General features: G+C 34.1%; 1 pseudogene; it reads left to right on the top strand.

Annotated features, from left to right (window-relative positions):
- The first annotated feature begins 81,757 nt into the window (after nt 1-81,757).
- Nucleotides 81,758-244,842, top strand: LOC149564561 (DNA replication licensing factor MCM7-like; annotated as a pseudogene).
- Nucleotides 244,843-249,921: the final 5,079 nt, after the last annotated feature.

The following is a 249,921-nucleotide window of genomic DNA, read 5'->3' as shown; positions in this document are numbered from 1 at the left end:
TTATAGGAAGATGTTCTCTGGAGAAATAAAACTCGTTTATGTGGTAATTTCAGGAGCTCCTCCAAAAATACATCATAAAAATCCTTAAGAATAGAGTAATTATCAAGTATTGGCTTCACATTCTCAAGTTCACTAATATGATTAACATATATTATTCACCTTCTCATGTGTCTCTTGTTGTTCTCCCAGTGGTGGGTGGGACTGCACTCCTGGTGTCTACTTCTTATAGTGCTTTGACGAAGAGTTATGGTAGCATCCCTTGTGATGTTGGTCCTATTGATAGTTTTGATGCCTATGAGTTAGGGGATGTTCTCTCTATTGAAATTCATTCTCAAGATGTTGGTGTTTATGCATTAGCTTTATTGGTTTTCTAGGATGTGGCTGCTAAGGTGGAAGAGGGTTGGATTATTAGGAAGGGAAGAAATTTCAAATGTGTGTAGCCTCTTTTGACATGACTCTATTCTCCAACAAGGGCAGTGCTAAAGGTAAATCTTGATGGTCCATGTGTGTGGGTGATTAGGTAGGAGTTTTTCCCTGGTCCTTCTGATGGTTCTTTGGTTGTTTGTTGGCCTTTTGTACATCCTGCTGTGTCAAGTTGTAGGATGATATTGTCCCATTCTATTTTGGTGGGATTTCATGCATATATTTTGTATTTATTTTGGTATAGTAATAGGAGGTGCAAGGGTCATAAGGGGTGACGTGGGTATACTGCAATGCATGGGTTGTGCATATGTAATATTTACAAAAGATACAATAGTGGTAGATGGGTAGAATGTGACCCAAGGGACATTCTAAACATGGTTGTCATTATAATCAAATAAATCAAATTGAACACAATCATTTGGAGAAGTATGTTAAGTTGAGCAAACCTGAGAAGAATTTCTCATGAAGACAACATCTTCAACTACAAATCACTTTATGAGAAATCGAATGCCATAAACAAAACAAAACATTACTCTTCACCACACCCAACAAATACGCATCCCTTGGATTTAAAATCCAAGTTTGTTCTCTGCTCTTTAGAAATGTGAACATAAGCATCACAACCAAATACACATAAGTGAGGAAAGGTGATTCCACCATTGTTCTTGAACAACAAAATAAAGACGAGATGAAGGAGTACAATTAATTAAATAAACTACAATATTACATGCCTCTACCCAAAATTGCTTCTCAAACCAACATTGGAGAACATATACCAAACTCTTTCCAAAATAGTATGATTCAACCTCTCAGCTACACCATTTTCTTGAGGTACAAAGGAAACTATTTTAATCCTTTGAATTCCATTATCTCCAAAAAAAAGTCTCAAATTCCAAAGAGCAAAACCCACCACCATTATCTATTAGTAGACATTATATTTTCTTCCCAATTTGATTTTCATCCACAACCTTGAAAATTTTAAATTTGGGAACACTTGTGATTTCTTATTCAACATATAAATCTAGAGTTTACGAGTGCAATAATTAAGAAAATAACAAAACAATTTGCAACACCAATAGAAATTGCCCCTATAGGACCAATAACATCGGAATGCACAAGCTCTAATGAATAATATTTTCTTCTTATGACCCATCCTCATAAAGCTAACTTAATTTTGATTTCCATAAAGGAAATCCTCACATAACTCCAAATCGATTAATTTAAGACTCGAAAGCTTGTTTTGATGAAGTGTAACTTCAAGATGCTTTTTGCTCATGTGAGAGAGCCTCTTATGCCAAACTTGAGCATTACTACATGTAACAACTATGACAACTCTAACTTGACCATTGTACTCTAAAACATATAAAGTCGCTAATTTCTTTCCCTTTGCCAAAACCATTTGATCTTTGCTTACTTTCCAAGAATCCAAAAGAAAACTTAACATTGCAACATTGAGAATAAAGTTGACTCACAAAAATAAGATTGTGTTTAAAAGTGGGGACATGTCTAACACCCTTCAAAACCCATTTACCACCTTTTTTCAATGATAATAAAACATGTTAGACCAAGTGTTGAGTTTAAAATTGCAGATGAAGGATTAAAGGACATAATAACAAACGCATACAAAATACTTGGATAGAAATACAAGAATTTATAGCGGCTCGTCCAAACTGAACTACATCCACTCTTCTATTGCCTAATATTGTGCTCGATGAAAATTAGCAATATGAAGGGACAGTTCGAAATGTCAATGAACTTGTTATATTTCAATGTGGCATATTTGACGGGGCTAGCTATGCAGCGGACTATTTTCCTCCTGTGTACCACATGCCCCCACGCTCCCATGCCATGGGCATGCCCTACCCCATCGTCCTTTCGGTTTGGGAACTGCAATTTTAAATTGCATAATATCTTCCTCCTAATCTGCAATCCACCCCATGTCATCAATATAAAATTGGAACACTTATAATTGATTGTTAGTCCTCGACTCGAGACTATTTTCAAAGAGTTTACGACATCCTCCAAAATTTGAAATCGTGCCATTACAAATATCTAACTCTTAAACTAGTGGTTTTGTATTGTTATTGGTGATTGGTCAACTTAATTTTTGTGGACATTTATTAAGTTTTTTAAACCAAAGACTTGAGATATAAGCTAAGAAAGCATGGATCATTTAGTTAGTTGACATTAGTGTCAATTTAATTGGTAAATAAGATAAAATTTTAACCTTTTGTGCAAAAAGAGGGGTAAAAATTTATTAAGATAGAAAGGAATATAACAAGGAGAGCTCAACAAGGAGCTCGATCCTGAGCAACAAGATCATCAAATTCTTGCACCATCTGAAAGGACAATTGCCTCCTATCTCTAATATTCCAACCCGGATCATGACTAGAAGCCCATTTGGCTAAACAATCAGCAGTTCTATTCCATTCACGAGGAATATACGTGAACCTAATGAACTGAAAAGAGGAAGAGAAGAAAAGAATCTGCTTAACCTTTTGTGAATAATAATATATTTGGGGACTTTCCTTAAATAAATATGAAGAAAAACATATGCTAATGAAATTATCCACCCATAATATACCATAATATTTCATGATCTTAAGTAAATATAAATTTGTTTAACCATATAAGGTTATTATTACATAGTTCCAAAACAATACAAATTCTACATGCAACAAGAAACATTGGTTTAGTTATTTCTTTGATTTATGGAAAACTAGATGGAAAAGAAACTAGGAAAATTAGTTTGGCCATATAGTGTTATTAGCTTCATAATATTGCCAACAAAATCACATTTTGTTGTAACCAAAATGCGTCATAATAGTCCCATAAATCAACATAAGTTTAAGTTCTTCATGAAACATGAGGTCATGGATATATCATCTACTTATTAATTTTAATCATTTTATTATATAGGCTACTAAAACTATAAAATATATAAATTTTGTTGACACTTTTCTAATTTAACTAGTCCAATTTTATTATATAGACTAATTAAAATAGAAAATATATTGATATTTTGATTTACTGGTCTTAAATTAGTATTTAAATTAAATATATCTATTTTTTATTATATTTATGTATTAGATATAGTGTTCATTGTTGAGTACAAACTAGCATACATATCTTTAATGAATATATATAAATTGTCTCACCATGTCAAGGCTCCTATTTCGTTTTCCCACTTTCTTGCTATTTTAGTTAAAATAATTTCTCTTTTGACTATGATTAATTATTTTAATAAGATAATTTTAAAAATACGCATACATGCACAACATATATATATATATATATATATATATATATATATATATATATATATAGAGAGAGAGAGAGAGAGAGAGAGAGAGAGAGATTATATTTAATACACACACTAGTAATTTATAATTAGAATTTTGAATTAAATGAATTTGTATCCATACAATTTTTAAGTGTCCAAAAAGTGAAAAGTTAAATAATTAGACCTTAAATATAATTTCTTAACATATGAACAAAATTATCAAAATAAAATTTACTAAAAAAATCTATTGTATGTAGATTTTACTATTACTTTGACTCATATAGAAATTATTGAATATGTCTCCAACAATATTAGCATTACATTAAAAGACATGGTTGTTTAATTCTATTGCATAAACACATTGAATTTCCATGATTCAACATTGTTATTACACACTAGAGATAAGGATTTGTGAAAATATTGTTTTGAATATATCATTATGTTTTGAAATGATGAAGCACAAACCAAGTCATCTCTACCTTCCTCTAGCCTCAAAAAAAATATAGTTCAATAATCTATTGAGGAAAAATGTCTTATTTGAAATTGAACTACCATCTTCAAAGAATTATATATTAATACTATGTAGAACTACCCTTTACATTAATTTAAGGAAATAATATTTTATCGTCAACCAAATCATTGAATCTTGATATAGCGTATGGCATTTAAAATATCAATTAAAAAATGCAATAATCATGTACCAATAATGTGACCCAGAAGAATTTTTTTTGTTAATCAAAAGTGATAGAGCACTTATACTTTATTAATAGATATACCTAGTTCTAAAGGCTCCTCATGGAAAGAACTAGAAATAAAACTTCGATTCATAGCCTGAGTACAATAAGTTGTCATTATCCAAAACTAATAAACTTTCTCCAGCAACAAACAATCGAAACAAGGATCATCTAAAAAGTATCAATTACGTGACCCAAAAGAAATTACTTGATTATCTCATTAAACATTTAAATCTTAATAATAAAAGTAGATAATTCTCCACACATCTAATGCTTGTTCATATATATATATATATATATATATATATATATATATATATATATATATATATATATATATATATATATAGTCATTTATAAGCTACTACTTGTGAGAGCCAATTTATAAAAAGAGTTAAAAAAAAGTCAAGAGATAACTCATTACAATAAAATGTGTATATTGGGTATTCCAAAAACTATTGATCAAGACCCTCCATTAGGGTATCACCTGCACCTACAAACATAAGGAGCTTGTTAGAAAATTAATTTACAAAAGAAAGACTCAACATTGATATAATTTCATTCTTTTTGTTCTTACTAGCTCTACTTTGCATTACATTTCATACTCTTAATGTTATTTGATTAATATCAAAATTATAATCATTGGCTATTTTGGTGATCAAATAGGGCTTCCGTAAAATATGCATTTATCAAATCAACTTATATTTTACCGATATGCAATTCAAATACTAAAAAATGATTGAAGTTCAATTTGTAATTTCTTACCATCTATATTTGGCATTGCGTCATCTATTGGTGTATGCTTGAAATTGGTAGAATAAGGAAACATGTTTTCTTCTTCTTTATCATTTAAGTCTACAATAACAGATGGAAATTGAGATGTCAAGATAGATGAACCAAATACAAATTATTATTTTTTTAAAAATAATTCCTTATCGTATCAAATTTGCATTTCATCCATTGTTGTTGATGTTTGGTTGAGATCCAAACAAAAGGTTAATACATGTGCATTTCTTGTTTGATTATTTGAAATTGCAATAACATACATAGTTAATTGTGATCAACATAGGTAACATAACACATTTATCTTTGATCAAGTTAGATAACATGTTCTAGTATAAAAAGATATTATGCAATTAATATATAAATATTTAAAGGTTTAATTACATGAAATGATGTTTTGAAATGTTTATGTAGGGGTAACCTTGAGCACCGATGCTTGATCTCCACAAATTGTATCTAGTTTGTTTGAATAATTAGATAAAGTTTATAAGATCTATACAAGTGCATATTTTTCTGTAAAAAATGATAATGAAATTCAATAGTTAAAAGATACCATCTACGAGTTGTATTTCATCTAATATTGTTTGGTTTAGATCAATAGAAAAAGGTAATTGACATCGTGGAGCTCCCCTATGATCATCGAAACCTACAATAACACATGATTAATATATGAAATAATAACAATCTATACTTGTACTTCTACAAAGTACACTATTTTTGAATAAATGTACTCACTTTTTTGTTGCAAGATAGTAAGTTTTTCTTTTTCTATTGTTGTCCTTGAGCAATTAATGCCCTTCTTTTTCTTGTTCTTTCTACATCTTATAGACAAGAATTGAAAAGTTTTGTGTTCAACCCTTTGACTTATGTTTTGTGAAATGGCTTTACTTCGTTGATGAGTAGAACAATGTTTGTGCATTTTTCTTGGACTAAACCATGGTAATATTTGTCTCATAAGAATGTTCTCTGACCTAGGGATTGGTAGAAATTTAGAAGAGGAATTTGGATATGCATCGACAATTTTCTAAATCTCTTAACATATTCACTCAATTTTTTATTTTTTTAAAAATTTGCTCTAGTTGATAAATTTTGGAGCAATGAATTGAAATATTCAATGGAATTTTGAAAGTTTTCATTTGCAACATCAGACATGTCATCTAGATTAGAAACAAATATGACTAGGTCAAAAAAAATTAAAAGAATAAATATTTCATTTTAAAATGATAATATTAAATTTTAGCTATCCTTTGGCCTTCGTTAATGGTAAGTCCAAGAACATCTTGATCTTCAAATTGAGCACAAGTATCTATATTTGAAATAAGAAATAATGAGTTTTGAGAACCAAAAAATTATTTAATGTTTTAATTGTAACGAGAATGTATACATTACTAGTAGTGATGTTTTCAAGATTATGACTCCCTATCACCATGGTCACCAACAACCAATAGAGAAACACTTTCTATAACTCAATAAAATTTAGTTAATCACTTTTAAGAAAAACATATATAATCATTAAAAGTTTTAAGTTTTCAAATAAAATTACCAGTAGTTTGATCTTTTTCAATTATTTTGTTTCTCTTTATAAGATCTAAAATCTTCAATGTACATGTTTGCATGTGTTACCTTTTTCTTCCCATGGACAATCACACACATGCAAATTAGGTCCAATTTTTCTGACAATGTACCATTTTGATAGAATCGTTTGACTTCTTATCTTATACACATTATGGAGGTTATGATATGGTACCAATCTTCATCTAGTATTATTTTTGACCTCTCTAGTGTAGTTATGTAATATTGTTTCTTTTTGAAGTTTGTTGGAAATCTAGAAAACTGCAAAAATCTTTTATTTTTATTGAATGGCTCTACCTTGTGAAGAAGTACATGTATAAGGCAATCAATTCTCCTTGTGCATTTCTTAGAACGGTCACTTAAATATCGGCTCTTGATGTAGCAATGATATGATTCTATTGAAGCATTAGTCTCCTGATTTAAATGAGGAAAATTTCAAAAATTCTTGGCCCACATTTCTATACAAATAAAATACAATGATGTCACAAAAAATATCGAAAACTATGTATATTCATAGAAACTGTAGTGTATTAGCATATGCTCTTACTAATACGACTCTCATGCTGACACTAAGTTTTTTGAAAGTATTCAATAAAGCTCTTCTCCTGTTTGAATTCCTCAATAAATTTTTTTATCAGTTGACTAGTAATATCTTCCTCATCACTCATTGCATACATGATTTGACCCAATCTATTGAAGATACTTGTTCCAACATCCTTATTTCTTACAAGCCTAAATTATAAAGAATACTATCAAGTTATGTTGTTCAAATAAGTAATATTGATGCATTCCAATTAAAATATAACTTACATGCACCCATTCTTGAACCATGCTCTATGCATGGGCCAAATACAAAGAAGTATTCAACAATCAAAAGATAATCTACAATTTACATTAAAAAATGTCATTAGTAGTATTCAAAGAAAACTATTTTATAGTACATAAACACAATTAAAATTGTACATTTTAAAAACTAAATTATAAGCAATACAAACCTGATTGCCTCTATTTCAACATTAGCATCATCTGTAATGACTGCATTGACATGCCAATCTTCTTTAGACTTTTTCCCTCTTTTATAAACTTCAATTAACCATTCATGTATATCCTCAACTTTATTTCTTGAAGATATTGTCCATGCAATAGGAATAATAGCCTCTTGCTCATCAAATACAAGCAAGGTATATAAATCATACTACACATGAATAAACTATACCAATAAATAAAAAATAACTTATAAAGAAGCATATAGATAAGAAGTATCAATGATAAATTTATGAGACATAGATATGGGTAGTACTATTTACTTACAACATATTTATTTTAGAGAATGTGAAATACATGGCAATGATTGAGTTATATGAATGTTTTACCATCATACATCGCATCCATGGTGTTTGGATGCCTACAATAAATGCAATAGATTTCATGTTGTTTGACCTCATATAGTAGAAAAATTTATCTTTGTTAGTTGATGTTTTAACCCCAATTTTAAAACTTGATAACTTGGCCCCTTGATATATTTTTCATAGTTTGCCTCTTAGTCTCCCCTAATCCATGTTGAAAAATGCCTTATGGAGTCTTATTTCAAGAAGGCAATGTTCAAATTGATTGTTATAACAATAAATCTAGTAACACATATGTCAAAACTTGAGATTGAGAAAATAGGTTCAGATGGTACAAAGCAGTTTTGATCCTCTTGTACCTATTGAATAGGTTTCAGTGATTCAATGGTTTAGAGTTTGAGTTTGTAGAGCCCAAATTTCAACTTCATTTTCAGATGTACATCATTCTCAGACTTGGAATGTGAATTTAGATGCAAATCCACTGGTCGGCTTTCAACAAGTTCAATAAGTTCAGTGGTTCCATGATGCAGTTTCATGTTGTAAGTTCCTTGGTACAGGTCCAATATTCAAAATACAAATTTCAAAAATATTATGATTCAAACTCCAGATTCAAAATTGAAGTTCAAGTTCAAAGTTTCATGTGATTCAAGAGGTTCAGCAATTCAAAGATTCAATTTTAACAACTATAACAAATTTTCTAAAACTAAAATCTGGGTCTCAGTATGGGGGTCATAACTTTCAAACCCACCATTGGATCATGCTTAGCTTTAGATATGTGTGAGAAAACATAATTTTCTAAATATAAACAAGACCAATTTTTAAAATGTGTCCTAATTTGTGAAATACATATAACTGTTCACAACACTATTGAATTAGCACTAACAGTCACAGAATGCAAATCACAGAATAACAATCATATTTCGAGGGTTATATATCTCAATCCAATCATCAGATTAGACTACATTTCAGATATGTCTTGGAAAATCTAATTCTCTAAATCCCCTCCAAATATTTTTATCAGATTCATTATGGATCAAAAGTTATGGGTTTCTGAGTGTGACACTGTTAAAATCAGCACTAATAGTCACAATATGCAAATCACAGAATATCTATCATACTTTGGGGGTCATACCTTTTATTATAACTATTGGATTTGTTTGAATTTTGGATATGTTTTGACTGACTTAATTATTTGAATCCTTTCGAAACAGTTTTGTCAAATCTATTGTGGATCAAAAGTTATGATCATTTCCATGAACTATCAAAACTGTCATGACAATTATGGAAAGATGACAACATTTCATCACCAATAAATACCACATGTTAAAATCTTCTTATAAACATTATAAAATGATATCCATAAAGTATTAATTATAATTTTTATAAAGACTTTATGTTATAGAAGGAAATGGATAAAGGAAAGTGACTGTGAACAATGATCAAAGGAAAGGAGATTTAATTTATGATAATTTCCATGAATTAGTTACCTAAACTGAATTGAAACTAACAAGGGAAAAGATAAATATTCCAGTTGAAGATAGAATTGGGATTTTGACTTTCAAATCCTTTCTTTTCAGAAACTTTGTGCTAGAGAAGAGAGAGCCATTTTTCTGGTTTTTCTGATTTTTTGTGTTTTAGAGTTCCACTGTTTGGGCAAATTGTGTGATGCGTGAGAGGAGGAATTTTGATTGTATGAAGGGGGAAATTTTTTATTGTAATCAGAGATGTCTACTTTTATTTTAGTTTTCTTTTCTAGTTTTTTAAAAATAATTTGATCAGTAGTAGTATTGTTTTTGAGTTGAATGAGGATTTCACCATTTTGAAGATTGTGTGCTTTAGATTGTTCTCACTCTTTGTTTATGTGTGAATCGGGACTGAATAATGGAATCAAATTCTACTATTGTATTCATTTATTGCAGGGGTTGTTCTTGTTTGTCTAATCTTTCTCTTTCTTTCAGAGTGCATGTATGTGTGTGAAGATTGTATGCTTCCATTGTTGTATGTTGAATTCTACTATTGTATTCATTTATTACAGGGGTTGTTCTTGTTTTTCTAATCTTTTTCTTTCTTTCAGAGTGCATATATATGTGTGAAGATTGTATGCTTCCATTGTTGTATGTTGAATTCTACTATTGTATTAATTTATTGCAGGGGTTGTTCTTGTTTGTCTAATCTTTCTCTTTCTTTCAGAGTGCATATATATGTGTGAAGATTGTATGCTTCCATTTTTGTATGTTGAATCTTTCCTTTCTATTTTAGTTGTAATAATTTGCCCCCTATCCAAGAATAGTGCAAATAGCCATTGCTTTTAGGTTAAAATATTTCTTTAATCTTATTCATTGTAAATCTAATTGAGGAGCTGTACCTTATAAAATTTAGAGGGCGCTTGCATAATTCAATGGAAAAGTGACCCAATTGTTGGTATCTTTTTGTGTCTTCATTTTTGGGAAAATAAGAGTTATTTTGATGGTTTATTGTGTGAAGAAAAATCTGTTTACTAGTAGATTTTTGGTGACTCCATTGGGGACCCGAAAACAAAGATCAATTTTTATATTTGTTTCTTCAATTTTATATTTATCTTTGTGTACAAGAGATTGGTGACTTTGTATAAAGACCATGCTAAATGTGAAAGTCATGAGAAGACCAAGGAAAGAGACTTCTCTCATGGAACTTTATTCGATGGAGGATATAGTGTTGCATGAATTCATGGACAGTTATAAAGAAAGAATTTCCTGAGTTGTTTAGAACAATATAAAATTGGAAGAAGGCTCCACATCTTGGCTATTGTGGAGAAGCCTTTTGTGTTAGATTCCACAAGTTGAAAGAGCTAGAAGAAAATAATAAAGTGTTGCAAGCATCCTAGAAAAGGGTATCATAGCTAAATGAAGAGCTAAAATGTGATGGAGAAGAAGCTTTGATTATCTCAGTTTCATCCATTTATTTTAATCACCTTGTCATGAATGAACAAGAAGTCCAATCAGATTCACTTCAACCTCCTATTGATCCAATTTTAAAAGATGAAAATGTCTTTGCCAACACAAGAGAAGTTGTAAGAAAGAAGGATGAAGCATCGTCCCCAATTTCTTTTTCTCCTCAGGTAGAAATTTTTACATTTGAAGGTTGTGATGATCACCTCTCTTGTGAAGATTCTATCAAATTGCTTTCTTACCATGCCCATCCAAAATATGAATCTTTTAATATCATAGAAGATGGTGAAAATAATGATTTTTTTGTGTGTATATGATGGAGAAGGTCCTATTTTAGAATCTTTTTATTTTGAGGTTAATGTAGTAGTAAATCTTATTGATAATGCTGATTTTGAAATTGGTGTTGAAAAGTGTTTTGAAAAAGGTTTAGTCATGAATCAAGAATATTCAAATTTCATTGCAGCTAAGAAGAATGATGTTAGAGGTGACAATGATGAGAAATTTCAGTCTTTGGTGATGTTAGAAAGTTTTCATGATATTTCTTGCTTGGAAGAGAAAATCATAAATCAATTTTTGGTCTCCCTTAACCAAGAAAATTTCAGCATGGTACATTCTTTCCCTAATGCGGCTTTAAATATCAAGAATTCTTTTAGATATGGTGATGTATTCGAAGAGGATAGTCAAGCGAATATCCTAAAAGAGGAGCCACATTTTTTTTTAGTCAAATATTAGAAATGACACTGAAAGTTTTATGCCTCTCGTTATTGACTCATATTTTTCAAAAGGATATAATGATTTGAATATGGGGCTTTACCACTTTAACAATAAGATGACTGCCAAAAAATTTCAACTTCAATGTGATGTGGTTGTGCCCTATTCAAGAGACAGGTAAATGGAAGGAAAAGAAGAGTATTCAACACAAATGATAATGGTTATCTCAAATGTGGGAGGTAAAATTTGTATACCATACTCATTTCACTTTGTTGCTGATTTTGATATCATTAAAAATGTTTTCTTTGAGCTAGTTAATCGGTATGATTCCCCAGATAAGACACTTTCATGTGATTCATTTTGTTCTGATGACTTTTCTCTTACGGAGAAAACTTCCCATGTATCTATGGAAATATTATGCTCACAACAAGATATATACTATTGTTGTCATGAAATGTATAAATGGGGAAGTGACCAAGTTTATAGCCCGGCAAGTGAAGGAAACTTGAGCATTTGGGTCAACAAGTTGGATATATCTTGGTGTATGTCTAGAGGTCCACTAGATTAATGTTTTGTCATATTTGATCCAAGCATAGGGGTTATGTGCATTAGCATATTTGATTCTAACTATGTTGTTGTTCTTCAAAAACAATTCGAAGATGATGTGGTATTCCTTTTTCCGATGTTGGAGCATGGATCCTTTCAATGTCAAATAACTAATGATGCTGAAAATTCTATGTTGGAAAACTTGGGGAATTATAAAATTTATGATGAATCGTGGCTCTTTGAGAAAGTTGTATACTCCTCCAAATTTTTGCACAAGATCAATTTTACTTGTAGTAACAAAGAGTCTATCCAAACAAAGTGGTGTTGGGTTCTTTCATGTGGATGCAACCTAATGTTTAGAAAAGACTCCTACTTTAGTTAGCTAGTGAATGGCTTTTTGTAAGTCATTATTTTATTTGCATTTTTTTGGTGAGGTCTTCTCATTAGTACATATTTGTATATAAGTCTTCCTTTCTTTGTTTTGTTGCCGCTTGGTTGCTAGTTTTGGTGTTCGGTTGGTAGGTTTTGCTTTCCATTTGTTCTGGTTGTTGTCCTCTTTCCTTGCTAGTAGCCCCTTCTTTCTTTTATATGCTCTGACTTTGTTGCCCAATAGATAAGGCACAGGTCTTTTGACCAGAGATGTTGGATTCTTCATACACTTTTCAACACATGCTCCCCAGTCAGAGCCCATGTTAGTTGGTGTTTTAACCTCAATTTAAAAACTTGATAACTTGGCCCCCTTGATAAATTTTTCATATTTTGCCTCTTAGTCTCCCCTAATCTGTGTTGAAAAATGCTTTATGGAGTCTTGTTTCAAGAAGGTAATATACAAATTGATTGTTATAGCAACAAATCTAGTAACACATATGCCAAAACTTGAGATTGAGAAAATAGGTTCAGATGGTACAAAACAGTTTTGATCCTCTTGTACTTGTTGAACAGGTATCAGTGATTCAATGGTTTAGAGTTTGAGTTTGTAGAGCCCAAATTCCAACTTCATTTTTAGATGTACACCATTTTTCAAACTGGGAATGTGAATTCAAACACAAATTTATTGGTCAACTTTCAACAGGTTCAATAAGTTTAGAGGTTCCATGATGCAGTTTCATGTTGTAAGTTCCTTGGTTTGGGTCCAATATTCAAAATATAGATTTCAAGAATATTATGATTCAAATTGCAGGTTCAAAATCTAAGTTCAAGTTTAAAGGTTCATGTGATTCAAGAGGTTCAACAATTCAAAGATTCAGTTTTATCAACTATAACAGATTTTTGTAAAAACTGAAAATTGGGTCTCAGTATGGGGGTCGTAACTTTCAAACCCACCATTGGATCGTGCTCAGCTTTAGATATGTGTGAGAATTTTTTTTTTCTAAATTCAAACAAGACCAATTTTTAAAATGTGTCCCATTTTGTGAAATACATATGACTATTCACAACATTGTTCAATCAACACTAACAGTCATAGAATGCAAATCATAGAATAACAATCATATTTGAGGGGTTATATTTCTCAATCCAACTATTGGATCAGGCTGCATTTTAGATATGTCTTGGAAAACCAAATTATCTAAATCCCCTCCAAATATTTTTATCAGATTCTTTATGGATCAAAAGTTATGGGTTTCTGAGTGCAACATTGTCAAAATCAACACTAATAGTCACAATATGCAAATCACAGAATATCTATCATACTTTGGGGGTCATAACTTTTCTTATAACTGTTGGATTTGTCTAAATTTTAGATATGTTTTAACTGACCTAATTATTTGAATATTCTCCAAACAGTTTTGTGAAATATATTACGGATCAAAAGTTATGATCATTTCCATGAACTATCAAAACTGTCATGATAATTATGAAAAGATGACAGCATTTCATCATCGATAAATACCACATGTCAAACTCTTCTTATAAACATTATAAAATGATATCCATAAATTCTTAATTATAATGTTTATAAAGACTTTATGTTATAGAAGGAAATGGATAAAGGAAAGTGACTGTGAACAATGATAAAAGGAAAGGAGATTTAATTTATGATAATTTCCAAGAATCAGTTGTTCGAACTAAATTGAAACTGATAAGGGAAAAGATAAATATGCTAGTTGAAGATAGCATTGGGGTTTCGACTTTTAGATCCTTTCTTTCCTAATACTTTGTGCTAGAGAAGAGAGAGCCATTTTTCTAGTTTTTCTGATTTGTTGTGTTCCAGAGTTCCACTATTTGGGCAGACTATGCTGCATGAGAAGAGGAATTTTGATTGTATGAAGGGGGCAATTTTTTATTGTAATTAGAGATGTCTGCTTTTATTTTAGTTTTCTTTTCTAGTTTTCTAAAAATAATTTGATCAGTAGTAGTATTCAAAAGTAGTATTGTTTTTCAGTTGAATGAGGATTTCATCATTTTGAAGACTATGTGCTTTAGATTGTTCTCACTATTGGTTTATGTGTGAATCGGGACTGAATAATTGAATCGAATTCTACTATTGTATTCATTTATTGCAAGGGTTGTTCTTGTTTGTCTAATCTTTCTCTTTCTTTCAGAGTGCATATATGTGTGTGAAGATTGTATGGTTCCATTTTTGTATGTTAAATATTTCCTTTCTATTTCAGTTGTAATAATTTGCCCCCTATTCAAGAATAGTGCTTGTAGCCTTTTCTTTTAGGTTAAAAGCTTTCTTAAATCTTATTCATTGTAAATCTAATCGAGGAGCTATACCTTGTAAAATTTAGAGGGCGCTCATATAATTCAGTGGCAAAGTGACCCAACTGTTGGTATCTTTTTGTGTATTCATTTTTGGGCAAATAAAAGTTATTTTGATGGTTTATTGTGTGAAGACGATATTTACCAACAATCTTTCTCCTCTTCATGCCACAAACTTTACTTTTCGCGTCATCTATATTTTTTTAATATCGAAGAGATCACACTCTTTTCCATGCATTCAATACATCTTTTCTCAACAAGCATGTATCCCTTTTATTCATTAACTTACTTAGACCATGATCTAAGTAGTGTTTTTCACATATTGTATCAATTTCCACACCTATTAGTAATAAAGATTTGATGTATGATTTGCATTTAGTTGATAATCTTGGTGTGAAATTGTTCCTTGGATCACTAGAAGGGTCATCCTTTCCATGACAAAACTCACCATTACTATTAGAATGGATAAAATATTTATATGTAATTATAGCTACATTTGGTCTACCATACATAACCCTAATTAGAAAATGGACTTGACATTCCCTTTTTTGGATAAAATTTTGCTTCCTATCCTTTTGCACAAGCTTTCCTCTATTTTCTAGAGGGCCAAAGCCACACCAATAACTATGTATACATGTAAAAATTAAAATATTGATTGACAAGATAAATACAATTATTAAATATGAAATTCATAATTCTATATTAAATATAAAAAAACCTTGAGTATATCTTGGTAGTGTGCCTAGCAGGGTTTTTTTGAGTTGGATTCTCTATGCTTCTTGCGTACAAAGTTTATCTCTATACTATCCAATAACCCCTCCTCTATGACAAAGTGAGGGAGCCTTACAAAAGGAAATGCAACACATAAGTCAATTTCACCACCATCTTCAATAGGAGTCCATTCACGATTATCACTTGAAAAATAACCTCCTTGGATTTGTATGTCTTGCACCTAGTTCGATGAGTGATTCCCATTTATATTTTTTTCCCATTCTGAGTAACATTAAAATAGTTAGTGACCCTTGATCTATTCAAATATGTAAGATTAATTATAAGAAATTTCCTAGACAGTCCACAAAATGATTGTCTTTACTTTAATATATAAAAATTAAAAAGAATTGTCCTTTATTAACTAGTTTTATGTTATTTCTGATTTCTAGTTAGTTTAATCCAACAATTTTCCCAGTTAATGAAAAACTAATATTATAAAACATACAAAAATCAGAAAACAAAATTGCACTATACCAACCTGGTCTGCCCTGCTTCATTTAATGGCACCTCGTATGAATAACCTTTTCCAGAACCAATGTAGGATCTTAATATGTGTTGAATTTCCAAAAAGTGTTTTCAAAATGGCATATAATCTGGATAAAGAAACCGTCCATTTTTAGAGTTTGTTGTTGCATATATTTGTAACACAACACACGGAACTGCCCTTCCATTAGTCCAGTGTTTGAAGTAGTTTGAGAAGCTATTATATTTTACCACTTTTGAATATTGCAATTTCAGATCACAATATGAAAATAATGTGAATATTCAGACAAAGGGTCCTTTGAACAATAAAAAAGAACAACAAAAGCAATTTTTTAAAAAGAACTTTATGTTAGCCTGGCAACATATAGATAAATATTATTGATATTCGCCTGCGTATATCAGCTACAAATGGTTTTTGTATCAAAACTCTTTACCTGTGTTGTCTATCAGTACGCTTCAAAAATAGAGTAAATATGTAAATTAGATCCTTATGTAAATTTGGAAGGATTGGAAACTTGCATTGCTAGCTAAATATACTGTGTATATAATTTGATCAAGCCCTGATTTCCCTCAATTTATTCTAAAATAGAACACATAAATAGAATGTAAGCTTTGGAAGTCATGAAAGGACAAAGAATGTAAAAGATGATAGATGCATGGCTTAAATAATGAGCTGAGAAGAGAATGAATTTGTTTAGATTTTAGGTGTTGTGTTCTACAGGAAGGAAAAAACTAGAATTTAAAATAGAATATATGCACAGGCTGTCTTAATCTCAAGGAGGAAACAAAAACTGAAACCTATTAGTTCCATAATATACCACTATTTGTTCCAATCCTAAAAATATTTTTTTGTTTATGTCTGGTTTCAATTGAAGGAATTTTTTGTTGGCACATTAAACAAATTCAATAGTACTTTGACATTTTTCTTTACAAACTACAAATCTCTACAATATATGTACATCGATGACAACCAGGTGAGTGGTGAGATTCCTCTTGGACTATGGGGTACTGTGAAGCTGCGAGAATTATTTATAGAGAATAATAAGTTTGAAGGCAATATTTCACTTGAATTTATATAAGATAAATGGCTATTTTCAGTTGGATCAATATTTATGCCTTGTTGAGAGTATAGCTTTATTCTTACATTAGAATAAGGGTTTCAAAGAGCAGATTGTATGACACATTAAAAAAAAAAAAAAAAACCTTATACTTTTATGCTCATATATTGTGTTTTGAATATGGACGTTGTGCATATATCACTTGAGAGCTCGAAGAATTAAAAAAAAAATGGGTCTCATTATTCATATTCGAAATAAAGTTCTTAACAACAAAGAAAGAGATGTTTTGTATGTGTCATCTTCACAAGAAGGTGTGTCTTTGAAATCTAGCAGTTACAAAGATAGATTGAAAAATATCTATTGTTTTTTGATATTGACATGGAGGAATGATTGTTTGTAGATATGAAGTTAAGGTTTCTTCATTTCTTTTCAGTATTGAAACTCAAAAGAAGCTTTAGAATGACTGTAAGTCTCTTTCTCTTGATATAAAAAGAAAATCTGGAGACAGTTGCTTTTGATGGAAAAGAGTTCAAAATTGCCAAACAAATTTTTAGGATGGTTTCATGTATTTGAGTTCTTGTGGTATGAACTTCAATGGTTGGTAAAAGGTTTCAATTTGAAAAGATTAAAATGTATCTTTCATAGTTCTCTAAACATAGTCATTCTTTTGAAGATCTATTGTTAGTTTCTTGTGGGTCGTGATAGCAAGCTTTAATTTACATTTTATAGTGTAAAATGCATTCATCAACAATAAGAAGTGGTGGTTACTTCTTTTGAAATAGTTTTTTTGTGGAGTCGGTTGTGTACTTCTACAGTTTATGAAGATCATATATTTTTTTAAATCTTGTTTTAAGAGTTTGATTGTAATAAACCATTATCATTTTTATAACTGACTACTTGACAAATGATTGTAAACTATTTTAGTACATTCATATATAAGAGAATGTGTCTATGTGAGAGTGTGTGAAGAAAATTGAAACATTCGGGCATATTTCCTTGTGTATAAAATACTTGGCTGGCGTCATGTCCAAAATTAATTTATAGGGCAAAAACATAACTACAATTTTTTTTTTAATGGAAAAATAATGAAGTTGTATAAGGAACTACACATGTCAATAAGATTGTCATATATCTAGAGTTTGAAATACCCAATTGTTAGGGTTATAAAGATACGACATGCTTCCAACCACTAACTAAATGATTCCTGAATGGATTGGTTGAATGTTCAATCCTAGTGGCATCATGAAATAGAAAGGACAATTCGATGATACAACACCCATAGGTTGGATGACCTTTAGGAAATAGTTGATTTAGTTTATAATTCTAGTTGATGACATTGTAAGATGATGTGAAACTCTAGTACCGAAGAATCTAATCCATACTCATATCAAATCCTGCCTCTATATAATTTCCTTTTATACTATGTGTTGTGTCTATGCATTCAAGTTATAAATTATATATAATACCCTTTTTACAAGGTGCTTAGGTGGTTAATTCAAACATATTTCCCCCCTAGTTCTACCTATCAACTTTATGTATGTATAGTTTCCTGCCTTCCGATACGAGTATGTCGGGGTTTGAGTAGTATGTTAGTAAGATGGGTGCTAATAATGACATATGGCACAATTGTAGGATATATCTAAACCTTAAATTTTGGATGATTGTAACGTGACATGTGACGATAAACCAGTAACTTCTCCTTTCCTTGATTTACTAACACTAGTCGTTATCTTGTTAAATTTACCAACTTACTAAATATTATAACTCCTATATTGATTAACATTATTATTAACAATCCACTTACTAACACATCTATATCATACTAATTACAATTGATTTCCTAAACCAAAATACTAGCTGGTCTCCTATTTAAAAAATGCTAATCCTTATTGTTACCAATATCTTAATTTCACTAACTTAATAACCAATTTTCACCTAATCATTACTACTAATGTTGATTTCATAATACAACTATGAAATACTCTTCCATGATGTCATGCTTGGATTCATTGCTAATTACTAACATTTCTATATCGCTAAATTCTAGTTATTATATTTTCTTCTTACTACTCATTTTCACATTTAAATTTCCATGATATTATGTACTATAAAACCACTTATTACTATTTAATGTAGTTTCCCTAAATCCCAATTTACTAACAATTCAACCTTTTACAAATAACTAATGAATTTCTAAATGCTAAATACTAAACTATTTACTAATTACTTCTACCCTTCCTAAATCCTTATTTACTGACTTTTCCCAAACCTAAAATATTATCTACACTCTAAATATTAACTACCATACTAATGCTTCTTAATCACCCTATGTCACTACTACTAACTTCCATTTCATTAATACTATCCACTAATAATTTACTAACTAACTTTTAATGGATATATTATTGTGCATATCTAACTATCACATAATACTTATATTAATATATTTAATAATTATCACTATAGAAATATAACTTACCCTCATCTACTAACACAATGAAGAATTAAATCTAACTAACTAATCTAATATCCTGCTAACTTACATCAAACACTATCTATCTAACATCATACACTATCTATCTAACTAATTTAATAATCAACCCTTCTCCCATTTCCTACGTACCCACTTCCCTTTCCTATTTTCCCCTTTCTAACCACACCGTCCACTTCCTCCATCTCTCCATGTGCTTGGGAGAAACGGTTGCAGTGTATCGGAGGTGGGCATGGACTGCAAGGGTGTGTTAGAGTGGGGACCACGTCCATTTCTTAGGTCTTGGTCATTGCTTTTTAGAGTCAAAAGTAAATTTGTTTAGGCAACATATATTATTTTATTTGTTCCATAGGAAATTTTATTAAATACATAGTGTCACATGAAGATTTAGGATGAAGAACATAGGTAAGGCCTGAGCCCATTCATACATAATCGTAGGCCCAAGCAGATAGATATATAGGGTGTTTAGATGTCAACATTTGGAGGCCTAGAATTGTATGGGCTATGGCCCCCCCCTAAATAGATTATTGTAGGTCCCCTTGCACCAACACGATTATTGGGTGGGCCCCTACAATGGCCCTATAAAATTGTAGTGGACCCTCTACCCTACCCTATTTTGAGTGGGCCTATAAATTTCAGGGGGCCCTATAAAATTTTGGGGGGACCCCCCTACCCTACCCTAAAATTGATAGGGATAGGATAGACCCACTAAAACATAGGGTGGGGGAATCTAGAACCTAGTCTAGCCAATTATGGTTATTGGGGGGCCCACCATAGATTCTTTCAAGTGACGGCTACAAGGTGAGGGAGAGAAAGGAAACTATACCCGACCAGGGATGGACATAAACTCAGTTACTATAGAAAGGAGGGTTCACTCACTTCCATTGATTTCTAGATGAACCCCCCACTACATGCTAATCTCTATTCATTTTATTATATACTTAATACGTATACACCACTTAAGTTTGAATAGAAATAGTTATTGCAATGAATCTCTTTCAAATAAGAAATCTATGAAAACATATCTGGTGCAGGAGCACCTAGGCAAACATCTAGGCACACTTTGGATGCAAGAAAAACCAAAGGATGTATGGTATCCTTGAAGGTTGATTGGAATGTATTGAAGCCTATAATTGCAATATGTAATGAACAATTTAATGTAAGCATGAAAAGTCCTAAAGATCTTGATAAAGGATTTAGGCATAAAATGATGTAAGGGTGGTCAATAGTGCCAATAAGGGATCTAGATTGGTTAGAGGGATCAAATAGATCCTAGGGGGTATTAGAATAAGTCCTAAGTGGTAGAAAGAAATAAAGTATGAGTTAAAACATTTTAATAAGGTTTTAAATTGAAATTTAAAGTCCTAATGACCATATTTTGAATTAGGAGGGAAAACTAGTATTTGAAAGTTTTAAACCTTGTTAATGATTCCAAACGAATGAAATATGGTTTGAGAAGTTGTATTTCATCCTATATAGCCTGGTAAAGGCATATGATCAATAGATACAAGGCATTGTACGGATTCCATCAGCACTATATGGATTTGGTAGTTGGAATGCAATGAAAACTCCATTTTTGAGCATTTCGTATTGGATCTTTTTCTTGGATTGGTTTCTCATTGTTTTGAATCCATTGGAATGATATCTAGCCTTTTTATGGTGCATTAAGGCAAGTAGAAGATCATTTAGCTAAAAGTGTTGTTTGCAAGCAACTTTTGCAACAATTTGTGCAAGTTTTGGGCATTTAGAGGGTATATGTTCATTCCATGGATGTAGGAATTTGATTCCCATGGAATGAACCTGTATTCTAATGTAAGTAAGCATTCTAAAAATGATTGGGTAGGATTTTTCATTAATGGAGGCTTCTAATAGGTTTTTTGGTGGTTGTAGATGCATGAAATGCATGCCTGGAGTGTAGCAACCAGAGACCTATCCATTGGAGGGAAGTATTTTATGGTAGATAACTAGAGATCTATCTATGTGTTCTTTTCTAGAAACATGGAATGGCTTGGAAATGGTTGTGAGTAATTCTATTCCTGTATCTAATACCCTAAAATTTGATGATGTAATCGGTGTTATTTTGAGTTAGGAAACTCCTAGGAAATCATCAAGTGGATCTATATCAGGAAGTTCTTTGAATGCAAACAAGTAGAGGCAGAAAGATTGAGAGAGTAAATAATTCTAAAAATCATGGGAAATCAAGAGGAAAGTCAAAAGGGAAGAGATTTCAATCTAGAGGACCAAGAGATTGTTGGTATTATGGTAAAATAAGGCATAAGAAGAAAGATTGTTAGACTTGAAAGAACAATGAAGGAGATAAAATAGAAGGGAACAAGGAGGAAAATGTGGTAATTAACAAATCCAAAGAGGATTCTTTGCTTCTATCTTTAGAAAGTGTTGATGATTCATGAGTTTAGATTCAAGTGCTTCATTTCATGCTACACCTCATAGAGGTTATTTTATTGATTATGTCCAAGGGGAATTTGGGCTTGTTTATTTGGGGGATAATGAACCCTATCAGATTGTTGGAAAAGGAAAAGTCAAGATTAAGTTGTAGAATGAGAATCATTGGCTACTACATGAGGTAAGACATGTTCCAAGGTTGAGTAGAAATTTAATTTCAGCAGAGCAACTCAATGATGAGGGTTGTGTAGTTACTTTTAATTATAAAAATTGAAAGGTTTTAAAAGGTTCCTTTGTAGTAGAAAAAAGTGTGAAAGTAAGCACCATATATCGTTGTATAGGTTATATTGTTGTTTTTACTTTGATTGTTTTAGAGAAAAATGAATCTTTAGGAATAGTTGCTGCAGTTGAGCAGGGAGAACAAATAGCTGTTGTAGATTCTAATACAGTGTTATGGCACAACAAACTTGGGCACATGAGTGAGAAAGGTGTGAAAGTACTTCATTCAAAGAAAGTTTTACCAGCTTAAAATGTGTTAATATGAATTTTTGTGAAAGTTGTGTGCATGGAAAATAGAAGAAAATGAGTTTTGTGAAGACTAGGAAGGAAAAGAGAAGTGAGAGATTAGAGCTTGTGCATACAGATGTATGGGGATTGACTCAAGTATCTTCCCTTGGTGGCTCTCATTATTATGTTACATTTATGTATAATGCAACTAGAAAAGTATGGGTTTATTTCCTTAGACATAAATATGACATAGTTCAAAATTTTTAAAAATGGAAATGCTTGGTCGAAAATGAGACTAGAAAGAAATTAGAATGTCTCTGATTTGATAATGGTGGTGAGTATTGCAGTCATGAATTTGAAGATTATTGCTCTGCTAATGGTATTCATAGAAAAAAAATTATTCCAAAGACTCCATAGGAAAATGGAGTGGTTAAACGCATGAACATGACTATAATGGAGTGTGCAAGAAGCATGAGGTTGCATGCAAGGTTTCCCTTAAACATGTGGGTGGAGACTATTAATACTATTGTATATTTTATTAATAGAGGTCCCTCGACTCCTTTGGGTTGTGGTGTTCCAGAGGAAGCATAGACTGGTAAGAAGGCGAGTTATTCTTTTCTCAAAACCTTAAGTTGTGAAGCATTTGATCATATAGATTCTAAAAAAGAACCAAGTTGGAATCTAAGTCAAAGAAATGTGTATTTGTTGGATATGGCATTAATGAATTTGGTCATAGGCTTTGGGATTTTGAAAATCATAAAATTATCAAGAAGTAGAGATGTCATATTCAATGAGAAAGTGTTGTACAAAGATCTATTGCAACAACATGAGAAGATGAATGTTAGATGGTCAACAAGGCTGAGTAGACCTCCAGAAAGATTTTTGCCTTCCTTGTATTCTATTTTACTTATTGATGCTAGTGAACCTGAATGTTATGATGAAGTTGTGCAGAAGGATACAAAGATTTAGTGGGAGTCTACAATGAAAGAAGAAATGGACTCTTTGCTGAAAAATAAGACATGGGATTTATGCAAGTTGCTTGCGGGTAAAAAGGCTTTGTAGAATAAATGGGTTTACAGGTTAAAAGAAGAGGGTGGAAGTAAGAAATGATTTAAAGCCAGGTTAGTTGTAAAAGGATTTGCACATAAAAAAAGAATTGATTTTGATGAGATATTCTGTCCTGTTATTAAAATGACTTCTATTCGCATTGTTTTAAGTATTGTGGCTATTGAAGATTTTTATTTAGAGAAACTTGATGTTAAAAAAACCTTCCTTCATGGTGATTTGGATGAAGAGATATATATGGCACAACCATACAGATTTTAGGTCAAAGGTAAGGAGAATTTAGTGTGCAGATTGAAGAAAAGTTTATATGGCTTGAAACAAGAACCTTGGCAATGGTATCTAAAAATTTGATAGGTTTATGCATGAACATGGATATAGCAGGTGTCATTCAGATCATTGTTTTTATTTTAAGAGGTTGGATGTATATGCACCCTAAAATGGTCACCTAGACTATGGACCCGCATTATTCAATTTATTAAATTTCATGAATCAATGGTTTGCAATGTTTTATTAAATCAATTCAAATCAATTTCTTTGATCAAATTGTAATTAATTCAATTATTTCAACATTTTCTAAGGTTTGATCATTTTATCCTAAGTCTTATTTAATTAAAAGAAAACCTCTCTTTTAATTAAATAATTAATCCACATTTAATTAATTTAGAGAAAAACACCTCTTTAATTTAATTAAATATTTCCTATTTAATTAAAAGGACTTGTTCCCTTTTAATTAAATAAAATCCCCTTTTACTTAAAAGAAAATCCCTCTTTTAATTAAATAAATAAAATCCCACTTGAAAAAAAAGGAAATAAATTTAATAAAAATTAAATAAATTTTTTTTTTTCTCTATACTTAAATGCACATATTTCTAAGTGAGATTCTATTTAATTTTTCTCCTCTTTTCTCATTGGTGGAATTTTATCTCACATGGATTGTTCTTTCTCCACCCTTGATTAAATCTTATTGCCTCTTAATCTTAATCATCCATTCTTCTTTACAAGTGAGAGCCCTCTCCTTATTTTTGACATCCACGATTATGCTAATATTATGCTGTAGGTTTGAAGAGCGATTTTTGGAAGAGTTTGAGCATTAAATCTTTTCATGGAGGACTTCTATCTTCTTCTCTTCTTCTCTTATGCATCCATGGCTTCCATCATCATGATCCATCCTTACATGTTCATATTAGCATATATTTGTTTTCATATATTAATATTGCATTCTTATTTCCTTTCATAGATTAGATTTTCTTTCTTGTATTGCTTTGCATTGTCATCATTTAGATTAGTTTTCATCTTCAATTGCATTCATATTTTGATTCTTGAATCTCTCATTTTATGGTGTACTTGCATGGGCACAGACTAGGTCAAATTGAGGGCCTCCATCACAAAACCTTCCACTCCATGGATAGAGAGCTATGAGCCATCATTCGAGACCTCATTCTTGATCAATCTTGGATATAATGATTCATAGAAGTGTGCTCACATTTTAGGCATACAAGATGATGACAGGTACATTATTTTATGTATATATGTTGATGATATGCTTCTAGTTGGATTAACATGGATCATATTAAGGTGTCAAAATGCCAGTTAGCACATGCATTTTCTATGAAGGATTTAGGGGTAGCAAAACAAATCCTTGGGATGAAGATTTACAGAGATAGGAAGAACAGGAAATTGACCTTATCTCAGGATGATTCTATTGAGAAGGTGTTGCAACATTTCTCTATGAAGAATGCTAGAGCTATCAACACCCCTTTACCTGGTCATTTGAAGTTGACTAAGGAGATGTGTCCCAAGACACAAGAAGAGGAGAACAAGATGTCTAAGGTACCCTATGCTTCAGTTGTAGGAAGCTTAATGTATGGTATGGTATATACTAGGCCAACTATTGCAGTGGGAGTTGTTAGCAGGTATATGAGTCATCCAAGACCTGAGCATTGGTATGCAGTTAAATGGATTTTTGGATATTTGAGAGGAACATCTAGTAAGCGTTTACACTTTGGGGGCTCTACTACTACTTTATAGGGATATATTGACTCAGATTTGGTGGAGGATACTGATACTAGGTGAAGGACTATAGGTTATGTATTTACTGTTGGTGGGGTAGTAGTGAGTTGGGTTTCTCGATTATAGTAGGTTAATGCTCTATCCACTAAAGAGGTAGAGTATGTTGCTGCTACTAAGGCAACCAAGGAGATGATATAACATTAGTTCTTCATGGAAGAATTGGGACACCCACAGAGGGATAATTATTTATTCATAGATAGCCTAAGTGTCATTCATCTTATAAGAATTCAACTCTGCATTCAAAGACCAAACACATACAATTGTGGTACCATTTCATTCAATTAGTTTTGGATGATGGACAGTTAAAGCTAGAGAAGATACATACAAATGACAATCGAGCAGATATGTTTACAAAGGTAGTGACAAGGGAGAAGTTGAACTGCTCTTCAGCTTCGATTGGTCTTCTAGACTGAACAGATTAAAAGAATAGTAGAGTCTAGGGTGGTTTAATATTCTAGTGGGAGCTACAGGATTAGTAGTGCTATGATCAGTCTCCAAGTGGGAACTTATTATTGTGGAGTATGATCAGTCTCCAAGTGGGAGATTGTTGTGATGTGAAGCCTAATCGAACTCAGAGGTTTATTCGACATAGTTTTCCTCAAGATTATTTCTACAAGGATTTCTACAGGGATTTGGGGGTCATGGGGTAGCACCACAGGTGCACTCTATATCACAGTATAGGGTGGGGTTGAGGGGCAATGCCCCTATGGGGGTTTTCAGGGGTAGCATCCTCAAAGCCAAAAATGACCTTATAATGTAAAAGGTGTCGGCTACTATTGTTATATTATTCTAGCTCTAATTTTGTAAGTGACAAAAAACTTGTATAAAAAGGCTTAAGGTTAGGGATTTTCATAAGGTGTGATGTGAAAATTGGTTTTTGTGGTGGTATTGAGCTGTAAGAGATTATGGATTGTAATCAAGTTGTAATCACTAGATCATATTGATATTGGACTTGTTGTTGGTGGATGTAGCCCAAGGATTGGGTGAACCACGTTAAAGCTTGGTGTCTTGTGTTGTCTTATGTGCAATCTACTATTTTTTGATGTTGGTTATATTTGTAAGTTAATCCTAACATATTCCTTTACATGAGAACTCTTTCTTCTCTTTCATTTACAACTATGATATTGAAACAATCTTTCTACTTCAATGAAAACTATATGCATAACATTAAATCTTACAATGCAACTACCTATGTCCATATTCCAACTTCTTCATTCTTCTCACAATTCCATATTAAAAATATTATACATTTAAATGTAGATCCCCCTCTACCACACATTACATAAAACCACAATGGTGTATTGTCATACCAACACAATACACAATGGCACGAAGGAACATTTCTCCTTTCAAATACATTAATATGGACATATATTTTTCTTTCTCTATGTAAGGGGAAAACCCTAATTTTTTCATGGATCCAAATAGCACAAAACTTGCAAAAATAATAAAATCAAGAACCATGGTGACTCACCTCCCATCCTAGGATTCTATGAAGCCACCCATTTCACAATGCATGCAACACAATATCACAATACATTTACAATCCCTCCAAAGTTTAACACAATGATTCACCATTGGAATCATGAAACAATGGGTGAAGATGAGCTCTTCAAAGAGGAGATTACCATGTCAATACAAAACATATACATTGAATTTCACCATGCCTCTACAAGGCTTACAACATACATGCCTTCTTCACAATTTCCACTTATCACCACCAAATCATAATATCAAGACATTGTCTTCAATGAAACCCATACTCCATGAACTCTCCCTTCTCTCCAAGAGAAGAGGCTCTCAACTAAATTATTGAGCCCAACTAACCCCTTCACCCAAGGATTTTCTTACCTCCCAAGGGTGAGTAAGCCTTCACACCTAATAATATTCAATACACAAAACAAAGAAAATTTCCAAGAGAAATCATCACAACAATAACACATAACAATCCACTCAACACCACACACATTACATGTTTCTACCACTATATGAACAATAAAACAACACCATTAAGCAAGTTCAATGAAGGCCATGTTATGGGTACCAACCTTGATCCAAGCTAAAGGCAAAGGATAGTTGATGAAGAGCTCCCTTCTACTTAGTCTTTCTCCTTCCAAAACCCTAGTTGTCTCCAAACTTAGATGGTGGGTGAACACCCCACTAGTTTTTCCAAGTCCACTAAAATGGCTCTTCCACTATCTCATTTTGGCAAAAACATCAAGCCACTATCCCTTACAAACTTGTACCTACCAAAATTGCTATTTTGACCAATTGGAAAGGTGGGGGTAAACTCACAAGATAACTCCAATTTCGAATTGGTTGGAGAATGCATTGTTTAAGGGGTACCCTAAGTTAGGTAGGCACTAAAATGATTAAGTTTAGGCCCCTAACATGATATGATATCATATGGGTGACTTATTTTCACAAAAATGATACTTTGGGACCACATTTTGACCCTCTAAAATCCTTGTCAAATTTGAATTCAAAATCTAGATGATGGTGATCCATCCTACTATTCTCGCAAGTAGGTTTACTTATTATTTTAAATGGAAATTAGTCAAGGTTAAGTGACCTCATGACCAAAACCCTAGGAGACATGTCATCCGCATGAACAATTAACATTAAAACACATTTGACATCGCAATGACATGTCCCTAATTTACTCATGAATTTAAATTTACTACACATGCAAATTCACATTTACAACATGAACACATACAATGAGGCTTTGAATCTTCCAAAGATTCACCTTGGCTATACTGTGTCCACATAAGTTTGGACTTGGTTTCCCCAATTAATTTCCATGGTTCAATTTCCTGCACAGTAAACTTGAGCATAGTAGTCCAATGAATAATCATATAAAAATACATGTATAGGTGCATGACAAATTTAATATTACCTAATTCATATCAACATATTCAATTATCATAACTAACTTTCCTTTTCTAATCAATTCCCATATTAAGCATTCAAAATATTAAAATATCACAAATTTGCATATCAACATTATTATTTAAATAACATGATCAGTTTAACATTATGAATATCATCATAATCTATTTTCCATTCAGAGTAATGAAATATTCAATCCATAACTATTAAATCATCAAAGAATATAAAATGGGTTCCAACACATAACATGGGTGAAAATCACCAAAATGTGAACATCATCACTAGTATCTTTTTAATTTGATTAAATATAGTGAAATTACTAATAGTATCTCATTATCATTATGAGATAACACATCATAAGGTATATTTTCTTAAAATCAATTATGTCAGGTAATCAATATGCTTGCATAATCATGTCAGCATAGATTTAAATCAATAATTGGATAACACTATTACATTCTATTAATCAATATAATCTATCCTAATGAAACACTAACATATCAATTAGGTCCTAATGCACAACATAAGTGTGGATTATCAAAATGTAGATATTAAAATACATAACCATATAGTCTCAAAACTCTATCAAAACATTGAGTCAAAAGTATTAGAATGTAAATATATCATATATGCTATGACGGTTGGGTGAGGCCTCACAGTTGGAACCTTGAGAGAAGAATTATAAAATTGTTTATGTGCATAGGTGTGTGTGTGAAAAACATATAGTTATGTATGTAAATTTTTTGAACACAAATACATTGTATAAAGAAGAAGGATTGAAGCCCAAGCAGTTGAAGTTGCTATCGTAAAGATGAGTTGTTGCTCAATAAAGATTATAGGTTCCATTGGAGTGGTTTTTTCCCTAAGAGAAAATTGAAAGGTTTTGAGGGTTTCCCACTCAACCCAAAATCTAGTGTCTCATTTTTGTAAGTTGTTCATATTGATCTGATATCTTGTACACTTGTTTCTTGATCAATTTATATATTTAGTTCTTTCAATGGTTCAATATACATGTGATGAATAAATTTGTAATAACTTGTGGAAAATACCTATTCTGATTCACCCACCCCCTCTCAAAATAGCCACTACTTCTAAAAAATGGTATTAGAGCATAGGGTCCCTTCCTAGGTCTGCCTATAGGGATTATCTAGGGATAGTCTGGGAGTAAAAATGGTACAAACTGAGGGTGCTTCTCTTGCTAGAGCTTCATTATTTGATGACACTAATTATGTTTTTTGGAAGGTAATGATGGAAGCCTTCATACACTCTTTAGATGTTTGTATGTGGGAAATTGTTATCACTAAATATACTATACCAAAAACCTTACCCACATATCCTAATGATAAAATCAAGTATGAACTTTATCAAAGAGAAAATTTTGATATCCTTTGTGGTCTTACTAAAGGCATGTTTGTATAGATCATGTATTGTCAATCTGCTAATGACATTTGGACAAAATTGAAAACTATTTATCAAGGTGATGAAAAGGTTAAGGAATCAAAAGTGATAACTTTAAAAACTTAGTTTGATAATTTGAAGATAAATGAGGATGAAAGAATAGCCACTTATTTCTGAAGAATTGATGAGGTAGTCTTGTGGTCTCACAACACACACCCCAATTCTCCCATAAATGGGGACCCCCTAGTAATTTGTTGTCTCCCATACCCCTAGTTTGGGGCCTAGATCATTTTTGGACTACCCCAGGAATCTAGTTAAGCCTTAGTCTCTAATTGGGGAAGTCTGGAGTGTTTGATCACAAGGAAAATAGAGTTTTTAGTGTCAAAGTGCTAAAAGTGTGCACATGCTCACCTTCTCAAGGTGCATAGGTGCACTTAGTATGCAAGTGTGCACTCATATCCTTTCGGATATGTGCACATGCACACTTGCACATATGCACACCTCTGGAAGGTGTGCACCTATGAGGGTGTGCACTTGCGAAGGTGTGCACCTAGGCTTGGGGTCTATATAAACCCCATACCCCCTTCCATCTCCTCATTCTTCCTTGCACTCAACAAGCTTATGCACCTTCGCACCCCTTGATGTATGTTATCTCTGCTTACAACCTGCAATCATAACACTTAAAGACTAAGGTCAACTTGACACAAGAAGTTTCACACATGCGCACCTCCTTAAGGTGGGCATCTGCACACTTTTTCTAAGACTTGAAACTCTAAACATGTGCACCTTTCTTGCTAATATAGTACACTTAAGGTATATTAGGGTGCACACATGCGCACCCTTATCCACAAAAGAAAAAACAAGGAATAAGTGTCCCCCCCCCCGCCCCCCCCCCACAGATAATATGGCATCATCATCCTCTTCAATGGCAGAGAAGATAGCTCCAAAGCTTGTTGTTTTCAAATACCAAGGTGCACTGAGGAAATCTTAGTTTTAGGATGGGTATTCATAGATTAGAGATGTTGAGCTCAGTCATATAGATTGGAATGCATTCCTCACCATCTTCAATAAACCTAAAGAACAATTTGCAATGGTATCAGCGTGATAGGGAGAGAGGATGAACTAATCACTAGTTCATGCTTCTAGTCTGCCATTGAGACCTAAGGTGACTTCCAAGTCCACAAAATGGATCTATAGGATCCCTCTTATGTATAGATCCCCCAATACCAAACCCCACTCTTCTATCTTGAACAAAATCCTCTTCAAACCACTTGCTAGGTTTTCATGCTAGATGAAGAACACAAAAGGTTCCTAAATTATTCTAGGTCTTTCTTGGCTATCCTTGATACACATCTTGTAGGGTCATGGAGATGATGAAATACTTCTTAAAACATTTCTTCCATTTCCCAAGGCAAATCAAAGCATTCACATTTCTTATCGATTCCACACTTTTCCACCAAAATAAGGCTACTACAAAAGAGCCCCAATTAGCCCTCTTGCTTTGAGAAATTAGGGATTTCCTCAAGTTTATTCCACTAAGAAACACAAAATTTATTTAGATAATCCCATTCATTTCATTAACACTCTCAGATTTTCTAAGTTTTGGGTCTCCAAAAGGTCATACAACACCTCTACACAAACTGAGGGTTTTTAAGGGTTTCTTGGCCTTTCCTAGGTCTGTATGTTGTATGGGCTAGTTTGATGTTTTAAAAGATTGTTATCAAACTCTCCTTCTTCCCAAGAAGTTTTTACTCAATTCCATTCCTTCTCCATGATATTTTCGCTAATGATCTTCACAACCTTGCTATTTATAAGCTCTATGATATCAATATTCCCTAGCAGACATGCTCTGGCTCACCTAGGGCAAGAGCTTAAAAATGCCTCCATGGATTTTGAGGGTCCTTCCTCCTTCAAGATAGAAGAAAATAGAGTACACTCACTATATTGAATAGGTCATACTATTTCTACAGTGGGATAGTGAGTTACATGCTTCTCAATTCCAACTGCTTAGTTCAGGACAACGAACTGGCAAAAATGAAAGAATTTACAAACTTGAAAGAAAACACAAACACACACCTACTTTATTGAATCAAAACTATTCTAAAAAAACCAAATACAATGCTAAGGCGATACAACAATTAATTTAGCACTCAAAAACTTTCATTTCTCACTATTTTATCTTTTTACATTCAAAAACCACACTCCAGTATATAGTCTATACACTAAAACCCACATACTAGAAACTTTAGGATTTTATAGGCCTATATATTTCTTCTTAGGTCTTTTCCTCTCACAATTAGGGTTTTCATTTGTCTCCACCATGTTTGGAAGGGGTTTTTCAAAGTTGATCAAGAATTTTTGCAAAGTTGCAACTTTTTTCCTTGCAACTTTTTGCAACTTTTTGTTTATATCTTTTTGACATCTTTTTCTTGCCAAATTGGCTAGCTCTTAGCTTTTCAATGCTAGAGACCCCTTCCTAGGCTAGAGACTTGTCGTAGGACTACATGACAAGGAATACCTTAATTCTAAGGCCACTTATGACTTCCTATCCCCTAACCAATGTTGTCAATGAACACAACTAGGTCCTCAAACCTTTATTCTAATTACAAGGCTCTCTTAGAGCATAGCACAACAAAATTGTTATTGGTGAGGGCCCTATGTCTCAAGGTACCCTTGCACCACAACACTTATTAGATTAAGTTAAGTCAATGCAACATCACATCCTACATTCATTCAATCTTTGAAACTTATAATGGCTCTTGCAGATAACTACATGACTAAAGAAGAGGTTGTCAAGAGTTTCACAAAGGAGATAGTCTTGGACCTCCGACCCAGGAATATCAAAAAGGTGTTCCACCTTCCCAAAGCTGATCAATATGTGCATATTTCATATGAAGTATTTGAGAGATGTTGTCAAGAAAATGAGAAAAAGTTAGAGAGATAATTCAATCATCTTTCTTCATTGATAGAACACTAGTGGGCCGCAGAATCAACAAAGTAGACATGACCAAATGTTATATGAAAGATGATGTTGGATATGCCATTGTGCTATTGAGTAGGGTCATGGGATTACCGGTAGTAGAACACCTTCAAACCTTGATGGTATTGACAACTTACATATGCATATGATAGAGTGAGAAAACATCACAAAAAGACATGGGTTTATCCAATCATGATCGGTGCTTTTGAGGTCAAGAAAAAACAAGATATTACAACTTTTGATTTGAAGTGGGACCAAACCACTAGAAGAGTACAACTCCCATCACCCCTACTTAGAAAACATAGGGATGGTCCAGTATCTAATAGGCAAGTAGTTTATACATGAAGATGTGTTAGAAGATCATTGGATGAACATAGTAGATGACTATGATATCCACATAAGGGATCATTATAGGATGACTCTATATAGTTTATTTAATGAAGGACTAGATCAAGAAACCTTTCAAACTTGATCAAGTTCCTTAGGCAATTCCTCTTCAAGCCACAACATGTCCTATGATAGGTAAAGGGTAAAAGCTTATAATACCATTCTTCCCAACTCAATCTCCCATGAGGGTGTGAAACAATGCATCAACATGAGTGGGAGGTTTAGTATTTTGAAGTAGATAGGGCTGTCAAAAGGAGGAGAGCTCCTACAAAGGAAAAGAAGTAAAAACCTTAGGATCAAGTACCTCAATAAGAATGGGTACAACCTGCATCCAGGCAAAGAATAGGTGTAGGATGAAAAGGAAGACAAAGGGCACCTAGACGAGAAGAGGGTGTGACAAGAAGCTACACAAGAGGAAGAAGCCTCTCCCTCGACTCCAAAAAGGGAAAGAATTAAATCACAAGTGGTGAACAAGGAGGAGAAAGTTAAAAAATCAAAATACTCTATCTCCTTAGGTCCCTAGAATAATATTTGAAGTAGAAGTGGAAGAAGAGGGGGAGAAAATTGAATATGTCTTGAATCAAAGGACTCACTCTGCTAGGGCAGTAGAAGAAGAAAGGAGAAGAAGCTCAACCTTGATGCCTCCATCTACTCAAAAGGAGCATTTTCACATTTCAACATTAGAGGATGAGTAACAACAATGGATAATGGATGTGGAGGGTCAAGAAATTGATGTCTTCAACCTATCTAATTTTGATTTCATAACCATAGGTACTGAGATGGTGGGAGAGAAGATAAGAGATACTCCTACGAGTGAACCCTTAGGAGAGGACTAGAATAAAATGTCACTTTTTCCTAAAGGATCTTTCGACATAACACCACCACCATCTCAAGACTTAATATTCTTGGAAAAAGACTCAATGAGACCACTTTCTTAGGCTATAGAAATAGAAGAACAAGAAAAGGAGGAATTTGAGCCCCAACAACTGCAAGTTGATGATGTATCAAAGGAAGGGAAAATACCTAAAGAGCCTCAAAAAAATCCTCACAATATAGAGGCTAGGAACTTATCCCAAAAAAATAGAGAGACTCCAACTAGTGATCTTTCTCAATGGGAGAAGACTCTAGAGAGGATAGATAAGGGAAAAGGGTCTAGAGTGGAAACCACCTCTTTAGTCAAGTACATGTCTCCAATGGGCACTAAATTGACATGGCTAAAGAGGGAGGTTATGTTTTGAGAAAAGAAATAGTTGGATCTAATTGCTAAGGACAGAATGAGAGAGCTGGTCAAATCCATCAAGAATCTTGGGCCACCTACGGAGGATGCACGGACACTGGCCTTCATAATGAAGAACTGAGATCAAGACTTGCTTGCACACATAACTATTCCTATTCCTACTCAACATCTTGACACCAAAAAAAAAAATCCTAAGGAATATTAAATAAAGGAGGTCATTTTGGGTAGACCTATGGTAGATATTGTTAAAGTGATGATCACTACAAGGATGAAAGAGGTGTTCTACATACAGACCGAGATGAGTTCAAGTTGATTGTGCTACAGAAACAAAATGAGCTTTTAAAGGGCTATTTGTATCGATTTGTGGGCCCTCTAGATCTGGATAATCCAAAGATCACTCTTGCTTTAGCATTAGAGAGGAAAGAAAAGGGGATTGTACAATTAGACCCATTTTTGGTGGGCATGTCAGCATTGGTGTAACAATTTTGAGGAGAAAGGTATACAAATAATATAGGGAACTTGAACCTACTACACCATATTTAGTCAAGTGTAGATAATTTGGTATCCATAGTAAACCAAGATTTTGGATTGATGGATGAGGTACATACCTAGGCTAAAGACCTACATGAACTCCAATCAATAAAAGGGAAAAGGTATCGTACGCTCGTGGAAGTATTCACCACCGAAAAGCTTGATAATTTGGATGACTGGATAGAAAAGATATCTACTGGAAATAAAGTTATGGAGGGTCTACATGCAGTTATTTAGGAAATAAGAGACCAAACTCAAGAGAAAATTTTGGAAGTAGAAAGGTATTACAATGTTGTTTTTCTTAAGATTTTTGAAGATGAGTCAAAGACTAAACTCTAATATAGTGCAATCAGTCGTCCAGCAATTCTGAGGAACTTTCAAAGATGCTTTCGTTAGATGAAGATATCAGGAAAGCATTCAAGACTAGAGAGGTATAGTTGGAGCTGGACACTAAACTTGAGGATTTTGTGGCAACCCGAATAGAAGTCAACACTTATCGACAATTAGTAAAGGATAAATATGGAGCTTTGGGTTTTCCAAAAGCTGCCCAAGTGATGGAGATAATAGAGAAATTCAAGAGAAAACATCCATACATCATTTTGGTATAAAGGGGAAGAAAACCTAGATGTTGGGAATTTAGTTTTAACACTTGGAAAAAAAATTCATTTTGGAACTTGTCATCAAGGTGTGCAGGTTTGCTTTTCATAGAGGTGCGCTAACAATTTTTAAGAAGAAATAATGTGCCGATAGTTAACTACTAGTTTCTATTTTAAGTGTATTCCATGCACAAAAAATGCATTTTGACGGTAATTCAACTCCCAAAAATTCTCAGAGAAGGCCAAGCTTTCATTTTTAGAGCTTCTAGTGACTCTAAGATCCTCTTGTAGCTTCCTTCTTCTAATTTACTTCTTCTTTCATTTTCTAAAGTCATGTAAAGGCTCATGCACCCATTAATTGATATAAACAAGGGTATAGACCTACATAGCATAGAGCTCAATTTGTATATAATTAGATTTTTTAAATTAGTTTTTAGCATGAGTTGTATTTTAAGAACTCTCTCTCCTAGCACAAAGGGAGGATATGATATCTTATAAATACATAGATGTAATATGTACTCCAAGCCATTATTTTGATGCAATAATATATGCTATTGGTGCTCTCATTCTGAGTGTAGTTATTCTTGCCGAAGTGTGTTATTTTTGTGAATGTGTGTTCATGAATAATAATGGAGCTAATAGTTTTATTGTTTAGTTATGATTGTTTGACCTTTTAGTTCTAGTGTTTGTCTTGTGTTATCAAATTCTACTGACGTATTGAGTTGGAGAAAAGATCACCTATTGGTCCCACATAGCTTCTTGTCTGAGATGAGCCCATTTTCTGTGGCCTTGTGATTTGATGAGAAGTGAAACTTCTTTTGATTATTATTGAGTTCTCATCGATTATTGCATCAGCGGAATTGAGGAAGCATTGCTCCCATTTCATTGGTTCCCTACCTGATCTTTTCAATTATTTAACTCGCAAATGTGTTGTTACTATGGTTTATGTCTATTAGAAATTTCCCTTTCATGTTATTTTCTTTAATCTCTCATTACCTTATCTTTGTTATTTTCTTTGCTAATACTTGGTTAAAATAGAAATTCATATAGTTGCATTGATAAATTTCTTTCATCATAAAAAAAACAATACTAATTTTTTTAATCTTTTGTGGTTACTTTTCAAACAGCTGATCAAACATCTTATCTAAAATGATTCAAATCAGCAAAAGCGTTCTTGTGAACATACACATTTATCTTCAATTGAGCAGATTCTAGTAGATCACAAGATCACCCAAAACCTTGGAGTTGATCTTAGATTATTTTTTCAAGAGAGGAGTTTGAAAGGATGCATCACACAAAATGATAACTCAATGGGTAGTAATTGCTAGAAGGGGATTAGGAGAGATAATTGAAGAATGTGACATTGTCTCAAAGGTAGTTAGAACTATACTGCCCAAATTTGAAACAAACATTTCTACCTTAGAAGAGAAGAAGAACTTCTATAAAATGATATTACACCACTCACAAGGAACTTTAACTACATATGAAGTGAGAATCAACAATCAAGTTGGTTCCACGTCAAAAGAGCCAACTTTAAGGCTCTGAAACAAGATGAGAGTGATTTAGATTTAATAGATACTCTAGAAGCATTGTTGGTTAAAAAAATTAAAAATAAATATCAAGGAAAGCCAAAATGTTTTAGTTGTGATCAATTAGGATACTTTTCTACAAAGTGTCCCTATGCTAATCAAGATGATGATGATCAGAAAACTGAATTTAAAAAAAAAAGAAATCTTGGGATCAAAATAAAAGTTTCAAGAACTTTAAAAAGAAGAGTCTCATGTCAAAAGAGGACTCAAATGAAGAATCAAATGACTCGAGAGAGGAAGGAGATGCATTATTCATGGCTGAAATAATAAATGTTTCAAAATTAGAATCTAGTCAGTCTGAATCTCCATTGATTCAGATGAAGAAATTCATCTTGAAGACAAGCATCTTCACTCTTTACAAGAATTAAAGAAATTGATCTCCAATCGTGAAAAAGAAAAAGAAAATTTAAAAGGTCAACTAGAAAGTGCAAATAATTTTATTGCTAATAAAAACATTACTTGAAGAAAAAGAAAAGAAATTGATTTTTGTTGCAAAGTCAAATTAAACAATCAAATGCAAAGTATAAAATAGTTGAAAAGAGAGAGCCTTTAAAACAAATCTCAAGTTATTTCTTCAAAGGTTATTGTATCAATTGTAACCTATTTGGTCAGAAGGCATATACGTGCAAAGTGAATAAACTTGAATATGTTTTAAAGAAAATAATCATATTTTTAAAATGTTATCACTATGGTCATTTTGCAAATCAATGTTAACTAAATTTTAAGCCTAAACAAATATTGAAAATTTATTGTCATGAATATTGAAAATTCCCTAATTGTTGAAACAACCCCATTTGCCCATAAATCTGTAGCTTGGGTTTTGGATAGCAGTTGTTCACATCATATGACTGACTGTAAAAGAAAATTTAAAACCCTAGAAGATTTTAATGGAGGGTTTGTTAGATTTGGAGATAATTCAAGTGCTTATATCACAAGTCATGGCTCAATAACTCTAAATAAAGATGCTCCTATACATGATGTATATTATGTAGAAGGTTTAAAACATAATATATTGAGTCTCAGTCAGATTTGTGATAGTGGACATTCCATTTCTTTTGATGCTAAGGGATATTCAATAAAAAATAAAAAGGACAAAGTGATTGCTAGTTGTTTGAAAATAGGAGGAAATATTTATAATTTGATTGATTCTATGATTCAAGAGTCATCATTGATTAATACTTGTGTTGTGAGTCAAGTGGAAGAAAATTGGTTATGATACAAAAGATTGGGACACTTAAATTTTGATAATCTTGATAGGATCAGGAAGAACAAAAAGGTTATATGTCTACCTCTAGTCAACAAACCAGTAAATTTTTGTGAATATTGTGTGAAAGGTAAACAAACAAGAACCTCTTAAAACCAAAGAATACTTATCCAATAGACCACTAGAACTTGTGCATCCTAATCAATGTGAGCCAACTAAAACTTCTCCTTGAATTGGTGAAAAATATTTCATTTTATTTGTAGATGATTTCTCAAGAATGGTTTGGGTAACTTTCTTGAAACATAAATTTGAAACCTTTGAACACTTCAAAATATTTTGGAAAATGGTAGAAAGGGAAATGGATTTAAAGTTAAAATGTTTAAGGTAAAATAAAGGTGGAGAATTCATCTCTCAAGAATTCATTGAGTACTGTGAAAACCATGGTATCAAAAGGCAACATTCAACTGCCCGTACACCACAACAAAATAGTGTTGTGGAAAGGAAAAATAGAACTATAAAAAAATGGCTAGAACAATGTGAAATGAAGCCAAACTACTAGATAAATCCTAGAAAGAAGTTGTTCATATATTGTTATATATTTTTAATAGAGCTCAAATTAGAGTAAGGGCTACTTATACTCCTTACGAATTGTGGAATGGTAAGACACCAAATGTCAAGAAATTTAAATTTTTTGGTTGTAAATATTTTATTAGAAAATAAAATGATTATTTTGAAGTTTTAACTCAATATTTAATGAAGGTATCTTCTTAGGATACTCTATACATAGCAAAGATTTTAAATGCTACAATAAAAGGCTAGTGAAAACAATTAAAGCTATAAATGTGATATTTGATGAAAACTCCATGTTGAATAATAGAAATGAAAAGGATATTGAAGAAAACTCTTTTCAAAGAATAGAACATAATTTTGAGGGTCAAGAATTTGACAATGTTGATGTAGAAATTTTTGATCAAAATGAACAAAAAACTTGTTCAACTCCTCAAGAAACCAAAACTACCCTAAAAACTCCTCCTAGAATTATTGCAAAAATGCATCCTGAGTCTCAAATTATAGGAGACAACAAAGCTAGAATTTTAACTAGAAGAAAAGCCAAAAAAGTTGAGCATGCTCATATAGCAGAAAACATTTTCTTGATGTCATATTTGAATCTAAAATTGTGGTTGAAGCACTCATAGATCCTTGCCGGCTAAATTCTCTACATGATAAAATTAATCAGATTGAGAAAAATAAAACATGAGAACTTGTTCCTAGACTTGATGACAAAAATGTAAGAGGTGGAAAATGGGTATTTCATAATATACTTAATGAAGAAGGAAAAGTTGTAAGAAACATAGAGATATTTGTGTGTAAAGGCTATGCTTAACAGGAAGGTATTTATTTTGGTGAAACTTTTGTACTAGTTACAAGAATGGAATCTATTAGAATCTTTCTTGGATATGCTATCTATAAAAAGTTCATTTTTTATCAAATGGATATTAAAAAAATTATTAAATGGTTATCTAAAAGAGGAAGTTTATATGGAGCAACCATAATGTTATGAATTTTTTGAAAAATCAAAATTTGTATATCATCATAAAAAGGAATTATATGGCCTGAAACAAGCACCTAGAGCTTGGTATTCTAGGCTAGATAAACATCTCATTGCTAATGGATTTATTTATAGTAGTGTAGATAATACTCTATATATAAAATTTGTGAAAGATGATATACTAGCAATTGAGAAATACGTGGATGAGATTATTTTCGGATCCAATAATTATGACATGTCAAAAGAGTTCTCTAATAACATGAAATCTGAATTTAAAATGTCACTTTTGGATGAATTTTCCTACTTTCTTTGTTTGCAATTATCACAACTTGAATATCGTTTATTCTTGTCTCAAACAATAAATGCTAAGAAAAAATTGAGGAAATTCAACATGGTTGAGTGTAAACCTGTCAGCACACCTATGGAAACTAGTTGCAAATTGGTTAAAGAAGATGATTCTACTATAATTAACCAAACATCATATAGATCCATGATTGGTAGTTTGTTATATCTCACACCTTCTAGACCTGATCTAATGCAAGTAGTATGTATGGTATCTTGGTTTTAATCTGCTCCAAAATAGTCTCATCTTAATGCAGTTAACTAAAAATTCAAATATATCCAAGGTACTCTTGACTTTGGTTGATGGTATCCAAAAAATAATGATTTCACTCTTCTTGAGTATACATATGCAATTGGGGTAGATTTGAGGATAAAAAGAGCACTAGTGGTGTTTCCTTCTTTCTTGGTGACCTGTTGGTTGCATGGCACAACAAAAATTAGGAACATGTAACATTATCCACTTGTGAGTTTGAATTTGTTGATGATACAACATGTTGTACATAGTTGATATGTATGGATTATTGGTTATCTAATTTAGGCATTCAAGTCCCAAAGCCAATCACTATTCTATGTTTTAATATGAATGCTATAGAGATAAGTAAGAAACCAGTTATGCACTCTATGACTAAGCATGTTGCTATAAAATTTCATTTTCTCTAGGATAAGGTACTTGATAATGAATTTCAATTGGTATATGTTGTAGGCATTGTTATGTTATCATTGATGTCAAAACCTTATTGTTGAGATAGTTTTCTATCTAATTTGAGTATCATGTCTATATGATTGATGAAGAGGATTTGAGAAGTTAGTCATAACAAAAGCACATAAAGGAAAGGTTGAGTTATGAAGAAGAAGCTACAAATGGGCGATTGATTAGTTATACTTTGACAAGATAAAGTGATTGTTTAATCATACTAGAAGAAAAGAAGAAAGTTGTACTGAAGCCTTGAAGAAGTCATCAAAGATAAACCAAATGCATAGGCTTGACAAGCAATAGAGTGGAAGATTAAGGAACTTACAATACATGTCGAGTGATGCTCGTGTCAACTACACTATAGTATTTTCCAAGAAGAAATGGTGTTGATCGAGTGTTAATATTGACCGAGTGAAAATATATGTGTCAGACACAAAAATTAATAGATATTAAGTAATCTAGTGATGACTGAGCATCAGAATACAATGTTGGCCAAGGTACAACATTTTAATAGTTTATAATAAATCATGATTTCTAGATGACAAATTTGATTTATTGGGATATGTAAAGTGTTTTAAAGATAAGGATGGATGCCATGGAGTATTTAAATCAATGGAAACCATGTTTGTGCATTTCTATGCAAGTATTCAAGGAGAAGTTCAGAGAAGTTTCTATAATAGAAAAGAGGAGACAAAATGTCAAAAGGATTTGATGAATATGTTTTAATCCTAAGATTTATGATGGTGTGATTAAAAATATTAGAATTAACTATTTAAGGAGTTAAAAAGGCTAACCTTTAGTTGGTTGAAGGTTGGAGCAGTTGTTGATGTTATTGAATGGAAAACTTAAGTAGAAGGTTGAGAAGAGTTGACAAGAGGTGAAGAGTGGTTTCTTGAAGAGTTGCCAAGTGAATCAGAGACTGAGATGACAATGAAAGAAAATTAGTAGATCAACATTTGAGTTGAACTAAGATCTATATCTGCAAAGTGAGTCATATTTATCAGATCAAAACCTATTGTTACTTTATAACCATTGTATCAACTTATTGAAATCGTTTAATCAAGGTTGACCTAACAGCCATATGTAAATACTTTAATCAAGGTGGTATTTGGATGGAATGTTTTAAAGTCCTCTAACAAGGCTACTACTAACAGGGTGATTAAATACTTTAAGAAGGTAATATTTAACAATGTGTTTTGTAACCTTTAATAGGGTTGAATCCTAACAGAGCTCACTTAAGAAGAGTGAAGAGATTGGTGACATGTTACTAATGGCTTTTCCCAAATTGGGTTTCTATGTTAAATCCTAGTGTCAAACTTGTGTGGATGTCATTTGTGATGATTTACAATTAATGATTACATTCTGCAAGTCTGTTATATTTAGGAAAGTGGGATGCTAATTGGTGTTACTAAAAGTTTACTATAGATGTTGAGCTAGAAAATGTTAAGATATGAAGTTGTTTAAGTTTTTGTTTGTTCAATTGGTACATCTAGATGTTGGATAACTAATTCACCCACCCCCCACCCGCCACCTCTCATTTACTCTAAATACTCTAACAATTGGTATGAGAGTATTGGTGGTTGTAGAGAAACATTTGAAGGTACTTGAAGCTGAAGATCATGACGTACAAGAAGGAGGTGCCAAGGTTGAACAAAGAGAACTTCCTTGCATGGAAAATTTTGATGAGGTTACATCTAGAAGGATTTGGTGATGGTGTCATACATTTTGTGGATAACACATGTTGAGATAACAACAATCCCTTTGACAACCCACCAACTAAAGGAAAAGAAAGAACACGACCAAGCTATGTTTGAGATTGCATCATCCCTAAGCTATGTTGAGTTTGATGATATAAAATATTGCAATCCTACCAAAGAAATATGAGATGCATTGACGAACATCTATGGAGGAGACAAGAATGTCTTGGGAGAAGAATTAGAAAGCTTAGAAGGTAAGTTTAATGAAATAAGAATGGTAGAAGGTAAGAATGTAGTCCAGGATTATGCAAGAATCAAAGATGTTGTTAATTCTATAAGAGCAGAAAATAGAAAGATTGATGATGAGACTATGATCAGTAAAGTATTCAAAACTCTACTTCCTATTTATGCTATTAGAGTTTTTGAAATACAAAAATTGAGATGTACTCTAGGTAATTACCTAACTCTAGAAGGTATGATTGGTAGATTTGCTACTTTTGAGATGTCAAAATTTGATAATTTCACTCCTACTACTTTTGAATCTACTTTTAAATCACAATTGGTTCTTAGCAAGAAAGGAAAAGGAAAATATGTGAAAAGTGATATTGATACTTCTGATGATGAACTTGATGAGCTTGAAGCACTAATGGCTAGAAGACTTCAAAGAGGCAAAGACAAATACAAAGGTAAATTTCCTATAACATGTTTTTCATGCAAAAAAGTTGGTCATATTTTCACAAGATGTCTTTATATAGAAGACAAAGATGAAATAAATGAAATCAAGTACAAAGGAAGAAGAGATGATTGAGACAATTGGAGAAGCATAGACTACAAAAAAAAGGTAAGAAATCTTGTTAAATTGCTAAAGAAGAAATGGATAATGAATCTGAAAGTTATGATGAAGAAGTTGTCTATGTTGCTATGAAAGAAGATTCTGATGAAGATGAGAAAATTGCATTAATCTCTTATGTGGACAAAAGTGATAAATGGATAATAGATAGTGGTTGTTTAAATCACATGACTGGTGATAGAAGTAAACCTGAGAACATTGGACCATACACGGGTAGCTGTGTTAAGTATGGTAATGATGTACCATGTCTTGTGAAAGGTAAAGGATCAATACAACTGCTTGATAAGATCAAGTGTGACAATGTTTATTGGGTTGGATGACTTAACTATAATTTGTTGTGTGCTTCAAAGTTGAACAAATCAGGTTGTAGAGTTGAATTCCATCACAGAAAGGCCAAGATATTTGATGTTGATGGTGAACTGATTGGAAGTGGTGATCAAACAAGAGGTAACTTGTTCTATCTATATTTATTTGAAGAGATATGTTTGTTTGCACAATATAAAGATATTTGGTTATGACATAAGAGGTTATGTCATGTAAATTTTGACAATTTGGTTAGCATTAGTAACATGAAAAGAGTAAGAGGTTTGCCAAAACTGAAGAAGCCTAACAAAACTATGTGTAAACAATGTCAATTGGAAAAAATGACAAAGCCTAGTTTCAAGAGCAAGACATATTTGTCTAAGGATATTTTGGAATTGGTCGTACTGACCTTTGTGTACCTATTGGTGTTCAAAGCTATTGTGGAAACAAATATTTCATTCTATTTGTTGATGACTACTCTAGAATGATGATTGTGATGTTTCTTAAAGAAAAATATGATGGTTTCAATTACTAAAGTGGTATTTGACCTGAGTTGAAAAGTATATAGGAAAGAGTCTAAAATTATTGAGATCAGATGGAGATGGATAATTTATTTCCAATGAATTTAACATATTTTACAATGATAGAGGAATCAAAATACAAATGTCAACATATAGGACCCCTCCTCAAAATGGAATTGTTGAAAGGAGAAATAGAAAAATCATGGATTGTGCTAGAACACTAATGATGGAGAAGAATGTGTCACATAAATATTGGATAGAAATTGTAAGTACAATTGTTTATACTTTGAACAGAGTGCAAGTCAAGAAAGGTACAAATGTTACACCTTTTGAATTATGGTATGGATATGAACCTAATGTAAAGTATTTTAAGGTTTTTTGAAGAAAATTTTATATAATTTAGGATAATAGAAATAGAAAAATTGATGCTAAAAGTGATGAATACATATTCCTAGGGTATTCCACTAAGAGCAAAGCTTATAAGTGTTTGAACTCTAATAGTAACAAAGTTTCAGAAAGTACAAATGTGAAAGTTGACGAATATGCAGAAAAGAATGAAATTAAATGCAAGAAAAAACTTGAAGACTATAGGAAATTCATACATGTGAATGAAGGTTCTCCCTACACCCCACCCAAACAAGAGAACAAAGCTACAAATATATAATGAACTAGGAAAGTTGAGTTACAACATCCATTTTTCTAGCAATAGATTACAGGTGTTGAGTCATAGACAGAAGGACCAAACAAGAAGACATCAGGAAGACAATGTCGAGCAAGAAGAACATGAACCAAAACCTAAACTAGAGAAAGAAAATGAACTTGAAATTATTTTTTCAAGATGAGCCTATAGAAAAAAAGAGAAGTAAAGAACATGTACTAGCAAAATATGTGAGAAGACATCATGCACCTAAGAAAATCATTCAAGATAAAGAATCTGGTATTATAACAAGAAAAAGACTCATAAGTGAGACATGTTTACTTTGTGAGTTTAAGCCCAAATTAGTGAAATGTGCTTTGGAGAATGAGGATTAGATACAAGAAATGAATGAAGAAATTGATTAGATAGAGAAAAACAAAACATGGACAGTGATACCTAGACCTAATGAGAAAGATGTTATTGGAACAAAGTGGGTATTCGGGAACAAGTTGAACGAAAATGATGAAGTCACAAGGAATAAGGCTAGACTAGTATGTAAAGGATATGCACAAGAAGGTATTAACTATGGGGATAAATTTTCCCCTTTTGCAAGGCTAGTAGTTAGAACACTACTTGCATGTTCTTCTTACAAAGGATTTAAGGTATATTAGATGGATGTCAAATCTGTATTTCTAAATGGGATACTTGAAGAAGTGTACATAGAGAATCCTGGAGGATTTTTTGAGCCTCGCAAGAAGAATATGGTATGTAAGTTGCATAAAGATTTATATGGTTTGAAACAAGCCCCTAGAGCATGGTATGAAAGACTACTCAATTATTTGGTGAAGATTGGTTCTACAAGAACAAATGATAACATTAATCTACACTTGAAAAGTGGTAATAACAATGAGGTAATATTATCTGAAATATTTGTCGATGACATCATATTTAAAGGCAAGGAAGTATTATGAAAATCATTTGATAATATTAAAGAAGGAATTTGAAATGTTTATGTTTGGCGAGATCAAATTCTTTGTTGGTTTACAAGTATATCAAATGAAGCAAGCTATCTTCATTACTCAATCCACATACATAAAGGAGATAATGAAAACATTTGGAATAGAAGGTTTTAAATCAATTAGTACACCTATGTCCACTCAAAATATGTTGTCAAAGAATGATGATTCTACTGATGTGAACCAGAAATTGTACATACCAATGATTGGAAAACTACAATATGTTGTTCACATCAAACTTGATATTGCATTAACACTTGGGATAGTTGTAAGACTTTTTGCAAGTCCTAAATAAAATCACATGATGGTAGTGAAAAGAATATTGACATATCTAAAAGAAACAGAATACTATGGATTAAATTACAAGAAGAATGAGAAGTCTAAAGGTGTTCGTTGATTTAGATTGGGTAGGAAATGTTGATGACAAAAAGAGAACAAGTGAAGGTGCATTATTTCTACAAAAGAAACCAATTTCATGAACAAGCAAGAGGTAGAATTGCATATCTCAATCAAGAGTTGAAGCTAAATATGTGGTAGTAGCAATAAATTGTTCAAATATCATATAGATCAAGAAATTGTTGAAAGGTATGAAGGAAGTGATCACTAATCCAATTGTTATTTATTTTGATAACACTAGTGCTATTAACATATCAAAGAATCATGTAATGCACACAAAGACTAAGCATATGTCTATCAACTATTATTACTTGAGAGAGCTAGTTCAAGACAAATAAGTGATATTGAAATATGTAAACACTAAGGAGAAAATAGTTGATATATTCACTAAATCTTTACCTAACGATGCCCATAAATATCTAAGAGGTAAATTAGTGGTGATTCCCCTAGACAAGGTTACTTAAGCTAAATTGGTGCTATGAATCAAATGAGTTGATTAGAATATTTACAAGTTGATGCAAATAGTCCTACTTTAGGAGTTGCTTAAGGTAGTAGTAAAGAAGAAGGACATAGTGTTGTATCAGTCATATATAGATGTCAAAAGATGAATTCAACACTGACATGAAGATATATACATGAAAAGATGCATTAGATAGATATAGTGTCTTTGGAATTATTATCAAAGAGGGAGAAGATGAAAGATAGTTACCCATGTAGTAAGAGGGAGATATCATAAGCAAGAAGGAGATCATGTAATAAAAAAAGAGGAAGGAATGAGAATCACAATTGCATGAATGAGAATTATAATGAAACTAAGGATACTAATGAAGATTTGATACTATACATACAGGGAGTATTCTTGATGCAGTACAAGTTTTGGAGTGCATGGTAACTAGATGTGTTTCCATCAATGCCAAAGAGAGAGATTGTTGGAAACTACAATTGGGGCAATTATTATATTGTTGTTGATGTCAAAATTTATTGGTGAGAAATTCTTCTATCAGATTGACTGTCATATCTATATGATTAATGAAGAGGACTTGAGAACTTCTTCGTAACAAAAACACCTAGAGGAAAGGTTGAATTATGAAGAAAAAAATACAAATGGACACTTGATTGGTTAGACTTTGACAAGATAAAGTGATTGTTTAATCATACTAGAAGAAAAGAAGAAAGTTGTACTGAATCCTTGAAGAAGTGATCAGAGATAGACCAAATCTACAAGATTGACTAAGAAATAGAGTAGAAGATTAAGGAACTTCCAATACATGTTGAGTGATGCTAGTGTCGACCACACCATAGTATATGACAAGAAAAAATAGTGTTGATCGAGTGACAATATATGTGTTGGAAAAGAAAATTAATAGAGATTGAGTAATCCAGTGATGACTGAACTTCAAAACACAGTGTTGGGCCAAGGTACACCATTAGTTTACAAGAAATCATAATTTCCAACGGACAAAGTTGATTTCTTGGGATATGTAAATCATGTTGAAGAGAAGAATGAATGACGTGGAGTATTTAAATAAATGAAAATCATGTTTGTACATTTCTATGCAAGGATTCAAGGAGAAGTTTGGAGAAGTTTCTAGAATAGACAAGAGGAGACAAAATGTCGGAAGGATTCAATGAATCTGACCTAACCCTAAGATCTACGATGGTGTTTAAGTGGAAAAATATCATAATTACCTATTTAAGGAGGTACAAGGGTTGACCTTTAGTTGGTTGAAGGTTGGAGTAGTTGTTGATGCTATTGATTGGCAAACTTAAGTAGAAGGTTGAGAAGAGTTGAGAGGAGGTGAAGAGTGATTGCTTGAAGGGTTGCGAAGTGAATCAAAGACTGAGATGACAATAAAATCCATCAGTAGATCAACATTTGAGCTAAATTGAGATCTGTATTTGCAAAGTGAGTTGTATTTTCCAGATCAAAACCTATTGTTACTTTCTAACAATTGTATCAATATTGAAATCTTTTAATCAAGGTTGACCTAACTATCATATGTAAATGCTTTAATCAAGGTGGCATTATAATGGAATGTTATAAAGTCCTCTAACAAGGTCACTCCTAACAAGATGATTAAATTTTTTAAGAAGGTCATATTTAATAGTGTGTTTTGTAACCTTTAACAATGTTAGCTCCTAATAGAGCTCACTTCAGAAGAGTGAAGAGATTGGTGACATGTTATGGTGGATTTTTCCTAATTAGGTTTCCATGTTAAATCCTAGTGTCAAACTTGTGTGGATTTCATTTGTAATGATTTACAGTTAATGATTACATTCTGCAAGTCTATTGTATTTAGGAAAATGGACTACTAGTTGATGTTACTAAAAGTTTACTATAGAGGATTAGCTAACAAATGTTAAGATATGAAGTTGTTTAAGTGTATGTTTTTTCAATTGGTACATCTAGACCTTTGATAATTGATTCACCCCCTCTCCCTCTCATTTATTCTAAATATTCTAAGAGCAACAATCCACTCAAAATAAGGGAGTCTGTGTGTAGGTTTCCACTCCTACACTCAGTTGATTTGTTGCTTTAAAAGTAATTTTCTTTTAAGTCCTTGATGAGAATGGGGGAGATTACATGGTGTTTTTTAATTCACATTGATTGTGATTTTAACATTTACACATATGACAATTTGTTTAGGATGGTTTCAGTTGGGCATAGATTTTGGTATTGATGCTTCACAAGTTTGGCACATATTTTGGTATTTATGATTCACATGTTTTTGGCATTTTCATTTGTTTTTCTTTATATATCTTATTTAGTACATTCAAATACAAATGCATGTTTATGACTGTGATATACTCAAATGAGCATAAATACCTAATATTTGTCATGGTTATTTATTTATATGGTCATCTTAAGCATTAATTTATATTTAGTTATATGATATATGAAGAAATGCAAATGATTTTGCCTCAAGGAAAAATGGGGGATTTTGCTGGCTAATATCATCCTTGATGCAAATTAGCAATATGAAGCAATAATGTGAAAAGTCAATAAACCTATTTTATTTCAATGTGGCATATCTGACAATGGAAGTGATTTGTGATTATTTATTACATTAAATCTCTTACCTCACATCAACCATGAGTTTCAACTTGAGTTTAGAAAGGTGTTTTGTAACTTGGCTAATATGAAACCACCAAGCATACATGTATGGTGAATTTGATAGAATTATGCACATTAATTAAAAATTACATTGAAGTGGATTTCAAACAAAGGGTTTTCAATTTGTTTATTTCTCAAGAAAACCTACATTAGTGCAGTCCACCACCATGTGGTCTTGAACTTCATGAATTCTTGTAATTTTGGCAAAACTTCTTATGGGTTTTTAATATGTTTACAAAGTAAATGTGTTCGTACTTTTGATTTCCTTATTGCAATTTTTTTGGGTCATTCATATAAGGTAAATGGTTATTTTTTAGTTGGATCAGCATTGGTGTCTTGTTGATAGTATAGTTTTATTCTTGCATCAGAATAAAGGTTTTTAAAAGCATATTATATGACACATTTGTTTTTTATTTTAAAAAAATCCATATACCTTTATGCCCATTTATTGTGTTTTGAATATGGATGTTGTGCAAGTATTACCTAAGAGCTCGAAGAATAAAAAGAAAATAGGTCTCATTTTTCATCTTTGAAATAAAGTTCTTGACAACAAAGAAAGAGGTGTTTTGCATATATCATCTTCATAATCAAGTATGTCTTTGAAGTCTTTCAGTTACAAATATAGATTGAACAAGATCTATTATTTGTTTGATATTGACATGGAGGAATGATTTGTTTATAGAAATGAAGTTAGGATGATTTCTTCATTTCTTTTTAGTATTAAAAATTGAAAGAAGGTTTAGGGCTCTAAGTCTCTTTCTCTTGATATAAAAAGAAAATTTGGAGAGTTGCTTTTGGTGGAAAACAGTTCAAAATTTCCAAAAAGTCTTTGAAAAGGGTTTCACATATTTGAGTTCTTGTGGCATGAACTTAAATGGTTGGTAAAAGGTTTCAGTTTGAAAAGATTAAAATGTATCTTTCATAGTTACCTATGTTGTAATTACAATAGGAAAGGTAAACTTCTTAGAGGGGGTGAATCAATAGTTTAAACTTTGACCATAAAACATTCACTACACATCCATCTCATACATTCAATAAGTAAACTGAAATACCATGTAAAGCATGAACATATAAATCATAAAAACAAATAAGAATTCACACACACACACACACACACACACACACACACATAGATACATATATGACACCAGATATGATTACCTAGAAACCCTCCAATGAGAAGTTAAAACTAGGGTGGGGATGTCACCTAAAAATCTTCATTATTGCAGTAATAAAGTGTATCCAATGAAGGTTACAATGTTTGATCATGAGACATGATCTACCCCATGAAAGGTCTACCCTATTAAAGGCTTACAAAGATTGTTAGGTCTTACCTTGTTAAAGGATTTCAACACCCTATTAGAAGTGTGCCTTGTTAAAGGACTTTAACTCACAATTAAGTAAGCACCCTGTTAAAGGATTTCAATACAACCTATTAGGACTACTATGTTAAGAGATTTAACTGATTCACCTACTAGAATGACTCAGCATTGATCTTTTGGTTAGCACTTGGTTGATTGATGAAAGATCACCTCTAAACTAATATATTCTTGATCCTTTTTTATTAGATGTCTTTCTATTGTATACTCTTCCCTTCCTTTTTTCTCCTTTAACTAATTCTATAGTGCAATTTCACTTCATAATTCCTTAGTCACCATGAATGCTCTATTTGTGCATGCAAGCTTCTCTCTTCTCTTCTTCCACACATATATGAAGTTTAGTATTTGTCTTCCTTAAGAAAACTTAGGTGACTTAGGGTTAGGTATGAATCGATAGCTATGATTGATCCATTTTTCTGCTTAAACCTTCCCTTTACTTGATTAAAATGGTTTACATAGTAGTTTGTGCCATTACAAACAACTATGTCAAAACTATCTTGCTTAGCATCTGAAGTGTCTGATGCTTGGCATATACTAATTTCTATACTACGACTTAGCATCTAAATAACTCAGTATGCACTACTTACTTGGCTCATGTATCCCTCAGCATACATTGTCTATTTGGTACTTGAGTGACTCAACACATGAGTGGCTCGACACTCATTGTGGACTCAACATGCTCTATCTTATACATGTGCTCAACATGTACTACTTATTTGGAATGAACTAAGTAAATGACTTAAGTGTATAGACACTCAATTGTCAAAACCAATATGAGATCAATAATCTCTCCCTTTGACATGAGTGTCAAAAACACTTGATCATGCATTGATATCCTTATTCTTATGAGCATAACATATCTCTTATTCAACTACTATACAAAATTTCAAAATATCAAAATTTTGCAACAACTTATACCTCAAAATTTGATAACTCCCCCTAAGTTTATAGGTCTATTCTATATTCAAAGTTTTGTACTCCTACTGTGTAGATATGCTTCAATTGATACTCTTTCACTTCATGTTGTTTTGTGTTGTTCTTTTCTTGCTCCTCCATGCTTTTACTCTATTTTTAGCTTAACTTTCTTTCTCTCTATTTTTACTATCTCTTTGCTATCTCCCCCTTTTCTTTTCTATTCTCCCCCTTTTTCTTAAGCTTAATTTTCTACCCCTTTGTTCTTTACTGCTTTATTTCTCCCCTTCTTTGACACTTATGTCAATGGGCTATACACTGATATTGTGTTTTTCCAAGAAAGATTTATGGAACTCTAGTATAATCTTAAGAACTGCATCCTAATTTTCACATGCAATATCCAAAGACTTAATTTGGATAGCCAGTTCAACAACAAGGTGGACTAGGCCATCTAATGTAGAAATATTGGGATCTTTCTTCATAAGAGTTTATGCATAGCCTAATTCCTTGTGAAAAATATCCATGTGAGTAGTCAATGTTGTTTGGATGCTAATTAGCTTTGCCCTTATGTTGGCTTCATTGACAGATAATGCTTCTAATTGACTCTGGGTTTGCAACAAAGTTCTGAAGTGCTTCTCACTTTGAGCTGGAGTCATAGGCAATTTTACACTTGATGCATTACTATGACTTTCCAAACTCAAAATGTGACTCCTTGTTTCTTGTGTGAAGAGTGTGGGGTTGCATAATTTTGGGTACAGTGAGAAAATGTTCTCAAGTACCTTCTTCACACTTTCTACCTTTGTTGCTAATGCAACTTGTGTGAGTGCTATGTCACCTGATATTTTCTCATTCACTTTACTTTGAAATTTCTTTTTAGACCATTCCAATAATTTAGCATTTGTATCAAGGTCTGCATCATTTACCTATTCCACTATATTTTTTAGTTGTTTAATCATTAGCTTGGTTTCATCTCGAGTGGGCATATTGAATGTATCTAGAAAGATTTCTTTGATATCCAACAAAGCTTGCTTCTACCTATGCTCCCTCCTAAGTAGTTCTTGGTGCTTCTTTCTAGCTAGGGCTTCTTGGAGTATGCCCATCTACCCTATTGTCATTGTGTCATAATCATACTTTGGTAACACAACCTCTTCATCAAGGCTTATATCTCCATATTTAATTACCTCTTCTGCCTTTGATGTATTTGGACTCAGCACTGAGATTTGCAATGGTATTGCATCTATGCTCGGCTTTTAAAGAGTGTGACGAGAAGGATGTGAGATTTTGGTAATATTTTCAGTGATTAAATGGTTGCTTGCTCCTTTATCTTTGGTGTCAACTCAGTCTCTTTAGGCATGTCCTTATTTTCCACAATGCCTTGACTTGCACCTTGTACTTGTGCTAGAGGTACAAATAGACTTATCTGACCTGCTTGACTTTGTTCTTCAATAGTAACTTGGGTTTCCACTACATCCTTTCCAATTGTATCAACCTTTGCTGGTGTAGCTTCTGGGACTATATCTAAAGGTTGTACATTAGTGACTTAAGGGGTGATAGTAGGTGGTTCTTGTGTTTTCACCTCTTCCCTTGTAGTGTTAGTCACTATTTTTTGTATTTCATCTACACTCACTAATACAAGATTATCACATAATTTTTCCTATAGTGTAGATTGATCAAGTATCTTTTTCAGATCTTCCTCTTTTGGGGTTGATGTTCTGAGCAATTAGATCAGAATATTGTTTCAGTATTTTCACTTGTTATATGTTGAGAGTTCATATTAAGCAATTATGTATCTTGTACACTTCGTCTTGCTGCTCTACCTCAGTTGTTTCCTTGTCATCTATATTCCTTTATGTACCTCCCTCAGCTATTTCTTCATTTTTATCATCTTCTTCATCATCCTTACCTCAATGGGTTCATGTTCTCCTTCTTTTACTGTAGTGAGCCCATATGTAACCTTCCACATCTATGTGGACTTCTTCACAACATCTTCAATATTATTTTGCAATATGTTGAAGGCTCTATATTTTGGAACAAATTTAACTGCATATTTCTTCATAGCATTAGCAATTTGTGCCTTACAGAGTTTAGGCATAACTTGTGCAAGTTATGTCTCCCTTATTTTCCTTTCTAAATTCAAGCAATAATGTCATTTCATCTCAACTCTTTCATATAAGCTTTTAGGCATAGAGTTAGCAATCTCTAGTGGGGCTTTCTTAAAATTTTCCATCATGGCATATATGGCTTCCTCCACTTGATTCTTTTCAAATTTACCAAGATTATTAAAATCAATATGAGAAAATCCTGATAGATTTGCACTATTCTTAACATTTTCACATAGGTTTTCTAGATCTAAGGATGGGTTGTGACTCACCACTTTGAATTGGCTATTGTCATCTAAATTTGTTCTTTCCTCATCCAATTTAGTTTGTGCAATGTATTTCCTCCTTGGCCTTTTCTGCACTCCTCCTCCTTGCTCTATCGGTTTGATCTTTTCTTTTTCCTTTTGTGTAATGACATGTGCACTAGCCCTTGTAGTGGGTGTTGTAGGTTTGGGTTGGCTTGGTTTTGCAGTCTTCTTGATTCTTGTCACTAGTTGAGCCTTAACCTTTCTCTTATTTTGATCAGTAGGAGTAGGTGCTTCCTTGACTTCCTCTCCCTCGACACCTTCTGCAATTTTTGTCTCTTCCTCTTTTTGATCTTCTCCAATTCCTTGTTTTAGTGCAAGTGGTGCTTGGGTATGGATGTCTTCTTCCTCTTCATCCTCTTCTTCTTCATCCTCTTCCTACTTGGCACTTTCACCAATTTTAGCTTTTAATTTCTTCACCAACTTCTCCTTTTTCTTTATAATGGAGGTAGCCTTTAGTTCCATGATAATTTTAAATTTAGCCATATCATAATTACCAAATTCTTTGGCATTTTTATCTATATCTTCAATAAGTAATTATGTAGTTATTATTGTAGAGGTCTCATCTAAATTGATTTCATATCCTAATGGCCTTAGTCATCTTACCCTGGGATTTGTTGCTTGAACAAATGTAGAATCAACATCAACTAGGAAACAAACATCATCATAATGTTTTTCCACTAATGATACTAGAATTCTCAATCTTTTCTTCATAGATTTCTTAAAATCCTCAAAGTAACTTGTCGATATAGATTCAAAATTTTCACGTAATTGTTCAATGAACTTACCAATTTGAACTATCATTAACCTATTTGTTTTCCATGCCACAGTGCCAAATGTGGGAAATGTATTTTGAACATAAAAGAAGATTATATCATAATAGAACCAAATTCTCACTGAGCACTCTTTGTTTTCCTTATTGCTCCTAGATTTTCAATCAACTACTGTAGTTGTAGCTCGGCAAGATCATATGTTTGATCTTTCTTGACAATCTTATAACTAGCATCTACTACAATGTAGGGCACACTGTTTAATCTGCTTGATTGGTAAAACTTGTGTGAAATTACCCTTACTGCAAAATCTATCAATGGATCTCTGATGGTGTCAATTTTCATTCCTCTTTTATTCCATGTGGCTCTTGTATTCTTTTCAATAACCTCTTTTGAATCACTCCTTAAAGTCTTAGGTCGATCTAGGGTTGGATACCCTATTACCCGATGGATTATTCTTTTGGTTATTTTGATAGGCTCATTATCTAACCAAAGTGAACTATCATGAATTCTACTTAATACAATCCTAATCCATTCAATTTTGAAAATATTCGAGAAATATAGGGCAGGAGTTAACCCTTTCTTCTCTACAATTTTGAATTCTTCCCTTAACACCCCATTTTCACAAAGTTTATCATATTCTTGTCTAATCTCTATGTCTTCAATACTCCCAATCTTACTATTATAACATTTTCTAACATCTTGGACTATTAAAACTTTTGGTGATATCATGGATAACACACTAGAGGGATCTTGTTTATATGCAATATCAAGTATGGCATTGAAAATTGGTTGTTTGACCTCATTGTTAACCAGTTGAACATTCAAAACCTCCTTACCCTCTACACCCTTTGAACTAGATGCCATTTTGTGAAACTAGGGTTTTTTAAAATAGAAATAGTATAGCTCATCACATGATAAATACCTTGCAAGATCTAACAAAATGGTGTCAAATTATAGTTCAAATCTTTTACAAACACTTCTGATGAGTTTAATAATTGTTTTTAGCTCTCCTTGCTCTTTCTCAATTTCAAAATGATGTAAAATGAGCTAAAAATTGATCAAATAACCTTTTGAAAAACCTACAATTAATGTTGAGTGCTTACATATTTTTAAGCTCAACATTAACCAATTTTAGGCTCACTCGACATCTATTAGCATTTTCAATCATTTGGAAATCATTAAGAGCTCGACATCAACTAGCCAATCTATTAGCTTTGCATCCTTTACCATTTCACTTGGCAATCACAGGAAACTTTTTATGCTCGGTAGTAACATAAAAAGCTTAAAGATTTTTCTTTGATTCCTAATAACATCTTGCATCTTTATTCATGCTTATGTAGACCTTTTACTACTAAATTATTTTGGAGCTAATGTATGATATAACTTATGAATATCCATCCCACATACCTCTTGATTGCTAAGTTTGATGAGGTGTGATCACTTGACCCATTGGGTGAAGTGATCCTTTCTCTGCTTGATGTGTTGCAATCCTCCTTTTCCTTCCATATCTTGTTCATTTCATTTTTGACATTTTCAACATTTGCCTTGCCTTTGCCTTTATCAAACTCACAACTTGGTGCCTTTGACTTTGTTGGAAACTATCAACTAATGTGACCAGTCTTTAAACAACTAAAACATGTGATTTGATTCAACCACCTTTTGTATTCACTTCTGAAATGTGTCCTAATACAATTCTCAGGAACATGTCCATACTCTTGACAATAATGACAGCTATATCTTGTATTATAATCCTAGTTGTAAGAGTTGTCATTGTACTTTACCTTTGTTTGCTTGTCTGATGACCATATGGGTTTGGATCTGCACTCAAAATCTCTATGTACATACTTTTGACAGTTATAGCAATATCCTTCAAATCTTTGTGTGTGCATGGTCATAGTTCTACATTCATATGCATGATTACATTGCTTGTTGCACTTATGGTAGTGAACCATGCTCTTATGCTTGACATTTTGATTTACAGTCTTGCTCTTGCACACATTAGCAGTATGTCCTTTCTTACCACAATTATGACAAGTAGGTTTGGAATTCTTACCTTTGTTGCTTCTTTTTTCAGCACTTTTGGATGACTCTCCTTCTTTAGTGCTTGTGTATCCCAGTCTAGGTGTATCATTTTTAGATCTAGGGGATCTCAATAATTGCTCAAAGTATTTGATGGCTTCACTTGGTTTATTGAAACTTTCAACAAATTCCTTTTCCCTTTTTAGTTCATTATGAAATTTCTCATTCTACAACTTCAATGTTGTTATCTCAATGTCCTTGACATTCAATTCATAGTTGGCATTCATCATTTGACTCAGAGTATCCAATTGCATGTTGGAAATCTTGGTTAGCTTTGATTATTTCTCTTCTAGTCTGTTGTGTTGGAGTTGATGAAATCCAACTCTGAAGATGCCTAAGATCACCTGCATGCAAATAACCTGTCAAAGGGAAGCCAAGGAAAGAAGAGCATGGAGCTAGGGAAAAACCCTAAATGGACATGAGAGACAAGAAGATATTGTAACACAAGAAAATATGTATTTACAATATGCAAAATGTGTTATGAAATGCAATGAGGGAGCTCAAATATAAATATCTCAAGGAATCTCCTAGAACAAGCTAGAAGATGCTAGGAGATAAGTGTGACAACTAAGCATACATCCACATGAGGTGGAAAGTCCTCAAACAAGGTGAGAGGATAAGTATGACTTAGGAGAGAACAAACTCGCATATTGTCAACAAATTATAACAAACTCGTAGACTACAACTAATAAATGAAATGCATTTACCTAAGTAAGCTGAAGTAAATAGAATAAATAAATAATTATTAATTATTTACTCTAACACCCCCCCTTAAGTGCAACTTAGGGAAATGCTTTAAGCTCACAAAACTAAGAAATACAGAATGGGTCCCGGCAACAAGGCCATGTTAGGTACCCATGTACAATGCAAAGAAATGCAACCTTTGAAAATGGGGAAAGAGAGAAAATCACGTGGGAAAAACCTTCCCCCAAAAGAGGTAAGAACCTAGTGAAGAACTGAAGAAGCCTCTAACTAGGGGAATTTCCCCTAAAATAGGAACAAGGAGTGATCATGAAGAGCATCACTAAAGCATGAAGAAGCTGTAAAAACTCTGCCATCAAGAAGAAATTGCTGATCTGAAGAACCTCCATGGAAGAAGAAGGCATGAATCAAGCATGTCTATATGGTAGATGATCCATCTCACCGAAATGCATAGGTAGCCAGGCACTACAATCGCCTTGTATATAGGATCAACCACTGAATACATACCTCACACTATTGAACCATCAAACCAAGGATGCATTAGAACAATAGCATAACCTTACCTTAATGTAGATAGGGTGAGATGACAAGCAACTGAGAAGGTGGGCCAAAATTCTTTGTAGATAGAACCAAGAAAGATGAGAGAGGAAGAGGTACAAACACCTATAAAGATACGATCACAACAATGCTGCATGGGGCTAATGTCATGGAAGGTACACTCACTTGAAAAAAGAAGAGGGCACAAAAATGGCAAACAACTATCCCCCCATGGTGTTTTTATAAAAATAGTGCATGTACAACTGTCTAAAAAACAACATTCATGAACCCAAAATGCAAAAGTGGCACTTTATCTTAGGGTGTATACAAAAGTGCTTACAAATGATGTCTACAATGATCAAAATAAGAGAAAAGATGACTCAAAAGAAAGTATAGCCTAAAAAAAAAGAAAACATGCTAGGAAAATGATCCTTGGACCTAAAACACCCAAGATATCTACTAGAGAGAAAAATGCCAAAAACATGATAGAAAGAGCATGGGCCAAAATCTAAGGAAAAAGACTACATTTTTGAAAAGATGACAAAACTAGCTTTCCAAAAATATAACGTTTTCAAAAAACTGACATGGGATGCAAAAGATATGCAAGTCAGAGTCAAAAACACAACTTCAGACTTCAACTGAAAAACTAAGCAACAAAATTGCATCAAAACTTAAAAATACCTACACCACTATCTCTATCTCAGAACCAGCTTTTATGGTGCTTCTTTCGGATTGGAAAAATACCTTCCTATGATCAAGTTATGGCCAAAAACCTGCAAGTAGATCAAAAAGGACTTAGGAGAGGTGCAAGAGGGTAATGTAGCACTAACATCATGCTGATGTCAGCATTTCATGAGGTAAAATTTGATGGCCTGCAGCCTATCATGGAAAAAAGAAGCCATGTGGCAGTGCCATGTGGACTCCATATGGCAAACAGGCTGACGTGGCAGGGGCCACGTGGAAAAGTACCACATGACAGACCTAACACATGTCACACACAGAGTGGCTGTGATTGTGTAGGAAATCCAACTCGGTAATGACTATACAATGTTCCATGCAGGCACTGTTGACAAAGTGCTGATGGTGCAAAAATGTCCACGGGGTAGCACTAATAGATTAGGGGTCAATTTGTGATGCCAATTTGCGATGGCGGGAAAATGTTATGTTATTTTGGGTTTTTTTTTGAATTATAGCCTGACGACGTCGCAATTGTGACATCAGGCATCGTAATTGCAACATCGTCAGGTTATAAGAAAAAAGAAAAAAGGGCGTGTTGGTTGTCATTATACACGTCAGGCAAAGAAGACGTGAGAATGTAGTCGGAGCAGGAGTTCATGAAGGGGAAAGGAACTTTGACTAAGGGGAGAGGGAATCCGAGTGACAACTCAAGGGATGTAGATACTCAGGTCGCAGGTGCAAAGAGTTTCTGATCGAGGGTCCCTGCATGGAGCAACAACGTTTCTGAAGGAAGGCACCGCCATTGAGAGCCGAGCATTTTGAGTGGAGTAAGGGGAAATTAAGGGGAAATTACAGCCGAACAAGCAAGAGGGTGCAAAGATTTTAGGAGAAGCATTGACTCTATGGATTCCAGGGTTCATGCAAAAGAATCGATCGATTCACGCGTCATGATCTCCCTTCGAAGCTCCCATTGAAGTGCGAATGCATCAGCTTCCTCTCTGATTCAAGGGCATGGATTCAAGGGCACAGAATCAGTTGCGTCAGTATAGTTTTATTATAAGAAATTCTACTTGATGCCTTTGAATTTCAAAAAATTATTTCTGCTATATCAATGCCATGTTCATAAAAATCTAAACCTTCTAAAAAAAGATTTTTCACATGAGAGGTATTTTGGGCCATTCTGTACAAAACCCATATCATTAGATAGATATCAAATTGACGAATCAGATTGTGACTCATTGGGACACTAAAAAAAATCACTCTAATATCATTAGTTTAAAGGGAAATCATCGTATGTTCACAAGTCTTTATAGCAAGGGAACATTATAGTACAATTCTGAATCTACTCTTCACAAATAAAAGCCTAATCTACACTAAAGTAATTATTAATCCTTACAAAATTAAGGATTTCCACACTTTGAAAGTTAGTCTATAGATGCAAATCAATACGTGATGGATATGTAGTCATTAGAACCAAGTATCCATGGTAATTAGCTAATTAAGTTTGAATCTCAAATGTAGGATAACTCAAGTGGATGAGTTGGAACATTAAGGAATATTTTTTATTAGGGAAAAACTAGTCTTTGAAGGGGATCCAAAACCCTTTACAATAAAATGTTTAAGGGGACGTGGTACCCCACTAAAATAAATAGCTACAATAGAAAAAGTATTACAAGGCAAAAACCCAAAACAATAAAACAATTGACAACTAAAATAAAGTTAAACAAAGATCCACTTGCCCAAAAGTTAGCACAATGTTAAAGCCACACATAACATGATGATTCTATCTATCAAGGAGACCCACAGGGTTTAGAAAGGCTCCCTGAACCTCAGCATTGGGTTTTGACTTGGCTCCCATAGCCACTACTATGGGTTTTAACATGGCTCTCAAAAACATCATCACCCACAACCTTAGAAGATCAATCATAAAAAAAATCCAACTAAAACTTTGGGGTTTTGGAATGCTCCCAAATTTTGAATTGGATTGCACAATTATTTTGATAGGATTCCCAAGTCTTTTAAAAATCACATACCTCATAGAAATGATCATTAGAAAGTGATCCGAAACTCTAGGGTTTAAGAAGACTCCCCAAACCTCCATGGGATTTATTTTGGATCCCACAACCATAATGGGATTTTTAGAGGATCTCCAAAAGAACACATTTTTTTTAAAGGATCCCCAACCCTTCAAAATGGGATTAAACTTGGCTCCCATAACCAAAATGTCACCAGCAAAAAAGAGACCCCACCAATCATCCATAGTTGTAATGTGTATTTGGTATTTTTTTCAATAAATTCCCTATGTGAGCAAAATCATGACTGATTTATCATATCTCTATTTTATGCAATCTGAGACAACTTTTCATGGTTTTGTTTGATCAAATACACATGGATTCTTGTCCATGGGTTCCTGCAAAGAAGAGGGAATATGAGTACGATTGTAGTTAAAAGTCTAACTATCTATCTCAAACTTACAGGTATGTTCTACATGTGACCTAGTATGGTACCTATCTTATCGATTCAAAGCATTCACCCTTGCACCTCATCAACCTTGTAAAGTTTCCTCCACACTGTCATTTTATTGATAGCAATAATATAGCATGAAGTTCAAACAACCTTTTAAAGATAAAGATTCTATACAAATAAAGCATATATGTTACAGTTCAGACATTGCTAAAAGAGATTTAAGATATGCTTGGGACTGAATGGCTTAGTCGCCACCTGCTAAAAAAGTAACATTACCTACACAGTTATGCTTGGTTGTATGTCTCAAGGCAATGTCTTGGTAACTTTATTCAATTCTAACCTCCAATAATTCTAATCTCTGCCATGAACATGACTACCAAGAACTTGAAGTGACAGAGGTAATCCTCTGCATACATTCAGGAAGGAGTTAACCAGATTCTCATTACCCTTAGCTGGACGGGATTGTCCAAAGGAATGCCAACAGAACAGCTCTCTGGCATTGTCTATATCCACCCCTTTTAGATTATAAGCAACACTAATTTTTGCATTTATAAGCACCCCCACATCACGATTTGTAACTATTGCAAGGCTATAAACCAACTTCTTTACAATTTTTGTTATAAGTAGAGCATCTAACTGCTGCAGGTGATCAATATCATCTAGAACGATTAGGAAACTTAGCCTATTGCTCCTGTCTAGGAAATTCACTATATGAGTTTTTCCTTCCTCTATAGATTGAAAATGGAATGGATCTGTCTAGAATAGATCTTTGATGAATTTCATTTGTAAAGAAGAAAAAATTATATTTCCATAGGCTTCCCTCACATCGAACAGAGTTGTTTTGCCAACCCCACCCATTTCAAAAATGTCGACAATCTGAACCTTCTCTTTGTTGCCTTCATTCATCTGGCACAACCTCTCAAAATCTTCCACAAGCTGATCAAGGCACACCCTTTCAAAATCTTTCACAAGCATGTGAAGCCCCACTGGGTATTTGGCTATGTGAAATCTTTCAAAATCTTCATGTGTGAGTATGTAAATCCTCATTTTTTTGCCATTCTAAATCCTAAAAACCAATTTGATGCATGCACTCAATGATCAATTTTTAGATCTTACCCACTACTTATGTTCAAACAATATACTGATTAAGAGAATGTTAGAGATTCATGATTAAATATTGCTATTAATGTCAAAAGTGTGAGCCAGATCACAAGTGTCAGCATCAATGTCAAAATGAGGACTAGAAGAGATGCAATTCCTATATTACAACTAAGCATAATTAATGATGGAGGATTCATGTTAAGTTTTTCAAGGGGTGGTCTATTGAAACATATGTACCAGCATAGTATGGCAACATATTATGCAATTCTTCATACAGATCAAATTCACCAAAGGAACTATTAACACACAGTCAGATATTGGAAAGAGAGAAACTTAAGGAAGAAGATTGTGAACTTCCATTTTGGTATGGAAAAACTGGTAGCATGAAATTACATGCTCAGCATCTCTTACACTACAGTTAGCGAATATGGGAGTTCAGTTTGTCATTTGACTTTAATTCAATCAATTCTAAAAATTCAAATGGACTTTTCCACAAATACATAGAAATATGAATCTCTACCTGCGACAAATATTGACAAGACCAAAACAAGTATAAGATATCCATAACGATTGCTCAAATATGCAGATGGATGTGAAGCAGTGAGCAAAAGGCAGTGGTTCCCACATCGTCATTGGAAATAACTGCACTTGGAGAGTATGACAAAAAAGACTTTAAACACTCTAGTTTTTAGAGATTAAAATATATACATGTCATGTGTAGCTGTACATACCTTTATGCAATGATTGGAGAAGGAATAGTGACTATCAAACATAGTGGGATAAATTTGAAGATTATTATGAGAATCCTTGAATTACTATAGCAGAAATACCTAGGCATCTAACTGAATACACACAGGGACATAGTTGTTATTGATAAGTGCTAATGATTAGAATATTGCTCTTCAGAAATATTGTATGAATCTATGCATCGCTTCATATTGGTAATAGAAGTTCATCGTGTATAATGAATGTATATATAAACTTTGAGGAAGAATCTGTTGGAAGGCTACAATATAATAACATGACTCCATTGGCCAACATGCCAAGAGGGTGGATCTTAATAAGATCTCACATTACCAAGAAATATCCCAATATATTAATATACCAAATCACAATATCCACAACATCGCATAGATCCCCTTTTACAAGCAAAGGCAATGTGCAACAAGGATACCATTATTAACAGAAAATGGTCTTTGACATTAGTGCTTGGACCCCTTAGACAAGACAATAAATTGATGATCATTATATGGTGAATATCCTTCAAATAAAAGCTGTGAATGTATCTAAGGATAGTGAATCGCCTTGCAAACACTCTAAATACCTTTAACAAAAAGGTGAAATTATCTCTCTTTCTGCCCCTCATCATATGAGTCATGCTCTCTAATATTTATCATAGTTTTGATCTTCTTCTTCACTGAAATTAATTGTGATCATGTTGTTTTAATGTCATTAAATCTACTCATATCATTGTTGATAGCTCTTATGTAACCTCTGATGATGATGCTCCTCTAGAAAATGGTAAATGTACATGATCTTGTCATGTCCTATCATCTCTGAGTTTCTATAATAGTCCATCTCACTGTCTTGTCGTCACTGTTATGGATTCCATTTGATGACAAATCTGTTTTGTTATTTTCAACATTTACCATTGTTCTTGATCTGTGCTCACTGAACATACATATAAAAGTGTGTAAAAGTCTTAGATGATACTCATCAATGGCAAGTTAAAGCAATGCAAAGTTCTTATTTTCCTGCAACACATATAACAACAATGTAAACTTATCTTGAAACTTCTTCTTTTCCTGCAACACATATAACAACAATTTTAAGTGCTTGCAAGGTATATACTTATGAATAAATATTACATCCTGATTTAAATGTATGAAAACAATTTTCATTCCTTTTAAGCTTCATTCATCTCGAGGTGCAATTCACAAACTCAAGAATAGTGGCTTTTGTTCTTTAGGATACCTTTAGGGGAAGAGTATGTGAATGCCCCCTCGTGTCTGGAGTCCAGTTTAGAGGAGATGGCTATTTACACTGCTAAGGTTTGTTGAATCTAATTCTGAATAACAATGCTTGCTATTGTTGAATCTAATCTAATGTATATTTTAACTAGACTTGTAGCTTATATGTTTTGAAATTTTATTTAGGCCTCATAGTTTGTATAATTTGATTGCTGGAGAGCTTCTACAGCTAAGAAAGAAGGCCGTTGCACGAATTATAGCCGCGCACTCGGGTATGAAAATTGTATATTTTTTATTCTAATGTATATTTTAACTAGACTTTTAGCTTACATGTTTGAAATTTCTTTTTGTGGCTTAATGTTGTAAGGTCTCTTGAAATAAGACCTTCAGGTGGTTGGTCAAAGTTTTACAAATAATCTTAGGAATAAAGTCAAAGAAAGTATTTTTAAAATATTAAAGTATTTAGCTAGGTCTAAGAAGATTTGTGTACTTTTGACAGTTTTGCTTAGTTTGTGAAAGTTGTAGACCGAAGTTTTCATAGCCCGATTTTTGCTTCCTGCAAAGAACGATCATGTCAGATAATATAAGTGAAGAACAAAATAGGGAGACAATCGCTAGATTGTGGTCTAACTTGAAAATATAAGGTGATGAAAAATGTTATTGTCTTTGCAATATTTGTAAGAGCTTAAACCGTAGAAGACTGCTAATCAAAATAGTTAAGAGACATTGTAGGGAGAATGGTCACATTGAAGGGGGGCATGACTATCATCCACTGGTAAGTCATTCATTATATCATTTTAACAATTTATATACATATGAAATCACTTGATGATGAGTTGATGATCATGGTTTATTTATGTTAATCAATTTTATATAGGTTGATCTTCCCAGGGAAGTACATGATATGAACCACAAAAATATGAAGAATATGATTTTTGAAGTGGAGGAACATGGAGGTGCAAATATCCAAGGTGAAGATAATGATCCCATGGAAGATGACGATCATGCGCTAGAAAACACAATTGAAGAGGATGGTATAAATACATTGATCCATGACACATCTAGTGCAAGCATATCTGATCATGATGATGATGATAGCCTCGATGTACCTCTACTTCAGAAGGCATACGAGCCCCTATACAAAGTCTCCCAAACAACTCTTCTCTCTGCTATATTGTTGTTGTTGAACTTGAAGGTTATGAATGGTTTATCCAACATAACAATGTCACGTATGTTAAGGTATGTCATATATGTCTTTATAGTTAACAAAGGGTGAATAATGTACCACTAATATTGTTTATATTAACAACTTATATTTTTTGCTGTAGATTGATAGGCGAGTTTCTATTACCATCATCAAATATTCTACCTCGCTCATATCGAGAATTAACTGCTATTATGAAAGATATTGGAATGGAGTATGAAGCAATACATGCTTGTCCCAATGATCATATTATATATTATAAAGAACATGAATTTGAAACACAATGCCCTGTATGTCATACGAGTAGATATCGAACAAATCGACTAACAAAAAAGGTGCCTCAAAAGGTTCTTCGTTACATCCCCATTATTCCACGGATGCGACAATTATTCAGGTGTAGTAGCTTGGCTCAATTTATGGATTCTCATGCACGCAATAGAAGTTGAGATGACATTATTCGAATCCCTGCGGATGGTTCGGCATTTATGCACATAGAGGAAAAGTGGCAACACTTCAAAGAAGAAACTCATAATCTCAGGCTTTCATTGGCAGCAGACGGTGTCAATCCATTTGGAGAGATGAGATCTGTTTACTCGGTGTGGCATGTTTTTGTTATCAACAATAACATTCCTCCGTGGATGTCAATAAAGAAGGAGCACATTATGTTGGCAATGATTGTTCCAGTTATCTTATCATTTGATAGTTATCAATTTACATGTACTTACAAATCTTGCAGTAAAACGGTCACAATAATTATGTAATGTTACTGTTCATTCAAGTAGGTAAATATCAAGTAAAAGATATGAATGTATATATTGAGCCTCTTATCGACGAGTTAGTGGAGTTATGGAATGGTGTCACTATGTATGACGTGTCTAGACCAATAGGACAAAGACAATTTCAATTCCATGCAATACTTGCATGGACAATACATGATGCCCCAGGGCTAACACATTTTTGTGGTATGTTATAGTGAATTCAAGTTGCGCACAATAATTCTAATTATAAAAATCAACATATTTAATAATCCAATTATATCATTATCTTGTAGTTCTTCAAACCAAGGGAAAATTTTCATGTCCAGTTTGTGGTTCAAAGATGAAATCTCGTTATTCAAAAAGTTTAGGAAAGCAGGTGTTTGATGAGTGTAGACACTTCCTCCATAGGAATCATAAGTATCGAAGTACAGAAAAACATCTTTTCAATGGGAAAGAAGAGACTACATCAAAGCCACGAAGAATGAAACCTCGCCTATGGAAGTTGGAATATAATAGAATTAATCGTCGAGGTAATGTTGTTCCACCTAATGGTTTATGTTTGTAATTTATATATTGCTATTGTGATTTTTGTTTACTAATTGTGTAATTGATGATCGTGAAGGTCGTCAAGGCAATACTGACAACCTTCCAAAGGGACTAAAAAGCTATCCTAGACAATTTAGTAGGTTGCCCTACTATGAACACTTACAAATTGTGCATTTGTTTGATACTATGCATATTGGAAAGAATATAACAGAGACATTGTGAAAAATATTGGATGGAAGGCGTGACAAAGAAAAAATTGTCAAAATTTGTAATAACATACATGAATCCAATCATACATTGAAAAATTTCATTCACTCAAATAGCAACAGAGATCAGATTAATATAAGTGCCCTTCCATGGTTATTAACAGAGCAACAAAGTGATGCCATAAAAGAAGTCATACGAAAAACTTGATTTTCCATAGGATTTGCTACGAACATAAACAATCTTATATCAAAAAAAAGTGAATTTGGGCCAGGGCTCAAAATGCATGATTGGCATACTTTCATCAAGGTAAGTTATGTTCTTTTGTATTTACAATATATTCATAAACTACATGTACTGTTCGTTATGTTATGTTAGAAAACAATGAAATGATTGGTTTATAATTACTGTAGTACGTGCTTCCTCTATCTCTCCCAAAACACTTCAACAATAACATCAAACAAGTGATATACGATCTTGGAAAATATATGAGGTAAGCAGTAATATCTGTTCAATTTGTTGTATATATTTATTATATTCACGATTTATTTTTCTTGCTATGTAATCTATTGTATATTATTTTGTAAAGTCTCATATCTATATATTTTTTGTGACTTGAATCTCTTAATGTAGGTGGTTGTCATCTAAAAAAATTCATAAAGAAGATATAAACTATTGGAAAAGAAGAATTCCTCATTTACTATGTGAAATGCAAAAGTGTCTACTTCCAACTTTTTTCAATGCACAAGAACACTACCTCATACACCTAGTTGAGGAGATTGAATTGTGTGGACCTGTACACACTAGGTCAATGTGGATGGTTGAGAGGCATTTGAAATCTTTGAAGGCTTTGGTTCGACAAAGAGCACATCCTGAGGGTTCTATGGTAGAGGGATATATGGTATACCAGACTATGGTATACATTACTGAATATCTTCCTAAGTTTGCATCAAATATCCATGTAGATCGCATTTGGGATCTCGAGCCTTTTAAAAAATTAGAAGGGGAGTACTTGATGGGGAAAGGTACATTGAGAAAAGTGAGAGGTAATAAATTATAAGATGTTATTGTAATAAATTATTTCTTAATCTTCAAAATAAATCGGTTGTAAGTTGTCTATTTTTTTTTTTTTGTACAGGTGCTCGAGAGTGAGATGCACTACATTTGTATATTGCAAACAATCTTGATTGGATGATGGTATGGATTGAATGATGTCAACATTCTGGCCGCACATTAACATGGGAAGGTGTATCTTCATTGGTTAAAGAAGCTCATCATAATGGAGATTCCAATGTTACGCAAAGGGAAATAGATTTAGCATGTGGTTCAAGAGATTTCCAGGTACGTACAAATTTATTAATCACCTGTATGTTTATCAACTCACAATACAATAATTTTGACATGTTTCACATATTATTGCAGGTTAAACACCACAAGGCTATGGTCTGTAATGGTCAGAAATTTCGCGTCAAAGTGTTGGATGACACGAAGAAAACTTGTGATTCAGGAATAACTGCAGTCTTTCAAGTGACTAATATTTCATCTAGAAATGACTTACATCCTCAAGAGTCTGAAAATTGATACTATGGCATTTTGGATGAGATACTTGAGTGTGACTTTAGTTCCTTCAAATTAGTACTCTTTGTTGTCAAATGGTATAGGCTACGACTTAATCCAAATGATCCTGATAGAACTGTTATTGAACATGATAATGGATTTACAATGGTTAATACAAGGTCGTTTGAGCCAGTTGGGGATGAGCCTTATGTTCTTCCAAGTCAATGTGAGCAGGTATTTTACTCAGAGGTTCCACATAAATCGGGTTGGTTTGTAGTAAGTTTCACAGTTGCATCGGATCCATCTGAGCCATCTTGTTCTAGGAAGCTAACCTTCTCATGCCAAGGTCAGGGAGTTCTTCATTGTCAAGAAGAACCCTGGGGGAGTATTACTCCATGGTTGGCATGGTAAAAGTGCTTGGGCCACACCTCTTTTTAGATAACAAATGGACGTCGTTCATTGGCAAGGATCAGAAACATTCAGAAGTAGAACAACGAATTTTTGGAAGCTGTTTACGCCTATTGGCTGATCACTCATTCTTTCTTTATGATGTATATACATCTATTAGAATGTACCTATGTACTATAAACAATTTTGTCAACATTTGATTGAATGGATGTATTGAAAAATTATTACTTGTGAGCATTATGTTTATCCGACTAGCATTGAAATTTGGGGATAACAAATCTATGAAATCTATATTCAGATGATTTAATGAAGTATTTTCACTTTTTCAACTCCATTTCTGATGTGTATTTCTTTTTTCTCCGTATTTCTCACTTTATGGATGAGTCAGCTTTATGTAGTTAGAGGCGGTCTTTACAGTAGCTTACACACAAAATGGATTTGATGCACATGAACCACTTCACTGAATGACCCAAAAGATTTGTTTGTCTCATGGATTGCTATGATTGCAGATTTCAAAATGTTTTAAGCTGAATGATTTTGCAAGGGTAAATCCCAGATTCAACAACCGTTGCTTGTGTAAGGATCGAATTTGTCGTGCAAGATTGGAAGCATAAACAGGGCATGTGACATTTTCATAGAACACCTAAACAAAGTAGGGTTTTGGAAAATGTATTCATGAAGTGTAGTTTTGTGAGCGTAAGGTTAGATTTAGTCGCTATGATCCTCCCGTCTTTGCTGATTTGGAAGCTCACGAGCAGGGTACAACACTAGTATACAAAATGCCTCAATTTATTTTGGTCTAATGGATTTGAAAAGTGCATAGTTTCGCACAAACGAATTTTGTTAAAATCATTTTGAAAGTGCAATTGGTAGGTGTAAAATTAGTTTCCACGTTGAGTATCAATGTCCTCTATGTCTGCAGCTATAAACTAGATGCTTCCCGATGGATTGTATTAGGGTATAGATTTTTTGTGCGGGATACGTGCTCAAATAGATTTTTAAAAGGCTGTAAAAACTTTCAATCAAATGCAATTTGTAGGGGTAAAGCTATCCTAACAACTTTTAACAGCATTTTTTGGGTACTTGTACCAGTATTTTCTATGCCTGCACCAAATGTGAGTTTTAGAACAGGGCATGGGAATCCATTAAAGAATAGAACATGAGCACATTTTGTTTCAAATGTTGTGGTTTCAAAAATCTCTGGTAGATATATGTGCATAATTTGTAAGCACATGCCAAGAACGAAATCCCTCTAAATGTCTCAAAGAAATGTGAACTGGTTGGAGGATGCCGTACCTACTTAAAAGATGCAAAAAAATGGGTTTTAATTGAAATTGCTTCAATTTTTTTTTCAAAAAAAATTGCTTATGGGAATTTGTGTTCATGCAATGAGGAATGATATGGTTCAATCCAGACAATGTTCACAATATATATGAATTGAATAGATTTTGGAAAATTGTACTTATTTCCAACAGAATGAAAGAGATGGAGAATGTTCATTTTGCAGGCGAAATCAGAAGTACTAGGACACATGTTACTTTTAGAACAAATTTGGAGTTCCCTTCTTTTCTATATATTATTTGTTCTTCTCATTCTAAAGGGTTCTAAAATTTCTTTCTACTGAAGCTTAATTTTCAGGTTGTACATATTTTGTGCAAGCTGCAAGAGTTAGTTTCTTGAAGCAATGTTCAACTAGTTTTGTGTTTTCATTTTTAGTTTTATGAAGTTCTTTCCATTTTATATGCAGCTGGTTATTTGAATTAAATATATTGAGGGAGTTAAGGATCGATAAGATCTGATGGCTCACGTGTTTCTACTTAGATAAAGTGTTTGAAGGATATGGAAGAGGACCTAGTAGTTGAGCACCCTAACTTTGCACTTTTCAAAATTCTATGTGGAAATCTCAAATCACTCCTGTTTTTTGATAGTAGCTTACTTGGCCAGTCCCCTTCTTATAACTAAGGTTTTAGAGCCACATCATCAAATATGATGCCACATCAGCATGTTTTTTGCCAAGGTGTCTAAAACAGCCCAAAAAAAAGTGAGACCAATCATAGTGCATTGGAGACCCCCATACTTGTGGAGCTGATGTGGCATCACACTATTGGTTGTTTTTTTGAGAAAATGGACATGTTTCATTCAATGATGGCTAATCATCATTAGTAAGAACAACTTTAACGTCACAACTATTGATACAATTTTGTTAAAAATGTTGGATATTAAATCAGCAAGTGTGGGTATTAAGTTAACAACTCCTATCACAACCATTGGAATGTGCTCAAATACTGGATCCTCTTCCCTAACCTAATAGATCAGATGAAGGTCATCGGGGAGCTTGTAGAAATTTGATCTCGACCATCTATTTTTTATTGAAGGAATGTAAATCAACGGTCACTATTCCATTTTGGAAATTTTTCTCTCTCAATGCATGAAGGTCATCACGAAGCCACTAATTCAATTTTCTGAAATCGATATGTGGAGAACTCTTCACATGTTCAAACTGAGAGAAATATCTTCTCTAAAACATTTGTAAGGATCTTGCACTACTCAATCGATCAAATGAAGCAAAGTTAGCGAAGCATAAGCAATTTTAGAGAAAACACCTTTGTGACTCAGCGAGCTCAAGCAGCGTACTTCAAGACCCAATTTTTTGAAATGCACTGATCAAGGCAATGATATGCTTTGTATGCTCAGTATGATTTCTAGGACTGATAAGAAACTTTCTAAGCATGAGGAGGTAGAGTCTAGAGTGTTTCTTGATGAAGTTAAAAAAGGATATCAGATTTTGGCTATTCTAAGTGCGCAATGTTTTCACTGCAGAGTTGCTCCCCACTTTTTCCAAAAACTTGAAATGTGATAAATTCTTGGGGTATTTTGTGTTCTTTTCATTATTGGAGGCAATTGTCAAGATATAATGCAATCATGAACCATTATTGGAGCATTCTAGAGATAATAATGGATTTCAAAAAATGTCCCCTAGCAATACATGATGGTCATTGTGGAGCCGCGACCCTCATTTTTCGAAATGGGAATTTGGATAAGTTTCTCAAGTCGTATATATGGAGTCTTCGAATCCTGAAGGTGTCAAGAGAAGGCCCATGCATAAAGGGCATTTAGATGAGAAAATTATCCATAGAATATGTGCTATTGGAAAACCACCAACATAGCTCCACTAGTGTACTTCATGAGATACCTTTGGGAAATTGAAGGTATGACAACTTCTAATGTTGTACATGATCAAAATATTGCATTCTTAAGATGATATGAAGTATCCAAATAAAACTATCTCCAACGGGATTCAAAGGAGGAAGAAGACATGTTAGATTTCACCCATTCTAGGTATGCTCATGGAACTGTAAGTCTAGTTTTCTGAAAAAGCATAATAGATCAACTAGTGAGGCCTTGCAGAAAATATTTGCAATCCATGGATACATTTGAAGTTGGTTGCAAGCCCTGGATGCATTTGGAATGGAAGAATTCGATTGAAATGACATAGTGTGGTTTTAGCTACAGACACGATGAGGCACCTCTCCAATAAGGCAAATTTGATAAATCAAAGACTTGTCATTAGGCAGAATATTCGTCAGAGATGCTTAGTACATGCTATGCTTAGGAAAGTTATTAAGAAGTGAAGAGTAGAAAGAAAGCAAGTAGTTTTGAAAAAGAAGCAAAGGTACTCTGCTGCCGATTCAAAGGCAACTAAGTAAAACCTTTAAAGGCATCAAAAAATCAATTAAACAGCTACACACTCAGAATAATTGAGAGTTGTGGAAAGTAAAAGATTTGTTATTTCTCCAACTCAATAACAAGGTAGCTATTGTTCATTGAATCCAAGTTCACACCTCAAAAGCATATGAGACAAAATGCAACTTAGTGAAGGAAAAGTACCATTTTTGCTACACTCGAGCTTAAAAGGTAAAGCTTAATGAAATTAACTCAAATATAGTTGCTTACCCATTGTATTAATGAAAAATATAGTCATTATAATCTTAAAAGTCATATTTGTTAATCTCTTGACGTAGTGCAAGGTGGGAGAATCCCCAAAGGAGATGTCCTAGCCCTAGCAAATAACCACACAATGGAAATACAATAGCAATGCAAGATCTGACACCAAATCACAACTCTTTATTCATAAAACAACTGTTTACATGCAATGTGCTAGGCTGTAAGGCCTTCGTGGTTATGACCAAATACAAAGCAATTACAATAACAATTATGCAAGATCACTTAAGATCAAATCCCAACTCTAGCTAGTCCATATCCACACTTTGGTAAAAACCTCCAAGGAAGACCTCAACTTGTGCTTGCAAGCCCACTAAGCAATCTCCTTGTTTTCCAAACTGCAACTACTAGCTCTTCTCAAAATTTATCCAAGATCCAAGTATAAATTACCTCACATTCAACGCTCTATCCACACACTCTGAAGATCTTCTCTCACTCAGCTACTGCATCTTCCATGCTCTTCTCCAAGCTGGATGATTAATCACAATCCTGTTGTAAATTGCCTCACATTCGGCACTCTATCCACAGACTTAGAAAATTTTTGCTCTTCACCTACTCTCCACACTCACTTCTCCTCTGAATGAATGAATAATGACAAGACAAAGCCCTCTACTTATACCAAACCAAGCCACAAGTTGGCCACTAGCAAGTTACATTAAATAAACCCTTTAGCCACAAGTTACATTTAATAATGCTACCTATTAAATGCATTTTCCTTCTTTTCTCCAATTTTATTTATTTATTTATTATTTTTTCTTCTAATTTTTGCCACTTTATCTCCTCCAATTTTATTTTAAAAAGAAATATCTGCAACCATCTTCATTTTCACCAAAGGCTTCCACTGTAACAGAGGCAAGAAGACCAACATGCAAATCGTCCACATCTACGTCACTTTGTTAAACACCAGAACCTCAACCATCCAATCAGCATTCTCGCTCATAGGAATAAACTGAACATAATGCTTCATCAATAAACCCTCATCCACATTAGCAACTAGTGAATCCACACTAACAACAACAAACTCCATATCAGCAGCAATATGTAGATCTCCATCAACACATTCCAAACTCACAACACTAGTGGTCTCATTGCTCACAAAAATATGCCCTGCAACATCCAAGTTGCCACCAATAGCAATCAGATCATCCACGATTGAGTGCTCTACAATATCCATGTCACACTCAACCAATTGATCATGAAAACCAATCTCTATCCCAACATCAACAAGATTAGGAATATCCTTAGCAACAACCTCCAATTGCTCTGCAAGTTTTGTATCAGACTCCACAAACTGATCAACAAAACTAACCTCTTCCACCTTGACCTTGCTATGCCATCTTCTCTCTCAAACAAGTCTTCTAACTGGCCAGACAACTCTCTTCCGGATTGGTAGATTCCAACTCTAGTAGCATAGAACTTTGTTCTTCTATTTCTCAACTCTTTTAGAAAAAGCAACATCCACAATAACATCCACTCGAGCTATTGTCTCATTGATCCTCCTCTCCACTATATCACGGAGATTCACAATCATCCTAGGGTCCAATCCTCTAGGAGCTATCTTCCAAGATTTTCATAAACCCTCTGTAAGAAATCACCAATAGATCAATCTTCTTGAACAAGACCAACATTTCATCTTTACAACCATAGATCCATTTGCATGTCCTCCCAAGGTCCTAGTGTAAAGTGCCTCAACTTTGGCAATCTGTCTACACACTCAGGAACAACCTTCACTCTGATACCACTTGTCACAGTGCAAGGAAGGAGATTTTTCAAAGGAGATATCCTATCCCTAGAAAATAACCACATGGCAGAAACACAACAAAAATGCAAGATCCCACACCAAATCATAACTATTTATTCATAAATAACAATACTCTAGCTAGTCTAGATCCACACTCTAGTAGAAACCTCCAAGGAAGATCTCAACTTGTGCTCACAAACCCACCAAGCAATCTCCTTATTTTCCAAGCTGCAACTACTAGCTCTTCTCAAACTTTATCCAAGATCCAAGTGTAAACAACCTCACATTTGGTACTCTATCCACACATTCTGAAAATCTTCTCTCACTCAGCTACTTCATCTTCCATGCTCTTCTCCAAGCTAAAGATTAATCACAGTCCTACTATAAACTGCCTCACATTTGGTGCTTTATCCACGTACTCAGGAAAAAATCGCTCTTCAACTACTCTCCATACTCACTCCTCTAAATGAATGAATAATGACAAAACAAAGCCCTCTACTTATACCAAATCAAGCCACAAGTTGGCCACTAGCAAGTTACATTAAATAAACTCTTTAGCCACAAGCCACCTATTAAATACATTTTCCCTCTTTTCTCCACTTTTATTTATTTATTTATTATTTCTTCTTCTAATTTTAGTCACTTTCTCTCTCCTCCATTTTTTTTTTTAAATTCTCTTTTTTTCCCCTAGTGCAAAGTAGGAGAATCTCCAAAGGAGATGTCCTAGCCCCCAACAAATAACCACAAAATGGAAACACAACAACAATGCAAGATTTGACACTAAATCACAATTCTTAATTCATAAAATAATTGTTTGCATGCAATGTGTTAGGCTGTAAGGCCTTATTAGTTATGGTCAAATACAAAGCAATTACAATAATAGTTCTGCAAGATCCCTCAAGATCCAACTTGAACACTAGCTAGCCCAAATCCACACTCTAGTAGAAACCTCCAAGGAAGATTTCAACTTGTGCTCACAAGCCCACCAAGCAATCTCCTTGTTTTCCAAGCTATAGCTACTAGCTCTTTTCAAACTTTATCCAAGATCCAAGTGTAAATTGCCTCACATTCAATGCTCTGTCTACACATTCTAAAAATATTCTCTCACTCAGCTACTCCATCTTCCATGCTCTTCTCCAAGCTAGATGATTAATCAAAATCCTATTGTAAACTACCTCACATTTGGCACATTGCCCACAGACTTAGGAAAAAATCACTCTTCAACTACTCTCCACACTCACTCCTCCTTTGAATGAATGAATAATGATAAGACAAGGCCCTTTACTTATACCAAACCAAGCCACAAGTTGGCCTAGCCTATTACAAATTAAAATAAACCCTTACATGCATAAGCCACAAGTCAGCCTAGCAAGTTATATTAAATAAACCCTCAAACCACAAGTTACATTTAATCATGCCACCTATTAAATGCCTTTTCTCTCTTTTCTCCATTTTCCTCACTCGTGTGACGTGGGAGATTCAAAAAGTAATAATCATAATCAAATCAAATAAAGATTGAATGAATGTTGTAAGAAATGATAATGTTGAGCAAGGAACGAGAAACAATCCAAGTAAGTTAAGCGTGAAACAATGTTACCATAAGATAAGCAAACTCCAAGAGCATACACCAAGAAGGTTCAACAATGGAGACAAGGATTTATAAGGGGAAAGCAAAGAAAACCCCTTGTGAGTATTATGAATGAAGGCAAATGCCTAGAGAAGAGAGAGAGAGTGTTGGAGCAAAAGTAGCTCAATACAATAACATCAAGTGCTAAGAGTGTGTTGTGAAGAAAGAAGGAGGAGCACCTCTTATATAGAGATGAGAGAGGAGTTGCATTTGTAACTACCATTTTTATGAATGCCACATTCATAATAGGTGTGTGCAAAGTGTCACAATCCTCTTAAGGAGGATAAACTAAATAAAGAAATAAACAAGAGTTGTCCTTACATGTGGAATAAAGGACAAACAATGACATGTCCTCCACATGTGTACAAGTGGACAAACTACATGTAGGGACCCTTGGAATATCCCAATTAAAATATATATCCAAGGAAAGATTAACCTTTCTAACACCCCCCCTTAATCTTTACTTGGGGAGTTTACTTCAACGGGTTGTAAACCCAAATTGTTACAATGGAACTGAAATCTCTCTTTAGAAAGTGGTTTGGTTAAAATATCAACCACTTGATCTTCTCCTTTACAATAAAGAAGAATAATTTGATTGTCTTCAACTTGTTCTTGAATGAAGTGATGTTGAAGTGAAATATGTTTGGTGCATGCATGATAAACTGGATTCTTTGCCAAGGCAATAGCACTTTGATTGTCACAATGTATAGGTTTAGGTGATTGTTGAGGTAGACCCAAATCGTCAAGAAGTCTTCGAATCCACAAAGCTTCCTTAGCTGCATTGGTACAACCTTTGTATTCAGCTTCAGTTGAGCATAGGGAAATAGAGTGTTCTTTTTTGCTTTTCCAAGAAATTGGACCTGAACCAACAAAGAAAAAATAACCACAAGTGGATTTCCCATCATTGGGATCTCCACCTAGATCGGAATCAGTATAACCATGTAAAATAAATTCAGATTTTGCATCATAAAATAATCCCATATTAATAGTTCCTTTAATGTACCTTAAGATGCGTTTAGCAACTTTAAAATGAGTTTGTTGAGGTTTAGACATAAATCGAGAAACTAAACCAACACTATAAGCAATATCAGGTCTAGTAAGAGTTAAATAATTTAAACTTCCTACCAACTGTCTATACAAAGTTTCATCAACAAAAGGAGTATTCATATCATTCATTAATTTAGTTCCTAATTCACATGGAATTGAAACATGGTTAGAGTCATTCATCTTAAATTTTTCTAAAAGATCATAAGCATACTTGCTTTGAGAAACAAAGATACCTTTAGGAGTTTGAAAAATTTGCATACCTAAGAAATAATGTAAGATACCTAAGTCTGTCATTTGAAATTTTTGTTTAAGTTGGAATTTAATATCAGAAATCAAAACGTCTGAACTAGAAGTGAGTATTAGATCATCTACATAAACAATAACAATGATAATATCATCGTTAGTATGTTTAATATACAAATTAGGATCATTTTTACTTCTAGTAAAACCTTGAGAAATAAAGAAAGAATTAATTTTAGAATACCATTCTCTAGGTGATTGTTTAAGACCATAAATAGATTTGTTCAATTTGCAAACCAGATTTTCACTACCTTTCTTAACAAATCCAGGAGGTTGAGCCATATAGATTTCTTCATGTAAATCACCATTTAAGAAGGCACTTTTAACATGCATTTGATGAATGGGCCAATTCATTTTAGATGCTAAAGCAAGAACTAATTTGATAGTAGGCATTTTAGCAATAGGAGCAAAAGTTTCATTATAGTCTAATCCTTCAATTTGGAAAAAACCTCTAGCAACTAGTCTAGCCTTGAATTTAGTAATTTCATTATTAGTATTCAATTTTGTTTTGTATAACCATTTACATGAAACTAGATTCTTGCCAGGAGGTAATTTGACTAAGTCCCAAGTTTGATTAGCAAGTAAAGAATCATATTCCTCTTGCATGGCTTTCTGCCAATGAGGTTGAGAGTTAGCTTGATCAAAAGACTTAGGATCGTTAGAATTCATAATAGTAGTCATCAAAGCATAATTACAATAATTAATCCTTCTATGTTTAATTCTACCAGATTTAGAAATATAATCATCAACTTCATTGATTAGGTTTTGAGCCCATTTAGGTTTACGTTTAGTTGTAATGGAATTATCACTAGAGGAAGAATCATTAGTAATAAAAGTATCATTAGTATCTACTTGAGTATCATGAGATGTAGGAGTAGAAATAATCGGTGGTACTTGATTTGAAGGATGAAGAGAAAGAGTAGGGTTAAGAGAAGAAGGTTGGTCCTCCACCAGCACAATTTTAGTGCCACTGAATTCTTCATCATGTGTAGTAGAGCAATCATGAACTCCATTTTCTGCAATACAAACATCTCTAGCAACTTGAACTTTGTTAGTAGTGGAATCATAAACACGATAACCCTTAGTGTTTTCATCATAGCCAACAAATATATAAGGAGATGACTTAGTATCTAATTTATGCCTTTTCTGTTTAGGCGTATGAACATAAGCAATAGAACCAAATATCCGTAAATGATGTAAATTCGGTTTCCTACTAGACCAAGCCTCTTCTGGAGTCATAGCCTTGAGAGCTTTGGTAGGAGTCTGATTAAGAATATAAGTTGCACAAAACATGGCTTCAGCCCAAAATTTATAATGTAGATTCTTAGCATGCAACATGCTTCTAGCCATTTCAACAATGGTCCGATGCTTTCTTTCCACCACACCATTTTGTTGTGGTGTATAAGGAATAGTAAGCTCGTGCTTAATTCCACATGATTTCAAATAAGAATGAAAAGCATTATTCACATATTCCTTCCCATTATCAGTTCTAAGAATTTTAAGTTTATACCCAGATTGCCTTTCAACATATAACTGAAATTCAATAAATATATCAAGAACTTGATCCTTGCTATGCAAAAAATAGATCCAAGTTCGTCTAGAAAAATCATCAACAAAGGTAAGTGCATACCGAGAACCTTGGATGGAGGTATTCTCCATGGGGCCCAAAAGATCACTATGGACAAGATGCAACTTATGAGTTGCTCGCCATGATTTTCCACTTGGAAAGGGCTCCCTATGCATCTTACCACTCATACAACCTGTACAAGCAATCTTGGAAGGAATAATGTGAGGCAAGCCATCAACCATATTATACTTTTGCATGAAAGTAATATAATCAGAATTTAAATGACCGAGTCGTTCATGCCATATATTGAAATCAATAGAAGTATGTAAAGAATATCATGAACTAGCAAATTCATGGAATTTAAACAAATTGTCATTATCCATTTTAGCATGAGCAATCACTTTGAGAGTTTGAGGATCTATGATATGACATGTATCTTTGTAGAATTCAACTTTATAGTTCTGACATAACTGTGAAACAGAAAGAAGATTAGTTTTCAAGTCAGGTACATATAAAACATCATGCAATTTACCATTAGGAATAGTAACATCACCTAGTCCTTCAACTTTAAAAGTCTGATTATTAGCTAACTGAATAGGAATGTTAGCAATATAAGGTTGTAAAGAATCAAATTTTTTTTTATGAGAAGTGACATGTTGTGATGCACCACTATCAACAATCCATTCTAAAGGTCTACAAAGATTAAAGCTACAAGTAAAAGCATGACGAGGATTAGAACTAGTCGAATTACCTTTTTTTATGGTTTGAGGTTTGATGATTGTTACTATGATTCATAGGTTTTTTATCATTTTGCTTTTTAAAACAGTTATTGACAAGATGACCATCTTTGCCACAATAAGAACAATGAGGTTTGGAATTGGAATGATTCCTTTGATTATTAGTATTACGAGTATTATTAGGATGATTGGTATTATTATTATATTTGGCATGAAATTTATTGTTGGAGTTATTTGAATTAGAATTACATTGTTTGTGATTATTATTATTATTATTGGAACGAAAATTATTAGTTGAATTTCTAGACACAAATGCATGTTTAGTTGATTTGAGGGTACCAAACTAAAGTAGCTTAGCTTCTTCTTGTCTTAATAAAGTTTGAAAAATAACATAAGTTAACTAAGAAGTTAAAGTAGGAATAGCAAGCTGTGCATGAATATTAGTTATAAATTGTTGAAACTGTCTAGGAAGACATTTTTTAAGAATAAGATGAATTAAACGAATGTCTTCTAATTGAACACCTAAAGCCATAATTTGACTTTTAAGAGAATCAAATTTTAAGAGAAATTCATCCATACTTTTAAAATCTGCATACCTGAGATCTTCGAGTTGATCTTGCAATTGTATTTTGCGGTATTCATCGCCACTGTCATACTTGGTTTTCAAGATGGGCCATGCATCATGAGCTTTAGAACAGTGAGCAATTAAGACATATAAATCTGGAATAATGGAAATACCAATTAACCCTAAAGCTTCTTCGTTTTTAGCTTTCCAAGTATCTTTCTCGTCTTGAGTAGCCGTTGAACCGGGTTCAAGAGAAGGGTCAGTGGCTATTTCGAAGAGATGTTTAAAACAAAAAATAAATGAAATATGAGTTTTCCAAGAATGATAATTAGAATAATTAAGTTTGATTTCGGGAATTAATGTTGACATGATTAAGAAAAAAAATTGTTCTTTTTTTTTTGAAAAAAATTCCTTAATTTGAAAATCAGATTAATTGAAAAAAAAAAAAAAATGTTAAATGAGAAAAAAAAATTTAATTTTATTAATTGAAAATTTTTTTGGTGTTTTTCTTTTTTCTTATATAAGATTAAGAATATATTTTGTTTTTTTTTTAATTAATATTTTTATTTGTTTTTAAAAAAAATAAAGAAGAAAAAAATGTGATAAAAAAATGTTATAAAAATTTTGTTTTAATAAATAAAACAAGAGTTTTCTTTTTTTTAAAAGGTTGGGCAGAGATATGTATGAGGAGCGGAGTGTTGGCGGCGACTGCCGCGTGGCTAGAGGGCAGAGTTGGATGGTCGGTGGAGGTCGGTGGAAAAAAAGCGAGGTTTCGAGAATTTAAAAAACGCGAAGTGGATAAGGATGCGGGCTTTGCCTGCGCAGGCGGCGGTTGCCGCGTGGCCTGGACGCAGGCCGCGCCAAGAAGTGGTGAAGGGGGTTTATGGTGCGTGCGACCGTGAATAGGGCGTGACGGGAGAATTGCAGGTCTCGCAGTGTCGGCGACGTTGCAGACTGGTGGCGCGCGGTGATGCGCAGTGGCGCAACTGGGAACGCGCGGTGTCACGTAGCGGCGCGGGGGCGCTGCTAGCTCGCGGCGGTGGCGCGCGGCGGCGCAGACGGCTTGCCACGGCACGCTGGTGTCGCGCGGCGGTGCGCGGGTGGCACGTCCGCCCAAATTTAAATGCAAGATTTTTATTTTTTTATTTTTATAAAAAAATGCAATGATAATAGAGAAATGATAATATATAAAAAAATGTTTGCTTTGAAACAACAGAGTTATTTGATTTATAAGGATGAAAATCCTATAAAAAGATGTATGTTGTATGCTTGAAATTTTCAAGAGCATACAAAGAAATATAGAAGAATATAAAAAAAAAAATTTATTAAAGAGTAGGAAAATTTTTGTTTAAAATGAGTATAAAAATTAGAGAGTTATTTAAAACTTTACTAATGTAATACTTTTTTTTGTTTTGGCGGCATGCCGTCCAAAATAAGAAAAAAAATTGAAATTTACCAAGAAAACCCTTTGGCGACAAGCCTTCCAAAGAGGGTTAGTAAAAAAAATATGAAGCTTTACAAGAAAACCCTTTGGCAGCAAGCCTTCCAAAGAGGGTTAGTAAAAAATATGAAACTGCATACACAAGATTTGTTAAAAAGAGCTAAAATCACAACACAAACTTCTTCTCTCAATAATGTCTCCAAATAAGGTGTGCTCCAATGAATGGCAACCATCACCACAAAAATTAAAACAAGGATTAGATAACCAAGCTCTGATACCATGTAAGAAATGATAATGTTGAGCAAGGAACGAGAAACAATCCAAGTAAGTTAAGTGTGAAACAATGTTACCATAAGATAAGCAAACTCCAAGAGCATACACCAAGAAGGTTCAACAATGGAGACAAGGATTTATAAGGGGAGAGCAAAGAAAACCCCTTGTGAGTATTATGAATGAAGGCAAATGCCTAGAGAAGAGAGAGAGAGAGAGTGTTGGAGCAAAAGTAGCTCAATACAATAACATCAAGTGCTAAGAGTGTGTTGTGAAGAAAGAAGGAGGAGCATCTCTTATATAGAGATGAGAGAGGAGTTGCATTTGTAACTCCCATTTCTATGAATGCCACATTCATAATAGGTGTGTGCAAAGTGTCACAATCCTCTTAAGGAGGATAAACTAAATAAAGAAATAAACAAGAGTTGTCCTTACATGTGGAATAAAGGACAAACAATGACATGTCCTCTACATGTGTACAAGTGGACAAACTACATGTAGGGACCCTTGGAATATCCCAATTAAAATATATATCCAAGGAAAGATTAACCTTTCTAACAAATGTTGTTTTCACGCTATCCTACAAATGACATTATTTCTTTATGTGAGAATTAATTTGAGCTTATGTATTGATTCATGGCCCTAAGAACTAAAATGTGAGATAATTAAGTTGCCCAATTTGGTGAGCAAGTTGAAGGATTTAACAAATACTTTTTTCCATTTCTATGATCTATCATATCTTCACAGAAGATTCCATTTGCAACCACTTCACCCAGTCACAAAGAAGTTCAAAGAGAGTGGCCTAGTTGAAGCTATGGGATTCCCTATGGTTGTTCAAGTGCCTGGGCTAGTATAAGAATGCATAGCTAGGTGTGACCACAAAATGAAGCAAATAAGGATGCCAAATGATTCTATTTTGCTAACTTTCGATAGAGCCTTGATGCAAAGTGCTTTTGGATTGCCGCACAAAGATGAATTCTATGATATTGATTTCGGGTCTTTAGCCTTCATGTATAATGAAAAGTGAACTTTGAGGTGAGGTGATAGTCTAAACACATGGTTCCAACCACCAAAGACTTCAAAGAGTAAGCTCCCTAAGATCTTGTTTATTACTAGTTTGAAAAGAGAAATTGTTGATATCCTAGTCTTGTTGTTAAGATTAAAGGGACAAGAGGAGCCTTTGAATTTCATTGAATGCCATTTCTTTTTTGTACATGTTGTATGTGCTAGTGGAGGTCAATATATAGATTGGCACAGATAATATATGATGAATTAACAAGATGGATGAACTTTTCCAAGGCATTTAAGCAGTTTTACATGTCCTCCTATCAAATTTATGCCTTAGAAACACATCACTTATGGTCAGGCTTTCCTGGTAATGAAGATTTTAATGAGTCTACTAGAGTATATGAGTTCTATCATTTCCTTGAACTAGAAAATAGCTATGAATCATTTGTAAAGGTCAATGATTCTTTTACTATGAGGCTATGCAGAGAGCTTTAGGGGTACCCTAAGAGAAGATTCTCTCTAGAGGCTATTATAGTTGTAACTCAATTTGGTTGTTGCTTCATACAATTCCCCTGTTTCTCTTATATTAGAATAGGTGGATTTGATGGCTTTGCTTGGAGATTACTGAGATATCCAAATGATAGAGTTGTGTTAGTTGAGCTTTGTAGGAAAATATTGGAGGTGAACACTCTCTGTATTTCTAACTTTAAGGCTGGAATCTCATTCCCAATCGAGGTAGGATCATATTCATGTGCATAAAGATCATATGTAAAGAACCCGTTCAAGGCCTTTGACAATAGGTATAAATTCAAAGATTATGAGTTTATTTTCCAAAATTAGATATTCAGTGTAACACTTAGCCCAACAATCTTCCATGTTAGGAATATGTTTAAAAGTTGCACCAAGTCAAAGATTATCCTTTACAAATCTCACAAGATCAAACTGAGGCCTAATAAATTCATAATCTTTGAATTTATACCTATTGTCAAAGGCCTTGAAGAGGTTCTTTACATATGATCTTTATGCCCATGAATATGATCCCACCTCAATTGGGAATGAGATTCTAGATTATGAATTTATTAGGCCTCAATTTGATCGTGTGAGCTTTGTAAAGGATAATCTTTGACTTGGTGCAAGTTTTAAACATATTGCTAAGATGGAAGATTATTGGACTAAGTGTTACACTGAATATCTAATTTTGGAAAAGTATTGGTCAAAGCTCACTCTGGAGCAAGTGAAATTATATAAGGTAAACATTATCTTGGATGATATTGATGATGATAAAACTAATATGAAATCCACAACTTATGAGAAAGAAATAAAGGATAAGCCTATTTTTTTCATCCAACCCAAAGGTCCAGTGGTTGTTAAATTGGAAATCTTGATGGATGGGTAGAGTGGACCAAAGCGAGAAAGATAAGGACTAGAGTGAGTGGTTCTTTAGCTAGAGTATCATCGGGCAGTGCCCAAACTATTAGAGTGGGGTTGTTGTTGTGCCAAAGGACTGATCTGTCAATGCTTGATACAACCACTCAACTTATAGTACATAGGAAGTGGTTAAGCCCTTGTCACGAATCTTGAGGGGAATGCTGAAAAAATTTCTAACAATCTCCCCCTCAATGTTACCCAAGGGTCTGAGGATTCAATCATGTGACCAAGCTCTGATACCACTTGTTAGAGTGGGGTTTCCATTGCACCAAAAGATTGATTTGTCAATGCCTGATACAACCTCAGTTTATAGTACCCATGAGGTGGTTAAGCCCTTGTCACAAATCTTGAGGAGAGTGTTGAATAAATTTCTAACACAAACCTCATATGGTGCTACTACTACCACAACTTCCACCACTTCTACATCTATGGGATCTTTACAAACAATAGGGAGAGGAGGTGGAGATTAGCCACCTAAGAAGAACATTTAAGTCCCTTCAACTTGTGGAGGAGGTTCTCTACCAGACACTAGAAAAGAAGGACGTGTTGATGCAGAGAAAGAAAATGAGAAGGATAAGGAAGAGGAACAATCTATTGTTAAGGATTCCTCCATAGTGCTAGTCATCAATTTTGATGGAGATGACAATTAGCCAAGAGACAACCCTACAAAGGGTGGACATGATGGTGATCAATAGGCCCAAGTCACTCCAAAGCAATAAGAAGGTACGGATTAAGGTAATATTCCTGAGCATTTTGCTACTAAAACTATGACAATCCCTTTTCTAGCATGAAGAAGGAGACTCCTCCCATAGCTAGAAAGCTATTTGATCCATTAGCTCTCATGTTAGCCCTCAACATCCTCCAGGCTGACTCTTGGCTAGAGGAAACCATTGACAGAAAGAGAAGGAGAATGGTGGAGAGAATTCCACCCAAGAATTTGATTGCACAAGCTATGTAACTACCACAATCAATATCACAAAAGGTGAATAAGCATAAAACACTTGCTTCTTTGGCCACAAATCTAGATATAGGGCATATGGTAGTAGAGATAATTGAATCTTAGAAGGAGGGAATAATTGAAGACTTAACTCCAAGTTATTTCCAAATAAAATCAATTGATATAGGTCCACTAGTACATGATTCTACGGTCAATATATTAAAATCCAAAAACATTAGGATTGAAGATAGACTGGAGGAGTTGAAGACAACAAAAGAAACATTAAAAGCCTCTAATAAGGAATTAATGGAATACATCATAGTAAAACTTGGACCACTGGCCATGATACCAATAGATAATGCTTCCACAAGCATATTTGATCCCAAGGGTGATGAGATAAGAATGTGTTGGCAAAGTTAGAGCAAGAGAGACATTTTGGGAAAATTGGCCAAAAATGGATAGAAGATATGAAGGTACAAAGGCCTCCTCTTATAGAGAATCTTGGTAATTTGATATTGGATGATGATAATTTGAGGAACACAATGTCTAGTCATTAGATCTCTATGAAGACAGAAACCCATAAGCTAACTGAGGAATTGTCTCTTTTGCAAAAGATTATTTATGAGAAGACAAATGTTTTTATCAGTCATGAGATACTTAAGATAGGGAAGGAGCCATCACAACACTAGAAATAGTTATCTGAATTCAAGAGGGAGAGCTTGGATAAATCTAAGAAATAATTGAATAATGTGCATGGATCTGTGAGTAAAGTGATTAAGGAAACCTATGTATATCTAAAGGATCTAAACACTAAATCCTAGGTTTTTGAATGTGTGAAAGCAGTGGACATCCAATGTATGAAAACCAAGTTTCATAACTTTATTGAAGAATTTGTTGATCCAATTAACTATCAGGATTCTAAAATCTCGGAGCTTATTGCAATAGATGGCACTATGAAGAAAGTGTCAAATAAACTCCAACCCATGATCTCCAAGGTAGAAGAGGTGACAAAGGTGTAATGTCTAGGATGAATAATTGACTATCAAAGTCAAGAGTGTTACATCACTATCTCATGATGTTTCCTAGTCTAAATTTTGACAAGCTTCCCTCTATCTCTATCTCTCTATCTATTGTAGCTATTGTTATTAGCAATTTACTTCACATGTATTTTGTAATAGATGACTAACAACCAATCCTATTTTGATTTATTCCCTTTCAAATGCTCTAAAATGTAATTGTAGACACCCAAAAATTGGCAAAGACTTGAATTATGAAATTCCAATTAATCAATGCAAATTAAGGAGGAAATTAGAAGAACACAACAGATTTCCAAATCAAAAACACATCAAGTCATTAATTATCTATCAAATCGACAAGACCTAAATCAACTTTAAAAGAGGAGAAAAACAATTCAAATTCATAAAATGAAATTCAAAAAGGGAGGAAGAAAAGGAGAAAATGTTGAAAATAAATAAGACATTTATTTATTCAATAAAGTCATTTATCCTCACAAAAGAGAAAATCCCCCTTTTTCATTTAAAAGAATTAGAAATATCCCCATTGATCCTCAAAACCAAGCCTGCTGGATTCTTCCTCCTGGTCTCTTATGAGATATTTTTAGTTTCACTTTCATCCACCAGTTAAAGGTGAAAATCCTAATTCTTACCCCAACCCCTTTCAAAATCATATAAATATGAGGGAAATCCAAGAGCCAAAGGACCCAAGTTTTAGGCATCTGCATTATAGACACACTCTAAGTTATCATTTTAGCATTATCATTCTAGCAAATTCATAGCATTTTAGCATTGTTTTTATGTTATTTAGCATCATTTATTACATGTTAGCTCATTGTATTTCCATTGTCATAGCATTCTAAGAGTTGTTATCCTCATAGAATTTACATTATAGTCATAGATCTTGCATGCATTCTTGTAGATCTGCATTCTAAGCATACTCATGTTCTAGAGCTATCATTGAGATGCTGCTCTAAGAGCTTTCTTAGAAGTTGTAGTTAGGGAAACATGAAAATTTTATAGAATTTACATTTTGATAATGATTTCCTAGGTTTAGTCTAGTTCATTGTCAATCTATCTACATTCTACATTAAAGTTTCATGAATACGTGATTATACCATGTACAAATTGATGCCCACCATGGGGCTTGAGCTCAAAGCCTATTTATTTGCAAATCTTTCAATCTAATCTTTCATTTTAAGTATAGATATGTGTTTCTTACTATTTCCTTGTGCAAATCTAATCGATTACAGGTTCTATAGCGTTCTAGAGGCTTCATATCAGTGAGAGTAAAGTCCTAAAGTCTTCCCTAAACACACAAGGGCTAGATCTAAATCTTCTAATGCTTCTGAGCTCTATTTTAATGCTTCTGAGAGATATTCTAACAATTTTGAACTCTATTTTAATGCATTTAATCTTTCTAAAGAACTTTTAAATAGTTATGTAATGCTAAGTCTTTTTGTAGCGCTTATAAAGAGTTCTATAATGCATCTCATCATTTCTAAAGCCCATACAAACTATTTTATAGTGCATTTGATAGATTAAATAGTGTATACAAAGCTTCCTATAATGCATATGACTATTCCTATGATGCATCTAGTAAAAATTATAGTTTCGTGAATCTAACTTCTAGATTCGAATATCGTTTGCTTATAGGTCCCTTCTAAGTTAATGAAAGCTCTCAGATTGTTGAATAGTGTGCAATAGGAATGAAGACCCTCCTAAATGCACCTAGCCTTTGCTAGCTCTAAATCAGGTAAGTGGACCTCGACTCTTGTTAATATAAAGTGTGGCATTTCAAAGTTCCAAACATAGCTTAATAGAAGCATTCAATCTCATTGATCTAAAACAGAAGTAGGTCTATGCTCTCAACTCCTTCAAGTTGATCAGAATGCCTAACCTTCTATAAAGATCAGTCACAATTGAATGAGGAAAGAATCCACACATAACTCAACTAGGAGCCTCGTTGTCTTCAGTAGTATAAGGCAGTGTGTACTTTAAGAAACCCCTCCTTTAGAAAAGCTGTAAAAACTTGTCGAAAGGTGTAAAACACCTAACAAAAAATTTTATTTTTTGTGGCAAAAAAAATAGTTTACAAAGAAAAATAATAATCTCCATTGGCGAATCATTCATAGTGTAAAATCTGGGCGAATTGTGTTATTTTAAAACCACAAAAATTTTATACATTGGTGAACAAAAAATAATAATCATAGTAAAATTTTAATTTTTTGGGCAAATCATTTCATTGTATTCAAGGTTAAGAAAAACATATGTGAAGTCAATGGGATTGAAGGTTCACAAAGGGTTTCATCAGCTTGAAGTTGGTGGTTGCAAAACTACAAGAAAGGTTTTAACAAGTGTATCACAATGTCACAGTCAAAGTGAAAGTTAATAGTTTGTGTGTTGTGAAACCAAGAGGAGGGTAGAGATTGCATCATCGTTGGTTGAAAAGATAAAGGAGGAGTTAACATTGCAACTTTTTGAAAAGGAGATTTTGCAGCATCGGTAGTTAAATGATGGTGAACTTTTATGTTGTGAAGTCACGAAAAGGGAGATCACATCATTGGAGGTTTGTTCTAGGCAGTTAGTCTGTTGGTTGTGAGATCATGAAATGTTAATTAAGGAAATTTTTGCATGTTCACAGCAGTTAAAGGTAAAAGACTTCTGGCAGCCACGAGATCATGATGGTAGGGATTTTCATGTTTTGAGGTTTCGATAGAAAGATATGTCATCTTGTGAAGCTGTGAAAAGTTAAGATGAAGCTATCCTTGCCACTTCGTACTGGTTAGAAGGAAATGCGTTTTAATAACTACGAGACCACAATGTGAAAAGTTTAAGTTCTGAACCTATGATAGAAGGGGAATCTCATTGGAAGAGGATATAAGGCTTATCGTAGGGTCCCAAGGGTAAAGTGAATATTTGATTTAATGGTTGCGATAGCCCGAGAAAAGAAAAAGAAGGATTTCACAGTTTCACAAAAAGAATTCAAGGTTAAGTTAAACCACTTGTGGTAGAGCACATAAATAAGGGTTTTGCAACTCATAAGGTTTTATTTTTAAAGCTTGAAAGTACAAAAGAAAATTTTTTCAAATCTATTATCTGATTCCTGATAGTTGATGAGTTGACATTCTAAGGAAAATGAAATAAAGGAAGTACTTACTACTAGTCGATATCCATGCACATGCAAGCTTTTAAAGCCATTAATGTTGTGGCCCGTTACCAAGTTGCAGAAAACTAGTATAGTAGTACTACTATAAGCTAAACATCCAAAGACTATTCAAGTACCAGTTATCGAAGCAAAAGATTTACAATGAGAATTGAATTCTCAGATATCTATAGCTAACAGAGCAAAAAGAATTTCTAGTAAGATCAGAATGGTAGAAGTAGAATCAGCAGTAAAGAAGGGCACTACAGAGGGCATAAAGGTTTCATTGTCAGCCAAATTTGCAGAAGAATGGTTGAAGATTCTCCCTAAATCTTCTAATGCTCAAAGTGCTAATGTCCACGTGTTTAGAGACCCTTACAGCTTCTGTAGAGATGCTCAAGTACCAAACACCAATGGAACTAAATTGTTCTAGTACTTTTACAAGAATAGGGTGCAAAAGGTTCCAATCTCAAAATCATGGACAAAGAACCTGGGGAAGTTGATAATGCTAGAGGTGTGTTGACTTTATCAAGGAACTGTTAAATGCATATAATCCAACCACTCGGTCCTTTCATAGAAAGGATATGAGCATTCTCTGTATGTTAAGTAAGGATGCTTTTGTTGAAGCATTTGATTTGCAAGGTCCCATGTCAATTCCTATTAACTTGGAAAAATTAGAAGTAGCATTTCAGAAATAGAGAGGTTTCTATACAAAATAGGCAATGTTGCAACATATCCTGAGGGAAAACAAGATGAAAGAAAAATTCTTGAAAAAGGTTACTAATTTTATACCCTTGTCATATTTTTGTCCATACTTTTAGAAAATAGTTTTTGGGTTGAACAAACTATTGGGAGTAGATGGATCCATGGATGCCTCCCCAAAATTGTATGTGATAGCTCTAGACATTCAGGACCCACATACTAATGTGGGGCATGATTTTGGAATATTCATTGCTGATAGTATTCATCGACAGATGGTGACAGCTCAGCAAGGTGAGCTTGGCAATTTCAAATTTCTACATTACTCATTGCTTATGCATCTCATCCTCTTCTACAATGTGGGCCAGGTGGATTCTAGTTTCATTGAAGCTTTGGAAAATTTTGGAGAGGCATTTCCTGTTCAAAGATGGACAAGATTATGATAGAGGTTCTACTCTTTTTCTAATTCCCTCTCTTTTTATATTAATTTTGTTGCAACTATTCATAGAATGTTAGGTTCAAATTGGAAAGATTACCTAGGTTAATCAAGAAGATTGTTAGACCAACTATGTGTTTTGATGATGAGGGACCAATTGATCATGATTGGGGCAATGCCTTTTTGTTATAAAAATGTATAGTGATTAGAATTTTTGGTTGTTCCCAACCCCCTCATTTCTTGCCGAGATATGTACCAGAGAGGGTGGGCGTAGTGGAAATTTTCTGGTAGTTGTTATCTATGAATAGAGAAAATCTAGGGCCAACCATCAAAAAGGGGTCTTTTCTGTGTGGAAATTTCAAAGTAGGGGATTTTGAAATTGGTAAAGAGGCCATTGAGGAAGTTGATGCCTTCCTAAAAGAGTTAAATTTCCCCACTGCCCCCACTAGGGTTTATGACCCATATAACATTGTTAGAAGTGCTCTTAAACAAATGAGGGGTTATAATGTCATCATTGGAAGGAAAATTTGGGAAGAGGATGTCATTAGGGATAAATTGGATGAAGATTTCTATGCTAATAGGATGCAAAAGTGGAGAGAAATCCTCTTAGTAGAGGAAGAAATGAAGAAAGTAGATCCTAATTTCTAGGGATTCTATTTTGATTTACCCTATTTTTGACAAATCGATAAGTGTATTGAGGAGTTTGATAATATTATGGCTCAAGTTCCTCAAAATGCTAGAGATAGGATAAACTCTTCTTCTCCAAAGGTAGATGTTGTATTGGAAATTAGTGATGAAGAAGATTAGCCTGGCCCTTCAGACTGGGATAAAAGGGGCAAGAAGAAACAAAAATTGATTGAGGTTTCGAAAAAGGCTAGAGAGAAAGCCTTACAAGTGCTTCCAAAAGGAACTGGGTATTTTGATGATGCCAGACAAAAGTTCTTAATTGATCAAGCTACTTGAGAGAAGAGGAGACCCAATAGTTTAGAACTACAGTCCATGATGTTGGATGATAGAATTATATAGGCTCAAGAATTCATGAAGGATGATGATTTTATTAGGAGTCAAGAATTCAAAATTTTTCTGTATAAAGTCAAACAGAATGAACTTTCTTTGCATGTAAAACCTGGAGATAGATGAAAAAGTGTTTGAAATGGTGCAAAAGCTCCAAGTCCATGATCCTAACAATGAAAGCCTCACTATAGAGGAGGCTAGGGAATTGGTACAAAGGAGTGGTATGATAGTTTTCCCAGGATGGGATATTAGTTCATCATTCCTGCTTGATCAAATGAGGAGACACAAAAAATCAATCTTTTATGATGAGATTAATCCATTTGGTGAGTTACAAGGGGCAGGATTTAATATAGATAGTAAGACAATGGCTATTTGGAGTATAGCTCCAAAATTAGAGAAGCCTACCTTGATGGAAATTAAAGAGACACCAGCAGCTAATGCAATTTTCTAGAATGCACATTCAACTTCTTCAGATCAAATTTACAACCTCCAAACCACTGCTACTATGCTAAGCAAGAACAAGATTGATATTCTTAAAGAAAAACTAGTGCAAACATATGAAAAGTACCTTGACACTAGGAAGAAGTATGAAGAGAAAATGAAAAGAACATATGTTCTGCAATAGGCTTTAGAGGAATCAAAAAAGGAGAATGAAGATTTGAAAAGAGAAGAAAGGTCACTATGGGAGGTACAAGACCAAAATATTCAAACTGACCATATAGTAGAAGAACCACATCCAATAACACATATGGATGTGGATGAGTTTGAGATTATGAAGGATGCAAAGATCATGACAATGAAATAGTTTTTGATTCATAGAAGCACTACTTTAAAGAGAGCCTCTGTAAATGTACATAGTATGTACAATACTCTACAAAGTAATGAATACCAATGCTCTGAGGCTTTATCACTATTATCTCCATTATTTGCCTAGTGGGGGCCATACATTCAATTCTTTGATAGGTTAGTTCCTTTACTCACATAGAAAAAGGAACTATCTAAGGAGATCATTGTTCCTATAAATTGAAAAGCATAGCATTGGGTACCCTAGATTTCATTCCAACAATTTTGAACAATGAAGGGTATGTCAAATCTTGGCAAGAGTGGTTTGAATCTTTTGATCTAATATTAGACCATCTAAGATTTGTATCATTTTCAAGGGGTGAATCAAGTGCTCAATTTGTATATGATATGATTTATATGAAATAAAAAATTGAAGCAGATATGAACAAAATTACTGGAGAGGGTAAAGCCATCAAAGATGCAAAATGGACTAAAAACATCAGTGAATTAGAGGCAGTTAGAAATATAGTGTGACATGTTATGGATACAGATATTGCCATCTGGGAGGTTATAGTGGATATCAAAGCAATCCCTTCAATAGAAGATGATTAGCAAAAAAGATGGTGGCCTCGGGGAATCAATTGGAGGAGAAGTGTTGCAGAAGAATATCAAAGAGAAGTTGTTCATCATAACAAATTACCTTACCTTTGTAGAACATTTTCTATGGGTAATGTTGCAGTTAGAACTGGAAGACAGGCTTAATGATCACTTGCCACTTGTCACATTTTGTAATTATTTCCCCTTTTTCTGTTAAAAGATGTTACAAAAGGTTTCAACAATTTGTAATGATTATATTAATTGTTGTTATCTTTTGTCTTTTGTAATGAATCATGATGTAACCTTTCTAATCCTGAAGCTTGTTGCAACTCAAGTGATATAAATATGAGTTCCCAAGGCTTAGAAATGGTTTGATCTATTGTTATTTTTCAGATTAAGTATAATTTTCTTTAAGAGCATAGATTGTTCCAACTCTATGAGTCTGTGTATTTCCATTATGTTTTGTAGTAGTCAGTAGTTCTCTGTGGTGTTAATGTTAATTAAAAGTGTCATTTTCTGAGCTGATATTATGGCCTTTGCACATGTCTCTATTATCTCTTTTTTTATTATCACACAACTAAATCAAGAGAAAGATACAAAAATAACCTTGTGTGAACAATATGAATAGAGTAACAAAAATCTTGAACTCAAATCAAGAGAAAGATAAAAAAATAACATTATGTCAACAATAGAGTAACAAAAATCTTGAACTTAATTTTTGTAAATTGTAATTACAATATGACTAAATATGGAAGAACTGAAGTAGAGTATACCTATAAATTCCTTACAACTAAATGCTACATTGCTAAATCATGATTCACTTCATTGACTCAGTCTCAAATGTGATGCTTCTATATCCCATATGGACTCCAAATCCTGAAACTAACTAGTACTAATAGGTTCCTCTTCATTCTGAATCTAGAATTCAAAATCCATAAAATCTTCATCTTCATTTTGACTTTGAGGCCTAAATTCATCATCAATGTTGGAGTTAGCAATAGAAGGAGAACCATCATCTTTTAAAGTGTTGCAAAGGCCTTGTGTTTCATGTGTGGAATTCCAAATGGCCAATGAACTATCATAAGGAAAATCTCTAACATTGTATTGAGTTACAAACAACCTCAAGCAAGTTTCCAAATTTTTGTCTAGTTTGTTTCTGACATTTGATTTCAAAAACCCCAATGCACTGAAAACTCTCTCATCTTCCACCAACCCTAATATCACTATTTGACATAAATAAGCAAGTTTGAAATATTTTGATATTGAAGTATGTAATTCTTCACTCTAACTTATCCTTTTCTAGAGCCTTGTTATTGCACCAGGATCAAATGGATTCTCAAAGTTTTCCATCTGTTGTTTCATACACAATGCAAAAAGTTTACATTGTTTTTTAAGATTATTCGAATCTAAGATTCCTTGTATTAGTTGTCCATTGCAATTTGTATGATTTGAAAACTGTGTTATCAATTCATCAAGTTTATTATGAAACAACTTTGCATCACTTGGATTATGTCCGAAGTGTTTCCAAAATTGAGGAAACACACAACTCATGGCTTAAAGAATTTCTTCTTGAGGGAATTTTTCATGAATCTCACTTGAAATTTGGTAGGAAATAGACTTCACATTTTCACTAACAGATTTAACAATCTTGTCAAAATCATCCTTTCTAACTAGTAGTACTCTGCCTCTCTTGGTTGTTTTAGATTGGTGCATTGGTATTTCAAATCCTTTCACAAACACACATAGCTCATTTTTTCCATTGAGTCATAAAAAATTATCAGCATGATTCAAATCTATAATTATCTCCCAACTTGAAAAAATTGGGCTATGACCTAAGAGATCTGAATACAAAGAATCTAGAGCCATGCATGTTATTTTACGTAAATCACAATACTCATGAATATACATATTTCTGTCTTGGGCTTTCTTAACAAGTTTTTTCATTAAATCTAGCATGGGGAGAAGACTGGCTAAAGTTAATAGGTTCTCTATATCACTTAACTCATTTAACAAATTAGGAGCTTTGTCCATTTTAAGGCGTTGCTCATATAGAACTCCAATCAAGGATTGTTATTCTGCTAGAACTCGTTCTGCTGGTCCATGCAAAGATATCCATCTGGTCTCAAAATCCTTGAGAATCTTATTTCCTACTGTTACTCCCTCAGGAAAAATCTTAAATTCTGCAAAGTGTTTAGAACTTTTGCAAAAGTACAAGTGGAGCTCACAGATTAGATCTTCAATTTTTGACACAATAGGAAAAGTATTTATAATATTATATGCTAAATTCATTCAGTGGGCCATGCAGTGTATGCCAAGCATGTAAGGTGCAATACTAGTTTGTAATCTTGCACAAAGACCAGTCCTTTGCCCTTGCATTACTGTAGCTCCATCAGCTCTGACACACACTAACTTCTTTGCAATTGTCAAGTCATCCATACCAATGATTTCATTCAAAGCTTTCTTAACTTCTAAATATAAATTTTCTATAGTTGAATTGGCCCTTATTTTATGAACACAAAGTAGATTAGCTTGATGGACATGATCTTTTATAGTATATACATGCATACAGACCCAAGCATTGTTATCCACCGCAGTGACTTTATCTAAGGATAACGAAATGAACTTGGATTCTTTTACTCTCTCCTGTACATTTTTCTTTTTCAGCTCAACAAGATAGCTTTCCATTTCCCATATAGCATATATTAACCAATGTGACATAGGATAGTAAGGAACTCTCAAAAAAGATAATAAATTACTATATTCTAAAAAGTCTCTCATAGGATGCCCTCTAGATAGAATATGAAAAATAACACTCATCTAAACAATCTTTGCCAAGTCTGCATCATTGATGCATGTTGAAGCCCATCCTTGATTGGATTGCCACTACTACCATGACCAATTACTACTATTTTCTTGAAATGTTCTTCATATTCTATGACATACTTAACATGAAGGCATTCTTCCTTTGATTTCCATCTCATTGTTGCTACTTCCTTTCCATCTATGAATTTTTTTTCATAAACCTTACCAATATGTTTTTCTATAGTGTCGAGCTTTAGCTACAACATTTTCTCTCTTTTAGTTTTTCAGGTACAAATTGTACACATGCATTCTATTGGTGGTTTATCATTGTTTGTGACTGGTTCAATAAACCAGTACTTTGCTACCCAATCAACCTGGAAAGTCCTTTTCATTTCCCACTCTCGCCCCATTTTTACATTCCTTTTTCTTTTCTTCCTACCAACATCAATATCATCTTTTGTTACAACATCTTCTATTGTTTGAACATTGTTATCCTTGTTTGATGCATTTTGATTTAATTGAATAACAACCTGGTTTTCTAGTGGTGGTGAGGTATTATGATTTCCTTCTGCACTTGTACTTGCACAAGTTGGTGGACTAGAAACATTGTCAATTCCAAAGAAAGCCTTTATGGTAGTATCTCTAAGTTTTTGGCATTTTGATTTAAGATTAATCCCTTCACTACCCTTCAGGGTCTTACCCTTGTCAACATGTAGCCTTCCATTGACAACCCCTTCAATTTCACTTCCCACAGACTGAGCAATATTAGTTACAGACTCACTCTCCCCTGACATCTCAATCCACTGACAGTCTATTTACTTCCTTGAGAATAAGCAGTATTACTTTCAGACTAGGAATTGAAACTTTAAAAAAAGAAGTTAAATTTCAAATCTAATTTTTGACAGTTGGTGAATTGACATTCCATGGCAAAGGAAATAAAGGTGGTCAATATCCATGCATGTAAGCTATAAAAACCATTAACTTTTCTAGCAACTTCCAACATTGTGTCCACTTTTTGAAAAATTTCTAATGAAAATGAGATAAGAAAGGAAATTGTAGATAAGCTTCTTATTAAATTAAACTAGATAAGCTAAAGGAGAGTATTATACAACACATACCACTACTTGTGGAAGCTATCTTTGGAGTCTGAGTCATGCTTGTGATGTGTCCTATGCTGCCAAAAATTTGATGGAGTGCGAGCAGTATTTAGTGAATGTCTCATTGCTTGGGCAAATTCGGATTTATACATATTACAAATCAATTACCAATTTACCATGCCAAATGAGCTGACTCCTCCATGTAAAAATGAAAGTGTGTTGGTGAAATTAGTTGACTCCTCCATGATAAAATGAAAGTGGGATGGAAAATTCCCCCATACTGCATGAAATGAAAACTTGAAACCTGATGAACATTACCTAGTCGGTTGTGTGAAAGGCAAATACTGCCAGGAAAAAACTCAAACGTAATGTTTGCCTTGGCAATTACAATGCTCGACAACTAGGTAAACTCAACAAAGCTTGGTGACCAAGGAAATCATGGAAGGGCTCACAAATTGCCAAAAATAACACTAGCAAAACCTCAAATTTGCCAAAATACAAAAATTTGCAACTATATTATAACCTAGTATAAGGGTTGGTGATTAAAACTTTGGGTTTGTTGTGTTTGGGAAGCCAAAATAGTAGGGATATGATCTCATTCTTCTCGAATGATTAGATTCCCAAACTTGTTTGTGATTTCCATTTCTTTCTTTCCACTAGGTAGGATTATCTAGCCATAGAAAGGCTACCTCTCGATTTGCCTTAATAGGGCCGGTGAGAGGGATTGCCTCCCAATCTTGTATTCCCAATCAAATGCAAGCCACCCATGTTTGGAATATAGCCTTCCTCTAGTAGTTCCACAAGGGATTGCACCAAACCTCCTTAGTGTTGGTGGGAAGCTCTTTTTTACAAGAGAGTTAAATTTGAACATAGTTAGTTAAACACTAAAACTTGCTAGTCATCGACTTTAGATAACCTTGTTAAGAAGCTCTTTCCTTTCACTTTATAGGTGTGTGTGGTTTTATGTTTTGCTTTGATTTATACTACTATTATTCTTGGATATGTCTTAAAAATTTAATAAGAAATACCAGTGTGGATCACTATCCTTCTGAAAGATGCAACTTCAAACTGACATTGAGAAACCAAGTCCAAAACAAGAACATTGTTGAAAAACCTTGAAGTAGCACATATACTACATAAAACAGTGCTTTTGAATATTCTTGTGATGCTTTTGATCTTTTTTATGATACATATTCCTGTAAAACAATGCATCTAATCTTTTAAACAACACATTTTCCAAGGCAAATAGTGAATCTAAGCCTTTAAACAATGCATTTACCAAGTAAAACAATGCATTTGAATTATTAAATAGTGCATATGACAATTAGAATAGCACATCTAAGCATTTAAAAGTGCATATGACCTATTAAACAATGCATTTAATCAATGTTGTGACGTATCTAAGAAAAGACATAAAACAGAGGCCATCTACATGCATGGTAATTGTGAACAAATGACAAATTTGGATACCCTTTTCCTTGGTAGTATTTTAAAAGCCTAAGAGATTCCATAATTAACCAAAAACATCTTTTTGAAACAAGCAGAGCTACAAACATCATTATCAACCCAATAGTTTATTGCTTCATTTTGCACATCAAGCTAGAAATGTTTGGAGACACACATTTGTCACCTACTTGACTTTGCAAAAGTGAACTTATCTCATCAACATTGTCAAACACCCTGTCCGACCTAGCTTGTTACTCCAAAAAGATTGCAGTCAACGAATATCCTCACATTTTGAAAATGAGTAAGAACTAAAGGAATTTAACTCACATTTCATGCCACCACCTAGAACTAGTATAGCTACAAAATTGAGATGGTCACTTATATGATTGAGTGTTAGAATAGCCTGTAGAACTAGAAAATGCACAAAAACTCTAAATCTCCTTGAACCTACTACACCAATAGATCGCTTGCCAAACATAGTTACTCATGAATTACCCTTGTTCAACTAAAATTTAGACTCCTCAGCCACAATGGGTTCATTTGTCACATGGGATGACAAGAATATCGAAACTAAAATTGAAGATTTTCAACAAAATCCTGAACTTGTCAACATCATGGACAAGATACTCAAGAAATACAAGGAGCTATACTAACATTAGCAAAACAAGGTGCAAAATTGCCATCTGATTTTGATTTGACCAACTTGAGATGAGACAAAGAAGAGTCACCCCTAGATGTTGTCACACAAAAATTACAAGATCTACAAATGGAAATGGAAAGAATGAAGTGAGGAAAGATGCAACTCGCAAAATTTAGCCTCAAAAAGGTGTGTCCTCTCCCTTTCGATAAGAACATTACCTTCATGCCTTTCCCACAAAATGTACAAATACCAAAATATGACAAATATTTTGGCACATTAGATCCACAAGATCACCTCAAACAATTATATACCCTAAGTATGGAATTTGTCCATGACACGACATACCTGATGTGTCTGTTTCCTAGGAACCTTGGAGGGCAAGCCATGGAGTTGTTCTCCAAGCTACCCTCCAATATCAAAACCTTTGACCAACTGGTTTCCATATTCATCTCCCAATATTCCTACAATATTAAAAGGGAAGTTACAATGATCAACTTATGCAACACGAAACAACTTCCTAGTGAGTCATTTAAGACCTTCCTATAATGGTGGAGACATACATTTGCAAAGTATCATAAAGACATACTAGACAAAGAGAAGACTGACATCTTCATTAATAATATCTCCAAATTGATGAATTATTGGCTCCAACTCCAAGGGCCTAAAGATTTCAAAACTACCTTAGAAAAATGCCACTAAGGTAGAAGAGACCTTACTAAATAATGACATCATTAAACTATCAAATTATGGTAAGGGCTTTTCAAACAATTCCACACAGACTCATAATTCCTCTAGTCAAGAAATCGATAAACAAAAGTCATGGTAGAGAAACAACAACAAGAATATTGCTAATGATGGGATGGCTGAAGCTAACCATGTCAAACCTCAAACCAATCTAAGTCAGTCGTATCCTATTGTCAATAATGCCAACTTAAACACATCTCGAAAAGATAATACATGTCCATTCTATCAATGTAATGTGGAAATTCCCTCAATGTCTAATTAGCAAGTCGATTACAATCAAGCTTCTCCTCCTTGCAGATATCAATCTTCTAATATACCTAAGGAGTATACTCCTATCGGGGTGTCTTACAAAAGTTCCTTGCAAACTCTCTTGGTAGATGAAATCATTATACTTCCTAAGGCCAAACCTTATGAACCCCAAGTAAAGCCAAAGTGGTGGAATGACAAGCACATTTGTGCCCATCATCGAAATAGGGGGCACCTAACAAACAATTGTTTTGCCCTTAAGGGGGCAATACCAAAATTAATCAATGATGGAACCATTGAAGTAAACTATCTTACCAATAATGAAGACCACATGACCTTCAAGAACCCTTTCAAGAGCCATGAAAAGGGGGAATCCTCCAAAGCTAATCAAACTAAGGTTAATTACATGCATCATTATGAAAATACCATTAACATGATCTCCAATTTTGATGATGCTGTAAATGTTATCATAGTTAAGGACAAAAATAAGAAACAATCATCAAATGTCATCACCCAAGGCCAAGACTCTAAAGTTTTTCTACCAGGACCTATGACAAATCTCGATCATGCAATTGTAATTTCCTCATTGCCTAAGTACAACCTGGTCAACCAATTACTTAAGACTCTAGCCCATATCTCCATTTTTGAACTATTGCAGATCTCCTCAGAGCATAAAGAAATACTCAACAAAGCCTTAGTGCCAAATGACCTAGATGTGAGTTGATTTCAAAACATGGTTAGCAATCTAATTGCTCCTCACTGTGTATCTTTTTCAGCCCAAGATGACATGTCTGTCATCTAGCTACAAAACTCTTTGTTGCATATCAAAGTCTTTATCCATAGAAATAGAGTTAAGAGAGAACTAGTTGACGGTGGGGCATGCCTCAATATTTGCACACTCAATTTAGTAAAAGCCCTAGGGTATACAAAGGATTCTATTGACCCAAGAAAGAAAATCACCATCAAAGCCTATGACCATGAGGAGAGATCCTCTAAAGGCATGGTTATTTTGCCAATTAGAGTAGGACCATTTGTGAAAGAAACTGTTTGTCAAGTCTTAGACCTACAATTAACTTATAAAATCCTGTTGGAAAAAAATGGGATAAAAAAGAGATGGTCCCTTAGGGAAAGGGATAGGCATTGTCAAACATCTGATAACACAATGCAGGTCCAACAAGTCCAAAATAGGGGTAGGATATGGTGAACAAGACAAGACACAATTCTCTTTCAAGGCTCATGCTAAGCATAGTGATTCCTCCTCTTCCACCTTGGTGTGGGTACCTAAACAAAGGAATGGTAATAGGAAAAAAACAAATGACATCATAAATGTAAATCTATCCCTCTCAAGTTCACATCCCACCCATAACAAAGATGATGATGATTCCACTAAATGGGAATTTGAATCATTATCCAAGGAGTCTCTCCATGACAAAGAATGTGATGTTGTTCACATACCCGCATCTAATAGTTTAGCTACACAAGGAACAACCTCTTGTCTAAGACCCACTTCATCAAGAGTTAGTGTACAACAGAGCAACTTAGAAGATGATGAACATATTGAAGGTTTTCAGTTTCAAACCCTATTTCCTAACTTCTTGCTAATAGAAGTTGAAGATGACTACTACAAGCCTCTCGCAAGCTCTATTTTTCTTGATACTCTAGAAGAAGGTCATGTCATAGATCTAACAAATACAACATATGAGCCATCCATTGAAATCATGTCTTTAAATGCCACTAATCCCTTTCCATATTATGAACCACTCTCCCTAGTTCACCCCAAACTTATTAACTAGGATACAATTGAGGTTCAGCACATTCCTCATTTTGACACTAACCATCATGTTTTCATCTACCTTAACATGGTTGAACCATCTCATCAATGAAGAACAAAAGAGATGCATATAGTTGGGTCTGATATCAATCACCTCAGTCACACTAGAATAGGTCAAGCATTTCATGGCATTAATGATCACTACCAAGTTGTAGTTGATCTCGAGAAAAAAATAGAAACAAATAGAAGTGATGCATCCCAAAGTGAAAACCTAGCTATGGCACCCATGGATGGGGTGATTGATACCTTACCCAAACACCCCGAGGAAAGATCTTCTATCTTGATTGAACCAACAAAGCAAGTCAACATTGACACAGAGAAAGAACTGAGGGTCATTTATTTAGCATAGTCCTTAAGCATAGAAGAAAGAAATGCATTTGTTCACTTCTTTGAAGAAAGACAGATAAACTTTGCGTGGTCTTACACGGAATGCCTAGATTAGACCCAACTTTAATCCTCCACCATCTCAACATTTCTTTGAATGTCAAGCTAGTAAAATAAAAGCTTAGAAAGATGCATCCCCATATAGCTCTACTAGTCAAAGTAGAGTTAGAGAAGTTAATTAGCACCAATTTCATCTGGCCCTTGGCGTATGCATCATGGATATCCAACATTATTCCCATATCAAAGAAGAATGGTAGCATACACATCTGCATCAATTTCCAAGATTTAAACAAATCATGTCCTAAAGATGATTTCCATCTTCCCAACATTGACACCATTGTAGACCTGACAGTAGGTCATTCCATGTTTTCACTCATGGAAAAGTTTTTTAGGGTATAATCAAAAAAGGATAGCACCAGAAGATCCAGAGAAAATATCCTTTACTTGTGCATGGGGCATGTTCTGTTGGAATGTGATGCCCTTTGGGCTAAAGAACATTGGCACCACCTATCAACGTGACCCATGGCTAAATAGCTAAAGGAATGAACCCGATGTGACTATTTGTTCGATTTATTAATTAATTTTAAACTCCTAGAACTGTGCTTCTATGATTTCTAAATTAATTAATAAATCAAGAAAAACATCACATCTGGTGCAAAAATTTGGCTAGATAGACTTCGCCTATCAACGTGTCATGACTACTATTTTTCATGATATGATGCATATCTTTATGGAAAATTATGTGGATGACATCCTCGCCAAATACCATAGTCAAGAAGAACATCTCCCCATATTGGCCAAGATATTCACCCGCCTAGAAGCATTTAAAGTTAGGCTCAATCCTAAGAAATGCACTTTTGGCATCAAATCAAGAAAGCTTTTGGGATACATTGTCTCAGCCCAAGGGATAGAAGTTGACCCTAAAAAGGTCCAAGCCATAATCAGCATGCAACCTCTGAAAAACCTAAGTTAGTTACACTCTCTTTAAGGTAGGCTTCAATTAGTTCGTTGGTTCATTTCTTAGTTGGCAGAAAAGTGTGTACCTTTCACCCACTTACTACACAAAGACATAATTTTTCAGTGGGATAATCAGTGTCAGAAAGCTTTTGACTTACTCAAAACCTACTTGATGAATCTGCCCATGTCAGTATCTCCAGTATCACACAAACCTTTGTTACTATACATTTCTCTAATGAATAAATCAATCAAAGCCCTCCTAGCCCAAGAAAATGACCAAGGAAAGGAATAGGCCATCTATTACATTAGTCATACCTTGGTCAATTATGAGCTCAATTAATCTTTTATTGAAAAGGCATGCCTAGTCATAGTTTTTGTTTCCCAAAAGCTACGTCATTATCTTCTAACACACAAAGTCAAACTCATCTCCAAAATTGACCCCCTCAAATATCTTCTCAGCAAAACAACACTAACACACAAATTGGCCAAATGAGTGATGATCCTAAGTGAATTTGAAATTGAGTACATTGATAGGAAAGCAATAATAGGATAGGCCATTGCCAATCAATTGGTAGAGATTCCTATAGAGAGTTCAAATCCTATCCTAGCTGATTTTTCAGACATGCACTATAATGCCCCACCAAGGGATCCAAAAAAAATAACCTAAAGTTTTACTAAGTTTTCCAACATTGTTTTTTTAAACAAGAAAGAGTAACAGACACATCAAACACATAGTAGCGGAAGCAATAACATACAATCAACTAAAATATACATAACAGGTTACATTCCTTAAGGATCCCATGATGTTGAATTACATTTAAATATAATTAAACTATGTCTAACAACTACCATATCCATATGAAAGAATAATGAAAAGTCCAAAGTCCATATTATATATTTGTTTTGAATGCCTCTTGGAAAATGAAATCCAAAATGCTCAATCATCCACTGTACATGTCACAGGATATGAAAGGCTAAAATAATATACATATGTAGAAATAAAGATACATCATCCTCCTCAAATCCATGATACAAAGTACAGTATAAATAAATGAAACCATCCACCATACATGATACATCCATTCATCATAAAAGATATAAACATCCAACATGAAATACATCTATACAATCATAAAACACAACTAAGTGCATTGTTCCTCCCAACCATCAATAGCATCATAAGACCATCATGGGCCCTAGCCATCCCCCATGCATAACATCCCAAGCCACTGATCATATCATCGGTACTATCATAATAGGGATGTCACTACAAAACATACTACAACATAAGCATAAAGAAATCTAACATACTAGAATAAAGCATAAGATGATCCTACAAAGTAGATAGCATCACCTATCACATGTTAATCATCAATATAAGGAAATGCATCAGTAAATAACTTCATCTAAACATGAAAAACAAGCATCCCGAGAAGCTCCAGCCACGGTGACTGCGAACGAATCTCAATGGTAAGAGTAAAAGGCACTATGACCTGACCACGTGGAACCTAAATGGCCCACTCCCACTGTGCTGAGAAAATAGTCTCAAGTCCCAAACAAGAAACCAAATCACATAACACCAATACTCTCTAAGTCCAGGATATGCTAAAAGTATACTAACTCAAAGGTTCCAAAATAGGTCGACATCTAATTCCCATATGCACACAAGACACGTAGGAAACCTACTAGGTAAGTAGGCAAGTCTCATTGCATGAATCATGCTCGGAGTTACCCAAGCAATCCTTTAGGACTCCTGAGTCCCTAGTGATCCCACTATGGCCACTAGTATCCTCTCATACTGACAAGGCATACTACGGAATGCAAGAATGCAACCAAGCATTCTCTCTACTCCCATCCTAGTCTATACTAGCACTTGAGGCATGAGCAAGAACATACAAGACTCTTATTAGGTTCATTTTAATCCCCATTTACTGTAATGTTTTGATTTATTAAACAACTTACAATGAGTTACCCTGACAGCCACTTAGGGTCTCGGCCCCCATTGCAAGCCACTTCCCGACACTACATATAGATTACCTACCCTAGGCTCATAAATCACAAATCAAAGAATCATAGTAAAATCATCTCAGTCCTATACAAGTGACTGGAAAGCATCATAAAGATAATCATAATAATCACATCAGTGCTCTGCAAGCAATTGGAAAGAATCAAAGATAAATCACAATATCCATTGGTTCTTAACAAGCAACCAAAAAATATCCCAATAATACTAATCAATGACTCACAATGGTTAAGTCGAACATATCACAACATGACATCATCAAGATCAAAGTAAACACTTCAGTCCCATCAAGGCGACTGTAAAGTAATCCAAGTATAACTGATTGAGGACTCAAAAATGGTTAAGTCAGATATCTCATAAACATACACTTCAGCTTTTCACAAGAACACTAGGAAGCAATAACGAATAGTAAATACATACATGTCATAAAGAATACCATCACATTACCATGGTTGGATTTAAAAGATCAAGATCCAAAACATCATAACATCACAATCACATAAACCCTGAGCCTTTGGTAACAACTTAAGACTGGTCAAAGCTAGGACAAACCCCAAAATCCCAAATCATAGACAACACATAGAAAACATAATAGTCTCATAGTCTAGTTTGATTTGAAAACACATAGTTTTGAGTTAAACAATAAGGTTTCAGTTTTCAGTGTTTGTGTTCAAGTAAATACTCTCATAGTTCACCCTTACAATTATCCCATTCTTATTTTTAAATAATTCACAAAGTTACCCCTATTTGATTTAGATCGATTTCCTAAAAGGATCTCGAGGCAAGTTATTTATTTAACCTATTAAAATAAATAAGTAATTTCAATCCAAACCATATTATTAAAATAAATCTACAATTTCCATTTAACTATATTCATCATTAATTAAATTTAACTAAACTAATTTTAATTAAATTATTTAATAATTGATTGACTAAACACTTATATTAATATTTCATTAATTATCAATTTATTAATATTTAACAAAACTCTTAAAAAATTAATAATTACAAAAAAAACTCTATTTAAATATATTTAATAATTATATTATAACTATTTATTAAAATCAAATAATAAAATTTTATTTAACAAATACTATTTAAAAATTATCAATAAATAATATTAATTTAAAATTAAATAAGTTTAAATTTAATAAATAAAATAAAATTTTGTTTTTTTTTTTAAATATGCATATAAAAAAGGCTGATGACCTTCCCTTAAAGGGTTATTCGTAGCGTACCCTGCTACTGCAATCTACGACAGTAGTCGCATGTGGCTCCAAGTGCAGGTACATGGGGTAATTTATGTTTTTTTAATTTTTATTAATATAAATATATATGTTATAAACTTTGTTTTATATCAAATTTAATATAACAAATTCCCCCCATTAAAACTTTTCATAATTAATTTTATTTTTATAACAATTTCATAATTCTAGAATTAAATTAATCAATTGTATTTAATAATTTAATTTTTTTAAAAAAATTATTTCAACTTACAAAATCTATTTCAAATGATACCCCTTCCATACATACATATATATATTTATATATTTACAATTTTAGTCTAATAGGATAAAAATGTTTAACTATCCAAATTTCTAATTAATTTTTTTTCTTTTATTTCAAACCCTTTCCTGGATTTAAATTCTAGTTTCTCCAAAATCTATAGAATGAGGTTTCCTTTACTATATTTTGAATCTCTACGAACACATAGGGATATTAACATACATTTAGTAACTAATTGTGTGTTCGCAATCATTAATTAATTAAATTACTTTTTTTTAATTTCCACTTGACTTCTCCTTTAATTAATTTATTGAATTTTAAATTCATGTGCACTTTATGCAATTAAAATATCTTTATTAAATTCACTTGTTTTATTTTTTTAAAATTAATTTCTTATATTTTGATCTCATGCACGCATCATGCAAACTTAAAAGTTTTTCATAATTTAATAACTTTTCACTTTTTTAAAATTTATTTTCAAAACTTAATTGATAAAATATTTATTAACTTAAATAACAATAATATTTAGCATTTATTTAAAAATGCACTCTAAATATATTATTATTAAATAAAATAAATATTATCACGTTCTAAATTATTCTTATAACTTTTATCTCCAAATTTAATTAATTTCTTAATTAATTAAATATTAAAATATCATAATAATTTTTCATAAATTTAAACATTAATTTAATCTTTTAATTAGACTTAATTAATAGAAAATTCACCAATGACTCATAAAGCAACATACGAAAACCCATCAAAGAAAAACACATACAAAATCAAACTAAAAGGTTTTAATCAAGAATTAATGTCATTCAATGCATTAGGAGGGTACACAACTCAGATACGTGTCCTAATTATTAATTAGAACAAATGGCTTAAGGGTTTATGATTTGGACTTAAGAATTTATCTCCCCTCTCTTACCATTGAGATAATGCGATAGGGTACACTCATCCTGGCAATTCAGGGAAGTTGATACCCAGTGCTTGCAACCTACATAAAATCCATGCATGTACAAACACAATATTCTAAGCTAAATAGGCAATGGAAGGAAGTGGTGCATCGTGTAGATCCTAACTAGTAGGTGACTAGGACTCCCTTCCTTAACCACATCAGAAATGCCATACATAAAGAAAACAAAAACGCACATGATACACATGCAGTACGGGGTAAGTATCCATAAAAAACCACATATGATAATCCTTCTAACTAATCATCATCAATAACTGAAATCACTGAATAATCATCATGCATACATGAAATATAGAGTACCAAGTAATCTCATCATATAATTAACTAAATCTGAAAGTATTGCTACTAAACATCAAGCATAAAACTGGCCTAAAAGAGTTTGGTAATGATAATAAAAAAATGTAACTTGGGGGCAGGCACTACATGCACATTCTTCAGACAGAGCCAATAACATGGAAATTCTATTTTGATGGTTCCTACACACATCATGGATCAGGCGCCAGTATTTTTTTCATTATGCCACCAGGTGTTACCATCTCTAAGTCTTACAAAATGCTTTTCCCTTGCACTAACAACATGGAAAAATATGAAGCTTTGGTCTTGGGTCTCAAACTAGATTTAGAGTGGAAACAAATAGCACTAGAGGTTTATGGAGACTCCCAGTTGATCATCAATCAAGTCACTGACACTTATCAGACCGAAAATGAAAAGTTATTGCCTTACAAACATATGGTTGACACCCTCAAGGCATATTTTGTTCATATTACTTTTGAACAAATTCCTAAAGATAAAAATAGAGCAGTAGATGCTATGGCCACCTTGGCCTCCTTACTCCAACTCTCGGAGTAGCACAAGCAATATGAGTTCTTAGTAGAAGAGATGGTTCAACACACATTTATTCAACCCAATTCCCTTATCATTTTCCACTTAGATGCTCCTGATTCCCTTTGGTAGGGTAAACTTTAAGCAACCCCCCTCCTGAAAAGGATATAAAAATATTGGCGAATCTTACATTATTTTGAAAAAATAAAATAATTTCTTCTATTAATTGGCGAATCTTACATTATTTAAATATTTTTAGAACTAAATTTTATAAAAATGTGGTGATTTTAAATATTTTTATTTACTAAATTATTACCCAAAACTTTCTAAAATTAGCCAATTGATGAATATTAACCACTAAAAAATACCCTACCCTTTGTTATAACAAAAATTCATTCAACAAACCTCATGCTACACTTTGGTGGCTGATACACTATATAGGAAGGGTCTTGACGGTTCTTTGTTTAGATGTCTTGAAAAGGACAAGTCTAGAGTCACTCTGTAGGAAGTTCATGCAAGGATTTTTGGGTCACACTCTAGTGGGTTCACACTAGCAAAGAAGATTCTTAGGATGGGCTTTTTCTGGTCAACCATGGAAAAGGATTCTATCGACTATATTAAAACTTGCAAAAAATGCCAAATCCATGGTAACCTTGTTCATGCACCAGCACAAGAGGTCAACCCTTTGGCCACACCATGGCCTTTTTATCAATGGGGCTTTGATTTGATTGGATCCATCTATCCACCTTCCTTCAATGGACATAAATAGATTATCACCACCACATAATACTTTACCAAGTGGGTCGAAGCAACGCCACTTGCTGACTCTATAGGAAAACAAATATCTTCATTCTAAACCATATCATTTGTTGGTTTGGCTTATCTTATGCCATTCTCATGGACAATACCTTGTACTTTAAAAATCAAATAATTGATGAATTATGTGAAAAATTTCACATTATACACCACTCCTCGTCAATTTATTATCCCTAAGGCAATGGCCAACCAAAGGCCACCAACAAAACTATTATCAACATCCTCAAAAGAACTATCAATGATATTGTTAGAGATTGCCATTTATAGTTTAACCCTTCCCTCTAGGCCTACAGGATGAGTGTCAGGACACCTATAGGCATGACACCCTTCTCCTTGGTTTATGGTTGTAAAGCTATTCTTCCTTTAGAAGTTGAGATCCCATCCTTGAGAGTTACTCTTTGGGATGTCCTATCAGATGAGGATTACATAGTAGCTTGTCTAGAGCAACTAGAGTTGTTAGAAGAATGTCAACATGTAGCACATGAACATCTCAAAGTGTATTGGAATAGGTTATGAAGAAATTACACCAAACCTAGTGCTCTAAGAAAACCCCAAGAACAAAGCGGCTAGAGAAAAGAAAGGAAAGTGGGAAGTTAATTGGATTGGTCCTTACATTATCACAGAGTCCTTTGGGACTGGTACTTACAAAGTTTTAGATTGTGATGGTACAAACCTAGCAGAACCCATCAATAACATCCATCTCAAGAGATTTTACATTTAGAGCCTTGAGAAACACATCAAAACTACCAAAAAAATCAAAATCAAAATAAAAAATAAGACAGTACTCGACCAACTATCTATGTGACAAATTTTGCTTGTTTGAGGCTTTCCTTTCCCTAATTGTCCAGCAAAAAGGAAAAATGCCATCTTTGTCAAACACCAACTCAACCATAATTAAGTCATCACACATAACCCAAGTAGTTGGAGGCAAGTTGTCAGCTAGCTAGCCCCACAATTTAAATCTTTCCACAGTATCATTAAGAGCATAATCATTAATGACTCCAAAAGAATGATTGTTAATGAAAAGAAAAAGTCAAATGATTATGTGCATGGGGTCAAAACCTTGCAAAATAATAATGCAAAATGAAGATGAGGTGACAAAAAAGTAACTACACCACCTCTGCTAGCATCATGTTGAGAAGGAAAAATAATGCCATCCAGCCAAATGATGTGAAATGTAGAAGAAATCATGAAACCAGAGATCTTGACTTCTTTCATATAGAGAAAATCTAAATTTCCAAGTCTATGATGGGTATCCTTGGCATAGTACTTTCTAGAGAGGTCTGTGAGACCTCGCACATTCCATGATAAAAAAATTCATGAAAATTCTTCCATATCTTCCTTGTCCTTGAGAGTGGAGTAACTATTCTGCAAGAAAGTAGAAACTAGGTTAAAGCCAGAAGGAAAATTCTCTAGACTAATGGCCCATTGTTTCTCCTCTAGTTTCTCAGAACATCCAAGAGGATTGTGAGAACGTTGCACATTTTGAGTCACTATGGAATAAGTAGCAAGATGGGTACAAATCACATCCAAGGTGTTAGCCCTAGTAGCCACGTTAATCCCCTATGAAATACCAGGGTTTGGAACCCATGAAACACCAGGGTTTGGTTCTGAAAAAATAGCTTGCATCCCTAAACTGGCTGGGGTTTGCACTCATGTTGAAATAGGAGGAACCAAAACTACTATCACATATGACTGTTTAGGAGCCAAGGGAGCCTTGCCCTTGTGGCCAATAGTAGTCCATTCTTCTTTTTTCCCTTCTACTGGTTTGGCAGGAACCTTTTTAGGTAAGGGTTTAACCCTAGGTACAACCAAAGGGAAATCCCTAATCTTGTGTTCTATTGACTGACACCTATAGTAGGTGTTGGGTAGCTTTAAATAAAGCACCTTTTGAGAAATTTTTTGAGGCCCAATTTGTATTTGCATAGAATCCTTAAGATCCTTGGAAAGATCAACCTTAATGCAAATACATTTCTAAGGGTGAGTGTTGAAAATTTTCTCATGTTCCTTTGTGATAACTTTGCCAAGAGTATTGGCAATGGGCTCAATAAAAGACCAACATGGAAGGGTAAACCTAGGAAATCTACCCACACAAGAACCCTAAGCTTTTTTTCATCAGAGATAGTGAAGTCTCTTGACCATCTTTGAAAAATAAGTAGCGAGGAACACATAGACCAAGGACCAGTGCTAAAAATTGTGTTTGCCTATGACAGGTTGGCAAAGTGAAATAAAAAAAACCTTTGGTAAGGTTTTGCACAGTGTCAAGGCAAACTCCATGGGGAGTCCAACTCTTGTTAACTCATTCTCAAAGCATAGCTTTAGGAGGAGTCCTACCCATAGAATACCCTATTAAGGTATGTTGTTCTAACCAGTCACAAGCAACATCAAATTCTTGCAAAGGAAGCATAATATCATAATTACCTCATGAAAAACCTTCAGGAAAAATTTGAGAGGGTGTTTGTTCAATGAAGGCGCCATGGCTTTTCGAAGCAATAATGTGAACACTAGTATTAACAACTAAGTCACCACTAATTGGGGCCATTATAAACTAGCCTAAAAACTCCTGCAGTAAATGCAGTTTGACAAGTGGAAACAACAGAAGGAAAGCTCAAACAAAGAGTCATATGCAAGAAAACTGAAAGATCACATGAAACCCTAGTAGAGGAAAAAAAACTCCTCCCAAAGCTCCCAAAGTTCATAGTCATTTTTGAAGAACAATAAATTTTAACACAAGGGTTTCAACCAGAATAAATTTTGAAAACAAATCCATACAAACATATAGAAGATTGAGAAATTTTGAAGGGAAACTATTGTGCAAATCTTAACAAGAGCCTACCTCAATTTGATGCTAACTAGATGAATGCTAGGAGCTCACAAGAAATTTTTGTCTTCTCGAAAACCCTCTTTCTCAAAATTTTCTCCTCCAAACTTCTATGTGGAGAAATGACCTCTAATTTCTTAATAAAGAGCTTTCTCCCTTTAGGGTTTCAATTTTACAAATATGCAAACCCTTTTACTTTATTATTTTATTTTAATTTCATGTGTAAACTTTTTGTATTTTAATTAAAATAAACTTTATTAAATTTATTTTCTCTCTCCTTTATTAAATCACAAGATGTCTTTAATAATATATTTATTAATTAAACTAATAATAATCTTTAAAGTTTATTACTAAAATGAAACTCTTAAATAAATTATTATTAAACTAAATAAATATAATTATGCCAAAATTAGAAATTTGATTAAATCTTTTAAATTTTATTCTTTTATTCAATTAATTAAATATAATTCAAAATTATTTTTTTGTTAAATTAAATCATTTAATAATATTTTTATTTAATTTAATTATAACTGAAAATCACAACAGATCCACAAATCCAACTATGAAAACCCATTTGGAAGATAAAGTACTAAATCAAACTTAAGGGTCAAAATCTTGAATTCATGTCACTTAACGAATTTGAAAGGGTAAATAACTCAGATACTTGTCCTACTTTCTAGGACAATTATCTTAGGGTTAGGATTTGGACTCCAAAACTATGTCCGCTCTCTACCATTAAGATTACATGCTCAGTACCTGTAATCTACATAAAAATTGAGCATGTACATATACATATAAATCTAAACTAAATAGGTAATGGCAGGGAGTGGTGCATCATGTAGATCCCAACTAGCAGGTGACTACAACTCCCTCCCTCAACCACACTAAAAATTTCAAAGATAAAGTAAAACATACATGTACACCATACACATGCAAGTATGCGGTAAGTATCATAGAAATTGCATATAAATCATCCATCTAACTATCATCATGAAATAACTGAAATCACTATATACAAGCATCATCATCAAAAGGATAAACATAAATACATGAAATAAATGAGTATCAAGTAGCTCATCAAATATATAAAATAAGTATGAAATAACATCCAATCAAATTTGGTAACCAAGTACCACTAATCATAAAATATAACCATAAGGTTGGCCTAAAAGAATCCAACAATATAACAAGAAAAGTGAACTAAGGATAGGCATTACACATACTAGACTCCTTAAAGATTCTTTTGTTCATTTCCTTCCATAATTCTCATAGAATAGGAGAAATTGAGAAGGAGAAATTACCCACAAACTATAATAGACGCTGTTGGAATACAATTTTAGCCAAGAAAGCATGAGAGACATAGTTGTGTTAGGAAGGGATATATTAAGGTTTAATTTATTATGGAGAAAATACCAAAAATTATAAGAATAGGAGAAATTGAGAAGGATGTGATCCATGTCTTCCTCAACAACATGACATAGAGGGCAGCTCGGCGGTCCCTCAAAGCTAATTCTTTTGATTATGTTTGTTGTTAAGATTCACTTTTGAAGTGCCTACCATAAGAAGGCATCAACTATTGGTAGACATAGGGGATTCCAACATAATGAGTATAGAACTTCTACCTTGGGGTGACATTTTAGATTGGTTAGATAGTTATAACCATCCTTGCTATTATACTCTCCACTTTTAGAACTATCCCAAATTAACATATCTTCTTATCCTATAAAGGTAATATTTCATTTATTTAAGATATTGAACATAATTTCTTCTTCCTTTGGTGGAATATGGAAGGTGGAGAATGATTTCCATTTCCATCCAAGTGAGGATTCCATATCCTTCTCTAAATAATTGATTAAGAAATGCCCAAGTCTATCTTCTAGAATAGTTCTACTAGATTGCATGGTGATGAGCTTGCTAATAATAGAATAGCCACCCCAAGAATCTATCCAAAATCTTATTTGATCTCCTTTCCCAACTTTTCAAGTGACTTTATTAAGGATAATTGGCCTACTTGTAATCATGAAGTTACATAGGTTAGAACCCCTTAGGGGATTCTTAGTTCCGAGAATGCTTAAGGTATCATTGGGAAGTAGATATTTGTTGAAAAGTGTTTTGGCCCATTTAAGGTGTGGATACTGGATCATTTTCCAAATCATCTTAGCTCCTAAAGCCATGTATTGGTACTTTAGATTCGTAATGCCAAAGCCCCCTTCTTGCTTTGGTTAAAAAACTCTATCCCATGCAAGGAGGGAAATTTTCTTTTTATCTTCTGACCCCTGCCATAAGTAATTTTTTAAAAGTTTATTAAAGTTATCTCTGGTTTTTATTGGTAGCTCTAGTACTAATAACTAATAAATTGGTATACTAGACAGAGCATACTTTAGCATAGTAATTCTACCAACAAGGACATAAATTTTCCATTCCAAGATTGAATCCTAGATCTAACCTTAATAAGGAGGGCTTTCCAATTGGATGACTTTTTTTGACCCAATTCTAGGAGAACAAATAGATACTTACAAGGCAAGGAGCCTTTCTTAATATTAAAATTTTTACAAATATGTTTTTTCTTGGGCACCAAAAGTATTGAAAAAGAAGATCTCAAATTTGGATATGTTAATATCTTGTCCTGATGTAAGGAAACTTGTGCAAAAGAATATAACCATTTCCACATAACCCATTATAGATTTGAAATAAATATGCAATTGAAATCCACATGCAAGAGAATAGACAACATACTCACAAAAAAGTGACACAAGATATACCCTGGGAAACCCTCATTAAGGCAAAAACCTAGCCTCTGAAAGCATCCATTACCATATATTATTCAACAAAAAATACCATTGGAATACAACCATGGAAGCCTTCAAAGCCATAGCCACAACCAAGAAAACTATGAGAATGAGCATGAATCCACACATCCCATGCCATGCTTCCAACCTTCACAAATGCTCCCTTGGCTAACCTATCAAGCCTTGTCCCACTCAACACTTTTCTTTTTTGCCCTTTTTTCTTCTCTTTCTCACCCAACAACTACCCTTGTGGTTTCTTATTTAGTAGAAAGTCCCACAAAACCACCAAGTGGTATTATATAAACCATGTGATACTTAACCCATTGACCCCACATTTAATATTGGAATTTTAATTATTTTCCCTAATATTAAATAATTACATGAAATATTATCACAATGTTACAATACAACTCATCAAGTTTATCACATGGGAATCTTTACATGTTGCACATCCATCTAGGTGCTCTTAGATACAATATTACATAATAAAATAAAATAATAAAATATAAAAATGTTATGCAATGTGTGTAACACCCATTATCTAAACAATCTCCCACTTGTTATATACATTGCATAGGGTCAATTTTTAGCCACATAAATGAACAAGGAAACAATCCCTCCCAGCACATCCACCATCACGGGTCAAAGTACATGAAGTGCTCCATCCCGATACCCATAACAAAATCAAAGTATCTAGCATATCAAACATGAATGGTCTCACCTCCTATTATGTCACTACCACCAAACATACATAGAAGCCATCCAAAGAGAAAACCACCCAACTTGTCACATTAGAAGATCATAAAATCCTATACCAACTAAAAATTCCAAGTACAAAAACCTAATCCAAAGGTAAATCACATATATCTGTAGTTGTCAAAATATCTATAGCTGAAATAGCACCCACAACAAGTGCCAAACCCAACCAACTATCCATAGCTCCAAAGGTATACCAAGTAAATCTCACATCATCAACATATCCAATCTATAACCTGCAATCACAAGCCTCAAGAGCAATATCTACCACATATATACCAAGAAGCTCACACTAAAAAAGATAATGTCAAATTTATAACCAATCCACTCACAACATCTCAATGAAGTGAATTCATGTATTCTCAAGGACATCCACAACATATAAGCCAATAACTTGCAAGAACAACTCTCAAAACAAGTCTCCAACACTCTCCCAAGCTCTCCACAACCAACAGAGGAAAGAGATAAAGAAATGACCATGTCATCTCTCATATGACATATATGAGCACAAATTAGTGATCACAATCTCTAACCAATCTCAAATCCAATGTAAGTAAAACCAAACATCTAGAAAGATAACCAAGACCAAAGAGAAATCGATGTAAATTGTGCAAGTATGATCTCCTACATAAAACCCCAACCACGAAGCCTCAACAACACCAAAACTATACAATATAACGAATCATAGATGTAAGCCTCTCACAAGAAAATCAAACTCATAAGCCATTCCTAATCCAAGGAATATGCCCAATATAAAGCCATCTCCCAAACTCCACCAACATAACAACATATGCAAATGGAGATAAGCAATACTAAACCATCTTTCAAATGAACCCTCTAGAATTAACTCATGTACCCTAGCTCAAGATCCATATTCATGAAAGACAAGCATAAAATTAGTGCACTTGAGAGAAAAAATGGGCTATACCTCTCAAGTAGCAAACCACTGAGTAGACCAAGAGTGGGGAATGAGAATGCTCATCAAGATATCCAAGTCTCCAATCAAGACTCATCTAAAAACAATCTCCTCTCAAGTCCATATCAAGTGACTACCCCTCGGACTTCCTGCTAAAACCATCAACCTTCCCAACAAATAATTCTCTAATCTAAGAGAAATCAGCATCACCACCATCTCTAAGTATCTATGAGCACTTGTAAATAATCAATCCATGCCAACTCAAAATGCAACATAGCAATATCATGAAGTATCCAGCTTATGATCAATGTACTCAATACAAAGAAAATAAACCAAGATCAATGTCAAAGTTCCAACTATAGCCTCAGGAACATAAGCATGACAACATGATATAACCATCTCAACCAAAGAGATAACATGCTCCATATGAACATACTATAACATGCCAAAACTCTAAACCCGTATCAAGAGTATACCATGACATAATAATGAAACCATCGTCACACCAAGGATAACATGTCAAATGAAAGCATATATCACACTTTTACCAAGAACCCTATGATTCCTCAAGATGCAACCACCTCCACACACTATGAAGAAACCCATCTCCACATACCATGAAGAACCATCTCCACACACCATAAAGATAACAAAGTGCACCATGCAAATATCAAAGACACTTCTGCAGCAATAGGATCTAAGAGAAACTTCCAACATCTATAAAGACTCAATCATTATATCAATGCAAAAAAACTCTCACTCAATGATGGTACCAAGTGACATATGGCATCATAAAATCCATCTCTTACATGAAAATCCTCCAGGCCTACACTCACACAATCAAAGTGTTAGTACCAAGTGAAACCAAGATCTCCAAAGCAAAAAGATACAAACTAAACTAGGAACTAATCCTATGCTATCACCTCATCACTGCCATAAGCTCCCACTAAACCATGTATCCAAGCTATCCATGACATCATGATGAAAAAACCTTCTAACCATGAGAATCAACCAAGGCATGAAACCAACAAAGAACTCAAAGTGCACATCATGAGCTCCTCTAAAGAAACCAAATAACCATGAATCTAAACTAAGAAGATATATCATCATAACCAAATTAGGAATCTAAGTCAATGAACATCAAGGATGTACCTGTATATCCAATCATGTCATGCCAAAATCCATGACACCATGATCACATTCATGAACCAAGCATCTAACTCTCAATATGTCCAACCTATCAACATAAAATAGTCAATCTCAATCCTCCACCATGATTATATCTAGTAACAACATCTCATCCCTTCTACATGAATAAAAATCAGCAAATCATGTGACTTAGGGTATAGACAACCCATATCCAAGCCATAAATGCAACCTATTAAGTATAAACCGCTTACAACACTGCACAACTTGTAGACCCAACAAGTAATCATACGTATCCAAACCAAAAACTAATAACCATATCATCATGAGACCAATTTAAAATATAAATTGAGTATATAATGACATCAAATCTTAAATCTCCTACCATACAATGTCATGAACTCACAATGCTACCATAGTCAATATATATCATAAACTCTTTAGATTAATATATCACTAAATAGATTGTGCCAAACCTACACCAAATCTAAACCAATGTGTAGAGTTCTTCAAGAGATTTTTGTTGACTATTGGAAGTCCAAAATCTGACTATGTATGCCCAAGTTATGCCCTAATTTGTGCTCAAAATAAACATCTGACTTTATGGTTCTTAAAACTTGACAAAATTTCAAAATCATAGAACCAAAACTATACTAAGTTGTAGTGCTCTAAATTATCTTTCTAATGACTATAAGAAGTCTGAAATACAATATCCTGAGAAATAGCTATGGTTGTTTTACTAAGAGAGTCTTTTTACCATTTTCATTGTGATTTTTTTTGTGAAATTTTTTTTGACGAGATTAAATTTGATTGCCATTATAGGCTAAAACTAAAAAGCTCTTTCATTTCCTCTAAATGTGGCCAAACTAGGGCATATTAGATATCAAAATTTATAAAAACATTGACCTAAATCCAATAGTGAGGTCTATTTTTACCTAGGAGATCATTTCTGTAAGCTCCCCCTGAAACCCTCATTTAAATGAAACATTCAAGAAAGCCTTTTGACCAATAATTTCACATGCTCAAAATCTACCAGTATTCCATCATAACAAACAATCAAAAACCCTCAAATCTACAATAAATAACTTATATATCTTTTGATTTATTTTATCCTCTCATGCATTTCTTTTATCATCTCATGCATTCCCAAGGATTCAATGTAGGGTTATAATAATAAAACCATAGATTTGATACCACTTGTAAGGAAACTTACAAAAAAGAATATAACTATTTTCACATAACCAGTAATAGATTTGAAATAAATGTGTAATTAAAATCCACATGCAAGAGAATAGAGAACATACCCACAAAAATGTGACACAAGATATATCTTGGGAAACCCTCATTGAGGGAAAAACTCAGCATCCATTAACATGTATTATTCAACAAAAAATACCATGGCAATACAACCATGGAAGCCTTCAAATCCATAGCCACAACCGAGAAAACTATGTGAACAAGCATGAATCCACACATCCCATGCCATGCTTCCAACCCTCACAAATGCTCCATTGGCTAACCTGTCAAGCCTTGTCCTGCTCGACTCTTTCCTTTTTTTCCCTTTTTTCTTCTCCTTCTCACCCAATAACTACCCATGTGGTTGCTTATATAGTAGAATGTCTCACAAAACCACCAAGTGGTATTACATAAACCATGTGCTACCTAACCCATAGACCCCACATTTAATATTGGAATTTTAATTCTTTCCCCAATAGTAAATAATTACATCAAATATTATCACAATGTTACAATACAACTCATCAAGTTTATCCCATGGGAATCTTTACATATTGCATGCCCATCTAGGTGCTCCTAGATACAACATTACATAATAAAATAATATAAAAATGTTGTGCAATTTGTGCAACACCCATTAATTATCTCAACACTTGAGGCATTCTTATTAGAGCTAATGACATCATTTTTAAGGCCTTTAATTCTTTGCAACTCACTTTCCCATATTACAAGGTATCATCTACAAGTTTTTGATGAGTGGTTGCCACTTCTTTCTACAAGATTTGAATTCCTTTAAGGGAATGGTTGTGTTTGAAGTTTCTTAAGGCTCATCCCAAAGCTTCTAACATAATAATAAAGAGAGAAGGGGATATGGGATACCCTTGTCTTAATCCTTGAGATGAGGAGAAGAAACCCTCAGGGGAACCATTAGCCAAGATTAATAATTTGGGAGTTGAGACACATTCATAAAGAAGATTTATCCATCATTTAGAAAACCCAAAAGTCTGAAGACATCTACAAAGAAATCTCAAATCAACTTTGTCATAGGCTTTGTTGATGTCTAATTTGATCATCATGCTAGGGGCTCTTTTAAAGCTAAAATCTTATAATTCCATCATAGATAGATCTACCTGGGACAAAGCTTGTTTCTTCCTCACTTAGAATCAATGGGAGGAGATTATTCAAGTGATTGGAAAGAGTTTTAGACAATAACTTATATAGGGTGTTGCATAGGGAAATAGGCCAAAAATATTTGAAGCTAGCTGCAGAATCTACTTTTGAAATTAAAATAAGGAAGGTGTGATTGAACTCTTTAAGTAGCCCACCCCTGTTTATGACACTTTACAGGGTGTCAGGTATTTCATCACACATGAAGTGCCAATATTTTTGAAAGAAATATGCAGGGAAGCCATTTGATGCTGTAGATTTTTTAGGAGCCATTTGAAAAAGAATTATTGGTACCTCATGCTTTGAGATTTTTCTAGTAAAAATGAATTTTGTTATTTGGAAATTATTGTTGGAATATTATTAATAAGAGGGTTATGGGAATTTAAGCAGACCCTCTAAATTTTTTAACATATCTTCAAAGAAGGATATGTCCTCCTTAGCAATATCAATAGGTAGTTCCACCATGTTTTTATCTTTATTGTTTATTTTAGATATTCTATTGACAACTCTTATTTGTTTGGTGCTATTATGGAAGAATTTGGTGTTTTTTTCACCCTCACTTAGCCATGTTTCACATGATTTTTGTTTCCAATATACTTCTTCTTTGGCCAAAATATCTTTCAATTTCAGTCTTGGTTTTTTCTCCTTGATATATAATTCCTCATCCATGCCTCTTTTCATAACTTTTAAATTAATACAAGCTAGGTCTACTTCAATATCCCTTTTGGAATAAAAAATATTCTTGAAGTGGGTTCGGTTCCAATGGATAAGGTTCTATTTTATTATTTTTAGCTTCTAGACAACCTTATATAGTCTTAACCCCTCTACATTAGCGTTAACCCACCAATGATCCAAGGTTGGAATCAAGGAACCATCTTTAAATGACATTAATTCAAATTTGAATGGATTTCTAGCAGGTGTTTCTTCAGTCTCTATTGATAGGAGGACTGAGTAATGGTTAGAACCTAAGAAGGGTAGGGTCTCTAAAACCATAATAAAAGCCTCTTTTGGTAGGTTTCCTAAGATTATAAATCTATCAAGTCTCTCTTCTATCTAACTAAAACCTTTTCTTCTATTATTCTACATGAAGGAATCATCTTTGGATTTAATTTCTAGCAACGTAGATCTATGCATCCAATCATTAAATTCAAGCGATGCTAGGGATACTTTTGAAAGGCCCCCACTTTTTTCTAAGGGAGATGTGATAACACTAAAGTCTCCTCCCAAAATACGTCAAGGAAATGAGGATTGTAGAGAGAGTTCAAGTTCTAGCTAGAGGAATTTTAATCATCTTCTAGGTTTGGACCATACACATTGAAGAGAGTAAAATGAAGGCCATAAACTCTTATATTAGCTGAAAACCAATACTTTTCCCTTCTAAGAGGTGTGCTTTTAGGTGACCGAGGGTTCCATATTGAAGCCAATCCTCTAGAGACTCTTGTGGTAAGACTCCAAAAGATTTTCCTATACCCAAGTTTTCTCCCAAGGAGATTAAGCTCATCTTGTTTCATTTGCATTTGTTATATCATAATAATATTAGGTTTATATTGGGAAAGGAAACACTTTAATAAGCACTTCTTGTTAGGGGTGTTTAAGCCCCTAACATTCCATGTAATGATCATTATTTTCTGGTGGGAAGGTACTTCCCCTTGCATCAAATAATGTAGTAAGTTTGGTTTGATAATAGGCCTCTACATCTTGTCACCCGAGTTCATTCAAAGGTTTCCTCCCTCTTTTTTTGGAAGCCTTGTCAAATTTGGGGAGACTCTTGGTTCCATAAATAATTCTAGACCCACAAGGTTATCCCAATTTTCTAGATTAATTAAATCATTATGAAGATCTTCATGGGTATAGCCTCCTCCCCCCCCCCCCGGTTTGAAAATTTTATTAATAACTTTCTCTTTCTCAATTGTTGGACCTTCCAGAACTACCTCCTCAGTACACATATTGATGAGTTGGTGTGTAAGCTAGGAACATAAGGCTTATTTTTCCTCTTTACTCATCCTAGAGCTATAGGACCAAATAATATATGAGGATAAAGAATCCTCATTCTTTTTTAGTGGAGAAGATATGAATCCATGCCTTAAGTAGGAATTGAGAGGAATAGGAGGGCTGTCCAAGGAAAGATCACAAGCATTATTCCCCCTCATATCAAGAGAGGGCGTAGACTTCTTTAAGTCCAAACTATTTTTTCCCATTGGAGGAGCAATATTCCTTTTCTAAATATTCTCCCTAGGACCCCTAATCTCAGGAAGAAAAAAAAAAAGGGCATTTAGTCATATCTTTCACATAGGAGGATGGGTTATCCAAGATAATAACACCTCTTGGATTAGGATTAAAGGTAGTGTTCCATGATGGTTGAGGAGAAATACCTTCTAGGATGATCCTAGTCCTATCTTAATCACAAGTTAATTCAAGGGAGCCTTTGTGGAAAAGTGTGTAGATTGGGAGCTAGGGTGGGAAGGAGAGTTAGCAAGGGGTTTATCCATAGGGCTTGGCTAAATGAATTTTTGCCAACTCTTTCCAGATAAATTGATTTTTTGAAATGTCACCTTAGGGTTTTCTTCAGATGGGAGCCATCAAAAACATCCTTCACACACACCCAAGAAAATTTTAGGGCATAGGTAATATATGGAGTGGTTTCCAATAATTCTCAAGGCTTCAAAGATGTTTCCCCAACCTTGAGATCAAATAATATTTTGACCTCTATGGATGCCACATAATCTTCCATCAAACCTTTAAATACCCCAAGGGAATCTCCAATCTGACAGAGAATGCTTTCATCAATAAGCTCAATAGGGAAGTTTCTAAAGGAAACCCATTTTGGAATAATTTGAGAACTTAGGGTTACAGGATTAAAAGTTTATTTCCATTCAAAGAATTTAACATATTGGCCTTCTAAGAAGAATGTATTACCAAAAAGAAGATTATTTTTTATATCAAAAATTTTGTATTTAATAAAGATAGTGTTATTGTTAAGCTTAGTAATACTTACCTGGTCTTCCAAAACCAAGATCATTCAAATAAACAAATTAGTTGGAAGAGAGATATTTCCACTCCATTTTGCAAAGATGCCTTGATAATTGTAGAGATCCCACATCCCATATGTATGGGGGTTGCTTATAATCAGGGCCTAGAGGTATGTTGAGGTAAAACATGTGTCTGGTCATTGTGGGAGGTTTTATTATGGATTTTCTAGGTGTTTATTTAGATTTGGAACCCTAGGGGCTCTAATCTCCCAATAATGGTGAGTATTAGTGGAAGAAAGAATATTTTACCCATAGCCAGGAGGCCAAGAGGAATAGAATTAGCCTCAATACCTATTAAAGTTATTTGGGTGGAAATCACCCATAGTTTCAACTACTAAATGTGGGCCTGAATTGTGATGGCAGGCTATTGCAATTATGACGGCCACCCATTGCCTAAGCAACAATACTGTGAATTGGCTCCTATCAAAAAAGTATAAGACTTTCACTATCACAAATTTTGATGGAAAGGGCATCAATTGCAACTATGATGGATAAAGGTGTCATAACTTGGAACATGAAAGGGCAAGAGTTCATCTTCTTGCCCTCCCACTTGCAATAGTAGACCGTCGTAATTACGACAACATAAGCTTCCAATCTACCATTGGATCGATGCCTAGCCATTAGAGTTATCTATCACAATTATGATGGTTGTGTGGAAGGTGTGTTGTAGAAGACAAATATCTATTAGAATAGTCTATCACAATTGCGACAAGGATCTAATAGCAATGTTTTTACTGTAACTGTTATTTGTTAGAACAAACTGTCGCAATTGCGATGACTTGTTGAATTATTATTTTTTGTGGAAAACAAATTCATTTGCTATTTTTCCGCTCTGATTCAGTTTGTAGTTTCATCCACATGCCAAGCAGAAACCAATTGCATGAGTTAAGATCCCTTTTAAAATGTGGTTGGGCAAGGCTAGGGAAATTCAAACTAATAGGCCTACATGTTTCAGTTTCATTATTTTCTTAAACCATCATATCAGACCTTAACCATGGCTAGTTATGGGTAAACTCTCCTTTCTATCCATGATACATATTTTGACGATTTCTCGATAATTTAATCTTCCTGACACAACCCAACATGATCAACATCTATATCTGAAATATTGATGCAAAAATATGACATAATCGAATCTAGGATATGTACCTCTCTGATACAATATTAATTTTATTATCGTTAGTTAGTTGTCATGCAACCATAGGTTAATATTAAGCTTCACTTGGTTTTGAGAATAGTTTACTATTCTCTACTAATTAGGGCCAACCATGTGAAGGTGGAAGCTCATTTGGCCCCACCCCCTAACATCTAAATTCCTCATTAACATCTAAAATATTTAAGAAATGATCAATCTTTAAAGTACAAAAAAAAGGTTCTAGACCTTCAAAAGTGACATCATTTTTCCATCTTCTAGTGCATGTCATTTTTCTGTCGCATTCAAAATAAGATTATGCCACTCTAAATCAAGAATGCATGTGCAATTGTGTTCTATATGCATAGATAATAGAAGGAGCTGAAAAACCCACGATGTTTACATTTATTTAATGTCTATGCCAACCTCTAACAAAAATGAAAACTTGTTAGGGTTTTTCAACTCTACTTAATGTCATATGGATATGAATTGAGATTACATATTGAACTATGGCATCCTTCTACATTGCCTAAAAGTAATAGATTCACATAGTTAGTTGTCATACAATCATAGGTTAATGTTGAGATTCACTTGGTTTTGAGAATAGTTTAATATACTCTAGTAATGGCCAACCACATGAAGGTGGAAACTCATTCCCCATCCACCAACATCTAAATTCCCCATTAACATCTAAATTTTTTAAGAAAGGATCAATCTTTAAAGTACAAAAAAAGGTTCCAGACCTACAAAAGTGACATCATTTTCCCATCTTCTGGTGGATGTCATTTTTCCATCACATCCAAAATAAGAATCTACCACTTTGAATCGAGAATGCATGTGCAACTGTGTTCTATATGCAAGGACAACAGGCGCAATTGAAAAAATGCAACACAATTACATTTATTTAATATGTCTATTAAGTTTTTTAAAATCTAGATCATCATAAACATTAGAACTCTAGTTGACATGGCCAAGAGAATGTTCGTGATAGTCTATAACTTAAAATACCTAATTAAAGACCGCTAACAAAAAATGCAAACCTGTTGCATTTTTCAGCTTCACTTGATCACATATGCATATGAATTGAGATTGCATATTAAACTATGGCCTCCTTTTGCATTGCCTAAAACCAAGAGATTCGCATAGTTAATTTCCATCCAATCATATAAGGTTAATGTTGAGTTTCACTTGGTTTCAAAAATAGTTTAATATTCTCTACTAATTAGGCTCAACCACGTGAAGGTGGAAGCTCATTTTCCCTCCCCCCCAAAAGGACCAATCTTTAAAGTACCTAGAATGTCCTCATCACCTCCTACTACTCTTAGGGAAGTCCATCTTCATTTCTCACAAGCAATCCATCACAATTATTTACTAATTTGCGTACATCTAACATAGGTACATCCAAGAATTTTCACATCGCCTCTTACATAAAATGAATCCAATATTACAAAATGCCCCCTAATAAATAATAGTTCAAGTGAAATAAACACATAAAAAATGAGAGAGAAAAAGAGGAATATACTTACCAATAGGCATTGCCATTGCATTTGTGGCCATGATATGTGTTGAGTGATGTAGTGCTACCCCTAGTTTACTTTTCAATTATTATTGTTGAACTCTTTCAAGCTAGCTTTATGATTATGCTTGACGATCAGTAACATTGTTTTGTAGATTGTTGGATATTGTTTCTTATTTAGTTGATATATATATATATGTATGTATGTATGTATGTATGCATGTATGTATGTATGTATGTATGTATACATACATACACATATATATACATACACACACACACATATATTGATTTAGTTATTTCAGTTATCTCATGATTATTCATTGATGATATATGTGTTCATATAGTGACTTTCAATCATATGATTTATATGCATTTTCTATAGATACTTACCCCATACTTGCATGTGTATAGTGTACGTGTATGTTTTATTTATGTTTGACATTTCTAATGTGGTTGAGGAAGGGAGTCACAGTCACCTGCTAGTCGGGATCTACACGATGCACCAATTCCTGCCATTGCCTATTTAGTTTAGAATATATGTGTTTGTACATGCGGTGATTTTATGCAGATTGTAGGTACCAGGTATCGACTTCCCTAAATTACCAAGATGAGCATACCCAATCGCAATATCTCAATGGTAAGAGAGGGGAGATAACTCTTGAGTCTGAATCCTATCCTTAAACTATGAGTTGTCTACCTTCCAAATTCATCACATGACATAAATTCATGATTATTACCCTTGAGTTTGATCTTGTATGTTGTATTTTATAATGGGTTTTCATAGTTCGTCTTGTGTGTCTATGGTGATTTCCCTATTAATTAAATCAAATTAAAAGAGTATGTAATGATTTAATTTAATGAAAAATTATTAAGATAATTCAATATTTAATTAATTGAGAAATTAATTAAATAAAAGAATTAAATTTAAAGATAAAGTTATAGTTCAAATTTTGGAGTGTAATAATATTTATGTAATTTAATAATAATATATTTAGGAAATCATTTTTAATAAATGCTAAATATTATTATCACTTAAGTTAATAAATATTTTTATCAAAAATGCTTCAAAAATTAATTAAAGAGAGAGAGAAATTAATTTAATAAAGATATTCTAAATTGGAAAAAGTGTGCATGAATATTTAAAAAAGTATTAAAATATTGAAAGATATTGATCAACGAGTTTCCTCTCATGATTACACAATCGAAGCCCCAAATTTAGGGGAGAACTTTTTATCAGAGAGGGAGAGTTCGTTTGTCAATTATCGAGTTTTGAAGGAGCAATTTTTGGGAAGGGTTTCAAAAGAAAGAGGATTTCTCATGTGCTTTATGCGATTGTGTATTAGCATCAGATTCAGGTAGAATCTTATGGTTTATTGGCATAGTGATTTTGGTTCTTTGAATTCATGTCTTCTTCATGTCTGATAAATCCATTTTCAGAGTTTTATTTAAGATGAATCTTTCGTTGTAAATTTTATGGATTTTTGTATTAAATTTATTTGTATTTGAAAAATTGAGTTTCTAGAACTCTCATTCTATTAACTTTTATAGTTGAGCATTTTAATTAGGAAAGGTTTTGAAAAGAAATTAAATTTTTAGAATGCAAAATTGATTGGTTTGTTGGGTTTTTCCTATCAAAGTATTATTCATAATTTTTTATAAAATAAAATAAAAATTAATTAAAAATTAAAAATTGTGTGAGGGGATGGGTGGAATTGTATTGTTTTTAATATTAAAAAATTATTTTCAAAAATTATATTTTTTAGGTGGGCAGGGCCACCAACCCCTCACCCACCCCTTACCTGTTTCCCCCTCCACCCCCCCCCCCCCATGCAGCGTGCATTGCCGTTGTTGCGGCAACAGACATGTTGTAGGTTGATGAGCCTTTAAACACACTTGTGTTTATAAAAAAATAATTTTATTTTTTTTAAATTAAATGTTTTATTAATATTTTTTAAAAAAATTATTAAATTTTAATAATTTATTAGTTAGCTTTGGAAATTAATTAATAAATAAATTTGTTATCGAATGTTAATTGATAATTATTTTTTATTAAAAAAAAGAAATTGTTTTATTATTAAATAATGAATAGGCTTATTAGTAAACTTGTATTATTTTATTAATAATTTGTTAGTTATTATTTAATAATTATTGTTTAATTTCATTTTATAGTATTATTAGAGACATTATTTTTGTGGGTTAATGGTAATTGTGTAATTTGTTTTAAAACGAGAAATGGGTTAAGTTGTAAGAAGAAATTCGTAAACCTTATCAATTCGAAAACTTACATTGAAATGAAAACTTGAACCTTACTCTATAAACTCAAACTGTTTGTTTTCAAAATCAAATAAAACTATGAAACTACACTGTTAATTGTATGTTTTCTTATGTTTTGGGTTTGGGGTTGACTTAGAGTGTTGACCAGTTTAGAATGTCTACCAGAGGCCAAGAGTTATTGTTTTGATGATTACATATGATGACATGATTTGGTTTATGTATACTTTCCTGGATCAATCCTATTAGGATGATCATATTAGTGATGTTTATACTTTGACCAGTGACTTCAGTACTTATCAGTTGCTTGTTTAAGAACTAGGGTAGGGTATGTGGTCTTTTGAGATCTTTTTTCTTTACTAAGCTTAGAGTAGGTTATTTGTATGTAATTTCGGGAAGTGGCTTGCAATGTAGGCCAAAGCCCAAAGAGACTGCCTAGGTAACCTATTGTAGGTTGTTTAAATAAGTGATAACATTACATTAAATGAGAGTAAATTGAATTAACAAGAGTCATTATTTTTCCTTGCCCATGCCTCGAGTGCTAGTACAGACTAGGATGGGAGTAGAGAGAATGCTTGGTTGCAACCTTGCTTCGTTAGTATGCCTTGTCAATACTAAAGGATACTAGTGCCAAATAAAGTCACTACGAGGCTGGGGTCTAGTCAGGCTGCCAGGGTAACCTTAGAGTTGACTCATGCGATGACACTAGCCCACTTACATAGTAGATATCCTACAAGTCATTGTTTCTTTTGGGTTTAGATGTCACTTGTGTCTTGGTGCCTTGAGTTAGATTTTTTTAGGTTTTCCCTTGACCTAGATATTACTTTTGACTTTAGAGTTTGATATCTTTTTTGGGACTTGAGATTATCTCCTCAGTGTGGTGGGAGTGGACTTTTTTGGGTTTCACAAGGTTAGGTGGTAGTGCTTTTTACTTTTACCATTGAGATTCGTCAATTCAATGCCATGGCTGGAGTTCCTTGTTCTACATTTTATTTCATTCTATCTTTGTGTACTATGATGGATGGTTATACCTATTGTATGTATTTTATTTCATGGATCTTAAAGAGATGATGTAACCTATTTTATGATGTATATTCTTTCAGCCTTTCATACCTTATAACTTGTACAGTGGATGATTTTACATTCTAATTATTGCCAAGTGGCATTCAGGACAATTGTATATTATTTAAATGGATTTGAACTTGTAGTTAACTTTAATATGGATGTGTTATATATATTGGTTTTAGTATTAATTGAACTTAAATGTGATTCAACGTCATGGGATCTTTAAGGAATGTAATATGTTTATCTGTTTCTTATGTATGAATGTATGTTATTGCTTCCACTATTTTATAACTATTGTTATCTTCTATCTTTAAAAAAAGTTTGGCAAACTTAGCCAAACTTTAGGTTAGTTCTTTTGGATCCCTTGGCGGGGCATTACAAGTGAGTTTTATTATTTTTTTGTTGTGTTGAGAACTCTTTGTTTATATACATACATACATACATAGACACACACAAATGTGTTTGTATGTATGTATATATACATATACATATGTGTACATACATACATACATATCCATACATGACAAGGGTACGACAATGAGATGTAAAGATCACAAGGGTACAACAATGAAATACAATGATCACAAGGGCATATACATGCATACATATATACATATATATGTGCATACATACATACATACATATACATACATATATATACATATATACATACACACATATACATACATATTGTTGGTCTGGTTTTCACTTGAAATTTATCTTGATGCATGTCTAAGTGAATGTTCTAGTTCCCTTTGTAAAAAATTAGGCTTTTGTGTTTTTTTAATTTTGTTAACCCTAGAATAACCCTAATTTTTGTTTCACTGATTAATGCCCTATAAATATTTGGATTATGTTTCATAGCATGCCTTTTCAAAATAAAAATGCATGGGAGAAATCTTTTAAATACCCCTTCTTATTTTTGGGAACCTTTTAAAAAAAAGTTGTTTGCATTGTTTAACATTTTCCTAAGTTCCTAAAATAATTTTAACCCAATATTTTATCTTAAATAACATGCGAGTTTATTTGAAACAAAATTGATCAATTAATGATAACTCTTGATCATTCTTAAGACCAAGGGTTGTTGCTTTGTCGCCATAAGAAATCACATGCTATTTACCCCTAGTGACATAGCCAAGCAATACTTTCTTGCAGGACCTAGTAAATAAAAAGAAGTGACATTCGTAGCATAAAGTTTTCACCGTAAGATCATTTCATGATCAATGGTGATCACTTTTTCACCAAGGGAAACCACAAGGTTTTTACCCTTGGTGACATAGCGACAGCCCACCACATGGATATGTGGTGGGACCAACCTTTGAAGATAATACCATAAATTCCATGTCAGGATGTCAGATGCCATGAGGGATTCACATTGAAGGAAATAGAACATTGATCTACATTATCAGATCTTCTCAAGATCAATTGTGGTCACTTTGTCGCTAATAGGAGTTGCAAGAACTTTATCCTTGGCGACATAGTGATCTGAAGGAATTTTTGTAGGCGTAATATGATTATCATAAATCTCTATCTTCTGATTCAAGGTTGATCAACAATGGTTGCTTTGTTGCCAAAGGGAGTTACTTGATTTTTACCCTTGGCAACATAGTGAGAACATGACACATGTCTAGATGTGTAAGTAGGGCCAATATAGGGTGCTAGCAGTGAAAGAAAAGGCTTATGTGGAAAGATTCAATTGGATTGACTATCAACTAGGAAGGTTGAAGCTGAGTCATAGAATGTTTTATTTCTAAATTATCAGATTTTCCAAAAACTAATGACCTATTTTCAAATTTGAAAGGTGACACCACTCTATTTCTCTACAATCCATTTATTAGAGTTAAAGCTCCTTGTGTGAAAAAAAAAAAAACAAGAATATAGTACAAATAGTAGAGAATTTCTTCAAGCAAATGTATTTTTGATTTTCTAAAGCCAAAACTTGTTGAAGAGCTTATTTCCCCACCTGGTTGATTCGTGAAAACTTTCTATATCAGTGATTCATTGTAGATTTCAGAGAAGAGATGAGAAATCCAAGTAAGTACCTTAGTCTAAATATAATTCAAATAATTCTAGTTTTTCTACACTATTATCCAATATGCCTCCAAAAAAGGGTTTCTCTGTGAAGGTAGTGTTGAAACAATTGATCAATTGTGTATTGTCTTTGATGTTATACAAAATGTCATATCATTATTAGTTAGTGTATACCAAGCTCACTCAAGAATTTAAGATAGTTTTATGAGTCTACCGAGTGTTCCAGAGTTTGCTTAATTTAGAAGATAGTATCTACCAAGTTCACTCGAGTGCCAAAGAAAATTTTGTGGAAGATGAGTGTTAATCGAGTTCACTTGGTTAATTAAGGAAATGTTGGATCAAACTAGTGTTAATTGAGATCACTTAGTTACCAAAGGAACTTTGTGAATATGTAGTATTGACCGAGTTCACTTGGTTAACATATGAAAATTGCTTCTGAGTTAGTGTCCAACGAGTAGGGTCGACTAACAAAGGATTTTCTTGTTTTGGAATATTGAGTTCAATTGATTTATCTATTAGTTCTAGCCAACTAAGAAGATGAATATTAATTATTCTAAGTTGTATTCTAGCCAACTTGACAAAATGAAAGATATAAATATAAGGTCAAGTTGAGGATTAGAAGTGTGTGAGTGCATGAAAGATAATTGAAGATTTAATGATGTTAAGATGAAGTGAATCAAGAAGGATAAGTAGAATATCCTTGAGAAGTTGAAAAGATATATTTGATCAGAAAGGATCAAGTATACAAGCCAGAATTGAGATCTGTAATCAGCAATTTAGTTGCATCCAAATCAAGTCATGTCATTATTTCTCTCTAACCATTTTTGTAGTGATCTAAATCTCTTAACAGAGTTGGCTTAATAGCTATTTGTAAATCCTCTAACAATGTGGCATTTCTATTGAAGTGTCTAAAGACCTCTAACAAGGCCACTCCTAATAGGGTGATTAAATCCTCTAACTAGGTCACACCTAATAGTATGTTTTGTAACCTTTAATAGGGTTGGCTCCTAATAGGGCTCACTTCAGAAGTGTGAAAAACAATAACTAGTTACAATTGGTGGTTTTTCCCAAATTGGGTTTCCACATTAAATCTTGGTGTCAAATGTGTTCATGCTATTTCTTTTATGTGTTTGTAACTAAGTTAAAGTAATAAGTAATCATAGATAATATCTTAAGATTTACATGTTAAGTGTTTGCCAAGAAATCTCAGTATTTACCATTATACAACATTATTACCATGTTTACCAAACATCAGAAGAATTCAATTTTTAAAGATTATTTTTGTTCTGACATCTAAGGGATCTGAGATTTATTTTTTTAGTAATTGATTCACCCCTCCCCTCTCAGTTAGTCCTTTCAAATTTCCAACAATTGGCATCAGAGCTTTTGGTGCTTGCAAGAGAGAGATTCCTAGGTTAAATAGAGATAACTTTGTAGCATGGCAAGGACTTATGAGGTTACATATGGCAACTATCAGTGATTCAAGTTGTAAGCATCTTGATATTGAATACAAGAATCCTTCTAGAAAATCATCAATTGAAGACATTGTTGAAAAGAAAAATAATAACATCATGATTATTGATATTTCATTTTCTCTTAGTTATGTTGAATTTGATTAAGTAAAAGACTGTGTTATAGCTTATGCAATGTGGATCAAACTGAAAGACATTTATGGAGGAGATGGCAATGTAAGAAGAGCTAAAGTAGGAAGTCTCAGAGGTCAATTTGATCAGATGAAAATGAGAGAAGATGAAAACATTGCAAAATATGTGGAAAGAGTCAAAGCAAGTGTGAGCACAATCAAAGCATCTAGAGGAGACATTGATGACAAAATAGTTGTAAGCAAGGTACTCAGAACTCTTCTTCCTATTTATGCAATTAGAGTGTCTACTATTCAAGAGATGAGATGTGATCCAAAAATAAAAAATAAAAAAAATAAAAAAAATTGGATGCTCTAGTTGGAATATTGGCAACTTTTAAGTTGGATAACTATGATAACTATGTTCCTAGTTCCAAAGGTATTGAGTCTACATTGAAGCCAAAGTCTCACTCAAGAAAAAGAGTATGAAATCAAAGGCCAATCAATCAAGAAGTGAAGGAGAAACAGAAGAAATTTTTTATAGTGATCTTGAAGTTGTTGAATCCCTACTTGTAAGAAAATATTCCAAAGTCAAAGGAAAGTACAAAGGTAAGATTATTCTAATCTACTTTTCTATTGAAGAAGTTGGTCACATTGCTACTAGGTGCCCAAGCAGAGAAAACAAGGATGAAAAGAAAGGCAATAAGTACAAAGGCAAGAAGGAATTAAAAAATTATAAAGACTACAAGGACAAAGGTAAGCAGTCTTATTTTATGGTTAAGGATTCTGATAATAGTGAAGATGAAATGGTATATATTATTGTAAAAGATGAATCTAATGATGAAAGAGATGAGATGACACTTATATCTCATGTTAGCAAAAATGATACATGGATTATTGACAGTGGCTACTCACATCATATGATTGGAGACAAAATAATGTTTGAGCACATGGAATATTATGATAGTGGTAGTGTGAGATTTTTAAATAATGAACCTTGTTGCATAAAAGGAAAAGGATGGATTTCATTAACCAATGAAATTATATGTGATAATGCTTATTAGGTTGAAAGACTAGAACATAATCTACTGAGTGTGGCATAGTTGAATAACAATGGATTCAAGGTAGAATTTATGAATGGGCAGACTAAATTGCTAGATGGAAAAGGAAATATGGTTGGATCTGGCACACAAACAAAATATAACCTATTCTATCTTGATCTTAGTGAAAGTTCATATTTTATTGCTCAAATAGAAGAAATTTGGTTATGGCACAAAAGATTATGTCATGTAAACTTTGATAATTATGTTAAGATAAGTAAACACAAAAGAGTAAGAGGTATTCCTAGCTTGAGGAAACCTGATGTGGGTCTATGCAAAAATTATCAAATTGGTAAGATGGGAAAGACTAGTTTCAAAAGAAAGATCTATCATTCTAAAGAAGTCTTAGAGCTTGTGCATACAAACTTATGTGGAGCTATCGGTATATAGAGTTATAGTGGAGAAAGGTTTTTCATTCTTTTTGTTGATGATTATTCTAGAATGATGATTGTAGTGTATCTAAAAGAAAAATCTGAAGCTTTTCAAAAATTCAAGTGGTATCTGGCAAGAGTGGAAAAAAAAATTGGAAAGAAGTTGAAATGTTTGAGATCAAACAGAGGTGGTGAATTCATCTCAAATGAATTCAACAAATTCTACATTAAAAAAGCGATTAAAAGACAAGTATTAGCTCTTGGTACACCTCAGCAAAATGGTATAGCCAAAAGAAGGAACGAATCCATAATGGATTGTGCAAGAACATTGATGATAGAAAAGAATATTGAAATCAAATATTGGAAGGAAGCAATCAACATTGCAGTTCATACCTTGAACAGAGTACAACTGAAGAAAGACTCAAATCAAACTACTTATGAACTATAGTATGGCCACAAACCTAATGTAAGTTACTTTAAAGTATTTGGTAGTAAATGTTATATCTTGAAGAAATCTAGGAAAGGAAAATTTGATGTCAAAGGTGATGAAGACATATTCCTAGGATATTCTTGTAGAAGTAAATCATACAAATTTTTTAATTTGTCTACTCATAAAATCATAGAAAGTGCACATGTGAGAATTGATGAGTTTACAAAAAAGAGTGAAGAAGATAGCAGCAAAGAGCCTAAGGATTACAGAAGATTTATTTACTATGAACTTGATATCCTACCAAATCTATCTAAAAGAAATGAGGCTTCACCTCCTAAGTCCCAAAAATCTCCAACAACTACTGAGTTACAAATAGTGCAACCCAAGTCATAGTTTGAAGGACTCGAGTTCTAGTCAGAGACTACCGAGCTACTACAAGAACAAACTTAGTCTAATGGACCTGAGTCACATACAATGGGACCTGAGCTTGATATTGAAGTTCATTTTGAAATTAGTGAAACTCATTCCAAATCCAAAGAAACTGTGTTAGCACAATATGTCAAAAGACATCATGCATCTTATCAGATCATTTGAGACAAATCAGATGGAACAATGACAAGAACCAAATTGAAAGGTACATGTTTACTTACTAAATTTGAACCTAGAAATGTCAAAGATGCTTTGGATAATGAAAGTTGGATATAAGAAATAAATGAAGAAATAGAACAGATAGAGGAGAACAAAACTTGGACTCTTGTTCCTAGACCCAAGGATAAAAATGTAATTGGCATAAAGTGGGTATTCAAAAACAAGTTGAATGAAGATGGAAAAGTTTGCAGAAACAAAGCAAGGTTGGTATGTAAAGGCTATTCTCAAGAAGAAGGTATTGATTATGGTGAAACTTTTGCTTCTATTGCAAGATTACAAGGTGTTAGAACTTTACTAGCATATGCAGTTTGCACAGGATTCAAAGTTTATCAAATGAATGTAAAATCTACATTCTTGATGAGGAAATCTAAATTGAACAACTTGAAGGTTTTGGAGATCCTAGCAAAAAGGACATGGTCTACAAATTACACAAGGCATTATATGGTCTAAAGAAAGCTCCCAGAGCTTGGTATGAAATACTTCGTAACTACTTGATACATATTGGTTTTCAAAGAACTAATGATAACAATAGTTTGTATATCAAAGAAGGACCAAACAAAAATATTGTGTTGGTAGAAATATTTGTTAATGATACTTTATTCATAGGAAATGATGACTTGTGCAAGGCATTTTTAGAATAAATGAGTAAAGAATTTGAGATGTCTATGTTTGGAGAGATAAATTTCTTTACTAGATCATAGAAGATGGTATCTACATTACTCAATCTAAATATATCAAGGAGATACTAAAGAAATTTGAAATAGAAGACTTAAAGCTAGTTGGAACCCCTATGTCTACTAGACATAAACTTTCCAAAAATGATGATTCCAAAGAGGTAGATCATACCACATATAGATCAATGATTGAAAAATTGTAGTATGTAGTACACACGAGGCCTAATATTGCATTAGCGGTCGATATGGTGGAAAGATTCTCAGAAAGTCCCAAAAAAAATCACATGACGACAGTCAAAAGAATCATAATATATCTTAAAGGTACTAAAGAATATGGTTTATGGAACAAAATAGGAGGCAATTTGGATTTAAAAGTATTCACAAATGCTGATTGGGCAAGAAGTATTGATGACAGAAAAAGCACTAATGGTGGAACATTCTTTCTTGGTAAAAGACTAGTGTCTTGGACAAGCAAAAAACATAATTGTATCTCTTAGTCCACAGTGGAGGTAGAATATGTGGCAATAGCAGTCAATTGTTCTAATATTGTTTGGTTCAAACAACTAATGGTAGGTATGAAGATAGAGATCAAGGATCGAGTAGTTATATACTATGACAACAATAGTGCAATCAATATATCAAAGAATCCAATGATGCATACCAAAAAAAATCACATTGTTGTTGGGTAAAACTATGTTTCAAATTTACTTAAGATTTGATTTTATTTTGGACATTCAGTTTACTCCTATCAATGTCGATCTGAGGTAGTAGAATATTGAAAGATATTGGGGAAATTTACCAAAGGGATGAAGATAACATGTTAAGTGGGAATGAAATACAAATCACAAGAGAAAAGAAAATTTAAATTAAGCATTCTACAAATCAGATCCTTATATTAATGCCCATGAAATTATAAGTGTGAGATACAATTGATTAATTGTGTGTTGTCTTTGATGTTACACAAATGTCATATCAGTTGTTAGTCAGTGCCTACCGAGCTCACTTGGTCAGTGAACATAGTTTTCTTGTCTACTGCGCATTCATAGGTTTACTCTAAATAGATGATAGTGTCTACTGAGCTCACTTGAGCATTGAAGGAATTGAGGCAGAAAAGAGTGTTAACCAAGCTCACTTGGTTAATAAAGGGAAAGTTGAATAGAGTTAGTATTCATCAAGTTCACTTGGTTGCCAAATGATTTCTGCAAGTTTGCAATGTTACTCGAGCTTCTATTGGTTAACACAGAGAATCATTTCAAAGTTTGTTTATATCGAACAGGGTCGAAAAATGAAGGATTTTGTTATTTTGGCATATGAAGCTTAAATATTTCAAGTATTGGTTCTAGCCAACTATGGAAATGATTATTGGTCACTCTAATTTGTAATTAGCTGACTTGAAAATCTCGATGATATAAATATAAGGTCAAGTTGTGATTTTCAAGTGTGTGCAAATGTGTTGATTGAATTGAAAAAGGAAAGAGAGGGAGAAAACTTGAAGGATAAGCAAGTATCCTTGTGGAGTAGAAAAGTAATATTCGATTAGGAAGGATCAAATTTTAAGTAGAAAAAAGATATGGATTTAGCAATTTAGTTATATCATAATTGGGTCATTTCATTGTTACTTTCTAACCATTGTAGTAGTGATATAAAATCTCTTAACAGAGTTGGTTTAACAACCAGTTCTAAATCCTCTAACAAGGTTGCAATTCCATTGAATTGTTTTAAGACCTCTTGCAAGGCCACTCCTAGCAGGGTGATTAAATCCTCTAATAAGGTCACACCTAACAGTATTTTTTGTAACCTTTAACAAGGTTAGCTCCTAACATGGCTCAATTCAGAAGAGTGAAAAATAGTAACTAGTTACATTGGTGAATTTTCCCAAATTGGGTTTCCATGTTAAATATTGGTGTCTCATGTGTTCATGTTATTTCTCTTATGCTTGCAAATTAATTACTATTACTATTTTAAGATCTGCTAAAAGTAATTCACACTCTACATATACCAAGTTACAACATTTTTTGTGTGTTTACTGAGTGACAATAGCAATCAGTTTTCTCAGTCTAAATTTTATTGTTGAGATCTAAGGGATTTTGATTTTATTTTAGTGGTAATTGATTCATGACCCGCCCCCGCCCCCCCCCCCCCCCCCCCCCCCCTCAATTATTTTAGTGGTAATTGATTCATGACCCCCCACCTCTCAATTACTCCTATATTTCCAAAAAATGGTAACAAAGCTTTTGGTGCTTGTAGGAAGGTTTCAAGAACCTAAGTTAAAGATCATGATGTCTTATAAGAGAGAGATTCCAAGGCTTAATATAGATAACTTTTTAGCATGGTAGGGACTTACGAGGCTTCATCTAGCTACCATTAGTGATTTAGGTTTCAAATATCTTGATGCAGAATACAAAACTCCCACTGGTACATTATCTATTGAAGATCTTGCTGAGAAAAAGAACCATAACATCATGATGATTGATATTGCATCTACTCTCAACTATGATGAATTTGATGAGATCAAAGACTATAAAATTTCTTTTGATATGTGGAACAAGGTAAAGGACATCTATGGTGGTGATGACAATGTAAGGAGAGCCAAAGCAGAAAGCCTTAGAGGACAATTTGATCAGATGAGAATGAGAGAAGATGAAAATATTGCCAAATATGTGAAAAGAATCAAAGCTAGTGTTAATGCAATTAGAGCTTCTGGAGGATAAATCAAGAAAGAAACTATTGGTTGTAAAGTTCTTAGAACATTGCTTCATATCTATGCAATTAGAATATCTGCTATTCAAGAAAAGAGATGTGGACCAAATCACAAGTTAAGTTTGGATGCCTTAGTAGGAATATTGTCAACTTTTGAGCTAGACAACTTTGACAATTACGTTCTAGCTTCCAAAATTGTTGAGTTTGCATTCGAAGATAAACTTTCACTTCAAGAAAAAGGTAAGAAAACAAAGGACATTCAGTCAAAAAGTGAAGAGGAAACAGAGGAAAGTTCAGATAGTGATCTTGAAGTTGTTGATGCTTTACTTGCAAAGAAATATTCTAGAGGAAGAGGAAAGTACAAAGGTAAGGTTCCTTTAATTTGTTTTTCATGTGAAGAAATTGGTCATATTGCTGCCAAATGCCCAAAAAAAGAAACGAAGGATGAGAAAAAAAGCCACAAGTACAAAGGCAAGAAGGAATCCAAAAGTCACAAATCCTTCAAAGATAAAGGTAAGAAGACTTGTTTTATGTCTAAAGATTCTAATAACAGTGAAGATGAGATAGTATACATTGCTGTAAAAGATGAATCTGATGATGAAGGAGATAAGATGACACTTATCTCTCATGTTAGTAAAAATGACACATGGATCATAGATAGGGGATGTTCACATCATATGACTGGAGACAAAACAAAATTTGAACACTTTGAACACTATGATGGAGGTAGTGTAAGGTTTGGAAACAATGAACCTTGTTGCATAAAAGAGAAAGGTTGCATATCATTAACCAATGAACTTGTATGTGACAATGCCTATTGGGTTGAAGGACTGAAACATAACCTACTAAGTGTAGCGTAGCTAATCAACATTCTATTTAAGGTAGAATTCATGCATGGCAAGGCAATACTATTGGATGACAAAGGGAATCTGATTGGATCAAGCAAACAAACAAGAGGTAACCTATTTTATCTTTATCTTGGTGATTTCTCATGTTTTATTACTCAAGTGGAAGATAGTTGGTTATGGCATAGAAGACTATGTCATGTAAACTTTGATAATATGGTCAAGATAAGAAAATTCAAAAAAGTAAGAAGTATCCCTAGTTTGAAGAAACCATATGTTGGATTATGCAAAAATTGTCAAATTGGCAAAATGGGAAAGACTAGTTTTAAGAGCAAATATTATCAATCTTAAGATGTCTTGGAAATTGTGCATATTGATTTGTGTGGACCCATTGGAATAGAAAGTTATAGTGGAGAAATTTTCTTTATTCTTTTTGTTGACGACTACTCTAGAATGATGATTGTTATGTAGCTTAGAGAAAAGTCAAAAGCATTTGAGAAATTTAAATGGTATCTAGCAAGAGTAGAAAAAGAAATAGGAAAAAGATTGAAATGCTTAAGATCAGACAAAAGTGGTGAATTCAACTCCAATGAATTCAATAAGTTTTTCATTGAAAGAGGAATCAAAAGGCAAGTATTAGCCCCCGATACTCCTAAGCAGAATGGAATAGATGAAAGAAGAAATAGATCCATCATGGATTGTGCAAGGACTCTAATGATTGAAAAGAATGTTGCTATCAAATACTAGAAAGAAGCCATTAGCACTACAGTTCATACTTTGAACTAAGTTCAGTTGAAGGACTCACATAAAACTCCCTATGAATTATGGTATGACTACAAACCCAATGTAAGTTACCTAAAAGTATTTGGTAGTAAACATTACATCTTAAAAGAGTCTAGAAAAGGAAAATTTGATGTAAAAGGTGTTGAGGGTATATTCTTAGGATATTATTATAGAATTAAGGCATACAAATGTTTGAATTTGTCTACTCATAAAATCATAGAAAGTGCACATGCGAGAATTGATGAGTTAGTAGAAAAGATTGAAGAAGAAATCAAAAGGAAAATAGAAGATTACAAAAGATTTGTCTACTTTGAACCTGATACATTTTCAGGCACATTTAACAATAAGGAGACTTCACCTCCTGAGTCCTCCATAGCTATTGAGTTGCAAGAAGTATAAATAGAGTCACAGGGACCCGAGTCACATTCTGAAGCTATAGAACCAATGTCTACCAAGTATGAATGACCCAAGCCTGAAGTTGAGATTCAAAATAAAGACAATGTAATTCATTCAAAAGGAAAAGAGCTTGTATTGGCCAAATATGTTAGAAGGCATCATGCATCTGATCAAATTATTGGAGATAAATAAGAAGGTACTATGACAAGAATAAAATCGAAAGGTACATGTTTACTTGCTGATTTTGAACTTAGAAGTGTTAAGGATGCTATAGAAAATGAAAGTTGGATTGAGGCAATGAATGAAGAAATAGAAGAAATAGAAAAGAAAAAAACTTGGACTCTTGTTCCTAGGCCTAAAGATAAAACTATGATTGGAACAAAATGGGTATTCAGAAATAAGCTGAATGAAGATGGACAAGTATCAAGAAACAAAGCCAGATTAGTATGTAAAGGCTATTCTCAAGAAGAAGAAATTGATTATGGTGAGACTTTTTCTCCTGTTGCAAGATTAGAAGGTGTTAGGACCCTACTTGCATATGCAGCTCATAGAGGATTCAAAGTATATCAAATAGATGTTAAATCTGCATTTTTGAATGGAATTCTTGATGAAGAAGTCTACATTGAATAGCCAAAAGGTTTTGTTGATCCTAACAAAAGGGACATGGTCTGTAAATTACACAAAGCACTATATGGTCTTAAACAAGCTCCTAAAGGATGGTATGAAAGATTACATAACTACTTGATATATATTGATTTTTAGAGAACAAATGATAACAATAGTTTGTACATCAAGGAAGGACTAGATAACAAAATTGTGTTGGCAGAGATATTTGTGGACAATACTCTATTTACAGAAAATGATGATCTATGCAAGCATTTTTAGAACAAATGAACAAAGAGTTTGAGATGTTCATGCTTGGTGAAATAAAATTCTTTGTTGGATTTCAAATACATCAGAATAAAAATGGTAACTCTATCACCCAATCCAAGTATGTAAAAGAGATACTCAAGAAGTTTGGTATGGAAGATTCAAAACCAATTGGTACCCCCATGTGTACTAGACTCAAGCTTACCAAAGATAATGATTCTAAAGAAGTAGACTAGACCTTATACAAATCAATGATTGGAAAATTACAATATGTAGTTCAAGCAAGACTTGATATTTCCCTAGCAGTTGGGATAGTGGCAAGATTATGAACTAAACCCAGAGAAAATCATATGATGGCAATCAAAAGAATTTTGAGATATTTGAAAGGTACTAAGGACTATGGCTTATGGGATAAAATTGGAGGAAATCTAGACGTAAAGGTATTCACTAATGCTGATTGGGCAAGAAATCTTGATGATAGAAAAGGCACAAGTTGTGGAGATTTTTTCCTTGGTAAAAGGTTGGTATCTTGGACAAGCAAGAAGCAAAACTACATATCCCAATCTATAGCAGAATTAGAGTATGTAGTAGTAGTAATGAATTGTTCCAACATTGTTTGGTTTAAGAAATTGCTAGAATGAATGAAGGTTGAAATCAAAGAGCCAATAGTCATATTTTGTGATAATACTAGTGCAATTAACATATCAAAGAACCTAGTGATGCACTCCAAAACTAAGCACATTTCTATAAAATATCACTTTGTCAAAGAACTAGTGTAGGAAAAAGAAATCAGATTGGAATAAGTCCATACAAAAGAACAAATTGCAGACATATTCACCAAGCCATTACCTAAGGATGCATTCTTGAATCTAAGAGGCAAGCTAGGGGTCATTCCCCTATATAAAGCTCACTAAATAAAGTTTAGTGATGCATCAACAAGAACCAAGTAAAAGATCAATCCATTGATGTAGCATAATCAAGACAATATTGCATATGAATCAATACTCAAGGTACATTGATACAAATTTGGCATTTTTTTTCTTTGGCATATGTTGTCAAAGAGGGAGAAGTTTGAAAAGAAGTTATGCAAAGGAAGAATACAACATAAAGAAGAAGCTCTTGTGTAAAAATCAAAGAGGTAGAAATTTTCTATCAAAAAGAATCTTGTTTTCAAAATTTCATTACACTATGACATGTTGTGTTGCCATCAATGCCAAAGAGGGAGATTTTTGGATATAATTGATTAATTGTGTGTTGTCTTTGATGTTACACCAATGTCATATTAGTTGTCTGTCAGTGCCTACCGAGCTCACTTGGTTAGTGAAGATTTTTCTTGTCTACCGAGCATTCACAGGTTTACTCTAAATAGATGATAGTATCTATCAAGCTCACCCAAACATCAAAGGAATTGAGGTAGAAAAGAGTGTTAGCAAAGTTCACTCAGTTAACAAAGGGAAAGTTCGACAGAGTTACTACTCACCGAGTTCACTCGGTTGCCAAAGGATTTTTGCAAGTTCACAGTGTTAACCAAGCTTCTGTTGGTTAAAACAGAGAATTGTTTCAAAGCTTTTTTTTGCCAGGCAAGGTTGGCTAATGAATGATTTTTTTATTTTGGCATATGAAGCTTAATTATTTCAAATATTGGTTCTAGTCAACTATGGTAATGATTATTGGTCACTCTAATTTGTAATGAGCTGACTTGACAATCTGGATGATATAAATATAAGGTCAAGTTGTGATTTTCAAGTGTGTGCAAGTGTATTGATTGAATTGAAAAAGGAAAGAGAGGGAGAAAAATTGAAGGATAAGCAAGTATCCTTGTGGAGTAGAAAAGTAATATTTGATCAGGGAGGATCAAATTTTAAGCAGAACAAAGATCTAGATTCAACAATTTAGTTGCATCACAATCAGGTCATTTCATTGTTACTTTTTAACCATTGTAGCAGTGATCTAAAATCTCTTAAGAGAGTTGGCTTAATAGCCAGTTCTAAATCCTCTAACAAGGTGGCAATTCCATTGAATTATTTTAAGACCTCTTACAAATCCACTCCTAGTAGGGTGATTAAATCCTCTAATAAGGTAACACCTAATAGTGTGTTTTCTAACCTTTAACAGGGTTGGCTCTTAATAAGGCTCACTTTAGAAGAGTGGAAAATAGTAACTAGTTATATTGGTGGTTTTTCCCAAATTGGGTTTCCATGTTGAATCCTAGTTTCTCATGTGTTCATGTTATTTCTCTTATGCTTGCAAATTTATTACTGTTAATGTTTTAAGATCTGCTAAAAGTAATTTTCACTCTACATATATCGAGTTACATTATTTTCTGTGTGTTTACTAAGTGATAGCAACAATCAATTTTCTCAATCTAAATTTTATTGTTCACATCTAAGGGATCTAGGATTTATTTTAGTGGTAACTGATTCACCCCCCCCCCCCCCCCCCCCCCCCCCCACTAGCTACTCCTATATTTCCAACAATAAGTTCATTTATTAAAACCATTTAGTACATAAAAGTATGACCTTATCCTATAAAATTAGGAAATATTATTATTCTTAACCCACTTCAAAGAGTGAAAAATAGTAACTAGTTACATTGGTGGTTTTTCCCAAATTAGGTTTTCATGTTAAATCCTAGTGTCTCATGTGTTCATGTTATTTCTCTTATGCTTGCAAATTAATTACTGTTAATGTTTTAAGATCTGCTAAAAGTAATTCACACTCTACATATACTGAGTTACAACATTTTTTTTGTGTTTACCGAGTGACAGCAACAATTAGTTTTCTCAGTCTAAATTTTATTGGTGACATTTAAGGGGTTTGGGATTTATTTTAGTGGTAACTAATTCACCCCCTCGGTTACTCCTTCTATATTTCAAAAAATAAGTTCATTTATTAAAGTCATACACTAAATAAAAGTATAACCTTATCCTATAAAATTAGGAAATATTATTATTCTTACCCACACTCAAATCATTCACAAAGTAATCATAATTTAATTAATACACTCACATTCTTTAAAATATATCATTGAATAACATTGTAGGCATCAGGACTTGAATTTAATAATTTGTAAATTAAATTGTGATAAGAAATGATTCAGGAAATGATTTATGATAGGAATTCAAATGATATTGTGAGGAAATGTGATAGGAACTCGACGATTTGGTAAGGTGAGTGAGAGTTTGTGACAGGGGATTTATTGATTTGTAACAAAGCTGATAAATAGAGTATGGAAAAGAATAGAAAGTGGTAGATGAATTATATGTAGCATATACCTGTGAATATAGAAGAACAAGAAGAAGTGAAATATGAAGTCTAACACCACTAATTAAGAATAGCTCTACAATAAAAGATGCTATTCAATTCCAAACTTAACTTGTGCTTATACCAATTTATAATCATGCATTCATGAAAATTGATCACTCAACATACTGAAATGTAAATGCACACATAAGTTAATAATAAAATCTCACTTTATCACCTAATCTAATAGTGTAATATTGAATACTAACATTAACTAAGCATTCACAATACTAAAAATAGCAAAAACTTATGATAGGACGAGGTTATCACCAAGAAAGAAGGCAAACAAAGAATGGTAAGCTCCTTGGGTGTAACCTATGATGATGCAGATATGTCCCTAATGGATAGGGGATGTATGCTCATGATGTGCTCAAGCTTCCAACGGGTAGGTATTTTACCAAGCGTGTAGATGGGTGAGGGTTTCAACAATTTAGGTTTGGATAGATCTTAGCATTATGCTGGTGTAAAATGGTTGTGATGTAGTGATCAGAGGGGCATTATAAGTTTGCATAAAAGTTGACATGGATTGTGAGAGGGAAGGGCTTTATTTATAGGCTAAGGGGTAATGAAATGGAGGCTCGTAATGCAAGGATGGAAGAATGATGAGGGATGGCTAGGATGCTTTGAAAGGAGAGCACATGGATTGTGCTTCTTTAGGGCTCTAACCTTGTGACAAGTGTCACAAGGGGATTGGGTGGTCAAAATGGAGGGTCGAGGAGAGTAATGAAGGAAGATGAGTGTGTAAGAGGGTTGTAAGAGGCGTCAATAGCATGTAAGAGCCATTAATTCTCTTGGATAGGGATGGAAGAGGATAAGGGAGACTTGTTGACTTTGGCTTGATTTAGCAAGTCTTAACCCTTGCTTAAAGTTGTGCACATGTTTAGGATGGGGATTAGACTTAGCTTAGAAATGGGTTAGGAGGCAAGTGGCTTAGCTTTGATGGGATGGGTTAGTTACGAAGCTAACTGAGGTTAGTATGGGTGAATGGATTGGATTAGGCATAAAGATAAGGTTTAGGGATGTTTTAGGGGTTAGGAATGATTTATTTAATAAATAAGAAATGTGGGATTAAATTAAATAGATTTGGACATTTATTTAATTTAATAGAGGAATACAGATTTTATTGATAAATTAATTTTGGGTTACCATTTGATTTTATCAATTGGACTATAGTTAATTAAATTAATTAATTAACTAAGGGATGGCTATTCATTAATTAAATAATAAATATTTAATCATTAATGTCCTAGGAGATAACTAAATATGATTACTTAGTGATGTAATAAGATGTAAGTGTCTACATTTTGCCCCTCTTACATATAGTGTTGGAACAACATTATTTCAAAGAAGTTTCAATATAAATGACATGAGGAAGACTTTTTAAAGCAACATGGTTGCCCTAGTTTTGAGTAGAAGAGGAGGGAATGGATTGTGTGATGCCCCCTCAAGAAGGTGATGAGGAAAGAAAATGAGGCTCAATGACTTCTTGAAAAGTGGTAGTAAGATAGGGGGAGCACAAGGACAATGAAGGATTTAGAAGAGGGTGGAAATGAGAATAAAAAGAAAGAAAGAAATAAGGCTGGAGGAAAAGGAGTTTGTTGGAGGAATCATGGAGGAAAATTGGGCACCCCTGGGGGCCTATAATGGGCTTGAGGAGGGCTAGAAAGGGTTATTTTCTTTGATATGGATGACGAAATATTGCTACTTGGAGCTCTAATTTGGATGATATGATCATTGTGCTTGGACGACCATGGTATCAAGTGGACATAGTATGACAAGTATAAGTATAGCGAACACTAGATCAATTGGTAGGGTCGAAAAACTAGTCATTAATTTTTTACTTTTTCATATTTTAAGTGTTCCCACAATGTAGGAAACATGATCCCATAGACACAAGTCTAGTGGGATCACTATAGGGATCGATGGGATTGAAATCCCACAAAATAGCTAGAGGGGAAGGGTAAAATAGAATCAAAAACACTTTTCATGAAATCACAAATTTGGCTACCTAAGATTTGTAGGATCACAAATCTGGTAGCAAGAAAGTGATCCAATCAATGAAAATGTACGTCCGGTGGTGGGAACACAATTTTAGTGAAACAAGTAGGGTCAACATGAGAATAGGAAAGGGTTTGACTAGTAGGGTAGAATTCATAGCATGATCTCACGATAAACAGAGTTGGCATGATCACTTGATTTTAGCTTGCGCAAGCATTCCTATAGAAATGTGGGCTAGGGTTTTATGGGGAAAAAGGTCAAAGCAATATTTTTTGATAACCTATGTTAGTGAGATTGTGAAGTTTGAGTGTTTGCAAGAATGTAATGGTGGGAACACAGGTAAAAAGGGATAAAGGGGAAAGTTGGGTAAGAAAATAGGAATTGGGTGGAGGGATGGTGAGGGTTGAGTGAGAAGTTAAATAACTTATATATGAAAAGGAAAATTGACATGTTGGTTTGTGTGCAGTGGTCTCTAGACACTCTGGTGTCATGGGAGTGATGGGCAATAGTACTACATGCCAGAGAGAAACTCACACAAGCTGACTGGGTGAGGATTGATGGCATCAACCTGGGGTACCTGGTCAGATTACCCCATACATGGACATATGTGGCGATGGTAATTACCTTATGCAAGTGATGGCATAGCAAGACAGGAACATTTCACTTACTAATAGGAGAGATGATAGTGATGTTGGAGGATGTTTATAAGATTTTTATATTACCTGTATGAGGGAGGCTAGTGATGGTGACGAGGGAGATGGCAGGTGAGGAAATAGTATAATGGTTGGTGGGGCCTAGAGTAGTATATCAAATTTGGAGTGGGTAGTTCCCATTAGATGAGCACTTGGACTAGGTAGCCATGGAGAGGTGGATATACTTCTATGTATGTGGGCTAGTATCAGGGTATATTTCCCTAGATACATGTGGGACAGGAGTCACTTTGGCTTTGATATCGACCATCATGTGGATTGTGGATGCTGGAGTCCCTACAGGCTGGGGGTCATTGATGTTGGTAGAGCTATGCCGAGATCTATATCAAATAGTCTATTAGGGGGCAGGACACCAGGGAGGAGTGTGGGGTTCCCTACATTGCTACAGGTGTGGGCATGGGAGAAAATCATGACATTTAGGCCAATTGGGTAGAGGGATATGTAGTTAGAGGAGCTAGTTTCATATAGCAAGGGGGAGCCACTGACATACCATCATATTGAGGATGTGGACTACTAGCGAGTCTATATAGATGAGATTTGGGAGGTGGCATGGAGACCATACATGGGTCTCAGGTCATGGGAAGAAGAGAGACAACACCTACCATATACCATATCACCATGCTTCATTTTTGGGTGATGGGAGTACATCACAAAGTAGTACTAATTGGATAGGGCCTTGCAATAGTTTAGATGGGTATAGGTGGCTCTAGGGGAGTTGAATTGGTATCAATGGGTTACATGCAAGCCATTGACAATGTTTGGGCCAATGCTCTAAAGATATGGACTTTTACAAGAATGACGAGACTTAGCACTGTAGGAGTGGGATTGTTTTGGTGGAGTAGTAGATGCGGGCTTCACATAGGAGTACCAAGATTTTTTTTAGTGGCTAAGGCTAGTAGACTGAGCTCAAGTGACTAGAGCAATAGTGGTGGCAAGAGAGATAGTCCAATTAGCTAGATAGGGTAGATATGTAGCCAAAAGACTATGATAGTAGGTAGAGGTAGCGGTGTAGGAGGAGGAGCCAGTGAGGCTAAGGCAGAGCGGTGTTAGGGAGGGAGACAAGAGGAGAGGAGGTCCCATCTTAAGAGGGAAGAGTAGATGCCAATAGTGGAGAGGAGACCACAAAGGGAGGGTGAGTAGGGGCCACAAGGGCTAGTAGGAAAAGGAGGAGGGGGTGGTAGATGTGGTGGCATTGGTGGCTCTTTGTTAGGGGGAGGGGATGATGGATTGGCTAGCTGATATGAATCCCTACAATAGACTCATGAGGTGATGAGCTAGTTGTTGTGAGATATGCAGCAAGAGAGGGATCAACTTAGGATAGAGTGAGACTACCTATGACATAATCATTACATAGCATAGGGATAGGTAGACAGAGTAGGGATAGAGGTGGGGACTTTGCAGGTGGAGGGCGGGTAGTTGGAGGGGATGTTAGAGGTGGTGACACTAGAGAGGTAGATGTTACAAGCACGGATGGACACTATCTAGGAGGAGAGGCATAGGTTAGTGATGGAGGTGGAAACCCTGAGAGAACAAGTGGTGGTAGGTGGAGGTTTAGATGAGATGAGGAGGTTGTAGGGGGAGGTGGATGAGCTAAGGGAGAGAGCAAGATTCTATTGAGGGAGATATCATGTAGCAGTACTAGTGGATCAGATAGAGCATTACAGATAGTTGACATGGTTAGGGACAACTAGGACCCATATAGGCATGCAGGGAGGGGGAGAGAGTGGATGGAGCACTGGGGGCTTTCAAAGGATAGGTGGTTCTTAGCATATGGGGTAGAGCCATAGGATAGGGAAGAGTTAGAGACAAGATAGGGGGATTAGTGGGAGGAGGGATGAGGCAGAGGGCTCAGGTATAGTAGGATGACAGATGAGACCACCAGCTCCACTAGCAATAGTGCTAGGGATAGAGAGGGATACCTATGAGTCCCATGACAAGGAGGTGATAGATGAGGGAGATCAGTGATATGCTATTTTTAACATAGTATTTTTGGATATACTGTTGGATGTATTTTTGTGGGTACAAACCTGATGTATTGATATGGATACTGGATATCTAGACTATGATGGACTTTGGTATTTTTGCAAGGATGGGTGATTTATTCTTTATTGTGTGTGTGTGTGTGTGTGTGTGTGTGTGTGTGTGTGTGTGTGTGTGTGTGTATTAGATCATTCTTTGGGGTGGGATATGGATGTATGGACTTATGATGTTACAATTTTGTTGACTACATGAATGTGTATATATGATTAGATGTAGACAAGGGACTGATATTTTTTATGCAAGATGTGATGTTTATGAGATACATGATGTTACTAATAGCTTGTGCTATAGGATATGTTGTTTATGATGCATTATTTAGATAGTACTGATATGTTTGTGATGTAGGATATGTTGTTTATGATGATTTTTTTGGATAATGCTGATATGTTTGTGATGCAAGATGTGATGTTTATGATGTGATTTTGAAAAGTTTTGCCTATGATGATGTTAATGATAACTAAGAAAATAATTTTAAAATGAACCTAGGATATGGTGATGGATGTAATGTGTTTTGATTTTTGGAAAAGATAAATGGAAATGAACATGGTACATAACTAATAAAAATAAAAAATAAAAAACATAACCCATGAAATGAAATGTGAATGTATGATGAAAAATAGGATAAATGTGGATGCAAATTATGATGATGAACATGCTAAAAAGAGACTTTAAATTATGATAAAAGATGATAACAAGAACATAAACTATGATCATGATTATGATTAAATGAACACAAACTATGATAAAATGAACATGAGATTTATGATGATGGAGCATAATTAAAATGAATGCCAACCATGATGATAAAATATGGCAAACAAACTCAAAGAAATGATGATAAGATATGATAAATAAACTAAAAGATTCAGTGGATAAAACATGATAAATGCACCTAATATGTGATGATGAATTTAATCTATGATGGTGAAATATGATGAGATAAATCTAAACTATAATAATAGACATGATAAATGAACACAATATATGATGAGACAATAGGGTAAATAAATTGAACACTAGGATGCTAGACATAATCTACGATGGTAAAAATAGGATGCAAGAAAAATTATGATGTTGGGATATTATAAACAAACTCAATCTATGATAATGATCTATGATAAAGAGTGAACTCAAAAAAATGAGAAACTAACTTTTAAGAGTATGATGATGGAAAATGATTTGCAAAAGAGCTCTTAGTCAGGATGATAGAAAATAAGGTAGGTGAACTTAAGTCTAAGATAGTGAACTATGATAAAGAATGTAATTGATGATAGTGAAACCATAGCCTAGGGATTTAGGATTTGTAAGAGTAGAATAATGAAGATGAACTCAATGTTTGAGGATAAGGAAATTGAATCAAAAGATTCTAATGATGGAAGGAGCTGTAGGGTAAAAAAGATGGGCGATGTAAAGAAAGAATGTAGCTAAGGCAACTGATAAAGAAAAATAGGAGAAGAGATTTAAGGGAATGTAGGGAAGATGAGTGATTATGATATGAAAGGGAAGTAGAGTGATAGGAAAACATATGTGGGGTGTACAAGGATGGTGCAACATATCACTGATCGGTCATGACCTTGGTCAGGGAAGAGGAATAGTATGCATGACTATAAACACATGTGTAGAAGACTAAGGGGTATGGAATTGGGTAGGAGAGTGGGATGATAGGGAAAGATGAGGACATGGTAGATAATAGCTATGAGGGAATGGGGGTAGAGAGGATATGTACTATCCCCTTTTGGATATTTCCCCAAAAACCCATAATATTAAAGTGCAAATTTAAAACTAAACAGTAAACCAATATCCAATATAAATCCTAGAATTTAAATCAATTTCTAATCAGCAGATTTACATACAATAAAACTCAAAAAAGCTAGTTTATTCCTCCAATGTGCAGAAAGTGCATATATAAACCAAGAGTTAACATAGATAACCATCAAATGTGTTACTATATTTTACAATAGCAATATAATAGCATGGAAATATCCAAATGATCCAATCTTACAAATAGTAAAAACAATTAAATTGGCAAATGTAGATAAAACTTTTAAGAAGGCTAGGTTTGTGTCCAACCTCCAAAGCTTCTTCAAGGGTTTGCCTCCTCAAAGAAATAACCAAAAATTGTTTCTAACTCCCATATTAATATTTTTTAAAATATTATATCTTCATATATCCTCTCATGTGGAACTTGTTGTACCTTTATCACTTTTCCCAATGTGATGCACGCTCATTTAAGTAATGTGGGATAAAGCACCTTTTTGTCCTTTAGTCACTTAAGTGAACATAGTACCTTTTTAAATAAAGTGAAAAGTTAAATAAACTTTAATAGTCACCTAGTCAGTAAACCATATAGCCATCAGGCATTAAAATAACTAACCAAATGAACTTTGATAAGCATGTATAATAGCTTAGTGGAAAGCTCTCGATGAGACACTTCCAACCTAACATTGAGGTATTGAAAATACTAAGCTCTGATTACTTATTAAAAATAGTAAGCATCTGGACAACCTACCAAAACTGCTTTGATGGATCAGAAACTAGAAGTGTCTAGGTCAAATCTTAAATGGAACCCCATAAAGAACCTTCTCACGTCTAAAACCTAGGCAAAGTGAGCTATCAACACTAAATTATAATGTCATAGAAAAAGGGGACATTAAGATGCCTCCCTTCTCAAAGATTGCTTGCCCTCAAGCAATCCACTCATACCTATAGAAATCAAATGTCAAGATCCCATACTCACCTCGAGAATGAGGTTATACTCCTTAGCCAATGTATCCTAGCATGCATGCTCTCAGACTCAGATTGGTAAAAAAATACAATAGGAATCAATGTGCCAAGTAACTAAATAATAGGATCCCAAGGCTCACCACTAAGGGACACCAACTACCATGTGTTGCTGCCCTATGTACCAATACCCTTAGTCAGAATGAATGCCTCACTCCATGAGTGACCTTGTGAGTCTCTAATGTCAAGTGATGATTACAGCTCAAAAATATACCAACATCTACCCCAAGATGATAACAACCAAACTCTCCTCCTAGCTCCCTGATAAAAGGAAATACATAGAGATGCTCTTGTTGGATCCCAAGTGAGAACTTGTGCACTATATGAGATACCACTAACTAGCTCTTGTAATATCTGCACCAATGTACCATTATGCCACTCCTGCAATATCTATTCCGATGACAATGATAGATCTGACCAATCTAACTTTACCACTATATCACCCTGGTGAAAATGGAGTAATCCTAATCTCTATAACTCTAATGTGTCAAAAGGTTGAAGCACACAAATCATAATCTTGTGACTGTGTAACAACATGGCATAATCCACTAGATGTAAGATACTATTACCACCTAGATACCTAATCACTCAATCAACATAATCCTAGATAAAGGGAAGAGTGGTTGGTGAATCACCAACATCATGAAGGCTAATACTGTCTTCAAGATACTATTGAATAAAAAATGTAGAAACCTCATGAGGAACATAGGATAATGTGTGTTCTCCCCACTCTCCTACAAATAACTCATTGACCCTTAAAGGCCAAATAAAATCAGTGAATATATTACCAACACACATCAACAAATCACTAATATTAGGAATATACCAACAAGAAAAATCATCAATGAACAAGTCTGGCCATCTCATAAGAGTTGGGTGATAAAACTTTGGGTAAGTTGAAAAATCCCTCAGAGTATGCTAAGGATAAATCTAAAATTTCTACTTTTCCATAAGTATTCTCTCTCATCTCAAAGTTTTCGTAAAAGTAAGGTTCACCATTACTTTAAATTTATGAATTATCCTCACTTGTGGTATCACTAACCATGTGCTCATGTGAAAATGTACAACTATTGTCATAAAATTGAGAATTTTTAGACTCACCAACTTGCTGGTCCATAGGCTTTTTCTCATCATGGAAAGTCTCAAATGGAAAAAAGGTGACTGAATTGCATTGTTTTCTTTCACATCTTCCCACGTTATAAATTTCTTCAAAGATTTGTGTAATTTCTTGTGCCCTTGAATGATTATCTTCTTCATAAGTGGCTGCTCCACTCATTTGATTTTCAGCTTTGTAGATGGAATAATGTGTTAAGTTCAATTGAAGGCATAGCTCATCTACCTCACTCTCCTTGTCACTTCCAAATTTTATTGCTAGATCTCTATCCATTAATAGTTGCAAGTACTCATACTTTATCATTTTCAAAGTTTCAAAAATAGTATGTAAAAGAGAGCTCGTGACACCATATACATTCCCATGCCTCTCGTCTATCACAATCTTCTACATGAGATCCTCAATCAAATTAGAGGAATCATCCATCCTCATCAATACTTGGACAATCTTGACCTCTTTGACCAAAAGCATATCTAATAAGTCAAGGAGTGATAATTGTTTTTTATCATCTCCTTCGAACACAAGTGGACTTCCCTTAATAGAATTTTCTAATTTTTCATCCCCTAGGGGAACAACATTTTCAGATATGTCCTCTAACTCAATGTGTGCTAGATCATCTATTCTACCAAAATTGTGCTCCTTTTACCCCTCCTTAAAATTTGACATAGTTTCCAACCTATTATCACCATAAAATTTATCCAAGCTAATTTCCATGTCACCAAATAAGATGTTGGTATTTTTCATGTCTAAAAAGATGGGGAGTTACCAATGTTGGCAATTTGGTCAACTCTTCTACCTCAGCCATCTTTATGCTTATCAGAAGGACTAGTGTAAACAGCTCCATAAGATACTTCTATCTCCTAATTACCTGTTACTCTACTTGTGTCATTATCATGCAAAGGTTTCTCTTCTCTTTTAGTACCACTATCAAGTTGATCAATGGCTTCCTCATGTAAATTTATGTACCTATCCTCTAAAAGGAAATCTTGAGCCAGATCATAGCATTTATTTCTTATCATATCTATCTTGTTTTGCAACTCTAACTACAAGTCCACATATTCTAGGAAGGGTAATTCTTTCTAAATCTATGGAAGAAATTTGTTGTACTCATCATATATGCTCATTATTTTAGTCCTCATATCAGATTGGAAATTTTGGGCTAATTTTTGTTGTAGCTTTAGAATATCTTTGTTGGTTTTATCCAGGTCTTGTATCTTCCCCATGGCTAAATACTACTTGTCTATAGTTGTGGACCAAACACTATATTAAACCCCTATCCATCTAGCCTAGTTTTGAGTTTTTTGATATTTGAGACACAAGGATGATAGCTGAGTCTACTCTAACTATTGATTACTCCTTAACACCACTCACTATTGTATACTATCATGCACTCCAATGTTAATGGTATTTCAACCACTGTGATAATCTTGGAAATTTTTATAACAGAATTCTGAAATTGTAATTGGGTAATTTTGTCAAACAATTATCAATCAACCACCATATTCATTACTACTAACTTTCGTATAACTCAAACCATTGTTTATTAACTCATACACTAGGTGAGGCTGAGTCTAAACAAATATAGTTCCACATTCCATTTAGATAGTTCATATTGAGTTCGATAGTCAAGTTTTACAACAATCTAATGACTAGCAAAGAGCTCAAATATTTAGATCTTCAAAATAAGGCCAATTGGACAATGATTTCTACCATTCACATATAGAATTGTGCAAAATTCATATACATTTCCCACAATTGATTTTGAAACAAGTAGTCAAGAAGCCAACTTCTATTGTCAACTCTTGCCCCTTGTGTATAGCCCCAATATGTGTAGCCAACTATGTTTGGGTGTTGTTGTCAGAAGGTATCCACAAAACCTTTATTCAAGAAGTTATCTTCAAATGACCTTTCTTCATCTAAAATCCTACACTCCTTCGATTTCCATTAGGGTTGTAGATATTTTTCTATTCTAGATCTTTGATGTAGTTGCTTAAAGTTGGACCCATTTCTAAACCCTGTAAGTTGGTCTTTTGAGGCTTTGACCAGAGTTGGGAACATATCCCACAACCAAGTAGAATTTATCAAGTTCTATGGTAATTAGTCAACCTTCATCATCATGGTCAAAAATTCTAGGTCCAAACCTTATAGAAACAAGTTTAACTCTAGAAATCATACTAGTGCCTGAATAGGAAAGCTTGGAGACACTACAACTCTAGAAACTATTTTCATATCCATCAAGAAGATCTTGCTTAATCTATTGTAATGTCCTTGATTAATGTGTCTGAAAATGGCCCTATTGCTATGCTAGTTCTAGTATCCTAACCAAGTGGCCAACCAATATTTTTAACTGCTCCCTATAAGTTGGCAAAATGTGCGAACTATATTGGTGAAGAGTTTCCTTTCTAATGGTGGTCCCAACTGATATATTGTTTCCCATGCGTTAGTGCCATCTAGTTTGTAGGAGTTTAATGCCACAAAGGGCTCTTGGTTCACTCATGTAATCTATTGGCATTCATGTGAGTTGAACACCTGACTGACTGTAGCTAGTGTGCCAATTTGAGTGCATCCATTTGTAGGGCACCAATGTTGTCGCAAATAGTTCAAACTTTCTTTTGACTATCTGATCGCAGTGTCTCATGACTGCTAGAGGGATACCTATTGTTTGTGTTGGGGAAAGAACCACAATGTGGTCATGGTCTACATTGACATGAGGTTCTTGCTATATATTTTTCCATTATGTCTAAACCATTCCCAACACTATTCAATGCCAATTGAAGCCACACTAAACATCTCCTGGCTACTTCAGTTGAGTGGGAAATGTCATAATGTCCTAGAATAACCTACCCGTGATCTGATATGGAGGAAGGCATGACTAGGAACAACTTCTCCTTAACCTATAACATGATCACCTTATAGGACATGGGCAAAAGTGACCTCATGATGAAGATCCAACCCTATATTATGTGTAGCAATTCATAGTTTCAACATTCAGATGTTGTTAATCTATATCAACTCCTTATCATGTGATCGATGAAACCAGATGTGGGAAGCCCTCCAAGAAAGATATACTGTAAAGGTTGTTCTATTGGTCATTCCCTTAATCTGGCATAGAATTATCTATCTAACAGTAACTCTACCCAGACATCTGCAATTTCTCTAACTATATTTAACCCTTTCAAATGCATAAACTTCACTGTACTTATTTCAATACCTGAACTAAAACCTATTATCTTTGCCATAAATTTATTTCACCAAGATAACCACTTCTAGTTCTCTAAAGAACTCCATTTATTTAACCACCTGTGATAAGCATTGTATTACTGATTCTCATACCACGTTCAAAGTTGGGGCTACATCTAGACTTCTTGCACATAACCCAAGGGTATGTTGTCCTTGAGCTAGCCTAGTCACAATAAGCAACTAGAGATATCTAATTATTGAATTCATAAAATTTTCGTGTGTTGCATGATTCCATAGGATGGCAGGATTCTTGGCTCTAATACCACTGTACTATTCCCTTTCCAAATATTTTCCCAAAAACCCATAATATTAAAGTGCAGATTTAAAATCAAACAATAAACCAATATCCAATATAAATCCCAAAATTTAAATTGATTTCTAATCAGCAGATTTATATACAATAAAACTTAGAAAAGATAGTTTATTCCTCCAATGTTCAGAAAGTGCATATATAAACTAGGAGTTAACTCAAATAACCATCAAATGCATTACTGTATTTTACAACAGCAATACAATAACATGCAAATATCCAAATGATCCAATCTTACAAACAATAAGAATAGTCAGATTGGAAAATGTAGATAAAACCTATAAGAAGGCTAGGTTTGTGTCCAACCTCCAAAGCTTCTTCAAGGGTTTGCATCCTTGAAGAAATAACAAGCAATTATTTCTAGCTGCTAAATTAATATTTGTTTAAATATTATATCTCCATATATCCTCTCATGTAGAGCTTGTTGTACCTTTATCACTTTTCCCAATGTGATGCACACTCTTTTAAGAAATGTGGGACAAAGCACCTTTTTATCCTTTAGTCACTTAAGTGAACATAGTACATTTTTAAATAAAGTGACAAGTTAAATGAACTTTAATAATCACTTAGTTAGTAAACCATATAGCCATCAGGCATTAAAATAACTAACCAAATGAACTATGATAAGCATGTATAATAGCTCATTGGAAAGATCTCAGCAAGATGCTTCCAACCCAACAATGAGGTATGAAAAATATTGAGTTTTGGTTATTTACTAAAAATAGTCAGCATCTAGAGAACCTACCAAAATTGCTCTAATGGGTCAGAAACTGAAAATTTCTAGGTCAAATCTCGAATGGAACCCTATAAAGAACCTTGTCACCCCTAAAACCTAGGTGAAGTGAGCCAACAACACTGAATTATAATGTCCCAAAAAAAGAGGACATTACACGATAGGTGTGATGTAGGAAGAGAATGTGTAGGAGGGGCTAGTATAGATGTGTGTGAGGGTGATATGAAAAAGTAATTTTTCATATGGGATCAACTAGCAAGAGTGAGGGGATACACTAGAAGATTGAGGGTGGGTACTTTGTAAAGAAGTACCACCATGTAGTGTGAGCACTTTATTTGATATAGGAATATTAGGGATATTCCAAGGTTACCAAGAATGAAAAGGCCTTTTCCCCAATATTACATAGGAAATGATGTTGAGTGATGCACAAGCAAATGACATTCCTCAACTAAATCATGTGATCATAAATGAAAACATGTTTGGAATATTCAAGGGTGATATCTGACTAATTCACAAGTAGAAAAAGACCTTGGTCAAAACCATGCTTTCAAGTTGCCCCAATCAAAGCACACCATGATATAGAAGACCATGGCAGCTGTGAGGAAGGAACAACTAAATCATGTGGAAACAACCCATTTGAATAAAATACACAAAAAAATCCAATATCAGAAGAAAGAATAAATCCATGATAAAGTAGCCTTTTGACAAAGAGATTGAGATAACTAGATACTGATAGGCCAATGTTAGGTATGAGGAAGGATGTATCCAATAAGGACCTAGTGATAGAATGTTGAGGATGATGAAAAAATTGGTAACTATACCTTTCTATAGAAAATTGGTTAGTGATGCAGGGTTCCATTATAGGACTTGAAAATGTACAAACATGACTATACAATGTGCGAATGACTTAGAAACTTATGATAAAATATAGTAGCATGTGTACTTATGATGTGAAAAAGCTCAGGATGAGGAGATAGCATTGATGCAATATAGTTATTGTTACATGGGTATGATACATATAATACTATTATTGTTACAAGGATATGATACATAGAATATTGCTATTGTTACAAGGATATGATACATAAAATACTATGGTTGTTACAAGGATATGATACATGTGATAGGGTACAATAGTGGGACAAATGTGCTAACCATGGTAGAATACATCATCTAGGTAGGTCTTCCAAGCCAACGGATGCTGAAAAGAAATGGTGTGAGTCGATGGAGGGTGAGGATGGAACTTCTTGGAACATCTTGGAAAATGGGAAGATGGGTGATGTGATATGAAACGGTGATGGGGGATATTAGGTCATTAATATATAATGAATAGGCTAAGTACACCTAGCACCTAATTGCTAGGTTTTCACTAGGGTAGCTATCTAAAGCACTTGAATTGCCAAGTTTTCACCATTGGACGCTTATCTAATTTTTCTCTACTATTTTTTTCTTTTCTTTTCTTTTCTTTTCCATTTTCCCTTTGAGGGAGCAGGATACACTGAGGATTTTTAGGTATAGAATTTCTTAAGGTGAATTATGTTGGTGGGATCATTCAAGACTTCACCTTCAAGTGTGGATAGTTGATAAGCCCCCAAACCATAAGATGTTGTGACCATGTAAGGACCAAGCCATGTGGGCTTGAACTTACCTTTTTTCTCTTGGTCATCTTGGGCCTTCATGTTTTCCTTGAGGACCATGTCTCCTTCTTGAAATTGGGGTGGATGGACCTTCTTATTGAATTTGCACTTGAAACAATACTAGTAGACCATGAGATGGTCACAGGGCTATTATCTTTTTTCATCAAGCAAATCTAGCTAGGTAAGTCTAGCCACTCTGTAATCCTCATCTAATATCTAGCCTTGTAAAGGAATGCATAGGGATGGGAGTTCAACCTCAATAGGTAATATTCCTTCAACACCACAAACTAGGGAGTATGGGGTTGTGCCTATGGATGTACAAAATGATGTAAGGTGGGCCTATAGGGTGGGGTTGATTTGTAAATGCCAATCACAGTCGAAATCATTAACAACTTTCTTTAGGATTTAAGTAGGGTTTTATTAGTTCCCTTCACCTAACTGTTACCTTGTGGGAAGTATGGGTTAGAAAAATAGTGATGGATATGAAGGGAAGTGCACAGTTCCTCCATGTTGAGATTTTCAAAATTACCTCCATGGTCAATAAAATTGGAAGCCTAGATGTCGAAGTGGCATATGATATGATAGAGGATAAACTTGAACACTTGAACTCTTATGGAAGTGACAAGGGGGATTCCTTCTACCCACTTAGTGAAATAATTAGTGGTGATGATTATCCATTTGTGTCATTTTAAAGAGAGAGGTTCTATAACACCAACAAGGTCAAACCCTCAACATGCAAATGGCCATGGTGATGCAATAGGTTGTAGATCTTGAGTTGGGGCTCGGATTAGATTAGCATGTTGTTGATAGGGTAGAGACATTTTTATAAAGTCGCATGCATCATGCTCTAGAGTAGGCCATTAATAGCCAGCCCAAAGGATTTTCTTAACAAGAACTATTCTTCTTGTGTGAGCACCACAAAGTCTGATGTGTACCTCTTTAAGAGCCATTGCAGCCTCATTTTGTTCTAAACATTAAGAGAGAGTATCATGATAGCCACAATGATATAGGGTTTGAGCTATGATAGTGTGATGGGATGCTCTGTGAATAAGGTTCTAGCATTGGGTTTGTGTGAGATGGGGAGATATGATACTAGTTAGTAGGTAAGCATGAATTTTGCGGTACCATGGGGATTGGGGACCAACCAAGATACATACTCATGTTGATTCATCATTCTCATAGGCAAGCTCATGTAGCTTCTCAACTAAGAATTCATACTACATAGCCTCTCGAGGGATCTCCAAAAGTGAACCAATAGTGGTCATGGCATTGACAACCTTGTTTTCCAATCTAGGTATTTGTATAAACTGAATCTGAGTAAAATGTTCCTTCAACTAGTCTACTAACTCCTTGTAAGGCTACAACTTGTCATCTTTTGTTTGATATTCATCCAAAACCTACTTGATAAGGAGTTGTGAATCTCTAAAGACCTGTAGCTCTGTGATGTTCCACTCAACTGCTATTTTGAGCCTAGAAATAAGGGATTCATACTCTAAGATGTTGTTGGTACATTAGAACTATAGTTTAAAATATTTAGGAATGTAATCACCTTGAGGTTTGACCAAGAGTATGCTAGCTCTAGAGCCATGGGATGTGTAAGATCCATTAAAGTATAACTTCCAGGATGGTTATTCATCTACTAAGTAGAGGTGTTCATCTTGGAAGTCCATAATGAGAGGGTGATCTACAACCAAAGGTGCATCTGCCAAGTGATCTACTATAGCATGGTCTTTGATAGCTTTTTTGTTGACATATTGGATGTTGAATTCACAAAGAAGCATGACCCATTTAGCCAGATACCCTATGAGTATTGTATGTGACAACATATACTTTAATGGAACAATTTTGGATATTAGTTACATAGTGTGGCTTAACATATAATGATGCAACTTCTGAGTGGAAAATACCATGGCTAAACAAGCCTTTTCCATTAGTGTGTAATTGAGCTCATACCCTACTAGAGTATGACTGATGTAGTAAATAGCCCTTTCCTTCTTAGCATCATCAAGTTATGCTAGAAGAGAACCTAGTGCTATTGGGGTAGTTATGATGTATGATATGAGCGAGCAACCTACAATTGGGGGAAGCAATATAGGTGGATTAGCCAAGTATTGCTTGATCAATTCAAAGTTGCATTGGAAAATTGGGTCCCATCTAAAATTCTAATCCTTTTTGAGTAAATGTGTAAATGGTTGGCACTTATCTGTGAGCTGGGAGATGAATCATCTGACTGGTTGTAGTTTCCCTTGAAGAGAGAAAAGTTTCCTAAGTGTCTTAGGAGGAGCCATATCCATGATAGCCTTCACCTTTTTAGGATCAATCTCAATACCATGCTATGATACAAAGAATCCTAGGAGCTTTCTTGAGGTAATGTCGAAGACACGCTTCTTAGGGTTGAGCATGAGGTGATATTTAGCCAATCAATCAAACACTTCCTCAAGATGAGATAAGTGATCAAGGGCATTAAGATATTTGACTAGAATATCATCCACATAATCCCCAAGAGTCTTATGGATTAGGTCATGGAAGATGACTATCATGGTGCACTGATATGTTGCCTTGACATTCTTTAACCCGAATGGCATAATATTATAAAAAAATGTCCCCCAAGGGGTGGTAAATGCTATCTTATGCTGGTTTGCCTCTACTATCTAAATTTGATTGTATTTGAGAAACCATCCATGAGTGATAAGAGTTCATGACCTACAATGAGATCAATAATCATATCTATGTTTGGTAACGAGAAATCATCCGTTGGGCAAGCCTTGTTGAGATCTTTGAAGTCTGTGCAAATATTAATATCACTAGAAGATTTTGTGATAAGTACCATGTTGGAGATCCATTCTGAATAGTCAATTAAGAAAATGATCTTTTCCTCTAGCAATTTTCCTAACTTTTCTTTAACCAGTAAAGCAACTTTGGGTGCATCTTATAGAGCTTTTTTTTGACATGTTTATCCTTTGGATCCATGACCAAATGGGTACAACCCCGACATGTCTTAATTGGACCATTCAAAGTGACCAACATTTTCATGGAGGACTTTGATGAGAAGTTCTATCTGCTTAGGTGGTAGAGATGCCATGATATATGTGATCTGTGGTACCTCAGTCAGACTAATATTGACCAGTCTAGTTTCTTCTGTCAAGACTAATGAAATAGTAGGCCTATGATCTTGTGGGGGAAGGATGAAATCTCCATCTTCAGGTGCCTCCAAGAGGTTTTCACTATTGAATGCATCCTTTATTTTCTTTACATTTTTTGAGTCATTCAATGGCACTCTAGAGGAGTTTTCAGCAGAGGATGGTTTTGTTTTTCTTTTTTGCTTTTTGTTTAATTTTTTAGTTCAATTTTGTGATTGGAGATTTCCTCCTCCCCAAGGTAACCTATTGGGTCTAGTTTGTACACATATGCTAATGGTGGTGGCGGCTATTTATGTGGTGTTTCTTCCCCCATGAATCTAAGGAGTGCATTCTCTATATAGAATTCATCAACATGGACAACACTTGGTTGGTCCCAATCAATGAGTTCAGGGTGAGTGAGTGGTAAGTCTATAAGATTAAGGGATAATTGGCAAAGCACATAAGCTCCTAGGATAATTTTTTCAAAAAAGATATCATCGTAGGCTTTCTTTTCTACTTCCTCGTGAATGTCTTTGACCTTAATGGGACTATTTTGGATGTCTATGAAGGCATGGCATTCTTTCATGGCACCCCAAATTATGGGGAGTCCATACCCTAAGCCTTTCTCTTTCTTTTCTTTGTATGTTTCCACATGATGCTTAATCTTGGCAATATGACCAATCAATCAAATAAGGTTAGATATGTGGTTTTCATTTATGGAAACATATGTTTTGTAGTTTAGTTATGATCATTTGTGAAGGAAAATTGTCTAAGTATTAGACAGTGTTACAACAGCATGACAAGATTTGTTGGTAGCAGAATATTCTCTTATGTAGTTAACCTCAGATGCATGATGCCATCCTGATGATGCATACTAGTGTGCATGTCAGTATGAGAAACCTAGTTCAAGTTATGGAGAAAATATTGATGCAGTTATCTCACAATGCATAATAGAGCATGTCAAAAAAATTGACTTGTACGACTTGCAGAATTGTTTTGATTCTAAATATTGATGATCCAACTCTAAGGATGATATTTGAGCTGACTAAGGAAGAATTTATTAATATGTTTGATAGAAGTAAAGAACTTCAATTGTGAAGTTAAGTGTGAATGCGATGAAATATTATGTGACGCAAAGTAATGTTATGAGATGTGAGATATGATGCAAATTAATATATGCGTAGTTACCTCTTGTATAAAGAATTGACAATCAAAGGAATTAAAAAGTACAAGTAATCTAGTATCACATGTATATCTATTCTCTTGAAGAAATCAATTGTTAGTTGCATGTTAGGGTAGTGGGCTCTTCTTGCACACATTTGTATATGATCTACCAACTCTTAACAAGGTTGAAGCAACTCCTAACAGGGTTGATGCTTCTAAGAAGGCCTAGTCTCCTAACAAGGACTCGAGACACTATACATTCTTCATAGACTCCTAACAGAGTCAATATCCTTAATTAGATACTTTATATAGTGAATCATCTTATGGGTTTCATCCCCATCAATGTTTTCCCTTGGCCAAGGTTTCCCTAGTTAAAAAAATATGGTGTTATGAGCTCTCTCTATCTATGGTTATTTTTACTATTCAGCATTGTTGGTTTATTTTATTATGCATGTGGCCAAGTAATTGATAATACTCAATTGTGTGCAAAAAGATTGAAAATATTGATTCACCCCCCCTCTCAATATTATCTATTTCTAACACTTAATGCCTAACTCTAGATAGCCTAGACCACCTCCTTGATAATCCCATTGCTCAATAGCAAGGCAATGTGAGCATGGGTATTTTTGTTTGAGGTGATCAAGAAGTTCTTCACTTTTTGGAGGTGGCTCTTTGTATAGCCATGTGCTAATGTCTGGAGTATTTTCCTCACCATCAAGGATATCCTCGGTAATAAATGTGCTAGAGTCAAGTTGTCTGAGTTCAGAGGTGGTATCTGGCCTTGGCCTCTGATGTATCAGGTGCCCTTGAGTATGTGGATCAAGTGGTAAAGAACTAGTAGCAAAAGCATCTGTAAGACTATATTTGCCACAACCTTGGTAGTTGATCTTAATTGTGGAAAGGGTGGAGGCTAAAATGGTATCTGGATCATGGTAGGTGCCCAAGGAACTAGTCATGGTGTGGCCAATTTTGATTCTAGGATAATGGTTGGTGTATGAAGCTTTGACTGCATTGTAATAAGTAAAGGGTTTAAGATCTGTATGGATGGTTAGCTCAGTGCCATTATGTAGAAACTTGATGCATTGATGATATATGGATGGAACGGCCTTCATGGCATGAATCCATGGTTAGCCTAGGAGGATGTTGTATAGAAGGTTAAGATTAACTATGTAAAAAACTATTTCTTGAGTGGATGGGCTGACTCTGAGAGGTAGCAAGATGGTTCCTTCAATGGTGCACTCCAAGTTGTCATATGCTTTGATGGTAATGACCTCATTAAGGATATCTACCTTAGTGTATCCTACTTGTTTGATGAAATTTAAAGTCCAAAGATTTAGAGTCGGTCCATTATCTTTCATGACCCATTTGATTGCAAAGTCAGAAACCATAATAGCTATTCAAAGTGGAAGTATATGATCAGGTTCAACTACTAGGGTGTTGAAGGTTTTGAAGGATAGAGCACATGATGCGGAAAGGTGGCCATCCAAGTTACAAAACTCGGTGGCATTTATGTTAGTGGGAATGCATGACTCATGGAGAGTACTATCAAGGATCTCTTCATAAAGTGGGCTTGTTCATAAGAGATCTAGAATGGAAATCTGAGTTGGTGTATTTCCAAGGTGTTCTAGGATATCATATTGTGGCCCTAATGGGGGTGGTCCTAATGAAGGTGTTCTCAATGAAGGTGTTAGAGTAATTACTTGTTTGCACTTATTAATTAAATCACTTTGATTTAATTAAATAAGTTTCATATTACTCTAGTTTGCTTAAGCTATCTTGTAGGTGCATATAATTAATATTTTATTAATTATATTATGCAACCTAGCTTTTTTAGGCTTTAGGTTACCCTTTTTGGGTTTCGATCTCCTTTAATAAGGATTGATCTCTTTGTATTTTTCATTATGAAGATCCTTTAAATAATATTTTCTTTGTCTGAGTTTTTTAGATCAAACCCTTGCCTCTTCTTGTCTTTTTCTTCTCCATGACAGATTTTTTGCATGTAGGTTTTCTTGGGCTTCATGGATTTGTTGTGCACTTTTGCTTAAATCCTACATGGTATTAGAGCCAAATCTATTGTAGCTTGTTCGATGTTTCAAAAAAAAGGGAGAACAAGGGTTTGGCAGATCAGATCTGATGTTTTCTCAAGTTTTTTCTGAGAAAATTGGGGGGTCACCAATTTTTAGAGCAGTTTGAGGCTGAACGAACATCATAGATGGATTCAGAAGGCATCAAAACCCTTGCATTGATATAAAATTTGTCTAATTTGGACAACATTGATCTGAGAGGCAAAAAAAATTGCACAGCAAGGCTGTACAGCCTCAACACGTGTTATGAGGTGATATTTTTTATAAAAAATCAAAAATTGGTGAAAAAAATAGTTTTCTGGCCTGTTTGACATTTTTGATGTCAAAAAACTATTTTTCAACTTAGACCAGCTCTGGCGTTGCCTTTTTTGAAATTCGGCGTTGCATACCTGCCGCTGCTCGCCTGCAACTGCCGCACCACCCACTCTCCACTCTATCAACTATGCCCCACCCTGCTCTGCCTTGGTGCCTCCCTAACTGAGCTCAACTCCTCTACTGCCCACCCACCACCCGACCGCCGCTCCACTAGCAGTGCTGGGGTGGTGCAATGTTTTTAATTTTAATTCTTTTTTAAATTTTTTTTTAATTTAAAAATAATAAATTTTTCATGCATTTCAAAAAGCCTGAAAGTTTTTTTTTTGTAACTTGAGCATATGAATGTATTTTTTCGATTCGAATAATGTGCCAAAAAGCTGGTTCGAAGACAAACATATTTGTGTAGGTTTTTTTGAGTTTTAATGTAGTTTGGTTGCCTGTTTTGGCAATCAAAGTTGGATGTTCTATTTTGCACTCTGGGAGGTGTATCTTGAGCATCTGATCTTCAATTTTGGACTTATTTATTTCGCTGGAAAGCTCTTTCTATGCTCTTTTCAATGATACTAGTTGTTGTTCTAGATTTTTCTCCAAGCACATTTTATTTAGCCTTCTACTTTTTTGCATGTTGGTGGATATCCTGATTGTTTCAGGTCCAAGGATTGATTTTGTTGCTTTAGATGCTTCGTTTTGGGCTCTACCTTCTGTTGTTTTAGCCTTATATTTTTTTTTATCATCGTTGATATTCATTATAAGCATCTATATGCAATGCATTGAGATAAAGTGCCACTCTTTCATTTTAGAATCCTTTCCATCATTATGATTCGTTGTACTCGCACTATTTTATAAAGTGCCATGGGGGGGATAGTTCTTTACCACTTATAGGCCCTCTTTCTCTTTTGCCTCATGTAGTGTTCATGACACGTGCCTTTATTAGAGTCTATACCTCACTCTCGATGTATCTAGTTCATGTGTTGTAAGAGATTCTTTGGCCCACCTTTTCAGTTGCCTGTTACCTCACCTACATTAAGGGGGGGTTTATATTGTTGTTCTATGCTTCTTTGGTTGATAGTTTGTTGGTGTGAGCTATGTATTTAGTACTTGATCCTACATACTAGGAAATTGCAGTGGCTGGCTACCTATGCATTTTGATGAGATGGATCATCTACTATATAGACACGCTTAGTTTGTGCCTTCTATTTCCATGGAGGTTCTATAGATTAGCATTTTGACATAGTCTTGTGATTCTTCATGCTTCAATGATTCTCTTCTGATCTCTTTATTCCTTCTTTTGGAACATTCTTTGCTATCTCTTTTTGGAGTAAGATTTTTCCCATGTGGTTTTCTCTATTTCTCCTCTTTATAGAGATTTTGTTGTGATTGGGTACCTGATCAGGCCTTGTTGCTAGGACCCAATTTTTTTGCTTTCATAGCTATGCTAGGTTAGCTTACCTCTTGAGCTTAGCTTAAGGGGGGTGTTAGAGTAATTATTTGTTCACACTTATTAATTAAATCACTTTTATTTAATTAAATAAGTTTCCTATTACTCTAGTTTTCTTAAGCTATATTGTAGGTGAATATAATTAATATTTTATTAATTATATTGTGCAACCTAGCTTTTTTAGGCTTTAGGTTACCCTTTTTAGGTTTCGATCTCCTTTTATAAGGATTGATCTCTTTGTATTTTTCATAATGAAGATTCATTGAATAATATTTTCTTCGTCTGAGTTTTTCAGATCAAACCCTTGCCTCTTCTTATCTTTTTCTTCTCTGTGATAGGTTTTCTGCATGCAGGTTTTCTTGGGCTTTGTGGATTTGTTGTGCACTTTTGCTCAAATCCTATAGAAGGTGGTCTTGATGGTGTAGATATAGATGGGCCAACTATATTGAGTGGAGCTCATCAAGTAGTAACCACACATTGGGCATCTGGGCATTTGATGTTTATAACATTGATAGAAGGCTCAACTTGTGATATGTAGTTGATAAGGTTTCCATAGTCTAAGTATGTTGAGGTATAGTTTTGAGACTTTTCTTAGTTATCTCCTTGTTTGTTTTGAACATTTTTGGGTTTTTTATTGACAGGAGCATTTTTAGATGTTTTACCTATGTTTTTGTTGCGAGGGGAAAAAGAATTTTGGCATATCAATAATCTTGCATTTGGTGAGGTAGTGCCCCCATTGTGATCTCTTTTTAATCAATAAGGTCTTGGACGTAGTCCTTCATTTGCATGCACTTGAGGGTGGTATGCCCTTTGACACGATAGAATTTGCAAAACTCATTATCCTTATACCAGGATGCCCTAGACTGATTAGATTCCAAGGGTTGTTTTTGTGGATGTCGAATAAGATTATCCTTGGCTAGTTTCTCAAAGATTACATAAAGGAGCTTACCCAATGGGGTCATGTGGTTTAGTCAAGCCAAAAGTGTGATAGCATTAGTCTAATTTTGATGGCTGGGTATTTGGACATTGTGTGGATTGTTTTGCATAGGTGGGTGTTGATAGAGTGGTGATTGTTAGTGGTACAGTTGTTGTTGACAATATATGGTGGGAATGTTGGCCGCTACCCCAATGACATGAACATGTCAGGTGTCAGTGATGCCATTAGTAACTATGTTCTTATTCTTATTCCAATATCATGGTTTGTCATTGCTTGTGCCTTGGTCCTATGTGTTTTCTTTGTAAATTTTGATGACACTATCCTTGATGAGCCCTTTCTTGAGTCCCATCTCTTTTTCCTTAATGTCTTTATTTGTTTGTAAATAGTTCATAACCATGTGATGGGAAAGACTAGGATGTGCATTATTAATGATAATTTTGACAAGGTGATGTTTGGGGTCGGTACATGAGATCCTAGTTGTGAGAGTTTGCTAATGTTGTAAGTATTTTGCAAGGCTTTCTCCTCCCTTTTGCTTGGTATGAACTAGGTCTACTATAGATAGCTTAGTCTTGACTAGATGAGCATATTGAGCCACAAAGGCTTCAAAAAGATCAGCAAAGGTCTTAATGGTATGCTAGGGTATATGACAAAACTATTCAAGGGCAAGGCCCCCTAGGCTTTTCAAAAAAAGTCACATGAGGAACACATCATTATAGGCCACTTCTTGGAAGTTCATATAGAATTCCTTGATGTGCGTGACTGGGTCACTTTTTCCTCTAAATTTATCAAACTTGGGAATCTCAAAATGTTTGGGAAAAGGTGTCATCGTGATGGTTTTGTCAAATGGATATGGACAATCATTTTCAAATTTGAAATTTTTTAAGTTTGTCCCACCTTTGAGGGCCTTAAGAGCATTTTTCATTTCTTCCCATTCTGAGTTTATAGGTAGGGTAATGGGTGCCCTCGGTGTGAGTTATGAAGTGGATGTTAAAGGTTGGTATGAAAAACCTTGACTGCTATATGGTGGTGGCTCAAAAATAGTTTGTTCTACTGTTGGGATGGATGTTATGGGTTGTTGGAATGTAGTTTGGGCATATTGTTGGATCTGTTGCATAGATTATTGACAAGGAATGTAAGTATAAGGTTGTTTCCCTACTAGATAATTATGTGGGTATGCCTAGGCATACTGTTAGTTTGATGATGGTGACTAAAAAGATGGTATCATCGGCAATACTTGGGCCATGTTTTTGGAATGTATTCTTTGGCCAATATATGTTGGTTGTGCTCCTGCTTGAGAAGGCAACTAAGTATTAATAGGTGCTAGGTAATTGATGTGAGAAAGAGTGTTCACTGTGGGGTATTGTGAAGGAGGGGTGATTTGGCTATTTCGTAAGGGTGGCATAGAAAAATTTTTGGTAATGGGTGGTAATGAATATGATTGAGGTATGGACATGGATGTAGTGTTGAATGGGATACTGGTGGTAGGCCCTCATGCCATACCAAAAATCCAAGGTCATAAAGAAAATGAGGCCATAGCACCTTGGCTAGTGACAAATGGATTGATAGTGATATTGGGTGGGATAAAAGATGACGTATTCAACCCTAATGTAGGCATTATTTTAGTGTGTTGGGATGTAGGTTGGATGTTTATGGTACTAGTGAATGGATTGAATGTGTTTTGAGCTAGAAGGGAAAATACAATGTTACCAAGTGAAAAAGGACTATATTGCGAAGTAGGGATATGGGTGGTGCAAGCAGATGCAGATGATACACGTGTGGTTGGTTGGGATGTGGTATGAACTAAGCATTGAGTGAGGATGGGTTGAATGTTTTGTGGAATGGGATCAGTGACTTAGGTTGAGGGGATATTTAGGTCTATTAGTTCTGCTTGTGTTGGTTGGTACCTATTGTTTGGTGAAAAGAAAGGATTATGAGGGACAAGTGACCTTTTGAATGGTGGTTGTCATCCAAACAAAGGATGTGTAGGATCTGTAATGTTGGAAGGCGGTGGTCATCCAAAGGCAAAGGCACCAACATTATCTCTTAAGAAGTTTGTCATGATGGTCTCCCTGTTTTGATCTATGATGACATTAACAATGGTTGCATGTCCAGGTTGGTTCATGAAAGCATCAATATCTATTGAAGAACCTGTTTCTTTAGGAGTTTTTGGAAATGGATCTAGTGGTGTTGTGGAAATTATGAGGTATCACTGAGCCCAAGTTATGCTACTAGTAAGACTAGGATCCATGTCCTCTTTCTATTTATTCTTACCAAGATGTGTGGTGGGTGACATGAAAGGATGACTTCCCTAAGGATGATGATAAGTGTATGTGAAAAGATGATTTCTCTAGGTGTGACAAAGGTGGAGGAATTTTGTAAGATACAAAGGAGGGTGTGTGAAAGTGTTCTTAATAATACCTAGGAAGCCTAAATGATGTGGTACTAAGTGAAGTATATTATGTTTACCTTAAGTGTGAACTATAAAATGTGATGGTGATATCAAACCCTAAGGTAGCCTTGTGACCTTTTGGAAGACAAGTGGGGATCAAGTGTGTAGCCCAACCTTTTTCTCAAGGTGATGTGGGACACAAGTGATAGTTTATCTTAAACAAATTCTTAGTTTAAGGATAACAACAATAGTGATATGGATGAAGATTTCTTTTAGGGAAAAAAATCTTAATGAGGTGATGCTAAGTGTTTCTAAGTGATGAGTAAATAATGGAGAACACTAGGGCTTAATGATGCTTATTTTGGAGGATTTTTGAAAATCTAAGGGTGATGACAAAAAGGGAGGGAATGAGTCTATCAAATGCCTAAATGAAATGGGGAGCTATGCGAAAGACTAGGCCTATGTGGGTATAAGTACATAAGTGTGTGTGGAAAAAGGACCTAATTAGAGTAAGTGACACTAGAGTTATCAATAATGCTATGGTTGATACCTCATTGGAGAGTTAGGTTCTGAATTTTATAATCTCACTCAATTTGTAGTGCAACATCTACACTATCCTTCTCAACTTGATCTAGTTTAGTGATCCTTGGGTTGGGGATATACTTCTTGTGTTCTACTTCTATTTCCTTGTAAACTAGTATTTGTGGAAGTTTAGCCTTTTTAAACTTAGTCTTGGTTTGGCCTAACATGAGATAACTCTATGAGATTTGATCACAACTATGGGTTTTTAGAGGTAGTGACTATGCTAAGTATACCTTTTAACCTTGGCTTGAAAACATAAATCACTTGAGGAGCAACTAAGATTCAAGAAATGGTGTGTTCATGTAAAAAGGGGGAAAACTAGGCTTAGGATTGTTGCAAATAAACTTGGTAAGAATCCTTTTGAACAAATGTAAGGATGACTTATTTTGAAGAAAAATGTGTTGTTCTACAAGGAAAGTTTACGATAGAGTAAGATAGGTAACAAGAGTATTTTGAAAAAGATAACTTTGGACCAAGGAGAAAAAAAGTTTCTACAACTGGACTTTGTTAATGACTATTTTTGAGATAAAAAGGATAGTTTTGAAAAAAGAAAAGTTGAACTACCAAGACTAAAGCTGTTGTGAATGAACTTGCTAACAACTACTTTTGAGATAATGAGGGTAGGACCTTTTTTGACATGACGGATTATGAGAAAATAGTTTCTCAAAGGACAAAGCAACTTTGAGAAAGACAAACAATTGATCTCTTTAACAAAAGGATTTGATAGTAACCATAGAAACTATGCATGTTTTTTCAAATGTTTTTCATAGGTCTTGAGAACAAATAAGACAATTCAAACACACTTTTTATCCCTAAGGTCAAATTTTAGTTGCAATATGCTATTCAATGGCCCACAACTTGATGTCTCCTAATTCTAGTGTAATATATCCCTCTAATTGAAGAGGTGAGTCGATACAAGAGTTGATCAACAAATGATACACATCAAAGAATCTTCAAGGCATGGTAAATAGAAGTCCCCCATCTGTAGGGACAATAACCCTTGGTGATGAAACCCAAGTAGCCTTATGCCTCTACCAAGGGAGCACAATGGTGAGTAATCTTGGGGGATGTTATTTTCCTTGCACCATGAATTAACATACCATGGATAAAATCATGATGACTAAAATGGGGTTGTAAATAGGTTTGTAGAGTTAGCCAAATGGTTTTTATGTATGTGATCCACTTAAGGATCTATTCTAGACATGTTGAAATCATGGGAAAATTTTCCCACCTCGAGCTATCGCTAGAAACACACTGCATGAACTTGCCTGATAGAGCAAGAAATTTTACCCCTCCCTTCATTTATATACCAGCCATATTTTTATTGGTTTGAGCTTCTCATCAAAGGGGACACACTTCTCAGAGGTGGATGAACTCACTAGAAGCACTCCTAGGTTGTTGTAGATGATCTTGCTAACAACTTTTGATACATGCATCATGTACTTTAAGGTCTTAATTTGTAGAAAACAAAGAAGACAAAGACGTGCTAGAGGGCACAATCTCAAAACATGCAAGGTACTTGGTTCATTTCTATTTTGGATGCTTTAGTGTATCCTAACAAACTAGTTTTTGAAGACACACATGATTTAAGTATTTAATTGTTCATTTCCAACTTCACAATAATGGCCAACAAAGTAAATTGTGTCAAAAAAAGGAAATTGATCAAGAAAATTTTAAAAAGGAGGGAATAAGCATGAGTTTATCCTTAGATCATTTAAGAATTGAGAAATTCATTTTAAGCCCTAAAATTGAGGTATTTTCACATAATGTTTGTTTGCACCATCAAATGAAGTGTTCATCGCATTGCTTTTTTAAAACTTAACATTCAAGAGTGGATTTTGTAATTAAACTATTCAAACATTCCAATAAAAGTTGGTCTAAGATCTAAACATGCATTCCATTATGAAAAAACTAAAAATTGTTCATTTTAAGCATTTAAAGACAAATTTTCTAGCAAGCATTATAAGAAAACCTACAAACACATACTAGAATCATGCTCCAACAGATACCTGCATGAAAAAAAATCAAAATTTTGTCATTTCTTGGTCAAATTAGTGAACCCATGGGTCTTAACCCATGATCCTACAATGTAGGAATGCAGTTTGAAAAACCAGGATTGAGGTACAGGAGACTAGTGAAGAATGTAGAAAAGTAGGCCGTGAGAAAAAGGTAACAAAGTGATCCCACAAAAGTGTGATCCCTAGGGCTTACAAGGAAGCATTCCCACTGAAAGATGCATTTGTAGGTGTGATGGAGGAGGGAAAAATTGGTGTTTAAAGTTGACTAATTTGGTTAGGTGTTCCCACAGGTTTTAACAACGATCCTACTGGTAAAATCTAGCATTCCCGCAGGAATAAGATCAATGGGAATGATGGGGTGTTTTTAGTGGTATGTGTTGGTGACATTTATAATAGTGAGCGATCTCACCTTCATGGGTTTGCATTCTTGTTGGTTTAGGATCATGATCTCACAGTCAACTATTCACATTTTCATGGCTGTGGGATCGTGACCAAAGGTTGTTGTAATGTTGTTTAAGTTGGAATTTGTTTGTATGGCTGGGAGCACGCTTCCTGATAAGATACCTTGGTGCTTACAAAAATATTAGAAGATCACCTACATAAACAAATGAGCACAAAACATTAGTTTGGCTAGTCTAACATAAACAAGAAAAAATGTGATTATAGTGACCCGAATGCAAGGTCCCACTGGGCATGCCAAAATGTATCACCTAATCTATTAGTGTAATATTCATTACTAACATTAACTAAGAATTCACAATACTAAAAAAAGTAAACACTTATGATAGGATGAGGTTATCACCAAGAAGGAAGGCAAACCAAGAATGGTAAGCTCCTTGGGTGTAACCTACGATGACGTAGATATGTCCCCTATGGATAGGAGATGTATTCTCATAGTGTGCTCAAGCTTCCAATGGGTAGGTGTTTTACCAAGTGTGTAGATGGGTGAGGGTTTCGACAATGGAGGTGTAGATAGATCTTAGCATTATGATGGTGTAAAATGGTTGCGATGTAGTGGTTAGTGGGGTGTTATAAGTTTGCATAAAATTTGATATACATTGTGAGAGGGAAGGGCTTTATTTATAGGCCAAGGGGTAGTGAAATGGAGGGTCAAGATGCAAGGATGGAAGAATGGTGAGGGAGAGCTAGGATGTTTTGAAAGGGGAGCACATGGATCGTGCTTCTTTAGGGCTCTAACCTTGTGACACATGTCACAAGGGGATTGGGTTGTCAAAATGGAGGGTCAAGTAGAGTAATGAGGGAAGATGAGTGTGTAAGAGGAATGTAAGAGTCATTAATGGCATGGAAGAGCCATTAATAATCTTGGATAGGGATGGACGAGGATAAGGGAGACTTGTTGACTTTGGCATGGGTTAGCAAGTCTTAACCCTTGCTTAGAGTTGTGCACATGTTTACAAGGGGGATTAGAGTTAGCTTAGAAAGGGGTTAGGAGGCAAGTGGCTTAACTTTGATGGGATGTGTTAGTTAGGAGGCTAAGTGAGGTTAGTATGGGTGAATGGGTTGGATTAGGGGTAAAGATTGGGTTTAGGGATGTTCTAGGGGTTAGGAATGATTTATTTAATGATTTATTTAATAAATAAGGGATGTGAGATTAAATTAAATAGATTTGAACATTTATTTAATTTAATAAAGGAATAGGGATTTAATAAATTGATTTTGGGTTATCATTTGATTTTATCAATTGGACTATAGTTAATTTAATTAATTAATTAACTAGGGGATGGCAATTAATTAATTAAATAATAAATATTTAATCAATAATGTCCTAGGAGATAACTAAATATGATTACCTAGTGATGTAATCAAGTTTAAGTGTCTACACTCACTAGGTTTCCCGAGAGGGAGCCCTTCCTTTGGTACACGTGAGAGATCAACACAAATTGCTACGGAAGCTTTACTTCATCAACCCAAAGTATTCAAATAATTTCAATAGAGTTTAATATATTCCTTTTTTCCATTCCCCCATCTTGCAATTATATACTTGTTTATATAGCGTCAAAACCTCTAACTAATCAAACAACTAGACTATTATGGCCAATGGCCTCTTTCCTAAATTTAGATAAGTAAATAATTTGGTTTTGCCACTGACCTCAGATCTTTAACAAAACATAACCAAACATGAGGTCTTAACTATTTTGTTTAAACATTTACAAAACTATTTTCTCAAAATATAATAACAAAACAATTGCCCCCAACTATACATTTACTTGTGTTTGAGGGTTTATTGCTTGAGTGGTCTCATATCTATTCATCCATCACCTATATTTCCTATAGAAAAATAAATTGAGATATCATTATTTCTGTATTAATCATCTACTTTTTTAGGAAATATTTCATACCCTAAAAATTTATTAAATGTATTCTATTCTTCAATGATTAATGGCATAATAGGGATTAGGAAAGGCTTAAAGCAAGGAAAATATGCATAGAGAATGTACAAAAATAAAGCACATTTGCACACTCATCATTCCCCCTAGCTTAAAGACTTTGCATTTCCTCATGCAAAAGAGGTGATTGGTTGGACCCAATAGGCTCGACATTTAGTATCTCTGTATTCTCTTCAACTCCAGTTGTATCAGTGGATCCCCTATTTTGAGAAACAAATTCTTGCAATTAAAACTGTAGCTTATGATTGGATTGTTGGAGTTAAGTGACAATCCTCAATAACTATGTATTAGAGAGAAGTGGAATACCCTGTTTTGCTTTACGAACTCCATAAGTTCCAACAATTCTTGTAGCAATTGGATTGAAATCATTCTAAACTATAAAAGTAGCAGGGTGTATATGACCACTAAGATTAACAATTACAAGAGCAAATTCATGAAGAGGATGCCCAATTTGTGTATCTTGGTAAAGAATCATATTAGTATTGGTAGTTGGATGTTCCTTCATTATATCCTCATTGTGTTGAGTATGTTCTACAGGAGAACCATGACATACCTCCTCTGTTGTTTTCCAAGCATCTTTTTGTAATTTTTCAATCTTAGGATTCTCTTGCTAATTTTCTAGAGTGCCCTCCTCTTTAGTAACCTGAGCATTTATATTACTTTGTTGAGCCTCTTCCCCAATCTCTTCACCAATTCCTTCACCAAACTAAGTAGCATTCTCATCATCTTCAATTTCTTCTTCAACTCTTTGTTCCTAAGATTTTTTTGAATATTCAAGTACCTCCTCTTCTTCTAAAATTAGACCCTCGATTGTAAAGTCCTCTTTTTGGTGTTGTTTCTTTTTGTTCCTACACTACAAGCTTCTCAATTTTCTTAAAAACTAGTCATTCTTTGTTTGAGGTTACTTTGTACCTAGAACTTCCATATTGCATACAAACCCCACTATTTCAGCTAATCCTTGCAACCTACCAAGGGTATGCTATTTCATATGAGCAATCATAGGATGTGGGCTAGGGTTTTGGTTTTCATTTCCCATTTTCTTTTTAGGAATTTTGGGTTTTAGGACTTTACATCTCTTTGGGCCTAGAAAAGATGGAGATTTTGAATGTCATTTCTTAGAAGAATTGACTTCGAGGGTATTATCAATGGTAAGGAGTTTAGGGTTTTCTATATTATTTTAGTTGACAAAGGCATCCCACTCTAAAATAGGTTGAGCAAAACAAAGATTATGGTCAATAATTAGCTTAATTAACCCATGATGAGCTAGAGAATCAATATGACCTCGATTATACTAATCACAAGACCACTTTAGGGAGCAAAATAGATAATAAAAAATATTAACAAGAACACCATAGTTTAAGTGTAATATGAGGAAAAAATGGTGGGAAAATACATACTTGCAACTTCCTTCACAAGTGATATAATTAATCAAGAATTTAGAAACAACATCCCATGGTGCTAGTAGAGATTTTTGCACCACTCCTTGACCTTGGAAATTCTCAACCAACTCACCCCACTAAAGGAACTACTTCTTATGGTGCTTCAAATTTGTAAACCTAGATGGTGAATTGGGAAAGAAATGGTCACCAATTTGGGGTAGGTTGGTGACCATTGCAATGGTTTGCAAATTCACATGAAATTGTAGTCCTCAGACTGTAGCATTAGCTCCCTATAATCCCATAGCAAACTTTGTAACTATGGTAGCATCAAACCCACATAGACATTCAAAGAAATTCATCTATCTAAAATGAGTGAAGATTTTTAATGTTTCCTCATTAGCATTCAACCTATCAAATAAGTCTAGTTCAAAATGAAGGTGTTTACCCCCCATGGTTACAAGGAATATAGTTCAAAGCAAAAATTAATACAGTGGGAAACAAGAAGGAAGGCAATGGAAAAAATGATAGGAAGTGCAAATGCTTTTAGAAACAAAGAATAGAATGAATGGGGATGGTACCATCACAAACAATAATAATGGCAAAGTGATCACAATTAATATTGTGACCCAAAAGGATTCATAAAAATACATGGAAGAAATGACCTAACATAGAACCCACAAACAATAATAATGGCAAAGTGATTGCAATTAATATCATGACCCAAAAGGACTCATGAAAATATGTGGAAGAAATGACCTAGCACAAAACCCCCTAGCTAAGTAGATGATCCATCCCGATCATGCCAAATAATCATCAAAAAGGAATAAAATACATTAAAAAAACCATAAGGTAAGAAGATACTTCTTGACATGGTAAAAATGGGGAAGGCAGAACTGAGGATGACAAAAAAATCCATTTGGATAGTTGGGAAACAAGATCGACCATCAAGGAATGGAGAGCACTACCAACACCAAGGAAAAAGATAGAAGGAACATGAGAGGAGAAAATAATGATCCATAGAAAAAAATTGAAAAGGAATGTGTGATAGGAACAAAAAATCTAATTAATAGAAAATAATGATAAAAAATCTATGGCATGTAGGTAACAACCCAGAGTGATAGGAGCATCATGAGAAAGGTACACAGAGAGAGGGCAATTGGAACAAAGAGTCCTTCCTATCGCCTATTTTGCATCCATCTAATGTTTATTACTTAAGGGTTTTTTTTTTTTTTTAATTTACTTATGACACCAGACCACTAATTTTCAATCAAGTGTCCCCTGGAAGCATTGGCAAACTAGTTAGGGTTACCAAAGAGTCTCACAACTACAAGCCACTAGAAAAACTAGTTTTCAACAAGTAGTTGGCCAACAATGCTAGAAACTAGTTTTCATTGTTGGATCTTCCATCTTTATATATATATATATATATATGTATGTATGTATGTATGTATGTATGTATACATACATACATACATACATACATACATACATACATACATACATACATACATACATACATACATACATACATACATACATACATACATACATATATATATATATATATATATATATATATATTCTAGCAATGTTGAAGGAGACCAAAGGGAACCATGGTGAATTCCTTTGTGATTTCCAACAAGAAACTCTCCTTAGAGAGAGGCTTCTTGTATAGCTTCATTCAATGACCATTAACAAGGATCTTGTGACATTCAGAGTCCATAGTGCAGAGTTGAACTGCACTATTATCATATACATGCTCAACTTCGTAAGATCTGAGCCATCTTATATGAAACTTGCCTTTGAATTCATGGAATTGGGAATCATATAGAAGTACCCAATCCCTAGCCTAGAAAGAACACTGAAATTTTTTTTTGTCATGCCACAATGCTCACTGATTCTGAACAAGTTTAGTGTGAAGAAGTGCTTCTTGACGTAGCTCAGCAAGGGAGTGGAGTTGCATTATGTATTCCTTTTGAGCATCAAAGAGACTCAATCTGAGTTGAAGGGAAGTTTAAAGAGTCTTAATCTCAAACTCAATAGGAAGGACAACCTTCTTACCATAAACCATTTCATAAGGGTTTAGACCAATGCTGGTCTTCCACATAGTGCAATAGACCCACACGGATTTAGGAAGCTATTTGGACCAATCATACTTATGAAGTGCAACTATTTTAGTAAGAATATTCTCTAGTTCCTAATTAGTGACTTCAACTTGTCCATTTCCTTGCAGATGATAAGGTGACAATTTTCTGTGGCAAATTTCATATTCTTTGATTAATGTGGTAATGAGATCTAAAGTGAACTAGGGTCCTTGATTAGTATTAATCTCATGAGGAACACCAAAGCAAGTGAAGATATCAGAATACAAGAATTCAACAACTTTGATATCTCGAGCATGCTTAAGCACAACTACCTCAACCCATTTTTTGACATAATCTATACAAAAAAGAATATATTCCTCATTGTTAGAAGGTGGGTTGATAGGTCCAATGAAATTGAGAACCCATTTTTCAAAAGGTTTGATAGAGAGCTGAGGGTGAAGTGGCATTTCATCAGATCATGTAGGATGACCCATGCACTAGCAATGGTCACAATGTTGAACATAACACTTACAATACTTATGGAGTGTAGGCCAGTAATAACCTCTAGTAAGAATCTTTCGAGTAGTCCATTGAGTAGAAAAGTGTCCACCACAAGGTTAAATATGATAGTAACAAATAATATCAAAGACATCCTCCTTAGGAATACATCGATGCATGATGTTATCAATGTCGATATGAAATACAAGACCATTGATCCAAGTATATTGTCCACTGAGGCCCACCAACTTATAATGCTCTCAAGGAGAGAAGTGCAGTGGAAACTTGCATGTAACCAAATAGTTAGTGATGTTAGCATACTACAGACTCTTTGTAGAAATGGAAAAGAGGTGTTCATTGGGGAACGAGTCATCAACACAAATAGGTTCATTATTGAGTTGCAATAAGTGAGACAAGAAATCTGCAACCACACTTTCTTGACCAGTCTTATCAAGTATAGTGACATCAAATTCTTGTAATAAAAGCAACCATCTAATAACCCTACTAGTTACTATGGGTTTATTCATTAGAAATTGAACTGGTGAGTGATTAGTATGAACAAACACTTTATAACCAGTAATGTAGTGCCAAAATTTATTAATAGCATAAACAAAAGCTTAAAAATTCTTTTTTAGTTATCGTATAGTTTACCTCAACACTAGTGAAGTTCTTGCTAACATAGTAAATTGAATAGAAGAGGTTGTCTTCCTTTTTTCTAAGTACTATTCCCATTGAAAAATTAGAAGCATCAGTCTAAATATAGAATGGTCATTCCCAATTAGGGCCTCTAAGAATAAGAGTAGTCACAAGCTTGTTCTTAATAGTTTCAAAGGCATCTTGACACTCAGGGGTGCAAGTGAAAACAACATCTTTAACTAACAGAGAAAACAAAGGAGAAGCAATCTTACTAAAGTTTTGTATAAATCTCCTATAATACCCATCATGACAAAGGAAACTCTGAACATCTTTTTGGGTTGAATGTGTGGGGAGGTCTTGAATCATTTGGATCTTTTTGAGATCAACTTGTATACCTTTTGAGGAGATTAAATGGCCTAATATGATTCCCTCAATCATTAACATATGACACTTCTCATGACTTAGAGATAGGCTAGTGTTAATAAATCTCTTTAATACTTTCTCCAAGTTACCTTTAGCTTCATCAAAGGTATTCCCATGAATAGTAAAATCATCATGATCATTAACTAGATCAAAAAAGATGCTTAATATAGCATGTTGGAATGTAGCAAGGGCATTACATAGCCCAAAAGGGAGAACGTTGTATGCAAAGGTTCCCCATGGACAAGTAAAGGTAGTCTTGTCCTGATCTTTTGGGGTAATGTAGACTTCATTGTACCTACTAAATCCATCCAAGAAAGAGAAGAATCATTTTCTTGCAAGAGTATCAAAAACTTGATCAATAAAAGGTAATGGAAAGTGATCCTTTTTAGTAGCCTTATTTAAAGCCCTATAATCAACACAGATACACCACTTACCATTTTTCTTTGGGACAAAAACCAAAGGAGATACCCACTTGCTATCTGAAATTGGATAAATGAAACCAACATTCAAGAGTTTTTGGAGATCTTCCTTGATGATATCGCGCAAGGCAAGATTGAGTCTGCATTGTGATTGTCGAACTAGGAAATTTCCTTCTTCTATGTAAATGTGATGGGTACAAGTGTTGGGATGAATACCTCACATGTCATGATAATCCCATGCAAGTGAATATTTATGTTCTTTAAGCACACTTATGAGATCTTTAACCTGAGTCAGTGTTAATTGTGGATTAATATTGAAGGTATGCCAGGTAGGATCTCCATAGGTTCTGATGATGTAGGAGAACTAAGGAGGGATCTTGATGATGTTTCTAGTTGTTTCTAAATATAATAATGGACTATACAAACATTGATGTGGTAGAAGTTGATGTAATGTGAGAAAGTGTTGAATAGATCAAGGATTGCCAACTAAAGGAAAAATTCCAAAAGGACAATCAATAGTCACATGAGAGGGGAAAACCATAGTTTCTAGGATATCGGTAGACTCATACACATTCTAAAATTTTTTTACCAAAATGTTGTCATCATTAGGTTCCTCATTGTTTTGTGCTTGTTCGATGGTAAGGACTGGTGGAAAATCTTCTAGATCATTGTCAACCCATACATGATCTTCCGTATCTAACAAGGGTTGAGTAAGAGGATAAAGTGTCAGTTGTTTTGTTTTTTCTCCATTAGAAATAACCATGTTACCTGATCAAAAATTGGTATAGGCATTAGAAGCAACCAACCAGGGTCTCCCTAGAATTAAAGGATACCCCCCAACTTAGCTTTTGGTTGTAAAATCAAAAAAAATGGTTGGATAATCCCAACTATCAATGGAAAGAATATCTTCTATAACCCCCTCTGGTTTGACTAAAGATCGATTAGCCATTTGAAGTACTGTAGGAGTAGGTCTAAGTCCATCCAAAGATAATTTTATTTTTGTTTCATTTTTCATCATGTTTATGGCAGCACCCAAATCTACAATTATGTTAGGAATAGTAATTGTACCAATACTTACCTGGATGACAGGACTGCCAGGATCTGCATACTTTGGAATGGTGGCATTCCCCAACATTAATTCTACTAATTGTCCAATAACTTGAATAGTCTTTAGATCCTCCTTTTTTTTTGTTGGGTGCATAACTCATGTACTATTTTATTGTATTCCATAATATCCTTAAGAGCCTAGAAAAGATAAATTTTGATGTTAACATTGTGTAATTCATTTAAAATATCAAATTCTAAATGTGTTGGTTCTTTAGGCTCTAGTTTATGAATCAATCAATCAGTAAAGGAAGATTCTTTTCTAACTCTTCTTTAGGTTCATTAGGGACCTCTATGATAGTAGGTGCTTTAAGAGCCTTCCTAGATCTAAGGTGTACACCATGAAACTCAACTATGTTAATAGGATAAGTAAGAAAATTAGCCATCTCATTATGATACAATGGTTGAGAAGGCTTATTATTAGGATTTGGATTTGGTTGACTTGGCATGGATGTGGGTTTAGGTGGTTGTGGTGGATTTGAAGAAGATGGAGGTATGGGAGGAAGAAATTGTTTATTTTGTTGATAGGGGATTATCAATGGTGGTGGAGGAAATTATTATTGTGGAAGATAAGGTTGTGTATAAGGTTGTGAAGGTGGATACGAAGGTTGTGGCCTCCATGCCTAAGGCCATGGTTGTGTACTATGCCAAAAAATTTGAGGCCATTGTTGATAAGGTTGAGGTTGTTGCTAACCTCCATACCATGGACCTTGGTTAGAGAATTGGTGAGATAGTTTGGAAAAGTGTTCATTGGAGAACCCTCTAGGTAAAAACTAGCATCATGGAGCCATATAGTAAACTAGTTCTTCGATATACTCCATAGGAATCATCCCTTCAGGAAGAGATCATAGTATCAAAGTCTTGCTAGTTTCCTCTAGTGATGCTACATGAGTCTAATTATAAGGGTAGTCTTCCAATTCATGCTTCTTACGAAAAGTTGGGCAGTATACTGCCAACACCTTTTTAGCTTCCTCGTGTTTCCTGAAAGAATACAAAGCATCAATTTGTTTGCCCATATGATTTAATAAATCAATTTTAAGGTCTTCAAGTAGGTTACCAATTTCTCTCTTAGAGATACCTGATGCATTAACCATGGTGGAAAATTTATTGGAATGTCTACAAACCAATCTATTAGATTGTAAATAGTTCCTGCATATATCACAAATATCTTCAAAGGATATTTTAGAAATATCACCTTTACCAATAAAATTTAATGCATGCATGGTTTCATCATGAATCCCTCTTATGAAAAGAATTTTGATAGTGTTTGTAGTTAAACTAGGGCACCTTGAGCATTGTAAGCTAAAGGAAAAACATTCTAAGAAATCTTCAACTGATTCATCTTCCTATTGAGTCATTTGAAAGATTCTATTCCATACTTCCTTGGTCTTACAATATTCTTGATAGTTTGCAAGAAAATCACCTTTCATTTGGTCCCATGTTCTAATGTCCCTAAGACTCATAAACCATCATAATGCAACATTTTTCAAGGTAGCTAGAAATAACTTTAGTTTTTGTGCATCACTTTGATAGTCATATCTATTATAAAGGACATCAAATTTGAATAGGAACATATCAGGATCCTTAAAGGTTGAATATAGGAAGTACTGAGTGAGGAATATTTTTCATAGGGGCATTATCCTCAAGAGGCTGAATAGGAAACTCAAAGGTTCTATAGTGTTGAATAATTGCATTACCATTGTTTCTAGCATCATTTCCTCCTATTTTGTTATTTTCAATATTATTAACCATGACTTCTTCCAAAACTTTGGTTGCCCAAGGTGTATAGTATATCTTAAAGGGTTGTTTTGGAGAGTTTGGAGGCTTACTACACCTAACTTCATATGAACTTGTGATTTTTTGAGAAATTTTAGAAGGTCTAGTAGGAGAGATGGATTGAGAAGATGGCTAGATTCTAACTTCATTCTTTGATTTGGTTTCACTGGTTAATGGATTATTTTCTTTTTGTGGTTTTTGAATTTTTGAACTACCTATTGATTCTTTCTTAACAAACCTACCTTGGCTATCTCTAAGCCTATTCATGCACATAAATGAATTATTATAGTGCAAATACTAGGTACTAGGCTAAGAAAGGTTGACTCTTCATTAGTCACTTCCATGGACGCACTGTTCCTATCTTAACTTGCTATGACTTCATGCCTTTAATATCTTCCCGACAACAGTGTCAAAAATGTTGGGTAAAACTGTGTTTCAAATTAACTTAGGATCTAGTCTTATTTTGGACATTCAGTTTACTCCTATCAACGTCAATATGGGGTTATAAACTATTCAAAGATATTGGGGAAATTTACCAAAGGGATGAAGATAACATGTTAAGTGGGGATGAAATGAAAATCACAAGAGAAAAGAAAATTTAAATTAAGCATTCTACAAGTTAGATCCTTATATTAGTGTCCATGAAATTATAAGTTCATTTATTAAAATCATACATTACATAAAAGCATAACTTTATCCTATAAAATTAGGAAATATTATTATCCTTACCTACACTCAAATCATTCACAGAGTAGTGACAATTTAATTAATGCATGCATATTCTTTAAAAGATATCATTGAATAAAATGGTAGGCATCAAGACTTTAGTTTAATAATTTGCAAATTGAATGGTGACAAGAAGTGATTCAAGAAATGATTTGTGATAGGAAGTCAAATGATATTTTGAGGAAATGCATCAAGAACTTGATGATTTGGTAAGGTGAGTGAGAGTTCACGATAGGAGGTTAATTGATTTGTAATAGAGTTGACAAACAGAGTATGGAAAAGAAGAGAAAGTGGTCGATGAATTATACGTAGTATGTAATTACGAATAGATTAGAACAAGGAAAATTGAAATATGAAGTCTAATACCACTAATTAAAATTGACTCTACAATAAAAGAAGCTATTCAATTCCAAACTTAACTTGTGCTTATACCAATTTATAATTGTGCATTCATGAAAACTAATCACTCAATAGACTAAAATGTAAATGCACACATAACTTAATAATATGATCTTGCCAAGTTTCCCAAGAGGGGGCCCTTCCTTTGGTACACATGAGAGATCAACACAAACTACTACAAAATCTTTACTTCATCAACCCAAAGTATTCAAATAATTTCAATAGAGTTTAATAAATTCCTTTTTTCAATTCCCCCATCTTGCAATTACATACTTGTTTATATAGCCTTGAAATATCTAATTGATCGCACAACTAGGATATTATGGCCAATGGTCTCGTTCCTAGATATAGATAAGTAAATAATTTTTTTGGCCACTAGCCTCAAGTCTTTAACAAAACATAACCAAACATGAGGTCTTAACCATTCTGTTTAAACATTTACAAAACTATTTGCTCAAAATGTAATAAAAAAACAATGGCCCCCAGCTATACATTTACTCATGTTTGAGGGTTTATCGCTTGACTGGTCCCATATCTATTTGTCCATCACCTATATTTCCTATAGCAAAAAAAATCAAGATATCATTATTTCTACATTAATCATTTACTTTTTCAAGAAATATTTCATACCCTAAAAATTTATTAAATGTATTATATTCTTTAATGATTAATGACATGATAGGAATTATGAAAGGATTAAAGAAAGGCAAAGATGCATAGAGAATGTATATTATAAAAAAAAAAAGCACATTTGCACACATATCAATTGCTATAAAATATCATTCCTTGAGATAATTGGTACAAGATAAAGAAGTCAGATTGGAATATGTAAATACAAAAGAACAAATTGTAGACATATTCACCAAGCCATTACCTAAGGATACATTTTTGTATCTAAGAGTTAAGCTAGGGGTCATTCCCCTATTTGAAGCTCATTAAATAAGTTTAGTGATGCATCAACTAGAGCATTATTTTAGATTAATCAATTGGTGCAATATTGACAAGGGCATATTGTAAATGAATTAGTACTTGAGGTACATTGATATTAACCAATTATTGTCTTTGGCATGAGATGTCAAGGAGGGAGAAGTTTTCTGTCATATCTCATAAAAAATTTGTGAAGTTTTTTTTTTGTATCTCATAGAAATTGAAAGGGTTGTCAAAGAGGTAGAATTAACTTGATAGATGTTCTAGCAGACAGAGGTTTTCTAACAAAGGGAGAACTTGAAGACAAAAAGATTTCACACTAATAGAGGAAGTTCTCATGGATGAGAAATAGAATAAAACTAAGGATATGTTCCTTACTTTATTCTTGCTCCAAAAATTTCATTGTATTATGACATGGTGTATTGTCATCAATGTTAAAGAGGGTGATTGTTGAAATAATTGATTAATTGTGTATTGCCTTTGATGTTACACAAAATGTCATATCATTATTAGTCAATGTATGCTGAGCTCACTCAGGCATTGAAGATAGTTTTCTCAGTCCACTAAGTGTTCCAGAGTTTGTCTAGTTTAGAAGATAGTACCTATCAAGTTCACTCAAGCACTAAAGAAAAGTTTGTGGAAGATGAGTGTTAACTGAGCTCACTTGGTTAATGAAGGAAATGTTGGATGGAACTAGTGTTAACTAAGCTCACTCAGTAACCAAAGGAACTTTGTGATTATGTAGTGTTGACCGAGTTCACTTGGTTAACATAGGAAAATCATTTCTAAGTTAGTGTCTACCAAGCAAGGTCAGATAACAAAGAATTTTCTTGTTTTGGCATATTTAGTTCAATTGATTTATCTATTGGTTCTAGCTGACTAAGAAGATAAATATTAATTATTCTAAGTTGTATTCTAGCTAACTTAACAATATGAAAGATATACATATAAGGTCAAGTTGAGGATTAGAAGTGTGTGAGTGCATGGAAGATAATTGAAGATTTAATGATGTTAAGAGGAATCAAATCAAGAAGGATAAGTAGAATATTCTCAAGATGCTAAAAAGATATCTTCAATTAGAAAGGATCAAGTATACAAGCTAGAATTGAGATCTGTAATTAGCATTTCAGTTGCATCCAAATTAGGTCATGTCATTGTTACACTAATAATTATAGCAGTGATCTAAATCTCTTAACAAAGTTGGCTTAATAGCTATTTGTAAATCCTCTAACAAGGTGGCATTTCTATTGAAGTGTCTAAAGACCTCTAACAAAGCCACTTGTAGTAGGGTGAATAAATCCTCTAATAGGTTCACACCTAACAGTGTGTTTTGTAACCTTTAATAGGGTTGGCTCTTAATAGGGCTCACTTTAGAAGAATGAAAAATAGTAATTAGTTACAATTGGTGGTTTTTCTCAAATTGAGTTTCCACGTTAAATCTTGGTGTCAAATTTGTTCATACTATTTCTTTTATGTGTTTGCAACTAAGTTAAAGTGATAAGTAATCACAGATAACATCTTAAGATTTACATGTTAAGTGTTTGTCAAGAAATCTCAGTATTTACCGTGTTACAACATGTTCAGTGTGTTTACCAAGCATCAAAAGAATTCATTTTTTAAAGATTATTTTTGTGCTAAGGGATCTAGGATTTATTTTTGTAGTAACTGATTCACCCCTCCCCTCTCAGTTACTCCTCTTATATGTCTAATAGGTAGAGTATGCCAGTAGGAATATCCATGTTGATTTTTTGGAACAATTGAGTGAATCTATGAATGAATCAGACCAAATGAAGGAAATAGTACCTATAAACCCTAGGCTCTAAGTTGCAAATGGATTTTTTGATTAGGGGAATTGGACTAGGGATTCCATAACTTCCAAAATAGGGCTCCAATTGTTCAAGAAATGGTTCTTAGAAAGGAAATTGTTTTCCCCCCAAGGAAATATTTGGAATTTTTATTTAGGTAAGTTAGTAGTTCCTAGGGTTTTCTTGGATTCAAACCTTCTCACAGTTGTAGCCCTAAATTATGACCTAGTAGCTAGGATGGTGAGAAGAATAGATGGGGAATGTCTAATGAAAATCACTGTAGAAGAAATTTAGGAGTTTTTTGGAATGGAGCTAACCATAGATTACCATGAGATCATTGACTTTCAGAGATTGGAAAAGGAATACTTGTCTTGTAAAGATCAAATCAGATAAGGTGCATTGAGAGGACACCTGGCCACAATTGGTAATTTGAATTTTCTTACAACATCAACAAAAGAGCATTTCAAGAAGTACTTTTTCAATTCTAGGGCCATTGATATTTACATGACTTTATGTAGGGTGTTTGGTGAAGATGAACAAGATTTTATGCCACTAAAGTTCATGTACATGATGATATAGATCTCTTTTTTTGGTGTGAATATTAATTTTTATTTTTCATCCTATTTAGTAGAAGAAATTCACATAGGTCTAATTAGAATTGTAAAGGGAAAAGTTAAGAAAAACTTTGGCTACTACTCTTTGTTGATGCATATGTTTTTATATAATTAATTTCTTTGAGGAAGAAATGGTTCTAAATAGAGAATTTGAGGGAGAAGCTTTGCCAGTTCAATTGTGGAGTGCAAATATGACCTAGGAAGTAGAAGAGGCCAACTTTATGAGATTTGATAGATACTTCACATCTAGGTTGAGGAACCTTTTATTAAGGGACAATCCCCAGATACCTAAGGAACTATTGGATTTCATCAAGCCTATGGATAGCCCTATTAGATTGAAGGTTTTCCATAATTGGACATATATCATACCTTACCTTGTGTCAACAATGTTTAGAGTATATGGATTTCAAGGAACCCCACATTTTCTTCCCTACCAGGTACCTCTGAAGGTGGGAATAGCTGAAATGTTATGGTAGATAGGTGGACTAGAAGAAAGACAACTAATTGGTTAGTCTAGAGGTTCAATTTTCCCATCTTGTATAGTGGCCCGTCAATTCATGATCACTAAAGGTGGTTGGCTTTTTTTGTATAAATTCTTATACCAATACAAAATGGCTGGTTCCCATAATCATTTCAATGACAATGAATGATATTTTGATATTTTCGAACAAAGGGCTAAGACTAGTGCCATAAAAAATCAACCTTACTTCCCTAAAGATATAATAAAAAATGAATTCTCTCTCTGGGAACAAGAGATCAAAAAGGAGAAGTGGAGATTTTATTCTAGGGTTTTAGAATTTATTAATTGTTTTGATGAGGATTATTAGCCTCTAAAAGATGCTAGGACAGAGGCAGATAAGATAAATAAATAAAGATGATCACTTTTCTAGAGATCATGGAGGCAATGAATGAAAAGAAGAAATTCTTTATTATTTCTTATCTTGACAAGGCCAAAGAGGTCATGAAAAATTTGTCTTTTACCCCTGTAGTAGGATCAGGGAAACTAGTTATTCAAAGGAGACCTGGCTACAATATCATTATGAACAAAGCACATGTAGTTGAAAAGGGTAAATAGATAATTGGATCAACTAGTTCTATTATGGAGGAGAGGCCTGACAAGCCAAAGCCCAAGAGGAAAAAGATAAAAGAGAAATAGCTGCCCCAAAAAAAGGAGTACTCACCCACTTAGTCCCCATTGTATATAGGAGATGAACAACTCACTAAGGAGTAGATGGAGCAATTAGGATCCCAAGGGGGAGTTTTTATTATTGTCATAGAGTTGGAAGAAGGAAATCCTCAAGAGCCTCTCGTTCCAAGCTTGGAATTAACTATTGTTGATTATAAAGGAAAGGAATTGGACCCTCTTGTAGAACAAGCTAGTCACGAATTTCTTTCTTATGGCACCTTTGTTTAATTTAATCAATTTGCATGGAGAACCAATATTAAATTATTTGAAGAAAGATGCAATAAGAAAAAGGTAGATCATCCTAAGATGGAAGAGGCATCCTATTAGATACAATTGTTCAATTGTGTGTTGTCTTTGATGTTACACAAATGTCATATCCGTTATCAGTCAGAGTCTATTGAGCTTAGTTGGTTAGCAAGGAAAAAGACAGAGTCTACCGAGCTTAAAAGGTTAGCAAAGAAGGTTTACAATGTCTACTAAGTGTTCTCAGGCTTTACCTTGTGCAGACAATTGTTACTAAGCTTTCAACGTTAAGCAAGGAAATTCAATTGTTACTAAGCTTACTCGGTCATCAAAGGGAAATATGGCAAAGACAGTTCTTACCAAGCTCTCATGGTTAGCAAAGGAAAATCACTTCTTACCAAGTTCACTCGACAACCAAAGGATTTTACAGATTTTGCAGTGTTAACCTAGTTGAGATGGTTAACTTAGGAAATTATTTTTGGAGTAGTGTTTACCGAGCAAGGTCAACCAATGAAGGATTTCATTATTTTGTGAAATAAAGCTTATTTATTTAATGTAACATTTGTAGCCGACTGATGTATGGTTTATTGGTAAATGTAACTTGTGAATGAGTGGACTTGATAATTTGAATGGTATATAAGAGTTCAAGTTGTGAATTCTAAGTATGTGATGGATTTGATGTGAAATGAATGAGAAGGAGGACTGATTATTGAGAGAGAAAACTTTGAAGGATTATCAGAGATCATTGAGGAGCAACAAAGCTTTATTTGATCAAGGAGGATCTATTGGTGCATAATAGAGATCTGTAATTGACAAACTTAGTTGCATCATATTCAAGTCAATTCATTTTTACTTTCTAACCATTGTAGCGGTGATTTCAAAATCTCTTAACAAAGTTGGTTTAGCAATCATTTTGTAAATCCTCTAACAAGGTGACAATTCAGTTGAATTCTTCTAAAGACCTCTAGCAAGGTCACTCTCAATAGGGTGATTACATCCTCTAACAAGGTCATACCTAACAGTGTGTTTTGTAACCTTTAACAGGGTTGGCTCCTAATAGGGCTCACTTCAAAAGAGTGAAAATTGGCAGCTAGTTACTTGGTGGTTTTTTTCATATTGGGTTTCCACGTTAAATCAGGTGTCTCTTGTGTTCATGTTATTTACTTTTGCATGCATGTCAATAACTCTAAATGTTTGAATATCAAGAACAAATTAATCTACTGAGTTACAGCATTTTTGTGTAGTGTTTATTGAGTATCAACAATAACTAGTTATTTATGACATCTAAGGGATCTGTGGATTTATTTTTCTGGTAACTGATTCACCCCCCCCCCCCCCCCCCAGTTACTCCATCTATAATTGCAACAATTGGTATCAGAGCTTTTGGTGCTTGCACGAAAAGATTTCAAGGATCTAAACCAAAGATTAGGATATCTTATAAGAGGGAAATTCCAAGACTTAACAAGGAGAACTTCTCAGCATAATAGGGATTGATGAGATTTCATCTAGCTTCTATTGGTGATATAGGGCTAAAGTACCTTGACAAAAAATTTGCAGAACCTGCTGGTACATTATCTATCAATGATATTGTTGAAAAGAAGACTCGCAACAACATGATGATAGATATTGCATCTACCTTAAGTTATGAAGAATTTGATGACATCAAGGATTTTAAAATTTTTTTTGAAATGTGGAACAAGCTGAAAGAGATCTATGGAGGTGATGATAATGTGAGAAGAACCAAAACAAAAAATTTGAGAGGTCAATTTGATCAAATGAGGATGAGAGAAGGTGAAAACATTTAAAAATATGTTGAAAGAGTTAAAGCATTTGTTAGTGCAATCAAAGCATCTAGAGGAGATATCAAGGAGGAAACAACTATAAGTAAAGTTCTTAGGACACTACTTCACATTTATGCAATCAGAGTTTCTGCAATTCAAGAAAGAAGATGTGAAGCAAATCATAAGATAAATTTAGAGGCCATAGTTGGAAGATTGACTGCATTCAAGCTAGACAACTATGATAATTATGTTCCAACTGCCAAAAACATTGAATTAGCATTTGAAGCCAAGCTTTCACTCAATGAGAAAGGCAAGAAGATAAAGGATCCTTAGTCAAATAGTGATGAAGAATCAGAATAAAGTTTAGATAGTGATCTTGAGGTGGTTGAAGCTCTACTAGCAAGAAAATATTCAAGAGGCAAAGGGAAATACAAAGGTAAGGTTCCTCTTATCTAGTTTTCTTGTGAAGAAATTGGACATATTGTTGCTAGGTTTCTAAATAAGCAGAACAAGGATGAGAAGAAAGGTCACAAGTGCAATGGCAAGAAAGACTTAAAATCATTCAAGGATAAAGGTAAGAAAACATGTTTCATGGCTAAAGATTCTAATGATTTTGATGATGAAGAAGAAGATGAAATTGATTACATTGTTGTAGAGAATGAGTCTGATAATGATAAGAAAATGACACTTATTTCTCATGTGAGCAAAAATGATACATGGACTATAGATAGTGGTCGTTCTCATCACATGACTAGTGATAAAACTAAGTATGAACATTTTGAAGACTATGATGGTGGTAGTGTGAGATTTGGTAATAATGAACTATGTTGCATAAAAGGAAAAGGAATAATCTCACTAACCAAAGAGCTTGTATGTGATAATGCATATTAGGTAGAAGGACTAAAACAAAATTTGTTAAGTGTGGCATAGCTACTCAATAATGGATTCAAAGTGGAATTCATGCATGAAAAAGCAAGACTATTGGATGGCAAAGGAAAGCTAATTAGATCAGGCACTCAAACAAAAGGTAACTTGTTTTATCTTGAACTTGTTGAATGTTAATGTTTTATTGCTCAAGTTGAAGAAATTTGGTTATGGCATAGGAGGTTGTGTCATGTAAAATTTGATAACTTGGTGAAAATAAGTAAATTCAGGAAAGTAAGAGGCATTCCTAACATAAAGAAACTTGAGGTTGGTTTATGCAAGAATTGTCAAATTGGCAAGATGGGAAAGACTAGCTTTAAAAGTAAAAACTATTAGTCTGAAGAAGTTTCAGAAATTGTGCATATTGATTTGTGTGGACCTACTAGAATTCAAAGTTATACTAGTGAACATTTCTTCATTCTTTTTGTTGATGATTACTCAAGAATGATGACTATCATGTACCTAAGAGAGAAATCAGAAGCATTTGAAAAGTTCAAATGGTATTTGGCCAGAGTAGAAAAGGAAACAGGCAAAAGACTGAAATCTTTGAGGTTAGACAGAGGTGGTGAATTCATTTCACATGAGTTCAATAACTTTTATATTGAAAGGGGAATCAAAAGACAGGTTTCAACACCTAGAACTCCTGAACAAAATGGAATAGCTAAAAGAAGGAATAGATCTATCATGGATTGTGCAAGAACCTTAATGATTGAAAAGAGCATTGCTATCAAATATTGGAAGGAAGCTATCAACATTGTAGTTCATACCTTGAACTGAGTACAGCTAAAGAAGGACTCATTCAAAACCCCCTTTGAGTTATGGTATGGCTACAAACCCAATGTAAGTTACCTAAAAGTATTTGGAAGAAAATGTTACATTTTGAAACAATCTACAAAAGGTAAATTTGATGTGAAGGGTGATGAAAGAATATTTTTGAGATATTCTTGCAAAAGTAAAGCATATAGATGTTTGAATTTGTCTACTCACAAAGTCATAGAAAGTGCACATGTCAAAGTTGATGAGTTTGTAGAAAGAACTAAAGAAGAAAGAAAAAGGAAACTAGAAGACTATAGGAGATTTGTTTACATTGAACCTGATACAGTGCCAAATACACCTATCAATCAAGAATCTTCAACTCCTGAGTCTTCAATAATCGAGTTACAGGAAGTTCAAACTGATCCAATACCTACTGAGTTATAAGAACCCAAGTTGCAAATAGAAGCTACTAAATCAATAGCTACCGAGCCTGAGCAAATAGAATCGGAAGCTAAAGTGCAAGAGGATAAAAATGCAAAGCATCCAAAAGACAAGGAACATATATTAGCCAAGTATGTCAGGAAGCATCATGCACCAGATCAGATCATTGGAGATAAATCTGAAGGAACAATGACAAGATGATTTTAACCTAGAAATGTCAAAGATGCATTAGAAAATGAAAGTTGAATTGAAGCTATGAATGAAGAGATAGAGCAGATAGAGAAAAACAAAACATGGACTCTTGTACCTAGGCCTAAAGACAAAAATGTGATTGGAACTAAGTGGGTATTCAAAAAAAAGTTAAATGAAGATGGTAAGGTGTCAAGGAACAACGCTAGACTGGTGTGCAAAGGATACTCTCAAGAAGAAGGTGTAGACTATGGAGAGACTTTTGCTCCTGTTGCAAGATTGGAAGGTGTCAGAACCTTATTTACATATGTTGCATACAAGGGATTCATAGTTTATCAAATGGATGTCAAATCAGCATTTCTCAATGGTATACTAGATGAAGAGGTTTGCATTGAACATCCTAAAGGTTATGTTGATCCAAACAAGAAGGACATGGTCTACAAATTACATAAAGCACTGTATGGTCTAAAACAAGCCCCTAGAGCATGGTATGAAAGATTGCATAACTATCTTATTCAGATTGGTTTTCAAAGAACTAATGATAATAGTAGCTTTTATATCAAGGAAGGACTAAATAATAAGATTGTTTTGGCAGAAATATTTGTAGATGATACTTTGTTCATAGGAAATGATGATCTTTGCAAAGAATTTTCAAAAAAAATGAACAAGGAATTTGAAATGTCAATGTTTGGTGAGATCAAATTCTTTGTTGGTCTTCAAATTCAACAAAATAAGAATGGTATCTACATCACTCAATCTAAATACATCAAGGAGATACTGAAAAAGTTTGGTATGGAAGACTAAAAACTAGTTGGGACTCCTATGTGTACTGGATTGAAACTTACCAAGGATGATGAATCAAAAGAAGTTTATCAGACAATGTATAGATCTATGATTGGAAAGTTGTAGTATGTTGTGCATAGAAGACTAGACATTTCTCTTGCAGTTGGTATTGTAGCAAGATTTTTAGCAAAACTATAAAAAAATCACATGATGGCAATCAAAAGGATCATGAGATATTTGAAAGGAACTGAAGATTATGGATTATGGTATAAGCTTGGAGGAAATATGGATTTAAAAGTGTTTACTAATGCAAATTGGGTAGGGAACGTTGATGGAAAAAAAAAGTACAAGTAGAGGAGCTTTCTTTCTTAGAAAGAGGTTGGTTTCTTAGACAAGTAAAAAGTAGAATTGTACATCTCAGTTCATAGTAGAGGCTGAATATGTTGTGGCAACGGTAAATTGTTCAAACATTGTGTGGTTCAAACAATTATTGGAAGGTATGAAGGAAGAAATCAAAGAACCTATTTTTATGTTTTGTGACAATAAAAGTGTAATTAACATATCCAAGAATCTAGTGATGCATTCAAAAACCAAGCATATTGCTATAAAGTATAACTTTGTCAGAGAATTGGTGCAGGATAAGGAGATCAAATTGGAATATTTTCATACAAAAGAATAAATTGTTGACATATTCACAAAGCTTTTACCCAAGGATGCATTCTTGTATCTAAGAGGTAAGTTAGGGGTCATTCCCCTATCTAAAGCTCACTAAAATATAGTTTTAGTGATGCATCAACAAGAACAAAATTGAAGATCTATCAGTTGATGCAGCAAAGTAATGGAAACATTGCATATGAATTAGTACTTAAGGTGCATTGAATTTCATTTAAGTTTGAAGTTGTGTTGTCTTTAGCGTGTGTTGTCAAATAGGGAGAGTTTACTATCATATCTTTTTGAAATTTGCAAGAAAAGAGAATTTATGTAAGAGGGAGAAATTGCTATGAAAGAGGGAGATTACTATATTTGAGGAGTTTTGTTAAATGAAATATAAGAAGGTGAAGCATTCTGTCAGTAAAGACTTATTTTCAAATTTCACTCTGCTATGACATGTTGTGTTGCCATTAATGCCAAAGAGGGAGATTGTTAGATATAATTGTTCAATTGTGTGTTGTCTTTGATGTTACACAAATGTCATATCAATTATCAATCAGAGTCTACCGAGCTCAATTGGTCAGCAAGGAAAAAGATAGAGTCTACCAAGCTCAGAAGGTTAGCAAAGAAGGTTTATAGTGTCTTGACTATTCTCAGGCTTTACCTTGTGCAGACAGTTGTTACCAAGATTTCAAGGTTAAGCAAGGAAATTTAGTTGTTACCGAGCTTACTTGGTCATCAAAGAGAAATATGACAAAGACAGTTCTTACTGAGCTATCATGGTTAGCAAAGGAAATTCACTTCTTACCAAGTTCACTTAGCAACCAAAGGATTTTATAGATTTTGCAGTGTTAACCGAGTTGAGATGGTTAACTCGAGAAATTGTTTCTGGAGTAGTATTTATCAAGCAGGGCCGACCAATGAAGGATTTCATTATTTTGTGAAATAAAGCTTATTTTTTTAATGTAACATTTGTAGCCAACTGATGTATGGTTTATTGGTAAATGTAACTTGTGAATGATCTAACTTGATAATCTGAATGGTATATAAGAGGTCAAGTTGTGAATTCTAAGTGTGTGATGGATTTGATGTGAAATGAATTGGAAGGAGGATTGATTATTAAGAGAGCGAACTTTGAAGGATGATCAAAGATCATTGAAGAGAAGTAAAGCTTTATTGGATCAAGAAGGATCTATTGGTGCAGAATAGAAATCTGTAATCAAGAAATTCAGTTGCATCATATTCAAGTCAATTCATTGTTACTTTCTAACCATTGTAGTAGTGATTTCAAAATCTCTTAACAGAGTTGGTTTAGCAGCCATTTTGTAAATCCTCTAACAAGGTGATAGTTCAGTTGAATTATTCTAAAGACCTCTAGAAAGGCCACTCTTAATAGGGTGATTGAATCCTCTAACAAGGTCACACCTAACAGTGTGTTTTGTAACCTTTAACAGGGTTGGCTCCTAACAGGGCTCACTTCAGAAGAATGAAAATTGGTAGCTAGTTACTTGGTGTATTTCTCATATTGGGTTTTCACATTAAATCTAATGTCTCTTGTGTACATGTCATTTAATTTTGTATGCATGTCAATAACTATGAATGTTTGAAGATCAATAACTAAATTAATCTACTGAGTTACAACATTTTTGTGTAGTTTTTACCGAGTATTAGCAGTAACTAGTTATTTATGACATCTAAGGGATCTATGGATTTGTTTTTGTGGTAACTGATTCAGCCCCCCCCCCCCCCCCCCCGCCTTTAGTTACTCCATCTATAATTCCAACACATCCATACAAGACCAAATAAAAGATGAGATGATGCAAGAGTTTAAAATCTTGATCCCTAAAGAGGGAAGAAAAATGATAAAATCATCTGCAGTCTTGCTTCTACCAAATTGGGACATTGCAAATGCAATTGTTTGTAATTTTGCTACCAAGAAATTAAATGTATATGAAAAGGTGAAAAAAGAGCCAAGAGGTGCCAAATTTAGTGAAGGTCATGCTAAATTAGTTATTTAGTCTATGAGAAGAGGATCCCAAAGCTAGTTTCTCCTAGCTTAATGATACTAATTGGATGGAAAACTTGATTGTAAAAGGGGTAGAGGATACTCCAAATGAGGAGGCTACAGAGCTAAATGTTGGAATAGCTAACCTCACCCTAGCCACATCCTTGAGGGAGAAGAAAGAAATATTAGAGCTATAGGAAAAATAAGAACAAGTTCTGGCAGCTTATAATAAAGAAGTGCAAAAGAGAATAGCACTTGAGAATAAGGTTATGGGGCACCAACGACAGTCTAGTAGGCCTAGAATTACTTAGCCTCATCCACCAGTGGAGCCTGTTAAATCTACTCCTCCTACAAAAATTTTAGAAACACCACAAAGACCTCAATATTATACTGTAGAGGATTTTGAGGAAGAAAAGAGAAAACTATGGGCATTACATGTGGAATTAGATATCCAATATGAGGATAAGTTGAGAAAAAAAATCATGTATTTGGTTGATAAAATTGGTTGACCTACATTCTATGAACAATTGGAAAAGGTAATAAACTTATGGAATGAGCTGAAAGGAAATGAGGTGGCCTTGAAGCCAATTGTTAATAAATGAAACAAAAGGGATAAAGATGTCACTCTCTTGTATTTTTAAGTTATTAGTTTGTCCTATGAACAAATACAAAAGACTTTTGACTTGACCAACAATCTCTCCAAGTTTGATGATAAAAGAATTACATTATAAAGGAGAATCATTAATTATCTTGCAAAGTATAAGAGTAGAAATGTAGTGCCTGCCCCTAGGTCGCATTTTTTTTGTCATTGTCAAGCTCTTTTGGGGCTAGTTTCATGTTGATGGTTAGCAACATTGTTTTGAGACTATTAGATATTTTGCTATGGATTCAGTTTATTATGTGATGAGATTATTTGGTACTTTATATTTCATGGTTGCATGATGATTATTACATTGCTTTCAGTTATTGATGATGATTAGATTAGATGATTTATTATCATATGTGTTTTCTTATGGATACTTACTCCATACTTGCATGTGTATGGTGTGCGTGTTTGCTTTTGTATGACATGTCTGATGTGGTTAAGGAAGGGAGTCGTAGTCACCTACTAGTCGGGATCTACACAATGCACCACTTCTTGCCATTGCATGTTTAGTTAGTATATATTATGTTTGTACATGCATGGTTTTTATACAGGTTGCAGGTACTAGGTATTGACTTCCCTGAATTGCCAGGATGAGCGTACCCTATCACATTATCTCAATGATAAGAGAGGGGAGATAATTCTCAAGTCCAAATTCCAACCCTTTAAGCAATTTTTTCTAATTGAAAATTAGGACAAGTATCTGAGTTGAGTACCCTCCGAATACGTTGGATGATGTAATTCGTGATATTAACCCTTGGTTTGATTTTGTATGTATTTTGACTATGATGGATTTTCGTATTTTATTCTTGTGAGTCTTTAGTGTATTTTTTATTAATTAAGCCTAATTAAAAGATTTAATTAATGGTTTAATTTAATAGAAAATTAATATCATATTTTAATATTTATTTTATTTAATTAATTGAAAAATTAATTAAATAAAATAATTAAATTTGAAAATAAAAGTTATAATATTCAATTTGGAATGTGACAATATTTATTTTAATAATAATATATTTGGAGTTCATTTTTAAATAAATGACTAAATAATATTATTATTAAAGCTAATAAACATTTTAGCAAATTAAGTTTTGAAAATGAAATTTAAAAGTGAAAAATATATTTAAAATTATTAAAAGATTTTAAATCTCATGTGATTAAAATATAAATATATTAAGATTGAAAAGTGGAATTATTAAAGTTAGTGCAAGATATTTAATAAATTAAATTGAAAAGAGTAAAGTAAATATTATATTGATGATTGTGCATTATTTTAATGTTTGATCACATAGGAGTTGGCAAATTTTTGAGAGTTGTCATGTAGACAACACAGGGGTTTGTACTCTAAGAATGCACAAGTTGTCTACACTTAGAAGTTAGCATTTTATTTGAGCACATGGTCTCTACAACCTTAAGACTTATCTAGAAGGTTGGAGAAGACCCATGCTTGGTTGTCATGCTTATCTTCTAGTTGTTTCTAGAGACACTCTAGATGCATCTTAGAGGCCTTTAAATAGAGGCTCGCTAGTGTGTTTGGACAAGCTTAATGGAAGCTTCAAGCTAAAAATGGAAGCTTCAAGCTTACATGCTCATATTCTTCTTCATGCTCATATGTTTTTACATGCTCATATGCTTCTATATGCTTCCATGCTTCTTCTAGCACTTCTAGTCACTTGGAGGATTCGATTGGCTTGGATTTTGGAGGAATTGTGAATGATGGAGAAGGAAAATATTTTCTATGGAATTCTGAAGCATGGTGGATTAGCATCAGTGTCCAAGTGCACTCGTGATATTCGCATATTCTCTTTGCACTATTTCTCTTCTTGTCTGCATCGTGTCTGTTATTTGTCTTTGAATACTCTTTGTGGTTGAATCTACAATTTGAATTGGAATCTAGATATTGTATTTGGTTGCAAAGAAAACAATAGAAAAACCCTAGATCTAATTAAGGAAAAATAATTAGATCTAAACGGGTTTGGGTTCGAATTTATATTGTGAAATTAGATAGACAAGATTTGAAAATGGTTTCAAGATTTATGGCCAAATTTATTAGTGAAATTATTGGATAAATTTAGAGAACAATTACCTTTTAGGAGAAATTCTTAATTCATCACAATTGTCATGTCGTTGCCCCTTGGATAGACCTAAACTCAGTCATTCATAACTTTTTTATAGTGATCGAATTTATTCGATCGCTCCGGTCAAGATTGGCGCAACTTGGCCCTCTCCAACATATTTCAACGTCAGCCCGATCCAACGGTTCATTAGGGAGATATGGCCCTCGTACTGAGACTGTTTCATTCAAGGACAAATGTTTCTCCATTTCTCATAACCAAGAGTTCTTTATGCTTAAACTTCACAAAAATAATATATCAAAGCATGGAATGAATTAAAGATATTATTGTAATCTTTCCTTATTAAAATCTTATTAATATGCATTAGTTTTATATGGTTTATTATCTAATCTAATTTAATCAAATTTAATTAAGATTAGTTAATAGTAGAAGAAGTGTAATTAATTATTAGTCAATCTAAGTAAATGGATTTTTTAAATGAGAGAAAATTAATAGAGAAAAGATATTAATATAACTTTTAATATTAATTATTTAATATATATTAAATAGTTAAGAGGTGGTAATTTATAAAGATGTTTAATGATGATTATTAAGAGATGCAAATTTTAATGATATTGGATTAAGATTTAAATAAGAAATATTATATTGACAAGGAGTCATTGTTGTATTAAAACATTGTTATAATATAGCCACAATTTGAATTATTGTTTATTGATATACCTTAATGGTATTAAGAGTTAGCTAATGAAGCTTATGTAAAGTTCTCTAGATCGATTAATAATAGTTTTAATGAGTTTATTATTTATTAATGTTTGTTGGGTCTAACAAACTATTACTAAATAATGGTGTGAATAGTTATCAATAAATTCGATTAGATTTAATCTAGTGGAGATTATTTAATGATTAAAGTTGTGTAAAGATATTAGTTTTGGATTTGAAGTATAATTGATTTGTAATCAATTGATATTCATTGAGTTGATATTATAACTATGATATTAATAATTAAGTTGTGCGATAGAGTTTTATTTGAAATATGATAATACAAATTTGTCAAGGGAATGTAAGTATTCTTTGAGAGATGACAAATGTGGTCACATGGAATTATCATTAAGATTCTCGATATAGCTTGATATTATTATTGAATTATTACTATGATAATTTGAGTACTGAATTATAGTTGTCTTTTATCTTACAGAATTCTAGTTAGTTATTAGTCCACTGATATTAATTGGAACGTTGCTATGGTTATGCAATTATTAATTAAATCAATTAATGAGAGTTAATTAGAATTAATTAATAATTAAGTTATGTAATAGAGATTTAATTGATATAATTCTTTTAATGAGATTGTAAGTTGATAAGTCTTATTCTAATAACTTGAATAATGAGATACTTAATTGAGTTTTAACCATTTAAATGTTAATGGATCATAGATTGTGTTCCTATGTTAATTGATCATTTTAATAAAGTTATATTCTTCTTATTCGAAGATTGATAATTGGTTCTCTTATAATTTAACGAATAATGGTCCTTTGTTTATCTCGAAAAGTTGTAGTAACATTGAGAAGAGTTATTCAATTAGAATATGGATCATAGTTAAATAAAGAAAAAAATTTAATTAAGGATCAATGATGATCAGTTTAATGAGTAAATGTTTACCGTTAAGTTATTCTTAGAATGTAATTCTTAAGAATGTAAGGATAATGTTTTCGGGGAACAAATGGGTTGACTTGTAAGTCAAATGATGAAACTTAAGACACTTGAAGTAAACTTGAAATGAAAACTAAAACTCCACACATTATTCAGCTATTTGATTTTAGCAAAACCAAAACATGTGTTTGCATTGTGTATTCTATATGCTTCTTATTTTAGATTTTGGGTTGACTAGTGTTGACTAGTTATAGGACATCTACCAGAGGCTCAGGGGTTATGATTGTGATGTCATGATGATGTCTTAATTTTGATTTTTATAAATCCAACCATGGTTATGTGATGGTATGCTCTATGAGATGATTGTATTACTGATTGTTATTGCTTATCAGTCTTCTTGAGTGAAGCTGAGTTATTTGTATCTGAGACACTTGACTTAACCATTTTTGGTCATCGATCAGTTATCTTTGGATTACTTTCTAGTCGCCATGATAGGACTGAAGTGTTGATTTATTTCTTGATGTTTTCATGTTGTGACATGTTTTGACTCAACCATTTTGGAGTCTTTGATCAGTATTATTTTGAGATATTCTTGATTGCTTGATAAGAACCAATGGATATTGTGATTCATATTGGAGATTATATTTATGAGGTTTATTTTGTGGAGCTTTATGTGTTCTTGGATGGGAGAACCATCTTATTATCAAGTTGCATATTAAGGAACCGAGTTTGATCTTTATGAGTGTTGTGGTATGGGACACAACTGTGGATTTATGTGCTTAGGAGAGGTTGTCTAGGTACATGACTATGGGAGTGGCTTGCATAGGGGTCTGAGGCCCAAAGTGGTCAGTACCAGGGTAACCTAATGCAAGTTATGTAATAAGTGATAATCTAGTAATTAAAATTTATGGGGGAGAAACACACTAAAAAGATAAGTTAGAGATATTTAAACCACCCATACCTTAAGTGCTTGTATAGACTAAGGATGGGAGAAGTGCCTTGTCTTCTTGAGAGGGATTCTTGGTTTCCACATGTGCCACGTTGAGGGTCAGGGGTTCAGAGTAACCAGTCCAGGGTAACTCAACGCTTGAGGGTCCGGGGTCTAATGAGAGACCAGTCCAGGGTAACTCAAGCAGCCATGTGATGACACTCCCTAGTATGTAGCCTGAGTCTCCTCTATAGATTTTGTGTATCTCTAGTGGTGTACTTATTGTTGTGCCTCTGGGATTAGATGTCGATTTTGTGATTGGAACCTTTGAGTTAGTATACTTTTAAGATTCTTGGGCTTATAGAGATTTGTGCTATGCGATTTTGATAGCCTATTTAGGACTTCAGATTATCTCCTCTGCACGGTGGAAGTGGACCATTTAGGTTCCACGCGGTCGGGTGGTAGTTTTTTTCCACTCTTATCATTTGAGATCCATCTGAGACACCGTTGCTGGAGCATTCTTGGTTAGTATTTATCTTCATTCTGTTCTTGGATCATTATGATAGATGATATACCTTATGATGGATGTATTTACTGGTATGTTTCTTATATTGCTGATTTGCATATGTTAGATGATGTTATCTTATGCTTTACTTTTCATGTTAGATTACTTTCTACATATGGTGTAGTATGATTTAGGAGTGACATTCCTACTATGTTAATACCGATGATCTCTTCGGTGTTTTGGAATGTTACGCACGGAGGGATGGCTAGGATCCATGATGGTCTAATGATGCTATTTATGGTTGGGAGGAACTGTGCACTTAGTTATTTATGTTTGTGATATATGGTTATCTTTTATGATGGATGTTTATATCTTTTGTGATGATGTATCATGTATGACATGTGGTTTCATTTACTTTAATTGCATTATGGATTAATATTGAATGTTGATGTAATTTATTTACACAGATGATTATTCTTCTAAGTCTTTCATACCTTGTGACATGTATAGTGGATAATTGAGCTAAACTAAAATGTAGTTACAAAAAGGACACTTGAATATGGTTTAAGAATGTTGGATGTATCATTGTTATTTCATAAGAATGTGATGTTAGATGAATGGTTGATTGAGATGTAATTCAACGTTAAGGGATCTTTAAAGAATGTAATATGTTATGTTATGTTTACTTTTAGTTGGATGTTACTATTGCTTCCACAGATGTTATGAATGGTTTTTAGTTTCATGTTTAAAAAAAAAAAGTTTGGCAAACTTTAGGTTAATTCTTTGGATCCCTTGGCAGGGCATTACAAGAAATTTTGGACTCTTCCCCCATGCCTTGGATAAAAAAGATAAATTAAAAGACAAAGAGGAATTGGCCCAAGAATTAGATGATATGTTGTGCCTTAGGATGAATAGGGTCATAAATGAAAAGGGACATGCATGGTGGGCGAATATGACAGAAGAAGTTATATAAGTGCAAATATTTTATGATTCTTTAAGAGAAGATTTTATTGAAATAGATAAATTGCGAGAGTATTTGATGAAGAAACAACATGAGATTTTGAGTTTTAACTAGCCAGATGACACACTTTTTGAAAAGTGGATGGCACATTTTGTACATGCAAAGTAATTAGTGATTGGTGAAACTAATGATGATGAAATGGAATAAGATGATTTGCAAATAACTATCACCTCAATAAAAATGGAGGAAAAGGATAAACAATTAATTGTAGAGACAATTACATAGGCCAAAACTGATGACTTGGCAGCAAGAGAATCAAATGTAACTATCAATTTGTTAGTACAAGATGACATTGTTGGAGAACCTTGAGGTAACACTCAATTTTCAAATATTAGAATAGGGCCCATCACATGCAAGTCCAATAGTCACATGCTCTGAGGAATGACAATCATGACATAGCCAATCACGAACTCCTCAACAGAGAAGTGACTTAGAAGTGGTCCCCATAAATGGAATATTCATGATGTAAATCATTCTATTGCACCAATTTTTGTCTTTTATGATAATAATTTTGTAAAATATCTTTCTGTCTTAAGGATAGTTATCAAAATTCTCTGTGCATGAATCTTGTTGCATCTCACACTATATAAGTGAGATTCCAAGGCTAGAGAAGAGGTTCAAACTATTGTGCAATTTTTAGTTTTGCTAGTTTTATTCAGTCCAGTTTCCTTGATGCAAATTTTGTGATCTATTTTTTCTGCAAATCTAAGAATACATTAATTTTCTAGGATCAAGGTGTCTTGTCTTGAATTTGTTTGAGTATCTTCCCAATGTTATATAATTTTCAAAGAAAATTAATACAAAGATGAATCACCATCATATCTATTTTCTTTGAGTCTTGTCTCCACTTTTATTGACTAGTTATCTTGAGGTTGTATGAGAAAAGTGTGTTCAATTTAATGCAACTAGGATAGGTTGTATATTATTTCATTATTTCTTTTAATTCAATGAATTAAGTAAATGCTTCAATGATATGATATGATTTCTAGGGAGTAAGAGGGATTTGCATAAGAATGAGTTTTAGGGAAGATTGTTGATAATATATTTGATTGTGATGCAATCAATTAGATCAAAATAGTTGGATAGACTCTGAATCCCAATGGATGAGGCACTGATCAATTATTTTAGTTTTTATATGAAGAGATCATAGACAAGAATCAAGAAAAATCTTAAACTCAAAATCATGGACAACTAATGTATTCTTAGAATTTGCAGAGAAAATACATCATAGAGTTGACATCAAGAAAGACTAGACCAAACAAAGCTTAGCAAAACTAAGATTATGCAATGACTCAGACCCTTTCTCTAGCCTTGGGATCTCACTTATATAGTGTGAGATGCAACAAGCTTAAGGCATAGAGAATACTAACAATTGTCCTTTAGATAGAAAAATATCTACATTGTTACTATCGCAAAAAGACAAAATGTGGTGGAACAGAACTGTTTACATCATGAATATTCTTTTGTGTGGACCACTTCTGCTTAAGTTGTTGGCACTCCTCAGATGTTATGGCCAATGAAGTTCCATGTCGTGGACTTGATTCAGATGTCTGTAGAGTTACTACAACTTGAGAGTCTCCATCCACGTCATCATGTATAGTTAAAAAAATAATTACATCTATCTTTTCTATGGCCATGTCATTAGTTTCGACCATTGTTCCTATTACTGTAGTTAGTTTCTCTGCTTTGTCTTCTTTTGCCTAAACAGATGTATCAATTGTTTGTATCTCATCTGGGCCCATTTCATCATCATCCATTTCTTCTATTATTAATTGTTTTGAATGCACAAAATCTTCCATCCATTTGTTGAAAACCGTATCATCTATCCAATCAAAGCTCAGAACCTCTCATTGTTTATTAATCACAAAATCTCCTAACTTATCAATTTTTGCAATATCTTCTCTAATGGAATTATAAAACAATTGCACCCTAACAACCTCTTTAGTTGTCATTGCCTACAACAAATGCCCTTTTTCACTTATAACTCCATTTATTCTATGACATGATAAGTCATTTAATTATTTGCCCCATTCTTCCTTTTCTTTCAAACTATCCATCTTTATAAGTGCATGGGGAAAGATCTCAAAATTTTCAGCAAGATACTTTGAAAAACAAATTATTATTTTCTCATCAAAATTAGATAAATCACTTGCCACATCAAAAGTCTTTTCTATATATGGATAAGATGAAGTAATAACTGAAATCATCAAAAGGGTAATATCTTTATTCTTATTGCCCCACTTACTCATGATGGTTTTTAGAGCATCTTCAACACCTTTTATTTCATCCCACATATTCATTATTTTCACCAATTGTTCATGAAATGTTGGAAAATTAATCTTATCTACTAAATATAAGATTGTTTTCCTAATTTTATCTTCATTTAAATCATTTAGTTCAACATGTAAGGCCCAAATTTTATTCTCTTCTTCCTCAAATTCTTCAACAATATAGAATTTTGGCTTTTGTAGGGTGTTAGGAAATTCTACCAAGGGAGTCAACTTGAATGGTTTAACTAGGGGGTGAGGATAGGTAATTTAGGACCAGCTTGATTCTCCTACTTTTCTCTTTCCTAGTTTCTTGTCCATCTAGGCTACCTGAGTCTCCAACTGATGTATCATGTTCCCTCTCTCCTCATATGCCTTCAGTATTTCTTCAAAATTGGGATTGAGATCCAAGAATTTTTTCTTATTTTTTAGCAACTACAACCCCAAAGTCCATCATCTCCCTAGTCATCTTAGACACCTTTTCACTGTCTACCTCTTCTACTCTATACACCATGAGGCTACCTATATGCTCAGCACTTGAAATTTCTTGTAGCCTAGTTTTTTCCCTCTTTTTAATAGACCATATCACCAATGCTTGATGATCATTATTGTATTTTAAACTTCTATGTGCCTGTAAGATCTATTCCTTAGTTTTAAATTGAGTATCCTTTACTTCTTAATAGAATAAAAAATCATAGCATTGGCTATGTCCCACTCAAGCAAGATTAAAACTCTTGAGTCTCTCAATAGTTGTCTTCCCCCTTTAGGGGTTAATTTTTCAAATTCCTCCATAAAGTTAGCTTTAACTTCCTCTTCAATTTTAGATTCCATCCTATTTGGTTGCCCTACTTTTATTGATTTACAGTTATTTTCAAAATTACCAATGTTTCTTCTCCATAAAAATAGGGAAAAGGCTCTAGATTTTACAAAAATTTCATCATCGATGAATTTTTTAGAAGCTTGTGCAATCATAGGGTCTATCTCCTTACCTCTATAATCCACAATAGTAAGATCAAAAGATGGCACAACAGGCTCTTCAAGTGCTCCTCCTTCAATGTCAGTAGTTGTGACCAAAATGTCCCTTTTCCCTCCAATTTGTCTCAATTGTTCTCTCAGAGATGCTTCATCATCTATTCTGAGTGGATTCTGGGTAGGTGAATATTCTTCTACATGAGAAGATGATCCCTGCTCTAGTCTCTACTTCTTAGGAGCATGTGTTTTAGGAGGGCTTTTAGACCTTGGCCTCTTGTATGGAGGAATATACTATATATTTTGGTTTACTATATACCCGGCCCTTTCTGCAATGTATATTACCCCGAGGTCACAATCATTATGTTGGCCAACCTCTTCTCCACCTCAATAGCCCTACCTATGTATGCTTTTGTTATGATCTATTTCTTCTCATTCAGTGTTTGCATTATCCCAGCAAAGTTGTCCATTAGCATATCTATTTTCATTCCCTAGTATTTTTTATCTGCTAAGGGATCATATTTTTTCTCAAAAGTATTTATAAAATCCAAGACTTTACTATAAACTACCCATTTTTCTTTTTTAAGATCTTGTTCTTGTAATTAGAACCTATTTCTGATTATGTCAGCAAAATATACAATTTTCATCTGAACCTTATCTGTACTCCTTTCTAAGAGGAGGTCATTAAATCCTTCTGAATCAACAAAATGGGCATAGGATTGGGCCATCTAATATTTGTCTAAGAATTTTCCCAAGTTTCTCCATCCCTTTTTCAAAAAAATAAAATTGTGAATAATAGTAATCATTGGAAAGAAAGTACCTTTTGACTTACCAAGTAAGTCTCTCTCCCCAACTGATATGATTTTCCATAACAACTCAACAATCCCTACCTTCAAGGGCACTTGGTATGGCAACACATAGGGCTTTCCCAAAAAACCATAAACTCTAAAAATAGTGGAAACAACATATGGAATAATATCACCCTAGTTGTGACTTGCCAATAGTCCTTCGACATGATCTTTAGGTCTAATTAGTTATAATAGAGACTATGCTATCCTAGGGCTATACTATGCCAACAATAGTCTAAGCCTAGAGAAAAAGTATCTATCAAATCTAAAAAAGCTAGCATTAGTTACCTCCCATGTCATGTATGCACTCCATAACTAAATAGGAAGTCTTTCTCCATCTCTTTCCAATTCCAATTCCATCTCCTTAGAGAAAAAGGTAACTTTGTCTAAATAGATATACATCAACATTGAATACCAACATAAGGGCTTGTTAACTTTAGCCTTTACTATTCCAATCAGACAATTATGATTTTCTTTGGTCAAGAAAGCAGCAAAATAAAGGATTTAACTCATTCCATATTAAAGATTTTGAGTAGTAATAAGAACAATAGAACCTAGAAGATGATCTTGTTCATCCATACCGAAAATCTTACAAAGAGAAAAGTAAAGGCTTGTGCCCTAGAGTTAAAATAATTTTTCAACAAGGGCTTGAGGGTATTTTGTGTGTGGTGCAGAGCACCTAATCAAAATGTTTTTTTTGTTCAATGTAATAAGGCCTTAGGATTGATTAAGAAAATCTACCTAAGGCCATCCACCCATGTAATGGATACAAGACCCTAAGGTGTTAATCTGAACATGGGCATCATTTGGTCCAAAAGGAAGAATTTTGGTTTATTTTATGTTTGTTAGGATAGTTTAGGTGTTTTCAATCTTAGAATAACATTTAGGAATTGTTAGAATTGAATTAGGAAAAAGGTTTGTCAAAATGGAAAAAATTGCAAAAGTTGCATTAGCAACTTTTGCAATAATTTGACAACTTTTTCAAAAAACCACTCCCAACAGCTAAAATTTCCATGTGGTGGTTCTACCCATTTGTAATGGCCTATAAAGGCTCTAGAAACCCAAGGGGAGAAATAATATGAAGAAATATATGTACTTGCTCTTTGGAATCAATAAAATCTGCTATTTCTGGACTATTTTGAATGGTTTTTCCATACAGCACGGCCTGTAGTGATTGGGAAGTGAAAAGTTTTGTAATTATTTGATAGCCCTACTTACTTATGAATTTTTGGTTTTGATTTCAAGTTTTCATCAGTCAGGATAATCAAGTTATTGGTTTTTCTTGGTTACTGCATTATGAAACCCTCAAAACAAGGGTTTGGCTAAAGAAATGGCCCTCACTTGAAACTCCACTATTGAAAATTGTTCCAAATTTGTATGGAGAAAGTTAGGGCAATTCATTATCATATTTTAAAGGTCTTGAGATAGGAGGTTGTAGAAGAGATTTATGGGAGCAAGCCCTAGGTCTAATATTACCCATGTATTAGACCTTGTTTGTGCAATTTGGTTGATTAATGTAAAGAAAAGGAGTTGAGGACTTGGTGAATTAGCAAAACACTTTTATCTGGGTTAGGAGAACACTTTGGAGTTGGAATATTGATTCCATGAACCCATTTCTTGGCCATTACATTGTAGACCACATCTAAAGTTGCTAATTAGGCCTAAGTCCATGGTTAGGGTTAAGGCATGCTAGAGTGGAGTGAAGTTTTCAAACTTTGGAGTCTTTTAATCCTTGGAAAAGGGTATCTAAAACTATACTCTATTGACCAGGTCCTTTGGAAGAGTTTTGAGTTATTGTTGAAAATTTGAACTAGGAGGCCTAATTGCCTAATAGGTCAAATGCTACATTCTATTTTGTGGGTTGTTAGCAGTAGATTTGATTAGTGATTTGCCTTGTTTTGGTCATGTTAAGGTTTCCTCAAGCCATCATTGGTATTAGAAAAGTTGGGAACACCAAAAACCCACTTTTACCAAGTTGAGGGGTAGTAGCCCATTGTTGATCCAAGTAGGTAGAAGTTGGATTTATGTTTTGTTTGGAGAGTTGAGTTAGTAAACTTGTTGAAAGGTTGTAATATATGAATAGTAACTATTTAGAAGTGAGTCATATCCTTGCATAGCCCTTGGTGGAGTTAGAGAGCTTTGGGTGGTAGGTTGATTGTGGTGCTTCCTTGTGCTTACTCTGCATCAAGTGGTATTAGAGCCACTTTGATTTTTTGAGACATAATTTTTGATGGAGGAGAAGAGCTTGAGAGGGAGATCCCCTTGAGGATCACTAATGTAGAACTAGCCAAGCTAGTTAAGGAACAAATGGCAAAGAATAGGGTGGTCCAAGAAGAGAATAGGACCATGAAGAGAGAGTTGGATGGACTCAAGAATAAGATGAGAAAAGGGAGTGATGATTAATTAGAGCCTAAGGAGATAGAAGGGAATGAGGAGCCAGAGAACATTTTTGTAGATCAAAGGCCCTTCCTTGCTACATTAGAGAGGGCTAGAAAGAAAGGAGAAGGGGACTTACCCACTTTTCATGGTAAGTTGGACCCTAATGTGTGCATGGACTGGATTGAAGCCCTAGATAACCACTTTGAATGTGATAAGACCCTTGAAAATCAGAAGGTCAGGATTGCCAAGGCAAAACTCAAAGGCCCTGCCTTGAGTTGGTGGAACTTTTTGCAAAATGAAAGGTTGGATGAGGGCAAGGAGAAGATTTCTACATGGAAAAAGATGAAGGTACAGATAAGAAAGTAGTTCATACCAGAAGATTATGATGTGTTGGTGCACAAAAGGTTGCAAAATCTCAAACAAAGGGACTAGGATGTCAGCACTCAAAGTCAAGAATTTCGCAATTTGACCCTCAGAGCCAAGATGTATGAGATAGAGAAGCAAAAACTTGTAAGGTATGTGAATGGTTTAAAATATAGTATTCAAGATGAACTAACATTGATTACTTTGGGTTTAGTACATCAATTCTTTAATATGGCTTTAAAAATTGAAGAGAAACATAAGAGAAAAGTTGAAACAAGCAGTAGGGGTAGAGGCAACAATAATAGGGGCAGAGGTAGGTTCAATGGAAGAAGATCCTTCAACAAAAATTAGGAAGAGTCTAGTGGATCAAATGTTGATGGGGAGTCTAGTAATAGAGGGTCTTTTAGGGGTAGGAGACCCAATGGTAGAGAAAGATCTAGTGGAAGGGGGCCTAGTGTGTTTACAAGCAAATTCCTCTCTTGTAATTAGGTAGGAAAAACGTCCTTTAGATGCCTTGAAAATAAAAAGCAAGGGGATATGAGAATACAGTTGACCCAAGAGGAGGATAGTCAGAATGTCACCTCCTATCAATCTGCCACTTCAAGGCTTGCACTTCTAGGGCATGGTGAATTCTTGGTGATGCAAATAACCTTGATTAAAGCCCTTGCAACTGTAGAACCACCACAAAGGAAAATATTGTTTAAAACCCTATGCAAAGTGAATAATAAAGCCTACAAAGTTATAGTGGATTCTGGATCCTCTAATAATGTGGCCTCTAGGGAGATGGTAGACAAATTGAAACTAAGAACAAGTCCTCACCCTTATCCCTAAAAGTTTTCATGGCTAACAAAAGACAAAAAAACCCTCATTAATGAGCAGGTGTAGGTAGAATTCAAGATAGGAGAGTATCATGACAAGGTTTTATGTGATGTGGCAGAGATGGATGCATGCCATTTACTTCCTGGGAGGCCATGGCAATATGATCTATGTGCAAAAAATGATGGTAAAATAAACATTTACACCATAACCAAGGATGGGATTCAGTACACCATGCCACCTTTGCCTGATGATGGAAGCCCAGTTACAAATGGGGTAATGTTAGTAGGAGAAAAAGAATTCATGAGGGCCACCAAGGAGAAGGATTCACCCTGTTATGCATTGATTGTTAGACCACAAAAAAGTCCCATTAAACCACCACAAGATCCACCCAAGGTTATCAATGTTTGGCCTAAGGAGGTAAGGGATTTGTTAGAGAGATACAAGGGGATAGTTGCAAGCAGCCAACCAGAGACTTTGCCTCCTAAAAGAGATATCAATCACTGTATAGACTTCATCCTAGGGGCTACACTTCCAAATAAGGCAGCCTATAAGATGAGCCCAGAGTAGAATGGAGAGATAGCAAAACAAATTGAAGATCTACTAGCCAAGGAATTCATTAGGAAAAGTATAAGCCCATGTGCATTCCCTACAATCCTAGCTCCAAAAAAAGATGGTACTTGGAGGTTGTGTACGAATTCAAGGGCAATCAATAGGATAACCATTAGATATAGGTTTCCTATGCCAAGAATAGAGGACCTTTTGGACTATTTGGGGAATGAAAGCATCTAGTGGATACCATCAAATTAGAATCAAGAGTGGAGATTAATGGAAGACATCATTTAAGACCTCAGAAGGCTTCTATGAGTGGCTTGTGATGCCTTTTGGCTTGTCTAATGCACCTAGCACCTTTATGAGACTAATGAATGAAGTCTTAAAACCTTTCTTGAACAAGTTTGTTATGGTGTACTTAGATGACATTTTGATATTCAGCAAGGATAGGGATGAACACTTAAGGCATCGTGATTTGGTTTTGAATAGGCTTCATGAGGAGAAATTGATGATAAATTTGGAGAAATGTTCCTTTTTGTAGAATGAAATAATATTTTTGGGATTTGTGATATCAGGAGGAGAACTAAAGATGGATCCTTCCAAGGTTGAGGCCATCCTTAACTGGCCACCACCCACTACTCCATCAGAGTTAAAGAGCTTTCATGGTATGTGTAGTTTCTATAGGAAATTTATAAGGAACTTTAGTGGTGTGTGTGTTCCAATGATAGATACAATTAAAGGAGGAAGGAAATGTATATTTTCTTGGACTAAGGAGGCAAATGATTCTTTTGAATGTTTGAAAAGAAAGATTGCAGACCAACCTGTATTGGTGCTCCCTGATTTCTATAAATTGTTCATAGTGGAGTGTGATGCAAGAAATAACACAATTGGAGGTGTTCTAAGCTAGGAGGGTAGCTTTGTGACCTTTTTTAGTGAAAATATTAATGAGACTAAACAAAAATATTCAACCTATGATCTTGAACTCTATGCTATGGTGCAGTCCCTTAGAAAATTGAGGCATTACTTGTTGCCTAAAGAATTTGTTGTATATACTGATAATCATGTATTGAGCTTTTTGAATAGGCAAAAAAAGTGCAATCATAGACATATGAAATGGATTGAATTTTTGCAAGCCTACACCTTTATTATTAAGCATAAAAAGGGAGAAACTAACAAGGTTGCTAATGCACTTAGCAGGAGAAATCTGACCATTCAAGAAGTTCAATTGCACAGCATTGGAATTCATGCCATGAAGGACATGTATAAGCAAGATGAAGACTTCAAGGAGGCCTACCAAGTTTTAAAATCCATGGGTGAAAGGTACCACACTAAATTTGGTGAGTATATCTTGCAAGAAGGTCTTTTGTTTAAAGGGAGTTAGCTTTGTGTTCCCAAGGGATCCATTAGGGAGAATATCATAAAAGAAAAGCATTGTGGTAGTTTAATAGGGCATTTTGGGGTGGATAAAACTTTGGAGCAGGTTAGAAGATTTTATTATTACCCAAGGTTGCAAACTAATGTTAGGAGATATGTTGAGGAGTGTCTAATTTGCCAACAAGAAAAAGGAGGCTCATCAAATGCAGGACTTTACACCCCACTCCTAGTACCCCATAAACCTTGGGACTCGGTGAGTATGGACTTTGTTGTTGGTCTACCAAGAACCAAATCAGGATATGATAGTATATTTTTTGTTGTGGATAGGTTTTCAAAAATGGCCCATTCCATTGCTTGCAAAACCACTCATGATGCCTTTCATGTAGTAGGTTTTTTCTTCAAAGAAGTTGTTAGGCTTCGTGGTTTTCCTTTATCCATCATATCAGATAGGGACCCTAATTTTTTGGGACATTTTTGGAGAACCTTGTGGAGAAAATTAGGCACCAATTTGTGTTTTTCATCTGCCTATCACCCTCAATCTAATGGGCAGACTGAGGCAATCAATAGGTCATTAGGGAACATGCTAAGGTGTCTTTCCAAACAACATGGAGCTTCATGGCATTATATTTTTCCCCAAGTAGAATTTTCCTTTAATGATTTTATTAATAGAAGCACTGATTTAACACCCTTTCAAATTGTTTATGGCACTCACCCCAGGGGTACCTTGGAACTTACAGAAGTCAAGGACATGGAAAGAAGAAGTGCACAGGCTAAGAATTTTGCAGAGGTAATGAGAGAAGTCCACCAACATGTACAAGATAGATTGCAAGAAACCTCCACTAAGTATAAATAGCAAGCGGATAAAAGAAGAAGAGAACTACAGTTTAAGTTGGGGGATATGGTAATGATCCATCTTAATAAGGCTAGACTTCCAAAGAAATTGCATACCAAACTGCAAATGAAGAAGATTGGTCCCTTTAAAATAGTGAAGAAGTGCAGAAATAATGCCTATCAAATTGATTTACCACATGATATTAATTTGTCACCTACTTTCAATGTCTTTGACCTATATGCTTTTAAGGGTGTTGTTGCAAATGATGTGCATGTAGGTACACTTATAGATCTCAAGGAAGAGTTGAAGAAAACTATCCCACCAAAGCCTAAACCCATGGTGGAAGCCATTCTAGACCAGAGGATTAGTAAAAAAACTGGGAGGAAGACTTATTATGAGTACCTAGTAAAATGGTAGGGACAAATAGTAGTAGATGCAGCATGGATGACAGAGAAAGAACTGAAAGCCCTAGGTGTTGATCCTTCACTTCACAACACTCCAAAGACTAGAGTTTATTTTATGCAGGGGAGAATGGTGCAAAGCACCTAATAAAAATGTTTTTTTTGTTCAATGTAATAAGGCCTTAGGATTGATTAATAAAATCTCCTCAATGCCATCCACCCATGTAATGGATACAAGACCCCAAGGTGTTAATATGAACCCGGGCATCATTTGGTCCAAAAGGTGGAATTTTTGTTTATTTTATGTTTGTTAAGATAGTTTAGTGTTTTGAGTCTTAGAATAAAATTTAGGAATGGTTAGAATTTAATTAGGAAGAAGGTTTGTCAAAATGGAAAAAATTGCAAAAGTTGCATTAGCAACTTTTGCAATAATTTGACAACTTTTTCAAAAAACCACTTCCAACAGCTAAAATTGTCATGGGATGGTTCTACCCATTTTTAATGGCCTATAAAGGCTCTAGACACCTGAGGGGAGAAATAACATGAAGAAATATATGTACTTGCTCTTTGGAATCAATAAAATCTGCTATTGTTGGACTATTTTGACTAGTTTTTTCATACAATACGGCCTGCAGCGATTGGGAAGTGAAAAATTTTGTATTGATTTGATAGCCATACTTACTTATGAATTTTTGGTTTTTATTTCAAGTGTTCATCAATCAGGATAATCAAGTTATTGGTTTTTCTTGGTCATTGTCTTGTGAAACCCTCAAAACAAGGGTTTGGCCAAAGAAATGGCCCTAACTTGAAACTCCACTGTTGGAAATTGTTCCAAATTTGGATGGAGAAATTTAGGTCAATGAATTATCATATTTTAAAGGTCTTGAGATAGGAGGTTGTAGAAGAGATTTATGGGAGCAAACCCTAGGTCTAATATTACCCATGTATTAGACTTTGTTCGTGTAATTTGGTTGAGTAATGTGAAGAAAATGAGTTGAGGACTTGGTTAATTAGCAAATTACTTTTATCTAGGTTAGGAGAAAACTCTAGAGTTCGAAGATTGATTCTATGAACCCATTTCTTGGCCATTACATTTTAGACCATGCCTAAAGTTACTAATTAGGCCTGAGTGCATGGTTGGGGTTAAGGCATGCTGGAGTGGAGTGAAGTCTTCAAACTTTGGAGTCTTTTAATCCTTGTAAAAGGGTATCTAAAACTATACTTTTTTTACTAGGTCCTTTGGAAGAGTTTTGAGTTATTGTTGAAAAACTGAACTAGGAGGCCTAATTGCCTCGTAGGTCAAATGCTACATTCTATTTTTTGGGTTGTTAGTAGTAGGTTTGATTAGTGATTTGCCTTGTTTTGGTCATGGTAAGGTTATCTCAAGCCATCATTTGTGTTAGAAAATTTGAGAACACCAAAAACCCACTTTTGCCAAGTTGCGGGGTAGTAGGCCATTTTTTATCCAATTAGGTAGAAGTTGGATTTATTTTTTGTTTGAAGAGTTGGGTTAGCAAACCTATTGAAAGGTTTTAATATCAGAATAGTAACTATTTGGAAGTGAGTCAAGCCCTTGCATAGCCCTTGGTGGAGCTAGGGAGATTTGGGTGGTAGGTTGATTGTGGTGCTTCCTTGTGCTTACTCTGCATCAATGTGACTAAGGGAAATGATCCAATTTTAACAAAATGTTGTTGTAATGGCCCTCCCCTTAAATACACCCTTTGTGCATCATATCAGGCTTGGAGGTCTTCCATTTCAATTTTCTCATGAATAACATGATTGGGGTTCAGCTTGAAAACCTCTCTGACAAGTTCAGGTGAAACCCTAAAAAGGTTATCCCCTACATGGTCCTTTACAACCCTAGTGATTAGATCATACTTCTTGGCCATGTCTGCCAGTAGATCATCATTGAAGAAGACTCTAGGGACAATCAATTTGACTATGCCAAATTCCCAGACATTTCTTATTGGAATATCCAATTTCCTTTCTACAAACCATTTCTTAAAAAGTTCCAAGCCTCCCATAGACACCTCTGCATCTCTCAACCAGTTTTCTTCTTGCTAACCAGTAACCTAGGGCTTTATGGAATCAATTTTCTACCCCTAGCTAATTCATTCATTGATAGCAACATTTGTTCCAGAAAATCACCATGAATTGCCCTTTTAAGTAATCTACTTTTCCTAAGAAATCCTTGCATGGAGGCATTTTTGTGGTTTACTCTAGTGCAATTATAACTTCTTAATTTTTAGATGTTTAGATGACTTACCTACCTTTTCTTGCCTCTTCTTCCTTGTAAATCACTCTACAAATTGCTAAAACCCTTGAAAACTCTTTCCCTTAGCTTTGGAAATACTTCTGTGATAATTTAGCAATCTTGTGGCTCAATAATAGAAAATTGGGAATTTTACTCAACATTAAGCTCACATCAAGTGGCATTGATCAGAGTTAATGCTCTAACAGTCAAATTTTGATCCATGCCATGAAGTTTGAATTTCAATCATTGATCACAGAGAATCAATGGTTTGTTTTAAAATCAAAAAAGCAGAATTAACCTATTTTGGACAATGCCATGCGTCAACAGGTGCATTCCCACATTTCATAATGTTGAAGCATTTTCATGAAGCGGTGAAGCACTAATCGTCAATCTTCCAAAGATTGTCAATCGTGAAAGGGTACAAGCATAGATTTGTGTCACCGTTTAGGATATCAAAACATATTTTGGTCAAATCTCACTTCTCTATCAAAAATTGATTTTTTTCAAAAACTAAAAATACCCTTTTATAGATCTTAGATTCAAGATCATCATCATATAAAATTTTGAGTGTTTTGATTACTTATAATATGTTATAATTTAGAAATATTATAAGTCAATATTTAGACATTTCAGAAGATGCTCCCTCAAAAAAGAAAAAAATAGTAAATCATGTCAAAAAAGTTTAAAATTTATATTTATCTCTAGAGGAGGGAGTCTTCTTCATGAATATATAATTGTTTTTCAAGGTGTAGATTTGATAGGGAAGTTTTGACAGGAGAAAAAAACTATTGGATTCTGATAAGGTCGAGGTTGAGCACTTATAACAAAGAATATATACATAAAAAATAATTATGTCTTTTTTTGTTCCCTAGCTATGTATATCATCTATGTGATATTTTCAAATCAGAACAAAAAAAGATGATTTGCATATACTTGTTTCACGAGAACTACAACCTATATTTTTTATAGTTAAAAAAGGGACTTCAAAATAAACAAAAATGAATAAATTCCTACTCAAAAATGTTATAAAAATTATAGGCATAAAATTCATCCAATTCTACACATTTCATCAGTTTACATCATCTTCAAATTCTAAACACAAATACCATTTTTTTTGTCATTAATGTTGAACTGTCACATTCTAATATCTCATTTCTTTATAAAAGGTGACACAGGTTTGTACTTTTACCCAAAAAATCCTTCTTAGTTTGCAATTTTGGCTTCAAAATTATGGGTCCACTAGTACAATTACTATCCAGCTAGGCACACACATGGATCATCCCGACAATCATTTTGTTCCATATTACCATGCTCTTCCACCCTGGCATTACTAGGTAACCTTCCGAGTAATCGGCCCCACTTGTCCACATGATAAGTAGGCACTTTACTACATTATTTACAATTAGTCATTTTCATATTATGTGAAGCACCTTCCATTTATCTTTTAAAGATCAACAATGTCATACATCTTACCTTTTTTACAACCCAATTAGCAAAGTCAACCAATCATATGCATTGCCTTTTCCAACATGTTCTGACAATTGCCAACTACTGATCATACTATCATCTTTGTTCAACCGGGGGTGTATGACCTCAACCCAGCACATGTGGCATTCAAGTGTTTTCCCGCTTCAACTAAACTTCAAGCATGTTCATATTACAGGAAAGCAATATCTATTGATCTTCCCAAGATCAATGAAGTATATATCTTGTGCCTTTTGAACTACTTGAACATCTTGTTAGGATAAACCACAGACAGAAATAAAAACTACATGCAAATATAACCAATAATAGAAAATAATAGATCACACAAAAATGAACATAAGGCACCAAGATTTAACGTGGTTCACCCAATCCCTGGGCTACGTCCACCAAACAGAAAGTTTGATCTTATTCGATCTAGTGATTACAATCTAATTACAACCCGTAATCCCTTACAGCTCAATACTACCACAAGAACCAATTTTGCATCGCAACATAATGAAAAATACCCAACCCTAAACCCTTTTATACAATTATTAAACCACTTTAGGGTTATAAAATGTTGGCCATATATCGGCCATAATATGTACAGTACTTTCCTGATCAGTCACCACAAACTAACAAACTCCCACTTGGGGACTGATTAGGCTCCACACTAAACAACAATCTCCCACTTGGAGACTGATCTTGTAGCAATACCACTACCACATGGGGCTCCCACTGGATCAAACCACCCTGGACTCTACTGTTCTTTTATTCATGGTCAGTCTAAAAGACCAACTGAAGCTGAAGAGAAGTTCAGCTTCTCCCTTGTTACAACCTTTGTCAACATATCTACTAGATTTTCATTGGTATGTATCTTCTCTAGCTTTAACTGTCCATCCTCCAAAATTGACCAAATGAAATGGTACCGCAACTGTATGTGTTTGGTCTTAGAATGTAGAGCTGAATTCTCAGCAAGATGAATGGAACTCTGGCTATCTGTGAACAAATAATTATCCTTCTCAGGATGTCCCAATTCTTCCAAGAAGTGCCAAAGCCATATCATCTCCTTGGCTTCCTTTGTAGCAGCAACATACTCTGCCTCTGTAGTGGATAGAGCATTAATCTTCTGTACCCTAGAAACCCAGCTCACGGCTGCCCCACCAATAGTAAAGACATAACCTGTAGTACTCCACCTGGTATCAATATCCCCAGCCAAATCTAAGTCAACATAGCCCTATAAATCAGTAGTAGAAATCCCCAAAGTGTAAACACTTATTGGATTTTCCTCTCAAATATCTGAGAATCCACGTAACAGCATTCCAATGCTCAAATCCTGGATGACTCATATACCTGCTAACGACTCCCACTGCATGTGCAATATCTGGCCTAGTGCATACCATAGCATACATCAAGCTTCCTACAGCTGAAGCATAGGGTACCTTGGACATCTTATCCTCCTCTTCATGTGTCTTGGGACACATCTCCTTAGTCAATTTCAAATGACCAGGTAAAGGTGTGCTGACAGCTTTAGCATTCTCCATAGAGAAATGTTGCAACGCCTTCTCAACATAATCAGCTTGAGATAGCATCAATGTTCTTTTCTTCCTATCTCTGCAAATCTTCATACCAAGGATTTGTTTTGCTGCCCCCAAATCCTTCATAGCAAATGCATGTGCTAACTGCCATTTTAGCCCCTTAATATGATCCATGTTAGACCCAGCTACAAGCATATCATCAACATATAAACATAAAATAATGTAGCTATCATCATCCAACCTCTTAAAATAAATAGAGTAATCTGAATGACACCTGTTATATCCATGCTCATGCATAAAACTGTCAAATTTCAGATACCATTGTCGAGGTACTTGCTTCAAGCCATATAAACTTTTCTTCAATTTGCACACTAAGTTCTCTTTACCTTTGACCTCAAAACCCTATGGCTAAGCCATGTATATTTCTTCATCCAAATCACCATGAAGAAAGGTTGTTTTAACATCCAGCTGTTCTAAATGCAAATCTTCAGTAGCCACAAGACTTAAAATAGTACGGATAGAAGTCATTTTAACAACAGGAGAAAATATCTCATCAAAATCAATTCCTTTTTTCTGTGCAAATCCTTTTACAACTAACTTGGCCTTAAATATTTTCTTACCTGCTTCCTCTTCTTTCAACCTATAAACCCACTTATTCTGTAAAGCCTTTTTACCTGCAGGCAACTTGCACAAATCCCATGTCTTATTTTTCAGCAAAGATTCCATTTCATCTTTCATTGCAGACTCCCACTGAATCTTAGTATCCACCTACACAGCTTCATCATAACATTTAGGTTCACTAGCATCAGTAAGTAAAATATAATACAAAGAGGGAGAAAACCTTTGTGGAGGTCTAATTTGCCTCGTTGACCATCTAACATTCACTAGTGTGTGTGGTATTTGTTGTTGCAGTTGTTGCACATCATGAGGAATGGTTGGAACATCAGGTTTTGGAGTATCATCCAACACTACATAATCATCTTCTTTCTTCTCATGTTGCTGCAACAGATCTTTGTACAACACTTTCTCATTGAATATGACATCTCGACTTCTAACAATTTTAAGATTTTCAAAATCCCAAAACCTATAACCAAATTTGTTAATGCCATATCCAACAAAGACACATTTCTTTGATTTAGCTTCTAGCTTGGTTCTATTTTCAGAGTCTATATGAGCAAAAGCTTCACAATCGAAGGTCTTGAGAAAAGAATAACTCACCTTCTTACCAGTTCATGCTTCCTCTAGAATACCATAGCCCAAAGGAGTAGAGGGACCTCTATTAATCAAATATACTGCAGTATTGATAGCCTCTGCCCACATGTGTAAGGGCAACCCAGCATGCAACCTCATGCTCCTTACGTGCTCCATTATAGTCTTGTCGTTCAGCCACTCCATTTTCCTGTGGAGTCCTTGGAACAGTTTTCTATCTACGAATACCATTAGTGGAGCAATAATCTTCAAATTCATGACTGCAATACTCACCACCATTATCATATCTGAGACATTTTAATTTCTTACCAGTTTCATTTTCAACCAAGCATTTCCATTTCTTAAAAGTTTGAAATACATCAAATTTTTGTCTAAGGAAATAAACCCATACTTTTTTAGTTGCATCATCAATAAATGTAACATAATAATGAGAGCCACCAAGGGAAGATACCTGAGTTGGTCCTCATACATCTGTATGCACAAGCTCTAATTTCTCCTTTTTGTTTTCCTTCCCAGTCTTTACAAAACTCACTCTCTTTTGTTTTCCATACACACAACTTTCACAGAAATCCATATTAACACATTTTAGACCTAGTAAAACTTTCTCTGAATGAAGTACTTTCATACCTTTCTCACTCATGTTCCCAAGTCTATTGTGCCACAGTGCTGTATCAGAATCTACAACAGCTATTTATTCTCCCTGCTCAATTGTAGCAATTGTTCCTGAACATTCATTTTTCTCTGAAACAAACAAAGTAGTAGGAACAATATGACCTATACAAAGATATAAGGTTCCTACTTTCACACCTTTTGCTACTACAAGGGAACCTTTTGAAACCTTCCAATTTTTATCATTAAAAGTAACTATACAACCCTCATCACCGAGTTGCCCGGCTGAAATTAAATTTCTACTCAGCCTTGGAACATGTCTTACCTCATGTAGTAGCCAATGATTCCCATTCTACAACTTAATCTTAATTTTTCCCTTTCCAACAATCTCACAAGGTTCATTATCCCCCAAATAAACAAGCCCAAAATCCCCTTGGACATAATCAATGAAATAACTTCTATGAGGTGTAGCATGAAATGAAGCACCAAAATCTAAAACCCATGAATCATCAACACTCTCTAAAGACAGAAGCAAAGCATCCTCTTCGGATTTGTTACTTACCACATTTGCCTCCTTGTCTCCATCTGATTTATCTCCTTCATTTTTCTTTTGATTCCAGCAATATTTCTTTTTGTGCCCTGGTTTCCCATAGTACTAGCAATCATTTGGTCCTCTGGATTGAGACCTCCTCCCCTTTCACTTTCCTCTTGATTTCCCACGATTTCCAAAGTTACTTCATCTTTCAGTCATTCTACCCCTTCTTTGTGAATTCAAAGCACTTCTTGATGTAGATCCACCTGAGGATTTTCTATGAGTTTCCTCACTCAAAACAACACTAATCACATCATCATATTTTAGGGTACTAGATCCAGAAATAGAATTACTCACCACCATTACCAAGCCATTCCAGCTTTCAGGAAAAGAACACAAAATCAAGAGAGCCCTAATTTCTTCATCAAAATTGATACCCACAGAAGATAACTAATTAGTAATAGTATTAAACTCATTCAAATGATCTACAATAGATCCACCTTCTGCCATTTTCATATTAAATAAACACTTCATGAGAAATACCTTGTTTGAAGCGAAGGGCTTTTCATACAGTGTCGCTAGGGTTTTCATCAAATCTTCTGTCGTCTTTGCTTTTGTAATATTAAATGCCACCGATGGTGCCCAAGTATAACCGAATGCTTCTGAGTGCCTTTTTGTCCAAAAGATCCCATTCAGCCTCTGACATAGTTCCTTGATTCTTGGCTTTTCCTTCCAAAAGCTTCCATAAATCTTTCTGATATAGATAGTCTTCCATTTGCATCTTCCATAACTAGAAGTTCTGCCCATTAAACCTGTCAACCCTCAGCTTACCCTCATCTTCCATCACTCCCACTCAACCATGAGACTCCCACTTAATCATGAGACTTTCTTGCAGAGGATAACTGAAAGACAACTAGTCTCTAATACCACTTGTTAGGATAAACCACCGACATAAATAAAAACTACATGCAATTATAACCAATAAAAAAAAAAATAGATCACACAAAAATGAACACAAGGCACCAAGATTTAACATGGTTCACCCAATCCCTAGGCTACGTCCACCAAATAGAAAATCTAATCTTATTACAATCTAGTGATTACAACCTGATTACAACCCGTAATCCCTTACAGCTCAATACTGCTGCAAGAACCAATTTTGCATCACAACATAATGAAAAACACCCAACCCTAAACCCTTTTATACAAGTATTAAACCTTTTATACTATTTATGAAGTATGTACAGTACTTTCCTGATCAGTCACCACAAACTAACACATCTTGCATGACATCACTGAAGACACATGTTGCTAGGGCACTTTACTGCATTAGGTAAACTTTGCACATCTTCATGAGGTGGTAATATGCCCATCGTAGATCTTCCCAAGATCAACAGCTCAATAATATAATACCAAAAGCTGACCCTATTGCTCAGCTTGACCAATGGGATAGCTTGTAATTCCAATGTGCTTTGACAACCCTTAACAGCTCTGAAAACATTCTAACATCTCCAAGATTTTGTGGCACATTAAAGAGCTTGTGTCACCAAATGCAACATAGAAAATAGGCACATTCCTACATTTGCTAAAGATTGAGCAAATTTTCAATGTGGACTTGTGCTCATCATTGATCTTCCACAGATCAATGACCAGAAGATTTAAACCATAGTGGTTAAAACATTTTGCCAGATATTAAGGCAAAAACAAAGGTAGGACCATGGTTAGGAAAAGGCTTACAACTAAGGACTTTCAAAATTTCATAAAGAAAATAAATTACGAGAAAAAGTAAGAATGAAAACATAGGATAAAGGCTTCCTATGCAATTTATAAAATATTATGTTCCACAAAATTTTAAGGGCTAGGGCACAAAAACAAGGGTTTTAATATACCCCACAAATTTAATCATGGGACTAGGGTTTTTCATTATAGCTGGGTGTAACAAGAAAAAACTTAGTGAAAAACCAGGCCAACAAGAATGACAACAAAATCTTGATCTCCACTAATCTCCATGAATGTTTAGAGCTCTCCACCCTCATTCAAAGCTCTCCACCCTCTTTCACACACAACTCTCCACAATGAATCAAAAAATGAGGAATGATTAATGTTGTGCTTTCTTTTCTTTTTTGTTTATAATCCATAATCCACAATGCACAAGATATTTTTGTATATGTACATACATCATAGACACATATATGTACATATATATACATACATACATACATATACATACATATATACATACATACATGAAAATAACAATGTTGAAATCAACACTGAACTGAAAGTTATAAATGATCAAACACCTATGCCAGAGTTACAACACAATGTGAAGTTGATTCACTAATATATTTGGCATCAATTTGCGATGGCTATGTGTCGCAATTACGATAGCAATGTGTTGCCACTGCGACAGACATAGACGTCGTAGTTATTTAGTCACAATTTATGACGTCTACCCTTGCCGTCGCATTTGCGATGCCTATCCGTCGCTATGTAGCCACCTTGTTGTCCCGTCATCCTCGTCACAAATCTTGTGTTTTTCGTCACAATTGCAACGGGGTTGCCATCACACCTACAGCAACCCCATCACAATTGGAGGGCAGGTGTGACGGCAACCGCATCACAATTCTTGTGTTTTCCATCGCAATTGTGATGCCAACCCCTCCAATTGCATCGAGGTTACTGTAGGTGTGACGGCAACACCATTGCAATTGCGATGATCGAAGGATTAAAACAAAAAAAAATAAAAAAATTTGTGCTTTAAGCTGTCCTTCAATTGATATTTGGATGCCTTTATTGAGGGTTTATCCAGTAGGACCAGTGTTGCTTCCATAGGCAAGCCATGCATTATGCTAGAAAGGGTTGAGAGTACTTTGTCTCAAAATGAAGCTCTCTTTAGCCTGGAACTGGGTTGCTCAAACTATCTACCAGTGCCATGTTTTGCCTGTGATAGGAAAATGTACAAGATAGAAAATAAAATGTAAAATCCATTGGAACAGGCTGAAGAGATTAATAAGGCAAACTCACTCACCTATACAATTCTGATGATTTATAGATTTCACTAAAGTTGACACCTAGACGGCGCTCTTCTGACATAGAAGTTACTTCCAGCATCCACGTAGCTAGATTATAACCTTCCTTGATCTGTGGAACCCCCTCAATGGCCTACATGAATAATTTTCAATTAGCTGAAACATATATGATGATTGTAGTTTGTGCTTGACTCTTAAGCTCAACGTATTGAGAATGTTTGCTAAAAGCTTAGTGGTCAACACTATCTAGCATGACCAATTCCTTGTATATAAAATCAACTTCCTGTTGGTTCTAGTACAATAAACTATGACTACTTACAACTCCAAAATTCAAACTGCTCATCAAAAGGTACCAAATTCAGATCTAAATCTCTCAACAGAATAAAACCATAGCGGATGGCATCTTACCAAAAAATATTCTATAAGTTTGTTATAATTGTGACCAAGTGGACCTGCATAGATAAGCTGACCTCCTAGCTTCATTAAGAATAACTGCAACATATTTCATTTAGCTTTAAGAAGATGCCAATTTCAAATGCTTCACAAAGCTATTTTAAGAAAACAAAATCTTTACCTCGTCAAATACCTCGAAGATATCAATACTAGGCTAATGGATTGTGCAAACAATAGTTCTCCCCGTGTCAACTAGATTTATCTTGTTAAAGTCTTTTTATGTAACCTGCAATAGTTATATATTCTACAAGAAAAGTGTGCAAGATATAGTGCAATAATTATATGTTTACTACATTGAAATTTTTGTAAATAATGGGAAAAAAATTGTCATGTGTGAAAGTTATGATGGTGTTGCGATGATATTTTTTTTGGAGGATGGGTGTGTTTTCACAAAAAAATATCAAACATGTATTTATGATATGCAGTATTTCAAAATTATGCATAAGGGCAAAGAAATACATCACATTAGCTCAGAACTAGAATGTATTTAACTTCTAAGTCAAACCCTCAAAATCAATCAAAAACTACAAAAGGTAAATGCCAAGCAACAAAGAAACACTTGTCAGATGAGCCAGTAAGGCTGGCTGCTATGATGTACGATCCATGAGGGGGTTGTAGTTCTTAATGAAAAAGTCTAGCTTTGTTTTAACTCCTAATTTGGTTCAGTTGTTCCACATCAAATACATCAGCCATTACAAAGACTCTCAATTAATTATTTTAGCATTAATTGGTGCCATAGAATTATGAGACTGCTAATGTCCCAAAAAATTTCAACCAATTTGTTTTTAGTACAATTTTCCCTATAAAAGCCATGGGACCAGCTGATTTATGAGTCTCCTGAACTTCTTAGCAATTTAAGTGGCTCCCCTCTCTTCATGGGACTATACCCTAAGTAGTTGTGATTTCTGCATAGGGCTATAAAAACTTGTTTTTGTTTGTTTTTTACAGTATTCACTAAGATGATTTGCCTACAAATGACACAGGAAGCTACAAAAATGATGTTACTTCTATTTTTGAAATGAAAATTGTGTGTGAAAGATTTGCATGTCTTTTTGACAGTTTGTGGTAATTTTGCTCATATATTTGAGTACCTCAAGGAGGCACAAAATTCTCATTAGGCTTCACAAGTTTTGTTTACCATCTTTTACGATTCAGAAGAACCAGTGTTGTGCAATTTGAAAGCTAAATTCATAATAAAGTGCTCTTTATTGATCCATTTCTACTCAGCTTATATAGGCAATGGTGATGTAATAGCAATCACAAACAGTGACATGGAAAGGAGAAATGTTGTGCTTATTGTGATGGGCCAAACAAAATGAATTGCTAGTGATGTATTTGTGTTTGAAAAGAATTACTGTGTTTTTAGATGAAGAGCTTGTGGAGTTCTTGTCAGATTTGGAGGCAAGAAGTCAACAAGTTTGATTTTCCTCCTTACTAGTATAGGACCTCTTAGAGCACTCTACGATTACAGATCATGCAGTGGGAGTATGCAGTGGAAATGATCTGCATAGGGCCTCTTAGATCACTCTACAATTATAGATCATAATTGCAATTTGTCTATGTTGATGGAGAATTTTATTTTGGTGAAGACAAAGACAATATTCAAGCATTGCTGGTACCAGATGATCGACCTCATACTTAAAACAATAACAGCCACAAAACTGTATATTGGGATGGCACATAGTGAAATATTCTAGATTTATTTTGTTCTTAGCTCCTCATCTCAAGTCATAATTTCTGGAGGACATCTCGACTTTTATATATCCAATGACTTATATGAATAAAACAAAAATTATATATCTCACAAAGGTAGAAGTATAATGAAGTGTGACACTAATAAGGCACTGAGACTGAAAAGTTAATTATTTTGGGTGACCCATCTGCTAGGTAAACCAAATAAAGGAGCTGTGTGGTGGGACAAATGCCACAAATAAGACCTCATTCAATTAAGAGGACCGTGGCTATGATGTGCCAACACAATGGATAAAATTGCTAATCATTGACACAAATTATCATTTATAAACTCCTTAAAGTTACCTTGACATAGCAGTAGTGAATATGCAGGGGGAGCAATTACTGTCCTTTGGGGAGCTTCTAATCTGCTTGCAAGGGATTACATAAGATTGATAAAGCAATATTATATTGTTGACTGAACTGCTGACATCTTTGCATTTACAAGGAGTTGGGAATGAAAATACACGTCCATTCATACAAGTACTCTAGGGTTCCCATATCAATATCAATGGGATGGAAATAATTTTAGATTTCAAATATAAATTTTAAAGGCTCTATCTTGGAAAAATATAAGGTGTGGATATGTGTGAATGAGTAAGAGTGCGTAGTGTGTGTGAAATAAAAAAGAAGACCAATGGAGCACAACACACGCTAGAATCGCAACATAATATGGGAGTACAGATAGTATATCCAAATTGTTGGACAAATTGGCTTAAGGGAATGTTACCAAGAGATGGGATGCATCGATTGGAGATTAAGGGCATGCATAAATATTTTCATGAAAAAGAGTGTATGTGATATAAAATAGAATACTATAACAATAACAGATAATATGGCTAATCCAAGATGATTTGATTATATGGTATTTGTAAAACCCATTAGGAAGAGCCAAACCATCTTATCAAACTATCAATATGGCTAGTCTCTCATTCTACATACTACGACATTAACCCTTCTTGATATGTGTAACCCTTGTACTTATGAAGTCCTTGCATAGCCATTGGAGTTCAAATGTTGTACTATGAATTGATATAAGAGTGGTGATCTCTTATGAAGCGTTGGAGTTTATGAGTGTATCACAACCTATATGGAGAATTAACACACATTCGTGTGTTTTGGGGTAGGGTGGTTATTTGAGTATCTTATTGAGCTTCACTTTGTTTCAAGAATAGTTTAATATTCTCTACTAAACAGGGCCAACCACGTGAAGGTGGAAGCTCATTTAGCCCCACCCCCCTCCCCCTAACATCACTCTATATTCCCCGTTAACACCTAACATTCATTCATTCTTTCAACCATTAATAAAATGTAACATTCAATCAATATCACATGATAACATTCATTAACACATTAGATTCATTAACATGCAACATTCATCAATATTCTGCATTAACACATAATTCATGAACATTCATTAGCACATAATTAAATTCATTGAGACATAAAATACAGTCATTATCAATTAAGGTATGCAGTGACAACCATTTCTTTTTTTTCTTTCTATTTCTTTTTTCTATGTAAGCTCTAAGAGGAGCATCAGTGTCATCATCAATTCCCCCCTCATCAGTTGTTCTGTTCTCTATTCTTGATGATCTCAAATTCCTATGCTGTTGCAAAGGGGGGTCCTCTGCAATAACAAATAAAAGAGTTAAATTAAAAATAATTTATTATAATTGTTACAAGTATTTAATTATTTTAAATAACATAACTGTGTCTCTTTACCTGATCTGACCACATCATTTTGTCTGGACTCAACGTCAATACAGTCATGAACATTGACCCCTCGATCCTCTAAAGCTGCTATACAAAATGTTACGTTAATCCAAACACCAATTGCAATTACATATAAAAAATTTAATAGCAAATGTATACCTCCACCACTGGGATGCACATCATGCAAACCTTCGACATCCACAGATTGTGTAGAAGGATTGTCAGGCTGCATTCCAACATCCTACGCATTGTTATCATTGCTTGCTTAAAACAGATATACTCACTTTATATTGGAACTTAACATCAAATAGACTAATTGGTAAAGTATTCAATTTGAAATAAATTTCATTTAGCTTATTTACCTGTGGCTGAGATGCATCAGTATTAGAACCTTCCACACTAATTTCAGCTTGTAGTCATTTAGCCACGGCTCTGCCTTGTTGGAAGCCAATTCTCTTATCGTCTTCTGCGAGGCATCTCTTGAGCTCTGAGCCCTGCATTTTTGCGTGGTATGGTGAATTTTACTTGCATTGTTTCATGAACCAATGGAGGGTAGTTAAAATATCAATAGCAAATCATCTATATCCATCACAATATAATAGGAGAAAAATCAAGCAGTTTTGCTGGAGCAATCTACTATATAAATGTTGCGTGTTTGTATGCTTTGCTTGTACCAACATATTTTCTCCAAATTCTTAAGTTGGGTAAGAGTTAGTTCAGCTCTTTGGAAATAAAAATGGCTGCAAGTGTTGCTGCATTCCCTCATTCTTTCAATCACTGCCTTTATTCTCAACTATTGGAGGAAAATTCAGTCAAGGGTGAGATTTTAAATAATGTCATATTAGTGAATCACAAGTTTTCTTCACTAATCTAGATTGCAAAGTCTTGACTTCAATTGTTGAATTGTTTATATTTAATATGAAAATCCACTACTATTATTATATTCTATTGACCTATTTATAATTGATGAGCTAAATAAGGGAGTCCTAGCATTTCCCTTCACATTATATAAAAAATTGATACAATTTTTCATTTACTAATACTTACAACTCTTGCTTGAAGTTTCAAAAAACCACCAGAGTCGAGCTTGTGTGTCCCGTGCTTTTCTAGTCTTTCCTTTGTTACCTTTGATGTGTCAGGCAATCTATGAAAAGTTTGAAATATATTAGATAGTGTAAATATGGAGGTTAATTAGTACATAATTAGATTCTCAACAGTATCACATACCTTGCTGTACTCTCCACTGGTGTAATATTATTTTTCTTGTCAACTTTATACTTTCCATCTAAAATCAGAGCCTGCCACTCAGCCTCAGGAACATAGGGCGGACGCTCGTACCTGGGGTTATCCCATAAATTTTTTCTATACTGGTCCCTAATATACTTCAAACATAAACTAGCTTTTTCAAGGAGCTTGTTTCTCTCAAATGCACGAGGTCCAAAGAGTTGGGTCATGCTCTCTATGAGATCATCCTTCAACGGTTTGCGTTGGTGATTCCACCTTTTAAGTAAAAAAAAACATGTTAGACTCATAAATGAAGTGAAGCTACCTTTAATATAGTTCAAGAAATGGATGAAAAGGAAAACTATTATAGCAATGATATGAAATCAAAATAGTGGTTTGGGGTTTTAGTTAGGATATGATGTTCCACCAGGTATGCATGGTGGGCCAAAATATTCACAAACACTCATCACCAAGTTTTCTCCAAAAAAGATCATTCCCTACAAAACAATCATGGGATCATTAATCGATAAAGAGTGATCAAAAACTAAATTACTATTATATCACTATAGAATAATAATAACTTTAAAGTACCTGGAACTTTGGCTACTTTTAATGGAATACCTTCATCGTCGCTGATGATCAATGCGACATCCTTCACCGTTCTCGTACTAGGAAAATAGGAACATCCCGGAAATGATGTTGCAGGTCCTATTGCAAAAATTTTCATAAGTTTCATAAGTCTTTGTCACGATTGAAGTATAAAAGAACAAATGATAATTGATGTTATAAAGTTGTAAAAAAGAAACTGTTTGTTGCTGTCATAAGAGAGAAAAAGAGGGATTTGTGTACCAGCAGATGGTGCAACAGTCGATGCATGTAAGCTGTGTGTTGCTGACTCAGCAGTCAGAAAGAGATTTGTGGTTGTCCTGGATGGAGGCGACGTCATCGTAGGATTCAATTGATGTGAAGCTAAAGAATAAAATTGTTAGAGCATGCATAAATATAGAACGCGTGGGCTAGCATGGACAAGATTGTTAGAGCATTAAAAAAAAGGATTGTTCCAGCATGTATTGTCAATGATTATGATCAATCTTATATATATTCAGTGGAAAATAGAAGTGGGGAATGGAACATGCGATCTACCTGAACCACCTGCAGCACCCTCATCATGGGAACGAGGCTCAAAATCAAGAAAAAAACTCTATAAAGACAACGCATCCATATTTTAATTAATGCCATAAAAGAGCATAACATAAAAACCATTATTGAACTCTTGTTATAATTAAAAATTTCATTAATACTTACTTTTAAGGACTCAGAGGTGTGCAACAATTCAGATGCCCTATCTTTTATTTGTTGAGTCATAGGCTTTATGGTTGCCAAACATAGAATTTCTTTGCTAATTTTATTTAAATTAATTTTAATCGAACCGATCGGGTCATCGATCTCTGCTAAATCGATATAGAAAGGGTCCTCCTCAGGGGGGGCCTACTGAGGGACTACAGGTTCCTTTCCCTCCCTCCGACCACTAGCCCTCTATGACAACAATAGTATTAGTATTATCAAAATTACTCCAAAATAATAAAGAAAACAACATTAAAAAAATAATATTTTGCTTCTATCTAGTTTGCACAATTACAAATGAGTTTTACCTGCTCATGTGTAGATGAGCTGGGAGCATCGTCAGCATCCCCTCTGGGCGGTTGCTCCATATTGTGCCCCTGTGTCAAAGATGAAGTATAAAAATGTTAGCCAAAAATTTATTGACTAAATGGTATGTTGGAGTCATTGATTAGAATTTGGTTTAATAGTATGTACCACCCCCATGATAGTAGCCTCGTTTGTATCTATGTGGTTCAAATTTTAATCAATAAGAAGCTCTTCCCCTGCACGTATTGATTTTATTGCACAGATGAATACACGATTTCCCTCGTGCGCCTCAAATATGCAATTGGGTTGCTTTATAGTTGACCCAGGTCGTGTACTATTTATAAAACCCACAATATTCCTTGTTGCTTTTGGCCTTCCATCAATGTATATAGCCACACTTTTAATTTGATTATTGTCTTGCTGTTGTATATAATTTGCTGAGAGGGCATACCTATGCATACATTTTTTTATATTTAACAATATGCATCCAACTTTTGTAATCGTAACATGGTCCAACATACTCCATCAATTCAGAAACTTTGTTGTAAGACACCTTTATGTCGTCCATAGAAAATAGGCCCAAACCATGTAGTGATGATGGCGCTTTGTGAAATATCCTCTCGTTAACACAAAAATTAGTGTTTATTGGAGGAAGTTCCTTGGGTACCCAATGTTTCTGTAGATGTTGGTACCTCAAGGGCACCTCGATGTCACCTTCTATCTCATCATCATAAGAACATGACCCCCCTTGAGCAAGGAAAAATTTCATGCATTTATTGAATTTCCTTCTAGTCCTTTGACCTCTAGTTAATCTCCCTGTTCTAGATAAACTGCATGTCTCACTTTCCTCTTCTATTCCTATATTTCCCTCACTCGAGGAAGACACTTCTGAAAAATACCTATTCGCTGGTACCTTCAAATGGGAGAGATCTTAGAAGACATCAATCTTACTATTGATAAATGTATTAAATAGACTGTCTATAAGGAGTATTGACTTATACCTATCGATCCATGAGACTGTGCGAGATGCTCCTAAAAGGGGTTCAATTTCCTGCAAATGTAATTCAATTATCGTGAGCATAATCACATCATAATCATAATCACATCCATCATTAGCATCACATAAAAATTAAAAACATTAAAAGGTACACAATAAAACACTTAAATTAGGCTCACATTATAAGCCTACTAGGGAAGTAGGCCTAGTGAAGGGCTAAAACTGGGTTTTTGTATCAGCTGATGAGTTGAGGGCTTAGTCACCTTGGGGACATGCTATTTGAAGTTGTTTGATGTGTGTGGAGGTGGAGGAAACACCTAGACTAAAGCCACTTGCATAACATTTTGAAATCAGTTAGATATTTTATATTAATTAAGATAACTGTAATTTCTTCCAAAACCCATTATAATAATTTTAAAATGGATTACTGGTTTCTTTTTACTTACCATGTAAATCCCATAGATCCAAATACATGTACTGAAATAGGTTTTCTAGTTTTAGTCTGTAAATCAACATACTGATACAATGTTATTCCTATTCTAAAATGAAATGTTAGAGATACTTGAATTATTAACCAACAAATTGGGTAAGCACTTATATTATGTTTTCCCTATGAATTTTATTCTAGGTACAACTCCCTTTTATAGATATTTAATGAATTCCCTTTTCTAAACTAAACACTTACAAATTCTTTTGACCTGAAAGAAAATAAGGCTCAATACATTCACGCATCAATATGTGTTTTAAATAGTTTTATTTAATTAATTTAGATTAATAGTTAATTTAGATTAGCAGTATTCTATTTGTAGTTGAAACTTGTAGCTTTTAAATAGATAATGAATAAACTATGTAGCCATATATATAAGACAAATATATTTCTATCAAGAAATGAATATTAAATAGATTAAGGATTGATGGCATACCTCTAAATTCCATCATCATCATCCTCGTCGTCATCATCCTCGTCGTCGTCGTCATCATCATCATCATCATCATCATCATTATCCTCATCATCATCATCCTCCTCGCCATCATCATCGTCGTCGTTGTTGTAATCGTCATCATCATCAACATCATCATCAACATCAACATCATCTTCATCATCATCATCAGTAGCAGCATCATCGTCATCATCTTCTTCTTCTTCTTCATGAAAATTTGTGTCAAGAGCATCATCCAATAACTGTCGATCGTGATCACCATCTACATCATCTTCTACTTCTTTGGTATCTTCTTCTTCCATCGCATTATACTTTATTGGCCTTCCTCTCGGTTCATGTCTAACAACAAATGACCATCCCAGTTTATGTGGAACCTCTGAGTAAAATACCTGCTCACATTGGCTTGGAAGAACATAAGGCTCATCCCCAACTGGCTCAAACGACCTTGTATTAACCATTGTAAATCCATTATCATGTTCAATAACAGTTCTATCAGGATCATATGGATTAAGTCATAGCCTGTACCATTTGACAATGAAGAGTACTAATTTGAAGGAACTAAAGTCACACTCAATTATCTCATCCAAAATTCCATAGTATCAATTTTCAGACTCTTGAGGATGTAAGTCGTTTCTAGATGAAATATTAGTCACTTGAAAGACTGCAGTTATTCCTGAATCACAAGTTTTCTTCATGTCATCCAACACTTTGACACAAAATTTCTGACCATTACAGAACATAGCCTTGTGGTGTTTAAACTGCAATAATATGTGAAACATATAAAAATTATTGTATCGTGAGTTGATAAACATACGGGTGATTAATAAATTTGTACGTACCTGGAAATCTCTTGAACCACATGCTAAATCTATTTTCCTTTGTGTAACATTGGAATCTCCATTACGATGAGCTTCTTTAACCAATGAAGATACACCTTCCCATGTTAATGTGCGACCAAAATGTTGACATCGTTCAATCCATACCGTCATCCAATCAAGATTGTTTGCAATATACAAATGTAGTGCATCCCACTCTCGAGCACCTGTACAAAAAAAAAAAATAGACAACTTACAACTGATTTATTTTGAAGATTAAGAAATAATTTATTACAATAACATCTTATAATTTATTACCTCTCACTTTCCTCAATGTACCTTTCCCCATCAAGTACTCCCCTTCTAATTTTTTAAAAGGCTTGAGATCCCAAATGCGATCTACATGGATATTTGATGCAAACTTAGGAAGATATTCAGTAATGTACACCATAGTCTAGTATACCATATATCCCTCTACCATAGAACCCTCAGGATGTGCTCTTCGTCGAACCAAAGCCTTCAAAGATTTCAAATGCCTCTCAACCATCCACATTGACCTAGTGTGTACAGGTCCACACAATTCAATCTCCTCAACTAGGTGTATGAGGTAGTGTTCTTGTGCATTGAAAAAAGTTGGAGGTAGACACTTTTGCATTTCACATAGTAAATGAGCAATTCTTCTCTTCCAATAGTTTATATCTTCTTTATGGATTTCTTTAGATGACAACCACCTACATTAAGAGATTCAAGTCACAAAAAATATATAGATATGAGACTTTACAAAATAATATACAATAGATTACATAGCAAGAAAAACAAATCATGAATATAATAAATATATACAACAAATTGAACAGATATTACTGCTTACCTAATGTATTTTCCAAGATTGTATATCACTTGTTTGATGTTATTGTTGAAGTGCTCTAGGAGAGATAGAGGAAGCACGTACTACAGTAATTATAAACCAATCATTTCATTGTTTTCTAACATAACATAACAAACAATTCACATAGTTTATGAATATATTGTAAATACAGAAGAACATAACTTACCTTGACGAAAGTATTCCAATCATACGTTTTGAGCCCTGGCCCAAATTCACTTTTTTTTTATATGAGATTGTTTATGTTCGCAGCAAATCCTGTGGGAAATCAAATTTTTTGTATGACTTCTTTTATGGCATCACTTTGCTGCTCTGTTAATAACCATGGAAGGGCACTTATATTAATCTGATCTCTATTGCTATTTGAGTGAATGAAATTTTTCAATGCATGATTGGATTCATGTATGTCATTACAAATTTTGACAATTTTTTCTTTGTCACGCCTTCCATCCAATATTTTCCACAATGTCTCTGTTATATTCTTTCCAATATACATAGTATCAAACAAATGCACAATTTGTAAGTGCTCATAGTAGGGAAACCTACTAAATTGTCTGGGATAGCTTTTTAGTCCCTTTGGAAGGCTTTTAGTATTTCCTTGACGACCTTCATGATCATCAATTACACAATTAGTCAACAAAAATCACAATAGAAATATATAAATTACAAACATAAACCATTAGGTGGAACGACATTACCTTGACGATTAATTCTATTATATTCCAACTTCCATAGGCGAGGTGTCATTCTTCATGGCTTTGATGTAGTCTCTTCTTTCCCATTGAAAAAGATGTTTTTCCGTACTTTGATACTTATGATTCCTGTGGAGGAAGTGTCTACACTCATCAAACACCTGCTTTCCTAAACTTTTTGAATGACGAGATTTCATCTTTGGACCACAAACTAGACATGCAAATTTTCCCTTTGTTTAAAGACCTACAAGATAATGATGTAATTGGATTATTAAATATGTTGATTTTTATAATTAGAATTATTGTGTGCAACTTGAATTCACTATAACATACCACAAAAATGTGTTAGCCCTAGGGCATCATGTATTGTCCATGCAAGTATTGCATGGAATTGAAATTGTCTTTGTCGTATTGGTCTAGACACGTCATACATAGTGACACCGTTCCATAACTCCACCAACTCGTCAATAAGAGGCTCAATATATACATTCATATCTTTTACTTGATATTTACCTACTTGAATGAACAGTAACATTACATAGTTATTGTGACCGTTTTACTACAAGATTTGTAAGTACATGTAAATTAATAACTATCAAATGATAAGATACCTGGAACAATCATTGCCAACATAATGTGCTCCCTCTTTATTGACATCCATGAAGGAATTTTATTGTTGATAACAAAAATAGGCCACACCGAGTAAACAGATCTCATCTCTCCAAATGGATTGACACCGTCCGCTGCCAATGAAAGCCTGAGATTACGAGGTTCTTCTTTGAAGTGTTGCCACTTTTCCTCTATGTGCATAAATGTTGAACCATCCACAGGGATTCGAATAATGTCATCTCAACTTCTATTGCGTGCATGATAATCCATAAATTGAGCCAAGCTACTACACTTGAATAATTGTCGCATCCGTGGAATAATGGGGGTGTAACGAAGAAACTTTTGAGGCACCTTTTTTGTTAGTCGATCTGTTCGATATCTACTCGTATGACATACAGGGCATTGTGTTGCAAATTCATGTTCTTTATAATATATGATATGATCATTGGGACAAGCATGTATTGCTTCATACTCCATTCCAATATCTTTCATAACAACAGTTAATTCTCGATATGAGCGAGGTAGAATATTTGATGATGGTAACAGAAACTCGCCTATCAATCTACAACAAAAAATATAATTTGTTAATATAAACAATATTAGTGGTACATTATTCACCCTTTGTTAACTATAAAGACATATATGACATACCTTAACATACGTGACATTGTTATGTTGGATAAACCATTCATAACCTTCAAGTTCAACAACAACAATACAGCACAGAGAAGAGTTGTTTGGGAGTCTTTGTATACGGGCTTGTATGCCATTTGAAGTAGAGGTACATCAAGGCTATCATCATCATCATGATTAGATACACTTGGACTAGATGTGTCATGGATCAATGTATTTATACCATCTTCTTCAATTGTGTTTTCTGGCACATGATCATCATCTTCCATGGGATCATTATCTTCACCTTGGATATTTGCACCTCCATGTTCCTCCACTTCGAAAACCATATTATTTGAATTGTTGTGGTTCATATCATGTACTTCCCTGGGAAGATCAACCTATATAAAATTGATTAACATAAATAAACCATGATCATCAACTCATCATCAAGTGATTTCATATGTATATAAATTGTTAAAATGATGTAATGAACGACTTACCAGTGGATGATAGTCATGCCCCTCTTCAATGTGACCATTCTCCCTACAATGTCTCTTAACTGTTTTGATTAGCAGTCTTCTACGGTTTAAGCCCTTACAAATATTGCAAGGACAATAACATTTTCCATCACCTTTTCCTTTCAAGTTAGACCACAATCTAGCGATTGTCTCCCTATTTTGTTCTTCACTTATATTATCCGACATGATCGTTCTTTGCAGGAAGCAAAAATTGGGCTATGAAAACTTCGATCTACTGCAACTTTCAAAAACTAAGCAAAACTATCAAAAGTACACAAATCTTCTTAGACCTAGCTAAATACTTTAATATTTTAAAAATACTTTCTTTGACTTTATTCCTAAGATTATTTGTAAAACTTTGACCAACCGCCTGAAGGTCTTATATCAAGAGACCTTACAACATTAAGCCACTAAAAGCAATTTCAAAACATATAAGCTAAAAGTCTAGTTAAAATATACATTAGAATTTTAAAAAAAACAATTTTCATACCCGAGTGCGCGGCTATAACTCGTGCAACGGCCTTCTCGCTTAGCTGTAGAAGCTCTCCAGCAATCAAATTATACAAACTACAAGGCCTAACAAAAATTTCAAAACATATAAGCTACAAGTCTAGTTAAAATATACATTAGATTAGATTCAACAATAGCAAGCAATGTTATTCAGAATTAGATTCAACAAACCTTAGCAGTGTAAATAGCCATCTCCTCTAAACTGGACTCCAAACATGAGGGGGCATTCACATACTCTTCCCCTAAAGGTATCCTGAAGAACAAAAGCCACTATTCTTGAGTTTGTGAATTGCACCTCGAGATGAATGAAGCTTGAAAGGAATAATCATTGTTTTCATACATTTAAATCAGGATGTAATATTTATTCATAAGTATATACCTTGCAAGCACTTAAAATTGTTGTTATATGTGTTGCGGGAAAAGAAGAAGTTTATACTTATGTGTACAGACGCACTTCCTGTATGCGATCCAAAGCTCGAATGTTATCAAGTGTGTCCAATGATGGGGAGAGACCTCCATGCAAGCAGAAGATCTGCAATGAAACAAAAGAAAAGAAAATTTTCTTATAGTAAGAACAAGTTTGTTATGCTGCATAGGGTACCAACAAAATAGTGTATAATATATTTTTCTTTACCTGGATTTCAATTCAGCATGAGAGCCTTTAATAGAAAAGTCAATTTGATAACATATATATAATTTTGCCATAACTAGATTTTATTTTGACCAGGTTGGGCTAGGTGATCTTGTGGAGATCTCTGGAATATTTCTTCCTATGCCTTACACAGGCTTTCGATCCATGCAAGTAGGTTTGGTGGCTAATACATACCTGGAAACGATGTCAATTACTCATTTCAAGAAAAGATACGAGGAGTGAGTTTTAGCTTTTCATATGTCATTAAATTTTCTCTTTCTTGTTTTGTAAGGACTTCTATTTTTCCAGACATGATCCTCATTTCATATAAGAAATACCATTAGTGAAGCTATATCACACTTTATGCTAGGACCAATAGGGAAATAGTAAAAATAGATTTGATCAAATGTCAAAATCATTCCTAATAGAAAAAGTGATTACATTTTTAGGCAGCAGGATGGTTTAACTACTATATTCATTAATAACTGAAAAATTGTTTACAAGGCTTGTATATGAGCTAACCTTGGTTATTGACACATTAACATCAGCTATAATGACATTAAGCAGTATTTTTGAATTACTTAAACTTCTCTTGGCCTAGTATTTTGGTGGCCTGGTATTTTGGTGGAAACATTTGCTTGCTGATTTGAAGGCTAATAGGTCTATTAGTATGGCAGCTTAAACTTGCATGGACTAATTTAGTTGTCTTGATAGGGTTCAAACTTAGATATTGATCGTATTGTTTTTGCATGTTGCAAATTTTGATAATAAGCTCGAGACATTGAAAATTCTCAAACTTGATCCAAATTTTGATAATAAGCTCGTGACATTGAAAAGTCTCAAACTTGATATGAGACTGGTTCTGACAGATCTCAACTTTTCATAATGAGCTTGTTATTTTGATAAATCTCAATCAGTGACTAGTTTTGCCCATTGCTGCAATTTGAAAAAATGACCAAACATCATTATCCAGTATGAGTAGCCAGCATGATTCTAGAGTAACTCTGTATTATCAGTGAAGAAAATATCAAAAATCACAAATTGGGTACAACCAGTATGTTATGGAGGGACATGTATCCAGTTAAATTTGCCACACAAGTTATCTAAATAGCCTTAAATAATTGGAGTAAATTAACAAGAACCAACATCATCATATTGTAATAGGTCAACAAATCAGTTTGATTAACTCCTTCCCTATCTTGTAAATGGAAGCATATTAAAAGTTCCTTCTTCCTCAATTCTCCCATCCTTTCTTGTCCCCACTTTTCTTCCTCCTGCCCTTCTGCACCCTGCAACCGCTTCTTAGGTTTGCCCATGTAAAACCTCTCCTCATCCATGCTCTGTTATAAGCTCTGTTTATCTTTATGCTCTACTTTTGAAGAACGATCAGGTTTGACACTTTTGAAAATCTCTCTGCCCCTACCAAGACCATTGTGGGTTTGTGATCCATGTCCTGCTGCTCTTCAACTACTTCCTTGCACTCAAGCTTCTTGGGCATTTCAGTAACTATTTTTTTTTCCACCAAATAAAGATGAGGGAAATCCTTCCTCTGTGAAGTTGCTTGTTTTTGTTTTCTCTTCCTGGCACAATCTGTGGCCACGTGCTCTGTTTGAAAACATTTTCTGTTGTTTCGTCATAATCCAGCAGTTGCACCTAAATGCCTTTTTCAATTTTCAAATATGGATCTGTTGGATGAGCTTTTGCCATATCCATCTCAACTAGAATGCAAGCACAAATGGTATGAAGGATGCCTAAAGAGTCTTTGTCCATGTCTAAAAATCTAGCCACGGTGTTAGATGCCAAAAAGCCTCAAAAGAGGAAGATAAACTAGTATTGCAGGGAGTGAGTTAGAAGTCTAACCAGATATCTTGTCGAAGGATTCAGTGAGAAGGTTAAAAGGTGGGTACCAAGGATTCAACAATAATAGATGCTTATCCTCTTAGCTCCATTGATGCTCACACAAAAATTTCTTCCCGTCTCACATATCCACCTCAAAAATCTCTCATGTCCAAGGGTAAAGTTGCATATCTCCTTCCAGAAAGGAGCTCCAACTTCGATATATATTTGTTCAGTTCACCAAGGCCTGGCCAAAAACCTTTGAATCTCACTATCAATTCCATCTCTATAAAAAGATTTTTGCAATTTAATCAAACACATTTGCCAAACCATTGAGATTTAGTACTTGCATAAGAAATCAATCTGTATTTGGACTAGGTCTATGATTCCAAGAACTATAATTGTACTTTTTTTCATAAGATGGAGCCTGTGAATTGTTGTCGAGCACACAAGTCAATAGTCACGTGGCCTTTCATTGGAACATTTTGGTAGATATTAATTGGTAGTAAGCTTCTATGATTTATGTAACTATAATCTTGTGTTATATCTTACCGATTTACCTTTTTTTTTTTAATATTGTTTATTCCTTTGCACTCTAGGTATGTTCTGCAAGGTGATGAACAAGAACAAATCAAAAGGCTAGCTGAGGATTGGGACATTTACAACAAGCTTGCACGTTCTTTCGCTCCAGAAATATTTGGTCATGAGGATGTTAAGAAAGCTCTATTGCTTCTATTTGTGGGTGCTCCTACTAAGAAACTGAAGGATGGTATGAAGGTATGATTGATGAATTTCAAATGGTAGCATCCCTGTAAGTTAAGATTATGAACTGTTCATTATTACAACTGATGGATTTCTATTATATTTCATGTATTCTTGGCTAGATAAGTTACCCTTGTTTTTGATGCAGTAGGTGTGACCTTAATAGTACAACTAGTTGTAGCTAGAGCCAAATATCTACCGACTCACATCAATTCTAATTGTTTCTACTCAAGGAATTGTATAGCTAATTTTCATTGAATTCATAGATTAGGGGAGATTTTCATGTCTACTTGATGGGAGATCCTGGAGTAGCAAAAAGTTAGCTGTTGAAACACATGGTCAGTGTGGTACCTCCTAGAGTTTACACCACTGGGCGAGGAAGCAACGGTGTAGGTCTCACAGCTGCTATTCAAAGGGACCCAGTTACAAATGAGATGGTTCTTGAGAGTGGTGCCCTGGTATGAGTAATTCAATGTATTGACCTATTAATGGCATTGTAATTGTGGGTTGGGATGTTAGTCAAATGTTCTGTAAGGCTGATCATGGAAGGCGTAGCTAATATCTGTATTTGGTACATATAGAGCTGCTGAAGTAACATTTCAATTTTTTGTGGGATGAATCAGGTTCTTGCAGATATGGGTATATGTGTTATTGATGAATTTGACAAAATGGATGAGACAAACCGTACTGCTATTCATAAAGTGATGGAGCAGCAGACTGTGAGTATTGCAAAGGCAGGCATAACAACCTCTTTAAATGCAAGAACTGCAGTTCTAGCTGCTGCTAATCCTGCCTAGTATGAATTGAATCATTGATCTCTAATCTGGTTTAATGTCAAAATGAATTGCTAAATCTTAGACTCTCGAAACCTTCAAGCCAGTGTGAAGGGTATTTATGCTCAAATTCTATAAGAATGAGGGATTATTAATTTGAACTGCTGAATACATTTCATACCATTTCCAAATTAGCAGCATATTGAGTGACAAATTTGTTACAGTTTTTCCCCTTTTGATTGCTTCAATTTTTTTTCTTGTGATCTGACACTTGTAACTGCGATAGGGGTCAGTATGATCTCTGGAGAACTCCCGTAGAAAATATCAATCTTCCTTCGGCACTGCTTTCCCGTTTTGACTTAATGTGGCTGATACTTGACAAAGCTGACATGGATAGTGATTTGGAAATGGCTAGACATGTCTTATATGTGCACCAAAAGTGCAAGCCACCTCCTTTGGGTTTTTCTCCTCTTGATTCATCCATACTGAGGTGAGTAATTGACTGATCCTTAGATTCTAATTCTTCAACTTACATACTATAATTTTGAATGCATTAATTACATTCTCACGAGTTATTTTCACCAGGGCATATATAGCAGCTGCAAGAAGAACAGTGCCTTCTGTACCCAAAGATTTAACAGAGTACATTGCTAGTGCATATGCTGCCATGAGGCAAGAGGAAGCACAGAGTGATGCGCCACATTCTTACACAACAGCAAGAACACTTTTAAGCATTCTTCGAATCTAAATGGTACTAAGATTCTAATAAATAGTACATTTGTGTAACCATATCACTTTTAAGCATTCTTCGAATCTCAATGGTACTAAGATTCTAATAAATAGTACATTTCTGTAACCATTTACAGTCTCTAAGATGACATTGTTTTTTTAATTTATGTTCATATACTTAAATAAGTTGATTTTTGGGTTTGTACATCATGACCTTTTTCCAAGACAAGAAGATTATGAAAGAAAATTGAAAGAGTGAGCTTATACAAGTTGTCTACCTATCCAGATTTTTCGGTCTTCCTGTATCTATTCATCTCTAGCTCATTCTTGCAATTTTCTACCATTATCGTTATATTCTAACTTTCATTGTGTATGTTACTAAATTATATTGATTTTCGAAAGATTTCAACAGTTCCATAAAATATATTAATAGGTCAAATATCCTTGATGATTATTACACATCTAAGATCTTTGACTGTACCATTATTATAACATCATATTGAATCCAGCTGTATAAAGGTAAGCTCTATGCATACGAAGGAGGATAAATGCATTTGTCATAGAAAAAGACAAGTCACTAAAAATAAGTGATAGTTTTCATAAAGGTCTATATTGGTTGCAGGAAATAGGAACAAATAGAAAGAATGTGTATATGCATGAATTTTCAATGTATTGAGGAGCTTTACCTTTGCTACTTACATTTTCCATGTATATGCATGAATTTTCAATGCCCCGGCCCTCTCAATGCTACCGAAGTGATCTCCCGCGCACGCGCCTTTCCTTTCACAAGAACCCTGTGTCGCGCGATTTCATGCAAATGAGGGTTTTTCGCTTTTTTTTTTTCTCTTATATCCCACTGGTGTCACAATTGCGACAGAATCGGGCTAAAATTGAAAAAAAAAAGCCAAAAACACATTACCTTTTCTTGCCATCGCAAATTAACGTCGCAAATTGAGGTCTAATGTATTAGTGATTTTAGATAAGGGAGAGGAAAATATTCAAAAATTTGATAATCAAAATTTAAGGTATGAGAGTGAAGGAGAAGGAGCGGCGTTAGAAAGAGATTGCATGATAGAAAGAAATCCTTACACTCAACTCTTCACTAAAGTTATTATTCAATTCCTGGCAATGCAACTGGACCAATTTTTCTATTGTGCTCAGATGTAATAAGCACCTTTAAAAGCATCTCTAAATATACATGTTTAGAAGGAAATATAAAGAGATACTATTTAGAAGGAAAATAAATAAATACTTACATAGCCCTTGAAGAAAATCTCAAAGCTAGGGCATGAAAACAAAATTGTAAAACAAGGGAACAAATATCACAAGGGCACAACATTGGAACAAAATTGTAGAGCAAGGGCACAACAAAAAAATTATAGAGTAAGGGAATGATAATGAAATACAGAGATCACAAGGGCATGACAATGAAATCTCAAAGCAAGGGCATGACAGTGAAATCATAGAGCAAGGTCACGACAATGAAATGTAGAGATCACAACAACGAAATCGTAGAGCAAGGGCAAAAAAATGAAATGAAGAGATCACAATAATAAAATATATCGATGACAAGGGTAGGACAACGTTCAAATATCTCAACCCTCATTTGGATCTCACCACCATCTTTCATGTGCAACTCTCCACAATCAAAACAAATGGGGAATGATTTATGGCATTATTATTTTTTATTATACTCACGCAAGCATCACAATTATGATGCCAATGTCAATATTGTGATGATGTTGGAGATAATTGTAAAAGAAAAAATATGAAAATCACCACAAATTATACCACCATCATAAATTTTGTTGCAATTTGACCCCAAATGTTGTAGTGTTCTTGTTTCTTGTTAATAGTCACCTAGGATCTAGGAGGTTTCTATGTTTAGGAGCTGAGAAATTACCAATTTTGTGTCATTTGGAGGGATATTGATTCAGAGGCTAGTTAGCATGTCATTTGTCCATGATAGTTGTTGGAACCCTAGCCCCTTTCATTAAAGTAGGATGATCAAAATCCAAAGAAAAGAAAGTGTTACAGGTGGAGATTGATGCTTGTACATTTGCAAATTTATCCACCAAAAACTATGAGGAATCATCATTGCCCTGAGGAGCTAAATGGGTTCTAGGGTTCAAATAATTAACCAATTGCTTTCCCTACCAATTCATGGTAGGCCATCAACATGCTCTTCTTACTTGTTTTTGCATCTTCACTCGCATCCTAAAATTTGATAAACTATTTAATAACATAATAATATTGTAGACATCATATTCTTACTTTATTTCTAAACACATCGTTATGGCTCAATCTAAACATAGAAAATGGTGGAATTAAGCCATACGGCTTTAAAACTATGTGTTTTCTTAAATTATCTTTATAGTCTTGTGATGTTTTTTTTTTTGATGGTTTTCTTTATGAGTTTTTTAGTTAGTCAAGTTAGGATGTGTGCAAGAGACATCTTTTAGCTTTCTTTTATGATGATTATTCGACTATATGTTGTGATGTATTTTATGATTCAAATTGATATTTATATTTATAAGTTTTATTTTGATGAGCATTTATGAGAACTTGGGTTTTGAGAACCAATGCTATTTTTAGGTTGCCTATCATGGAACCAAATTTGATCTTTATTTCTTTTGTGGTATGGGACACAATTGTGGTTAGTGAGTTTTTCATAAGGTAGTTTAAGTGCATCCTATGACAGTGGCTTGTAGTAGGGGCTTGTTGGTCAATAGTTTTTCCTCCTAGTTTGCTTTGTACCTTGACTCTTTAAAATTCCCAATGTTTGGAGTGATAGAAGGATGCTACCAATAGATGGCCTAATGTAGGTGTTCTATCATTACCCTCTGAATTGAAAGGTACAATTCCCTTATCTCGTAAAGATTGCAATGAATGATATTTTTAGTTGATCAAGGATTTTAAAGGGGGATGCTCTTAACCAGAGAGCAATATGGCTAACTAGGATGCCTATAACCACAAGAAACCCAAGAGAATTAAGGAATGGACAACCCACAACACCCAATGGAATGAGTATTATAAGTTATCTATCAATTCATTGATTCTACTTTAGCTCTAACTCCTAATCCACTTTTACTCCTACTACTACTACTATTGAATGCAAGGATGCAATGAAATCAAGGAAAAGAAATGTGTATGAGAGAGAAAAATAAAGTAACTCTTACTCCTACTTCTTCACCAAAATGGAATTTAGCAAGAAATCGACAGTTTCATACACAATTGTCTTTTAATTCCCAAAAAAATTAACTTAATATCCCATCAATGACAAAACCTTCAAAGAAGACATTGTTAGAGTAATAAGATATTGTCTTATTAATTAAATAATTTTGATTTAATTATTAAGTTACTTATTATCTCTAGTTTACTTAAGCTAAACTTTAGGCTTATAATAATTAATTATTATCATGAACCTAGATTTTACCCTGTTAGGGTTTTGATCACCTTTTATAAGGATTGATCTCTTTATAATTTTATTCATTCACTTTTGATAATAGAAATATTTCTTTTTTCTCATCAAGAATGCCTCAGCTATGGATCTGGCAACTTTAGCCTCCATAGCTTTTTGCTTCTCTCTTCTATGATAGATGTTTGCATGCATGTGATTCTTGGGAGTTGTAGGGTTGATCTTTCATCAACTTCAACATGGTATCAAAGCTCAAGATCTTCATGGCCCTATTTTTTTTATGAGAAGTTTGTATTGGTTTTCAAATCTGTACTTTTTGTTCAAAAGGTTTCATTTTTCAAAGTTTGTTTTGTATTGAATCTGGGGGGTCACCATTTTTTGGTGCACTTTAAGCCCAAATGGACATCACCATTGAGCTTAGAGGACCCAATTATTAGTTTGTAGTCACTGATTAGGGAAGTACTGCACATACTTCATAAATTCTTTGGGGTTCAGGGCATTGCCCCTAAAAAAATTAATTGGGCTACTATTCACCAATGGCTAATATTCACCAATTGCTTATTTTTTATATTCGCCAATTTGTGGCTGACATGTTGTAACTAGTTTTTACCCTAAAGTTGTATAAAAGGGCTTAGGGTTAGGGATTATTCCATAAGGTGATGCAAAAATTGGTTCTTGTGGCGGTATTGAGCTATAAGGGATTACAGATTATAATCAGGTTGTAATCACTAGATCGTAATAATATTGAACTTTCTATTTGGTGGATTTATCCCAGGGTTTGGGTGAACCACGTTAAATCTTGGTGTCTTGTGTTCTTTTCTATGTGATCTATTATTTTCAAATATTATTTATATTTGTATGTAATTTTTATTTCTATCTAAGGTTTAAAGAGAACACCAAAAAACCCTATTTTCATATAAAATTGGTCCAATTTGGACATAATTGGAATTTGAGGCTAAAACTTTTGCTCCTAGATTGGACAAATTTCTTGACGTGATAATTTTCCAATTTTTGGCACATTTCTTGAGGCAATGATTTTTAGATTTGTTGGCATGCAAATCAAGGTTTTTTGTTCAAAATTTTTGATTTTACACATTTCCCGAGGCAAAAAAATTTCACGTGAATCGATATTTTTTGACAATTGATATTTTTGCACAAAAATTGAGATTTTGGGGTGCACAAATCAAGATAGTTTTTATACGAAATTGACACACTTTCTGAGACAATTTCTAGTACTGTTTGACACATTTTTTGAGACATATTGGCATGGATCTTGGGGCAATATTTTTTATTTTTTTTTAACTTTTCCTGCACTTTTTTTACCTATATGTGGTTTTTTGACCATAACTTGCTCATCCAAACTCCATTTTTTGATCTGAAAAAAGCATCAGAAAGTTGATTCCGAACCCATCATGATTGAGAAATTTATTTAGACTTTTGATGTTGTTTGGTGGCCTTTGTGGCTGTAAAATTCATAATTTATATTTTTCTCTTAGAGAGACATACTTTGGGACATTCTATTTTCCAGATTCTGCTCCAGGCACATCCCATTTAATTTTTTTATTTTCTACATTATGATGGATATCTTGCTCATTTCAAGTCTAGGGATCAATTTTGTTATTTTAGATAATTTTTCATGGGTTATACTATCTATTGTGTCAGACTTATGTCTCTTTTGAT

This window comes from Cupressus sempervirens, chromosome 3 (assembly GCF_028749045.1).
Source record: "Cupressus sempervirens isolate cs-2001-9-10 chromosome 3, ASM2874904v1, whole genome shotgun sequence".
In the NCBI taxonomy this organism is placed as follows: domain Eukaryota; kingdom Viridiplantae; phylum Streptophyta; class Pinopsida; order Cupressales; family Cupressaceae; genus Cupressus; species Cupressus sempervirens.
Note: the sequence above shows the minus strand (reverse complement) of the source record. Positions and strands in the feature narration are given on the sequence as shown.